Source organism: Idiotropiscis lumnitzeri, unplaced genomic scaffold, assembly GCF_059441095.1.
Source record: "Idiotropiscis lumnitzeri isolate Australia: NSW breed Sydney's pygmy pipehorse unplaced genomic scaffold, RoL_Ilum_1.0 HiC_scaffold_70, whole genome shotgun sequence".
Classification (NCBI taxonomy): domain Eukaryota; kingdom Metazoa; phylum Chordata; class Actinopteri; order Syngnathiformes; family Syngnathidae; genus Idiotropiscis; species Idiotropiscis lumnitzeri.
In genome coordinates this window covers 698,779-987,136 of record NW_028283608.1, presented here as the reverse complement: position 1 = coordinate 987,136, position 288,358 = coordinate 698,779, and positions in this window count along the sequence as shown.

Genomic DNA, 288,358 nt, shown 5'->3' with positions numbered 1-288,358 from the left:
TCCAATGTAAATTTCTACCTTTATATAGTGTAGAAAGGCATCCTGAAGCCTGGAAAGTCATTAATTTGATTGTCCAGTATTTCCTTCATGAGATATTGCAACACTTAGAAAAAGTGTACAGCGCCAGCAGACAATGAATTTTCAGCACTAAAAAAACGAAACTTCATTAACAGCTAAACTAAACGTTTCCAATGTAAATTTCCACCTTTATATAGTGTAAAAAGACATCCTGAAGCCTGGGCAGTCATTAATTTGATTGTCCAATATTTCCCTTATGAGATAATGCCTCTCATAGCAAATGTGTACAGCGCGAGCTGAAAATGCATTTACAGCACTAAAAAACCAAACTTTTATAACAGCTAAACCAAACGTTTCCAATGTAAATTTCCACATTTATATAGTGTAGAAAGGCATCCTGAAGCCTGGAAAGTCATTAATTTGATTGTCCAGTATTTCCTTCATGAGATATTGCAACACTTAGAAAAAGTGTACAGCGCCAGCAGACAATGATTTTTCAGCACTAAAAAAACGAAACTTCATTAACAGCTAAACCAAACGTTTCCAATGTAAATTTCCACATTTATAGAGTGTAAAAGGGCATCCTGAAGCCTGGGAAGTCATTAATTTGATTGTCCAGTATTTCCCTTATGAGATAATGCCTCACATAGCAAATGTGTACAGTGCGAGCTGAAAATGCATTTTCAGCACTAAAAAACCAAACTTTTATAACAGCTAAACCAAACGTTTCCAATGTAAATTTCCACCTTTATATAGTGTAAAAAGACATCCTGAAGCCTGGGCAGTCATTAATTTGATTGTCCAGTATTTCCCTTATGAGATAATGCCTCACATAGCAAATGTGTACAGCGCGAGCTGAAAATGCATTTACAGCACTAAAAAAACAAACTTTTATAACAGCTAAACTAAACGTTTCCAATGTAAATTTCCACCTTTATATAGTGTAAAAAGACATCCTGAAGCCTGGGCAGTCATTAATTTGATTGTCCAATATTTCCCTTATGAGATAATGCCTCTCGTAGCAAATGTGTACAGCGCGAGCTGAAAATGCATTTACAGCACTAAAAAACAAACTTTTATAACAGCTAAACCAAACGTTTCCAATGTAAATTTCCACCTTTATATAGTGTAGAAAGGCATCCTGAAGCCTGGAAAGTCATTAATTTGATTGTCCAGTATTTCCTTCATGAGATATTGCAACACTTAGAAAAAGTGTACAGCGCCAGCAGACAATGAATTTTCAGCACTAAAAAAACGAAACTTCATTAACAGCTAAACCAAACGTTTCCAATGTAAATTTCCACCTTTATATAGTGTAAAAAGACATCCTGAAGCCTGGGCAGTCATTAATTTGATTGTCCAGTATTTCCCTTATGAGATAATGCCTCACATAGCTAATGTGTACAGCGCGAGCTGAAAATGCATTTACAGCACTAAAAAAAACAAACTTTTATAACAGCTAAACCAAACGTTTCCAATGTACATTTCCACCTTTATATAGTGTAGAAAGGCATCCTGAAGCCTGGAAAGTCATTAATTTGATTGTCCAGTATTTCCTTCATGAGATATTGCAACACTTAGAAAAAGTGTACAGCGCCAGCAGACAATGAATTTTCAGCACTAAAAAAACGAAACTTCATTAACAGCTAAACCAAACGTTTCCAATGTAAATTTCCACATTTATAGAGTGTAAAAAGGCATCCTGAAGCCTGGGAAGTCATTAATTTGATTGTCCAGTATTTCCCTTATGAGATAATGCCTCACATAGCAAATGTGTACAGTGCGAGCTGAAAATGCATTTACAGCACTAAAAAACCAAACTTATATAACAGCTAAACCAAACGTTTCCAATGTAAATTTCCACCTTTATCTAGTGTAGAAAGGCATCCTGAAGCCTGGAAAGTCATTGATTTGATTGTCCAGTATTTCCTTCATGAGATATTGCAACACTTAGAAAAAGTGTACAGCGCCAGCAGACAATGAATTTTCAGCACTAAAAAAAACGAAACTTCATTAACAGCTAAACTAAACGTTTCCAATGTAAATTTCCACCTTTATATAGAGTAAAAAGACATCCTGAAGCCTGGGCAGCCATTAATTTGATTGTCCAATATTTCCCTTATGAGATAATGCCTCTCATAGCAAATGTGTACAGCGCGAGCTGAAAATGCATTTACAGCACTAAAAAACCAAACTTTTATAACAGCTAAACCAAACGTTTCCAATGTAAATTTCCACCTTTATATAGTGTAAAAAGACATCCTGAAGCCTGGGCAGTCATTAATTTGATTGTCCAATATTTCCCTTATGATATAATGCCTCTCATAGCAAATGTGTACAGTGCGAGCTGAAAATGCATTTACAGCACTAAAAAACCAAACTTTTATAACAGCTAAACCAAACGTTTCCAATGTAAATTTCCACCTTTATATAGTGTAGAAAGGCATCCTGAAGCCTGGAAAGTCATTAATTTGATTGTCCAGTATTTCCTTCATGAGATATTGCAACACTTAGAAAAAGTGTACAGCGCCAGCAGACAATGAATTTTCAGCACTAAAAAAACGAAACTTCATTAACAGCTAAACCAAACGTTTCCAATGTAAATTTCCACATTTATAGAGTGTAAAAGGCATCCTGAAGCCTGGGAAGTCATTAATTTGATTGTCCAGTATTTCCCTTATGAGATAATGCCTCACATAGCAAATGTGTACAGTGCGAGCTGAAAATGCATTTTCAGCACTAAAAAACCAAACTTTTATAACAGCTAAACCAAACGTTTCCAATGTAAATTTCCACCTTTATATAGTGTAAAAAGACATCCTGAAGCCTGGGCAGTCATTAATTTGATTGTCCAGTATTTCCCTTATGAGATAATGCCTCACATAGCAAATGTGTACAGCGCGAGCTGAAAATGCATTTACAGCACTAAAAAAACAAACTTTTATAACAGCTAAACTAAACGTTTCCAATGTAAATTTCCACCTTTATATAGTGTAAAAAGACATCCTGAAGCCTGGGCAGTCATTAATTTGATTGTCCAATATTTCCCTTATGAGATAATGCCTCTCATAGCAAATGTGTACAGCGCGAGCTGAAAATGCATTTACAGGACTAAAAACCCAAACTTTTATAACAGCTAAACCAAACGTTTCCAATGTAAATTTCCACCTTTATATAGTGTAGAAAGGCATCTTGAAGCCTGGAAAGTCATTAATTTGATTGTCCAGTATTTCCTTCATGAGATATTGCAACACTTAGAAAAGGTGTACAGCGCCAGCAGACAATGAATTTTCAGCACTAAAAAAACGAAACTTCATTAACAGCTAAACCAAACGTTTCCAATGTAAATTTCCACATTTATAGAGTGTAAAAAGGCATCCTGAAGCCTGGGAAGTCATTAATTTGATTGTCCAGTATTTCCCTTATGAGATAATGCCTCACATAGCAAATGTGTACAGTGCGAGCTGAAAATGCATTTTCAGCACTAAAAAACCAAACTTTTATAACAGCTAAACCAAACGTTTCCAATGTAAATTTCCACCTTTATATAGTGTAAAAAGACATCCTGAAGCCTGGGCAGTCATTAATTCGATTGTCCAATATTTCCTTTATGAGATAATGCCTCTCATAGCAAATGTGTACAGCGCGAGCTGAAAATGCATTTACAGCACTAAAAAACCAAACTTTTATAACAGCTAAACCAAACGTTTCCAATGTAAATTTCCACCTTTATATAGTGTAAAAAGGCATCCTGAAGCCTGGAAAGTCATTAATTTGATTGTCCAGTATTTCCTTCATGAGATAATGCCTCACATAGCAAATGTGTACAGTGCGAGCTAAAAATGCATTTTCAGCACTAAAAAAACAAACTTTTATAACAGCTAAAGCAAACGTTTCCAATGTAAATTTCCACCTTTATATAGTGTAGAAAGGCATCCTGAAGCCTGGAAAGTCATTAATTTGATTGTCCAGTATTTCCTTCATGAGATATTGCAACACTTAGAAAAAGTGTACAGCGCCAGGAGACAATGAATTTTCAGCACTAAAAAACCGAAACTTCATTAACAGCTAAACTAAACGTTTCCAATGTAAATTTCCACCTTTATATAGTGTAAAAAGACATCCTGAAGCCTGGGCAGCCATTAATTTGATTGTCCAATATTTCCCTTATGAGATAATGCCTCTCATAGCAAATGTGTACAGCGCGAGCTGAAAATGCATTTACAGCACTAAAAAACCAAACTTTTATAACAGCTAAACCAAACGTTTCCAATGTAAATTTCCACCTTTATATAGTGTAAAAAGACATCCTGAAGCCTGGGCAGTCATTAATTTGATTGTCCAATATTTCCCTTATGAGATAATGCCTCTCATAGCAAATGTGTACAGCGCGAGCTGAAAATGCATTTACACAGCACTAAAAAACCAAACTTTTATAACAGCTAAACCAAACGTTTCCAATGTAAATTTCTACCTTTATATAGTGTAGAAAGGCATCCTGAAGCCTGGAAAGTCATTAATTTGATTGTCCAGTATTTCCTTCATGAGATATTGCAACACTTAGAAAAAGTGTACAGCGCCAGCAGACAATGAATTTTCAGCACTAAAAAAACGAAACTTCATTAACAGCTAAACTAAACGTTTCCAATGTAAATTTCCACCTTTATATAGTGTAAAAAGACATCCTGAAGCCTGGGCAGTCATTAATTTGATTGTCCAATATTTCCCTTATGAGATAATGCCTCTCATAGCAAATGTGTACAGCGCGAGCTGAAAATGCATTTACAGCACTAAAAAACCAAACTTTTATAACAGCTAAACCAAACGTTTCCAATGTAAATTTCCACATTTATATAGTGTAGAAAGGCATCCTGAAGCCTGGAAAGTCATTAATTTGATTGTCCAGTATTTCCTTCATGAGATATTGCAACACTTAGAAAAAGTGTACAGCGCCAGCAGACAATGAATTTTCAGCACTAAAAAAACGAAACTTCATTAACAGCTAAACCAAACGTTTCCAATGTAAATTTCCACATTTATAGAGTGTAAAAGGGCATCCTGAAGCCTGGGAAGTCATTAATTTGATTGTCCAGTATTTCCCTTATGAGATAATGCCTCACATAGCAAATGTGTACAGTGCGAGCTGAAAATGCATTTTCAGCACTAAAAAACCAAACTTTTATAACAGCTAAACCAAACGTTTCCAATGTAAATTTCCACCTTTATATAGTGTAAAAAGACATCCTGAAGCCTGGGCAGTCATTAATTTGATTGTCCAGTATTTCCCTTATGAGATAATGCCTCACATAGCAAATGTGTACAGCGCGAGCTGAAAATGCATTTACAGCACTAAAAAAACAAACTTTTATAACAGCTAAACTAAACGTTTCCAATGTAAATTTCCACCTTTATATAGTGTAAAAAGACATCCTGAAGCCTGGGCAGTCATTAATTTGATTGTCCAATATTTCCCTTATGAGATAATGCCTCTCATAGCAAATGTGTACAGCGCGAGCTGAAAATGCATTTACAGCACTAAAAAAACAAACTTTTATAACAGCTAAACCAAACGTTTCCAATGTAAATTTCCACCTTTATATAGTGTAGAAAGGCATCCTGAAGCCTGGAAAGTCATTAATTTGATTGTCCATTATTTCCTTCATGAGATATTGCAACACTTAGAAAAAGTGTACAGCGCCAGCAGACAATGAATTTTCAGCACTAAAAAAACGAAACTTCATTAACAGCTAAACCAAACGTTTCCAATGTAAATTTCGACCTTTATATAGTGTAAAAAGACATCCTGAAGCCTGGGCAGTCATTAATTCGATTGTCCAATATTTCCTTTATGAGATAATGCCTCTCATAGCAAATGTGTACAGCGCGAGCTGAAAATGCATTTACAGCACTAAAAAACCAAACTTTTATAACAGCTAAACCAAACGTTTCCAATGTAAATTTCCACCTTTATATAGTGTAAAAAGGCATCCTGAAGCCTGGAAAGTCATTAATTTGATTGTCCAGTATTTCCTTCATGAGATAATGCCTCACATAGCAAATGTGTACAGTGCGAGCTGAAAATGCATTTTCAGCACTAAAAAACCAAACTTTTATAACAGCTAAAGCAAACGTTTCCAATGTATATTCCACCTTTATATAGTGTAAAAAGACATCCTGAAGCCTGGGCAGTCATTAATTTGATTGTCCAATATTTCCCTTATGAGATAATGCCTCTCATAGCAAATGTGTACAGCGCGAGCTGAAAATGCATTTACAGCACTAAAAAACCAAACTTTTATAACAGCTAAACCAAACGTTTCCAATGTAAATTTCCACCTTTATATAGTGTAGAAAGGCATCCTGAAGCCTGGAAAGTCATTAATTTGATTGTCCAGTATTTCCTTCATGAGATATTGCAACACTTAGAAAAAGTGTACAGCGCCAGGAGACAATGAATTTTCAGCACTAAAAAACCGAAACTTCATTAACAGCTAAACTAAACGTTTCCAATGTAAATTTCCACCTTTATATAGTGTAAAAAGACATCCTGAAGCCTGGGCAGCCATTAATTTGATTGTCCAATATTTCCCTTATGAGATAATGCCTCTCATAGCAAATGTGTACAGCGCGAGCTGAAAATGCATTTACAGCACTAAAAAACCAAACTTTTATAACAGCTAAACCAAACGTTTCCAATGTAAATTTCCACCTTTATATAGTGTAAAAAGACATCCTGAAGCCTGGGCAGTCATTAATTTGATTGTCCAATATTTCCCTTATGAGATAATGCCTCTCATAGCAAATGTGTACAGCGCGAGCTGAAAATGCATTTACACAGCACTAAAAAACCAAACTTTTATAACAGCTAAACCAAACGTTTCCAATGTAAATTTCTACCTTTATATAGTGTAGAAAGGCATCCTGAAGCCTGGAAAGTCATTAATTTGATTGTCCAGTATTTCCTTCATGAGATATTGCAACACTTAGAAAAAGTGTACAGCGCCAGCAGACAATGAATTTTCAGCACTAAAAAAACGAAACTTCATTAACAGCTAAACTAAACGTTTCCAATGTAAATTTCCACCTTTATATAGTGTAAAAAGACATCCTGAAGCCTGGGCAGTCATTAATTTGATTGTCCAATATTTCCCTTATGAGATAATGCCTCTCATAGCAAATGTGTACAGCGCGAGCTGAAAATGCATTTACAGCACTAAAAAACCAAACTTTTATAACAGCTAAACCAAACGTTTCCAATGTAAATTTCCACATTTATATAGTGTAGAAAGGCATCCTGAAGCCTGGAAAGTCATTAATTTGATTGTCCAGTATTTCCTTCATGAGATATTGCAACACTTAGAAAAAGTGTACAGCGCCAGCAGACAATGATTTTTCAGCACTAAAAAAACGAAACTTCATTAACAGCTAAACCAAACGTTTCCAATGTAAATTTCCACATTTATAGAGTGTAAAAGGGCATCCTGAAGCCTGGGAAGTCATTAATTTGATTGTCCAGTATTTCCCTTATGAGATAATGCCTCACATAGCAAATGTGTACAGCGCGAGCTGAAAATGCATTTACAGCACTAAAAAAACAAACTTTTATAACAGCTAAACTAAACGTTTCCAATGTAAATTTCCACCTTTATATAGTGTAAAAAGACATCCTGAAGCCTGGGCAGTCATTAATTTGATTGTCCAATATTTCCCTTGTGAGATAATGCCTCTCATAGCAAATGTGTACAGCGCGAGCTGAAAATGCATTTACAGGACTAAAAACCCAAACTTTTATAACAGCTAAACCAAACGTTTCCAATGTAAATTTCCACCTTTATATAGTGTAGAAAGGCATCTTGAAGCCTGGAAAGTCATTAATTTGATTGTCCAGTATTTCCTTCATGAGATATTGCAACACTTAGAAAAGGTGTACAGCGCCAGCAGACAATGAATTTTCAGCACTAAAAAAACGAAACTTCATTAACAGCTAAACCAAACGTTTCCAATGTAAATTTCCACATTTATAGAGTGTAAAAAGGCATCCTGAAGCCTGGGAAGTCATTAATTTGATTGTCCAGTATTTCCCTTATGAGATAATGCCTCACATAGCAAATGTGTACAGTGCGAGCTGAAAATGCATTTTCAGCACTAAAAAACCAAACTTTTATAACAGCTAAACCAAACGTTTCCAATGTAAATTTCCACCTTTATATAGTGTAAAAAGACATCCTGAAGCCTGGGCAGTCATTAATTCGATTGTCCAATATTTCCTTTATGAGATAATGCCTCTCATAGCAAATGTGTACAGCGCCAGCTGAAAATGCATTTACAGCACTAAAAAACCAAACTTTTATAACAGCTAAACCAAACGTTTCCAATGTAAATTTCCACCTTTATATAGTGTAAAAGGGCATCCTGAAGCCTGGAAAGTCATTAATTTGATTGTCCAGTATTTCCTTCATGAGATAATGCCTCACATAGCAAATGTGTACAGTGCGAGCTGAAAATGCATTTTCAGCACTAAAAAACCAAACTTTTATAACAGCTAAACCAAACGTTTCCAATGTAAATTCCACCTTTATATAGTGTAAAAAGACATCCTGAAGCCTGGGCAGTCATTAATTTGATTGTCCAATATTTCCCTTATGAGATAATGCCTCTCATAGCAAATGTGTACAGCGCGAGCTGAAAATGCATTTACAGCACTAAAAAACCAAACTTTTATAACAGCTAAACCAAACGTTTCCAATGTAAATTTCCACCTTTATATAGTGTAGAAAGGCATCCTGAAGCCTGGAAAGTCATTAATTTGATTGTCCAGTATTTCCTTCATGAGATATTGCAACACTTAGAAAAAGTGTACAGCGCCAGGAGACAATGAATTTTCAGCACTAAAAAACCGAAACTTCATTAACAGCTAAACTAAACGTTTCCAATGTAAATTTCCACCTTTATATAGTGTAAAAAGACATCCTGAAGCCTGGGCAGCCATTAATTTGATTGTCCAATATTTCCCTTATGAGATAATGCCTCTCATAGCAAATGTGTACAGCGCGAGCTGAAAATGCATTTACAGCACTAAAAAACCAAACTTTTATAACAGCTAAACCAAACGTTTCCAATGTAAATTTCCACCTTTATATAGTGTAAAAAGACATCCTGAAGCCTGGGCAGTCATTAATTTGATTGTCCAATATTTCCCTTATGAGATAATGCCTCTCATAGCAAATGTGTACAGCGCGAGCTGAAAATGCATTTACACAGCACTAAAAAACCAAACTTTTATAACAGCTAAACCAAACGTTTCCAATGTAAATTTCTACCTTTATATAGTGTAGAAAGGCATCCTGAAGCCTGGAAAGTCATTAATTTGATTGTCCAGTATTTCCTTCATGAGATATTGCAACACTTAGAAAAAGTGTACAGCGCCAGCAGACAATGAATTTTCAGCACTAAAAAAACGAAACTTCATTAACAGCTAAACTAAACGTTTCCAATGTAAATTTCCACCTTTATATAGTGTAAAAAGACATCCTGAAGCCTGGGCAGTCATTAATTTGATTGTCCAATATTTCCCTTATGAGATAATGCCTCTCATAGCAAATGTGTACAGCGCGAGCTGAAAATGCATTTACAGCACTAAAAAACCAAACTTTTATAACAGCTAAACCAAACGTTTCCAATGTAAATTTCCACATTTATATAGTGTAGAAAGGCATCCTGAAGCCTGGAAAGTCATTAATTTGATTGTCCAGTATTTCCTTCATGAGATATTGCAACACTTAGAAAAAGTGTACAGCGCCAGCAGACAATGATTTTTCAGCACTAAAAAAACGAAACTTCATTAACAGCTAAACCAAACGTTTCCAATGTAAATTTCCACATTTATAGAGTGTAAAAGGGCATCCTGAAGCCTGGGAAGTCATTAATTTGATTGTCCAGTATTTCCCTTATGAGATAATGCCTCACATAGCAAATGTGTACAGTGCGAGCTGAAAATGCATTTTCAGCACTAAAAAACCAAACTTTTATAACAGCTAAACCAAACGTTTCCAATGTAAATTTCCACCTTTATATAGTGTAAAAAGACATCCTGAAGCCTGGGCAGTCATTAATTTGATTGTCCAGTATTTCCCTTATGAGATAATGCCTCACATAGCAAATGTGTACAGCGCGAGCTGAAAATGCATTTACAGCACTAAAAAAACAAACTTTTATAACAGCTAAACTAAACGTTTCCAATGTAAATTTCCACCTTTATATAGTGTAAAAAGACATCCTGAAGCCTGGGCAGTCATTAATTTGATTGTCCAATATTTCCCTTATGAGATAATGCCTCTCGTAGCAAATGTGTACAGCGCGAGCTGAAAATGCATTTACAGCACTAAAAAACAAACTTTTATAACAGCTAAACCAAACGTTTCCAATGTAAATTTCCACCTTTATATAGTGTAGAAAGGCATCCTGAAGCCTGGAAAGTCATTAATTTGATTGTCCAGTATTTCCTTCATGAGATATTGCAACACTTAGAAAAAGTGTACAGCGCCAGCAGACAATGAATTTTCAGCACTAAAAAAACGAAACTTCATTAACAGCTAAACCAAACGTTTCCAATGTAAATTTCCACCTTTATATAGTGTAAAAAGACATCCTGAAGCCTGGGCAGTCATTAATTTGATTGTCCAGTATTTCCCTTATGAGATAATGCCTCACATAGCTAATGTGTACAGCGCGAGCTGAAAATGCATTTACAGCACTAAAAAAAACAAACTTTTATAACAGCTAAACCAAACGTTTCCAATGTACATTTCCACCTTTATATAGTGTAGAAAGGCATCCTGAAGCCTGGAAAGTCATTAATTTGATTGTCCAGTATTTCCTTCATGAGATATTGCAACACTTAGAAAAAGTGTACAGCGCCAGCAGACAATGAATTTTCAGCACTAAAAAAACGAAACTTCATTAACAGCTAAACCAAACGTTTCCAATGTAAATTTCCACATTTATAGAGTGTAAAAAGGCATCCTGAAGCCTGGGAAGTCATTAATTTGATTGTCCAGTATTTCCCTTATGAGATAATGCCTCACATAGCAAATGTGTACAGTGCGAGCTGAAAATGCATTTACAGCACTAAAAAACCAAACTTATATAACAGCTAAACCAAACGTTTCCAATGTAAATTTCCACCTTTATCTAGTGTAGAAAGGCATCCTGAAGCCTGGAAAGTCATTGATTTGATTGTCCAGTATTTCCTTCATGAGATATTGCAACACTTAGAAAAAGTGTACAGCGCCAGCAGACAATGAATTTTCAGCACTAAAAAAAACGAAACTTCATTAACAGCTAAACTAAACGTTTCCAATGTAAATTTCCACCTTTATATAGAGTAAAAAGACATCCTGAAGCCTGGGCAGCCATTAATTTGATTGTCCAATATTTCCCTTATGAGATAATGCCTCTCATAGCAAATGTGTACAGCGCGAGCTGAAAATGCATTTACAGCACTAAAAAACCAAACTTTTATAACAGCTAAACCAAACGTTTCCAATGTAAATTTCCACCTTTATATAGTGTAAAAAGACATCCTGAAGCCTGGGCAGTCATTAATTTGATTGTCCAATATTTCCCTTATGATATAATGCCTCTCATAGCAAATGTGTACAGTGCGAGCTGAAAATGCATTTACAGCACTAAAAAACCAAACTTTTATAACAGCTAAACCAAACGTTTCCAATGTAAATTTCCACCTTTATATAGTGTAGAAAGGCATCCTGAAGCCTGGAAAGTCATTAATTTGATTGTCCAGTATTTCCTTCATGAGATATTGCAACACTTAGAAAAAGTGTACAGCGCCAGCAGACAATGAATTTTCAGCACTAAAAAAACGAAACTTCATTAACAGCTAAACCAAACGTTTCCAATGTAAATTTCCACATTTATAGAGTGTAAAAGGCATCCTGAAGCCTGGGAAGTCATTAATTTGATTGTCCAGTATTTCCCTTATGAGATAATGCCTCACATAGCAAATGTGTACAGTGCGAGCTGAAAATGCATTTTCAGCACTAAAAAACCAAACTTTTATAACAGCTAAACCAAACGTTTCCAATGTAAATTTCCACCTTTATATAGTGTAAAAAGACATCCTGAAGCCTGGGCAGTCATTAATTTGATTGTCCAGTATTTCCCTTATGAGATAATGCCTCACATAGCAAATGTGTACAGCGCGAGCTGAAAATGCATTTACAGCACTAAAAAAACAAACTTTTATAACAGCTAAACTAAACGTTTCCAATGTAAATTTCCACCTTTATATAGTGTAAAAAGACATCCTGAAGCCTGGGCAGTCATTAATTTGATTGTCCAATATTTCCCTTATGAGATAATGCCTCTCATAGCAAATGTGTACAGCGCGAGCTGAAAATGCATTTACAGGACTAAAAACCCAAACTTTTATAACAGCTAAACCAAACGTTTCCAATGTAAATTTCCACCTTTATATAGTGTAGAAAGGCATCTTGAAGCCTGGAAAGTCATTAATTTGATTGTCCAGTATTTCCTTCATGAGATATTGCAACACTTAGAAAAGGTGTACAGCGCCAGCAGACAATGAATTTTCAGCACTAAAAAAACGAAACTTCATTAACAGCTAAACCAAACGTTTCCAATGTAAATTTCCACATTTATAGAGTGTAAAAAGGCATCCTGAAGCCTGGGAAGTCATTAATTTGATTGTCCAGTATTTCCCTTATGAGATAATGCCTCACATAGCAAATGTGTACAGTGCGAGCTGAAAATGCATTTTCAGCACTAAAAAACCAAACTTTTATAACAGCTAAACCAAACGTTTCCAATGTAAATTTCCACCTTTATATAGTGTAAAAAGACATCCTGAAGCCTGGGCAGTCATTAATTCGATTGTCCAATATTTCCTTTATGAGATAATGCCTCTCATAGCAAATGTGTACAGCGCGAGCTGAAAATGCATTTACAGCACTAAAAAACCAAACTTTTATAACAGCTAAACCAAACGTTTCCAATGTAAATTTCCACCTTTATATAGTGTAAAAAGGCATCCTGAAGCCTGGAAAGTCATTAATTTGATTGTCCAGTATTTCCTTCATGAGATAATGCCTCACATAGCAAATGTGTACAGTGCGAGCTAAAAATGCATTTTCAGCACTAAAAAAACAAACTTTTATAACAGCTAAAGCAAACGTTTCCAATGTAAATTTCCACCTTTATATAGTGTAGAAAGGCATCCTGAAGCCTGGAAAGTCATTAATTTGATTGTCCAGTATTTCCTTCATGAGATATTGCAACACTTAGAAAAAGTGTACAGCGCCAGGAGACAATGAATTTTCAGCACTAAAAAACCGAAACTTCATTAACAGCTAAACTAAACGTTTCCAATGTAAATTTCCACCTTTATATAGTGTAAAAAGTCATCCTGAAGCCTGGGCAGCCATTAATTTGATTGTCCAATATTTCCCTTATGAGATAATGCCTCTCATAGCAAATGTGTACAGCGCGAGCTGAAAATGCATTTACAGCACTAAAAAACCAAACTTTTATAACAGCTAAACCAAACGTTTCCAATGTAAATTTCCACCTTTATATAGTGTAAAAAGACATCCTGAAGCCTGGGCAGTCATTAATTTGATTGTCCAATATTTCTCTTATGAGATAATGCCTCTCATAGCAAATGTGTACAGCGCGAGCTGAAAATGCATTTACAGCACTAAAAAACCAAACTTTTATAACAGCTAAACCAAACGTTTCCAATGTAAATTTCTACCTTTATATAGTGTAGAAAGGCATCCTGAAGCCTGGAAAGTCATTAATTTGATTGTCCAGTATTTCCTTCATGAGATATTGCAACACTTAGAAAAAGTGTACAGCGCCAGCAGACAATGAATTTTCAGCACTAAAAAAACGAAACTTCATTAACAGCTAAACTAAACGTTTCCAATGTAAATTTCCACCTTTATATAGTGTAAAAAGACATCCTGAAGCCTGGGCAGTCATTAATTTGATTGTCCAATATTTCCCTTATGAGATAATGCCTCTCATAGCAAATGTGTACAGCGCGAGCTGAAAATGCATTTACAGCACTAAAAAAACGAACTTTTATAACAGCTAAACCAAACGTTTCCAATGTAAATTTCCACATTTATATAGTGTAGAAAGGCATCCTGAAGCCTGGAAAGTCATTAATTTGATTGTCCAGTATTTCCTTCATGAGATATTGCAACACTTAGAAAAAGTGTACAGCGCCAGCAGACAATGAATTTTCAGCACTAAAAAAACGAAACTTCATTAACAGCTAAACCAAACGTTTCCAATGTAAATTTCCACATTTATAGAGTGTAAAAGGGCATCCTGAAGCCTGGGAAGTCATTAATTTGATTGTCCAGTATTTCCCTTATGAGATAATGCCTCACATAGCAAATGTGTACAGTGCGAGCTGAAAATGCATTTTCAGCACTAAAAAACCAAACTTTTATAACAGCTAAACCAAACGTTTCCAATGTAAATTTCCACCTTTATATAGTGTAAAAAGACATCCTGAAGCCTGGGCAGTCATTAATTTGATTGTCCAGTATTTCCCTTATGAGATAATGCCTCACATAGCAAATGTGTACAGCGCGAGCTGAAAATGCATTTACAGCACTAAAAAAACAAACTTTTATAACAGCTAAACTAAACGTTTCCAATGTAAATTTCCACCTTTATATAGTGTAAAAAGACATCCTGAAGCCTGGGCAGTCATTAATTTGATTGTCCAATATTTCCCTTATGAGATAATGCCTCTCATAGCAAATGTGTACAGCGCGAGCTGAAAATGCATTTACAGCACTAAAAAAACAAACTTTTATAACAGCTAAACCAAACGTTTCCAATGTAAATTTCCACCTTTATATAGTGTAGAAAGGCATCCTGAAGCCTGGAAAGTCATTAATTTGATTGTCCATTATTTCCTTCATGAGATATTGCAACACTTAGAAAAAGTGTACAGCGCCAGCAGACAATGAATTTTCAGCACTAAAAAAACGAAACTTCATTAACAGCTAAACCAAACGTTTCCAATGTAAATTTCCACCTTTATATAGTGTAAAAAGACATCCTGAAGCCTGGGCAGTCATTAATTCGATTGTCCAATATTTCCTTTATGAGATAATGCCTCTCATAGCAAATGTGTACAGCGCGAGCTGAAAATGCATTTACAGCACTAAAAAACCAAACTTTTATAACAGCTAAACCAAACGTTTCCAATGTAAATTTCCACCTTTATATAGTGTAAAAAGGCATCCTGAAGCCTGGAAAGTCATTAATTTGATTGTCCAGTATTTCCTTCATGAGATAATGCCTCACATAGCAAATGTGTACAGTGCGAGCTGAAAATGCATTTTCAGCACTAAAAAACCAAACTTTTATAACAGCTAAAGCAAACGTTTCCAATGTATATTCCACCTTTATATAGTGTAAAAAGACATCCTGAAGCCTGGGCAGTCATTAATTTGATTGTCCAATATTTCCCTTATGAGATAATGCCTCTCATAGCAAATGTGTACAGCGCGAGCTGAAAATGCATTTACAGCACTAAAAAACCAAACTTTTATAACAGCTAAACCAAACGTTTCCAATGTAAATTTCCACCTTTATATAGTGTAGAAAGGCATCCTGAAGCCTGGAAAGTCATTAATTTGATTGTCCAGTATTTCCTTCATGAGATATTGCAACACTTAGAAAAAGTGTACAGCGCCAGGAGACAATGAATTTTCAGCACTAAAAAACCGAAACTTCATTAACAGCTAAACTAAACGTTTCCAATGTAAATTTCCACCTTTATATAGTGTAAAAAGACATCCTGAAGCCTGGGCAGCCATTAATTTGATTGTCCAATATTTCCCTTATGAGATAATGCCTCTCATAGCAAATGTGTACAGCGCGAGCTGAAAATGCATTTACAGCACTAAAAAACCAAACTTTTATAACAGCTAAACCAAACGTTTCCAATGTAAATTTCCACCTTTATATAGTGTAAAAAGACATCCTGAAGCCTGGGCAGTCATTAATTTGATTGTCCAATATTTCCCTTATGAGATAATGCCTCTCATAGCAAATGTGTACAGCGCGAGCTGAAAATGCATTTACACAGCACTAAAAAACCAAACTTTTATAACAGCTAAACCAAACGTTTCCAATGTAAATTTCTACCTTTATATAGTGTAGAAAGGCATCCTGAAGCCTGGAAAGTCATTAATTTGATTGTCCAGTATTTCCTTCATGAGATATTGCAACACTTAGAAAAAGTGTACAGCGCCAGCAGACAATGAATTTTCAGCACTAAAAAAACGAAACTTCATTAACAGCTAAACTAAACGTTTCCAATGTAAATTTCCACCTTTATATAGTGTAAAAAGACATCCTGAAGCCTGGGCAGTCATTAATTTGATTGTCCAATATTTCCCTTATGAGATAATGCCTCTCATAGCAAATGTGTACAGCGCGAGCTGAAAATGCATTTACAGCACTAAAAAACCAAACTTTTATAACAGCTAAACCAAACGTTTCCAATGTAAATTTCCACATTTATATAGTGTAGAAAGGCATCCTGAAGCCTGGAAAGTCATTAATTTGATTGTCCAGTATTTCCTTCATGAGATATTGCAACACTTAGAAAAAGTGTACAGCGCCAGCAGACAATGATTTTTCAGCACTAAAAAAACGAAACTTCATTAACAGCTAAACCAAACGTTTCCAATGTAAATTTCCACATTTATAGAGTGTAAAAGGGCATCCTGAAGCCTGGGAAGTCATTAATTTGATTGTCCAGTATTTCCCTTATGAGATAATGCCTCACATAGCAAATGTGTACAGTGCGAGCTGAAAATGCATTTTCAGCACTAAAAAACCAAACTTTTATAACAGCTAAACCAAACGTTTCCAATGTAAATTTCCACCTTTATATAGTGTAAAAAGACATCCTGAAGCCTGGGCAGTCATTAATTTGATTGTCCAGTATTTCCCTTATGAGATAATGCCTCACATAGCAAATGTGTACAGCGCGAGCTGAAAATGCATTTACAGCACTAAAAAAACAAACTTTTATAACAGCTAAACTAAACGTTTCCAATGTAAATTTCCACCTTTATATAGTGTAAAAAGACATCCTGAAGCCTGGGCAGTCATTAATTTGATTGTCCAATATTTCCCTTATGAGATAATGCCTCTCGTAGCAAATGTGTACAGCGCGAGCTGAAAATGCATTTACAGCACTAAAAAACAAACTTTTATAACAGCTAAACCAAACGTTTCCAATGTAAATTTCCACCTTTATATAGTGTAGAAAGGCATCCTGAAGCCTGGAAAGTCATTAATTTGATTGTCCAGTATTTCCTTCATGAGATATTGCAACACTTAGAAAAAGTGTACAGCGCCAGCAGACAATGAATTTTCAGCACTAAAAAAACGAAACTTCATTAACAGCTAAACCAAACGTTTCCAATGTAAATTTCCACCTTTATATAGTGTAAAAAGACATCCTGAAGCCTGGGCAGTCATTAATTTGATTGTCCAGTATTTCCCTTATGAGATAATGCCTCACATAGCTAATGTGTACAGCGCGAGCTGAAAATGCATTTACAGCACTAAAAAAAACAAACTTTTATAACAGCTAAACCAAACGTTTCCAATGTACATTTCCACCTTTATATAGTGTAGAAAGGCATCCTGAAGCCTGGAAAGTCATTAATTTGATTGTCCAGTATTTCCTTCATGAGATATTGCAACACTTAGAAAAAGTGTACAGCGCCAGCAGACAATGAATTTTCAGCACTAAAAAAACGAAACTTCATTAACAGCTAAACCAAACGTTTCCAATGTAAATTTCCACATTTATAGAGTGTAAAAAGGCATCCTGAAGCCTGGGAAGTCATTAATTTGATTGTCCAGTATTTCCCTTATGAGATAATGCCTCACATAGCAAATGTGTACAGTGCGAGCTGAAAATGCATTTACAGCACTAAAAAACCAAACTTATATAACAGCTAAACCAAACGTTTCCAATGTAAATTTCCACCTTTATCTAGTGTAGAAAGGCATCCTGAAGCCTGGAAAGTCATTGATTTGATTGTCCAGTATTTCCTTCATGAGATATTGCAACACTTAGAAAAAGTGTACAGCGCCAGCAGACAATGAATTTTCAGCACTAAAAAAAACGAAACTTCATTAACAGCTAAACTAAACGTTTCCAATGTAAATTTCCACCTTTATATAGAGTAAAAAGACATCCTGAAGCCTGGGCAGCCATTAATTTGATTGTCCAATATTTCCCTTATGAGATAATGCCTCTCATAGCAAATGTGTACAGCGCGAGCTGAAAATGCATTTACAGCACTAAAAAACCAAACTTTTATAACAGCTAAACCAAACGTTTCCAATGTAAATTTCCACCTTTATATAGTGTAAAAAGACATCCTGAAGCCTGGGCAGTCATTAATTTGATTGTCCAATATTTCCCTTATGATATAATGCCTCTCATAGCAAATGTGTACAGTGCGAGCTGAAAATGCATTTACAGCACTAAAAAACCAAACTTTTATAACAGCTAAACCAAACGTTTCCAATGTAAATTTCCACCTTTATATAGTGTAGAAAGGCATCCTGAAGCCTGGAAAGTCATTAATTTGATTGTCCAGTATTTCCTTCATGAGATATTGCAACACTTAGAAAAAGTGTACAGCGCCAGCAGACAATGAATTTTCAGCACTAAAAAAACGAAACTTCATTAACAGCTAAACCAAACGTTTCCAATGTAAATTTCCACATTTATAGAGTGTAAAAGGCATCCTGAAGCCTGGGAAGTCATTAATTTGATTGTCCAGTATTTCCCTTATGAGATAATGCCTCACATAGCAAATGTGTACAGTGCGAGCTGAAAATGCATTTTCAGCACTAAAAAACCAAACTTTTATAACAGCTAAACCAAACGTTTCCAATGTAAATTTCCACCTTTATATAGTGTAAAAAGACATCCTGAAGCCTGGGCAGTCATTAATTTGATTGTCCAGTATTTCCCTTATGAGATAATGCCTCACATAGCAAATGTGTACAGCGCGAGCTGAAAATGCATTTACAGCACTAAAAAAACAAACTTTTATAACAGCTAAACTAAACGTTTCCAATGTAAATTTCCACCTTTATATAGTGTAAAAAGACATCCTGAAGCCTGGGCAGTCATTAATTTGATTGTCCAATATTTCCCTTATGAGATAATGCCTCTCATAGCAAATGTGTACAGCGCGAGCTGAAAATGCATTTACAGGACTAAAAACCCAAACTTTTATAACAGCTAAACCAAACGTTTCCAATGTAAATTTCCACCTTTATATAGTGTAGAAAGGCATCTTGAAGCCTGGAAAGTCATTAATTTGATTGTCCAGTATTTCCTTCATGAGATATTGCAACACTTAGAAAAGGTGTACAGCGCCAGCAGACAATGAATTTTCAGCACTAAAAAAACGAAACTTCATTAACAGCTAAACCAAACGTTTCCAATGTAAATTTCCACATTTATAGAGTGTAAAAAGGCATCCTGAAGCCTGGGAAGTCATTAATTTGATTGTCCAGTATTTCCCTTATGAGATAATGCCTCACATAGCAAATGTGTACAGTGCGAGCTGAAAATGCATTTTCAGCACTAAAAAACCAAACTTTTATAACAGCTAAACCAAACGTTTCCAATGTAAATTTCCACCTTTATATAGTGTAAAAAGACATCCTGAAGCCTGGGCAGTCATTAATTCGATTGTCCAATATTTCCTTTATGAGATAATGCCTCTCATAGCAAATGTGTACAGCGCGAGCTGAAAATGCATTTACAGCACTAAAAAACCAAACTTTTATAACAGCTAAACCAAACGTTTCCAATGTAAATTTCCACCTTTATATAGTGTAAAAAGGCATCCTGAAGCCTGGAAAGTCATTAATTTGATTGTCCAGTATTTCCTTCATGAGATAATGCCTCACATAGCAAATGTGTACAGTGCGAGCTAAAAATGCATTTTCAGCACTAAAAAAACAAACTTTTATAACAGCTAAAGCAAACGTTTCCAATGTAAATTTCCACCTTTATATAGTGTAGAAAGGCATCCTGAAGCCTGGAAAGTCATTAATTTGATTGTCCAGTATTTCCTTCATGAGATATTGCAACACTTAGAAAAAGTGTACAGCGCCAGGAGACAATGAATTTTCAGCACTAAAAAACCGAAACTTCATTAACAGCTAAACTAAACGTTTCCAATGTAAATTTCCACCTTTATATAGTGTAAAAAGTCATCCTGAAGCCTGGGCAGCCATTAATTTGATTGTCCAATATTTCCCTTATGAGATAATGCCTCTCATAGCAAATGTGTACAGCGCGAGCTGAAAATGCATTTACAGCACTAAAAAACCAAACTTTTATAACAGCTAAACCAAACGTTTCCAATGTAAATTTCCACCTTTATATAGTGTAAAAAGACATCCTGAAGCCTGGGCAGTCATTAATTTGATTGTCCAATATTTCTCTTATGAGATAATGCCTCTCATAGCAAATGTGTACAGCGCGAGCTGAAAATGCATTTACAGCACTAAAAAACCAAACTTTTATAACAGCTAAACCAAACGTTTCCAATGTAAATTTCTACCTTTATATAGTGTAGAAAGGCATCCTGAAGCCTGGAAAGTCATTAATTTGATTGTCCAGTATTTCCTTCATGAGATATTGCAACACTTAGAAAAAGTGTACAGCGCCAGCAGACAATGAATTTTCAGCACTAAAAAAACGAAACTTCATTAACAGCTAAACTAAACGTTTCCAATGTAAATTTCCACCTTTATATAGTGTAAAAAGACATCCTGAAGCCTGGGCAGTCATTAATTTGATTGTCCAATATTTCCCTTATGAGATAATGCCTCTCATAGCAAATGTGTACAGCGCGAGCTGAAAATGCATTTACAGCACTAAAAAAACAAACTTTTATAACAGCTAAACCAAACGTTTCCAATGTAAATTTCCACATTTATATAGTGTAGAAAGGCATCCTGAAGCCTGGAAAGTCATTAATTTGATTGTCCAGTATTTCCTTCATGAGATATTGCAACACTTAGAAAAAGTGTACAGCGCCAGCAGACAATGAATTTTCAGCACTAAAAAAACGAAACTTCATTAACAGCTAAACCAAACGTTTCCAATGTAAATTTCCACATTTATAGAGTGTAAAAGGGCATCCTGAAGCCTGGGAAGTCATTAATTTGATTGTCCAGTATTTCCCTTATGAGATAATGCCTCACATAGCAAATGTGTACAGTGCGAGCTGAAAATGCATTTTCAGCACTAAAAAACCAAACTTTTATAACAGCTAAACCAAACGTTTCCAATGTAAATTTCCACCTTTATATAGTGTAAAAAGACATCCTGAAGCCTGGGCAGTCATTAATTCGATTGTCCAATATTTCCTTTATGAGATAATGCCTCTCATAGCAAATGTGTACAGCGCCAGCTGAAAATGCATTTACAGCACTAAAAAACCAAACTTTTATAACAGCTAAACCAAACGTTTCCAATGTAAATTTCCACCTTTATATAGTGTAAAAGGGCATCCTGAAGCCTGGAAAGTCATTAATTTGATTGTCCAGTATTTCCTTCATGAGATAATGCCTCACATAGCAAATGTGTACAGTGCGAGCTGAAAATGCATTTTCAGCACTAAAAAACCAAACTTTTATAACAGCTAAACCAAACGTTTCCAATGTAAATTTCCACCTTTATATAGTGTAAAAGGGCATCCTGAAGCCTGGGCAGCCATTAATTTGATTGTCCAATATTTCCCTTATGAGATAATGCCTCTCATAGCAAATGTGTACAGCGCGAGCTGAAAATGCATTTACAGCACTAAAAAACCAAACTTTTATAACAGCTAAACCAAACGTTTCCAATGTAAATTTCCACCTTTATATAGTGTAAAAAGACATCCTGAAGCCTGGGCAGTCATTAATTTGATTGTCCAATATTTCCCTTATGAGATAATGCCTCTCATAGCAAATGTGTACAGCGCGAGCTGAAAATGCATTTACAGCACTAAAAAACCAAACTTTTATAACAGCTAAACCAAACGTTTCCAATGTAAATTTCCACCTTTATATAGTGTAAAAAGTCATCCTGAAGCCTGGGCAGCCATTAATTTGATTGTCCAATATTTCCCTTATGAGATAATGCCTCTCATAGCAAATGTGTACAGCGCGAGCTGAAAATGCATTTACAGCACTAAAAAACCAAACTTTTATAACAGCTAAACCAAACGTTTCCAATGTAAATTTCCACCTTTATATAGTGTAAAAAGACATCCTGAAGCCTGGGCAGTCATTAATTTGATTGTCCAATATTTCCCTTATGAGATAATGCCTCTCATAGCAAATGTGTACAGCGCGAGCTGAAAATGCATTTACAGCACTAAAAAACCAAACTTTTATAACAGCTAAACCAAACGTTTCCAATGTAAATTTCCACCTTTATATAGTGTAAAAAGACATCCTGAAGCCTGGGCAGTCATTAATTTGATTGTCCAATATTTCCCTTATGATATAATGCCTCTCATAGCAAATGTGTACAGCGCGAGCTGAAAATGCATTTACAGCACTAAAAAACCAAACTTTTATAACAGCTAAACCAAACGTTTCCAATGTAAATTTCCACCTTTATATAGTGTAGAAAGGCATCCTGAAGCCTGGAAAGTCATTAATTTGATTGTCCAGTATTTCCTTCATGAGATATTGCAACACTTAGAAAAAGTGTACAGCGCCAGCAGACAATGAATTTTCAGCACTAAAAAAACGAAACTTCATTAACAGCTAAACCAAACGTTTCCAATGTAAATTTCCACATTTATAGAGTGTAAAAAGGCATCCTGAAGCCTGGGAAGTCATTAATTTGATTGTCCAGTATTTCCCTTATGAGATAATGCCTCACATAGCAAATGTGTACAGTGCGAGCTGAAAATGCATTTTCAGCACTAAAAAACCAAACTTTTATAACAGCTAAACCAAACGTTTCCAATGTAAATTTCCACCTTTATATAGTGTAAAAAGACATCCTGAAGCCTGGGCAGTCATTAATTTGATTGTCCAGTATTTCCCTTATAAGATAATGCCTCACATAGCAAATGTGTACAGCGCGAGCTGAAAATGCATTTACAGCACTAAAAAAACAAACTTTTATAACAGCTAAACTAAACGTTTCCAATGTAAATTTCCACCTTTATATAGTGTAAAAAGACATCCTGAAGCCTGGGCAGTCATTAATTTGATTGTCCAATATTTCCCTTATGAGATAATGCCTCTCATAGCAAATGTGTACAGCGCGAGCTGAAAATGCATTTACAGGACTAAAAACCCAAACTTTTATAACAGCTAAACCAAACGTTTCCAATGTAAATTTCCACCTTTATATAGTGTAGAAAGGCATCTTGAAGCCTGGAAAGTCATTAATTTGATTGTCCAGTATTTCCTTCATGAGATATTGCAACACTTAGAAAAGGTGTACAGCGCCAGCAGACAATGAATTTTCAGCACTAAAAAAACGAAACTTCATTAACAGCTAAACCAAACGTTTCCAATGTAAATTTCCACATTTATAGAGTGTAAAAAGGCATCCTGAAGCCTGGGAAGTCATTAATTTGATTGTCCAGTATTTCCCTTATGAGATAATGCCTCACATAGCAAATGTGTACAGTGCGAGCTGAAAATGCATTTTCAGCACTAAAAAACCAAACTTTTATAACAGCTAAACCAAACGTTTCCAATGTAAATTTCCACCTTTATATAGTGTAAAAAGACATCCTGAAGCCTGGGCAGTCATTAATTCGATTGTCCAATATTTCCTTTATGAGATAATGCCTCTCATAGCAAATGTGTACAGCGCGAGCTGAAAATGCATTTACAGCACTAAAAAACCAAACTTTTATAACAGCTAAACCAAACGTTTCCAATGTAAATTTCCACCTTTATATAGTGTAAAAAGGCATCCTGAAGCCTGGAAAGTCATTAATTTGATTGTCCAGTATTTCCTTCATGAGATAATGCCTCACATAGCAAATGTGTACAGTGCGAGCTAAAAATGCATTTTCAGCACTAAAAAAACAAACATTTATAACAGCTAAAGCAAACGTTTCCAATGTAAATTTCCACCTTTATATAGTGTAGAAAGGCATCCTGAAGCCTGGAAAGTCATTAATTTGATTGTCCAGTATTTCCTTCATGAGATATTGCAACACTTAGAAAAAGTGTACAGCGCCAGGAGACAATGAATTTTCAGCACTAAAAAACCGAAACTTCATTAACAGCTAAACTAAACGTTTCCAATGTAAATTTCCACCTTTATATAGTGTAAAAAGTCATCCTGAAGCCTGGGCAGCCATTAATTTGATTGTCCAATATTTCCCTTATGAGATAATGCCTCTCATAGCAAATGTGTACAGCGCGAGCTGAAAATGCATTTACAGCACTAAAAAACCAAACTTTTATAACAGCCAAACCAAACGTTTCCAATGTAAATTTCCACCTTTATATAGTGTAAAAAGACATCCTGAAGCCTGGGCAGTCATTAATTTGATTGTCCAATATTTCTCTTATGAGATAATGCCTCTCATAGCAAATGTGTACAGCGCGAGCTGAAAATGCATTTACAGCACTAAAAAACCAAACTTTTATAACAGCTAAACCAAACGTTTCCAATGTAAATTTCTACCTTTATATAGTGTAGAAAGGCATCCTGAAGCCTGGAAAGTCATTAATTTGATTGTCCAGTATTTCCTTCATGAGATATTGCAACACTTAGAAAAAGTGTACAGCGCCAGCAGACAATGAATTTTCAGCACTAAAAAAACGAAACTTCATTAACAGCTAAACCAAACGTTTCCAATGTAAATTTCCACATTTATAGAGTGTAAAAAGGCATCCTGAAGCCTGGGAAGTCATTAATTTGATTGTCCAGTATTTCCCTTATGAGATAATGCCTCACATAGCAAATGTGTACAGTGCGAGCTGAAAATGCATTTACAGCACTAAAAAACCAAACTTATATAACAGCTAAACCAAACGTTTCCAATGTAAATTTCCACCTTTATCTAGTGTAGAAAGGCATCCTGAAGCCTGGAAAGTCATTGATTTGATTGTCCAGTATTTCCTTCATGAGATATTGCAACACTTAGAAAAAGTGTACAGCGCCAGCAGACAATGAATTTTCAGCACTAAAAAAAACGAAACTTCATTAACAGCTAAACTAAACGTTTCCAATGTAAATTTCCACCTTTATATAGAGTAAAAAGACATCCTGAAGCCTGGGCAGCCATTAATTTGATTGTCCAATATTTCCCTTATGAGATAATGCCTCTCATAGCAAATGTGTACAGCGCGAGCTGAAAATGCATTTACAGCACTAAAAAACCAAACTTTTATAACAGCTAAACCAAACGTTTCCAATGTAAATTTTCACCTTTATATAGTGTAAAAAGACATCCTGAAGCCTGGGCAGTCATTAATTTGATTGTCCAATATTTCCCTTATGATATAATGCCTCTCATAGCAAATGTGTACAGCGCGAGCTGAAAATGCATTTACAGCACTAAAAAACCAAACTTTTATAACAGCTAAACCAAACGTTTCCAATGTAAATTTCCACCTTTATATAGTGTAGAAAGGCATCCTGAAGCCTGGAAAGTCATTAATTTGATTGTCCAGTATTTCCTTCATGAGATATTGCAACACTTAGAAAAGGTGTACAGCGCCAGCAGACAATGAATTTTCAGCACTAAAAAAACGAAACTTCATTAACAGCTAAACCAAACGTTTCCAATGTAAATTTCCACATTTATAGAGTGTAAAAAGGCATCCTGAAGCCTGGGAAGTCATTAATTTGATTGTCCAGTATTTCCCTTATGAGATAATGCCTCACATAGCAAATGTGTACAGTGCGAGCTGAAAATGCATTTTCAGCACTAAAAAACCAAACTTTTATAACAGCTAAACCAAACTTTTCCAATGTAAATTTCCACCTTTATATAGTGTAAAAAGACATCCTGAAGCCTGGGCAGTCATTAATTTGATTGTCCAGTATTTCCTTCATGAGATAATGCCTCACATAGCAAATGTGTACAGTGCGAGCTGAAAATGCATTTTCAGCACTAAAAAACCAAACTTTTATAACAGCTAAAGCAAACGTTTCCAATGTATATTCCACCTTTATATAGTGTAAAAAGACATCCTGAAGCCTGGGCAGTCATTAATTTGATTGTCCAATATTTCCCTTATGAGATAATGCCTCTCATAGCAAATGTGTACAGCGCGAGCTGAAAATGCATTTACAGCACTAAAAAACCAAACTTTTATAACAGCTCAACCAAACGTTTCCAATGTAAATTTCCACCTTTATATAGTGTAGAAAGGCATCCTGAAGCCTGGAAAGTCATTAATTTGATTGTCCAGTATTTCCTTCATGAGATATTGCAACACTTAGAAAAAGTGTACAGCGCCAGGAGACAATGAATTTTCAGCACTAAAAAACCGAAACTTCATTAACAGCTAAACTAAACGTTTCCAATGTAAATTTCCACCTTTATATAGTGTAAAAAGTCATCCTGAAGCCTGGGCAGCCATTAATTTGATTGTCCAATATTTCCCTTATGAGATAATGCCTCTCATAGCAAATGTGTACAGCGCGAGCTGAAAATGCATTTACAGCACTAAAAAACCAAACTTTTATAACAGCTAAACCAAACGTTTCCAATGTAAATTTCCACCTTTATATAGTGTAAAAAGACATCCTGAAGCCTGGGCAGTCATTAATTTGATTGTCCAATATTTCCCTTATGAGATAATGCCTCTCATAGCAAATGTGTACAGCGCGAGCTGAAAATGCATTTACAGCACTAAAAAACCAAACTTTTATAACAGCTAAACCAAACGTTTCCAATGTAAATTTCCACCTTTATATAGTGTAAAAAGACATCCTGAAGCCTGGAAAGTCTTTAATTTGATTGTCCAATATTTCCCTTATGATATAATGCCTCTCATAGCAAATGTGTACAGCGCGAGCTGAAAATGCATTTACAGCACTAAAAAACCAAACTTTTATAACAGCTAAACCAAACGTTTCCAATGTAAATTTCCACCTTTATATAGTGTAGAAAGGCATCCTGAAGCCTGGAAAGTCATTAATTTGATTGTCCAGTATTTCCTTCATGAGATATTGCAACACTTAGAAAAAGTGTACAGCGCCAGCAGACAATGAATTTTCAGCACTAAAAAAACGAAACTTCATTAACAGCTAAACCAAACGTTTCCAATGTAAATTTCCACATTTATAGAGTGTAAAAAGGCATCCTGAAGCCTGGGAAGTCATTAATTTGATTGTCCAGTATTTCCCTTATGAGATAATGCCTCACATAGCAAATGTGTACAGTGCGAGCTGAAAATGCATTTTCAGCACTAAAAAACCAAACTTTTATAACAGCTAAACCAAACGTTTCCAATGTAAATTTCCACCTTTATATAGTGTAAAAAGACATCCTGAAGCCTGGGCAGTCATTAATTTGATTGTCCAGTATTTCCCTTATAAGATAATGCCTCACATAGCAAATGTGTACAGCGCGAGCTGAAAATGCATTTACAGCACTAAAAAAACAAACTTTTATAACAGCTAAACTAAACGTTTCCAATGTAAATTTCCACCTTTATATAGTGTAAAAAGACATCCTGAAGCCTGGGCAGTCATTAATTTGATTGTCCAATATTTCCCTTATGAGATAATGCCTCTCATAGCAAATGTGTACAGCGCGAGCTGAAAATGCATTTACAGGACTAAAAACCCAAACTTTTATAACAGCTAAACCAAACGTTTCCAATGTAAATTTCCACCTTTATATAGTGTAGAAAGGCATCTTGAAGCCTGGAAAGTCATTAATTTGATTGTCCAGTATTTCCTTCATGAGATATTGCAACACTTAGAAAAGGTGTACAGCGCCAGCAGACAATGAATTTTCAGCACTAAAAAAACGAAACTTCATTAACAGCTAAACCAAACGTTTCCAATGTAAATTTCCACATTTATAGAGTGTAAAAAGGCATCCTGAAGCCTGGGAAGTCATTAATTTGATTGTCCAGTATTTCCCTTATGAGATAATGCCTCACATAGCAAATGTGTACAGTGCGAGCTGAAAATGCATTTTCAGCACTAAAAAACCAAACTTTTATAACAGCTAAACCAAACGTTTCCAATGTAAATTTCCACCTTTATATAGTGTAAAAAGACATCCTGAAGCCTGGGCAGTCATTAATTCGATTGTCCAATATTTCCTTTATGAGATAATGCCTCTCATAGCAAATGTGTACAGCGCGAGCTGAAAATGCATTTACAGCACTAAAAAACCAAACTTTTATAACAGCTAAACCAAACGTTTCCAATGTAAATTTCCACCTTTATATAGTGTAAAAAGGCATCCTGAAGCCTGGAAAGTCATTAATTTGATTGTCCAGTATTTCCTTCATGAGATAATGCCTCACATAGCAAATGTGTACAGTGCGAGCTAAAAATGCATTTTCAGCACTAAAAAAACAAACTTTTATAACAGCTAAAGCAAACGTTTCCAATGTAAATTTCCACCTTTATATAGTGTAGAAAGGCATCCTGAAGCCTGGAAAGTCATTAATTTGATTGTCCAGTATTTCCTTCATGAGATATTGCAACACTTAGAAAAAGTGTACAGCGCCAGGAGACAATGAATTTTCAGCACTAAAAAACCGAAACTTCATTAACAGCTAAACTAAACGTTTCCAATGTAAATTTCCACCTTTATATAGTGTAAAAAGTCATCCTGAAGCCTGGGCAGCCATTAATTTGATTGTCCAATATTTCCCTTATGAGATAATGCCTCTCATAGCAAATGTGTACAGCGCGAGCTGAAAATGCATTTACAGCACTAAAAAACCAAACTTTTATAACAGCTAAACCAAGCGTTTCCAATGTAAATTTCCACCTTTATATAGTGTAAAAAGACATCCTGAAGCCTGGGCAGTCATTAATTTGATTGTCCAATATTTCTCTTATGAGATAATGCCTCTCATAGCAAATGTGTACAGCGCGAGCTGAAAATGCATTTACAGCACTAAAAAACCAAACTTTTATAACAGCTAAACCAAACGTTTCCAATGTAAATTTCTACCTTTATATAGTGTAGAAAGGCATCCTGAAGCCTGGAAAGTCATTAATTTGATTGTCCAGTATTTCCTTCATGAGATATTGCAACACTTAGAAAAAGTGTACAGCGCCAGCAGACAATGAATTTTCAGCACTAAAAAAACGAAACTTCATTAACAGCTAAACTAAACGTTTCCAATGTAAATTTCCACCTTTATATAGTGTAAAAAGACATCCTGAAGCCTGGGCAGTCATTAATTTGATTGTCCAATATTTCCCTTATGAGATAATGCCTCTCATAGCAAATGTGTACAGCGCGAGCTGAAAATGCATTTACAGCACTAAAAAAACAAACTTTTATAACAGCTAAACCAAACGTTTCCAATGTAAATTTCCACATTTATATAGTGTAGAAAGGCATCCTGAAGCCTGGAAAGTCATTAATTTGATTGTCCAGTATTTCCTTCATGAGATATTGCAACACTTAGAAAAAGTGTACAGCGCCAGCAGACAATGAATTTTCAGCACTAAAAAAACGAAACTTCATTAACAGCTAAACCAAACGTTTCCAATGTAAATTTCCACATTTATAGAGTGTAAAAGGGCATCCTGAAGCCTGGGAAGTCATTAATTTGATTGTCCAGTATTTCCCTTATGAGATAATGCCTCACATAGCAAATGTGTACAGTGCGAGCTGAAAATGCATTTTCAGCACTAAAAAACCAAACTTTTATAACAGCTAAACCAAACGTTTCCAATGTAAATTTCCACCTTTATATAGTGTAAAAAGACATCCTGAAGCCTGGGCAGTCATTAATTTGATTGTCCAGTATTTCCCTTATGAGATAATGCCTCACATAGCAAATGTGTACAGCGCGAGCTGAAAATGCATTTACAGCACTAAAAAAACAAACTTTTATAACAGCTAAACTAAACGTTTCCAATGTAAATTTCCACCTTTATATAGTGTAAAAAGACATCCTGAAGCCTGGGCAGTCATTAATTTGATTGTCCAATATTTCCCTTATGAGATAATGCCTCTCATAGCAAATGTGTACAGCGCGAGCTGAAAATGCATTTACAGCACTAAAAAAACAAACTTTTATAACAGCTAAACCAAACGTTTCCAATGTAAATTTCCACCTTTATATAGTGTAGAAAGGCATCCTGAAGCCTGGAAAGTCATTAATTTGATTGTCCATTATTTCCTTCATGAGATATTGCAACACTTAGAAAAAGTGTACAGCGCCAGCAGACAATGAATTTTCAGCACTAAAAAAACGAAACTTCATTAACAGCTAAACCAAACGTTTCCAATGTAAATTTCCACCTTTATATAGTGTAAAAAGACATCCTGAAGCCTGGGCAGTCATTAATTCGATTGTCCAATATTTCCTTTATGAGATAATGCCTCTCATAGCAAATGTGTACAGCGCGAGCTGAAAATGCATTTACAGCACTAAAAAACCAAACTTTTATAACAGCTAAACCAAACGTTTCCAATGTAAATTTCCACCTTTATATAGTGTAAAAAGGCATCCTGAAGCCTGGAAAGTCATTAATTTGATTGTCCAGTATTTCCTTCATGAGATAATGCCTCACATAGCAAATGTGTACAGTGCGAGCTGAAAATGCATTTTCAGCACTAAAAAACCAAACTTTTATAACAGCTAAAGCAAACGTTTCCAATGTATATTCCACCTTTATATAGTGTAAAAAGACATCCTGAAGCCTGGGCAGTCATTAATTTGATTGTCCAATATTTCCCTTATGAGATAATGCCTCTCATAGCAAATGTGTACAGCGCGAGCTGAAAATGCATTTACAGCACTAAAAAACCAAACTTTTATAACAGCTAAACCAAACGTTTCCAATGTAAATTTCCACCTTTATATAGTGTAGAAAGGCATCCTGAAGCCTGGAAAGTCATTAATTTGATTGTCCAGTATTTCCTTCATGAGATATTGCAACACTTAGAAAAAGTGTACAGCGCCAGGAGACAATGAATTTTCAGCACTAAAAAACCGAAACTTCATTAACAGCTAAACTAAACGTTTCCAATGTAAATTTCCACCTTTATATAGTGTAAAAAGTCATCCTGAAGCCTGGGCAGCCATTAATTTGATTGTCCAATATTTCCCTTGTGAGATAATGCCTCTCATAGCAAATGTGTACAGCGCGAGCTGAAAATGCATTTACAGCACTAAAAAACCAAACTTTTATAACAGCTAAACCAAACGTTTCCAATGTAAATTTCCACCTTTATATAGTGTAAAAAGACATCCTGAAGCCTGGGCAGTCATTAATTTGATTGTCCAATATTTCCCTTATGAGATAATGCCTCTCATAGCAAATGTGTACAGCGCGAGCTGAAAATGCATTTACAGCACTAAAAAACCAAACTTTTATAACAGCTAAACCAAACGTTTCCAATGTAAATTTCCACCTTTATATAGTGTAAAAAGACATCCTGAAGCCTGGGCAGTCATTAATTTGATTGTCCAATATTTCCCTTATGATATAATGCCTCTCATAGCAAATGTGTACAGCGCGAGCTGAAAATGCATTTACAGCACTAAAAAACCAAACTTTTATAACAGCTAAACCAAACGTTTCCAATGTAAATTTCCACCTTTATATAGTGTAGAAAGGCATCCTGAAGCCTGGAAAGTCATTAATTTGATTGTCCAGTATTTCCTTCATGAGATATTGCAACACTTAGAAAAAGTGTACAGCGCCAGCAGACAATGAATTTTCAGCACTAAAAAAACGAAACTTCATTAACAGCTAAACCAAACGTTTCCAATGTAAATTTCCACATTTATAGAGTGTAAAAAGGCATCCTGAAGCCTGGGAAGTCATTAATTTGATTGTCCAGTATTTCCCTTATGAGATAATGCCTCACATAGCAAATGTGTACAGTGCGAGCTGAAAATGCATTTTCAGCACTAAAAAACCAAACTTTTATAACAGCTAAACCAAACGTTTCCAATGTAAATTTCCACCTTTATATAGTGTAAAAAGACATCCTGAAGCCTGGGCAGTCATTAATTTGATTGTCCAGTATTTCCCTTATAAGATAATGCCTCACATAGCAAATGTGTACAGCGCGAGCTGAAAATGCATTTACAGCACTAAAAAAACAAACTTTTATAACAGCTAAACTAAACGTTTCCAATGTAAATTTCCACCTTTATATAGTGTAAAAAGACATCCTGAAGCCTGGGCAGTCATTAATTTGATTGTCCAATATTTCCCTTATGAGATAATGCCTCTCATAGCAAATGTGTACAGCGCGAGCTGAAAATGCATTTACAGGACTAAAAACCCAAACTTTTATAACAGCTAAACCAAACGTTTCCAATGTAAATTTCCACCTTTATATAGTGTAGAAAGGCATCTTGAAGCCTGGAAAGTCATTAATTTGATTGTCCAGTATTTCCTTCATGAGATATTGCAACACTTAGAAAAGGTGTACAGCGCCAGCAGACAATGAATTTTCAGCACTAAAAAAACGAAACTTCATTAACAGCTAAACCAAACGTTTCCAATGTAAATTTCCACATTTATAGAGTGTAAAAAGGCATCCTGAAGCCTGGGAAGTCATTAATTTGATTGTCCAGTATTTCCCTTATGAGATAATGCCTCACATAGCAAATGTGTACAGTGCGAGCTGAAAATGCATTTTCAGCACTAAAAAACCAAACTTTTATAACAGCTAAACCAAACGTTTCCAATGTAAATTTCCACCTTTATATAGTGTAAAAAGACATCCTGAAGCCTGGGCAGTCATTAATTCGATTGTCCAATATTTCCTTTATGAGATAATGCCTCTCATAGCAAATGTGTACAGCGCGAGCTGAAAATGCATTTACAGCACTAAAAAACCAAACTTTTATAACAGCTAAACCAAACGTTTCCAATGTAAATTTCCACCTTTATATAGTGTAAAAAGGCATCCTGAAGCCTGGAAAGTCATTAATTTGATTGTCCAGTATTTCCTTCATGAGATAATGCCTCACATAGCAAATGTGTACAGTGCGAGCTAAAAATGCATTTTCAGCACTAAAAAAACAAACTTTTATAACAGCTAAAGCAAACGTTTCCAATGTAAATTTCCACCTTTATATAGTGTAGAAAGGCATCCTGAAGCCTGGAAAGTCATTAATTTGATTGTCCAGTATTTCCTTCATGAGATATTGCAACACTTAGAAAAAGTGTACAGCGCCAGGAGACAATGAATTTTCAGCACTAAAAAACCGAAACTTCATTAACAGCTAAACTAAACGTTTCCAATGTAAATTTCCACCTTTATATAGTGTAAAAAGTCATCCTGAAGCCTGGGCAGCCATTAATTTGATTGTCCAATATTTCCCTTATGAGATAATGCCTCTCATAGCAAATGTGTACAGCGCGAGCTGAAAATGCATTTACAGCACTAAAAAACCAAACTTTTATAACAGCTAAACCAAACGTTTCCAATGTAAATTTCCACCTTTATATAGTGTAGAAAGGCATCCTGAAGCCTGGAAAGTCATTAATTTGATTGTCCAGTATTTCCTTCATGAGATATTGCAACACTTAGAAAAAGTGTACAGCGCCAGCAGACAATGAATTTTCAGCACTAAAAAAACGAAACTTCATTAACAGCTAAACCAAACGTTTCCAATGTAAATTTCCACATTTATAGAGTGTAAAAAGGCATCCTGAAGCCTGGGAAGTCATTAATTTGATTGTCCAGTATTTCCCTTATGAGATAATGCCTCACATAGCAAATGTGTACAGTGCGAGCTGAAAATGCATTTACAGCACTAAAAAACCAAACTTATATAACAGCTAAACCAAACGTTTCCAATGTAAATTTCCACCTTTATCTAGTGTAGAAAGGCATCCTGAAGCCTGGAAAGTCATTGATTTGATTGTCCAGTATTTCCTTCATGAGATATTGCAACACTTAGAAAAAGTGTACAGCGCCAGCAGACAATGAATTTTCAGCACTAAAAAAAACGAAACTTCATTAACAGCTAAACTAAACGTTTCCAATGTAAATTTCCACCTTTATATAGAGTAAAAAGACATCCTGAAGCCTGGGCAGCCATTAATTTGATTGTCCAATATTTCCCTTATGAGATAATGCCTCTCATAGCAAATGTGTACAGCGCGAGCTGAAAATGCATTTACAGCACTAAAAAACCAAACTTTTATAACAGCTAAACCAAACGTTTCCAATGTAAATTTCCACCTTTATATAGTGTAAAAAGACATCCTGAAGCCTGGGCAGTCAATAATTTGATTGTCCAATATTTCCCTTATGATATAATGCCTCTCATAGCAAATGTGTACAGCGCGAGCTGAAAATGCATTTACAGCACTAAAAAACCAAACTTTTATAACAGCTAAACCAAACGTTTCCAATGTAAATTTCCACCTTTATATAGTGTAGAAAGGCATCCTGAAGCCTGGAAAGTCATTAATTTGATTGTCCAGTATTTCCTTCATGAGATATTGCAACACTTAGAAAAAGTGTACAGCGCCAGCAGACAATGAATTTTCAGCACTAAAAAAACGAAACTTCATTAACAGCTAAACCAAACGTTTCCAATGTAAATTTCCACATTTATAGAGTGTAAAAGGCATCCTGAAGCCTGGGAAGTCATTAATTTGATTGTCCAGTATTTCCCTTATGAGATAATGCCTCACATAGCAAATGTGTACAGTGCGAGCTGAAAATGCATTTTCAGCACTAAAAAACCAAACTTTTATAACAGCTAAACCAAACGTTTCCAATGTAAATTTCCACCTTTATATAGTGTAAAAAGACATCCTGAAGCCTGGGCAGTCATTAATTTGATTGTCCAGTATTTCCCTTATGAGATAATGCCTCACATAGCAAATGTGTACAGCGCGATCTGAAAATGCATTTACAGCACTAAAAAAACAAACTTTTATAACAGCTAAACTAAACGTTTCCAATGTAAATTTCCACCTTTATATAGTGTAAAAAGACATCCTGAAGCCTGGGCAGTCATTAATTTGATTGTCCAATATTTCCCTTATGAGATAATGCCTCTCATAGCAAATGTGTACAGCGCGAGCTGAAATTGCATTTACAGGACTAAAAACCCAAACTTTTATAACAGCTAAACCAAACGTTTCCAATGTAAATTTCCACCTTTATATAGTGTAGAAAGGCATCTTGAAGCCTGGAAAGTCATTAATTTGATTGTCCAGTATTTCCTTCATGAGATATTGCAACACTTAGAAAAGGTGTACAGCGCCAGCAGACAATGAATTTTCAGCACTAAAAAAACGAAACTTCATTAACAGCTAAACCAAACGTTTCCAATGTAAATTTCCACATTTATAGAGTGTAAAAAGGCATCCTGAAGCCTGGGAAGTCATTAATTTGATTGTCCAGTATTTCCCTTATGAGATAATGCCTCACATAGCAAATGTGTACAGTGCGAGCTGAAAATGCATTTTCAGCACTAAAAAACCAAACTTTTATAACAGCTAAACCAAACGTTTCCAATGTAAATTTCCACCTTTATATAGTGTAAAAAGACATCCTGAAGCCTGGGCAGTCATTAATTCGATTGTCCAATATTTCCTTTATGAGATAATGCCTCTCATAGCAAATGTGTACAGCGCGAGCTGAAAATGCATTTACAGCACTAAAAAACCAAACTTTTATAACAGCTAAACCAAACGTTTCCAATGTAAATTTCCACCTTTATATAGTGTAAAAAGGCATCCTGAAGCCTGGAAAGTCATTAATTTGATTGTCCAGTATTTCCTTCATGAGATAATGCCTCACATAGCAAATGTGTACAGTGCGAGCTGAAAATGCATTTTCAGCACTAAAAAACCAAACTTTTATAACAGCTAAAGCAAACGTTTCCAATGTATATTCCACCTTTATATAGTGTAAAAAGACATCCTGAAGCCTGGGCAGTCATTAATTTGATTGTCCAATATTTCCCTTATGAGATAATGCCTCTCATAGCAAATGTGTACAGCGCGAGCTGAAAATGCATTTACAGCACTAAAAAACCAAACTTTTATAACAGCTAAACCAAACGTTTCCAATGTAAATTTCCACCTTTATATAGTGTAGAAAGGCATCCTGAAGCCTGGAAAGTCATTAATTTGATTGTCCAGTATTTCCTTCATGAGATATTGCAACACTTAGAAAAAGTGTACAGCGCCAGGAGACAATGAATTTTCAGCACTAAAAAACCGAAACTTCATTAACAGCTAAACTAAACGTTTCCAATGTAAATTTCCACCTTTATATAGTGTAAAAAGTCATCCTGAAGCCTGGGCAGCCATTAATTTGATTGTCCAATATTTCCCTTATGAGATAATGCCTCTCATAGCAAATGTGTACAGCGCGAGCTGAAAATGCATTTACAGCACTAAAAAACCAAACTTTTATAACAGCTAAACCAAACGTTTCCAATGTAAATTTCCACCTTTATATAGTGTAAAAAGACATCCTGAAGCCTGGGCAGTCATTAATTTGATTGTCCAATATTTCCCTTATGAGATAATGCCTCTCATAGCAAATGTGTACAGCGCGAGCTGAAAATGCATTTACAGCACTAAAAAACCAAACTTTTATAACAGCTAAACCAAACGTTTCCAATGTAAATTTCCACCTTTATATAGTGTAAAAAGACATCCTGAAGCCTGGGCAGTCATTAATTTGATTGTCCAATATTTCCCTTATGATATAATGCCTCTCATAGCAAATGTGTACAGCGCGAGCTGAAAATGCATTTACAGCACTAAAAAACCAAACTTTTATAACAGCTAAACCAAACGTTTCCAATGTAAATTTCCACCTTTATATAGTGTAGAAAGGCATCCTGAAGCCTGGAAAGTCATTAATTTGATTGTCCAGTATTTCCTTCATGAGATATTGCAACACTTAGAAAAAGTGTACAGCGCCAGCAGACAATGAATTTTCAGCACTAAAAAAACGAAACTTCATTAACAGCTAAACCAAACGTTTCCAATGTAAATTTCCACATTTATAGAGTGTAAAAAGGCATCCTGAAGCCTGGGAAGGCATTAATTTGATTGTCCAGTATTTCCCTTATGAGATAATGCCTCACATAGCAAATGTGTACAGTGCGAGCTGAAAATGCATTTTCAGCACTAAAAAACCAAACTTTTATAACAGCTAAACCAAACGTTTCCAATGTAAATTTCCACCTTTATATAGTGTAAAAAGACATCCTGAAGCCTGGGCAGTCATTAATTTGATTGTCCAGTATTTCCCTTATAAGATAATGCCTCACATAGCAAATGTGTACAGCGCGAGCTGAAAATGCATTTACAGCACTAAAAAAACAAACTTTTATAACAGCTAAACTAAACGTTTCCAATGTAAATTTCCACCTTTATATAGTGTAAAAAGACATCCTGAAGCCTGGGCAGTCATTAATTTGATTGTCCAATATTTCCCTTATGAGATAATGCCTCTCATAGCAAATGTGTACAGCGCGAGCTGAAAATGCATTTACAGGACTAAAAACCCAAACTTTTATAACAGCTAAACCAAACGTTTCCAATGTAAATTTCCACCTTTATATAGTGTAGAAAGGCATCTTGAAGCCTGGAAAGTCATTAATTTGATTGTCCAGTATTTCCTTCATGAGATATTGCAACACTTAGAAAAGGTGTACAGCGCCAGCAGACAATGAATTTTCAGCACTAAAAAAACGAAACTTCATTAACAGCTAAACCAAACGTTTCCAATGTAAATTTCCACATTTATAGAGTGTAAAAAGGCATCCTGAAGCCTGGGAAGTCATTAATTTGATTGTCCAGTATTTCCCTTATGAGATAATGCCTCACATAGCAAATGTGTACAGTGCGAGCTGAAAATGCATTTTCAGCACTAAAAAACCAAACTTTTATAACAGCTAAACCAAACGTTTCCAATGTAAATTTCCACCTTTATATAGTGTAAAAAGACATCCTGAAGCCTGGGCAGTCATTAATTCGATTGTCCAATATTTCCTTTATGAGATAATGCCTCTCATAGCAAATGTGTACAGCGCGAGCTGAAAATGCATTTACAGCACTAAAAAACCAAACTTTTATAACAGCTAAACCAAACGTTTCCAATGTAAATTTCCACCTTTATATAGTGTAAAAAGGCATCCTGAAGCCTGGAAAGTCATTAATTTGATTGTCCAGTATTTCCTTCATGAGATAATGCCTCACATAGCAAATGTGTACAGTGCGAGCTAAAAATGCATTTTCAGCACTAAAAAAACAAACTTTTATAACAGCTAAAGCAAACGTTTCCAATGTAAATTTCCACCTTTATATAGTGTAGAAAGGCATCCTGAAGCCTGGAAAGTCATTAATTTGATTGTCCAGTATTTCCTTCATGAGATATTGCAACACTTAGAAAAAGTGTACAGCGCCAGGAGACAATGAATTTTCAGCACTAAAAAACCGAAACTTCATTAACAGCTAAACTAAACGTTTCCAATGTAAATTTCCACCTTTATATAGTGTAAAAAGTCATCCTGAAGCCTGGGCAGCCATTAATTTGATTGTCCAATATTTCCCTTATGAGATAATGCCTCTCATAGCAAATGTGTACAGCGCGAGCTGAAAATGCATTTACAGCACTAAAAAACCAAACTTTTATAACAGCTAAACCAAACGTTTCCAATGTAAATTTCCACCTTTATATAGTGTAAAAAGACATCCTGAAGCCTGGGCAGTCATTAATTTGATTGTCCAATATTTCTCTTATGAGATAATGCCTCTCATAGCAAATGTGTACAGCGCGAGCTGAAAATGCATTTACAGCACTAAAAAACCAAACTTTTATAACAGCTAAACCAAACGTTTCCAATGTAAATTTCTACCTTTATATAGTGTAGAAAGGCATCCTGAAGCCTGGAAAGTCATTAATTTGATTGTCCAGTATTTCCTTCATGAGATATTGCAACACTTAGAAAAAGTGTACAGCGCCAGCAGACAATGAATTTTCAGCACTAAAAAAACGAAACTTCATTAACAGCTAAACTAAACGTTTCCAATGTAAATTTCCACCTTTATATAGTGTAAAAAGACATCCTGAAGCCTGGGCAGTCATTAATTTGATTGTCCAATATTTCCCTTATGAGATAATGCCTCTCATAGCAAATGTGTACAGCGCGAGCTGAAAATGCATTTACAGCACTAAAAAAACAAACTTTTATAACAGCTAAACCAAACGTTTCCAATGTAAATTTCCACATTTATATAGTGTAGAAAGGCATCCTGAAGCCTGGAAAGTCATTAATTTGATTGTCCAGTATTTCCTTCATGAGATATTGCAACACTTAGAAAAAGTGTACAGCGCCAGCAGACAATGAATTTTCAGCACTAAAAAAACGAAACTTCATTAACAGCTAAACCAAACGTTTCCAATGTAAATTTCCACATTTATAGAGTGTAAAAGGGCATCCTGAAGCCTGGGAAGTCATTAATTTGATTGTCCAGTATTTCCCTTATGAGATAATGCCTCACATAGCAAATGTGTACAGTGCGAGCTGAAAATGCATTTTCAGCACTAAAAAACCAAACTTTTATAACAGCTAAACCAAACGTTTCCAATGTAAATTTCCACCTTTATATAGTGTAAAAAGACATCCTGAAGCCTGGGCAGTCATTAATTTGATTGTCCAGTATTTCCCTTATGAGATAATGCCTCACATAGCAAATGTGTACAGCGCGAGCTGAAAATGCATTTACAGCACTAAAAAAACAAACTTTTATAACAGCTAAACTAAACGTTTCCAATGTAAATTTCCACCTTTATATAGTGTAAAAAGACATCCTGAAGCCTGGGCAGTCATTAATTTGATTGTCCAATATTTCCCTTATGAGATAATGCCTCTCATAGCAAATGTGTACAGCGCGAGCTGAAAATGCATTTACAGCACTAAAAAAACAAACTTTTATAACAGCTAAACCAAACGTTTCCAATGTAAATTTCCACCTTTATATAGTGTAGAAAGGCATCCTGAAGCCTGGAAAGTCATTAATTTGATTGTCCATTATTTCCTTCATGAGATATTGCAACACTTAGAAAAAGTGTACAGCGCCAGCAGACAATGAATTTTCAGCACTAAAAAAACGAAACTTCATTAACAGCTAAACCAAACGTTTCCAATGTAAATTTCCACCTTTATATAGTGTAAAAAGACATCCTGAAGCCTGGGCAGTCATTAATTCGATTGTCCAATATTTCCTTTATGAGATAATGCCTCTCATAGCAAATGTGTACAGCGCGAGCTGAAAATGCATTTACAGCACTAAAAAACCAAACTTTTATAACAGCTAAACCAAACGTTTCCAATGTAAATTTCCACCTTTATATAGTGTAAAAAGGCATCCTGAAGCCTGGAAAGTCATTAATTTGATTGTCCAGTATTTCCTTCATGAGATAATGCCTCACATAGCAAATGTGTACAGTGCGAGCTGAAAATGCATTTTCAGCACTAAAAAACCAAACTTTTATAACAGCTAAAGCAAACGTTTCCAATGTATATTCCACCTTTATATAGTGTAAAAAGACATCCTGAAGCCTGGGCAGTCATTAATTTGATTGTCCAATATTTCCCTTATGAGATAATGCCTCTCATAGCAAATGTGTACAGCGCGAGCTGAAAATGCATTTACAGCACTAAAAAACCAAACTTTTATAACAGCTAAACCAAACGTTTCCAATGTAAATTTCCACCTTTATATAGTGTAGAAAGGCATCCTGAAGCCTGGAAAGTCATTAATTTGATTGTCCAGTATTTCCTTCATGAGATATTGCAACACTTAGAAAAAGTGTACAGCGCCAGGAGACAATGAATTTTCAGCACTAAAAAACCGAAACTTCATTAACAGCTAAACTAAACGTTTCCAATGTAAATTTCCACCTTTATATAGTGTAAAAAGTCATCCTGAAGCCTGGGCAGCCATTAATTTGATTGTCCAATATTTCCCTTATGAGATAATGCCTCTCATAGCAAATGTGTACAGCGCGAGCTGAAAATGCATTTACAGCACTAAAAAACCAAACTTTTATAACAGCTAAACCAAACGTTTCCAATGTAAATTTCCACCTTTATATAGTGTAAAAAGACATCCTGAAGCCTGGGCAGTCATTAATTTGATTGTCCAATATTTCCCTTATGAGATAATGCCTCTCATAGCAAATGTGTACAGCGCGAGCTGAAAATGCATTTACAGCACTAAAAAACCAAACTTTTATAACAGCTAAACCAAACGTTTCCAATGTAAATTTCCACCTTTATATAGTGTAAAAAGACATCCTGAAGCCTGGGCAGTCATTAATTTGATTGTCCAATATTTCCCTTATGATATAATGCCTCTCATAGCAAATGTGTACAGCGCGAGCTGAAAATGCATTTACAGCACTAAAAAACCAAACTTTTATAACAGCTAAACCAAACGTTTCCAATGTAAATTTCCACCTTTATATAGTGTAGAAAGGCATCCTGAAGCCTGGAAAGTCATTAATTTGATTGTCCAGTATTTCCTTCATGAGATATTGCAACACTTAGAAAAAGTGTACAGCGCCAGCAGACAATGAATTTTCAGCACTAAAAAAACGAAACTTCATTAACAGCTAAACCAAACGTTTCCAATGTAAATTTCCACATTTATAGAGTGTAAAAAGGCATCCTGAAGCCTGGGAAGTCATTAATTTGATTGTCCAGTATTTCCCTTATGAGATAATGCCTCACATAGCAAATGTGTACAGTGCGAGCTGAAAATGCATTTTCAGCACTAAAAAACCAAACTTTTATAACAGCTAAACCAAACGTTTCCAATGTAAATTTCCACCTTTATATAGTGTAAAAAGACATCCTGAAGCCTGGGCAGTCATTAATTTGATTGTCCAGTATTTCCCTTATAAGATAATGCCTCACATAGCAAATGTGTACAGCGCGAGCTGAAAATGCATTTACAGCACTAAAAAAACAAACTTTTATAACAGCTAAACTAAACGTTTCCAATGTAAATTTCCACCTTTATATAGTGTAAAAAGACATCCTGAAGCCTGGGCAGTCATTAATTTGATTGTCCAATATTTCCCTTATGAGATAATGCCTCTCATAGCAAATGTGTACAGCGCGAGCTGAAAATGCATTTACAGGACTAAAAACCCAAACTTTTATAACAGCTAAACCAAACGTTTCCAATGTAAATTTCCACCTTTATATAGTGTAGAAAGGCATCTTGAAGCCTGGAAAGTCATTAATTTGATTGTCCAGTATTTCCTTCATGAGATATTGCAACACTTAGAAAAGGTGTACAGCGCCAGCAGACAATGAATTTTCAGCACTAAAAAAACGAAACTTCATTAACAGCTAAACCAAACGTTTCCAATGTAAATTTCCACATTTATAGAGTGTAAAAAGGCATCCTGAAGCCTGGGAAGTCATTAATTTGATTGTCCAGTATTTCCCTTATGAGATAATGCCTCACATAGCAAATGTGTACAGTGCGAGCTGAAAATGCATTTTCAGCACTAAAAAACCAAACTTTTATAACAGCTAAACCAAACGTTTCCAATGTAAATTTCCACCTTTATATAGTGTAAAAAGACATCCTGAAGCCTGGGCAGTCATTAATTCGATTGTCCAATATTTCCTTTATGAGATAATGCCTCTCATAGCAAATGTGTACAGCGCGAGCTGAAAATGCATTTACAGCACTAAAAAACCAAACTTTTATAACAGCTAAACCAAACGTTTCCAATGTAAATTTCCACCTTTATATAGTGTAAAAAGGCATCCTGAAGCCTGGAAAGTCATTAATTTGATTGTCCAGTATTTCCTTCATGAGATAATGCCTCACATAGCAAATGTGTACAGTGCGAGCTAAAAATGCATTTTCAGCACTAAAAAAACAAACTTTTATAACAGCTAAAGCAAACGTTTCCAATGTAAATTTCCACCTTTATATAGTGTAGAAAGGCATCCTGAAGCCTGGAAAGTCATTAATTTGATTGTCCAGTATTTCCTTCATGAGATATTGCAACACTTAGAAAAAGTGTACAGCGCCAGGAGACAATGAATTTTCAGCACTAAAAAACCGAAACTTCATTAACAGCTAAACTAAACGTTTCCAATGTAAATTTCCACCTTTATATAGTGTAAAAAGTCATCCTGAAGCCTGGGCAGCCATTAATTTGATTGTCCAATATTTCCCTTATGAGATAATGCCTCTCATAGCAAATGTGTACAGCGCGAGCTGAAAATGCATTTACAGCACTAAAAAACCAAACTTTTATAACAGCTAAACCAAACGTTTCCAATGTAAATTTCCACCTTTATATAGTGTAAAAAGACATCCTGAAGCCTGGGCAGTCATTAATTTGATTGTCCAATATTTCTCTTATGAGATAATGCCTCTCATAGCAAATGTGTACAGCGCGAGCTGAAAATGCATTTACAGCACTAAAAAACCAAACTTTTATAACAGCTAAACCAAACGTTTCCAATGTAAATTTCTACCTTTATATAGTGTAGAAAGGCATCCTGAAGCCTGGAAAGTCATTAATTTGATTGTCCAGTATTTCCTTCATGAGATATTGCAACACTTAGAAAAAGTGTACAGCGCCAGCAGACAATGAATTTTCAGCACTAAAAAAACGAAACTTCATTAACAGCTAAACTAAACGTTTCCAATGTAAATTTCCACCTTTATATAGTGTAAAAAGACATCCTGAAGCCTGGGCAGTCATTAATTTGATTGTCCAATATTTCCCTTATGAGATAATGCCTCTCATAGCAAATGTGTACAGCGCGAGCTGAAAATGCATTTACAGCACTAAAAAAACAAACTTTTATAACAGCTAAACCAAACGTTTCCAATGTAAATTTCCACCTTTATATAGTGTAGAAAGGCATCCTGAAGCCTGGAAAGTCATTAATTTGATTGTCCAGTATTTCCTTCATGAGATATTGCAACACTTAGAAAAAGTGTACAGCGCCAGCAGACAATGAATTTTCAGCACTAAAAAAAACGAAACTTCATTAACAGCTAAACCAAACGTTTCCAATGTAAATTTCCACCTTTATATAGTGTAGAAAGGCATCCTGAAGCCTGGAAAGTCATTAATTTGATTGTCCAGTATTTCCTTCATGAGATATTGCAACACTTAGAAAAAGTGTACAGCGCCAGCAGACAATGAATTTTCAGCACTAAAAAAACGAAACTTCATTAACAGCTAAACCAAACGTTTCCAATGTAAATTTCCACATTTATAGAGTGTAAAAGGGCATCCTGAAGCCTGGGAAGTCATTAATTTGATTGTCCAGTATTTCCCTTATGAGATAATGCCTCACATAGCAAATGTGTACAGTGCGAGCTGAAAATGCATTTTCAGCACTAAAAAACCAAACTTTTATAACAGCTAAACCAAACGTTTCCAATGTAAATTTCCACCTTTATATAGTGTAAAAAGACATCCTGAAGCCTGGGCAGTCATTAATTTGATTGTCCAGTATTTCCCTTATGAGATAATGCCTCACATAGCAAATGTGTACAGCGCGAGCTGAAAATGCATTTACAGCACTAAAAAAACAAACTTTTATAACAGCTAAACTAAACGTTTCCAATGTAAATTTCCACCTTTATATAGTGTAAAAAGACATCCTGAAGCCTGGGCAGTCATTAATTTGATTGTCCAATATTTCCCTTATGAGATAATGCCTCTCATAGCAAATGTGTACAGCGCGAGCTGAAAATGCATTTACAGCACTAAAAAAACAAACTTTTATAACAGCTAAACCAAACGTTTCCAATGTAAATTTCCACCTTTATATAGTGTAGAAAGGCATCCTGAAGCCTGGAAAGTCATTAATTTGATTGTCCATTATTTCCTTCATGAGATATTGCAACACTTAGAAAAAGTGTACAGCGCCAGCAGACAATGAATTTTCAGCACTAAAAAAACGAAACTTCATTAACAGCTAAACCAAACGTTTCCAATGTAAATTTCCACCTTTATATAGTGTAAAAAGACATCCTGAAGCCTGGGCAGTCATTAATTTGATTGTCCAGTATTTCCCTTATGAGATAATGCCTCACATAGCAAATGTGTACAGTGCGAGCTGAAAATGCATTTTCAGCACTAAAAAAACCAAACTTTTATAACAGCTAAACCAAACGTTTCCAATGTAAATTTCCACCTTTATATAGTGTAAAGAGACATCCTGGAGCCTGGGCAGTCATTAATTTGATTGTCCACTATTTCCCTTATGAGATAATGCCTCTCATAGCAAATGTGTACAGCGCGAGCTGAAAATGCATTTACAGCACTAAAAAAACAAACTTTTATAACAGCTAAACCAAACGTTTCCAATGTACATTTCCACCTTTATATAGTGTAGAAAGGCATCCTGAAGCCTGGAAAGTCATTAATTTGATTGTCCAGTATTTCCTTCATGAGATATTGCAACACTTAGAAAAAGTGTACAGCGCCAGCAGACAATGAATTTTCAGCACTAAAAAAACGAAACTTCATTAACAGCTAAACCAAACGTTTCCAATGTAAATTTCCACATTTATAGAGTGTAAAAAGGCATCCTGAAGCCTGGGAAGTCATTAATTTGATTGTCCAGTATTTCCCTTATGAGATAATGCCTCACATAGCAAATGTGTACAGTGCGAGCTGAAAATGCATTTACAGCACTAAAAAACCAAACTTATATAACAGCTAAACCAAACTTTTCCAATGTAAATTTCCACCTTTATCTAGTGTAGAAAGGCATCCTGAAGCCTGGAAAGTCATTGATTTGATTGTCCAGTATTTCCTTCATGAGATATTGCAACACTTAGAAAAAGTGTACAGCGCCAGCAGACAATGAATTTTCAGCACTAAAAAAAACGAAACTTCATTAACAGCTAAACTAAACGTTTCCAATGTAAATTTCCACCTTTATATAGAGTAAAAAGACATCCTGAAGCCTGGGCAGCCATTAATTTGATTGTCCAATATCTCCCTTATGAGATAATGCCTCTCATAGCAAATGTGTACAGCGCGAGCTGAAAATGCATTTATAGCACTAAAAAACCAAACTTTTATAACAGCTAAACCAAACGTTTCCAATGTAAATTTCCACCTTTATATAGTGTAAAAAGACATCCTGAAGCCTGGGCAGTCATTAATTTGATTGTCCAATATTTCCCTTATGAGATAATGCCTCTCATAGCAAATGTGTACAGCGCGAGCTGAAAATGCATTTACAGCACTAAAAAACCAAACTTTTATAACAGCTAAACCAAACGTTTCCAATGTAAATTTCCACCTTTATATAGTGTAAAAAGACATCCTGAAGCCTGGGCAGTCATTAATTTGATTGTCCAATATTTCCCTTATTAGATAATGCCTCTCATAGCAAATGTGTACAGCGCGAGCTGAAAATGCATTTACAGCACTAAAAAACCAAACTTTTATAACAGCTAAACCAAACGTTTCCAATGTAAATTTCCACCTTTATATAGTGTAGAAAGGCATCCTGAAGCCTGGAAAGTCATTAATTTGATTGTCCAGTATTTCCTTCATGAGATATTGCAACACTTAGAAAAAGTGTACAGCGCCAGCAGACAATGAATTTTCAGCACTAAAAAAACGAAACTTCATTAACAGCTAAACCAAACGTTTCCAATGTAAATTTCCACATTTATAGAGTGTAAAAAGGCATCCTGAAGCCTGGGAAGTCATTAATTTGATTGTCCAGTATTTCCCTTATGAGATAATGCCTCACATAGCAAATGTGTAACAGTGCGAGCTGAAAATGCATTTTCAGCACTAAAAAAACAAACTTTTATAACAGCTAAACCAAACGTTTCCAATGTAAATTTCCACCTTTATATAGTGTAAAAAGACATCCTGAAGCCTGGGCAGTCATTAATTTGATTGTCCAATATTTCCCTTATGAGATAATGCCTCTCATAGCAAATGTGTACAGTGCGAGCTGAAAATGCATTTACAGCACTAAAAAACCAAACTTTTATAACAGCTAAACCAAACGTTTCCAATGTAAATTTCCACCTTTTTATAGTGTAGAAAGGCATCCTGAAGCCTGGAAAGTCATTAATTTGATTGTCCAGTATTTCCTTCATGAGATATTGCAACACTTAGAAAAAGTGTACAGCGCCAGGAGACAATGAATTTTCAGCACTAAAAAACCGAAACTTCATTAACAGCTAAACTAAACGTTTCCAATGTAAATTTCCACCTTTATATAGTGTAAAAAGACATCCTGAAGCCTGGGCAGCCATTAATTTGATTGTCCAATATTTCCCTTATGAGATAATGCCTCTCATAGCAAATGTGTACAGCGCGAGCTGAAAATGCATTTACAGCACTAAAAAAACAAACTTTTATAACAGCTAAACCAAACGTTTCCAATGTAAATTTCCACCTTTATATAGTGTAAAAAGACATCCTGAAGCCTGGGCAGTCATTAATTTGATTGTCCAATATTTCCCTTATGAGATAATGCCTCTCATAGCAAATGTGTACAGCGCGAGCTGAAAATGCATTTACAGCACTAAAAAACCAAACTTTTATAACAGCTAAACCAAACGTTTCCAATGTAAATTTCTACCTTTATATAGTGTAGAAAGGCATCCTGAAGCCTGGAAAGTCATTAATTTGATTGTCCAGTATTTCCTTCATGAGATATTGCAACACTTAGAAAAAGTGTACAGCGCCAGCAGACAATGACTTTTCAGCACTAAAAAAACGAAACTTCATTAACAGCTAAACTAAACGTTTCCAATGTAAATTTCCACCTTTATATAGTGTAAAAAGACATCCTGATGCCTGGGCAGTCATTAATTTGATTGTCCAATATTTCCCTTATGATATAATGCCTCTCATAGCAAATGTGTACAGCGCGAGCTGAAAATGCATTTACAGCACTAAAAAACCAAACTTTTATAACAGCTAAACCAAACGTTTCCAATGTAAATTTCCACCTTTGTATAGTGTAGAAAGGCATCCTGAAGCCTGGAAAGTCATTAATTTGATTGTCCAGTATTTCCTTCATGAGATATTGCAACACTTAGAAAAAGTGTACAGCGCCAGCAGACAATGAATTTTCAGCACTAAAAAAAACGAAACTTCATTAACAGCTAAACTAAACGTTTCCAATGTAAATTTCCACCTTTATATAGTGTAAAAAGACATCCTGATGCCTGGGCAGTCATTAATTTGATTGTCCAATATTTCCCTTATGAGATAATGCCTCTCATAGCAAATGTGTACAGCGCGAGCTGAAAATGCATTTACAGCACTAAAAAAACAAACTTTTATAACAGCTAAACCAAACGTTTCCAATGTAAATTTCCACCTTTATATAGTGTAAAAAGACATCCTGAAGCCTGGGCAGTCATTAATTTGATTGTCCAATATTTCCCTTATGAGATAATGCCTCTCATAGCAAATGTGTACAGCGCGAGCTGAAAATGCATTTACAGCACTAAAAAACCAAACTTTTATAACAGCTAAACCAAACGTTTCCAATGTAAATTTCTACCTTTATATAGTGTAGAAAGGCATCCTGAAGCCTGGAAAGTCATTAATTTGATTGTCCAGTATTTCCTTCATGAGATATTGCAACACTTAGAAAAAGTGTACAGCGCCAGCAGACAATGACTTTTCAGCACTAAAAAAACGAAACTTCATTAACAGCTAAACTAAACGTTTCCAATGTAAATTTCCACCTTTATATAGTGTAAAAAGACATCCTGATGCCTGGGCAGTCATTAATTTGATTGTCCAATATTTCCCTTATGATATAATGCCTCTCATAGCAAATGTGTACAGCGCGAGCTGAAAATGCATTTACAGCACTAAAAAACCAAACTTTTATAACAGCTAAACCAAACGTTTCCAATGTAAATTTCCACCTTTGTATAGTGTAGAAAGGCATCCTGAAGCCTGGAAAGTCATTAATTTGATTGTCCAGTATTTCCTTCATGAGATATTGCAACACTTAGAAAAAGTGTACAGCGCCAGCAGACAATGAATTTTCAGCACTAAAAAAAACGAAACTTCATTAACAGCTAAACTAAACGTTTCCAATGTAAATTTCCACCTTTATATAGTGTAAAAAGACATCCTGATGCCTGGGCAGTCATTAATTTGATTGTCCAATATTTCCCTTATGAGATAATGCCTCTCATAGCAAATGTGTACAGCGCGAGCTGAAAATGCATTTACAGCACTAAAAAAACAAACTTTTATAACAGCTAAACCAAACGTTTCCAATGTAAATTTCCACCTTTATATAGTGTAGAAAGGCATCCTGAAGCCTGGGCAGTCATTAATTTGATTGTCCACTATTTCCCTTATGAGATAATGCCTCTCATAGCAAATGTGTACAGCGCGAGCTGAAAATGCATTTACAGCACTAAAAAAACAAACTTTTATAACAGCTAAACCAAACGTTTCCAATGTACATTTCCACCTTTATATAGTGTAGAAAGGCATCCTGAAGCCTGGAAAGTCATTAATTTGATTGTCCAGTATTTCCTTCATGAGATATTGCAACACTTAGAAAAAGTGTACAGCGCCAGCAGACAATGAATTTTCAGCACTAAAAAAACGAAACTTCATTAACAGCTAAACCAAACGTTTCCAATGTAAATTTCCACATTTATAGAGTGTAAAAAGGCATCCTGAAGCCTGGGAAGTCATTAATTTGATTGTCCAGTATTTCCCTTATGAGATAATGCCTCACATAGCAAATGTGTACAGTGCGAGCTGAAAATGCATTTACAGCACTAAAAAACCAAACTTATATAACAGCTAAACCAAACGTTTCCAATGTAAATTTCCACCTTTATCTAGTGTAGAAAGGCATCCTGAAGCCTGGAAAGTCATTGATTTGATTGTCCAGTATTTCCTTCATGAGATATTGCAACACTTAGAAAAAGTGTACAGCGCCAGCAGACAATGAATTTTCAGCACTAAAAAAAACGAAACTTCATTAACAGCTAAACTAAACGTTTCCAATGTAAATTTCCACCTTTATATAGAGTAAAAAGACATCCTGAAGCCTGGGCAGCCATTAATTTGATTGTCCAATATTTCCCTTATGAGATAATGCCTCTCATAGCAAATGTGTACAGCGCGAGCTGAAAATGCATTTACAGCACTAAAAAACCAAACTTTTATAAAAGCTAAACCAAACGTTTCCAATGTAAAATTCCACCTTTATATAGTGTAGAAAGGCATCCTGAAGCCTGGAAAGTCATTAATTTGATTGTCCAGTATTTCCTTCATGAGATATTGCAACACTTAGAAAAAGTGTACAGCGCCAGGAGACAATGAATTTTCAGCACTAAAAAACCGAAACTTCATTAACAGCTAAACTAAACGTTTCCAATGTAAATTTCCACCTTTATATAGTGTAAAAAGTCATCCTGAAGCCTGGGCAGCCATTAATTTGATTGTCCAATATTTCCCTTATGAGATAATGCCTCTCATAGCAAATGTGTACAGCGCGAGCTGAAAATGCATTTACAGCACTAAAAAACCAAACTTTTATAACAGCTAAACCAAACGTTTCCAATGTAAATTTCCACCTTTATATAGTGTAAAAAGACATCCTGAAGCCTGGGCAGTCATTAATTTGATTGTCCAATATTTCTCTTATGAGATAATGCCTCTCATAGCAAATGTGTACAGCGCGAGCTGAAAATGCATTTACAGCACTAAAAAACCAAACTTTTATAACAGCTAAACCAAACGTTTCCAATGTAAATTTCTACCTTTATATAGTGTAGAAAGGCATCCTGAAGCCTGGAAAGTCATTAATTTGATTGTCCAGTATTTCCTTCATGAGATATTGCAACACTTAGAAAAAGTGTACAGCGCCAGCAGACAATGAATTTTCAGCACTAAAAAAACGAAACTTCATTAACAGCTAAACTAAACGTTTCCAATGTAAATTTCCACCTTTATATAGTGTAAAAAGACATCCTGAAGCCTGGGCAGTCATTAATTTGATTGTCCAATATTTCCCTTATGAGATAATGCCTCTCATAGCAAATGTGTACAGCGCGAGCTGAAAATGCATTTACAGCACTAAAAAAACAAACTTTTATAACAGCTAAACCAAACGTTTCCAATGTAAATTTCCACCTTTATATAGTGTAGAAAGGCATCCTGAAGCCTGGAAAGTCATTAATTTGATTGTCCAGTATTTCCTTCATGAGATATTGCAACACTTAGAAAAAGTGTACAGCGCCAGCAGACAATGAATTTTCAGCACTAAAAAAAACGAAACTTCATTAACAGCTAAACCAAACGTTTCCAATGTAAATTTCCACCTTTATATAGTGTAGAAAGGCATCCTGAAGCCTGGAAAGTCATTAATTTGATTGTCCAGTATTTCCTTCATGAGATATTGCAACACTTAGAAAAAGTGTACAGCGCCAGCAGACAATGAATTTTCAGCACTAAAAAAACGAAACTTCATTAACAGCTAAACCAAACGTTTCCAATGTAAATTTCCACATTTATAGAGTGTAAAAGGGCATCCTGAAGCCTGGGAAGTCATTAATTTGATTGTCCAGTATTTCCCTTATGAGATAATGCCTCACATAGCAAATGTGTACAGTGCGAGCTGAAAATGCATTTTCAGCACTAAAAAACCAAACTTTTATAACAGCTAAACCAAACGTTTCCAATGTAAATTTCCACCTTTATATAGTGTAAAAAGACATCCTGAAGCCTGGGCAGTCATTAATTTGATTGTCCAGTATTTCCCTTATGAGATAATGCCTCACATAGCAAATGTGTACAGCGCGAGCTGAAAATGCATTTACAGCACTAAAAAAACAAACTTTTATAACAGCTAAACTAAACGTTTCCAATGTAAATTTCCACCTTTATATAGTGTAAAAAGACATCCTGAAGCCTGGGCAGTCATTAATTTGATTGTCCAATATTTCCCTTATGAGATAATGCCTCTCATAGCAAATGTGTACAGCGCGAGCTGAAAATGCATTTACAGCACTAAAAAAACAAACTTTTATAACAGCTAAACCAAACGTTTCCAATGTAAATTTCCACCTTTATATAGTGTAGAAAGGCATCCTGAAGCCTGGAAAGTCATTAATTTGATTGTCCATTATTTCCTTCATGAGATATTGCAACACTTAGAAAAAGTGTACAGCGCCAGCAGACAATGAATTTTCAGCACTAAAAAAACGAAACTTCATTAACAGCTAAACCAAACGTTTCCAATGTAAATTTCCACCTTTATATAGTGTAAAAAGACATCCTGAAGCCTGGGCAGTCATTAATTTGATTGTCCAGTATTTCCCTTATGAGATAATGCCTCACATAGCAAATGTGTACAGTGCGAGCTGAAAATGCATTTTCAGCACTAAAAAAACCAAACTTTTATAACAGCTAAACCAAACGTTTCCAATGTAAATTTCCACCTTTATATAGTGTAAAGAGACATCCTGGAGCCTGGGCAGTCATTAATTTGATTGTCCACTATTTCCCTTATGAGATAATGCCTCTCATAGCAAATGTGTACAGCGCGAGCTGAAAATGCATTTACAGCACTAAAAAAACAAACTTTTATAACAGCTAAACCAAACGTTTCCAATGTACATTTCCACCTTTATATAGTGTAGAAAGGCATCCTGAAGCCTGGAAAGTCATTAATTTGATTGTCCAGTATTTCCTTCATGAGATATTGCAACACTTAGAAAAAGTGTACAGCGCCAGCAGACAATGAATTTTCAGCACTAAAAAAACGAAACTTCATTAACAGCTAAACCAAACGTTTCCAATGTAAATTTCCACATTTATAGAGTGTAAAAAGGCATCCTGAAGCCTGGGAAGTCATTAATTTGATTGTCCAGTATTTCCCTTATGAGATAATGCCTCACATAGCAAATGTGTACAGTGCGAGCTGAAAATGCATTTACAGCACTAAAAAACCAAACTTATATAACAGCTAAACCAAACTTTTCCAATGTAAATTTCCACCTTTATCTAGTGTAGAAAGGCATCCTGAAGCCTGGAAAGTCATTGATTTGATTGTCCAGTATTTCCTTCATGAGATATTGCAACACTTAGAAAAAGTGTACAGCGCCAGCAGACAATGAATTTTCAGCACTAAAAAAAACGAAACTTCATTAACAGCTAAACTAAACGTTTCCAATGTAAATTTCCACCTTTATATAGAGTAAAAAGACATCCTGAAGCCTGGGCAGCCATTAATTTGATTGTCCAATATCTCCCTTATGAGATAATGCCTCTCATAGCAAATGTGTACAGCGCGAGCTGAAAATGCATTTATAGCACTAAAAAACCAAACTTTTATAACAGCTAAACCAAACGTTTCCAATGTAAATTTCCACCTTTATATAGTGTAAAAAGACATCCTGAAGCCTGGGCAGTCATTAATTTGATTGTCCAATATTTCCCTTATGAGATAATGCCTCTCATAGCAAATGTGTACAGCGCGAGCTGAAAATGCATTTACAGCACTAAAAAACCAAACTTTTATAACAGCTAAACCAAACGTTTCCAATGTAAATTTCCACCTTTATATAGTGTAAAAAGACATCCTGAAGCCTGGGCAGTCATTAATTTGATTGTCCAATATTTCCCTTATTAGATAATGCCTCTCATAGCAAATGTGTACAGCGCGAGCTGAAAATGCATTTACAGCACTAAAAAACCAAACTTTTATAACAGCTAAACCAAACGTTTCCAATGTAAATTTCCACCTTTATATAGTGTAGAAAGGCATCCTGAAGCCTGGAAAGTCATTAATTTGATTGTCCAGTATTTCCTTCATGAGATATTGCAACACTTAGAAAAAGTGTACAGCGCCAGCAGACAATGAATTTTCAGCACTAAAAAAACGAAACTTCATTAACAGCTAAACCAAACGTTTCCAATGTAAATTTCCACATTTATAGAGTGTAAAAAGGCATCCTGAAGCCTGGGAAGTCATTAATTTGATTGTCCAGTATTTCCCTTATGAGATAATGCCTCACATAGCAAATGTGTAACAGTGCGAGCTGAAAATGCATTTTCAGCACTAAAAAAACAAACTTTTATAACAGCTAAACCAAACGTTTCCAATGTAAATTTCCACCTTTATATAGTGTAAAAAGACATCCTGAAGCCTGGGCAGTCATTAATTTGATTGTCCAATATTTCCCTTATGAGATAATGCCTCTCATAGCAAATGTGTACAGTGCGAGCTGAAAATGCATTTACAGCACTAAAAAACCAAACTTTTATAACAGCTAAACCAAACGTTTCCAATGTAAATTTCCACCTTTTTATAGTGTAGAAAGGCATCCTGAAGCCTGGAAAGTCATTAATTTGATTGTCCAGTATTTCCTTCATGAGATATTGCAACACTTAGAAAAAGTGTACAGCGCCAGGAGACAATGAATTTTCAGCACTAAAAAACCGAAACTTCATTAACAGCTAAACTAAACGTTTCCAATGTAAATTTCCACCTTTATATAGTGTAAAAAGACATCCTGAAGCCTGGGCAGCCATTAATTTGATTGTCCAATATTTCCCTTATGAGATAATGCCTCTCATAGCAAATGTGTACAGCGCGAGCTGAAAATGCATTTACAGCACTAAAAAAACAAACTTTTATAACAGCTAAACCAAACGTTTCCAATGTAAATTTCCACCTTTATATAGTGTAAAAAGACATCCTGAAGCCTGGGCAGTCATTAATTTGATTGTCCAATATTTCCCTTATGAGATAATGCCTCTCATAGCAAATGTGTACAGCGCGAGCTGAAAATGCATTTACAGCACTAAAAAACCAAACTTTTATAACAGCTAAACCAAACGTTTCCAATGTAAATTTCTACCTTTATATAGTGTAGAAAGGCATCCTGAAGCCTGGAAAGTCATTAATTTGATTGTCCAGTATTTCCTTCATGAGATATTGCAACACTTAGAAAAAGTGTACAGCGCCAGCAGACAATGACTTTTCAGCACTAAAAAAACGAAACTTCATTAACAGCTAAACTAAACGTTTCCAATGTAAATTTCCACCTTTATATAGTGTAAAAAGACATCCTGATGCCTGGGCAGTCATTAATTTGATTGTCCAATATTTCCCTTATGATATAATGCCTCTCATAGCAAATGTGTACAGCGCGAGCTGAAAATGCATTTACAGCACTAAAAAACCAAACTTTTATAACAGCTAAACCAAACGTTTCCAATGTAAATTTCCACCTTTGTATAGTGTAGAAAGGCATCCTGAAGCCTGGAAAGTCATTAATTTGATTGTCCAGTATTTCCTTCATGAGATATTGCAACACTTAGAAAAAGTGTACAGCGCCAGCAGACAATGAATTTTCAGCACTAAAAAAAACGAAACTTCATTAACAGCTAAACTAAACGTTTCCAATGTAAATTTCCACCTTTATATAGTGTAAAAAGACATCCTGATGCCTGGGCAGTCATTAATTTGATTGTCCAATATTTCCCTTATGAGATAATGCCTCTCATAGCAAATGTGTACAGCGCGAGCTGAAAATGCATTTACAGCACTAAAAAAACAAACTTTTATAACAGCTAAACCAAACGTTTCCAATGTAAATTTCCACCTTTATATAGTGTAAAAAGACATCCTGAAGCCTGGGCAGTCATTAATTTGATTGTCCAATATTTCCCTTATGAGATAATGCCTCTCATAGCAAATGTGTACAGCGCGAGCTGAAAATGCATTTACAGCACTAAAAAACCAAACTTTTATAACAGCTAAACCAAACGTTTCCAATGTAAATTTCTACCTTTATATAGTGTAGAAAGGCATCCTGAAGCCTGGAAAGTCATTAATTTGATTGTCCAGTATTTCCTTCATGAGATATTGCAACACTTAGAAAAAGTGTACAGCGCCAGCAGACAATGACTTTTCAGCACTAAAAAAACGAAACTTCATTAACAGCTAAACTAAACGTTTCCAATGTAAATTTCCACCTTTATATAGTGTAAAAAGACATCCTGATGCCTGGGCAGTCATTAATTTGATTGTCCAATATTTCCCTTATGATATAATGCCTCTCATAGCAAATGTGTACAGCGCGAGCTGAAAATGCATTTACAGCACTAAAAAACCAAACTTTTATAACAGCTAAACCAAACGTTTCCAATGTAAATTTCCACCTTTGTATAGTGTAGAAAGGCATCCTGAAGCCTGGAAAGTCATTAATTTGATTGTCCAGTATTTCCTTCATGAGATATTGCAACACTTAGAAAAAGTGTACAGCGCCAGCAGACAATGAATTTTCAGCACTAAAAAAAACGAAACTTCATTAACAGCTAAACTAAACGTTTCCAATGTAAATTTCCACCTTTATATAGTGTAAAAAGACATCCTGATGCCTGGGCAGTCATTAATTTGATTGTCCAATATTTCCCTTATGAGATAATGCCTCTCATAGCAAATGTGTACAGCGCGAGCTGAAAATGCATTTACAGCACTAAAAAAACAAACTTTTATAACAGCTAAACCAAACGTTTCCAATGTAAATTTCCACCTTTATATAGTGTAGAAAGGCATCCTGAAGCCTGGGCAGTCATTAATTTGATTGTCCACTATTTCCCTTATGAGATAATGCCTCTCATAGCAAATGTGTACAGCGCGAGCTGAAAATGCATTTACAGCACTAAAAAAACAAACTTTTATAACAGCTAAACCAAACGTTTCCAATGTACATTTCCACCTTTATATAGTGTAGAAAGGCATCCTGAAGCCTGGAAAGTCATTAATTTGATTGTCCAGTATTTCCTTCATGAGATATTGCAACACTTAGAAAAAGTGTACAGCGCCAGCAGACAATGAATTTTCAGCACTAAAAAAACGAAACTTCATTAACAGCTAAACCAAACGTTTCCAATGTAAATTTCCACATTTATAGAGTGTAAAAAGGCATCCTGAAGCCTGGGAAGTCATTAATTTGATTGTCCAGTATTTCCCTTATGAGATAATGCCTCACATAGCAAATGTGTACAGTGCGAGCTGAAAATGCATTTACAGCACTAAAAAACCAAACTTATATAACAGCTAAACCAAACGTTTCCAATGTAAATTTCCACCTTTATCTAGTGTAGAAAGGCATCCTGAAGCCTGGAAAGTCATTGATTTGATTGTCCAGTATTTCCTTCATGAGATATTGCAACACTTAGAAAAAGTGTACAGCGCCAGCAGACAATGAATTTTCAGCACTAAAAAAAACGAAACTTCATTAACAGCTAAACTAAACGTTTCCAATGTAAATTTCCACCTTTATATAGAGTAAAAAGACATCCTGAAGCCTGGGCAGCCATTAATTTGATTGTCCAATATTTCCCTTATGAGATAATGCCTCTCATAGCAAATGTGTACAGCGCGAGCTGAAAATGCATTTACAGCACTAAAAAACCAAACTTTTATAAAAGCTAAACCAAACGTTTCCAATGTAAAATTCCACCTTTATATAGTGTAAAAAGACACCCTGAAGCCTGGGCAGTCATTAATTTGATTGTCCAATATTTCCCTTATGAGATAATGCCTCTCATAGCAAATGTGTACAGCGCGAGCTGAAAATGCATTTACAGCACTAAAAAACCAAACTTTTATAACAGCTAAACCAAACGTTTCCAATGTAAATTTCCACCTTTATATAGTGTAAACAGACATCCTGAAGCCTGGGCAGTCATTAATTTGATTGTCCAATATTTCCCTTATGAGATAATGCCTCTCATAGCAAATGTGTACAGCGCGAGCTGAAAATGCATTTACAGCACTAAAAAACCAAACTTTTATAACAGCTAAACCAAACGTTTCCAATGTAAATTTCCACCTTTATATAGTGTAGAAAGGCATCCTGAAGCCTGGAAAGTCATTAATTTGATTGTCCAGTATTTCCTTCATGAGATATTGCAACACTTAGAAAAAGTGTACAGCGCCAGCAGACAATGACTTTTCAGCACTAAAAAAACGAAACTTCATTAACAGCTAAACTAAACGTTTCCAATGTAAATTTCCACCTTTATATAGTGTAAAAAGACATCCTGAAGCCTGGGCAGTCATTAATTTGATTGTCCAATATTTCCCTTATGAGATAATGCCTCTCATAGCAAATGTGTACAGTGCGAGCTGAAAATGCATTTTCAGCACTAAAAAAACCAAACTTTTATAACAGCTAAACCAAACGTTTCCAATGTAAATTTCCACCTTTATATAGTGTAAAAAGACATCCTGGAGCCTGGGCAGTCATTAATTTGATTGTCCACTATTTCCCTTATGAGATAATGCCTCTCATAGCAAATGTGTACAGCGCGAGCTGAAAATGCATTTACAGCACTAAAAAAACAAACTTTTATAACAGCTAAACCAAACGTTTCCAATGTACATTTCCACCTTTATATAGTGTAGAAAGGCATCCTGAAGCCTGGAAAGTCATTAATTTGATTGTCCAGTATTTCCTTCATGAGATATTGCAACACTTAGAAAAAGTGTACAGCGCCAGCAGACAATGAATTTTCAGCACTAAAAAAACGAAACTTCATTAACAGCTAAACCAAACGTTTCCAATGTAAATTTCCACATTTATAGAGTGTAAAAAGGCATCCTGAAGCCTGGGAAGTCATTAATTTGATTGTCCAGTATTTCCCTTATGAGATAATGCCTCACATAGCAAATGTGTACAGTGCGAGCTGAAAATGCATTTACAGCACTAAAAAACCAAACTTATATAACAGCTAAACCAAACGTTTCCAATGTAAATTTCCACCTTTATCTAGTGTAGAAAGGCATCCTGAAGCCTGGAAAGTCATTGATTTGATTGTCCAGTATTTCCTTCATGAGATATTGCAACACTTAGAAAAAGTGTACAGCGCCAGCAGACAATGAATTTTCAGCACTAAAAAAAACGAAACTTCATTAACAGCTAAACTAAACGTTTCCAATGTAAATTTCCACCTTTATATAGAGTAAAAAGACATCCTGAAGCCTGGGCAGCCATTAATTTGATTGTCCAATATTTCCCTTATGAGATAATGCCTCTCATAGCAAATGTGTACAGCGCGAGCTGAAAATGCATTTACAGCACTAAAAAACCAAACTTTTATAAAAGCTAAACCAAACGTTTCCAATGTAAAATTCCACCTTTATATAGTGTAAAAAGACACCCTGAAGCCTGGGCAGTCATTAACTTGATTGTCCAATATTTCCCTTATGAGATAATGCCTCTCATAGCAAATGTGTACAGCGCGAGCTGAAAATGCATTTACAGCACTAAAAAACCAAACTTTTATAACAGCTAAACCAAACGTTTCCAATGTAAATTTCCACCTTTATATAGTGTAAACAGACATCCTGAAGCCTGGGCAGTCATTAATTTGATTGTCCAATATTTCCCTTATGAGATAATGCCTCTCATAGCAAATGTGTACAGCGCGAGCTGAAAATGCATTTACAGCACTAAAAAACCAAACTTTTATAACAGCTAAACCAAACGTTTCCAATGTAAATTTCCACCTTTATATAGTGTAGAAAGGCATCCTGAAGCCTGGAAAGTCATTAATTTGATTGTCCAGTATTTCCTTCATGAGATATTGCAACACTTAGAAAAAGTGTACAGCGCCAGCAGACAATGACTTTTCAGCACTAAAAAAACGAAACTTCATTAACAGCTAAACTAAACGTTTCCAATGTAAATTTCCACCTTTATATAGTGTAAAAAGACATCCTGAAGCCTGGGCAGTCATTAATTTGATTGTCCAATATTTCCCTTATGAGATAATGCCTCTCATAGCAAATGTGTACAGCGCGAGCTGAAAATGCATTTACAGCACTAAAAAACCAAACTTTTATAACAGCTAAACCAAACGTTTCCAATGTAAATTTCCACATTTATATAGTGTAGAAAGGCATCCTGAAGCCTGGAAAGTCATTAATTTGATTGTCCAGTATTTCCTTCATGAGATATTGCAACACTTAGAAAAAGTGTACAGCGCCAGCAGACAATGAATTTTCAGCACTAAAAAAACGAAACTTCATTAACAGCTAAACCAAACGTTTCCAATGTAAATTTCCACATTTATAGAGTGTAAAAGGGCATCCTGAAGCCTGGGAAGTCATTAATTTGATTGTCCAGTATTTCCCTTATGAGATAATGCCTCACATAGCAAATGTGTACAGTGCGAGCTGAAAATGCATTTTCAGCACTAAAAAACCAAACTTTTATAACAGCTAAACCAAACGTTTCCAATGTAAATTTCCACCTTTATATAGTGTAAAAAGACATCCTGAAGCCTGGGCAGTCATTAATTTGATTGTCCAGTATTTCCCTTATGAGATAATGCCTCACATAGCAAATGTGTACAGCGCGAGCTGAAAATGCATTTACAGCACTAAAAAACCAAACTTTTATAACAGCTAAACCAAACGTTTCCAATGTACATTTCCACCTTTATATAGTGTAGAAAGGCATCCTGAAGCCTGGAAAGTCATTAATTTGATTGTCCAGTATTTCCTTCATGAGATATTGCAACACTTAGAAAAAGTGTACAGCGCCAGCAGACAATGAATTTTCAGCACTAAAAAAAACGAAACTTCATTAACAGCTAAACTAAACGTTTTCAATGTAAATTTCCACCTTTATATAGAGTAAAAAGACATCCTGAAGCCTGGGCAGCCATTAATTTGATTGTCCAATATTTCCCTTATGAGATAATGCCTCTCATAGCAAATGTGTACAGCGCGAGCTGAAAATGCATTTACAGCACTAAAAAACCAAACTTTTATAACAGCTAAACCAAACGTTTCCAATGTAAATTTCCACCTTTATATAGTGTAAAAAGACATCCTGAAGCCTGGGCAGTCTTTAATTTGATTGTCCAATATTTCCCTTATGAGATAATGCCTCTCATAGCAAATGTGTACAGCGCGAGCCGAAAATGCATTTACAGCACTAAAAAACCAAACTTTTATAACAGCTAAACCAAACGTTTCCAATGTAAATTTCCACCTTTATATAGTGTAAAAAGACATCCTGAAGCCTGGGCAGTCATTAATTTGATTGTCCAATATTTCCCTTATGAGATAATGCCTCTCATAGCAAATGTGTACAGCGCGAGCTGAAAATGCATTTACAGCACTAAAAAAACAAACTTTTATAACAGCTAAACCAAACGTTTCCAATGTAAATTTCCACCTTTATATAGTGTAGAAAGGCATCCTGAAGCCTGGAAAGTCATTAATTTGATTGTCCAGTATTTCCTTCATGAGATATTGCAACACTTAGAAAAAGTGTACAGCGCCAGCAGACAATGACTTTTCAGCACTAAAAAAACGAAACTTCATTAACAGCTAAACTAAACGTTTCCAATGTAAATTTCCACCTTTATATAGTGTAAAAAGACATCCTGAAGCCTGGGCAGTCATTAATTTGATTGTCCAATATTTCCCTTATGAGATAATGCCTCTCATAGCAAATGTGTACAGCGCGAGCTGAAAATGCATTTACAGCACTAAAAAACCAAACTTTTATAACAGCTAAACCAAACGTTTCCAATGTAAATTTCCACATTTATATAGTGTAGAAAGGCATCCTGAAGCCTGAAAAGTCATTAATTTGATTGTCCAGTATTTCCTTCATGAGATATTGCAACACTTAGAAAAAGTGTACAGCGCCAGCAGACAATGAATTTTCAGCACTAAAAAAACGAAACTTCATTAACAGCTAAACTAAACGTTTCCAATGTAAATTTCCACCTTTATATAGAGTAAAAAGACATCCTGAAGCCTGGGCAGCCATTAATTTGATTGTCCAATATTTCCCTTATGAGATAATGCCTCTCATAGCAAATGTGTACAGCGCGAGCTGAAAATGCATTTACAGCACTAAAAAACCAAACTTTTATAACAGCTAAACCAAACGTTTCCAATGTAAATTTCCACCTTTATATAGTGTAAAAAGACATCCTGAAGCCTGGGCAGTCATTAATTTGATTGTCCAATATTTCCCTTATGAGATAATGCCTCTCATAGCAAATGTGTACAGCGCGAGCTGAAAATGCATTTACAGCACTAAAAAACCAAACTTTTATAACAGCTAAACCAAACGTTTCCAATGTAAATTTCCACCTTTATATAGTGTAAAAAGACATCCTGAAGCCTGGGCAGTCATTAATTTGATTGTCCAATATTTCCCTTATGAGATAATGCCTCTCATAGCAAATGTGTACAGCGCGAGCTGAAAATGCATTTACAGCACTAAAAAACCAAACTTTTATAACAGCTAAACCAAACGTTTCCAATGTAAATTTCCACCTTTATATAGTGTAGAAAGGCATCCTGAAGCCTGGAAAGTCATTAATTTGATTGTCCAGTATTTCCTTCATGAGATATTGCAACACTTAGAAAAAGTGTACAGCGCCAGCAGACAATGACTTTTCAGCACTAAAAAAACGAAACTTCATTAACAGCTAAACTAAACGTTTCCAATGTAAATTTCCACCTTTATATAGTGTAAAAAGACATCCTGGAGCCTGGGCAGTCATTAATTTGATTGTCCAATATTTCCCTTATGAGATAATGCCTCTCATAGCAAATGTGTACAGCGCGAGCTGAAAATGCATTTACAGCACTAAAAAACCAAACTTTTATAACAGCTAAACCAAACGTTTCCAATGTAAATTTCCACATTTATATAGTGTAGAAAGGCATCCTGAAGCCTGGAAAGTCATTAATTTGATTGTCCAGTATTTCCTTCATGAGATATTGCAACACTTAGAAAAAGTGTACAGTGCCAGCAGACAATGAATTTTCAGCACTAAAAAAACGAAACTTCATTTACAGCTAAACCAAACGTTTCCAATGTAAATTTCCACATTTATAGAGTGTAAAAGGGCATCCTGAAGCCTGGGAAGTCATTAATTTGATTGTCCAGTATTTCCCTTATGAGATAATGCCTCACATAGCAAATGTGTACAGTGCGAGCTGAAAATGCATTTTCAGCACTAAAAAACCAAACTTTTATAACAGCTAAACCAAACGTTTCCAATGTAAATTTCCACCTTTATATAGTGTAAAAAGACATCCTGAAGCCTGGGCAGTCATTAATTTGATTGTCCAGTATTTCCCTTATGAGATAATGCCTCACATAGCAAATGTGTACAGCGCGAGCTGAAAATGCATTTACAGCACTAAAAAAACAAACTTTTATAACAGCTAAACCAAACGTTTCCAATGTACATTTCCACCTTTATATAGTGTAGAAAGGCATCCTGAAGCCTGGAAAGTCATTAATTTGATTGTCCAGTATTTCCTTCATGAGATATTGCAACACTTAGAAAAAGTGTACAGCGCCAGCAGACAATGAATTTTCAGCACTAAAAAAACGAAACTTCATTAACAGCTAAACCAAACGTTTCCAATGTAAATTTCCACATTTATAGAGTGTAAAAAGGCATCCTGAAGCCTGGGAAGTCATTAATTTGATTGTCCAGTATTTCCCTTATGAGATAATGCCTCACATAGCAAATGTGTACAGTGCGAGCTGAAAATGCATTTACAGCACTAAAAAACCAAACTTATATAACAGCTAAACCAAACGTTTCCAATGTAAATTTCCACCTTTATCTAGTGTAGAAAGGCATCCTGAAGCCTGGAAAGTCATTGATTTGATTGTCCAGTATTTCCTTCATGAGATATTGCAACACTTAGAAAAAGTGTACAGCGCCAGCAGACAATGAATTTTCAGCACTAAAAAAAACGAAACTTCATTAACAGCTAAACTAAACGTTTCCAATGTAAATTTCCACCTTTATATAGAGTAAAAAGACATCCTGAAGCCTTGGCAGCCATTAATTTGATTGTCCAATATTTCCCTTATGAGATAATGCCTCTCATAGCAAATGTGTACAGCGCGAGCTGAAAATGCATTTACAGCACTAAAAAACCAAACTTTTATAACAGCTAAACCAAACGTTTCCAATGTAAATTTCCACCTTTATATAGTGTAAAAAGACATCCTGAAGCCTGGGCAGTCATTAATTTGATTGTCCAATATTTCCCTTATGAGATAATGCCTCTCATAGCAAATGTGTACAGCGCGAGCTGAAAATGCATTTACAGCACTAAAAAACCAAACTTTTATAACAGCTAAACCAAACGTTTCCAATGTAAATTTCCACCTTTATATAGTGTAAAAAGACATCCTGAAGCCTGGGCAGTCATTAATTTGATTGTCCAATATTTCCCTTATGAGATAATGCCTCTCATAGCAAATGTGTACAGCGCGAGCTGAAAATGCATTTACAGCACTAAAAAACCAAACTTTTATAACAGCTAAACCAAACGTTTCCAATGTAAATTTCCACCTTTATATAGTGTAGAAAGGCATCCTGAAGCCTGGAAAGTCATTAATTTGATTGTCCAGTATTTCCTTCATGAGATATTGCAACACTTAGAAAAAGTGTACAGCGCCAGCAGACAATGACTTTTCAGCACTAAAAAAACGAAACTTCATTAACAGCTAAACTAAACGTTTCCAATGTAAATTTCCACCTTTATATAGTGTAAAAAGACATCCTGAAGCCTGGGCAGTCATTAATTTGATTGTCCAATATTTCCCTTATGAGATAATGCCTCTCATAGCAAATGTGTACAGCGCGAGCTGAAAATGCATTTACAGCACTAAAAAACCAAACTTTTATAACAGCTAAACCAAACGTTTCCAATGTAAATTTCCACCTTTATATAGTGTAGAAAGGCATCCTGAAGCCTGGAAAGTCATTAATTTGATTGTCCAGTATTTCCTTCATGAGATATTGCAACACTTAGAAAAAGTGTACAGCGCCAGCAGACAATGACTTTTCAGCACTAAAAAAACGAAACTTCATTAACAGCTAAACTAAACGTTTCCAATGTAAATTTCCACCTTTATATAGTGTAAAAAGACATCCTGAAGCCTGGGCAGTCATTAATTTGATTGTCCAATATTTCCCTTATGAGATAATGCCTCTCATAGCAAATGTGTACAGCGCGAGCTGAAAATGCATTTACAGCACTAAAAAACCAAACTTTTATAACAGCTAAACCAAACGTTTCCAATGTAAATTTCCACATTTATATAGTGTAGAAAGGCATCCTGAAGCCTGGAAAGTCATTAATTTGATTGTCCAGTATTTCCTTCATGAGATATTGCAACACTTAGAAAAAGTGTACAGCGCCAGCAGACAATGAATTTTCAGCACTAAAAAAACGAAACTTCATTAACAGCTAAACCAAACGTTTCCAATGTAAATTTCCACATTTATAGAGTGTAAAAGGGCATCCTGAAGCCTGGGAAGTCATTAATTTGATTGTCCAGTATTTCCCTTATGAGATAATGCCTCACATAGCAAATGTGTACAGTGCGAGCTGAAAATGCATTTTCAGCACTAAAAAACCAAACTTTTATAACAGCTAAACCAAACGTTTCCAATGTAAATTTCCACCTTTATATAGTGTAAAAAGACATCCTGAAGCCTGGGCAGTCATTAATTTGATTGACAAGTATTTCCCTTATGAGATAATGCCTCACATAGCAAATGTGTATTGCGCGAGCTGAAAATGCATTTACAGCACTAAAAAACCAAACTTTTATAACAGCTAAACCAAACGTTTCCAATGTACATTTCCACCTTTATATAGTGTAGAAAGGCATCCTGAAGCCTGGAAAGTCATTAATTTGATTGTCCAGTATTTCCTTCATGAGATATTGCAACACTTAGAAAAAGTGTACAGCGCCAGCAGACAATGAATTTTCAGCACTAAAAAAAACGAAACTTCATTAACAGCTAAACTAAACGTTTCCAATGTAAATTTCCACCTTTATATAGAGTAAAAAGACATCCTGAAGCCTTGGCAGCCATTAATTTGATTGTCCAATATTTCCCTTATGAGATAATGCCTCTCATAGCAAATGTGTACAGCGCGAGCTGAAAATGCATTTACAGCACTAAAAAACCAAACTTTTATAACAGCTAAACCAAACGTTTCCAATGTAAATTTCCACCTTTATATAGTGTAAAAAGACATCCTGAAGCCTGGGCAGTCATTAATTTGATTGTCCAATATTTCCCTTATGAGATAATGCCTCTCATAGCAAATGTGTACAGCGCGAGCTGAAAATGCATTTACAGCACTAAAAAACCAAACTTTTATAACAGCTAAACCAAACGTTTCCAATGTAAATTTCCACCTTTATATAGTGTAAAAAGACATCCTGAAGCCTGGGCAGTCATTAATTTGATTGTCCAATATTTCCCTTATGAGATAATGCCTCTCATAGCAAATGTGTACAGCGCGAGCTGAAAATGCATTTACAGCACTAAAAAACCAAACTTTTATAACAGCTAAACCAAACGTTTCCAATGTAAATTTCCACCTTTATATAGTGTAAAAAGACATCCTGAAGCCTGGGCAGTCATTAATTTGATTGTCCAATATTTCCCTTATGAGATAATGCCTCTCATAGCAAATGTGTACAGCGCGAGCTGAAAATGCATTTACAGCACTAAAAAACCAAACTTTTATAACAGCTAAACCAAACGTTTCCAATGTAAATTTCCACCTTTATATAGTGTAGAAAGGCATCCTGAAGCCTGGAAAGTCATTAATTTGATTGTCCAGTATTTCCTTCATGAGATATTGCAACACTTAGAAAAAGTGTACAGCGCCAGCAGACAATGACTTTTCAGCACTAAAAAAACGAAACTTCATTAACAGCTAAACTAAACGTTTCCAATGTAAATTTCCACCTTTATATAGTGTAAAAAGACATCCTGGAGCCTGGGCAGTCATTAATTTGATTGTCCAATATTTCCCTTATGAGATAATGCCTCTCATAGCAAATGTGTACAGCGCGAGCTGAAAATGCATTTACAGCACTAAAAAACCAAACTTTTATAACAGCTAAACCAAACGTTTCCAATGTAAATTTCCACATTTATATAGTGTAGAAAGGCATCCTGAAGCCTGGAAAGTCATTAATTTGATTGTCCAGTATTTCCTTCATGAGATATTGCAACACTTAGAAAAAGTGTACAGTGCCAGCAGACAATGAATTTTCAGCACTAAAAAAACGAAACTTCATTTACAGCTAAACCAAACGTTTCCAATGTAAATTTCCACATTTATAGAGTGTAAAAGGGCATCCTGAAGCCTGGGAAGTCATTAATTTGATTGTCCAGTATTTCCCTTATGAGATAATGCCTCACATAGCAAATGTGTACAGTGCGAGCTGAAAATGCATTTTCAGCACTAAAAAACCAAACTTTTATAACAGCTAAACCAAACGTTTCCAATGTAAATTTCCACCTTTATATAGTGTAAAAAGACATCCTGAAGCCTGGGCAGTCATTAATTTGATTGTCCAGTATTTCCCTTATGAGATAATGCCTCACATAGCAAATGTGTACAGCGCGAGCTGAAAATGCATTTACAGCACTAAAAAAACAAACTTTTATAACAGCTAAACCAAACGTTTCCAATGTACATTTCCACCTTTATATAGTGTAGAAAGGCATCCTGAAGCCTGGAAAGTCATTAATTTGATTGTCCAGTATTTCCTTCATGAGATATTGCAACACTTAGAAAAAGTGTACAGCGCCAGCAGACAATGAATTTTCAGCACTAAAAAAACGAAACTTCATTAACAGCTAAACCAAACGTTTCCAATGTAAATTTCCACATTTATAGAGTGTAAAAAGGCATCCTGAAGCCTGGGAAGTCATTAATTTGATTGTCCAGTATTTCCCTTATGAGATAATGCCTCACATAGCAAATGTGTACAGTGCGAGCTGAAAATGCATTTACAGCACTAAAAAACCAAACTTATATAACAGCTAAACCAAACGTTTCCAATGTAAATTTCCACCTTTATCTAGTGTAGAAAGGCATCCTGAAGCCTGGAAAGTCATTGATTTGATTGTCCAGTATTTCCTTCATGAGATATTGCAACACTTAGAAAAAGTGTACAGCGCCAGCAGACAATGAATTTTCAGCACTAAAAAAAACGAAACTTCATTAACAGCTAAACTAAACGTTTCCAATGTAAATTTCCACCTTTATATAGAGTAAAAAGACATCCTGAAGCCTTGGCAGCCATTAATTTGATTGTCCAATATTTCCCTTATGAGATAATGCCTCTCATAGCAAATGTGTACAGCGCGAGCTGAAAATGCATTTACAGCACTAAAAAACCAAACTTTTATAACAGCTAAACCAAACGTTTCCAATGTAAATTTCCACCTTTATATAGTGTAAAAAGACATCCTGAAGCCTGGGCAGTCATTAATTTGATTGTCCAATATTTCCCTTATGAGATAATGCCTCTCATAGCAAATGTGTACAGCGCGAGCTGAAAATGCATTTACAGCACTAAAAAACCAAACTTTTATAACAGCTAAACCAAACGTTTCCAATGTAAATTTCCACCTTTATATAGTGTAGAAAGGCATCCTGAAGCCTGGAAAGTCATTAATTTGATTGTCCAGTATTTCCTTCATGAGATATTGCAACACTTAGAAAAAGTGTACAGCGCCAGCAGACAATGACTTTTCAGCACTAAAAAAACGAAACTTCATTAACAGCTAAACTAAACGTTTCCAATGTAAATTTCCACCTTTATATAGTGTAAAAAGACATCCTGAAGCCTGGGCAGTCATTAATTTGATTGTCCAATATTTCCCTTATGAGATAATGCCTCTCATAGCAAATGTGTACAGCGCGAGCTGAAAATGCATTTACAGCACTAAAAAACCAAACTTTTATAACAGCTAAACCAAACGTTTCCAATGTAAATTTCCACATTTATATAGTGTAGAAAGGCATCCTGAAGCCTGGAAAGTCATTAATTTGATTGTCCAGTATTTCCTTCATGAGATATTGCAACACTTAGAAAAAGTGTACAGCGCCAGCAGACAATGAATTTTCAGCACTAAAAAAACGAAACTTCATTAACAGCTAAACCAAACGTTTCCAATGTAAATTTCCACATTTATAGAGTGTAAAAGGGCATCCTGAAGCCTGGGAAGTCATTAATTTGATTGTCCAGTATTTCCCTTATGAGATAATGCCTCACATAGCAAATGTGTACAGTGCGAGCTGAAAATGCATTTTCAGCACTAAAAAACCAAACTTTTATAACAGCTAAACCAAACGTTTCCAATGTAAATTTCCACCTTTATATAGTGTAAAAAGACATCCTGAAGCCTGGGCAGTCATTAATTTGATTGTCCAGTATTTCCCTTATGAGATAATGCCTCACATAGCAAATGTGTACAGCGCGAGCTGAAAATGCATTTACAGCACTAAAAAACCAAACTTTTATAACAGCTAAACCAAACGTTTCCAATGTACATTTCCACCTTTATATAGTGTAGAAAGGCATCCTGAAGCCTGGAAAGTCATTAATTTGATTGTCCAGTATTTCCTTCATGAGATATTGCAACACTTAGAAAAAGTGTACAGCGCCAGCAGACAATGAATTTTCAGCACTAAAAAAAACGAAACTTCATTAACAGCTAAACTAAACGTTTTCAATGTAAATTTCCACCTTTATATAGAGTAAAAAGACATCCTGAAGCCTGGGCAGCCATTAATTTGATTGTCCAATATTTCCCTTATGAGATAATGCCTCTCATAGCAAATGTGTACAGCGCGAGCTGAAAATGCATTTACAGCACTAAAAAACCAAACTTTTATAACAGCTAAACCAAACGTTTCCAATGTAAATTTCCACCTTTATATAGTGTAAAAAGACATCCTGAAGCCTGGGCAGTCTTTAATTTGATTGTCCAATATTTCCCTTATGAGATAATGCCTCTCATAGCAAATGTGTACAGCGCGAGCCGAAAATGCATTTACAGCACTAAAAAACCAAACTTTTATAACAGCTAAACCAAACGTTTCCAATGTAAATTTCCACCTTTATATAGTGTAAAAAGACATCCTGAAGCCTGGGCAGTCATTAATTTGATTGTCCAATATTTCCCTTATGAGATAATGCCTCTCATAGCAAATGTGTACAGCGCGAGCTGAAAATGCATTTACAGCACTAAAAAACCAAACTTTTATAACAGCTAAACCAAACGTTTCCAATGTAAATTTCCACCTTTATATAGTGTAAAAAGACATCCTGAAGCCTGGGCAGTCATTAATTTGATTGTCCAATATTTCCCTTATGAGATAATGCCTCTCATAGCAAATGTGTACAGCGCGAGCTGAAAATGCATTTACAGCACTAAAAAACCAAACTTTTATAACAGCTAAACCAAACGTTTCCAATGTAAATTTCCACCTTTATATAGTGTAGAAAGGCATCCTGAAGCCTGGAAAGTCATTAATTTGATTGTCCAGTATTTCCTTCATGAGATATTGCAACACTTAGAAAAAGTGTACAGCGCCAGCAGACAATGACTTTTCAGCACTAAAAAAACGAAACTTCATTAACAGCTAAACTAAACGTTTCCAATGTAAATTTCCACCTTTATATAGTGTAAAAAGACATCCTGAAGCCTGGGCAGTCATTAATTTGATTGTCCAATATTTCCCTTATGAGATAATGCCTCTCATAGCAAATGTGTACAGCGCGAGCTGAAAATGCATTTACAGCACTAAAAAACCAAACTTTTATAACAGCTAAACCAAACGTTTCCAATGTAAATTTCCACATTTATATAGTGTAGAAAGGCATCCTGAAGCCTGGAAAGTCATTAATTTGATTGTCCAGTATTTCCTTCATGAGATATTGCAACACTTAGAAAAAGTGTACAGCGCCAGCAGACAATGAATTTTCAGCACTAAAAAAACGAAACTTCATTAACAGCTAAACCAAACGTTTCCAATGTAAATTTCCACATTTATAGAGTGTAAAAGGGCATCCTGAAGCCTGGGAAGTCATTAATTTGATTGTCCAGTATTTCCCTTATGAGATAATGCCTCACATAGCAAATGTGTACAGTGCGAGCTGAAAATGCATTTTCAGCACTAAAAAACCAAACTTTTATAACAGCTAAACCAAACGTTTCCAATGTAAATTTCCACCTTTATATAGTGTAAAAAGACATCCTGAAGCCTGGGCAGTCATTAATTTGATTGTCCAGTATTTCCCTTATGAGATAATGCCTCACATAGCAAATGTGTACAGCGCGAGCTGAAAATGCATTTACAGCACTAAAAAACCAAACTTTTATAACAGCTAAACCAAACGTTTCCAATGTACATTTCCACCTTTATATAGTGTAGAAAGGCATCCTGAAGCCTGGAAAGTCATTAATTTGATTGTCCAGTATTTCCTTCATGAGATATTGCAACACTTAGAAAAAGTGTACAGCGCCAGCAGACAATGAATTTTCAGCACTAAAAAAAACGAAACTTCATTAACAGCTAAACTAAACGTTTTCAATGTAAATTTCCACCTTTATATAGAGTAAAAAGACATCCTGAAGCCTGGGCAGCCATTAATTTGATTGTCCAATATTTCCCTTATGAGATAATGCCTCTCATAGCAAATGTGTACAGCGCGAGCTGAAAATGCATTTACAGCACTAAAAAACCAAACTTTTATAACAGCTAAACCAAACGTTTCCAATGTAAATTTCCACCTTTATATAGTGTAAAAAGACATCCTGAAGCCTGGGCAGTCTTTAATTTGATTGTCCAATATTTCCCTTATGAGATAATGCCTCTCATAGCAAATGTGTACAGCGCGAGCCGAAAATGCATTTACAGCACTAAAAAACCAAACTTTTATAACAGCTAAACCAAACGTTTCCAATGTAAATTTCCACCTTTATATAGTGTAAAAAGACATCCTGAAGCCTGGGCAGTCATTAATTTGATTGTCCAATATTTCCCTTATGAGATAATGCCTCTCATAGCAAATGTGTACAGCGCGAGCTGAAAATGCATTTACAGCACTAAAAAAACAAACTTTTATAACAGCTAAACCAAACGTTTCCAATGTAAATTTCCACCTTTATATAGTGTAGAAAGGCATCCTGAAGCCTGGAAAGTCATTAATTTGATTGTCCAGTATTTCCTTCATGAGATATTGCAACACTTAGAAAAAGTGTACAGCGCCAGCAGACAATGACTTTTCAGCACTAAAAAAACGAAACTTCATTAACAGCTAAACTAAACGTTTCCAATGTAAATTTCCACCTTTATATAGTGTAAAAAGACATCCTGAAGCCTGGGCAGTCATTAATTTGATTGTCCAATATTTCCCTTATGAGATAATGCCTCTCATAGCAAATGTGTACAGCGCGAGCTGAAAATGCATTTACAGCACTAAAAAACCAAACTTTTATAACAGCTAAACCAAACGTTTCCAATGTAAATTTCCACATTTATATAGTGTAGAAAGGCATCCTGAAGCCTGGAAAGTCATTAATTTGATTGTCCAGTATTTCCTTCATGAGATATTGCAACACTTAGAAAAAGTGTACAGCGCCAGCAGACAATGAATTTTCAGCACTAAAAAAACGAAACTTCATTAACAGCTAAACTAAACGTTTCCAATGTAAATTTCCACCTTTATATAGAGTAAAAAGACATCCTGAAGCCTGGGCAGCCATTAATTTGATTGTCCAATATTTCCCTTATGAGATAATGCCTCTCATAGCAAATGTGTACAGCGCGAGCTGAAAATGCATTTACAGCACTAAAAAACCAAACTTTTATAACAGCTAAACCAAACGTTTCCAATGTAAATTTCCACCTTTATATAGTGTAAAAAGACATCCTGAAGCCTGGGCAGTCATTAATTTGATTGTCCAATATTTCCCTTATGAGATAATGCCTCTCATAGCAAATGTGTACAGCGCGAGCTGAAAATGCATTTACAGCACTAAAAAACCAAACTTTTATAACAGCTAAACCAAACGTTTCCAATGTAAATTTCCACCTTTATATAGTGTAAAAAGACATCCTGAAGCCTGGGCAGTCATTAATTTGATTGTCCAATATTTCCCTTATGAGATAATGCCTCTCATAGCAAATGTGTACAGCGCGAGCTGAAAATGCATTTACAGCACTAAAAAACCAAACTTTTATAACAGCTAAACCAAACGTTTCCAATGTAAATTTCCACCTTTATATAGTGTAGAAAGGCATCCTGAAGCCTGGAAAGTCATTAATTTGATTGTCCAGTATTTCCTTCATGAGATATTGCAACACTTAGAAAAAGTGTACAGCGCCAGCAGACAATGACTTTTCAGCACTAAAAAAACGAAACTTCATTAACAGCTAAACTAAACGTTTCCAATGTAAATTTCCACCTTTATATAGTGTAAAAAGACATCCTGGAGCCTGGGCAGTCATTAATTTGATTGTCCAATATTTCCCTTATGAGATAATGCCTCTCATAGCAAATGTGTACAGCGCGAGCTGAAAATGCATTTACAGCACTAAAAAACCAAACTTTTATAACAGCTAAACCAAACGTTTCCAATGTAAATTTCCACATTTATATAGTGTAGAAAGGCATCCTGAAGCCTGGAAAGTCATTAATTTGATTGTCCAGTATTTCCTTCATGAGATATTGCAACACTTAGAAAAAGTGTACAGTGCCAGCAGACAATGAATTTTCAGCACTAAAAAAACGAAACTTCATTTACAGCTAAACCAAACGTTTCCAATGTAAATTTCCACATTTATAGAGTGTAAAAGGGCATCCTGAAGCCTGGGAAGTCATTAATTTGATTGTCCAGTATTTCCCTTATGAGATAATGCCTCACATAGCAAATGTGTACAGTGCGAGCTGAAAATGCATTTTCAGCACTAAAAAACCAAACTTTTATAACAGCTAAACCAAACGTTTCCAATGTAAATTTCCACCTTTATATAGTGTAAAAAGACATCCTGAAGCCTGGGCAGTCATTAATTTGATTGTCCAGTATTTCCCTTATGAGATAATGCCTCACATAGCAAATGTGTACAGCGCGAGCTGAAAATGCATTTACAGCACTAAAAAAACAAACTTTTATAACAGCTAAACCAAACGTTTCCAATGTACATTTCCACCTTTATATAGTGTAGAAAGGCATCCTGAAGCCTGGAAAGTCATTAATTTGATTGTCCAGTATTTCCTTCATGAGATATTGCAACACTTAGAAAAAGTGTACAGCGCCAGCAGACAATGAATTTTCAGCACTAAAAAAACGAAACTTCATTAACAGCTAAACCAAACGTTTCCAATGTAAATTTCCACATTTATAGAGTGTAAAAAGGCATCCTGAAGCCTGGGAAGTCATTAATTTGATTGTCCAGTATTTCCCTTATGAGATAATGCCTCACATAGCAAATGTGTACAGTGCGAGCTGAAAATGCATTTACAGCACTAAAAAACCAAACTTATATAACAGCTAAACCAAACGTTTCCAATGTAAATTTCCACCTTTATCTAGTGTAGAAAGGCATCCTGAAGCCTGGAAAGTCATTGATTTGATTGTCCAGTATTTCCTTCATGAGATATTGCAACACTTAGAAAAAGTGTACAGCGCCAGCAGACAATGAATTTTCAGCACTAAAAAAAACGAAACTTCATTAACAGCTAAACTAAACGTTTCCAATGTAAATTTCCACCTTTATATAGAGTAAAAAGACATCCTGAAGCCTTGGCAGCCATTAATTTGATTGTCCAATATTTCCCTTATGAGATAATGCCTCTCATAGCAAATGTGTACAGCGCGAGCTGAAAATGCATTTACAGCACTAAAAAACCAAACTTTTATAACAGCTAAACCAAACGTTTCCAATGTAAATTTCCACCTTTATATAGTGTAAAAAGACATCCTGAAGCCTGGGCAGTCATTAATTTGATTGTCCAATATTTCCCTTATGAGATAATGCCTCTCATAGCAAATGTGTACAGCGCGAGCTGAAAATGCATTTACAGCACTAAAAAACCAAACTTTTATAACAGCTAAACCAAACGTTTCCAATGTAAATTTCCACCTTTATCTAGTGTAGAAAGGCATCCTGAAGCCTGGAAAGTCATTGATTTGATTGTCCAGTATTTCCTTCATGAGATATTGCAACACTTAGAAAAAGTGTACAGCGCCAGCAGACAATGAATTTTCAGCACTAAAAAAAACGAAACTTCATTAACAGCTAAACTAAACGTTTCCAATGTAAATTTCCACCTTTATATAGAGTAAAAAGACATCCTGAAGCCTTGGCAGCCATTAATTTGATTGTCCAATATTTCCCTTATGAGATAATGCCTCTCATAGCAAATGTGTACAGCGCGAGCTGAAAATGCATTTACAGCACTAAAAAACCAAACTTTTATAACAGCTAAACCAAACGTTTCCAATGTAAATTTCCACCTTTATATAGTGTAAAAAGACATCCTGAAGCCTGGGCAGTCATTAATTTGATTGTCCAATATTTCCCTTATGAGATAATGCCTCTCATAGCAAATGTGTACAGCGCGAGCTGAAAATGCATTTACAGCACTAAAAAACCAAACTTTTATAACAGCTAAACCAAACGTTTCCAATGTAAATTTCCACCTTTATATAGTGTAGAAAGGCATCCTGAAGCCTGGAAAGTCATTAATTTGATTGTCCAGTATTTCCTTCATGAGATATTGCAACACTTAGAAAAAGTGTACAGCGCCAGCAGACAATGACTTTTCAGCACTAAAAAAACGAAACTTCATTAACAGCTAAACTAAACGTTTCCAATGTAAATTTCCACCTTTATATAGTGTAAAAAGACATCCTGAAGCCTGGGCAGTCATTAATTTGATTGTCCAATATTTCCCTTATGAGATAATGCCTCTCATAGCAAATGTGTACAGCGCGAGCTGAAAATGCATTTACAGCACTAAAAAACCAAACTTTTATAACAGCTAAACCAAACGTTTCCAATGTAAATTTCCACCTTTATATAGTGTAGAAAGGCATCCTGAAGCCTGGAAAGTCATTAATTTGATTGTCCAGTATTTCCTTCATGAGATATTGCAACACTTAGAAAAAGTGTACAGCGCCAGCAGACAATGACTTTTCAGCACTAAAAAAACGAAACTTCATTAACAGCTAAACTAAACGTTTCCAATGTAAATTTCCACCTTTATATAGTGTAAAAAGACATCCTGAAGCCTGGGCAGTCATTAATTTGATTGTCCAATATTTCCCTTATGAGATAATGCCTCTCATAGCAAATGTGTACAGCGCGAGCTGAAAATGCATTTACAGCACTAAAAAACCAAACTTTTATAACAGCTAAACCAAACGTTTCCAATGTAAATTTCCACATTTATATAGTGTAGAAAGGCATCCTGAAGCCTGGAAAGTCATTAATTTGATTGTCCAGCATTTCCTTCATGAGATATTGCAACACTTAGAAAAAGTGTACAGCGCCAGCAGACAATGAATTTTCAGCACTAAAAAAACGAAACTTCATTAACAGCTAAACCAAACGTTTCCAATGTAAATTTCCACATTTATAGAGTGTAAAAGGGCATCCTGAAGCCTGGGAAGTCATTAATTTGATTGTCCAGTATTTCCCTTATGAGATAATGCCTCACATAGCAAATGTGTACAGTGCGAGCTGAAAATGCATTTTCAGCACTAAAAAACCAAACTTTTATAACAGCTAAACCAAACGTTTCCAATGTAAATTTCCACCTTTATATAGTGTAAAAAGACATCCTGAAGCCTGGGCAGTCATTAATTTGATTGTCCAGTATTTCCCTTATGAGATAATGCCTCACATAGCAAATGTGTACAGCGCGAGCTGAAAATGCATTTACAGCACTAAAAAAACAAACTTTTATAACAGCTAAACTAAACGTTTCCAATGTAAATTTCCACCTTTATATAGTGTAAAAAGACATCCTGAAGCCTGGGCAGTCATTAATTTGATTGTCCAATATTTCCCTTATGAGATAATGCCTCTCATAGCAAATGTGTACAGCGCGAGCTGAAAATGCATTTACAGCACTAAAAAAACAAACTTTTATAACAGCTAAACCAAACGTTTCCAATGTAAATTTCCACCTTTATATAGTGTAGAAAGGCATCCTGAAGCCTGGAAAGTCATTAATTTGATTGTCCAGTATTTCCTTCATGAGATATTGCAACACTTAGAAAAAGTGTACAGCGCCAGCAGACAATGAATTTTCAGCACTAAAAAAACGAAACTTCATTAACAGCTAAACCAAACGTTTCCAATGTAAATTTCCACATTTATATAGTGTAAAAAGACATCCTGAAGCCTGGGCAGCCATTAATTTGATTGTCCAATATTTCCCTTATGAGATAATGCCTCTCATAGCAAATGTGTAAAGTGCGAGCTGAAAATGCATTTACAGCACTAAAAAACCAAACTTTTATAACAGCTAAACCAAACGTTTCCAATGTAAATTTCTACCTTTATATAGTGTAGAAAGGCATCCTGAAGCCTGGAAAGTCATTAATTTGATTGTCCAGTATTTCCTTCATGAGATATTGCAACACTTAGAAAAAGTGTACAGCGCCAGCAGACAATGAATTTTCAGCACTAAAAAAACGAAACTTCATTAACAGCTAAACTAAACGTTTCCAATGTAAATTTCCACCTTTATATAGTGTAAAAAGACATCCTGAAGCCTGGGCAGTCATTAATTTGATTGTCCAATATTTCCCTTATGATATAATGCCTCTCATAGCAAATGTGTACAGCGCGAGCTGAAAATGCATTTACAGCACTAAAAAACCAAACTTTTATAACAGCTAAACCAAACGTTTCCAATGTAAATTTCCACCTTTATATAGTGTAGAAAGGCATCCTGAAGCCTGGAAAGTCATTAATTTGATTGTCCAGTATTTCCTTCATGAGATATTGCAACACTTAGAAAAAGTGTACAGCGCCTGCAGACAATGAATTTTCAGCACTAAAAAACCGAAACTTCATTAACAGCTAAACCAAACGTTTCCAATGTAAATTTCCACATTTATAGAGTGTAAAAAGGCATCCTGAAGCCTGGGAAGTCATTAATTTGATTGTCCAGTATTTCCCTTATGAGATAATGCCTCACATAGCAAATGTGTACAGTGCGAGCTGAAAATGCATTTACAGCACTAAAAAAACCAAACTTATATAACAGCTAAACCAAACGTTTCCAATGTAAATTTCCACCTTTATCTAGTGTAGAAAGGCATCCTGAAGCCTGGAAAGTCATTGATTTGATTGTCCAGTATTTCCTTCATGAGATATTGCAACACTTAGAAAAAGTGTACAGCGCCAGCAGACAATGAATTTTCAGCACTAAAAAAACGAAACTTCATTAACAGCTAAACTAAACGTTTCCAATGTAAATTTCCACCTTTATATAGTGTAAAAAGACATCCTGAAGCCTGGGCAGTCATTAATTTGATTGTCCAATATTTCCCTTATGAGATAATGCCTCTCATAGCAAATGTGTACAGCGCGAGCTGAAAATGCATTTACAGCACTAAAAAACCAAACTTTTATAACAGCTAAACCAAACGTTTCCAATGTAAATTTCCACATTTATATAGTGTAGAAAGGCATCCTGAAGCCTGGAAAGTCATTAATTTGATTGTCCAGTATTTCCTTCATGAGATATTGCAACACTTAGAAAAAGTGTACAGCGCCAGCAGACAATGAATTTTCAGCACTAAAAAAACGAAACTTCATTAACAGCTAAACCAAACGTTTCCAATGTAAATTTCCACATTTATAGAGTGTAAAAGGGCATCCTGAAGCCTGGGAAGTCATTAATTTGATTGTCCAGTATTTCCCTTATGAGATAATGCCTCACATAGCAAATGTGTACAGTGCGAGCTGAAAATGCATTTTCAGCACTAAAAAACCAAACTTTTATAACAGCTAAACCAAACGTTTCCAATGTAAATTTCCACCTTTATATAGTGTAAAAAGACATCCTGAAGCCTGGGCAGTCATTAATTTGATTGTCCAGTATTTCCCTTATGAGATAATGCCTCACATAGCAAATGTGTACAGCGCGAGCTGAAAATGCATTTACAGCACTAAAAAAACAAACTTTTATAACAGCTAAACTAAAAGTTTCCAATGTAAATTTCCACCTTTATATAGTGTAAAAAGACATCCTGAAGCCTGGGCATTCATTAATTTGATTGTCCAATATTTCCCTTATGAGATAATGCCTCTCATAGCAAATGTGTACAGCGCGAGCTGAAAATGCATTTACAGCACTAAAAAAACAAACTTTTATAACAGCTAAACCAAACGTTTCCAATGTAAATTTCCACCTTTATATAGTGTAGAAAGGCATCCTGAAGCCTGGAAAGTCATTAATTTGATTGTCCAGTATTTCCTTCATGAGATATTGCAACACTTAGAAAAAGTGTACAGCGCCAGCAGACAATGAATTTTCAGCACTAAAAAAACGAAACTTCATTAACAGCTAAACTAAACGTTTCCAATGTAAATTTCCACCTTTATATAGTGTAAAAAGACATCCTGAAGCCTGGGCAGTCATTAATTTGATTGTCCAATATTTCCCTTATGAGATAATGCCTCTCATAGCAAATGTGTACAGCGCGAGCTGAAAATGCATTTACAGCACTAAAAAAACAAACTTTTATAACAGCTAAACCAAACGTTTCCAATGTAAATTTCCACATTTATATAGTGTAGAAAGGCATCCTGAAGCCTGGAAAGTCATTAATTTGATTGTCCAGTATTTCCTTCATGAGATATTGCAACACTTAGAAAAAGTGTACAGCGCCAGCAGACAATGAATTTTCAGCACTAAAAAAACGAAACTTCATCAACAGCTAAACCAAACGTTTCCAATGTAAATTTCCACATTTATAGAGTGTAAAAGGGCATCCTGAAGCCTGGGAAGTCATTAATTTGATTGTCCAGTATTTCCCTTATGAGATAATGCCTCACATAGCAAATGTGTACAGTGCGAGCTGAAAATGCATTTTCAGCACTAAAAAACCAAACTTTTATAACAGCTAAACCAAACGTTTCCAATGTAAATTTCCACCTTTATATAGTGTAAAAAGACATCCTGAAGCCTGGGCAGTCATTAATTTGATTGTCCAGTATTTCCCTTATGAGATAATGCCTCACATAGCAAATGTGTACAGCGCGAGCTGAAAATGCATTTACAGCACTAAAAAAACAAACTTTTATAACAGCTAAACTAAAAGTTTCCAATGTAAATTTCCACCTTTATATAGTGTAAAAAGACATCCTGAAGCCTGGGCATTCATTAATTTGATTGTCCAATATTTCCCTTATGAGATAATGCCTCTCATAGCAAATGTGTACAGCGCGAGCTGAAAATGCATTTACAGCACTAAAAAAACAAACTTTTATAACAGCTAAACCAAACGTTTCCAATGTAAATTTCCACCTTTATATAGTGTAGAAAGGCATCCTGAAGCCTGGAAAGTCATTAATTTGATTGTCCAGTATTTCCTTCATGAGATATTGCAACACTTAGAAAAAGTGTACAGCGCCAGCAGACAATGAATTTTCAGCACTAAAAAAACGAAACTTCATTAACAGCTAAACTAAACGTTTCCAATGTAAATTTCCACCTTTATATAGTGTAAAAAGACATCCTGAAGCCTGGGCAGTCATTAATTTGATTGTCCAATATTTCCCTTATGAGATAATGCCTCTCATAGCAAATGTGTACAGCGCGAGCTGAAAATGCATTTACAGCACTAAAAAAACAAACTTTTATAACAGCTAAACCAAACGTTTCCAATGTAAATTTCCACATTTATATAGTGTAGAAAGGCATCCTGAAGCCTGGAAAGTCATTAATTTGATTGTCCAGTATTTCCTTCATGAGATATTGCAACACTTAGAAAAAGTGTACAGCGCCAGCAGACAATGAATTTTCAGCACTAAAAAAACGAAACTTCATCAACAGCTAAACCAAACGTTTCCAATGTAAATTTCCACATTTATAGAGTGTAAAAGGGCATCCTGAAGCCTGGGAAGTCATTAATTTGATTGTCCAGTATTTCCCTTATGAGATAATGCCTCACATAGCAAATGTGTACAGTGCGAGCTGAAAATGCATTTTCAGCACTAAAAAACCAAACTTTTATAACAGCTAAACCAAACGTTTCCAATGTAAATTTCCACCTTTATATAGTGTAAAAAGACATCCTGAAGCCTGGGCAGTCATTAATTTGATTGTCCAGTATTTCCCTTATGAGATAATGCCTCACATAGCAAATGTGTACAGCGCGAGCTGAAAATGCATTTACAGCACTAAAAAAACAAACTTTTATAACAGCTAAACTAAAAGTTTCCAATGTAAATTTCCACCTTTATATAGTGTAAAAAGACATCCTGAAGCCTGGGCAGTCATTAATTTGATTGTCCAATATTTCCCTTATGAGATAATGCCTCTCATAGCAAATGTGTACAGCGCGAGCTGAAAATGCATTTACAGCACTAAAAAAACAAACTTTTATAACAGCTAAACCAAACGTTTCCAATGTAAATTTCCACCTTTATATAGTGTAGAAAGGCATCCTGAAGCCTGGAAAGTCATTAATTTGATTGTCCAGTATTTCCTTCATGAGATATTGCAACACTTAGAAAAAGTGTACAGCGCCAGCAGACAATGAATTTTCAGCACTAAAAAAACGAAACTTCATTAACAGCTAAACCAAACGTTTCCCATGTAAATTTCCACCTTTATATAGTGTAAAAAGACATCCTGAAGCCTGGGCAGTCATTAATTTGATTGTCCAGTATTTCCCTTATGAGATAATGCCTCACATAGCAAATGTGTACAGTGCGAGCTGAAAATGCATTTTCAGCACTAAAAAAACCAAACTTTTATAACAGCTAAACCAAACGTTTCCAATGTAAATTTCCACCTTTATATAGTGTAAAAAGACATCCTGGAGCCTGGGCAGTCATTAATTTGATTGTCCACTATTTCCCTTATGAGATAATGCCTCTCATAGCAAATGTGTACAGCGCGAGCTGAAAATGCATTTACAGCACTAAAAAAACAAACTTTTATAACAGCTAAACCAAACGTTTCCAATGTACATTTCCACCTTTATATAGTGTAGAAAGGCATCCTGAAGCCTGGAAAGTCATTAATTTGATTGTCCAGTATTTCCTTCATGAGATATTGCAACACTTAGAAAAAGTGTACAGCGCCAGAGAACAAAGAATTTTCAGCACTAAAAAAACGAAACTTCATTAACAGCTAAACCAAACGTTTCCAATGTAAATTTCCACATTTATAGAGTGTAAAAAGGCATCCTGAAGCCTGGGAAGTCATTAATTTGATTGTCCAATATTTCCCTTATGAGATAATGCCTCTCATAGCAAATGTGTACAGCGCGAGCTGAAAATGCATTTACAGCACTAAAAAACCAAACTTTTATAACAGCTAAACCAAACGTTTCCAATGTAAATTTCCACCTTTATATCGTGTAAAAAGACATCCTGAAGCCTGGGCAGTCATTAATTTGATTGTCCAATATTTCCCTTATGAGATAATGCCTCTCATAGCAAATGTGTACAGCGCGAGCTGAAAATGCATTTACAGCACTAAAAAACCAAACTTTTATAACAGCTAAACCAAACGTTTCCAATGTAAATTTCCACCTTTATATAGTGTAAAAAGACATCCTGAAGCCTGGGCAGTCATTAATTTGATTGTCCAATATTTCCCTTATGAGATAATGCCTCTCATAGCAAATGTGTACAGCGCGAGCTGAAAATGCATTTACAGCACTAAAAAACCAAACTTTTATAACAGCTAAACCAAACGTTTCCAATGTAAATTTCCACCTTTATATAGTGTAGAAAGGCATCCTGAAGCCTGGAAAGTCATTAATTTGATTGTCCAGTATTTCCTTCATGAGATATTGCAACACTTAGAAAAAGTGTACAGCGCCAGCAGACAATGACTTTTCAGCACTAAAAAAACGAAACTTCATTAACAGCTAAACTAAACGTTTCCAATGTAAATTTCCACCTTTATATAGTGTAAAAAGACATCCTGAAGCCTGGGCAGTCATTAATTTGATTGTCCAGTATTTCCCTTATGAGATAATGCCTCACATAGCAAATGTGTACAGCGCGAGCTGAAAATGCATTTACAGCACTAAAAAAACAAACTTTTATAACAGCTAAACTAAACGTTTCCAATGTAAATTTCCACCTTTATATAGTGTAAAAAGACATCCTGAAGCCTGGGCAGTCATTAATTTGATTGTCCAATATTTCCCTTATGAGATAATGCCTCTCATAGCAAATGTGTACAGCGCGAGCTGAAAATGCATTTACAGGACTAAAAACCCAAACTTTTATAACAGCTAAACCAAACGTTTCCAATGTAAATTTCCACCTTTATATAGTGTAGAAAGGCATCTTGAAGCCTGGAAAGTCATTAATTTGATTGTCCAGTATTTCTTTCATGAGATATTGCAACACTTAGAAAAGGTGTACAGCGCCAGCAGACAATGAATTTTCAGCACTAAAAAAACGAAACTTCATTAACAGCTAAACCAAACGTTTCCAATGTAAATTTCCACATTTATAGAGTGTAAAAAGGCATCCTGAAGCCTGGGAAGTCATTAATTTGATTGTCCAGTATTTCCCTTATGAGATAATGCCTCACATAGCAAATGTGTACAGTGCGAGCTGAAAATGCATTTTCAGCACTAAAAAAACAAACTTTTATCACAGCTAAACCAAACGTTTCCAATGTAAATTTCCACCTTTATATAGTGTAAAAAGACATCCTGAAGCCTGGGCAGTCATTAATTCGATTGTCCAATATTTCCTTTATGAGATAATGCCTCTCATAGCAAATGTGTACAGCGCGAGCTGAAAATGCATTTACAGCACTAAAAAACCAAACTTTTATAACAGCTAAACCAAACGTTTCCAATGTAAATTTCCACCTTTATATAGTGTAAAAAGGCATCCTGAAGCCTGGAAAGTCATTAATTTGATTGTCCAGTATTTCCTTCATGAGATAATGCCTCACATAGCAAATGTGTACAGTGCGAGCTGAAAATGCATTTTCAGCACTAAAAAACCAAACTTTTATAACAGCTAAAGCAAACGTTTCCAATGTAAATTCCACCTTTATATAGTGTAAAAAGACATCCTGAAGCCTGGGCAGTCATTAATTTGATTGTCCAATATTTCCCTTATGAGATAATGCCTCTCATAGCAAATGTGTACAGCGCGAGCTGAAAATGCATTTACAGCACTAAAAAACCAAACTTTTATAACAGCTAAACCAAACGTTTCCAATGTAAATTTCCACCTTTATATAGTGTAGAAAGGCATCCTGAAGCCTGGAAAGTCATTAATTTGATTGTCCAGTATTTCCTTCATGAGATATTGCAACACTTAGAAAAAGTGTACAGCGCCAGCAGACAATGAATTTTCAGCACTAAAAAAACGAAACTTCATTAACAGCTAAACCAAACGTTTCCAATGTAAATTTCCACATTTATAGAGTGTAAAAGGGCATCCTGAAGCCTGGGAAGTCATTAATTTGATTGTCCAGTATTTCCCTTATGAGATAATGCCTCACATAGCAAATGTGTACAGTGCGAGCTGAAAATGCATTTTCAGCACTAAAAAACCAAACTTTTATAACAGCTAAACCAAACGTTTCCGATGTAAATTTCCACCTTTATATAGTGTAAAAAGACATCCTGAAGCCTGGGCAGTCATTAATTTGATTGTCCAGTATTTCCCTTATGAGATAATGCCTCACATAGCAAATGTGTACAGCGCGAGCTGAAAATGCATTTACAGCACTAAAAAAACAAACTTTTATAACAGCTAAACTAAAAGTTTCCAATGTAAATTTCCACCTTTATATAGTGTAAAAAGACATCCTGAAGCCTGGGCAGACATTAATTTGATTGTCCAATATTTCCCTTATGAGATAATGCCTCTCATAGCAAATGTGTACAGCGCGAGCTGAAAATGCATTTACAGCACTAAAAAAACAAACTTTTATAACAGCTAAACCAAACGTTTCCAATGTAAATTTCCACCTTTATATAGTGTAGAAAGGCATCCTGAAGCCTGGAAAGTCATTAATTTGATTGTCCAGTATTTCCTTCATGAGATATTGCAACACTTAGAAAAAGTGTACAGCGCCAGCAGACAATGAATTTTCAGCACTAAAAAAACGAAACTTCATTAACAGCTAAACTAAACGTTTCCAATGTAAATTTCCACCTTTATATAGTGTAAAAAGACATCCTGAAGCCTGGGCAGTCATTAATTTGATTGTCCAATATTTCCCTTATGAGATAATGCCTCTCATAGCAAATGTGTACAGCGCGAGCTGAAAATGCATTTACAGCACTAAAAAAACAAACTTTTATAACAGCTAAACCAAACGTTTCCAATGTAAATTTCCACATTTATATAGTGTAGAAAGGCATCCTGAAGCCTGGAAAGTCATTAATTTGATTGTCCAGTATTTCCTTCATGAGATATTGCAACACTTAGAAAAAGTGTACAGCGCCAGCAGACAATGCATTTTCAGCACTAAAAAAAACGAAACTTCATTAACAGCTAAACTAAACGTTTCCAATGTAAATTTCCACCTTTATATAGTGTAAAAAGACATCCTGAAGCCTGGGCAGTCATTAATTTGATTGTCCAATATTTCCCTTATGAGATAATGCCTCTCATAGCAAATGTGTACAGCGCGAGCTGAAAATGCATTTACAGCACTAAAAAACCAAACTTTTATAACAGCTAAACCAAACGTTTCCAATGTAAATTTCCACCTTTATATCGTGTAAAAAGACATCCTGAAGCCTGGGCAGTCATTAATTTGATTGTCCAATATTTCCCTTATGAGATAATGCCTCTCATAGCAAATGTGTACAGCGCGAGCTGAAAATGCATTTACAGCACTAAAAAACCAAACTTTTATAACAGCTAAACCAAACGTTTCCAATGTAAATTTCCACCTTTATATCGTGTAAAAAGACATCCTGAAGCCTGGGCAGTCATTAATTTGATTGTCCAATATTTCCCTTATGAGATAATGCCTCTCATAGCAAATGTGTACAGCGCGAGCTGAAAATGCATTTACAGCACTAAAAAACCAAACTTTTATAACAGCTAAACCAAACGTTTCCAATGTAAATTTCCACCTTTATATCGTGTAAAAAGACATCCTGAAGCCTGGGCAGTCATTAATTTGATTGTCCAATATTTCCCTTATGAGATAATGCCTCTCATAGCAAATGTGTACAGCGCGAGCTGAAAATGCATTTACAGCACTAAAAAACCAAACTTTTATAACAGCTAAACCAAACGTTTCCAATGTAAATTTCCACCTTTATATAGTGTAAAAAGACATCCTGAAGCCTGGGCAGTCATTAATTTGATTGTCCAATATTTCCCTTATGAGATAATGCCTCTCATAGCAAATGTGTACAGCGCGAGCTGAAAATGCATTTACAGCACTAAAAAACCAAACTTTTATAACAGCTAAACCAAACGTTTCCAATGTAAATTTCCACCTTTATATAGTGTAGAAAGGCATCCTGAAGCCTGGAAAGTCATTAATTTGATTGTCCAGTATTTCCTTCATGAGATATTGCAACACTTAGAAAAAGTGTACAGCGCCAGCAGACAATGACTTTTCAGCACTAAAAAAACGAAACTTCATTAACAGCTAAACTAAACGTTTCCAATGTAAATTTCCACCTTTATATAGTGTAAAAAGACATCCTGAAGCCTGGGCAGTCATTAATTTGATTGTCCAATATTTCCCTTATGAGATAATGCCTCTCATAGCAAATGTGTACAGCGCGAGCTGAAAATGCATTTACAGCACTAAAAAACCAAACTTTTATAACAGCTAAACCAAACGTTTCCAATGTAAATTTCCACCTTTATATAGTGTAAAAAGACATCCTGAAGCCTGGGCAGTCATTAATTTGATTGTCCAGTATTTCCCTTATGAGATAATGCCTCTCATAGCAAATGTGTACAGCGCGAGCTGAAAATGCATTTACAGGACTAAAAACCCAAACTTTTATAACAGCTAAACCAAACGTTTCCAATGTAAATTTCCACCTTTATATAGTGTAGAAAGGCATCTTGAAGCCTGGAAAGTCATTAATTTGATTGTCCAGTATTTCCTTCATGAGATATTGCAACACTTAGAAAAGGTGTACAGCGCCAGCAGACAATGAATTTTCAGCACTAAAAAAACGAAACTTCATTAACAGCTAAACCAAACGTTTCCAATGTAAATTTCCACATTTATAGAGTGTAAAAAGGCATCCTGAAGCCTGGGAAGTCATTAATTTGATTGTCCAGTATTTCCCTTATGAGATAATGCCTCACATAGCAAATGTGTACAGTGCGAGCTGAAAATGCATTTTCAGCACTAAAAAAACAAACTTTTATCACAGCTAAACCAAACGTTTCCAATGTAAATTTCCACCTTTATATAGTGTAAAAAGACATCCTGAAGCCTGGGCAGTCATTAATTCGATTGTCCAATATTTCCTTTATGAAATAATGCCTCTCATAGCAAATGTGTACAGCGCGAGCTGAAAATGCATTACAGCACTAAAAAACCAAACTTTTATAACAGCTAAACCAAACGTTTCCAATGTAAATTTCCACCTTTATATAGTGTAAAAAGGCATCCTGAAGCCTGGAAAGTCATTAATTTGATTGTCCAGTATTTCCTTCATGAGATAATGCCTCACATAGCAAATGTGTACAGTGCGAGCTGAAAATGCATTTTCAGCACTAAAAAAACAAACTTTTATAACAGCTAAAGCAAACGTTTCCAATGTAAATTCCACCTTTATATAGTGTAAAAAGACATCCTGAAGCCTGGGCAGTCATTAATTTGATTGTCCAATATTTCCCTTATGAGATAATGCCTCTCATAGCAAATGTGTACAGCGCGAGCTGAAAATGCATTTACAGCACTAAAAAACCAAACTTTTATAACAGCTAAACCAAACGTTTCCAATGTAAATTTCCACCTTTATATAGTGTAGAAAGGCATCCTGAAGCCTGGAAAGTCATTAATTTGATTGTCCAGTATTTCCTTCATGAGATATTGCAACACTTAGAAAAAGTGTACAGCGCCAGGAGACAATGAATTTTCAGCACTAAAAAACCGAAACTTCATTAACAGCTAAACTAAACGTTTCCAATGTAAATTCCCACCTTTATATAGTGTAAAAAGACATCCTGAAGCCTGGGCAGCCATTAATTTGATTGTCCAATATTTCCCTTATGAGATAATGCCTCTCATAGCAAATGTGTACAGCGCGAGCTGAAAATGCATTTACAGCACTAAAAAACCAAACTTTTATAACAGCTAAACCAAACGTTTCCAATGTAAATTTCCACCTTTATATAGTGTAAAAAGACATCCTGAAGCCTGGGCAGTCATTAATTTGATTGTCCAATATTTCCCTTATGAGATAATGCCTCTCATAGCAAATGTGTACAGCGCGAGCTGAAAATGCATTTACAGCACTAAAAAACCAAACTTTTATAACAGCTAAACCAAACGTTTCCAATGTAAATTTCCACATTTATATAGTGTAGAAAGGCATCCTGAAGCCTGGAAAGTCATTAATTTGATTGTCCAGTATTTCCTTCATGAGATATTGCAACACTTAGAAAAGTGTACAGCGCCAGCAGACAATGAATTTTCAGCACTAAAAAAACGAAACTTCATTAACAGCTAAACCAAACGTTTCCAATGTAAATTTCCACATTTATAGAGTGTAAAAGGGCATCCTGAAGCCTGGGAAGTCATTAATTTGATTGTCCAGTATTTCCCTTATGAGATAATGCCTCACATAGCAAATGTGTACAGTGCGAGCTGAAAATGCATTTTCAGCACTAAAAAACCAAACTTTTATAACAGCTAAACCAAACGTTTCCAATGTAAATTTCCACCTTTATATAGTGTAAAAAGACATCCTGAAGCCTGGGCAGTCATTAATTTGATTGTCCAGTATTTCCCTTATGAGATAATGCCTCACATAGCAAATGTGTACAGCGCGAGCTGAAAATGCATTTACAGCACTAAAAAAACTAACTTTTATAACAGCTAAACTAAACGTTTCCAATGTAAATTTCCACCTTTATATAGTGTAAAAAGACATCCTGAAGCCTGGGCAGTCATTAATTTGATTGTCCAATATTTCCCTTATGAGATAATGCCTCTCATAGCAAATGTGTACAGCGCGAGCTGAAAATGCATTTACAGCACTAAAAAAACAAACTTTTATAACAGCTAAACCAAACGTTTCCAATGTAAATTTCCACCTTTATATAGTGTAGAAAGGCATCCTGAAGCCTGGAAAGTCATTAATTTGATTGTCCAGTATTTCCTTCATGAGATATTGCAACACTTAGAAAAAGTGTACAGCGCCAGCAGACAATGAATTTTCAGCACTAAAAAAACGAAACTTCATTAACAGCTAAACCAAATGTTTCCAATGTAAATTTCCACCTTTATATAGTGTAAAAAGGCATCCTGAAGCCTGGAAAGTCATTAATTTGATTGTCCAGTATTTCCTTCATGAGATAATGCCTCACATAGCAAATGTGTACAGTGCGAGCTGAAAATGCATTTTCAGCACTAAAAAACCAAACTTTTATAACAGCTAAAGCAAACGTTTCCAATGTAAATTCCACCTTTATATAGTGTAAAAAGACATCCTGAAGCCTGGGCAGTCATTAATTTGATTGTCCAATATTTCCCTTATGAGATAATGCCTCTCATAGCAAATGTGTACAGCGCGAGCTGAAAATGCATTTACAGGACTAAAAACCCAAACTTTTATAACAGCTAAACCAAACGTTTCCAATGTAAATTTCCACCTTTATATAGTGTAGAAAGGCATCTTGAAGCCTGGAAAGTCATTAATTTGATTGTCCAGTATTTCTTTCATGAGATATTGCAACACTTAGAAAAGGTGTACAGCGCCAGCAGACAATGAATTTTCAGCACTAAAAAAACGAAACTTCATTAACAGCTAAACCAAACGTTTCCAATGTAAATTTCCACATTTATATAGTGTAAAAAGACATCCTGAAGCCTGGGCAGCCATTAATTTGATTGTCCAATATTTCCCTTATGAGATAATGCCTCTCATAGCAAATGTGTAAAGTGCGAGCTGAAAATGCATTTACAGCACTAAAAAACCAAACTTTTATAACAGCTAAACCAAACGTTTCCAATGTAAATTTCTACCTTTATATAGTGTAGAAAGGCATCCTGAAGCCTGGAAAGTCATTAATTTGATTGTCCAGTATTTCCTTCATGAGATATTGCAACACTTAGAAAAAGTGTACAGCGCCAGCAGACAATGAATTTTCAGCACTAAAAAAACGAAACTTCATTAACAGCTAAACTAAACGTTTCCAATGTAAATTTCCACCTTTATATAGTGTAAAAAGACATCCTGAAGCCTGGGCAGTCATTAATTTGATTGTCCAATATTTCCCTTATGATATAATGCCTCTCATAGCAAATGTGTACAGCGCGAGCTGAAAATGCATTTACAGCACTAAAAAACCAAACTTTTATAACAGCTAAACCAAACGTTTCCAATGTAAATTTCCACCTTTATATAGTGTAGAAAGGCATCCTGAAGCCTGGAAAGTCATTAATTTGATTGTCCAGTATTTCCTTCATGAGATATTGCAACACTTAGAAAAAGTGTACAGCGCCTGCAGACAATGAATTTTCAGCACTAAAAAACCGAAACTTCATTAACAGCTAAACCAAACGTTTCCAATGTAAATTTCCACATTTATAGAGTGTAAAAAGGCATCCTGAAGCCTGGGAAGTCATTAATTTGATTGTCCAGTATTTCCCTTATGAGATAATGCCTCACATAGCAAATGTGTACAGTGCGAGCTGAAAATGCATTTACAGCACTAAAAAACCAAACTTATATAACAGCTAAACCAAACGTTTCCAATGTAAATTTCCACCTTTATCTAGTGTAGAAAGGCATCCTGAAGCCTGGAAAGTCATTGATTTGATTGTCCAGTATTTCCTTCATGAGATATTGCAACACTTAGAAAAAGTGTACAGCGCCAGCAGACAATGAATTTTCAGCACTAAAAAAACGAAACTTCATTAACAGCTAAACTAAACGTTTCCAATGTAAATTTCCACCTTTATATAGTGTAAAAAGACATCCTGAAGCCTGGGCAGTCATTAATTTGATTGTCCAATATTTCCCTTATGAGATAATGCCTCTCATAGCAAATGTGTACAGCGCGAGCTGAAAATGCATTTACAGCACTAAAAAACCAAACTTTTATAACAGCTAAACCAAACGTTTCCAATGTAAATTTCCACATTTATATAGTGTAGAAAGGCATCCTGAAGCCTGGAAAGTCATTAATTTGATTGTCCAGTATTTCCTTCATGAGATATTGCAACACTTAGAAAAAGTGTACAGCGCCAGCAGACAATGAATTTTCAGCACTAAAAAAACGAAACTTCATTAACAGCTAAACCAAACGTTTCCAATGTAAATTTCCACATTTATAGAGTGTAAAAGGGCATCCTGAAGCCTGGGAAGTCATTAATTTGATTGTCCAGTATTTCCCTTATGAGATAATGCCTCACATAGCAAATGTGTACAGTGCGAGCTGAAAATGCATTTTCAGCACTAAAAAACCAAACTTTTATAACAGCTAAACCAAACGTTTCCAATGTAAATTTCCACCTTTATATAGTGTAAAAAGACATCCTGAAGCCTGGGCAGTCATTAATTTGATTGTCCAGTATTTCCCTTATGAGATAATGCCTCACATAGCAAATGTGTACAGCGCGAGCTGAAAATGCATTTACAGCACTAAAAAAACAAACTTTTATAACAGCTAAACTAAAAGTTTCCAATGTAAATTTCCACCTTTATATAGTGTAAAAAGACATCCTGAAGCCTGGGCATTCATTAATTTGATTGTCCAATATTTCCCTTATGAGATAATGCCTCTCATAGCAAATGTGTACAGCGCGAGCTGAAAATGCATTTACAGCACTAAAAAAACAAACTTTTATAACAGCTAAACCAAACGTTTCCAATGTAAATTTCCACCTTTATATAGTGTAGAAAGGCATCCTGAAGCCTGGAAAGTCATTAATTTGATTGTCCAGTATTTCCTTCATGAGATATTGCAACACTTAGAAAAAGTGTACAGCGCCAGCAGACAATGAATTTTCAGCACTAAAAAAACGAAACTTCATTAACAGCTAAACTAAACGTTTCCAATGTAAATTTCCACCTTTATATAGTGTAAAAAGACATCCTGAAGCCTGGGCAGTCATTAATTTGATTGTCCAATATTTCCCTTATGAGATAATGCCTCTCATAGCAAATGTGTACAGCGCGAGCTGAAAATGCATTTACAGCACTAAAAAAACAAACTTTTATAACAGCTAAACCAAACGTTTCCAATGTAAATTTCCACATTTATATAGTGTAGAAAGGCATCCTGAAGCCTGGAAAGTCATTAATTTGATTGTCCAGTATTTCCTTCATGAGATATTGCAACACTTAGAAAAAGTGTACAGCGCCAGCAGACAATGAATTTTCAGCACTAAAAAAACGAAACTTCATCAACAGCTAAACCAAACGTTTCCAATGTAAATTTCCACATTTATAGAGTGTAAAAGGGCATCCTGAAGCCTGGGAAGTCATTAATTTGATTGTCCAGTATTTCCCTTATGAGATAATGCCTCACATAGCAAATGTGTACAGTGCGAGCTGAAAATGCATTTTCAGCACTAAAAAACCAAACTTTTATAACAGCTAAACCAAACGTTTCCAATGTAAATTTCCACCTTTATATAGTGTAAAAAGACATCCTGAAGCCTGGGCAGTCATTAATTTGATTGTCCAGTATTTCCCTTATGAGATAATGCCTCACATAGCAAATGTGTACAGCGCGAGCTGAAAATGCATTTACAGCACTAAAAAAACAAACTTTTATAACAGCTAAACTAAAAGTTTCCAATGTAAATTTCCACCTTTATATAGTGTAAAAAGACATCCTGAAGCCTGGGCAGTCATTAATTTGATTGTCCAATATTTCCCTTATGAGATAATGCCTCTCATAGCAAATGTGTACAGCGCGAGCTGAAAATGCATTTACAGCACTAAAAAAACAAACTTTTATAACAGCTAAACCAAACGTTTCCAATGTAAATTTCCACCTTTATATAGTGTAGAAAGGCATCCTGAAGCCTGGAAAGTCATTAATTTGATTGTCCAGTATTTCCTTCATGAGATATTGCAACACTTAGAAAAAGTGTACAGCGCCAGCAGACAATGAATTTTCAGCACTAAAAAAACGAAACTTCATTAACAGCTAAACCAAACGTTTCCAATGTAAATTTCCACATTTATAGAGTGTAAAAAGGCATCCTGAAGCCTGGGAAGTCATTAATTTGATTGTCCAGTATTTCCCTTATGAGATAATGCCTCACATAGCAAATGTGTACAGTGCGAGCTGAAAATGCATTTTCAGCACTAAAAAACCAAACTTTTATAACAGCTAAACCAAACGTTTCCAATGTAAATTTCCACCTTTATATCGTGTAAAAAGACATCCTGAAGCCTGGGCAGTCATTAATTTGATTGTCCAATATTTCCCTTATGAGATAATGCCTCTCATAGCAAATGTGTACAGCGCGAGCTGAAAATGCATTTACAGCACTAAAAAACCAAACTTTTATAACAGCTAAACCAAACGTTTCCAATGTAAATTTCCACCTTTATATAGTGTAAAAAGACATCCTGAAGCCTGGGCAGTCATTAATTTGATTGTCCAATATTTCCCTTATGAGATAATGCCTCTCATAGCAAATGTGTACAGCGCGAGCTGAAAATGCATTTACAGCACTAAAAAACCAAACTTTTATAACAGCTAAACCAAACGTTTCCAATGTAAATTTCCACCTTTATATAGTGTAGAAAGGCATCCTGAAGCCTGGAAAGTCATTAATTTGATTGTCCAGTATTTCCTTCATGAGATATTGCAACACTTAGAAAAAGTGTACAGCGCCAGCAGACAATGACTTTTCAGCACTAAAAAAACGAAACTTCATTAACAGCTAAACTAAACGTTTCCAATGTAAATTTCCACCTTTATATAGTGTAAAAAGACATCCTGAAGCCTGGGCAGTCATTAATTTGATTGTCCAGTATTTCCCTTATGAGATAATGCCTCACATAGCAAATGTGTACAGCGCGAGCTGAAAATGCATTTACAGCACTAAAAAAACAAACTTTTATAACAGCTAAACTAAACGTTTCCAATGTAAATTTCCACCTTTATATAGTGTAAAAAGACATCCTGAAGCCTGGGCAGTCATTAATTTGATTGTCCAATATTTCCCTTATGAGATAATGCCTCTCATAGCAAATGTGTACAGCGCGAGCTGAAAATGCATTTACAGGACTAAAAACCCAAACTTTTATAACAGCTAAACCAAACGTTTCCAATGTAAATTTCCACCTTTATATAGTGTAGAAAGGCATCTTGAAGCCTGGAAAGTCATTAATTTGATTGTCCAGTATTTCTTTCATGAGATATTGCAACACTTAGAAAAGGTGTACAGCGCCAGCAGACAATGAATTTTCAGCACTAAAAAAACGAAACTTCATTAACAGCTAAACCAAACGTTTCCAATGTAAATTTCCACATTTATAGAGTGTAAAAAGGCATCCTGAAGCCTGGGAAGTCATTAATTTGATTGTCCAGTATTTCCCTTATGAGATAATGCCTCACATAGCAAATGTGTACAGTGCGAGCTGAAAATGCATTTTCAGCACTAAAAAAACAAACTTTTATCACAGCTAAACCAAACGTTTCCAATGTAAATTTCCACCTTTATATAGTGTAAAAAGACATCCTGAAGCCTGGGCAGTCATTAATTCGATTGTCCAATATTTCCTTTATGAGATAATGCCTCTCATAGCAAATGTGTACAGCGCGAGCTGAAAATGCATTTACAGCACTAAAAAACCAAACTTTTATAACAGCTAAACCAAACGTTTCCAATGTAAATTTCCACCTTTATATAGTGTAAAAAGGCATCCTGAAGCCTGGAAAGTCATTAATTTGATTGTCCAGTATTTCCTTCATGAGATAATGCCTCACATAGCAAATGTGTACAGTGCGAGCTGAAAATGCATTTTCAGCACTAAAAAACCAAACTTTTATAACAGCTAAAGCAAACGTTTCCAATGTAAATTCCACCTTTATATAGTGTAAAAAGACATCCTGAAGCCTGGGCAGTCATTAATTTGATTGTCCAATATTTCCCTTATGAGATAATGCCTCTCATAGCAAATGTGTACAGCGCGAGCTGAAAATGCATTTACAGCACTAAAAAACCAAACTTTTATAACAGCTAAACCAAACGTTTCCAATGTAAATTTCCACCTTTATATAGTGTAGAAAGGCATCCTGAAGCCTGGAAAGTCATTAATTTGATTGTCCAGTATTTCCTTCATGAGATATTGCAACACTTAGAAAAAGTGTACAGCGCCAGCAGACAATGAATTTTCAGCACTAAAAAAACGAAACTTCATTAACAGCTAAACCAAACGTTTCCAATGTAAATTTCCACATTTATAGAGTGTAAAAGGGCATCCTGAAGCCTGGGAAGTCATTAATTTGATTGTCCAGTATTTCCCTTATGAGATAATGCCTCACATAGCAAATGTGTACAGTGCGAGCTGAAAATGCATTTTCAGCACTAAAAAACCAAACTTTTATAACAGCTAAACCAAACGTTTCCGATGTAAATTTCCACCTTTATATAGTGTAAAAAGACATCCTGAAGCCTGGGCAGTCATTAATTTGATTGTCCAGTATTTCCCTTATGAGATAATGCCTCACATAGCAAATGTGTACAGCGCGAGCTGAAAATGCATTTACAGCACTAAAAAAACAAACTTTTATAACAGCTAAACTAAAAGTTTCCAATGTAAATTTCCACCTTTATATAGTGTAAAAAGACATCCTGAAGCCTGGGCAGACATTAATTTGATTGTCCAATATTTCCCTTATGAGATAATGCCTCTCATAGCAAATGTGTACAGCGCGAGCTGAAAATGCATTTACAGCACTAAAAAAACAAACTTTTATAACAGCTAAACCAAACGTTTCCAATGTAAATTTCCACCTTTATATAGTGTAGAAAGGCATCCTGAAGCCTGGAAAGTCATTAATTTGATTGTCCAGTATTTCCTTCATGAGATATTGCAACACTTAGAAAAAGTGTACAGCGCCAGCAGACAATGAATTTTCAGCACTAAAAAAACGAAACTTCATTAACAGCTAAACTAAACGTTTCCAATGTAAATTTCCACCTTTATATAGTGTAAAAAGACATCCTGAAGCCTGGGCAGTCATTAATTTGATTGTCCAATATTTCCCTTATGAGATAATGCCTCTCATAGCAAATGTGTACAGCGCGAGCTGAAAATGCATTTACAGCACTAAAAAAACAAACTTTTATAACAGCTAAACCAAACGTTTCCAATGTAAATTTCCACATTTATATAGTGTAGAAAGGCATCCTGAAGCCTGGAAAGTCATTAATTTGATTGTCCAGTATTTCCTTCATGAGATATTGCAACACTTAGAAAAAGTGTACAGCGCCAGCAGACAATGCATTTTCAGCACTAAAAAAAACGAAACTTCATTAACAGCTAAACTAAACGTTTCCAATGTAAATTTCCACCTTTATATAGTGTAAAAAGACATCCTGAAGCCTGGGCAGTCATTAATTTGATTGTCCAATATTTCCCTTATGAGATAATGCCTCTCATAGCAAATGTGTACAGCGCGAGCTGAAAATGCATTTACAGCACTAAAAAACCAAACTTTTATAACAGCTAAACCAAACGTTTCCAATGTAAATTTCCACCTTTATATCGTGTAAAAAGACATCCTGAAGCCTGGGCAGTCATTAATTTGATTGTCCAATATTTCCCTTATGAGATAATGCCTCTCATAGCAAATGTGTACAGCGCGAGCTGAAAATGCATTTACAGCACTAAAAAACCAAACTTTTATAACAGCTAAACCAAACGTTTCCAATGTAAATTTCCACCTTTATATCGTGTAAAAAGACATCCTGAAGCCTGGGCAGTCATTAATTTGATTGTCCAATATTTCCCTTATGAGATAATGCCTCTCATAGCAAATGTGTACAGCGCGAGCTGAAAATGCATTTACAGCACTAAAAAACCAAACTTTTATAACAGCTAAACCAAACGTTTCCAATGTAAATTTCCACCTTTATATCGTGTAAAAAGACATCCTGAAGCCTGGGCAGTCATTAATTTGATTGTCCAATATTTCCCTTATGAGATAATGCCTCTCATAGCAAATGTGTACAGCGCGAGCTGAAAATGCATTTACAGCACTAAAAAACCAAACTTTTATAACAGCTAAACCAAACGTTTCCAATGTAAATTTCCACCTTTATATAGTGTAAAAAGACATCCTGAAGCCTGGGCAGTCATTAATTTGATTGTCCAATATTTCCCTTATGAGATAATGCCTCTCATAGCAAATGTGTACAGCGCGAGCTGAAAATGCATTTACAGCACTAAAAAACCAAACTTTTATAACAGCTAAACCAAACGTTTCCAATGTAAATTTCCACCTTTATATAGTGTAGAAAGGCATCCTGAAGCCTGGAAAGTCATTAATTTGATTGTCCAGTATTTCCTTCATGAGATATTGCAACACTTAGAAAAAGTGTACAGCGCCAGCAGACAATGACTTTTCAGCACTAAAAAAACGAAACTTCATTAACAGCTAAACTAAACGTTTCCAATGTAAATTTCCACCTTTATATAGTGTAAAAAGACATCCTGAAGCCTGGGCAGTCATTAATTTGATTGTCCAATATTTCCCTTATGAGATAATGCCTCTCATAGCAAATGTGTACAGCGCGAGCTGAAAATGCATTTACAGCACTAAAAAACCAAACTTTTATAACAGCTAAACCAAACGTTTCCAATGTAAATTTCCACCTTTATATAGTGTAAAAAGACATCCTGAAGCCTGGGCAGTCATTAATTTGATTGTCCAGTATTTCCCTTATGAGATAATGCCTCTCATAGCAAATGTGTACAGCGCGAGCTGAAAATGCATTTACAGGACTAAAAACCCAAACTTTTATAACAGCTAAACCAAACGTTTCCAATGTAAATTTCCACCTTTATATAGTGTAGAAAGGCATCTTGAAGCCTGGAAAGTCATTAATTTGATTGTCCAGTATTTCCTTCATGAGATATTGCAACACTTAGAAAAGGTGTACAGCGCCAGCAGACAATGAATTTTCAGCACTAAAAAAACGAAACTTCATTAACAGCTAAACCAAACGTTTCCAATGTAAATTTCCACATTTATAGAGTGTAAAAAGGCATCCTGAAGCCTGGGAAGTCATTAATTTGATTGTCCAGTATTTCCCTTATGAGATAATGCCTCACATAGCAAATGTGTACAGTGCGAGCTGAAAATGCATTTTCAGCACTAAAAAAACAAACTTTTATCACAGCTAAACCAAACGTTTCCAATGTAAATTTCCACCTTTATATAGTGTAAAAAGACATCCTGAAGCCTGGGCAGTCATTAATTCGATTGTCCAATATTTCCTTTATGAAATAATGCCTCTCATAGCAAATGTGTACAGCGCGAGCTGAAAATGCATTACAGCACTAAAAAACCAAACTTTTATAACAGCTAAACCAAACGTTTCCAATGTAAATTTCCACCTTTATATAGTGTAAAAAGGCATCCTGAAGCCTGGAAAGTCATTAATTTGATTGTCCAGTATTTCCTTCATGAGATAATGCCTCACATAGCAAATGTGTACAGTGCGAGCTGAAAATGCATTTTCAGCACTAAAAAAACAAACTTTTATAACAGCTAAAGCAAACGTTTCCAATGTAAATTCCACCTTTATATAGTGTAAAAAGACATCCTGAAGCCTGGGCAGTCATTAATTTGATTGTCCAATATTTCCCTTATGAGATAATGCCTCTCATAGCAAATGTGTACAGCGCGAGCTGAAAATGCATTTACAGCACTAAAAAACCAAACTTTTATAACAGCTAAACCAAACGTTTCCAATGTAAATTTCCACCTTTATATAGTGTAGAAAGGCATCCTGAAGCCTGGAAAGTCATTAATTTGATTGTCCAGTATTTCCTTCATGAGATATTGCAACACTTAGAAAAAGTGTACAGCGCCAGGAGACAATGAATTTTCAGCACTAAAAAACCGAAACTTCATTAACAGCTAAACTAAACGTTTCCAATGTAAATTCCCACCTTTATATAGTGTAAAAAGACATCCTGAAGCCTGGGCAGCCATTAATTTGATTGTCCAATATTTCCCTTATGAGATAATGCCTCTCATAGCAAATGTGTACAGCGCGAGCTGAAAATGCATTTACAGCACTAAAAAACCAAACTTTTATAACAGCTAAACCAAACGTTTCCAATGTAAATTTCCACCTTTATATAGTGTAAAAAGACATCCTGAAGCCTGGGCAGTCATTAATTTGATTGTCCAATATTTCCCTTATGAGATAATGCCTCTCATAGCAAATGTGTACAGCGCGAGCTGAAAATGCATTTACAGCACTAAAAAACCAAACTTTTATAACAGCTAAACCAAACGTTTCCAATGTAAATTTCCACATTTATATAGTGTAGAAAGGCATCCTGAAGCCTGGAAAGTCATTAATTTGATTGTCCAGTATTTCCTTCATGAGATATTGCAACACTTAGAAAAGTGTACAGCGCCAGCAGACAATGAATTTTCAGCACTAAAAAAACGAAACTTCATTAACAGCTAAACCAAACGTTTCCAATGTAAATTTCCACATTTATAGAGTGTAAAAGGGCATCCTGAAGCCTGGGAAGTCATTAATTTGATTGTCCAGTATTTCCCTTATGAGATAATGCCTCACATAGCAAATGTGTACAGTGCGAGCTGAAAATGCATTTTCAGCACTAAAAAACCAAACTTTTATAACAGCTAAACCAAACGTTTCCAATGTAAATTTCCACCTTTATATAGTGTAAAAAGACATCCTGAAGCCTGGGCAGTCATTAATTTGATTGTCCAGTATTTCCCTTATGAGATAATGCCTCACATAGCAAATGTGTACAGCGCGAGCTGAAAATGCATTTACAGCACTAAAAAAACTAACTTTTATAACAGCTAAACTAAACGTTTCCAATGTAAATTTCCACCTTTATATAGTGTAAAAAGACATCCTGAAGCCTGGGCAGTCATTAATTTGATTGTCCAATATTTCCCTTATGAGATAATGCCTCTCATAGCAAATGTGTACAGCGCGAGCTGAAAATGCATTTACAGCACTAAAAAAACAAACTTTTATAACAGCTAAACCAAACGTTTCCAATGTAAATTTCCACCTTTATATAGTGTAGAAAGGCATCCTGAAGCCTGGAAAGTCATTAATTTGATTGTCCAGTATTTCCTTCATGAGATATTGCAACACTTAGAAAAAGTGTACAGCGCCAGCAGACAATGAATTTTCAGCACTAAAAAAACGAAACTTCATTAACAGCTAAACCAAATGTTTCCAATGTAAATTTCCACCTTTATATAGTGTAAAAAGGCATCCTGAAGCCTGGAAAGTCATTAATTTGATTGTCCAGTATTTCCTTCATGAGATAATGCCTCACATAGCAAATGTGTACAGTGCGAGCTGAAAATGCATTTTCAGCACTAAAAAACCAAACTTTTATAACAGCTAAAGCAAACGTTTCCAATGTAAATTCCACCTTTATATAGTGTAAAAAGACATCCTGAAGCCTGGGCAGTCATTAATTTGATTGTCCAATATTTCCCTTATGAGATAATGCCTCTCATAGCAAATGTGTACAGCGCGAGCTGAAAATGCATTTACAGCACTAAAAAACCAAACTTTTATAACAGCTAAACCAAACGTTTCCAATGTAAATTTCCACCTTTATATAGTGTAGAAAGGCATCTTGAAGCCTGGAAAGTCATTAATTTGATTGTCCAGTATTTCCTTCATGAGATATTGCAACACTTAGAAAAGGTGTACAGCGCCAGCAGACAATGAATTTTCAGCACTAAAAAAACGAAACTTCATTAACAGCTAAACCAAACGTTTCCAATGTAAATTTCCACATTTATAGAGTGTAAAAAGGCATCCTGAAGCCTGGGAAGTCATTAATTTGATTGTCCAGTATTTCCCTTATGAGATAATGCCTCACATAGCAAATGTGTACAGTGCGAGCTGAAAATGCATTTTCAGCACTAAAAAAACAAACTTTTATCACAGCTAAACCAAACGTTTCCAATGTAAATTTCCACCTTTATATAGTGTAAAAAGACATCCTGAAGCCTGGGCAGTCATTAATTCGATTGTCCAATATTTCCTTTATGAAATAATGCCTCTCATAGCAAATGTGTACAGCGCGAGCTGAAAATGCATTTACAGCACTAAAAAACCAAACTTTTATAACAGCTAAACCAAACGTTTCCAATGTAAATTTCCACCTTTATATAGTGTAAAAAGGCATCCTGAAGCCTGGAAAGTCATTAATTTGATTGTCCAGTATTTCCTTCATGAGATAATGCCTCACATAGCAAATGTGTACAGTGCGAGCTGAAAATGCATTTTCAGCACTAAAAAACCAAACTTTTATAACAGCTAAAGCAAACGTTTCCAATGTAAATTCCACCTTTATATAGTGTAAAAAGACATCCTGAAGCCTGGGCAGTCATTAATTTGATTGTCCAATATTTCCCTTATGAGATAATGCCTCTCATAGCAAATGTGTACAGCGCGAGCTGAAAATGCATTTACAGCACTAAAAAACCAAACTTTTATAACAGCTAAACCAAACGTTTCCAATGTAAATTTCCACCTTTATATAGTGTAGAAAGGCATCCTGAAGCCTGGAAAGTCATTAATTTGATTGTCCAGTATTTCCTTCATGAGATATTGCAACACTTAGAAAAAGTGTACAGCGCCAGGAGACAATGAATTTTCAGCACTAAAAAACCGAAACTTCATTAACAGCTAAACTAAACGTTTCCAATGTAAATTCCCACCTTTATATAGTGTAAAAAGACATCCTGAAGCCTGGGCAGCCATTAATTTGATTGTCCAATATTTCCCTTATGAGATAATGCCTCTCATAGCAAATGTGTACAGCGCGAGCTGAAAATGCATTTACAGCACTAAAAAATCAAACTTTTATAACAGCTAAACCAAACGTTTCCAATGTAAATTTCCACCTTTATATAGTGTAAAAAGACATCCTGAAGCCTGGGCAGTCATTAATTTGATTGTCCAATATTTCCCTTATGAGATAATGCCTCTCATAGCAAATGTGTACAGCGCGAGCTGAAAATGCATTTACAGCACTAAAAAACCAAACTTTTATAACAGCTAAACCAAACGTTTCCAATGTAAATTTCCACATTTATATAGTGTAGAAAGGCATCCTGAAGCCTGGAAAGTCATTAATTTGATTGTCCAGTATTTCCTTCATGAGATATTGCAACACTTAGAAAAGTGTACAGCGCCAGCAGACAATGAATTTTCAGCACTAAAAAAACGAAACTTCATTAACAGCTAAACCAAACGTTTCCAATGTAAATTTCCACATTTATAGAGTGTAAAAGGGCATCCTGAAGCCTGGGAAGTCATTAATTTGATTGTCCAGTATTTCCCTTATGAGATAATGCCTCACATAGCAAATGTGTACAGTGCGAGCTGAAAATGCATTTTCAGCACTAAAAAACCAAACTTTTATAACAGCTAAACCAAACGTTTCCAATGTAAATTTCCACCTTTATATAGTGTAAAAAGACATCCTGAAGCCTGGGCAGTCATTAATTTGATTGTCCAGTATTTCCCTTATGAGATAATGCCTCACATAGCAAATGTGTACAGCGCGAGCTGAAAATGCATTTACAGCACTAAAAAAACTAACTTTTATAACAGCTAAACTAAACGTTTCCAATGTAAATTTCCACCTTTATATAGTGTAAAAAGACATCCTGAAGCCTGGGCAGTCATTAATTTGATTGTCCAATATTTCCCTTATGAGATAATGCCTCTCATAGCAAATGTGTACAGCGCGAGCTGAAAATGCATTTACAGCACTAAAAAAACAAACTTTTATAACAGCTAAACCAAACGTTTCCAATGTAAATTTCCACCTTTATATAGTGTAGAAAGGCATCCTGAAGCCTGGAAAGTCATTAATTTGATTGTCCAGTATTTCCTTCATGAGATATTGCAACACTTAGAAAAAGTGTACAGCGCCAGCAGACAATGAATTTTCAGCACTAAAAAAACGAAACTTCATTAACAGCTAAACCAAATGTTTCCAATGTAAATTTCCACCTTTATATAGTGTAAAAAGACATCCTGAAGCCTGGGCAGTCATTAATTTGATTGTCCAGTATTTCCCTTATGAGATAATGCCTCACATAGCAAATGTGTACAGTGCGAGCTGAAAATGCATTTTCAGCACTAAAAAAACCAAACTTTTATAACAGCTAAACCAAACGTTTCCAATGTAAATTTCCACCTTTATATAGTGTAAAAAGACATCCTGGAGCCTGGGCAGTCATTAATTTGATTGTCCACTATTTCCCTTATGAGATAATGCCTCTCATAGCAAATGTGTACAGCGCGAGCTGAAAATGCATTTACAGCACTAAAAAAAACAAACTTTTATAACAGCTAAACCAAACGTTTCCAATGTACATTTCCACCTTTATATAGTGTAGAAAGGCATCCTGAAGCCTGGAAAGTCATTAATTTGATTGTCCAGTATTTCCTTCATGAGATATTGCAACACTTAGAAAAAGTGTACAGCGCCAGCAGACAATGAATTTTCAGCACTAAAAAAACGAAACTTCATTAACAGCTAAACCAAACGTTTCCAATGTAAATTTCCACCTTTATATAGTGTAAAAAGACATCCTGAAGCCTGGGCAGTCATTAATTTGATTGTCCAATATTTCCCTTATGAGATAATGCCTCTCATAGCAAATGTGTACAGCGCGAGCTGAAAATGCATTTACAGCACTAAAAAAACAAACTTTTATAACAGCTAAACCAAACGTTTCAATTGTAAATTTCCACCTTTATATAGTGTAGAAAGGCATCCTGAAGCCTGGAAAGTCATTAATTTGATTGTCCAGTATTTCCTTCATGAGATATTGCAACACTTAGAAAAAGTGTACAGCGCCAGCAGACAATGAATTTTCAGCACTAAAAAAACGAAACTTCATTAACAGCTAAACCAAACGTTTCCAATGTAAATTTCCACATTTATAGAGTGTAAAAAGGCATCCTGAAGCCTGGGCAGTCATTAATTTGATTGTCCAGTATTTCCCTTATGAGATAATGCCTCACATAGCAAATGTGTACAGTGCGAGCTGAAAATGCATTTTCAGCACTAAAAAACCAAACTTTTATAACAGCTAAACCAAACGTTTCCAATGTAAATTTCCACCTTTATATAGTGTAAAAAGACATCCTGAAGCCTGGGCAGTCATTAATTTGATTGTCCAGTATTTCCCTTATGAGATAATGCCTCACATAGCAAATGTGTACAGCGCCAGCAGACAATGAATTTTCAGCACTAAAAAAACGAAACTTCATTAACAGCTAAACCAAACGTTTCCAATGTAAATTTCCACATTTATAGAGTGTAAAAAGGCATCCTGAAGCCTGGGAAGTCATTAATTTGATTGTCCAGTATTTCCCTTATGAGATAATGCCTCACATAGCAAATGTGTACAGTGCGAGCTGAAAATGCATTTACAGCACTAAAAAAACAAACTTTTATAACAGCTAAACCAAACGTTTCCAATGTAAATTTCCACCTTTATATAGTGTAGAAAGGCATCCTGAAGCCTGGAAAGTCATTAATTTGATTGTCCAGTATTTCCTTCATGAGATATTGCAACACTTAGAAAAAGTGTACAGCGCCAGCAGACAATGAATTTTCAGCACTAAATAAACGAAACTTCATTAACAGCTAAAGTAAACGTTTCCAATGTAAATTTCCACCTTTATATAGTGTAAAAAGACATCCTGAAGCCTGGGCAGTCATTAATTTGATTGTCCAATATTTCCCTTATGAGATAATGCCTCTCATAGCAAATGTGTACAGTGCGAGCTGAAAATACATTTACAGCACTAAAAAAACAAACTTTTATAACAGCTAAACCAAACGTTTCCAATGTAAATTTCCACCTTTATATAGTGTAAAAAGACATCCTGAAGCCTGGGCAGTCATTAATTTGATTGTCCAATATTTCCCTTATGAGATAATGCCTCTCATAGCAAATGTGTACAGCGCGAGCTGAAAATGCATTTACAGCACTAAAAAACCAAACTTTTATAACAGCTAAACCAAACGTTTCCAATGTAAATTTCCACCTTTATATAGTGTAGAAAGGCATCCTGAAGCCTGGAAAGTCATTAATTTGATTGTCCAGTATTTCCTTCATGAGATATTGCAACACTTAGAAAAAGTGTACAGCGCCAGCAGACAACGAATTTTCAACACTAAAAAAAACGAAACTTCATTAACAGCTAAACCAAACGTTTCCAAAGTAAATTTCCACATTTATAGAGTGTAAAAAGGCATCCTGAAGCCTGGGAAGTCATTAATTTGATTGTCCAGTATTTCCCTTATGAGATAATGCCTCTCATTGCAAATGTGTACAGCGCGAGCTGAAAATGCATTTTCAGCACTAAAAAACCAAACTTTTATAACACCTAAACCAAACGTTTCCAATGTAAATTTCCTCCTTTATATAGTGTAAAAAGACATCCTGAAGCCTGGGCAGTCATTAATTTGATTGTCCAATATTTCCCTTATGAGATAATGCCTCTCATAGCAAATGTGTACAGCGCGAGCTGAAAATGCATTTACAGCACTAAAAAACCAAACTTTTATAACAGCTAAACCAAACGTTTCCAATGTAAATTTCCACCTTTATATAGTGTAGAAAGGCATCCTGAAGCCTGGAAAGTCATTAATTTGATTGTCCAGTATTTCCTTCATGAGATATTGCAACACTTAGAAAAGTGTACAGCGCCAGCAGACAATGAATTTTCAGCACTAAAAAAACGAAACTTCATTAACAGCTAAACTAAACGTTTCCAATGTAAATTTCCACCTTTATATAGTGTAAAAAGACATCCTGAAGCCTGGGCAGTCATTAATTTGATTGTCCAATATTTCCCTTATGAGATAATGCCTCTCATAGCAAATGTGTACAGCGCGAGCTGAAAATGCATTTACAGCACTAAAAAACCAAACTTTTATAACAGCTAAACCAAACGTTTCCAATGTAAATTTCCACATTTATATAGTGTAGAAAGGCATCCTGAAGCCTGGAAAGTCATTAATTTGATTGTCCAGTATTTCCTTCATGAGATATTGCAACACTTAGAAAAGTGTACAGCGCCAGCAGACAATGAATTTTCAGCACTAAAAAAACGAAACTTCATTAACAGCTAAACCAAACGTTTCCAATGTAAATTTCCACATTTATAGAGTGTAAAAGGGCATCCTGAAGCCTGGGAAGTCATTAATTTGATTGTCCAGTATTTCCCTTATGAGATAATGCCTCACATAGCAAATGTGTACAGTGCGAGCTGAAAATGCATTTTCAGCACTAAAAAACCAAACTTTTATAACAGCTAAACCAAACGTTTCCAATGTAAATTTCCACCTTTATATAGTGTAAAAAGACATCCTGAAGCCTGGGCAGTCATTAATTTGATTGTCCAGTATTTCCCTTATGAGATAATGCCTCACATAGCAAATGTGTACAGCGCGAGCTGAAAATGCATTTACAGCACTAAAAAAACTAACTTTTATAACAGCTAAACTAAACGTTTCCAATGTAAATTTCCACCTTTATATAGTGTAAAAAGACATCCTGAAGCCTGGGCAGTCATTAATTTGATTGTCCAATATTTCCCTTATGAGATAATGCCTCTCATAGCAAATGTGTACAGCGCGAGCTGAAAATGCATTTACAGCACTAAAAAAACAAACTTTTATAACAGCTAAACCAAACGTTTCCAATGTAAATTTCCACCTTTATATAGTGTAGAAAGGCATCCTGAAGCCTGGAAAGTCATTAATTTGATTGTCCAGTATTTCCTTCATGAGATATTGCAACACTTAGAAAAAGTGTACAGCGCCAGCAGACAATGAATTTTCAGCACTAAAAAAACGAAACTTCATTAACAGCTAAACCAAATGTTTCCAATGTAAATTTCCACCTTTATATAGTGTAAAAAGACATCCTGAAGCCTGGGCAGTCATTAATTTGATTGTCCAGTATTTCCCTTATGAGATAATGCCTCACATAGCAAATGTGTACAGTGCGAGCTGAAAATGCATTTTCAGCACTAAAAAAACCAAACTTTTATAACAGGTAAACCAAACGTTTCCAATGTAAATTTCCACCTTTATATAGTGTAAAAAGACATCCTGGAGCCTGGGCAGTCATTAATTTGATTGTCCACTATTTCCCTTATGAGATAATGCCTCTCATAGCAAATGTGTACAGCGCGAGCTGAAAATGCATTTACAGCACTAAAAAAACAAACTTTTATAACAGCTAAACCAAACGTTTCCAATGTACATTTCCACCTTTATATAGTGTAGAAAGGCATCCTGAAGCCTGGAAAGTCATTAATTTGATTGTCCAGTATTTCCTTCATGAGATATTGCAACACTTAGAAAAAGTGTACAGCGCCAGCAGACAATGAATTTTCAGCACTAAAAAAACGAAACTTCATTAACAGCTAAACCAAACGTTTCCAATGTAAATTTCCACCTTTATATAGTGTAAAAAGACATCCTGAAGCCTGGGCAGTCATTAATTTGATTGTCCAATATTTCCCTTATGAGATAATGCCTCTCATAGCAAATGTGTACAGCGCGAGCTGAAAATGCATTTACAGCACTAAAAAAACAAACTTTTATAACAGCTAAACCAAACGTTTCAATTGTAAATTTCCACCTTTATATAGTGTAGAAAGGCATCCTGAAGCCTGGAAAGTCATTAATTTGATTGTCCAGTATTTCCTTCATGAGATATTGCAACACTTAGAAAAAGTGTACAGCGCCAGCAGACAATGAATTTTCAGCACTAAAAAAACGAAACTTCATTAACAGCTAAACCAAACGTTTCCAATGTAAATTTCCACATTTATAGAGTGTAAAAAGGCATCCTGAAGCCTGGGCAGTCATTAATTTGATTGTCCAGTATTTCCCTTATGAGATAATGCCTCACATAGCAAATGTGTACAGTGCGAGCTGAAAATGCATTTTCAGCACTAAAAAACCAAACTTTTATAACAGCTAAACCAAACGTTTCCAATGTAAATTTCCACCTTTATATAGTGTAAAAAGACATCCTGAAGCCTGGGCAGTCATTAATTTGATTGTCCAGTATTTCCCTTATGAGATAATGCCTCACATAGCAAATGTGTACAGCGCCAGCAGACAATGAATTTTCAGCACTAAAAAAACGAAACTTCATTAACAGCTAAACCAAACGTTTCCAATGTAAATTTCCACATTTATAGAGTGTAAAAAGGCATCCTGAAGCCTGGGAAGTCATTAATTTGATTGTCCAGTATTTCCCTTATGAGATAATGCCTCACATAGCAAATGTGTACAGTGCGAGCTGAAAATGCATTTACAGCACTAAAAAAACAAACTTTTATAACAGCTAAACCAAACGTTTCCAATGTAAATTTCCACCTTTATATAGTGTAGAAAGGCATCCTGAAGCCTGGAAAGTCATTAATTTGATTGTCCAGTATTTCCTTCATGAGATATTGCAACACTTAGAAAAAGTGTACAGCGCCAGCAGACAATGAATTTTCAGCACTAAATAAACGAAACTTCATTAACAGCTAAAGTAAACGTTTCCAATGTAAATTTCCACCTTTATATAGTGTAAAAAGACATCCTGAAGCCTGGGCAGTCATTAATTTGATTGTCCAATATTTCCCTTATGAGATAATGCCTCTCATAGCAAATGTGTACAGTGCGAGCTGAAAATACATTTACAGCACTAAAAAAACAAACTTTTATAACAGCTAAACCAAACGTTTCCAATGTAAATTTCCACCTTTATATAGTGTAAAAAGACATCCTGAAGCCTGGGCAGTCATTAATTTGATTGTCCAATATTTCCCTTATGAGATAATGCCTCTCATAGCAAATGTGTACAGCGCGAGCTGAAAATGCATTTACAGCACTAAAAAACCAAACTTTTATAACAGCTAAACCAAACGTTTCCAATGTAAATTTCCACCTTTATATAGTGTAGAAAGGCATCCTGAAGCCTGGAAAGTCATTAATTTGATTGTCCAGTATTTCCTTCATGAGATATTGCAACACTTAGAAAAAGTGTACAGCGCCAGCAGACAACGAATTTTCAACACTAAAAAAAACGAAACTTCATTAACAGCTAAACCAAACGTTTCCAAAGTAAATTTCCACATTTATAGAGTGTAAAAAGGCATCCTGAAGCCTGGGAAGTCATTAATTTGATTGTCCAGTATTTCCCTTATGAGATAATGCCTCTCATTGCAAATGTGTACAGCGCGAGCTGAAAATGCATTTTCAGCACTAAAAAACCAAACTTTTATAACACCTAAACCAAACGTTTCCAATGTAAATTTCCTCCTTTATATAGTGTAAAAAGACATCCTGAAGCCTGGGCAGTCATTAATTTGATTGTCCAATATTTCCCTTATGAGATAATGCCTCTCATAGCAAATGTGTACAGCGCGAGCTGAAAATGCATTTACAGCACTAAAAAACCAAACTTTTATAACAGCTAAACCAAACGTTTCCAATGTAAATTTCCACCTTTATATAGTGTAGAAAGGCATCCTGAAGCCTGGAAAGTCATTAATTTGATTGTCCAGTATTTCCTTCATGAGATATTGCAACACTTAGAAAAAGTGTACAGCGCCAGCAGACAATGAATTTTCAGCACTAAAAAAACGAAACTTCATTAACAGCTAAACTAAATGTTTCCAATGTAAATTTCCACCTTTATATAGTGTAAAAAGACATCCTGAAGCCTGGGCAGTCATTAATTTGATTGTCCAATATTTCCCTTATGAGATAATGCCTCTCATAGCAAATGTGTACAGCGCGAGCTGAAAATGCATTTACAGCACTAAAAAACCAAACTTTTATAACAGCTAAACCAAACGTTTCCAATGTAAATTTCCACCTTTATATAGTGTAAAAAGGCATCCTGAAGCCTGGAAAGTCTTTAATTTGATTGTCCAGTATTTCCTTCATGAGATATTGCAACACTTAGAAAAAGTGTACAGCGCCAGCAGACAATGAATTTTCAGCACTAAAAAACCGAAACTTCATTAACAGCTAAACTAAACGTTTCCAATGTAAATTTCCACCTTTATATAGTGTAAAAAGACATCCTGAAGCCTGGGCAGCCATTAATTTGATTGTCCAATATTTCCCTTATGAGATAATGCCTCTCATAGCAAATGTGTACAGCGCGAGCTGAAAATGCATTTACAGCACTAAAAAACCAAACTTTTATAACAGCTAAACCAAACGTTTCCAATGTAAATTTCCACCTTTATAGAGTGTAAAAAGACATCCTGAAGCCTGGGCAGTCATTAATTTGATTGTCCAATATTTCCCTTATGAGATAATGCCTCTCATAGCAAATGTGTACAGCGCGAGCTGAAAATGCATTTACAGCACTAAAAAACCAAACTTTTATAACAGCTAAACCAAACGTTTCCAATGTAAATTTCTACCTTTATATAGTGTAGAAAGGCATCCTGAAGCCTGGAAAGTCATTAATTTGATTGTCCAGTATTTCCTTCATGAGATATTGCAACACTTAGAAAAAGTGTACAGCGCCAGCAGACAATGTTTTTTCAGCACTAAAAAAACGAAACTTCATTAACAGCTAAACCAAACGTTTCCAATGTAAATTTCCACATTTATAGAGTGTAAAAAGGCATCCTGAAGCCTGGGAAGTCATTAATTTGATTGTCCAGTATTTCCCTTATGATATAATGCCTCACATAGCAAATGTGTACAGCGCGAGCTGAAAATGCATTTACAGCACTAAAAAACCAAACTTTTATAACAGCTAAACCAAACGTTTCCAATGTAAATTTCCACCTTTATATAGTGTAGAAAGGCATCCTGAAGCCTGGAAAGTGATTAATTTGATTGTCCAGTATTTCCTTCATGAGATATTGCAACACTTAGAAAAAGTGTACAGCGCCAGCAGACAATGAATTTTCAGCACTAAAAAACCGAAACTTCATTAACAGCTAAACTAAACGTTTCCAATGTAAATTTCCACCTTTATATAGTGTAAAAAGACATCCTGAAGCCTGGGCAGTCATTAATTTGATTGTCCAATATTTCCCTTATGAGATAATGCCTCTCATAGCAAATGTGTACAGCGCGAGCTGAAAATGCATTTACAGCACAAAATAACCAAACTTTTATAACAGCTAAACCAAACGTTTCCAATGTAAATTTCCACCTTTATATAGTGTAGAAAGGCATCCTGAAGCCTGGAAAGTCATTAATTTGATTGTCCAGTATTTCCTTCATGAGATATTGCAACACTTAGAAAAAGTGTACAGCGCCAGCAGACAATGAATTTCCAGCATTAAAAAAACGAAACTTCATTAACAGCTAAACTAAACGTTTCCAATGTAAATTTCCACCTTTATATAGTGTAAAAAGACATCCTGAAGCCTGGGCAGTCATTAATTTGATTGTCCAATATTTCCCTTATGAGATAATGCCTCTCATAGCAAATGTGTACAGCGCGAGCTGAAAATGCATTTACAGCACTAAAAAACCAAACTTTTATAACAGCTAAACCAAACGTTTCCAATGTAAATTTCCACCTTTATATAGTGTAGAAAGGCATCCTGAAGCCTGGAAAGTCATTAATTTGATTGTCCAGTATTTCTTTCATGAGATATTGCAACACTTAGAAAAAGTGTACAGCGCCAGCAGACAATGAATTTTCAGCACTAAAAAAACGAAACTTCATTAACAGCTAAACCAAACGTTTCCAATGTAAATTTCCACATTTATAGAGTGTAAAAAGGCATCCTGAAGCCTGGGAAGTCATTAATTTGATTGTCCAGTATTTCCCTTATGAGATAATGCCTCACATAGCAAATGTGTACAGTGCGAGCTGAAAATGCATTTTCAGCACTAAAAAACAAAACTTTTATAACAGCTAAACCAAACGTTTCCAATGTAAATTTCCACCTTTATATAGTGTAAAAAGACATCCTGAAGCCTGGGCAGTCATTAATTTGATTGTCCAGTATTTCCCTTATGAGATAATGCCTCACATAGCAAATGTGTACAGCGCGAGCTGAAAATGCATTTACAGCACTAAAAAAACTAACTTTTATAACAGCTAAACTAAACGTTTCCAATGTAAATTTCCACCTTTATATAGTGTAAAAAGACATCCTGAAGCCTGGGCAGTCATTAATTTGATTGTCCAATATTTCCCTTATGAGATAATGCCTCTCATAGCAAATGTGTACAGCGCGAGCTGAAAATGCATTTACAGCACTAAAAAAACAAACTTTTATAACAGCTAAACCAAACGTTTCCAATGTAAATTTCCACCTTTATATAGTGTAGAAAGGCATCCTGAAGCCTGGAAAGTCATTAATTTGATTGTCCAGTATTTCCTTCATGAGATATTGCAACACTTAGAAAAAGTGTACAGCGCCAGCAGACAATGAATTTTCAGCACTAAAAAAACGAAACTTCATTAACAGCTAAACCAAATGTTTCCAATGTAAATTTCCACCTTTATATAGTGTAAAAAGACATCCTGAAGCCTGGGCAGTCATTAATTTGATTGTCCAGTATTTCCCTTATGAGATAATGCCTCACATAGCAAATGTGTACAGTGCGAGCTGAAAATGCATTTTCAGCACTAAAAAAACCAAACTTTTATAACAGCTAAACCAAACGTTTCCAATGTAAATTTCCACCTTTATATAGTGTAAAAAGACATCCTGGAGCCTGGGCAGTCATTAATTTGATTGTCCACTATTTCCCTTATGAGATAATGCCTCTCATAGCAAATGTGTACAGCGCGAGCTGAAAATGCATTTACAGCACTAAAAAAACAAACTTTTATAACAGCTAAACCAAACGTTTCCAATGTACATTTCCACCTTTATATAGTGTAGAAAGGCATCCTGAAGCCTGGAAAGTCATTAATTTGATTGTCCAGTATTTCCTTCATGAGATATTGCAACACTTAGAAAAAGTGTACAGCGCCAGCAGACAATGAATTTTCAGCACTAAAAAAACGAAACTTCATTAACAGCTAAACCAAACGTTTCCAATGTAAATTTCCACCTTTATATAGTGTAAAAAGACATCCTGAAGCCTGGGCAGTCATTAATTTGATTGTCCAATATTTCCCTTATGAGATAATGCCTCTCATAGCAAATGTGTACAGCGCGAGCTGAAAATGCATTTACAGCACTAAAAAAACAAACTTTTATAACAGCTAAACCAAACGTTTCAATTGTAAATTTCCACCTTTATATAGTGTAGAAAGGCATCCTGAAGCCTGGAAAGTCATTAATTTGATTGTCCAGTATTTCCTTCATGAGATATTGCAACACTTAGAAAAAGTGTACAGCGCCAGCAGACAATGAATTTTCAGCACTAAAAAAACGAAACTTCATTAACAGCTAAACCAAACGTTTCCAATGTAAATTTCCACATTTATAGAGTGTAAAAAGGCATCCTGAAGCCTGGGCAGTCATTAATTTGATTGTCCAGTATTTCCCTTATGAGATAATGCCTCACATAGCAAATGTGTACAGTGCGAGCTGAAAATGCATTTTCAGCACTAAAAAACCAAACTTTTATAACAGCTAAACCAAACGTTTCCAATGTAAATTTCCACCTTTATATAGTGTAAAAAGACATCCTGAAGCCTGGGCAGTCATTAATTTGATTGTCCAGTATTTCCCTTATGAGATAATGCCTCACATAGCAAATGTGTACAGCGCCAGCAGACAATGAATTTTCAGCACTAAAAAAACGAAACTTCATTAACAGCTAAACCAAACGTTTCCAATGTAAATTTCCACATTTATAGAGTGTAAAAAGGCATCCTGAAGCCTGGGAAGTCATTAATTTGATTGTCCAGTATTTCCCTTATGAGATAATGCCTCACATAGCAAATGTGTACAGTGCGAGCTGAAAATGCATTTACAGCACTAAAAAAACAAACTTTTATAACAGCTAAACCAAACGTTTCCAATGTAAATTTCCACCTTTATATAGTGTAGAAAGGCATCCTGAAGCCTGGAAAGTCATTAATTTGATTGTCCAGTATTTCCTTCATGAGATATTGCAACACTTAGAAAAAGTGTACAGCGCCAGCAGACAATGAATTTTCAGCACTAAATAAACGAAACTTCATTAACAGCTAAAGTAAACGTTTCCAATGTAAATTTCCACCTTTATATAGTGTAAAAAGACATCCTGAAGCCTGGGCAGTCATTAATTTGATTGTCCAATATTTCCCTTATGAGATAATGCCTCTCATAGCAAATGTGTACAGTGCGAGCTGAAAATACATTTACAGCACTAAAAAAACAAACTTTTATAACAGCTAAACCAAACGTTTCCAATGTAAATTTCCACCTTTATATAGTGTAAAAAGACATCCTGAAGCCTGGGCAGTCATTAATTTGATTGTCCAATATTTCCCTTATGAGATAATGCCTCTCATAGCAAATGTGTACAGCGCGAGCTGAAAATGCATTTACAGCACTAAAAAACCAAACTTTTATAACAGCTAAACCAAACGTTTCCAATGTAAATTTCCACCTTTATATAGTGTAGAAAGGCATCCTGAAGCCTGGAAAGTCATTAATTTGATTGTCCAGTATTTCCTTCATGAGATATTGCAACACTTAGAAAAAGTGTACAGCGCCAGCAGACAACGAATTTTCAACACTAAAAAAAACGAAACTTCATTAACAGCTAAACCAAACGTTTCCAAAGTAAATTTCCACATTTATAGAGTGTAAAAAGGCATCCTGAAGCCTGGGAAGTCATTAATTTGATTGTCCAGTATTTCCCTTATGAGATAATGCCTCTCATTGCAAATGTGTACAGCGCGAGCTGAAAATGCATTTTCAGCACTAAAAAACCAAACTTTTATAACACCTAAACCAAACGTTTCCAATGTAAATTTCCTCCTTTATATAGTGTAAAAAGACATCCTGAAGCCTGGGCAGTCATTAATTTGATTGTCCAATATTTCCCTTATGAGATAATGCCTCTCATAGCAAATGTGTACAGCGCGAGCTGAAAATGCATTTACAGCACTAAAAAACCAAACTTTTATAACAGCTAAACCAAACGTTTCCAATGTAAATTTCCACCTTTATATAGTGTAGAAAGGCATCCTGAAGCCTGGAAAGTCATTAATTTGATTGTCCAGTATTTCCTTCATGAGATATTGCAACACTTAGAAAAAGTGTACAGCGCCAGCAGACAATGAATTTTCAGCACTAAAAAAACGAAACTTCATTAACAGCTAAACTAAATGTTTCCAATGTAAATTTCCACCTTTATATAGTGTAAAAAGACATCCTGAAGCCTGGGCAGTCATTAATTTGATTGTCCAATATTTCCCTTATGAGATAATGCCTCTCATAGCAAATGTGTACAGCGCGAGCTGAAAATGCATTTACAGCACTAAAAAACCAAACTTTTATAACAGCTAAACCAAACGTTTCCAATGTAAATTTCCACCTTTATATAGTGTAAAAAGGCATCCTGAAGCCTGGAAAGTCTTTAATTTGATTGTCCAGTATTTCCTTCATGAGATATTGCAACACTTAGAAAAAGTGTACAGCGCCAGCAGACAATGAATTTTCAGCACTAAAAAACCGAAACTTCATTAACAGCTAAACTAAACGTTTCCAATGTAAATTTCCACCTTTATATAGTGTAAAAAGACATCCTGAAGCCTGGGCAGCCATTAATTTGATTGTCCAATATTTCCCTTATGAGATAATGCCTCTCATAGCAAATGTGTACAGCGCGAGCTGAAAATGCATTTACAGCACTAAAAAACCAAACTTTTATAACAGCTAAACCAAACGTTTCCAATGTAAATTTCCACCTTTATAGAGTGTAAAAAGACATCCTGAAGCCTGGGCAGTCATTAATTTGATTGTCCAATATTTCCCTTATGAGATAATGCCTCTCATAGCAAATGTGTACAGCGCGAGCTGAAAATGCATTTACAGCACTAAAAAACCAAACTTTTATAACAGCTAAACCAAACGTTTCCAATGTAAATTTCTACCTTTATATAGTGTAGAAAGGCATCCTGAAGCCTGGAAAGTCATTAATTTGATTGTCCAGTATTTCCTTCATGAGATATTGCAACACTTAGAAAAAGTGTACAGCGCCAGCAGACAATGTTTTTTCAGCACTAAAAAAACGAAACTTCATTAACAGCTAAACCAAACGTTTCCAATGTAAATTTCCACATTTATAGAGTGTAAAAAGGCATCCTGAAGCCTGGGAAGTCATTAATTTGATTGTCCAGTATTTCCCTTATGATATAATGCCTCACATAGCAAATGTGTACAGCGCGAGCTGAAAATGCATTTACAGCACTAAAAAACCAAACTTTTATAACAGCTAAACCAAACGTTTCCAATGTAAATTTCCACCTTTATATAGTGTAGAAAGGCATCCTGAAGCCTGGAAAGTGATTAATTTGATTGTCCAGTATTTCCTTCATGAGATATTGCAACACTTAGAAAAAGTGTACAGCGCCAACAGACAATGAATTTTCAGCACTAAAAAACCGAAACTTCATTAACAGCTAAACTAAACGTTTCCAATGTAAATTTCCACCTTTATATAGTGTAAAAAGACATCCTGAAGCCTGGGCAGTCATTAATTTGATTGTCCAATATTTCCCTTATGAGATAATGCCTCTCATAGCAAATGTGTACAGCGCGAGCTGAAAATGCATTTACAGCACTAAAAAACCAAACTTTTATAACAGCTAAACCAAACGTTTCCAATGTAAATTCCACCTTTATATAGTGTAAAAAGACATCCTGAAGCCTGGGCAGTCATTAATTTGATTGTCCAATATTTCCCTTATGAGATAATGCCTCTCATAGCAAATGTGTACAGCGCGAGCTGAAAATGCATTTACAGCACTAAATAACCAAACTTTTATAACAGCTAAACCAAACGTTTCCAATGTAAATTTCCACCTTTATATAGTGTAGAAAGGCATCCTGAAGCCTGGAAAGTCATTAATTTGATTGTCCAGTATTTCCTTCATGAGATATTGCAACACTTAGAAAAAGTGTACAGCGCCAGCAGACAATGAATTTCCAGCATTAAAAAAACGAAACTTCATTAACAGCTAAACTAAACGTTTCCAATGTAAATTTCCACCTTTATATAGTGTAAAAAGACATCCTGAAGCCTGGGCAGTCATTAATTTGATTGTCCAATATTTCCCTTATGAGATAATGCCTCTCATAGCAAATGTGTACAGCGCGAGCTGAAAATGCATTTACAGCACTAAAAAACCAAACTTTTATAACAGCTAAACCAAACGTTTCCAATGTAAATTTCCACCTTTATATAGTGTAGAAAGGCATCCTGAAGCCTGGAAAGTCATTAATTTGATTGTCCAGTATTTCTTTCATGAGATATTGCAACACTTAGAAAAAGTGTACAGCGCCAGCAGACAATGAATTTTCAGCACTAAAAAAACGAAACTTCATTAACAGCTAAACCAAACGTTTCCAATGTAAATTTCCACATTTATAGAGTGTAAAAAGGCATCCTGAAGCCTGGGAAGTCATTAATTTGATTGTCCAGTATTTCCCTTATGAGATAATGCCTCACATAGCAAATGTGTACAGTGCGAGCTGAAAATGCATTTTCAGCACTAAAAAACAAAACTTTTATAACAGCTAAACCAAACGTTTCCAATGTAAATTTCCACCTTTATATAGTGTAAAAAGACATCCTGAAGCCTGGGCAGTCATTAATTTGATTGTCCAGTATTTCCCTTATGAGATAATGCCTCACATAGCAAATGTGTACAGCGCGAGCTGAAAATGCATTTACAGCACTAAAAAAACAAACTTTTATAACAGCTAAACCAAACGTTTCCAATGTAAATTTCCACATTTATAGAGTGTAAAAATGCATCCTGAAGCCTGGGAAGTCATTAATTTGATTGTCCAGTATTTCCCTTATGAGATAATGCCTCACATAGCAAATGTGTACAGTGCGAGCTGAAAATGCATTTTCAGCACTAAAAAACCAAACTTTTATAACAGCTAAACCAAACGTTTCCAATGTAAATTTCCACCTTTATATAGTGTAAAAAGACATCCTGAAGCCTGGGCAGTCATTAATTTGATTGTCCAATATTTCCCTTATGAGATAATGCCTCTCATAGCAAATGTGTACAGCGCGAGCTGAAAATGCATTTACAGCACTAAAAAACCAAACTTTTATAACAGCTAAACCAAACGTTTCCAATGTAAATGTCCACCTTTATATAGTGTAGAAAGGCATCCTGAAGCCTGGAAAGTCATTAATTTGATTGTCCAGTATTTCCTTCATGAGATATTGCAACACTTAGAAAAAGTGTACAGCGCCAGCAGACAATGAATTTTCAGCACTAAAAAAACGAAACTTCATTAACAGCTAAACCAAACGTTTCCAATGTAAATTTCCACATTTATAGAGTGTAAAAAGGCATCCTGAAGCCTGGGAAGTCATTAATTTGATTGTCCAGTATTTCCCTTATGAGATAATGCCTCATATAGCAAATGTGTACAGTGCGAGCTGAAAATGCATTTACAGCACTAAAAAAACAAACTTTTATAACAGCTAAACCAAACGTTTCCAATGTAAATTTCCACCTTTATATAGTGTAGAAAGGCATCCTGAAGCCTGGAAAGTCATTAATTTGATTGTCCAGTATTTCCTTCATGAGATATTGCAACACTTAGAAAAAGTGTACAGCGCCAGCAGACAATGAATTTTCAGCACTAAAAAACCGAAACTTCATTAACAGCTAAACTAAACGTTTCCAATGTAAATTTCCACCTTTATATAGTGTAAAAAGACATCCTGAAGCCTGGGCAGCCATTAATTTGATTGTCCAATATTTCCCTTATGAGATAATGCCTCTCATAGCAAATGTGTACAGCGCGAGCTGAAAATGCATTTACAGCACTAAAAAACCAAACTTTTATAACAGCTAAACCAAACGTTTCCAATGTAAATTTCCACCTTTATAGAGTGTAAAAAGACATCCTGAAGCCTGGGCAGTCATTAATTTGATTGTCCAATATTTCCCTTATGAGATAATGCCTCTCATAGCAAATGTGTACAGCGCGAGCTGAAAATGCATTTACAGCACTAAAAAAACAAACTTTTATAACAGCTAAACCAAACGTTTCCAATGTAAATTTCTACCTTTATATAGTGTAGAAAGGCATCCTGAAGCCTGGAAAGTCATTAATTTGATTGTCCAGTATTTCCTTCATGAGATATTGCAACACTTAGAAAAAGTGTACAGCGCCAGCAGACAATGTTTTTTCAGCACTAAAAAAACGAAACTTCATTAACAGCTAAACCAAACGTTTCCAATGTAAATTTCCACATTTATAGAGTGTAAAAAGGCATCCTGAAGCCTGGGAAGTCATTAATTTGATTGTCCAGTATTTCCCTTATGATATAATGCCTCACATAGCAAATGTGTACAGCGCGAGCTGAAAATGCATTTACAGCACTAAAAAACCAAACTTTTATAACAGCTAAACCAAACGTTTCCAATGTAAATTTCCACCTTTATATAGTGTAGAAAGGCATCCTGAAGCCTGGAAAGTGATTAATTTGATTGTCCAGTATTTCCTTCATGAGATATTGCAACACTTAGAAAAAGTGTACAGCGCCAGCAGACAATGAATTTTCAGCACTAAAAAACCGAAACTTCATTAACAGCTAAACTAAACGTTTCCAATGTAAATTTCCACCTTTATATAGTGTAAAAAGACATCCTGAAGCCTGGGCAGTCATTAATTTGATTGTCCAATATTTCCCTTATGAGATAATGCCTCTCATAGCAAATGTGTACAGCGCGAGCTGAAAATGCATTTACAGCACTAAAAAAACAAACTTTTATAACAGCTAAACCAAACGTTTCCAATGTAAATTTCCACCTTTATATAGTGTAGAAAGGCATCCTGAAGCCTGGAAAGTCATTAATTTGATTGTCCAGTATTTCCTTCATGAGATATTGCAACACTTAGAAAAAGTGTACAGCGCCAGCAGACAATGAATTTCCAGCATTAAAAAAACGAAACTTCATTAACAGCTAAACTAAACGTTTCCAATGTAAATTTCCACCTTTATATAGTGTAAAAAGACATCCTGAAGCCTGGGCAGTCATTAATTTGATTGTCCAATATTTCCCTTATGAGATAATGCCTCTCATAGCAAATGTGTACAGCGCGAGCTGAAAATGCATTTACAGCACTAAAAAACCAAACTTTTATAACAGCTAAACCAAACGTTTCCAATGTAAATTTCCACCTTTATATAGTGTAGAAAGGCATCCTGAAGCCTGGAAAGTCATTAATTTGATTGTCCAGTATTTCCTTCATGAGATATTGCAACACTTAGAAAAAGTGTACAGCGCCAGCAGACAATGAATTTTCAGCACTAAAAAAACGAAACTTCATTAACAGCTAAACCAAACGTTTCCAATGTAAATTTCCACATTTATAGAGTGTAAAAAGGCATCCTGAAGCCTGGGAAGTCATTAATTTGATTGTCCAGTATTTCCCTTATGAGATAATGCCTCACATAGCAAATGTGTACAGTGCGAGCTGAAAATGCATTTTCAGCACTAAAAAACCAAACTTTTATAACAGCTAAACCAAACGTTTCCAATGTAAATTTCCACCTTTATATAGTGTAAAAAGACATCCTGAAGCCTGGGCAGTCATTAATTTGATTGTCCAGTATTTCCCTTATGAGATAATGCCTCACATAGCAAATGTGTCCAGCGCGAGCTGAAAATGCATTTACAGCACTAAAAAAACAAACTTTTATAACAGCTAAACCAAACGTTTCCAATGTAAATTTCCACATTTATAGAGTGTAAAAATGCATCCTGAAGCCTGGGAAGTCATTAATTTGATTGTCCAGTATTTCCCTTATGAGATAATGCCTCACATAGCAAATGTGTACAGTGCGAGCTGAAAATGCATTTTCAGCACTAAAAAACCAAACTTTTATAACAGCTAAACCAAACGTTTCCAATGTAAATTTCCACCTTTATATAGTGTAAAAAGACATCCTGAAGCCTGGGCAGTCATTAATTTGATTGTCCAATATTTCCCTTATGAGATAATGCCTCTCATAGCAAATGTGTACAGCGCGAGCTGAAAATGCATTTACAGCACTAAAAAACCAAACTTTTATAACAGCTAAACCAAACGTTTCCAATGTAAATGTCCACCTTTATATAGTGTAGAAAGGCATCCTGAAGCCTGGAAAGTCATTAATTTGATTGTCCAGTATTTCCTTCATGAGATATTGCAACACTTAGAATAAGTGTACAGCGCCAGCAGACAATGAATTTTCAGCACTAAAAAAACGAAACTTCATTAACAGCTAAACCAAACGTTTCCAATGTAAATTTCCACATTTATAGAGTGTAAAAAGGCATCCTGAAGCCTGGGAAGTCATTAATTTGATTGTCCAGTATTTCCCTTATGAGATAATGCCTCACATAGCAAATGTGTACAGTGCGAGCTGAAAATGCATTTACAGCACTAAAAAAACAAACTTTTATAACAGCTAAACCAAACGTTTCCAATGTAAATTTCCACCTTTATATAGTGTAGAAAGGCATCCTGAAGCCTGGAAAGTCATTAATTTGATTGTCCAGTATTTCCTTCATGAGATATTGCAACACTTAGAAAAAGTGTACAGCGCCAGCAGACAATGAATTTTCAGCACTAAAAAACCGAAACTTCATTAACAGCTAAACTAAACGTTTCCAATGTAAATTTCCACCTTTATATAGTGTAAAAAGACATCCTGAAGCCTGGGCAGCCATTAATTTGATTGTCCAATATTTCCCTTATGAGATAATGCCTCTCATAGCAAATGTGTACAGCGCGAGCTGAAAATGCATTTACAGCACTAAAAAACCAAACTTTTATAACAGCTAAACCAAACGTTTCCAATGTAAATTTCCACCTTTATAGAGTGTAAAAAGACATCCTGAAGCCTGGGCAGTCATTAATTTGATTGTCCAATATTTCCCTTATGAGATAATGCCTCTCATAGCAAATGTGTACAGCGCGAGCTGAAAATGCATTTACAGCACTAAAAAAACAAACTTTTATAACAGCTAAACCAAACGTTTCCAATGTAAATTTCTACCTTTATATAGTGTAGAAAGGCATCCTGAAGCCTGGAAAGTCATTAATTTGATTGTCCAGTATTTCCTTCATGAGATATTGCAACACTTAGAAAAAGTGTACAGCGCCAGCAGACAATGTTTTTTCAGCACTAAAAAAACGAAACTTCATTAACAGCTAAACCAAACGTTTCCAATGTAAATTTCCACATTTATAGAGTGTAAAAAGGCATCCTGAAGCCTGGGAAGTCATTAATTTGATTGTCCAGTATTTCCCTTATGATATAATGCCTCACATAGCAAATGTGTACAGCGCGAGCTGAAAATGCATTTACAGCACTAAAAAACCAAACTTTTATAACAGCTAAACCAAACGTTTCCAATGTAAATTTCCACCTTTATATAGTGTAGAAAGGCATCCTGAAGCCTGGAAAGTGATTAATTTGATTGTCCAGTATTTCCTTCATGAGATATTGCAACACTTAGAAAAAGTGTACAGCGCCAGCAGACAATGAATTTTCAGCACTAAAAAACCGAAACTTCATTAACAGCTAAACTAAACGTTTCCAATGTAAATTTCCACCTTTATATAGTGTAAAAAGACATCCTGAAGCCTGGGCAGTCATTAATTTGATTGTCCAATATTTCCCTTATGAGATAATGCCTCTCATAGCAAATGTGTACAGCGCGAGCTGAAAATGCATTTACAGCACTAAAAAAACAAACTTTTATAACAGCTAAACCAAACGTTTCCAATGTAAATTTCCACCTTTATATAGTGTAGAAAGGCATCCTGAAGCCTGGAAAGTCATTAATTTGATTGTCCAGTATTTCCTTCATGAGATATTGCAACACTTAGAAAAAGTGTACAGCGCCAGCAGACAATGAATTTCCAGCATTAAAAAAACGAAACTTCATTAACAGCTAAACTAAACGTTTCCAATGTAAATTTCCACCTTTATATAGTGTAAAAAGACATCCTGAAGCCTGGGCAGTCATTAATTTGATTGTCCAATATTTCCCTTATGAGATAATGCCTCTCATAGCAAATGTGTACAGCGCGAGCTGAAAATGCATTTACAGCACTAAAAAACCAAACTTTTATAACAGCTAAACCAAACGTTTCCAATGTAAATTTCCACCTTTATATAGTGTAGAAAGGCATCCTGAAGCCTGGAAAGTCATTAATTTGATTGTCCAGTATTTCCTTCATGAGATATTGCAACACTTAGAAAAAGTGTACAGCGCCAGCAGACAATGAATTTTCAGCACTAAAAAAACGAAACTTCATTAACAGCTAAACCAAACGTTTCCAATGTAAATTTCCACATTTATAGAGTGTAAAAAGGCATCCTGAAGCCTGGGAAGTCATTAATTTGATTGTCCAGTATTTCCCTTATGAGATAATGCCTCACATAGCAAATGTGTACAGTGCGAGCTGAAAATGCATTTTCAGCACTAAAAAACAAAACTTTTATAACAGCTAAACCAAACGTTTCCAATGTAAATTTCCACCTTTATATAGTGTAAAAAGACATCCTGAAGCCTGGGCAGTCATTAATTTGATTGTCCAGTATTTCCCTTATGAGATAATGCCTCACATAGCAAATGTGTACAGCGCGAGCTGAAAATGCATTTACAGCACTAAAAAAACAAACTTTTATAACAGCTAAACCAAACGTTTCCAATGTAAATTTCCACATTTATAGAGTGTAAAAATGCATCCTGAAGCCTGGGAAGTCATTAATTTGATTGTCCAGTATTTCCCTTATGAGATAATGCCTCACATAGCAAATGTGTACAGTGCGAGCTGAAAATGCATTTTCAGCACTAAAAAACCAAACTTTTATAACAGCTAAACCAAACGTTTCCAATGTAAATTTCCACCTTTATATAGTGTAAAAAGACATCCTGAAGCCTGGGCAGTCATTAATTTGATTGTCCAATATTTCCCTTATGAGATAATGCCTCTCATAGCAAATGTGTACAGCGCGAGCTGAAAATGCATTTACAGCACTAAAAAACCAAACTTTTATAACAGCTAAACCAAACGTTTCCAATGTAAATTTCCACCTTTATATAGTGTAGAAAGGCATCCTGAAGCCTGGAAAGTCATTAATTTGATTGTCCAGTATTTCCTTCATGAGATATTGCAACACTTAGAAAAAGTGTACAGCGCCAGTAGACAATGAATTTTCAGCACTAAAAAAACGATACTTCATTAACAGCTAAACTAAACGTTTCCAATGTAAATTTCCACCTTTATATAGTGTAAAAAGACATCCTGAAGCCTGGGCAGTCATTAATTTGATTGTCCAATATTTCCCTTATGAGATAATGCCTCTCATAGCAAATGTGTACAGCGCGAGCTGAAAATGCATTTACAGCACTAAAAAACCAAACTTTTATAACAGCTAAACCAAACGTTTCCAATGTAAATTTCCACCTTTATATAGTGTAGAAAGGCATCCTGGAGCCTGGAAAGTCATTAATTTGATTGTCCAGTATTTCCTTCATGAGATATTGCAACACTTAGAAAAAGTGTACAGCGCCAGCAGACAATGAATTTTCAGCACTAAAAAAACCAAACTTTTATAACAGCTAAACCAAACGTTTCCAATGTAAATTTCCACCTTTATATAGTGTAAAAAGACATCCTGAAGCCTGGGCAGTCATTAATTTGATTGTCCAGTATTTCCCTTATGAGATAATGCCTCACATAGCAAATGTGTACAGCGCGAGCTGAAAATGCATTTACAGCACTAAAAAAACAAACTTTTATAACAGCTAAACCAAACGTTTCCAATGTAAATTTCCACCTTTATATAGTGTAGAAAGGCATCCTGAAGCCTGGAAAGTCATTAATTTGATTGTCCAGTATTTCCTACATGAGATATTGCAAAACTTAGAAAAAGTGTACAGCGCCAGCAGACAATGAATTTTCAGCACTAAAAAAACGAAACTTCATTAACAGCTAAACCAAACGTTTCCAATGTAAATTTCCACATTTATAGAGTGTAAAAAGGCATCCTGAAGCCTGGGAAGTCATTAATTTGATTGTCCAGTATTTCCCTTATGAGATAATGCCTCACATAGCAAATGTGTACAGTGCGAGCTGAAAATGCATTTTCAGCACTAAAAAAACAAACTTATATAACACCTAAACCAAACGTTTCCAATGTAAATGTCCACCTTTATATAGTTTAAAAAGACATCCTGAAGCCTGGGCAGTCATTAATTTGATTGTCCAATATTTCCCTTATGAGATAATGCCTCTCATAGCAAATGTGTACAGCGCGAGCTGAAAATGCATTTACAGCACTAAAAAACCAAACTTTTATAACAGCTAAACCAAACGTTTCCAATGTAAATTTCCACCTTTATATAGTGTAAAAAGACATCCTGAAGCCTGGGCAGTCATTAATTTGATTGTCCAATATTTCCCTTATGAGATAATGCCTCTCATAGCAAATGTGTACAGCGCAAGCTGAAAATGCATTTTCAGCACTAAAAAACCAAACTTTTATAACAGCTAAACCAAACGTTTCAAATGTAAATTTCCACCTTTATATAGTGTAAAAAGACATCCTGAAGCCTGGGCAGTCATTAATTTGATTGTCCAATATTTCCCTTATGAGATAATGCCTCTCATAGCAAATGTGTACAGTGCGAGCTGAAAATGCATTTACAGCACTAAAAAAACAAACTTTTATAACAGCTAAACCAAACGTTTCCAATGTAAATTTCCACCTTTATATAGTGTAAAAAGACATCCTGAAGCCTGGGCAGTCATTAATTTGATTGTCCAATATTTCCCTTATGAGATAATGCCTCTCATAGCAAATGTGTACAGTGCGAGCTGAAAATGCATTTACAGCACTAAAAAAACAAACTTTTATAACAGCTAAACCAAACGTTTCCAATGTAAATTTCCACCTTTATATAGTGTAAAAAGACATCCTGAAGCCTGGGCAGTCATTAATTTGATTGTCCAATATTTCCCTTATGAGATAATGCCTCTCATAGCAAATGTGTACAGCGCGAGCTGAAAATGCATTTACAGCACTAAAAAAACAAACTTTTATAACAGCTAAACCAAACGTTTCCAATGTAAATTTCCACCTTTATATAGTGTAGAAAGGCATCCTGAAGCCTGGAAAGTCATTAATTTGATTGTCCAGTATTTCCTTCATGAGATATTGCAACACTTAGAAAAAGTGTACAGCGCCAGCAGACAATGTTTTTTCAGCACTAAAAAAACGAAACTTCATTAACAGCTAAACCAAACGTTTCCAATGTAAATTTCCACATTTATAGAGTGTAAAAAGGCATCCTGAAGCCTGGGAAGTCATTAATTTGATTGTCCAGTATTTCCCTTATGATATAATGCCTCACATAGCAAATGTGTACAGCGCGAGCTGAAAATGCATTTACAGCACTAAAAAACCAAACTTTTATAACAGCTAAACCAAACGTTTCCAATGTAAATTTCCACCTTTATATAGTGTAGAAAGGCATCCTGAAGCCTGGAAAGTGATTAATTTGATTGTCCAGTATTTCCTTCATGAGATATTGCAACACTTAGAAATAGTGTACAGCGCCAGCAGACAATGAATTTTCAGCACTAAAAAACCGAAACTTCATTAACAGCTAAACTAAACGTTTCCAATGTAAATTTCCACCTTTATATAGTGTAAAAAGACATCCTGAAGCCTGGGCAGTCATTAATTTGATTGTCCAATATTTCCCTTATGAGATAATGCCTCTCATAGCAAATGTGTACAGCGCGAGCTGAAAATGCATTTACAGCACTAAATAACCAAACTTTTATAACAGCTAAACCAAACGTTTCCAATGTAAATTTCCACCTTTATATAGTGTAGAAAGGCATCCTGAAGCCTGGAAAGTCATTAATTTGATTGTCCAGTATTTCCTTCATGAGATATTGCAACACTTAGAAAAAGTGTACAGCGCCAGCAGACAATGAATTTCCAGCATTAAAAAAACGAAACTTCATTAACAGCTAAACTAAACGTTTCCAATGTAAATTTCCACCTTTATATAGTGTAAAAAGACATCCTGAAGCCTGGGCAGTCATTAATTTGATTGTCCAATATTTCCCTTATGAGATAATGCCTCTCATAGCAAATGTGTACAGCGCGAGCTGAAAATGCATTTACAGCACTAAAAAACCAAACTTTTATAACAGCTAAACCAAACGTTTCCAATGTAAATTTCCACCTTTATATAGTGTAGAAAGGCATCCTGAAGCCTGGAAAGTCATTAATTTGATTGTCCAGTATTTCCTTCATGAGATATTGCAACACTTAGAAAAAGTGTACAGCGCCAGCAGACAATGAATTTTCAGCACTAAAAAAACGAAACTTCATTAACAGCTAAACCAAACGTTTCCAATGTAAATTTCCACATTTATAGAGTGTAAAAAGGCATCCTGAAGCCTGGGAAGTCATTAATTTGATTGTCCAGTATTTCCCTTATGAGATAATGCCTCACATAGCAAATGTGTACAGTGCGAGCTGAAAATGCATTTTCAGCACTAAAAAACAAAACTTTTATAACAGCTAAACCAAACGTTTCCAATGTAAATTTCCACCTTTATATAGTGTAAAAAGACATCCTGAAGCCTGGGCAGTCATTAATTTGATTGTCCAGTATTTCCCTTATGAGATAATGCCTCACATAGCAAATGTGTACAGCGCGAGCTGAAAATGCATTTACAGCACTAAAAAAACAAACTTTTATAACAGCTAAACCAAACGTTTCCAATGTAAATTTCCACATTTATAGAGTGTAAAAATGCATCCTGAAGCCTGGGAAGTCATTAATTTGATTGTCCAGTATTTCCCTTATGAGATAATGCCTCACATAGCAAATGTGTACAGTGCGAGCTGAAAATGCATTTTCAGCACTAAAAAACCAAACTTTTATAACAGCTAAACCAAACGTTTCCAATGTAAATTTCCACCTTTATATAGTGTAAAAAGACATCCTGAAGCCTGGGCAGTCATTAATTTGATTGTCCAATATTTCCCTTATGAGATAATGCCTCTCATAGCAAATGTGTACAGCGCGAGCTGAAAATGCATTTACAGCACTAAAAAACCAAACTTTTATAACAGCTAAACCAAACGTTTCCAATGTAAATGTCCACCTTTATATAGTGTAGAAAGGCATCCTGAAGCCTGGAAAGTCATTAATTTGATTGTCCAGTATTTCCTTCATGAGATATTGCAACACTTAGAATAAGTGTACAGCGCCAGCAGACAATGAATTTTCAGCACTAAAAAAACGAAACTTCATTAACAGCTAAACCAAACGTTTCCAATGTAAATTTCCACATTTATAGAGTGTAAAAAGGCATCCTGAAGCCTGGGAAGTCATTAATTTGATTGTCCAGTATTTCCCTTATGAGATAATGCCTCACATAGCAAATGTGTACAGTGCGAGCTGAAAATGCATTTACAGCACTAAAAAAACAAACTTTTATAACAGCTAAACCAAACGTTTCCAATGTAAATTTCCACCTTTATATAGTGTAGAAAGGCATCCTGAAGCCTGGAAAGTCATTAATTTGATTGTCCAGTATTTCCTTCATGAGATATTGCAACACTTAGAAAAAGTGTACAGCGCCAGCAGACAATGAATTTTCAGCACTAAAAAACCGAAACTTCATTAACAGCTAAACTAAACGTTTCCAATGTAAATTTCCACCTTTATATAGTGTAAAAAGACATCCTGAAGCCTGGGCAGCCATTAATTTGATTGTCCAATATTTCCCTTATGAGATAATGCCTCTCATAGCAAATGTGTACAGCGCGAGCTGAAAATGCATTTACAGCACTAAAAAACCAAACTTTTATAACAGCTAAACCAAACGTTTCCAATGTAAATTTCCACCTTTATAGAGTGTAAAAAGACATCCTGAAGCCTGGGCAGTCATTAATTTGATTGTCCAATATTTCCCTTATGAGATAATGCCTCTCATAGCAAATGTGTACAGCGCGAGCTGAAAATGCATTTACAGCACTAAAAAAACAAACTTTTATAACAGCTAAACCAAACGTTTCCAATGTAAATTTCTACCTTTATATAGTGTAGAAAGGCATCCTGAAGCCTGGAAAGTCATTAATTTGATTGTCCAGTATTTCCTTCATGAGATATTGCAACACTTAGAAAAAGTGTACAGCGCCAGCAGACAATGTTTTTTCAGCACTAAAAAAACGAAACTTCATTAACAGCTAAACCAAACGTTTCCAATGTAAATTTCCACATTTATAGAGTGTAAAAAGGCATCCTGAAGCCTGGGAAGTCATTAATTTGATTGTCCAGTATTTCCCTTATGATATAATGCCTCACATAGCAAATGTGTACAGCGCGAGCTGAAAATGCATTTACAGCACTAAAAAACCAAACTTTTATAACAGCTAAACCAAACGTTTCCAATGTAAATTTCCACCTTTATATAGTGTAAAAAGGCATCCTGAAGCCTGGAAAGTCTTTAATTTGATTGTCCAGTATTTCCTTCATGAGATATTGCAACACTTAGAAAAAGTGTACAGCGCCAGCAGACAATGAATTTTCAGCACTAAAAAACCGAAACTTCATTAACAGCTAAACTAAACGTTTCCAATGTAAATTTCCACCTTTATATAGTGTAAAAAGACATCCTGAAGCCTGGGCAGTCATTAATTTGATTGTCCAATATTTCCCTTATGAGATAATGCCTCTCATAGCAAATGTGTACAGCGCGAGCTGAAAATGCATTTACAGCACTAAAAAACCAAACTTTTATAACAGCTAAACCAAACGTTTCCAATGTAAATTTCCACCTTTATAGAGTGTAAAAAGACATCCTGAAGCCTGGGCAGTCATTAATTTGATTGTCCAATATTTCCCTTATGAGATAATGCCTCTCATAGCAAATGTGTACAGCGCGAGCTGAAAATGCATTTACAGCACTAAAAAAACAAACTTTTATAACAGCTAAACCAAACGTTTCCAATGTAAATTTCTACCTTTATATAGTGTAGAAAGGCATCCTGAAGCCTGGAAAGTCATTAATTTGATTGTCCAGTATTTCCTTCATGAGATATTGCAACACTTAGAAAAAGTGTACAGCGCCAGCAGACAATGTTTTTTCAGCACTAAAAAAACGAAACTTCATTAACAGCTAAACCAAACGTTTCCAATGTAAATTTCCACATTTATAGAGTGTAAAAAGGCATCCTGAAGCCTGGGCAGTCATTAATTTGATTGTCCAATATTTCCCTTATGAGATAATGCCTCTCATAGCAAATGTGTACAGCGCGAGCTGAAAATGCATTTACAGCACTAAAAAACCAAACTTTTATAACAGCTAAACCAAACGTTTCCAATGTAAATTTCCACCTTTATATAGTGTAAAAAGGCATCCTGAAGCCTGGAAAGTCTTTAATTTGATTGTCCAGTATTTCCTTCATGAGATATTGCAACACTTAGAAAAAGTGTACAGCGCCAGCAGACAATGAATTTTCAGCACTAAAAAACCGAAACTTCATTAACAGCTAAACTAAACGTTTCCAATGTAAATTTCCACCTTTATATAGTGTAAAAAGACATCCTGAAGCCTGGGCAGTCATTAATTTGATTGTCCAATATTTCCCTTATGAGATAATGCCTCTCATAGCAAATGTGTACAGCGCGAGCTGAAAATGCATTTACAGCACTAAAAAAACAAACTTTTATAACAGCTAAACCAAACGTTTCCAATGTAAATTTCCACCTTTATATAGTGTAGAAAGGCATCCTGAAGCCTGGAAAGTCATTAATTTGATTGTCCAGTATTTCCTTCATGAGATATTGCAACACTTAGAAAAAGTGTACAGCGCCAGCAGACAATGAATTTCCAGCATTAAAAAAACGAAACTTCATTAACAGCTAAACTAAACGTTTCCAATGTAAATTTCCACCTTTATATAGTGTAAAAAGACATCCTGAAGCCTGGGCAGTCATTAATTTGATTGTCCAATATTTCCCTTATGAGATAATGCCTCTCATAGCAAATGTGTACAGCGCGAGCTGAAAATGCATTTACAGCACTAAAAAACCAAACTTTTATAACAGCTAAACCAAACGTTTCCAATGTAAATTTCCACCTTTATATAGTGTAGAAAGGCATCCTGAAGCCTGGAAAGTCATTAATTTGATTGTCCAGTATTTCCTTCATGAGATATTGCAACACTTAGAAAAAGTGTACAGCGCCAGCAGACAATGAATTTTCAGCACTAAAAAAACGAAACTTCATTAACAGCTAAACCAAACGTTTCCAATGTAAATTTCCACATTTATAGAGTGTAAAAAGGCATCCTGAAGCCTGGGAAGTCATTAATTTGATTGTCCAGTATTTCCCTTATGAGATAATGCCTCACATAGCAAATGTGTACAGTGCGAGCTGAAAATGCATTTTCAGCACTAAAAAACCAAACTTTTATAACAGCTAAACCAAACGTTTCCAATGTAAATTTCCACCTTTATATAGTGTAAAAAGACATCCTGAAGCCTGGGCAGTCATTAATTTGATTGTCCAGTATTTCCCTTATGAGATAATGCCTCACATAGCAAATGTGTACAGCGCGAGCTGAAAATGCATTTACAGCACTAAAAAAACAAACTTTTATAACAGCTAAACCAAACGTTTCCAATGTAAATTTCCACATTTATAGAGTGTAAAAATGCATCCTGAAGCCTGGGAAGTCATTAATTTGATTGTCCAGTATTTCCCTTATGAGATAATGCCTCACATAGCAAATGTGTACAGTGCGAGCTGAAAATGCATTTTCAGCACTAAAAAACCAAACTTTTATAACAGCTAAACCAAACGTTTCCAATGTAAATTTCCACCTTTATATAGTGTAAAAAGACATCCTGAAGCCTGGGCAGTCATTAATTTGATTGTCCAATATTTCCCTTATGAGATAATGCCTCTCATAGCAAATGTGTACAGCGCGAGCTGAAAATGCATTTACAGCACTAAAAAACCAAACTTTTATAACAGCTAAACCAAACGTTTCCAATGTAAATTTCCACCTTTATATAGTGTAGAAAGGCATCCTGAAGCCTGGAAAGTCATTAATTTGATTGTCCAGTATTTCCTTCATGAGATATTGCAACACTTAGAAAAAGTGTACAGCGCCAGTAGACAATGAATTTTCAGCACTAAAAAAACGATACTTCATTAACAGCTAAACTAAACGTTTCCAATGTAAATTTCCACCTTTATATAGTGTAAAAAGACATCCTGAAGCCTGGGCAGTCATTAATTTGATTGTCCAATATTTCCCTTATGAGATAATGCCTCTCATAGCAAATGTGTACAGCGCGAGCTGAAAATGCATTTACAGCACTAAAAAACCAAACTTTTATAACAGCTAAACCAAACGTTTCCAATGTAAATTTCCACCTTTATATAGTGTAGAAAGGCATCCTGGAGCCTGGAAAGTCATTAATTTGATTGTCCAGTATTTCCTTCATGAGATATTGCAACACTTAGAAAAAGTGTACAGCGCCAGCAGACAATGAATTTTCAGCACTAAAAAAACCAAACTTTTATAACAGCTAAACCAAACGTTTCCAATGTAAATTTCCACCTTTATATAGTGTAAAAAGACATCCTGAAGCCTGGGCAGTCATTAATTTGATTGTCCAGTATTTCCCTTATGAGATAATGCCTCACATAGCAAATGTGTACAGCGCGAGCTGAAAATGCATTTACAGCACTAAAAAAACAAACTTTTATAACAGCTAAACCAAACGTTTCCAATGTAAATTTCCACCTTTATATAGTGTAGAAAGGCATCCTGAAGCCTGGAAAGTCATTAATTTGATTGTCCAGTATTTCCTACATGAGATATTGCAAAACTTAGAAAAAGTGTACAGCGCCAGCAGACAATGAATTTTCAGCACTAAAAAAACGAAACTTCATTAACAGCTAAACCAAACGTTTCCAATGTAAATTTCCACATTTATAGAGTGTAAAAAGGCATCCTGAAGCCTGGGAAGTCATTAATTTGATTGTCCAGTATTTCCCTTATGAGATAATGCCTCACATAGCAAATGTGTACAGTGCGAGCTGAAAATGCATTTTCAGCACTAAAAAAACAAACTTATATAACACCTAAACCAAACGTTTCCAATGTAAATTTCCACCTTTATATAGTTTAAAAAGACATCCTGAAGCCTGGGCAGTCATTAATTTGATTGTCCAATATTTCCCTTATGAGATAATGCCTCTCATAGCAAATGTGTACAGCGCGAGCTGAAAATGCATTTACAGCACTAAAAAACCAAACTTTTATAACAGCTAAACCAAACGTTTCCAATGTAAATTTCCACCTTTATATAGTGTAAAAAGACATCCTGAAGCCTGGGCAGTCATTAATTTGATTGTCCAATATTTCCCTTATGAGATAATGCCTCTCATAGCAAATGTGTACAGCGCGAGCTGAAAATGCATTTTCAGCACTAAAAAACCAAACTTTTATAACAGCTAAACCAAACGTTTCAAATGTAAATTTCCACCTTTATATAGTGTAAAAAGACATCCTGAAGCCTGGGCAGTCATTAATTTGATTGTCCAATATTTCCCTTATGAGATAATGCCTCTCATAGCAAATGTGTACAGCGCGAGCTGAAAATGCATTTACAGCACTAAAAAAACAAACTTTTATAACAGCTAAACCAAACGTTTCCAATGTAAATTTCCACCTTTATATAGTGTAGAAAGGCATCCTGAAGCCTGGAAAGTCATTAATTTGATTGTCCAGTATTTCCTTCATGAGATATTGCAACACTTAGAAAAAGTGTACAACGCCAGCAGACAATGAATTTTCAGCACTAAAAAAACGAAACTTCATTAACAGCTAAACCAAACGTTTCCAATGTAAATTTCCACATTTATAGAGTGTAAAAAGGCATCCTGAAGCCTGGGAAGTCATTAATTTGATTGTCCAGTATTTCCCTTATGAGATAATGCCTCACATAGCAAATGTGTACAGTGCGAGCTGAAAATGCATTTACAGCACTAAAAAAACAAACTTTTATAACAGCTAAACCAAACGTTTCCAATGTAAATTTCCACCTTTATATAGTGTAGAAAGGCATCCTGAAGCCTGGGCAGTCATTAATTTGATTGTCCAATATTTCCTTCATGAGATATTGCAACACTTAGAAAAAGTGTACAGCGCCAGCAGACAATGAATTTTCAGCACTAAATAAACGAAACTTCATTAACAGCTAAAGTAAACGTTTCCAATGTAAATTTCCACCTTTATATAGTGTAAAAAGACATCCTGAAGCCTGGGCAGTCATTAATTTGATTGTCCAATATTTCCCTTATGAGATAATGCCTCTCATAGCAAATGTGTACAGTGCGAGCTGAAAATGCATTTACAGCACTAAAAAAACAAACTTTTATAACAGCTAAACCAAACGTTTCCAATGTAAATTTCCACCTTTATATAGTGTAAAAAGACATCCTGAAGCCTGGGCAGTCATTAATTTGATTGTCCAATATTTCCCTTATGAGATAATGCCTCTCATAGCAAATGTGTACAGCGCGAGCTGAAAATGCATTTACAGCACTAAAAAACCAAACTTTTATAACAGCTAAACCAAACGTTTCCAATGTAAATTTCCACCTTTATATAGTGTAGAAAGGCATCCTGAAGCCTGGAAAGTCATTAATTTGATTGTCCAGTATTTCCTTCATGAGATATTGCAACACTTAGAAAAAGTGTACAGCGCCAGCAGACAATGAATTTTCAGCACTAAAAAAAACGAAACTTCATTAACAGCTAAACCAAACGTTTCCAATGTAAATTTCCACATTTATAGAGTGTAAAAAGGCATCCTGAAGCCTGGGAAGTCATTAATTTGATTGTCCAGTATTTCCCTTATGAGATAATGCCTCACATAGCAAATGTGTACAGTGCGAGCTGAAAATGCATTTACAGCACTAAAAAAACAAACTTTTATAACAGCTAAACCAAACGTTTCCAATGTAAATTTCCATCTTTATATAGTGTAGAAAGGCATCCTGAAGCCTGGAAAGTCATTAATTTGATTGTCCAGTATTTCCTTCATGAGATATTGCAACACTTAGAAAAAGTGTACAGCGCCAGCAGACAATGAATTTTCAGCACTAAATAAACGAAACTTCATTAACAGCTAAAGTAAACGTTTCCAATGTAAATTTCCACCTTTATATAGTGTAAAAAGACATCCTGAAGCCTGGGCAGTCATTAATTTGATTGTCCAATATTTCCCTTATGAGATAATGCCTCTCATAGCAAATGTGTACAGCGCGAGCTGAAAATGCATTTACAGCACTAAAAAACCAAACTTTTATAACAGCTAAACCAAACGTTTCCAATGTAAATTTCCACCTTTATATAGTGTAGAAAGGCATCCTGAAGCCTGGAAAGTCATTAATTTGATTGTCCAGTATTTCCTTCATGAGATATTGCAACACTTAGAAAAAGTGTACAGCGCCAGCAGACAATGAATTTTCAGCACTAAAAAAAACGAAACTTCATTAACAGCTAAACCAAACGTTTCCAATGTAAATTTCCACATTTATAGAGTGTAAAAAGGCATCCTGAAGCCTGGGAAGTCATTAATTTGATTGTCCAGTATTTCCCTTATGAGATAATGCCTCTCATTGCAAATGTGTACAGCGCGAGCTGAAAATGCATTTTCAGCACTAAAAAACCAAACTTTTATAACACCTAAACCAAACGTTTCCAATGTAAATTTCCTCCTTTATATAGTGTAAAAAGACATCCTGAAGCCTGGGCAGTCATTAATTTGATTGTCCAATATTTCCCTTATGAGATAATGCCTCTCATAGCAAATGTGTACAGCGCGAGCTGAAAATGCATTTACAGCACTAAAAAACCAAACTTTTATAACAGCTAAACCAAACGTTTCCAATGTAAATTTCCACCTTTATATAGTGTAGAAAGGCACCCTGAAGCCTGGAAAGTCATTAATTTGATTGTCCAGTATTTCCTTCATGAGATATTGCAACATTTAGAAAAAGTGTACAGCGCCAGCAGACAATGAATTTTCAGCACTAAAAAAACGAAACTTCATTAACAGCTAAACTAAACGTTTCCAATGTAAATTTCCACCTTTATATAGTGTAAAAAGACATCCTGAAGTCCGGGCAGCCATTAATTTGATTGTCCAATATTTCCCTTATGAGATAATGCCTCTCATAGCAAATGTGTACAGCGCGAGCTGAAAATGCATTTACAGCACTAAAAAACCAAACTTTTATAACAGCTAAACCAAACGTTTCCAATGTAAATTTCCACCTTTATATAGTGTAAAAAGACATCCTGAAGCCTGGGCAGTCATTAATTTGATTGTCCAATATTTCCCTTATGAGATAATGCCTCTCATAGCAAATGTGTACAGCGCGAGCTGAAAATGCATTTACAGCACTAAAAAAACAAACTTTTATAACAGCTAAACCAAACGTTTCCAATGTAAATTTCCACCTTTATATAGTGTAGAAAGGCATCCTGAAGCCTGGAAAGTCATTAATTTGATTGTCCAGTATTTCCTTCATGAGATATTGCAACACTTAGAAAAAGTGTACAGCGCCAGCAGACAATGAATTTTCAGCACTAAAAAAACGAAACTTCATTAACAGCTAAACTAAATGTTTCCAATGTAAATTTCCACCTTTATATAGTGTAAAAAGACATCCTGAAGCCTGGGCAGTCATTAATTTGATTGTCCAATATTTCCCTTATGAGATAATGCCTCTCATAGCAAATGTGTACAGCGCGAGCTGAAAATGCATTTACAGCACTAAAAAACCAAACTTTTATAACAGCTAAACCAAACGTTTCCAATGTAAATTTCCACCTTTATATAGTGTAGAAAGGCATCCTGAAGCCTGGAAAGTCATTAATTTGATTGTCCAGTATTTCCTTCATGAGATATTGCAACACTTAGAAAAAGTGTACAGCGCCAGCAGACAATGAATTTTCAGCACTAAAAAAACGAAACTTCATTAACAGCTAAACCAAACGTTTCCAATGTAAATTTCCACATTTATAGAGTGTAAAAAGGCATCCTGAAGCCTGGGAAGTCATTAATTTGATTGTCCAGTATTTCCCTTATGAGATAATGCCTCACATAGCAAATGTGTACAGTGCGAGCTGAAAATGCATTTTCAGCACTAAAAAAACAAACTTTTATAACAGCTAAACCAAACGTTTCCAATGTAAATTTCCACCTTTATATAGTGTAAAAAGACATCCTGAAGCCTGGGCAGTCATTAATTTGATTGTCCAGTATTTCCCTTATGAGATAATGCCTCACATAGCAAATGTGTACAGCGCGAGCTGAAAATGCATTTACAGCACTAAAAAAACAAACTTTTATAACAGCTAAACCAAACGTTTCCAATGTAAATTTCCACATTTATAGAGTGTAAAAATGCATCCTGAAGCCTGGGAAGTCATTAATTTGATTGTCCAGTATTTCCCTTATGAGATAATGCCTCACATAGCAAATGTGTACAGTGCGAGCTGAAAATGCATTTTCAGCACTAAAAAACCAAACTTTTATAACAGCTAAACCAAACGTTTCCAATGTAAATTTCCACCTTTATATAGTGTAGAAAGGCATCCTGAAGCCTGGAAAGTCATTAATTTGATTGTCCAGTATTTCCTTCATGAGATATTGCAACACTTAGAAAAAGTGTACAGCGCCAGCAGACAATGAATTTTCAGCACTAAAAAAACGAAACTTCATTAACAGCTAAACCAAACGTTTCCAATGTAAATTTCCACATTTATAGAGTGTAAAAAGGCATCCTGAAGCCTGGGAAGTCATTAATTTGATTGTCCAGTATTTCCCTTATGAGATAATGCCTCACATAGCAAATGTGTACAGTGCGAGCTGAAAATGCATTTTCAGCACTAAAAAAACAAACTTTTATAACAGCTAAACCAAACGTTTCCAATGTAAATTTCCACCTTTATATAGTGTAAAAAGACATCCTGAAGCCTGGGCAGTCATTAATTTGATTGTCCAGTATTTCCCTTATGAGATAATGCCTCACATAGCAAATGTGTACAGCGCGAGCTGAAAATGCATTTACAGCACTAAAAAAACAAACTTTTATAACAGCTAAACCAAACGTTTCCAATGTAAATTTCCACATTTATAGAGTGTAAAAATGCATCCTGAAGCCTGGGAAGTCATTAATTTGATTGTCCAGTATTTCCCTTATGAGATAATGCCTCACATAGCAAATGTGTACAGTGCGAGCTGAAAATGCATTTTCAGCACTAAAAAACCAAACTTTTATAACAGCTAAACCAAACGTTTCCAATGTAAATTTCCACCTTTATATAGTGTAAAAAGACATCCTGAAGCCTGGGCAGTCATTAATTTGATTGTCCAATATTTCCCTTATGAGATAATGCCTCTCATAGCAAATGTGTACAGCGCGAGCTGAAAATGCATTTACAGCACTAAAAAACCAAACTTTTATAACAGCTAAACCAAACGTTTCCAATGTAAATTTCCACCTTTATATAGTGTAGAAAGGCATCCTGAAGCCTGGAAAGTCATTAATTTGATTGTCCAGTATTTCCTTCATGAGATATTGCAACACTTAGAAAAAGTGTACAGCGCCAGTAGACAATGAATTTTCAGCACTAAAAAAACGAAACTTCATTAACAGCTAAACTAAACGTTTCCAATGTAAATTTCCACCTTTATATAGTGTAAAAAGACATCCTGAAGCCTGGGCAGTCAATAATTTGATTGTCCAATATTTCCCTTATGAGATAATGCCTCTCATAGCAAATGTGTACAGCGCGAGCTGAAAATGCATTTACAGCACTAAAAAACCAAACTTTTATAACAGCTAAACCAAACGTTTCCAATGTAAATTTCCACCTTTATATAGTGTAGAAAGGCATCCTGGAGCCTGGAAAGTCATTAATTTGATTGTCCAGTATTTCCTTCATGAGATATTGCAACACTTAGAAAAAGTGTACAGCGCCAGCAGACAATGAATTTTCAGCACTAAAAAAACCAAACTTTTATAACAGCTAAACCAAACGTTTCCAATGTAAATTTCCACCTTTATATAGTGTAAAAAGACATCCTGAAGCCTGGGCAGTCATTAATTTGATTGTCCAGTATTTCCCTTATGAGATAATGCCTCACATAGCAAATGTGTACAGCGCGAGCTGAAAATGCATTTACAGCACTAAAAAAACAAACTTTTATAACAGCTAAACCAAACGTTTCCAATGTAAATTTCCACCTTTATATAGTGTAGAAAGGCATCCTGAAGCCTGGAAAGTCATTAATTTGATTGCCCAGTATTTCCTACATGAGATATTGCAAAACTTAGAAAAAGTGTACAGCGCCAGCAGACAATGAATTTTCAGCACTAAAAAAACGAAACTTCATTAACAGCTAAACCAAACGTTTCCAATGTAAATTTCCACATTTATAGAGTGTAAAAAGGCATCCTGAAGCCTGGGAAGTCATTAATTTGATTGTCCAGTATTTCCCTTATGAGATAATGCCTCACATAGCAAATGTGTACAGTGCGAGCTGAAAATGCATTTTCAGCACTAAAAAACCAAACTTATATAACACCTAAACCAAACGTTTCCAATGTAAATTTCCACCTTTATATAGTGTAAAAAGACATCCTGAAGCCTGGGCAGTCATTAATTTGATTGTCCAATATTTCCCTTATGAGATAATGCCTCTCATAGCAAATGTGTACAGCGCGAGCTGAAAATGCATTTACAGCACTAAAAAACCAAACTTTTATAACAGCTAAACCAAACGTTTCCAATGTAAATTTCCACCTTTATATAGTGTAAAAAGACATCCTGAAGCCTGGGCAGTCATTAATTTGATTGTCCAATATTTCCCTTATGAGATAATGCCTCTCATAGCAAATGTGTACAGCGCGAGCTGAAAATGCATTTTCAGCACTAAAAAACCAAACTTTTATAACAGCTAAACCAAACGTTTCAAATGTAAATTTCCACCTTTATATAGTGTAAAAAGACATCCTGAAGCCTGGGCAGTCATTAATTTGATTGTCCAATATTTCCCTTATGAGATAATGCCTCTCATAGCAAATGTGTAAAGTGCGAGCTGAAAATGCATTTACAGCACTAAAAAAACAAACTTTTATAACAGCTAAACCAAACGTTTCCAATGTAAATTTCCACCTTTATATAGTGTAGAAAGGCATCCTGAAGCCTGGAAAGTCATTAATTTGATTGTCCAGTATTTCCTTCATGAGATATTGCAACACTTAGAAAAAGTGTACAGCGCCAGCAGACAATGAATTTTCAGCACTAAAAAAACGAAACTTCATTAACAGCTAAACCAAACGTTTCCAATGTAAATTTCCACATTTATAGAGTGTAAAAAGGCATCCTGAAGCCTGGGAAGTCATTAATTTGATTGTCCAGTATTTCCCTTATGAGATAATGCCTCATATAGCAAATGTGTACAGTGCGAGCTGAAAATGCATTTACAGCACTAAAAAAACAAACTTTTATAACAGCTAAACCAAACGTTTCCAATGTAAATTTCCACCTTTATATAGTGTAGAAAGGCATCCTGAAGCCTGGAAAGTCATTAATTTGATTGTCCAGTATTTCCTTCATGAGATATTGCAACACTTAGAAAAAGTGTACAGCGCCAGCAGACAATGAATTTTCAGCACTAAATAAACGAAACTTCATTAACAGCTAAAGTAAACGTTTCCAATGTAAATTTCCACCTTTATATAGTGTAAAAAGACATCCTGAAGCCTGGGCAGTCATTAATTTGATTGTCCAATATTTCCCTTATGAGATAATGCCTCTCATAGCAAATGTGTACAGTGCGAGCTGAAAATGCATTTACAGCACTAAAAAAAAGAACTTTTATAACAGCTAAACCAAACGTTTCCAATGTAAATTTCCACCTTTATATAGTGTAAAAAGACATCCTGAAGCCTGGGCAGTCATTAATTTGATTGTCCAATATTTCCCTTATGAGATAATGCCTCTCATAGCAAATGTGTACAGCGCGAGCTGAAAATGCATTTACAGCACTAAAAAACCAAACTTTTATAACAGCTAAACCAAACGTTTCCAATGTAAATTTCCACCTTTATATAGTGTAGAAAGGCATCCTGAAGCCTGGAAAGTCATTAATTTGATTGTCCAGTATTTCCTTCATGAGATATTGCAACACTTAGAAAAAGTGTACAGCGCCAGCAGACAATGAATTTTCAGCACTAAAAAAACGAAACTTCATTAACAGCTAAACCAAACGTTTCCAATGTAAATTTCCACATTTATAGAGTGTAAAAAGGCATCCTGAAGCCTGGGAAGTCATTAATTTGATTGTCCAGTATTTCCCTTATGAGATAATGCCTCACATAGCAAATGTGTACAGTGCGAGCTGAAAATGCATTTTCAGCACTAAAAAACCAAACTTATATAACACCTAAACCAAACGTTTCCAATGTAAATTTCCACCTTTATATAGTGTAAAAAGACATCCTGAAGCCTGGGCAGTCATTAATTTGATTGTCCAGTATTTCCCTTATGAGATAATGCCTCACATAGCAAATGTGTACAGCGCGAGCTGAAAATGCATTTACAGCACTAAAAAAACAAACTTTTATAACAGCTAAACCAAACGTTTCCAATGTAAATTTCCACCTTTATATAGTGTAGAAAGGCATCCTGAAGCCTGGAAAGTCATTAATTTGATTGTCCAGTATTTCCTACATGAGATATTGCAAAACTTAGAAAAAGTGTACAGCGCCAGCAGACAATGAATTTTCAGCACTAAAAAAACGAAACTTCATTAACAGCTAAACCAAACGTTTCCAATGTAAATTTCCACATTTATAGAGTGTAAAAAGGCATCCTGAAGCCTGGGAAGTCATTAATTTGATTGTCCAGTATTTCCCTTATGAGATAATGCCTCACATAGCAAATGTGTACAGTGCGAGCTGAAAATGCATTTTCAGCACTAAAAAACCAAACTTATATAACACCTAAACCAAACGTTTCCAATGTAAATTTCCACCTTTATATAGTGTAAAAAGACATCCTGAAGCCTGGGCAGTCATTAATTTGATTGTCCAATATTTCCCTTATGAGATAATGCCTCTCATAGCAAATGTGTACAGCGCGAGCTGAAAATGCATTTACAGCACTAAAAAACCAAACTTTTATAACAGCTAAACCAAACGTTTCCAATGTAAATTTCCACCTTTATATAGTGTAAAAAGACATCCTGAAGCCTGGGCAGTCATTAATTTGATTGTCCAATATTTCCCTTATGAGATAATGCCTCTCATAGCAAATGTGTACAGCGCGAGCTGAAAATGCATTTTCAGCACTAAAAAACCAAACTTTTATAACAGCTAAACCAAACGTTTCAAATGTAAATTTCCACCTTTATATAGTGTAAAAAGACATCCTGAAGCCTGGGCAGTCATTAATTTGATTGTCCAATATTTCCCTTATGAGATAATGCCTCTCATAGCAAATGTGTACAGTGCGAGCTGAAAATGCATTTACAGCACTAAAAAAACAAACTTTTATAACAGCTAAACCAAACGTTTCCAATGTAAATTTCCACCTTTATATAGTGTAAAAAGACATCCTGAAGCCTGGGCAGTCATTAATTTGATTGTCCAATATTTCCCTTATGAGATAATGCCTCTCATAGCAAATGTGTACAGTGCGAGCTGAAAATGCATTTACAGCACTAAAAAAACAAACTTTTATAACAGCTAAACCAAACGTTTCCAATGTAAATTTCCACCTTTATATAGTGTAAAAAGACATCCTGAAGCCTGGGCAGTCATTAATTTGATTGTCCAATATTTCCCTTATGAGATAATGCCTCTCATAGCAAATGTGTACAGCGCGAGCTGAAAATGCATTTACAGCACTAAAAAACCAAACTTTTATAACAGCTAAACCAAACGTTTCCAATGTAAATTTCCACCTTTATATAGTGTAGAAAGGCATCCTGAAGCCTGGAAAGTCATTAATTTGATTGTCCAGTATTTCCTTCATGAGATATTGCAACACTTAGAAAAAGTGTACAGCGCCAGCAGACAATGAATTTTCAGCACTAAAAAAACGAAACTTCATTAACAGCTAAACCAAACGTTTCCAATGTAAATTTCCACATTTATAGAGTGTAAAAAGACATCCTGAAGCATGGGCAGTCAATAATTTGATTGTCCAATATTTCCCTTATGAGATAATGCCTCTCATAGCAAATGTGTACAGCGCGAGCTGAAAATGCATTTACAGCACTAAAAAACCAAACTTTTATAACAGCTAAACCAAACGTTTCCAATGTAAATTTCCACCTTTATATAGTGTAGAAAGGCATCCTGGAGCCTGGAAAGTCATTAATTTGATTGTCCAGTATTTCCTTCATGAGATATTGCAACACTTAGAAAAAGTGTACAGCGCCAGCAGACAATGAATTTTCAGCACTAAAAAAACCAAACTTTTATAACAGCTAAACCAAACGTTTCCAATGTAAATTTCCACCTTTATATAGTGTAAAAAGACATCCTGAAGCCTGGGCAGTCATTAATTTGATTGTCCAGTATTTCCCTTATGAGATAATGCCTCACATAGCAAATGTGTACAGCGCGAGCTGAAAATGCATTTACAGCACTAAAAAAACAAACTTTTATAACAGCTAAACCAAACGTTTCCAATGTAAATTTCCACCTTTATATAGTGTAGAAAGGCATCCTGAAGCCTGGAAAGTCATTAATTTGATTGTCCAGTATTTCCTACATGAGATATTGCAAAACTTAGAAAAAGTGTACAGCGCCAGCAGACAATGAATTTTCAGCACTAAAAAAACGAAACTTCATTAACAGCTAAACCAAACGTTTCCAATGTAAATTTCCACATTTATAGAGTGTAAAAAGGCATCCTGAAGCCTGGGAAGTCATTAATTTGATTGTCCAGTATTTCCCTTATGAGATAATGCCTCACATAGCAAATGTGTACAGTGCGAGCTGAAAATGCATTTTCAGCACTAAAAAACCAAACTTTTATAACAGCTAAACCAAACGTTTCCAATGTAAATTTCCACCTTTATATAGTGTAGAAAGGCATCCTGAAGCCTGGAAAGTCATTAATTTGATTGTCCAGTATTTCCTTCATGAGATATTGCAACACTTAGAAAAAGTGTACAGCGCCAGCAGACAATGAATTTTCAGCACTAAATAAACGAAACTTCATTAACAGCTAAAGTAAACGTTTCCAATGTAAATTTCCACCTTTATATAGTGTAAAAAGACATCCTGAAGCCTGGGCAGTCATTAATTTGATTGTCCAATATTTCCCTTATGAGATAATGCCTCTCATAGCAAATGTGTACAGTGCGAGCTGAAAATGCATTTACAGCACTAAAAAAACAAACTTTTATAACAGCTAAACCAAACGTTTCCAATGTAAATTTCCACCTTTATATAGTGTAAAAAGACATCCTGAAGCCTGGGCAGTCATTAATTTGATTGTCCAATATTTCCCTTATGAGATAATGCCTCTCATAGCAAATGTGTACAGCGCGAGCTGAAAATGCATTTACAGCACTAAAAAACCAAACTTTTATAACAGCTAAACCAAACGTTTCCAATGTAAATTTCCACCTTTATATAGTGTAGAAAGGCATCCTGAAGCCTGGAAAGTCATTAATTTGATTGTCCAGTATTTCCTTCATGAGATATTGCAACACTTAGAAAAAGTGTACAGCGCCAGCAGACAATGAATTTTCAGCACTAAAAAAACGAAACTTCATTAACAGCTAAACCAAACGTTTCCAATGTAAATTTCCACATTTATAGAGTGTAAAAAGGCATCCTGAAGCCTGGGAAGTCATTAATTTGATTGTCCAGTATTTCCCTTATGAGATAATGCCTCACATAGCAAATGTGTACAGTGCGAGCTGAAAATGCATTTTCAGCACTAAAAAAACAAACTTATATAACACCTAAACCAAACGTTTCCAATGTAAATTTCCACCTTTATATAGTGTAAAAAGACATCCTGAAGCCTGGGCAGTCATTAATTTGATTGTCCAATATTTCCCTTATGAGATAATGCCTCTCATAGCAAATGTGTACAGCGCGAGCTGAAAATGCATTTACAGCACTAAAAAAACCAAACTTTTATAACAGCTAAACCAAACGTTTCCAATGTAAATTTCCACCTTTATATAGTGTAGAAAGGCATCCTGAAGCCTGGAAAGTCATTAATTTGATTGTCCAGTATTTCCTTCATGAGATATTGCAACATTTAGAAAAAGTGTACAGCGCCAGCAGACAATGAATTTTCAGCACTAAAAAAACGAAACTTCATTAACAGCTAAACTAAACGTTTCCAATGTAAATTTCCACCTTTATATAGTGTAAAAAGACATCCTGAAGCCCGGGCAGCCATTAATTTGATTGTCCAATATTTCCCTTATGAGATAATGCCTCTCATAGCAAATGTGTACAGCGCGAGCTGAAAATGCATTTACAGCACTAAAAAACCAAACTTTTATAACAGCTAAACCAAACGTTTCCAATGTAAATTTCCACCTTTATATAGTGTAAAAAGACATCCTGAAGCCTGCGCAGTCATTAATTTGATTGTCCAATATTTCCCTTATGAGATAATGCCTCTCATAGCAAATGTGTACAGCGCGAGCTGAAAATGCATTTACAGCACTAAAAAACCAAACTTTTATAACAGCTAAACCAAACGTTTCCAATGTAAATTTCTACCTTTATATAGTGTAGAAAGGCATCCTGAAGCCTGGAAAGTCATTAATTTGATTGTCCAGTATTTCCTTCATGAGATATTGCAACACTTAGAAAAAGTGTACAGCGCCAGCAGACAATGAATTTTCAGCACTAAAAAAACGAAACTTCATTAACAGCTAAACTAAACGTTTCCAATGTAAATTTCCACCTTTATATAGTGTAAAAAGACATTCTGAAGCCTGGGCAGTCATTAATTTGATTGTCCAATATTTCCCTTATGAGATAATGCCTCTCATAGCAAATGTGTACAGCGCGAGCTGAAAATGCATTTACAGCACTAAAAAACCAAACTTTTATAACAGCTAAACCAAACGTTTCCAATGTAAATTTCCACCTTTATATAGTGTAGAAAGGCATCCTGAAGCCTGGAAAGTCATTAATTTGATTGTCCAGTATTTCCTTCATGAGATATTGCAACACTTAGAAAAAGTGTACAGCGCCAGCAGACAATGAATTTTCAGCACTAAAAAAACGAAACTTCATTAACAGCTAAACCAAACGTTTCCAATGTAAATTTCCACATTTATAGAGTGTAAAAAGGCATCCTGAAGCCTGGGAAGTCATTAATTTGATTGTCCAGTATTTCCCTTCTGAGATAATGCCTCACATAGCATTTGTGTACAGTGCGAGCTGAAAATGCATTTTCAGCACTAAAAAAACAAACTTTTATAACAGCTAAACTAAACGTTTCCAATGTAAATTTCCACCTTTATATAGTGTAAAAAGACATCCTGAAGCCTGGGCAGTCATTAATTTGATTGTCCAATATTTCCCTTATGAGATAATGCCTCTCATAGCAAATGTGTACAGCGCGAGCTGAAAATGCATTTACAGCACTAAAAAAACAAACTTTTATAACAGCTAAACTAAACGTTTCCAATGTAAATTTCCACCTTTATATAGTGTAAAAAGACATCCTGAAGCCTGGGCAGTCATTAATTTGATTGTCCAATATTTCCCTTATGAGATAATGCCTCTCATAGCAAATGTGTACAGCGCGAGCTGAAAATGCATTTACAGCACTAAAAACCCAAACTTTTATAACAGCTAAACCAAACGTTTCCAATGTAAATTTCCACCTTTATATAGTGTAGAAAGGCATCCTGAAGCCTGGAAAGTCATTAATTTGATTGTCCAGTATTTCCTTCATGAGATATTGCAAAACTTAGAAAAGGTGTCCAGCGCCAGCAGACAATGAATTTTCAGCACTAAAAAAACGAAACTTCATTAACAGCTAAACCAAACGTTTCCAATGTAAATTTCCACATTTATAGAGTGTAAAAATGCATCCTGAAGCCTGGGAAGTCATTAATTTGATTGTGCAGTATTTCCCTTATGAGATAATGCCTCACATAGCAAATGTGTACAGTGCGAGCTGAAAATGCATTTTCAGCACTAAAAAACCAAACTTTTATAACAGCTAAACCAAACGTTTCCAATGTAAATTTCCACCTTTATATAGTGTAAAAAGGCATCCTGAAGCCTGGAAAGTCATTAATTTGATTGTCCAGTATTTCCTTCATGAGATATTGCAACACTTAGAAAAAGTGTACAGCGCCAGTAGACAATGAATTTTCAGCACTAAAAAAACGAAACTTCATTAACAGCTAAACTAAACGTTTCCAATGTAAATTTCCACCTTTATATAGTGTAAAAAGACATCCTGAAGCCTGGGCAGTCATTAATTTGATTGTCCAATATTTCCCTTATGAGATAATGCCTCTCATAGCAAATGTGTACAGCGCGAGCTGAAAATGCATTTACAGCACTAAAAAACCAAACTTTTATAACAGCTAAACCAAACGTTTCCAATGTAAATTTCCACCTTTATATAGTGTAGAAAGGCATCCTGGAGCCTGGAAAGTCATTAATTTGATTGTCCAGTATTTCCTTCATGAGATATTGCAACACTTAGAAAAAGTGTACAGCGCCAGCAGACAATGAATTTTCAGCACTAAAAAAAACAAACTTTTATAACAGCTAAACCAAACGTTTCCAATGTAAATTTCCACCTTTATATAGTGTAGAAAGGCATCCTGAAGCCTGGAAAGTCATTAATTTGATTGTCCAGTATTTCCTTCATGAGATATTGCAACACTTAGAAAAAGTGTACAGCGCCAGCAGACAATGAATTTTCAGCACTAAAAAAACGAAACTTCATTAACAGCTAAACCAAACGTTTCCAATGTAAATTTCCACATTTATAGAGTGTAAAAAGGCATCCTGAAGCCTGGGAAGTCATTAATTTGATTGTCCAGTATTTCCCTTATGAGATAATGCCTCACATAGCAAATGTGTACAGCGCGAGCTGAAAATGCATTTTCAGCACTAAAAAACCAAACTTTTATAACACCTAAACCAAACGTTTCCAATGTAAATTTCCACCTTTATATAGTGTAGAAAGGCATCCTGAAGCCTGGAAAGTCATTAATTTGATTGTCCAGTATTTCCTTCATGAGATATTGCAACACTTAGAAAAAGTGTACAGCGCCAGCAGACAATGAATTTTCAGCACTAAAAAAACGAAACTTCATTCACAGCTAAACCAAACGTTTCCAATGTAAATTTCCACATTTATAGAGTGTAAAAAGGCATCCTGAAGCCTGGGAAGTCATTAATTTGATTGTCCAGTATTTCCCTTATGAGATAATGCCTCACATAGCAAATGTGTACAGTGCGAGCTGAAAATGCATTTTCAGCACTAAAAAACCAAACTTTTATAACACCTAAACCAAACGTTTCCAATGTAAATTTCCACCTTTATATAGTGTAAAAAGACATCCTGAAACCTGCGCAGTCATTAATTTGATTGTCCAATATTTCCCTTATGAGATAATGCCTCTCATAGCAAATGTGTACAGCGCGAGCTGAAAATGCATTTACAGCACTAAAAAACCAAACTTTTATAACAGCTAAACCAAACGTTTCCAATGTAAATTTCTACCTTTATATAGTGTAGAAAGGCATCCTGAAGCCTGGAAAGTCATTAATTTGATTGTCCAGTATTTCCTTCATGAGATATTGCAACACTTAGAAAAAGTGTACAGCGCCAGCAGACAATGAATTTTCAACACTAAAAAAACGAAACTTCATTAACAGCTAAACTAAACGTTTCCAATGTAAATTTCCACCTTTATATAGTGTAAAAAGACATTCTGAAGCCTGGGCAGTCATTAATTTGATTGTCCAATATTTCCCTTATGAGATAATGCCTCTCATAGCAAATGTGTACAGCGCGAGCTGAAAATGCATTTACAGCACTAAAAAACCAAACTTTTATAACAGCTAAACCAAACGTTTCCAATGTAAATTTCCACCTTTATATAGTGTAAAAAGGCATCCTGAAGCCTGGAAAGTCATTAATTTGATTGTCCAGTATTTCCTTCATGAGATAATGCCTCACATAGCAAATGTGTACAGTGCGAGCTGAAAATGCATTTTCAGCACTAAAAAAACAAACTTTTATAACAGCTAAACTAAACGTTTCCAATGTAAATTTCCACCTTTATATAGTGTAAAAAGACATCCTGAAGCCTGGGCAGTCATTAATTTGATTGTCCAATATTTCCCTTATGAGATAATGCCTCTCATAGCAAATGTGTACAGCGCGAGCTGAAAATGCATTTTACAGCACTAAAAAAACAAACTTTTATAACAGCTAAACTAAACGTTTCCAATGTAAATTTCCACCTTTATATAGTGTAAAAAGACATCCTGAAGCCTGGGCAGTCATTAATTTGATTGTCCAATATTTCCCTTATGCGATAATGCCTCTCATAGCAAATGTGTACAGCGCGAGCTGAAAATGCATTTACAGCACTAAAAACCCAAACTTTTATAACAGCTAAACCAAACGTTTCCAATGTAAATTTCCACCTTTATATAGTGTAGAAAGGCATCCTGAAGCCTGGAAAGTCATTAATTTGATTGTCCAGTATTTCCTTCATGAGATATTGCAACACTTAGAAAAGGTGTACAGCGCCAGCAGACAATGAATTTTCAGCACTAAAAAAACGAAACTTCATTAACAGCTAAACCAAACGTTTCCAATGTAAATTTCCACATTTATAGAGTGTAAAAATGCATCCTGAAGCCTGGGAAGTCATTAATTTGATTGTCCAGTATTTCCCTTATGAGATAATGCCTCACATAGCAAATGTGTACAGTGCGAGCTGAAAATGCATTTTCAGCACTAAAAAACCAAACTTTTATAACAGCTAAACCAAACGTTTCCAATGTAAATTTCCACCTTTATATAGTGTAAAAAGACATTCTGAAGCCTGGGCAGTCATTAATTTGATTGTCCAATATTTCCCTTATGAGATAATGCCTCTCATAGCAAATGTGTACAGCGCGAGCTGAAAATGCATTTACAGCACTAAAAAACCAAACTTTTATAACAGCTAAACCAAACGTTTCCAATGTAAATTTCCACTTTTATATAGTGTAGAAAGGCATCCTGAAGCCTGGAAAGTCATTAATTTGATTGTCCAGTATTTCCTTCATGAGATATTGCAACACTTAGAAAAAGTGTACAGCGCCAGTAGACAATGAATTTTCAGCACTAAAAAAACGAAACTTCATTAACAGCTAAACTAAACGTTTCCAATGTAAATTTCCACCTTTATATAGTGTAAAAAGACATCCTGAAGCCTGGGCAGTCATTAATTTGATTGTCCAATATTTCCCTTATGAGATAATGCCTCTCATAGCAAATGTGTACAGCGCGAGCTGAAAATGCATTTACAGCACTAAAAAACCAAACTTTTATAACAGCTAAACCAAACGTTTCCAATGTAAATTTCCACCTTTATATAGTGTAGAAAGGCATCCTGGAGCCTGGAAAGTCATTAATTTGATTGTCCAGTATTTCCTTCATGAGATATTGCAACACTTAGAAAAAGTGTACAGCGCCAGCAGACAATGAATTTTCAGCACTAAAAAAACCAAACTTTTATAACAGCTAAACCAAACGTTTCCAATGTAAATTTCCACCTTTATATAGTGTAAAAAGACATCCTGAAGCCTGGGCAGTCATTAATTTGATTGTCCAGTATTTCCCTTATGAGATAATGCCTCACATAGCAAATGTGTACAGCGCGAGCTGAAAATGCATTTACAGCACTAAAAAACCAAACTTTTATAACAGCTAAACCAAACGTTTCCAATGTAAATTTCCACCTTTATATAGTGTAGAAAGGCATCCTGAAGCCTGGAAAGTGATTAATTTGATTGTCCAGTATTTCCTTCATGAGATATTGCAACACTTAGAAAAAGTGTACAGCGCCAGCAGACAATGAATTTTCAGCACTAAAAAACCGAAACTTAATTAACAGCTAAACTAAACGTTTCCAATGTAAATTTCCACCTTTATATAGTGTAAAAAGACATCCTGAAGCCTGGGCAGTCATTAATTTGATTGTCCAATATTTCCCTTATGAGATAATGCCTCTCATAGCAAATGTGTACAGCGCGAGCTGAAAATGCATTTACAGCACTAAAAAACCAAACTTTTATAACAGCTAAACCAAACGTTTCCAATGTAAATTTCCACCTTTATATAGTGTAGAAAGGCATCCTGAAGCCTGGAAAGTCATTAATTTGATTGTCCAGTATTTCCTTCATGAGATATTGCAACACTTAGAAAAAGTGTACAGCGCCAGCAGACAATGAATTTCCAGCACTAAAAAAACGAAACTTCATTAACAGCTAAACTAAACGTTTCCAATGTAAATTTCCACCTTTATATAGTGTAAAAAGACATCCTGAAGCCTGGGCAGTCATTAATTTGATTGTCCAATATTTCCCTTATGAGATAATGTGTAACGGTTCAGGGAACCGTGAGAAAGGAAAACTGGACCCAAGAGCAAGCGAGGATGGTTGAGGAGGATTTATTGAAGGGTTCGGGGGGAGAGGAACGGGTTCCGGTAGCAGGGCAGGAGGACAGGTGGAGGAGCGGCGAGTCAGCGCCGGGGTGCTCGCCGGGGTGGCGAGATGTGCGCTCGCGGAGGTGCAGCGGAGACGGCGCGCTGAGTGTGCACCGGTGCTGTGGCGGGAGGAACGCGGGCGCGGAGAGCGGCGTGGAGGCGAAGGCGGCGGCGAGCCGGCGGAGGCTGAGAAGGGCAGGCAGGCGGCGTACGGGCGTACGAGGTGCGATCGACGCTCCGGGGCTCGGCGGCTGGCGGCGGAGGATCGGGCTCGGGCTGGCGCTGGGCGGCTGGAGGGAGAGCGAGGAAAGACAATGGTTAACTCGGGTTGCATAACACAAAGCGCGGACGTGCACGAGGCGAACGTCGACGTGGACCGGGTACCGAGGTAGGTCACGGAATAATCCGGCGTCTGGCTCCTGGCAGCGCTGAGCTTTAAACCCCCGCGGTGATTGCTGATGATGGGCAGCAGGTGCGCAGGAGCCGACGCCCTCTCCGGTCGGAGGCGTGCCTGGCGGAAAACAGCCGGAACCTAGGGAAAAGGGAAAAAGCTTGGCAGGCCCCCTAACCCGAACCCCCACAGTACCCCCCCCTCAACGGACGCCTCCTGGCGTCCTTCCTGGTTTGTCCGGGTGTGTGGCGTAAAACTCCCGGATCGGGGAGTCGTCAATGAAGAGCTTGCGGGAGATCCAAGAACGTTCCTCCGGACCGTACCCCTCCCAGTCCACGAGGAACTGAAACCCCCTCCCCCGACGTCTAACGTCCAACACTTTGGCTGGGTGGTCGTCGATCATCAGGGGGGGTGGAGGGGAGATGGTCGGAGGGCTTAGGACGCTGGAAGAGACCGGCTTGAGGAGAGAAACGTGGAAGGTGGGGTGGATCTTGAGGGAATCGGGGAGCTTTAGTCTGACAGAACAGGGGTTAATGATCTTGGTGATGGGAAAGGGACCAATGTAGCGCGGAGACAGCTTACGTGAATCGGTCTGGAGGGGAAGGTCGCGGGTCGAGAGCCAGACCTGCTGACCGGGCTGGTAGTCGGGAGCTGGGGTTCGACGACGGTCCGCCAGGCGCTTGTTGCGTTGCGCCGAGCGGGTGAGGGAGGCCTTGACCTCTGCCCAGACGGCCTTGGCCCGACTGATGTGTTCCTCCACCGAGGGAACCGCCACTGCATGCTCCTGCTCCGTAAAAAGGGGAGGTTGGTAGCCAAGACAGGCCATGAACGGCGACATACCTGTCGAGGCGCAGGAGAGGGAGTTGTGGGCGTACTCGATCCATGCGAGAGCCTCGCTCCATGTCTCGGGGTTCCGGGCCACCACGCACCGCAGCGCTGCCTCCAGGTGTTGATTGGCCCGCTCGGTCTGCCCGTTGGTCTGTGGGTGGTAACCGGAGGAAAGGCTGGCTGCGGCGCCCACTGCCTTACAGAACTCCCTCCAGACCTGGGAAGAGAACTGGGGGCCCCGGTCGGAGACGATGTCTTGCGGGAGGCCGTGGAGCCGGAAAACGTGCTGGGTCAGGAGTGTGGCTGTCTCCAAGGCGGTGGGTAGCTTGGGAAGGGGAACGAAGTGGACGCTCTTGGAGAAGCGGTCGATAATGGTGAGGATAACTGTGTGTCCTTTGGACGAAGGAAGACCCGTGACGAAGTCCACAGCGATGTGGGACCAGGGGCGGCTCGGGATAGGCAGAGGGTGGAGAAGACCGGCCGGAGCCGAGTGTGAGGCCTTTCCGCGGGCGCAAACCGAGCATGCCAGCACGAATTCTCGCGTGTCTCTTGTCATACTGGGCCACCAGAAGTGCGCTTGGAGGAAGCGAAGGGTGCGCGTGACGCCAGGGTGGCAGGTGAGCGAGGAGGAGTGCCCCCACTGGAGGACCTGGGAGCGTGCGGCATCGGGGACGAAGAGGAGGTCCGAGGGGTCAGGTCGGGGATCGGGTTGGGTTTTCTGCGCCTCGCGAACCGTGCGCTCGATCTCCCAGGAGGCCGCCCCCAGGAGACAGGAGGACGGGAGAATGGTCTGTGTGGTCTCTGGACTGGCAGGCGGAGCGAACATCCGGGAGAGGGCGTCCGCCTTGCCGTTGTTCGACCCGGGACGGAAGGAAAGGGTGAAGTTGAATCGGCTCAAGAAGAGGTGCCAACGGGCTTGACGGGGGTTCATCCGCTTGGCTGACTGCAGGTAGGCCAGATTTTTGTGGTCGGTCCAGACGAGGAAGGGGACGGCGGTGCCCTCCAGCCAGTGCCGCCACTCCTGGGGAGCCCAGACGACTGCCAGCAACTCCCGATTGCCGACGTCATAGTTCTTCTCGGCGGGGGACAGGCGTCGGGAGAAGAAGGCGCATGGATGAGTCTTCTGGGTGTCGGGGTCCCGTTGGGAGAGCACCGCTCCCGCCCCCGTGTCGGAAGCATCCACCTCCACCACGAACTGGAGTGCGGGATCGGGGTGTCTGAGGACCGGAGCGCTGGTGAAGGCTTCCTTTAGATGCCCGAAAGCTTGAGCCGCTCCCGGAGTCCACTGAAAGGGGGTGAGGGTGGAGGTGAGGGCCGTGAGAGGACTAGCAACCTTGCTGTAATTGCGGATGAATCGCCGGTAGAAATTAGCGAACCCCAGGAAGCGTTGGAGTTCCTTGCGAGTAGTGGGAGTAGGCCACTCCACCACCGCCTGGATCTTGGCGGGATCCGGCTGGAGTTGACCCCGGGCGATGACGTAGCCCAGGAAATGGATCGATGGGACGTGGAACTCGCATTTCTCCGGTTTCACGAACAGGCGGTTCTCCAGCAGGCGCTGGAGGACTGATCGGACGTGGCGGCGGTGGTCCTCGAGGGATCGGGAGAAGATGAGGATGTCATCCAGGTAAATAAAGACGAAACGGTTGAGCATATCCCGGAGAATGTCGGTCATGAGAGCTTGAAAAACGGCGGGGGCGTTGGTGAGGCCGAAGGGCATGACGAGATACTCAAAATGTCCAAGGGGGGTATTGAAGGCCGTCTTCCATTCATCGCCCTCGCGGATGCGGACCAAATGGTAGGCGTTCCGGAGATCGAGCTTGGAGAAGACTTGGGCTTCGCAGAGGGGCTCGAACGAGGGGTCTATGAGGGGCAGAGAGGTCTTATTTTTGACTGTGATGCCGTTGAGAGCCTTGAAGTCAATGCAAGGGCGAAGGGAGGAGTCTTTCTTCTTGACAAAAAAGAAACCCGCTCCCAGGGGCGAGGAAGAGGGCCGAATCAGACCGGCCGCCAGGGAGTCGCGGATGTAGGTCTCGAGGGCCTCCTTCTCGGGACGGGAGATGTTGTACAGCCGGGAGCTGGGCAGCGGAGCTCCGGGAAAGAGGTCTATGGCGCAGTCATAGGGCCGATGGGGAGGAAGGGTGCGGGCGAGGTCTTTGCAAAAAACCTGGGCCAGGTCATGGTAGTCCGTGGGGACGGACGCCAGGTCGGGTGGAGCCGGGGAGCAAGGAACCGAGCGGGGAGCGGGGTCGGCGGACAGAAGGCACTGTGAGTGGCAAAGCTCGCTCCACCCGGTGATTGCACATCTCCTCCAGTCTATCGCGGGGTTGTGTAGCTGGAGCCACGGGAAACCCAGGACCAGGGGGACTTGTGGCGAGTGGATTAGGAGGAGCTGGATGGTCTCCCGGTGGTTACCGGAAACAATAAGGGTTAGGGGTCCCGTTTGATGGAAGACCTGGGAGATGAGGCGTCCATCCAGAGCCACCACGCGCCGTGGGGAAGGGAGAGGCTCCAGGGGGACACCCAGCCGGCGAGCCAGAGCCAGGTCCAGGAAGTTCCCATCCGCTCCGGAGTCCACCAGTACGGCGACCGAGAGGGATTGGGTCTGCCAGAGGAGGCGGGCTGGGATGGACATGCGTGAAGAGGAGCCCGTAGCTGACACGTTATGGCTCGCCGCGGGACTCCTGATCAGCGGCGAGCCCCCCTCTTTTGGCTTCACGTGGCAAGCGGCGATGTAGTGACCGGGGTTGCCACAATAGAGGCATAGCTGGCTCGAGAGGCGCCTCTGGCGTTCCTGAGGATCCAGGCGGGTTCTCCCCAGCTGCATGGGCTCCTCCTGTCCGACGGGAGGCGTAACCGGTAGTCGCGGAGGGAAGTCGACGGGAGGTGCGGGAGCGCGTGCCGCCGGACGGGGCGACCTACGCGTCCGCTCGGACTGCCGCTCCCGCAACCGGTTGTCTACCTTAATAGCCAGGGCAATGAGGTCTTCGAGAGAGGCGGTCTCATCCCGAACGGCCAGCTCATCCTTGAGCTGGTCCGTCAGCCCGTTGAGGAACACTCCCCGAAGGGCGGGCTCGTTCCACCCGCACTCGTGGGCGAGAATGCGGAACTCCACCGAAAAGTCGGCGGCGGAGCGGGAACCCTGCCGGAGTGCGAGCAATCGGCGGGTGGCCTCGCGTCCCTTGACGGGATGGTCGAATACCCGCCGCAACTCTTGGCAGAAGTGGGAGTAGGAGGCCATCGCCGGGGCCGATGCCTCCCACAAGGCGGTGGCCCATTTCGCGGCGCGGCCGCGGAGCAGGTTCACCATGTAGGCGATGCGAGCTCGATCGGTCGGGTAACTTTGGGGTTGGAGATCGAACACCAACGAGGTGCTCAATATGAACTGGCTACAAGAGCCCAGATCACCGGAAAACGGCTCGGGAGTGGGGACATGGGGTTCCCTGCCGCTCGAAGAGAACACGGCGGGCGGAGGAGGGGGAGAAGGGACCGGGGAGGTGCCCTCCGGGAGGCCGGAAGCAGAGGGAAGAGAGCTGACCTGCTTCGAAAGGAGCGCGAGTTGGTGGTGGAGAGCCTGGACGGAGTCCATGAACTCCTGCATCATCCTCTCGTGTCTTCCCAGCTGTCTGCCTTGGTGGGAGAGGGCCTCTTGGAGGGAATCCGAGCTCGCTGGGTCCATTGGGGCCGGATTATTCTGTAACGGTTCAGGGAACCGTGAGAAAGGAAAACTGGACCCAAGAGCAAGCGAGGATGGTTGAGGAGGATTTATTGAAGGGTTCGGGGGGAGAGGAACGGGTTCCGGTAGCAGGGCAGGAGGACAGGTGGAGGAGCGGCGAGTCAGCGCCGGGGTGCTCGCCGGGGTGGCGAGATGTGCGCTCGCGGAGGTGCAGCGGAGACGGCGCGCTGAGTGTGCACCGGTGCTGTGGCGGGAGGAACGCGGGCGCGGAGAGCGGCGTGGAGGCGAAGGCGGCGGCGAGCCGGCGGAGGCTGAGAAGGGCAGGCAGGCGGCGTACGGGCGTACGAGGTGCGATCGACGCTCCGGGGCTCGGCGGCTGGCGGCGGAGGATCGGGCTCGGGCTGGCGCTGGGCGGCTGGAGGGAGAGCGAGGAAAGACAATGGTTAACTCGGGTTGCATAACACAAAGCGCGGACGTGCACGAGGCGAACGTCGACGTGGACCGGGTACCGAGGTAGGTCACGGAATAATCCGGCGTCTGGCTCCTGGCAGCGCTGAGCTTTAAACCCCCGCGGTGATTGCTGATGATGGGCAGCAGGTGCGCAGGAGCCGACGCCCTCTCCGGTCGGAGGCGTGCCTGGCGGAAAACAGCCGGAACCTAGGGAAAAGGGAAAAAGCTTGGCAGGCCCCCTAACCCGAACCCCCACATAATGCCTCTCATAGCAAATGTGTACAGCGCGAGCTGAAAATGCATTTACAGCACTAAAAAAACAAACTTTTATAACAGCTAAACCAAACGTTTCCAATGTAAATTTCCACCTTTATATAGTGTAGAAAGGCATCCTGAAGCCTGGAAAGTCATTAATTTGATTGTCCAGTATTCCCTTCATGAGATATTGCAACACTTAGAAAAAGTGTACAGCGCCAGCAGACAATGAATTTTCAGCACTAAAAAAACGAAACTTCATTAACAGCTAAACCAAACGTTTCCAATGTAAATTTCCACATTTATAGAGTGTAAAAAGGCATCCTGAAGCCTGGGAAGTCATTAATTTGATTGTCCAGTATTTCCCTTATGAGATAATGCCTCACATAGCAAATGTGTACAGTGCGAGCTGAAAATGCATTTTCAGCACTAAAAAACCAAACTTTTATAACAGCTAAACCAAACGTTTCCAATGTAAATTTCCACCTTTATATAATGTAAAAAGACATCCTGAAGCCTGGGCAGTCATTAATTTGATTGTCCAGTATTTCCCTTATGAGATAATGCCTCACATAGCAAATGTGTACAGCGCGAGCTGAAAATGCATTTACAGCACTAAAAAAACAAACTTTTATAACAGCTAAACTAAACGTTTCCAATGTAAATTTCCACCTTTATATAGTGTAAAAAGACATCCTGAAGCCTGGGCAGTCATTAATTTGATTGTCCAATATTTCCCTTATGAGATAATGCCTCTCATAGCAAATGTGTACAGCGCGAGCTGAAAATGCATTTACAGCACTAAAAAACCAAACTTTTATAACAGCTAAACCAAACGTTTCCAATGTAAATTTCCACCTTTATATAGTGTAGAAAGGCATCCTGAAGCCTGGAAAGTCATTAATTTGATTGTCCAGTATTTCCTTCATGAGATATTGCAACACTTAGAAAAAGTGTACAGCGCCAGCAGACAATGAATTTTCAGCACTAAAAAAACGAAACTTCATTAACAGCTAAACCAAACGTTTCCAATGTAAATTTCCACATTTATAGAGTGTAAAAAGGCATCCTGAAGCCTGGGAAGTCATTAATTTGATTGTCCAGTATTTCCCTTATGAGATAATGCCTCACATAGCAAATGTGTACAGTGCGAGCTGAAAATGCATTTTCAGCACTAAAAAAACAAACTTTTATAACAGCTAAACTAAACGTTTCCAATGTAAATTTCCACCTTTATATAGTGTAAAAAGACATCCTGAAGCCTGGGCAGTCATTAATTTGATTGTCCAATATTTCCCTTATGAGATAATGCCTCTCATAGCAAATGTGTACAGCGCGAGCTGAAAATGCATTTACAGCACTAAAAAAACAAACTTTTATAACAGCTAAACTAAACGTTTCCAATGTAAATTTCCACCTTTATATAGTGTAAAAAGACATCCTGAAGCCTGGGCAGTCATTAATTTGATTGTCCAATATTTCCCTTATGAGATAATGCCTCTCATAGCAAATGTGTACAGCGCGAGCTGAAAATGCATTTACAGCACTAAAAAACCAAACTTTTATAACAGCTAAACCAAACGTTTCCAATGTAAATTTCCACCTTTATATAGTGTAGAAAGGCATCCTGAAGCCTGGAAAGTCATTAATTTGATTGTCCAGTATTTCCTTCATGAGATATTGCAACACTTAGAAAAGGTGTACAGCGCCAGCAGACAATGAATTTTCAGCACTAAAAAAACGAAACTTCATTAACAGCTAAACCAAACGTTTCCAATGTAAATTTCCACATTTATAGAGTGTAAAAATGCATCCTGAAGCCTGGGAAGTCATTAATTTGATTGTCCAGTATTTCCCTTATGAGATAATGCCTCACATAGCAAATGTGTACAGTGCGAGCTGAAAATGCATTTTCAGCACTAAAAAACCAAACTTTTATAACAGCTAAACCAAACGTTTCCAATGTAAATTTCCACCTTTATATAGTGTAGAAAGGCATCCTGAAGCCTGGAAAGTCATTAATTTGATTGTCCAGTATTTCCTTCATGAGATATTGCAACACTTAGAAAAAGTGTACAGCGCCAGCAGACAATGAATTTCCAGCACTAAAAAAACGAAACTTCATTAACAGCTAAACTAAACGTTTCCAATGTAAATTTCCACCTTTATATAGTGTAAAAAGACATCCTGAAGCCTGGGCAGTCATTAATTTGATTGTCCAATATTTCCCTTATGAGATAATGCCTCTCATAGCAAATGTGTACAGCGCGAGCTGAAAATGCATTTACAGCACTAAAAAACCAAACTTTTATAACAGCTAAACCAAACGTTTCCAATGTAAATTTCCACCTTTATATAGTGTAGAAAGGCATCCTGAAGCCTGGAAAGTCATTAATTTGATTGTCCAGTATTTCCTTCATGAGATATTGCAACACTTAGAAAAAGTGTACAGCGCCAGCAGACAATGAATTTTCAGCACTAAAAAAACGAAACTTCATTAACAGCTAAACCAAACGTTTCCAATGTAAATTTCCACATTTATAGAGTGTAAAAAGGCATCCTGAAGCCTGGGAAGTAATTAATTTGATTGTCCAGTATTTCCCTTATGAGATAATGCCTCACATAGCAAATGTGTACAGTGCGAGCTGAAAATGCATTTTCAGCACTAAAAAACCAAACTTTTATAACAGCTACACCAAACGTTTCCAATGTAAATTTCCACCTTTATATAGTGTAAAAAGACATCCTGAAGCCTGGGCAGTCATTAATTTGATTGTCCAGTATTTCCCTTATGAGATAATGCCTCACATAGCAAATGTGTACAGCGCGAGCTGAAAATGCATTTACAGCACTAAAAACCCAAACTTTTATAACAGCTAAACCAAACGTTTCCAATGTAAATTTCCACCTTTATATAGTGTAGAAAGGCATCCTGAAGCCTGGAAGGTCATTAATTTGATTGTCCAGTATTTCCTTCATGAGATATTGCAACACTTAGAAAAGGTGTACAGCGCCAGCAGACAATGAATTTTCAGCACTAAAAAATCGAAACTTCATTAACAGCTAAACCAAACGTTTCCAATGTAAATTTCCACCTTTATATAGTGTAGAAAGGCATCCTGAAGCCTGGAAAGTCATTAATTTGATTGTCCAGTATTTCCTTCATGAGATATTGCAACACTTAGAAAAGGTGTACAGCGCCAGCAGACAATGAATTTTCAGCACTAAAAAAACGAAACTTCATTAACAGCTAAACCAAACGTTTCCAATGTAAATTTCCACATTTATAGAGTGTAAAAAGGCATCCTGAAGCCTGGGAAGTCATTAATTTGATTGTCCAGTATTTCCCTTATGAGATAATGCCTCACATAGCAAATGTGTACAGTTCGAGCTGAAAATGCATTTACAGCACTAAAAAACCAAACTTTTATAACAGCTAAACCAAACGTTTCCAATGTAAATTTCCACCTTTATATAGTGTAGAAAGGCATCCTGAAGCCTGGAAAGTCATTGATTTGATTGTCCAGTATTTCCTTCATGAGATATTGCAACACTTAGAAAAAGTGTACAGCGCCAGCAGACAATGAATTTTCAGCACTAAAAAAACGAAACTTCATTAACAGCTAAACTAAACGTTTCCAATGTAAATTTCCACCTTTATATAGAGTAAAAAGACATCCTGAAGCCTGGGCAGCCATTAATTTGATTGTCCAATATTTCCCTTATGAGATAATGCCTCTCATAGCAAATGTGTACAGCGCGAGCTGAAAATGCATTTACAGCACTAAAAAACCAAACTTTTATAACAGCTAAACCAAACGTTTCCAATGTAAATTTCCACATTTATAGAGTGTAAAAAGGCATCCTGAAGCCTGGGAAGTCATTAATTTGATTGTCCAGTATTTCCCTTATGAGATAATGCCTCACATAGCAAATGTGTACAGCGCGAGCTGAAAATGCATTTACAGCACTAAAAAACCAAACTTTTATAACAGCTAAACCAAACGTTTCCAATGTAAATTTCCACCTTTATATAGTGTAGAAAGGCATCCTGAAGCCTGGAAAGTGATTAATTTGATTGTCCAGTATTTCCTTCATGAGATATTGCAACACTTAGAAAAAGTGTACAGCGCCAGCAGACAATGAATTTTCAGCACTAAAAAACCGAAACTTCATTAACAGCTAAACTAAACGTTTCCAATGTAAATTTCCACCTTTATATAGTGTAAAAAGACATCCTGAAGCCTGGGCAGTCATTAATTTGATTGTCCAATATTTCCCTTATGAGATAATGCCTCTCATAGCAAATGTGTACAGCGCGAGCTGAAAATGCATTTACAGCACTAAAAAACCAAACTTTTATAACAGCTAAACCAAACGTTTCCAATGTAAATTTCCACCTTTATATAGTGTAGAAAGGCATCCTGAAGCCTGGAAAGTCATTAATTTGATTGTCCAGTATTTCCTTCATGAGATATTGCAACACTTAGAAAAAGTGTACAGCGCCAGCAGACAATGAATTTCCAGCACTAAAAAAACGAAACTTCATTAACAGCTAAACTAAACGTTTCCAATGTAAATTTCCACCTTTATATAGTGTAAAAAGACATCCTGAAGCCTGGGCAGTCATTAATTTGATTGTCCAATATTTTCCTTATGAGATAATGCCTCTCATAGCAAATGTGTACAGCGCGAGCTGAAAATGCATTTACAGCACTAAAAAACCAAACTTTTATAACAGCTAAACCAAACGTTTCCAATGTAAATTTCCACCTTTATATAGTGTAGAAAGGCATCCTGAAGCCTGGAAAGTCATTAATTTGATTGTCCAGTATTTCCTTCATGAGATATTGCAACACTTAGAAAAAGTGTACAGCGCCAGCAGACAATGAATTTTCAGCACTAAAAAAACGAAACTTCATTAACAGCTAAACCAAACGTTTCCAATGTAAATTTCCACATTTATAGAGTGTAAAAAGGCATCCTGAAGCCTGGGAAGTCATTAATTTGATTGTCCAGTATTTCCCTTATGAGATAATGCCTCACATAGCAAATGTGTACAGTGCGAGCTGAAAATGCATTTTCAGCACTAAAAAACCAAACTTTTATAACAGCTAAACCAAACGTTTCCAATGTAAATTTCCACCTTTATATAGTGTAAAAAGACATCCTGAAGCCTGGGCAGTCATTAATTTGATTGTCCAGTATTTCCCTTATGAGATAATGCCTCACATAGCAAATGTGTACAGCGCGAGCTGAAAATGCATTTACAGCACTAAAAAAACAAACTTTTATAACAGCTAAACTAAACGTTTCCAATGTAAATTTCCACCTTTATATAGTGTAAAAAGACATCCTGAAGCCTGGGCAGTCATTAATTTGATTGTCCAATATTTCCCTTATGAGATAATGCCTCTCATAGCAAATGTGTACAGCGCGAGCTGAAAATGCATTTACAGCACTAAAAAAACAAACTTTTATAACAGCTAAACTAAACGTTTCCAATGTAAATTTCCACCTTTATATAGTGTAAAAAGACATCCTGAAGCCTGGGCAGTCATTAATTTGATTGTCCAATATTTCCCTTATGAGATAATGCCTCTCATAGCAAATGTGTTCAGCGCGAGCTGAAAATGCATTTACAGCACTAAAAACCCAAACTTTTATAACAGCTAAACCAAACGTTTCCAATGTAAATTTCCACCTTTATATAGTGTAGAAAGGCATCCTGAAGCCTGGAAAGTCATTAATTTGATTGTCCAGTATTTCCTTCATGAGATATTGCAACACTTAGAAAAGGTGTACAGCGCCAGCAGACAATGAATTTTCAGCACTAAAAAAACGAAACTTCATTAACAGCTAAACCAAACGTTTCCAATGTAAATTTCCACATTTATAGATAGAGTGTAAAAAGGCATCCTGAAGCCTGGGAAGTCATTAATTTGATTGTCCAGTATTTCCCTTATGAGATAATGCCTCACATAGCAAATGTGTACAGCGCGAGCTGAAAATGCATTTACAGCACTAAAAAACCAAACTTTTATAACAGCTAAACCAAACGTTTCCAATGTAAATTTCCACCTTTATATAGTGTAGAAAGGCATCCTGAAGCCTGGAAAGTGATTAATTTGATTGTCCAGTATTTCCTTCATGAGATATTGCAACACTTAGAAAAAGTGTACAGCGCCAGCAGACAATGAATTTTCAGCACTAAAAAACCGAAACTTCATTAACAGCTAAACTAAACGTTTCCAATGTAAATTTCCACCTTTATATAGTGTAAAAAGACATCCTGAAGCCTGGGCAGTCATTAATTTGATTGTCCAATATTTCCCTTATGAGATAATGCCTCTCATAGCAAATGTGTACAGCGCGAGCTGAAAATGCATTTACAGCACTAAAAAACCAAACTTTTATAACAGCTAAACCAAACGTTTCCAATGTAAATTTCCACCTTTATATAGTGTAGAAAGGCATCCTGAAGCCTGGAAAGTCATTAATTTGATTGTCCAGTATTTCCTTCATGAGATATTGCAACACTTAGAAAAAGTGTACAGCGCCAGCAGACAATGAATTTCCAGCACTAAAAAAACGAAACTTCATTAACAGCTAAACTAAACGTTTCCAATGTAAATTTCCACCTTTATATAGTGTAAAAAGACATCCTGAAGCCTGGGCAGTCATTAATTTGATTGTCCAATATTTCCCTTATGAGATAATGCCTCTCATAGCAAATGTGTACAGCGCGAGCTGAAAATGCATTTACAGCACTAAAAAACCAAACTTTTATAACAGCTAAACTAAACGTTTCCAATGTAAATTTCCACCTTTATATAGTGTAGAAAGGCATCCTGAAGCCTGGAAAGTCATTAATTTGATTGTCCAGTATTTCCTTCATGAGATATTGCAACACTTAGAAAAAGTGTACAGCGCCAGCAGACAATGAATTTTCAGCACTAAAAAAACGAAACTTCATTAACAGCTAAACCAAACGTTTCCAATGTAAATTTCCACATTTATAGAGTGTAAAAAGGCATCCTGAAGCCTGGGAAGTCATTAATTTGATTGTCCAGTATTTCCCTTATGAGATAATGCCTCACATAGCAAATGTGTACAGTGCGAGCTGAAAATGCATTTTCAGCACTAAAAAACCAAACTTTTATAACAGCTAAACCAAACGTTTCCAATGTAAATTTCCACCTTTATATAGTGTAAAAAGACATCCTGAAGCCTGGGCAGTCATTAATTTGATTGTCCAGTATTTCCCTTATGAGATAATGCCTCACATAGCAAATGTGTACAGCGCGAGCTGAAAATGCATTTACAGCACTAAAAAAACAAACTTTTATAACAGCTAAACTAAACGTTTCCAATGTAAATTTCCACCTTTATATAGTGTAAAAAGACATCCTGAAGCCTGGGCAGTCATTAATTTGATTGTCCAATATTTCCCTTATGAGATAATGCCTCTCATAGCAAATGTGTACAGCGCGAGCTGAAAATGCATTTACAGCACTAAAAACCCAAACTTTTATAACAGCTAAACCAAACGTTTCCAATGTAAATTTCCACCTTTATATAGTGTAGAAAGGCATCCTGAAGCCTGGAAAGTCATTAATTTGATTGTCCAGTATTTCCTTCATGAGATATTGCAACACTTAGAAAAGGTGTACAGCGCCAGCAGACAATGAATTTTCAGCACTAAAAAATCGAAACTTCATTAACAGCTAAACCAAACGTTTCCAATGTAAATTTCCACCTTTATATAGTGTAGAAAGGCATCCTGAAGCCTGGAAAGTCATTAATTTGATTGTCCAGTATTTCCTTCATGAGATATTGCAACACTTAGAAAAGGTGTACAGCGCCAGCAGACAATGAATTTTCAGCACTAAAAAAACGAAACTTCATTAACAGCTAAACCAAACGTTTCCAATGTAAATTTCCACATTTATAGAGTGTAAAAAGGCATCCTGAAGCCTGGGAAGTCATTAATTTGATTGTCCAGTATTTCCCTTATGAGATAATGCCTCACATAGCAAATGTGTACAGTTCGAGCTGAAAATGCATTTACAGCACTAAAAAACCAAACTTTTATAACAGCTAAACCAAACGTTTCCAATGTAAATTTCCACCTTTATATAGTGTAGAAAGGCATCCTGAAGCCTGGAAAGTCATTGATTTGATTGTCCAGTATTTCCTTCATGAGATATTGCAACACTTAGAAAAAGTGTACAGCGCCAGCAGACAATGAATTTTCAGCACTAAAAAAACGAAACTTCATTAACAGCTAAACTAAACGTTTCCAATGTAAATTTCCACCTTTATATAGAGTAAAAAGACATCCTGAAGCCTGGGCAGCCATTTATTTGATTGTCCAATATTTCCCTTATGAGATAATGCCTCTCATAGCAAATGTGTACAGCGCGAGCTGAAAATGCATTTACAGCACTAAAAAAACAAACTTTTATAACAGCTAAACCAAACGTTTCCAATGTAAATTTCCACCTTTATATAGTGTAGAAAGGCACCCTGAAGCCTGGAAAGTCATTAATTTGATTGTCCAGTATTTCCTTCATGAGATATTGCAACACTTAGAAAAAGTGTACAGCGCCAGCAGACAATGAATTTTCAGCACTAAAAAAACGAAACTTCATTAACAGCTAAACCAAACGTTTCCAATGTAAATTTCCACATTTATAGAGTGTAAAAAGGCATCCTGAAGCCTGGGAAGTCATTAATTTGATTGTCCAGTATTTCCCTTATGAGATAATGCCTCACATAGCAAATGTGTACAGTTCGAGCTGAAAATGCATTTTCAGCACTAAAAAACCAAACTTTTATAACAGCTAAACCAAACGTTTCCAATGTAAATTTCCACCTTTATATAGTGTAAAAAGACATCCTGAAGCCTGGGCAGTCATTAATTCGATTGTCCAATATTTCCTTTATGAGATAATGCCTCTCATAGGCAAATGTGTACAGCGCGAGCTGAAAATGCATTTACAGCACTAAAAAACCAAACTTTTATAACAGCTAAACCAAACTTTCCAATGTAAATTTCCACCTTTATATAGTGTAAAAAGGCATCCTGAAGCCTGGGAAGTCATTAATTTGATTGTCCAGTATTTCCCTTATGAGATAATGCCTCACATAGCAAATGTGTACAGTGCGAGCTGAAAATGCATTTTCAGCACTAAAAAAACGAAACTTCATTAACAGCTAAACCAAACGTTTCCAATGCAAATTTCCACATTTATAGAGTGTAAAAAGGCATCCCGAAGCCTGGGAAGTCATTAATTTGATTGTCCAGTATTTCCCTTATGAGATAATGCCTCACATAGCAAATGTGTACAGTGCGAGCTGAAAATGCATTTTCAGCACTAAAAAACCAAACTTTTATAACAGCGAAACCAAACGTTTCCAATGTAAATTTCCACCTTTATATAGTGTAAAAAGACATCCTGAAGCCTGGGCAGTCATTAATTTGATTGTCCAAAATTTCCCTTATGAGATAATGCCTCTCATAGCAAATGTGTACAGCGCGAGCTGAAAATGCATTTACAGCACTAAAAAAACAAACTTTTATAACAGCTAAACCAAACGTTTCCAATGTAAATTTCTACCTTTATATAGTGTAGAAAGGCATCCTGAAGCCTGGAAAGTCATTAATTTGATTGTCCAGTATTTCCTTCATGAGATATTGCAACACTTAGAAAAAGTGTACAGCGCCAGCAGACAATGAATTTTCAGCACTAAAAAAACGAAACTTCATTAACAGCTAAACTAAACGTTTCCAATGTAAATTTCCACCTTTATATAGTGTAAAAAGACATCCTGAAGCCTGGGCAGTCATTAATTTGATTGTCCAATATTTCCCTTATGAGATAATGCCTCTCATAGCAAATGTGTACAGCGCGAGCTGAAAATGCATTTACAGCACTAAAAAACCAAACTTTTATAACAGCTAAACCAAACGTTTCCAATGTAAATTTCCACCTTTATATAGTGTAGAAAGGCATCCTGAAGCCTGGAAAGTCATTAATTTGATTGTCCAGTATTTCCTTCATGAGATATTGCAACACTTAGAAAAAGTGTACAGCGCCAGCAGACAATGAATTTTCAGCACTAAAAAAACGAAACTTCATTAACAGCTAAACCAAACGTTTCCAATGTAAATTTCCACATTTATAGAGTGTAAAAAGGCATCCTGAAGCCTGGGAAGTCATTAATTTGATTGTCCAGTATTTCCCTTATGAGATAATGCCTCACATAGCAAATGTGTACAGTGCGAGCTGAAAATGCATTTTCAGCACTAAAAAACCAAACTTTTATAACAGCTAAACCAAACGTTTCCAATGTAAATTTCCACCTTTATATAGTGTAAAAAGACATCCTGAAGCCTGGGCAGTCATTAATTTGATTGTCCAGTATTTCCCTTATGAGATAATGCCTCACATAGCAAATGTGTACAGCGCGAGCTGAAAATGCATTTACAGCACTAAAAAAACAAACTTTTATAACAGCTAAACTAAACGTTTCCAATGTAAATTTCCACCTTTATATAGTGTAAAAAGACATCCTGAAGCCTGGGCAGTCATTAATTTGATTGTCCAATATTTCCCTTATGAGATAATGCCTCTCATAGCAAATGTGTACAGCGCGAGCTGAAAATGCATTTACGGGACTAAAAACCCAAACTTTTATAACAGCTAAACCAAACGTTTCCAATGTAAATTTCCACCTTTATATAGTGTAGAAAGGCATCTTGAAGCCTGGAAAGTCATTAATTTGATTGTCCAGTATTTCCTTCATGAGATATTGCAACACTTAGAAAAGGTGTACAGCGCCAGCAGACAATGAATTTTCAGCACTAAAAAACGAAACTTCATTAACAGCTAAACCAAACGTTTCCAATGTAAATTTCCACATTTATAGAGTGTAAAAAGGCATCCTGAAGCCTGGGAAGTCATTAATTTGATTGTCCAGTATTTCCCTTATGAGATAATGCCTCACATAGCAAATGTGTACAGTGCGAGCTGAAAATGCATTTTCAGCACTAAAAAACCAAACTTTTATAACAGCTAAACCAAACGTTTCCAATGTAAATTTCCACCTATATATAGTGTAAAAAGACATCCTGAAGCCTGGGCAGTCATTAATTCGATTGTCCAATATTTCCTTTATGAGATAATGCCTCTCATAGCAAATGTGTACAGCGCGAGCTGAAAATGCATTAACAGCACTAAAAAAACAAACTTTTATAACAGCTAAACCAAACGTTTCCAATGTAAATTTTCACCTTTATATAGTGTAAAAAGGCATCCTGAAGCCTGGAAAGTCATTAATTTGATTGTCCAGTATTTCCTTCATGAGATAATGCCTCACATAGCAAATGTGTACAGTGCGAGCTGAAAATGCATTTTCAGCACTAAAAAACCAAACTTTTATAACAGCTAAACCAAACGTTTCCAATGTAAATTCCACCTTTATATAGTGTAAAAAGACATCCTGAAGCCTGGGCAGTCATTAATTTGATTGTCCAATATTTCCCTTATGAGATAATGCCTCTCATAGCAAATGTGTACAGCGCGAGCTGAAAATGCATTTACAGCACTAAAAAACCAAACTTTTATAACAGCTAAACCAAACGTTTCCAATGTAAATTTCCACCTTTATATAGTGTAGAAAGGCATCCTGAAGCCTGGAAAGTCATTAATTTGATTGTCCAGTATTTCCTTCATAAGATATTGCAACACTTAGAAAAAGTGTACAGCGCCAGGAGACAATGAATTTTCAGCACTAAAAAACCGAAACTTCATTAACAGCTAAACTAAACGTTTCCAATGTAAATTTCCACCTTTATATAGTGTAAAAAGACATCCTGAAGCCTGGGCAGCCATTAATTTGATTGTCCAATATTTCCCTTATGAGATAATGCCTCTCATAGCAAATGTGTACAGCGCGAGCTGAAAATGCATTTACAGCACTAAAAAACCAAACTTTTATAACAGCTAAACCAAACGTTTCCAATGTAAATTTCCACCTTTATATAGTGTAAAAAGACATCCTGAAGCCTGGGCAGTCATTAATTTGATTGTCCAGTATTTCCCTTATGAGATAATGCCTCACATAGCAAATGTGTACAGCGCGAGCTGAAAATGCATTTACAGCACTAAAAAAACAAACTTTTATAACAGCTAAACTAAACGTTTCCAATGTAATTTTCCACCTTTATATAGTGTAAAAAGACATCCTGAAGCCTGGGCAGCCATTAATTTGATTGTCCAATATTTCCCTTATGAGATAATGCCTCTCATAGCAAATGTGTACAGCGCGAGCTGAAAATGCATTTACAGCACTAAAAAAACAAACTTTTATAACAGCTAAACCAAACGTTTCCAATGTAAATTTCCACCTTTATATAGTGTAGAAAGGCATCCTGAAGCCTGGAAAGTCATTAATTTGATTGTCCAGTATTTCCTTCATGAGATATTGCAACACTTAGAAAAAGTGTACAGCGCCAGCAGACAATGAATTTTCAGCACTAAAAAAACGAAACTTCATTAACAGCTAAACCAAACGTTTCCAATGTAAATTTCCACATTTATAGAGTGTAAAAAGGCATCCTGAAGCCTGGGAAGTCATTAATTTGATTGTCCAGTATTTCCCTTATGAGATAATGCCTCACATAGCAAATGTGTACAGTGCGAGCTGAAAATGCATTTTCAGCACTAAAAAACCAAACTTTTATAACAGCTAAACCAAACGTTTCCAATGTAAATTTCCACCTTTATATAGTGTAAAAAGACATCCTGAAGCCTGGGCAGTCATTAATTTGATTGTCCAGTATTTCCCTTATGAGATAATGCCTCACATAGCAAATGTGTACAGTGCGAGCTGAAAATGCATTTTCAGCACGAAAAAAACCAAACTTTTATAACAACTAAACCAAACGTTTCCAATGTAAATTTCCACCTTTATATAGTGTAAAAAGACATCCTGGAGCCTGGGCAGTCATTAATTTGATTGTCCAATATTTCCCTTATGAGATAATGCCTCTCATAGCAAATGTGTACAGCGCGAGCTGAAAATGCATTTACAGCACTAAAAAAACAAACTTTTATAACAGCTAAACCAAACGTTTCCAATGTACATTTCCACCTTTATATAGTGTAGAAAGGCATCCTGAAGCCTGGAAAGTCATTAATTTGATTGTCCAGTATTTCCTTCATGAGATATTGCAACACTTAGAAAAAGTGTACAGCGCCAGCAGACAATGAATTTTCAGCACTAAAAAAACGAAACTTCATTAACAGCTAAACCAAACGTTTCCAATGTAAATTTCCACATTTATAGAGTGTAAAAAGGCATCCTGAAGCCTGGGAAGTCATTAATTTGATTGTCCAGTATTTCCCTTATGAGATAATGCCTCACATAGCAAATGTGTACAGTGCGAGCTGAAAATGCATTTTCAGCACTAAAAAACCAAACTTTTATAACAGCTAAACCAAACGTTTCCAATGTAAATTTCCACCTTTATATAGTGTAAAAAGACATCCTGAAGCCTGGGCAGTCATTAATTTGATTGTCCAGTATTTCCCTTATGAGATAATGCCTCACATAGCAAATGTGTACAGTGCGAGCTGAAAATGCATTTTCAGCACGAAAAAAACCAAACTTTTATAACAACTAAACCAAACGTTTCCAATGTAAATTTCCACCTTTATATAGTGTAAAAAGACATCCTGGAGCCTGGGCAGTCATTAATTTGATTGTCCAATATTTCCCTTATGAGATAATGCCTCTCATAGCAAATGTGTACAGCGCGAGCTGAAAATGCATTTACAGCACTAAAAAAACAAACTTTTATAACAGCTAAACCAAACGTTTCCAATGTACATTTCCACCTTTATATAGTGTAGAAAGGCATCCTGAAGCCTGGAAAGTCATTAATTTGATTGTCCAGTATTTCCTTCATGAGATATTGCAACACTTAGAAAAAGTGTACAGCGCCAGCAGACAATGAATTTTCAGCACTAAAAAAACCAAACTTCATTAACAGCTAAACTAAACGTTTCCAATGTAAATTTCCACCTTTATATAGTGTAAAAAGACATCCTGAAGCCTGGGCAGTCATTAATTTGATTGTCCAATATTTCCCTTATGAGATAATGCCTCTCATAGCAAATGTGTACAGCGCGAGCTGAAAATGCATTTACAGCACTAAAAAACCAAACTTTTATAACAGCTAAACCAAACGTTTCCAATGTAAATTTCCACCTTTATATAGTGTAGAAAGGCATCCTGAAGCCTGGAAAGTCATTAATTTGATTGTCCAGTATTTCCTTCATGAGATATTGCAACACTTAGAAAAAGTGTACAGCGCCAGCAGACAATGAATTTTCAGCACTAAAAAAACGAAACTTCATTAACAGCTAAACCAAACGTTTCCAATGTAAATTTCCACATTTATAGAGTGTAAAAAGGCATCCTGAAGCCTGGGAAGTCATTAATTTGATTGTCCAGTATTTCCCTTATGAGATAATGCCTCACATAGCAAATGTGTACAGTGCGAGCTGAAAATGCATTTTCAGCACTAAAAAACCAAACTTTTATAACAGCTAAACCAAACGTTTCCAATGTAAATTCCCACCTTTATATAGTGTAAAAAGACATCCTGAAGCCTGGGCAGTCATTAATTTGATTGTCCAGTATTTCCCTTATGAGATAATGCCTCACATAGCAAATGTGTACAGCGCGAGCTGAAAATGCATTTACAGCACTAAAAAAACAAACTTTTATAACAGCTAAACTAAACGTTTCCAATGTAAATTTCCACCTTTATATAGTGTAAAAAGACATCCTGAAGCCTGGGCAGTCATTAATTTGATTGTCCAATATTTCGCTTATGAGATAATGCCTCTCATAGCAAATGTGTACAGCGCGAGCTGAAAATGCATTTACAGGACTAAAAACCCAAACTTTTATAACAGCTAAACCAAACGTTTCCAATGTAAATTTCCACCTTTATATAGTGTAGAAAGGCATCTTGAAGCCTGGAAAGTCATTAATTTGATTGTCCAGTATTTCCTTCATGAGATATTGCAACACTTAGAAAAGGTGTACAGCGCCAGCAGACAATGAATTTTCAGCACTAAAAAAACGAAACTTCATTAACAGCTAAACCAAACGTTTCCAATGTAAATTTCCACATTTATAGAGTGTAAAAAGGCATCCTGAAAGCCTGGGAAGTCATTAATTTGATTGTCCAGTATTTCCCTTATGAGATAATGCCTCACATAGCAAATGTGTACAGTGCGAGCTGAAAATGCATTTTCAGCACTAAAAAACCAAACTTTTATAACAGCTAAACCAAACGTTTCCAATGCAAATTTCCACCTTTATATAGTGTAAAAAGACATCCTGAAGCCTGGGCAGTCATTAATTCGATTGTCCAATATTTCCTTTATGAGATAATGCCTCTCATTGCAAATGTGTACAGCGCGAGCTGAAAATGCATTTACAGCACTAAAAAACCAAACTTTTATAACAGCTAAACCAAACGTTTCCAATGTAAATTTCCACCTTTATATAGTGTAAAAAGGCATCCTGAAGCCTGGAAAGTCATTAATTTGATTGTCCAGTATTTCCTTCATGAGATAATGCCTCACATAGCAAATGTGTACAGTGCGAGCTGAAAATGCATTTTCAGCACTAAAAAACCAAACTTTTATAACAGCTAAACCAAACGTTTCCAATGTAAATTCCACCTTTATATAGTGTAAAAAGACATCCTGAAGCCTGGGCAGTCATTAATTTGATTGTCCAATATTTCCCTTTTGAGATAATGCCTCTCATAGCAAATGTGTACAGCGCGAGCTGAAAATGCATTTACAGCACTAAAAAACCAAACTTTTATAACAGCTAAACCAAACGTTTCCAATGTAAATTTCCACCTTTATATAGTGTAGAAAGGCATCCTGAAGCCTGGAAAGTCATTAATTTGATTGTCCAGTATTTCCTTCATGAGATATTGCAACACTTAGAAAAAGTGTACAGCGCCAGGAGACAATGAATTTTCAGCACTAAAAAACCGAAACTTCATTAACAGCTAAACTAAACGTTTCCAATGTAAATTTCCACCTTTATATAGTGTAAAAAGACATCCTGAAGCCTGGGCAGCCATTAATTTGATTGTCCAATATTTCCCTTATGAGATAATGCCTCTCATAGCAAATGTGTACAGCGCGAGCTGAAAATGCATTTACAGCACTAAAAAACCAAACTTTTATAACAGCTAAACCAAACGTTTCCAATGTAAATTTCCACCTTTATATAGTGTAAAAAGACATCCTGAAGCCTGGGCAGTCATTAATTTGATTGTCCAATATTTCCCTTATGAGATAATGCCTCTCATAGCAAATGTGTACAGCGCGAGCTGAAAATGCATTTACAGCACTAAAAAACCAAACTTTTATAACAGCTAAACCAAACGTTTCCAATGTAAATTTCTACCTTTATATAGTGTAGAAAGGCATCCTGAAGCCTGGAAAGTCATTAATTTGATTGTCCAGTATTTCCTTCATGAGATATTGCAACACTTAGAAAAAGTGTACAGGCCAGCAGACAATGAATTTTCAGCACTAAAAAAACGAAACTTCATTAACAGCTAAACTAAACGTTTCCAATGTAAATTTCCACCTTTATATAGTGTAAAAAGACATCCTGAAGCCTGGGCAGTCATTAATTTGATTGTCCAATATTTCCCTTATGAGATAATGCCTCTCATAGCAAATGTGTACAGCGCGAGCTGAAAATGCATTTACAGCACTAAAAAACCAAACTTTTATAACAGCTAAACCAAACGTTTCCAATGTAAATTTCCACCTTTATATAGTGTAAAAAGACATCCTGAAGCCTGGGCAGTCATTAATTTGATTGTCCAATATTTCCCTTATGAGATAATGCCTCTCATAGCAAATGTGTACAGCGCGAGCTGAAAATGCATTTACAGCACTAAAAAACCAAACTTTTATAACAGCTAAACCAAACGTTTCCAATGTAAATTTCCACCTTTATATAGTGTAGAAAGGCATCCGGAAGCCTGGAAAGTCATTAATTTTATTGTCCAGTATTTCCTTCATGAGATATTGCAACACTTAGAAAAAGTGTACAGCGCCAGCAGACAATGAATTTTCAGCACTAAAAAAACGAAACTTCATTAACAGCTAAACCAAACGTTTCCAATGTAAATTTCCACATTTATAGAGTGTAAAAAGGCATCCTGAAGCCTGGGAAGTAATTAATTTGATTGTCCAGTATTTCCCTTATGAGATAATGCCTCACATAGCAAATGTGTACAGTGCGAGCTGAAAATGCATTTTCAGCACTAAAAAACCAAACTTTTATAACAGCTAAACCAAACGTTTCCAATGTAAATTTCCACCTTTATATAGTGTAAAAAGACATCCTGAAGCCTGGGCAGTCATTAATTTGATTGTCCAGTATTTCACTTATGAGATAATGCCTCACATAGCAAATGTGTACAGCGCGAGCTGAAAATGCATTTACAGCACTAAAAAAACAAACTTTTATAACAGCTAAACTAAACGTTTCCAATGTAAATTTCCACCTTTATATAGTGTAAAAAGACATCCTGAAGCCTGGGCAGTCATTAATTTGATTGTCCAATATTTCGCTTATGAGATAATGCCTCTCATAGCAAATGTGTACAGCGCGAGCTGAAAATGCATTTACAGGACTAAAAACCCAAACTTTTATAACAGCTAAACCAAACGTTTCCAATGTAAATTTCCACCTTTATATAGTGTAGAAAGGCATCTTGAAGCCTGGAAAGTCATTAATTTGATTGTCCAGTATTTCCTTCATGAGATATTGCAACACTTAGAAAAGGTGTACAGCGCCAGCAGACAATGAATTTTCAGCACTAAAAAAACGAAACTTCATTAACAGCTAAACCAAACGTTTCCAATGTAAATTTCCACATTTATAGAGTGTAAAAAGGCATCCTGAAAGCCTGGGAAGTCATTAATTTGATTGTCCAGTATTTCCCTTATGAGATAATGCCTCACATAGCAAATGTGTACAGTGCGAGCTGAAAATGCATTTTCAGCACTAAAAAACCAAACTTTTATAACAGCTAAACCAAACGTTTCCAATGTAAATTTCCACCTTTATATAGTGTAAAAAGACATCCTGAAGCCTGGGCAGTCATTAATTCGATTGTCCAATATTTCCTTTATGAGATAATGCCTCTCATAGCAAATGTGTACAGCGCGAGCTGAAAATGCATTTACAGCACTAAAAAACCAAACTTTTATAACAGCTAAACCAAACGTTTCCAATGTAAATTTCCACCTTTATATAGTGTAAAAAGGCATCCTGAAGCCTGGAAAGTCATTAATTTGATTGTCCAGTATTTCCTTCATGAGATAATGCCTCACATAGCAAATGTGTACAGTGCGAGCTGAAAATGCATTTTCAGCACTAAAAAACCAAACTTTTATAACAGCTAAACCAAACGTTTCCAATGTAAATTCCACCTTTATATAGTGTAAAAAGACATCCTGAAGCCTGGGCAGTCATTAATTTGATTGTCCAATATTTCCCTTTTGAGATAATGCCTCTCATAGCAAATGTGTACAGCGCGAGCTGAAAATGCATTTACAGCACTAAAAAACCAAACTTTTATAACAGCTAAACCAAACGTTTCCAATGTAAATTTCCACCTTTATATAGTGTAAAAAGGCATCCTGAAGCCTGGAAAGTCATTAATTTGATTGTCCAGTATTTCCTTCATGAGATAATGCCTCACATAGCAAATGTGTACAGTGCGAGCTGAAAATGCATTTTCAGCACAAAAAACCAAACTTTTATAACAGCTAAACCAAACGTTTCCAATGTAAATTCCACCTTTATATAGTGTAAAAAGACATCCTGAAGCCTGGGCAGTCATTAATTTGATTGTCCAGTATTTCCCTTATGAGATAATGCCTCACATAGCAAATGTGTACAGTGCGAGCTGAAAATGCATTTTCAGCACTAAAAAAACCAAACTTTTATAACAGCTAAACCAAACGTTTCCAATGTAAATTTCCACCTTTATATAGTGTAAAAAGACATCCTGAAGCCTGGGCAGTCATTAATTTGATTGTCCAATATTTCCCTTATGAGATAATGCCTCTCATAGCAAATGTGTACAGCGCGAGCTGAAAATGCATTTACAGCACTAAAAAACCAAACTTTTATAACAGCTAAACCAAACGTTTCCAATGTAAATTTCCACCTTTATATAGTGTAGAAAGGCATCCTGAAGCCTGGAAAGTCATTAATTTGATTGTCCAGTATTTCCTTCATGAGATATTGCAACACTTAGAAAAAGTGTACAGCGCCAGCAGACAATGAATTTTCAGCACTAAAAAAAACGAAACTTCATTAACAGCTAAACTAAACGTTTCCAATGTAAATTTCCACCTTTATATAGTGTAAAAAGACATCCTGATGCCTGGGCAGTCATTAATTTGATTGTCCAATATTTCCCTTATGAGATAATGCCTCTCATAGCAAATGTGTACAGCGCGAGCTGAAAATGCATTTACAGCACTAAAAAACCAAACTTTTATAACAGCTAAACCAAAACTGGGTTTAGCTAGTCAGTAAAACACTCTTTATAGTGTAGCAACGTTAGTAACGCTAAATTCTTACCTAGTTTATGAGACGAGTGCTGTACTTGACTATTTTTTGTAATTTATTATTATTTTTTTTTTTTAATGCTTTATAGAGCAAATTGCACCTATGACAGTTGTTATTACCACAGAAGCCATCTCAAATGGTTGCAAACTCTGAGGGTGACTTTGAACCGGAAGTCCCGCCTCAATCGTCATCTGATTGACAGCGGAATCCTGGAGCCAGAGAAGAGAAAAGAATCAGACACGAAGTTGAAGAAGCGAAAAAAAATAAACATCGAATCTTAAAGTTCTCGCAACGAGGGTGACTGTTGGGGTCTGGAGAAGTGACCGGGAGATGGGGAGCCCCGTATTTTGGTCTTGGTAAGAGGGTAACTCACTTGATGTTGACGAGGGAACCTATGCCGCTATTCTATATACCGACGTGAGAAAACTACGGCCTGGGGGCCACATGCGGCCCGTTAAACGTTTTAATCCGGCCCGCCGAATTTGAAAAAAAAATAAATAAACCTTGTTAATGTTTTATTTTCAAAATAGTGTGGTTTTTCAAAGACAAGCTTTTGTTCACTTTCATTTAAAATTAAATGTATTTTTTTTCTCAGATGAGATGAGGTTACCAAAACACTCCATCCATCTGCTCCTGGTCCAGCCCCTCTGTCAAATTTTAGAACCCATTGTGGCCCGCCAATAAAAAAGTTTTCCCACCCCTGCTATATACTATAAACTATGTTAATGTCGTCAGGCCATTATAGAGTATTTCTTCTGACATTTTGAAGGAGAAATAATACTCAACGTTTTATTTTTTTATGATGTTTGAGGCATTCTGACTGAAATACAGTTAAATTGAGGTTACCAGTAGTCATTTCCATTACCTGTAAATGTAAATTAGAATGTAACTTACTACAGTGAACCCTCGGTTATCGCGGTTAATGGGGACCGAGACCACCCGCGAAAACTGAAAATCCGCGAAGTAGCGGCGCACCTTCAAAAATGCTTAAAAAAAAAAAGTGCGAAGTAGCGGCGCACCTTCAAAAATGCTTAAAAAAAAAAAGTGCGAAGTAGCGGCGCACCTTCAAAAATGCTTAAAAAAATAAATAAATAAAATAATATATATATATATATATATATATATATATATACGGGTAGAGAGAGAGAGGGTGAAATTCATGTTATAACAAAAAAAAAAATTATTAAAACATTTTTTTATTCCCCAGCCATTATTTTTGTATTTATTCAATTACTTCTTTTTGTATTTATTTAATTACTTCGACTTTTACCTGCTGGTACGCCGTCCGGTGTGCCCTGGCATTCTTCATTTATTTATTCATTTATTCATTCATAACTGACAGCCTCGCGCTCCGCTCATGCCCGGGCGGAAGGTGTTCCTCTTCGGCTTAACAACCACGCACGCCGGCCGGTCTCCTCCGGAGCTCTCGCACGGTCCCGAACGGAGCGAAATGTCGCCCCGCTAGTGCCCGGGCGGAAGTTGTTCCTCTTCGGCTTAACTGCCACGCACGCTGGCCGGAGCTCTGGTACGGTCCGAACCGCGCGAAACGTCGCCCCAAATCGTGCCCGGGGGAACGTGCTCTTCTTTGTCCACTCTCCTCTTCGCCCACGTTCTTCTTCGGCGCACGCCGGCCGTCTAACCACTCCAGCGCCCCGTCGTGCCGCTCGGCGAAACTACAATGCCCCCGAATATTTTTTAGACCCGCGAAGCACTGAACCCGCGAAAGGTGAACCGCGAAGTAGCGAGGGTTCACTGTATTGCAGCCAGATACCTATAAAATGTCATTTAATTTGCACTGTTTTGATTGCCACTGTTTTGCTCATTGAACAACAAATGAAAAGATGAATCATACACAGTGTTTGTAAAGATAATTGTCAATGTTTTATTAAATGAAATTCCAATGTAAAATTGTGTAATATTGTGTTATATAATGGGTCTACAACATACATTTCTCACAGACAAGTAGAGCTTTTTCTCATGAAATGTGTTGAAAAAAAACTAACATTTGAACATTGTTTTGCGTTACAACATCCGTGTTTACTGGTCATAAATTATTAACTTAAGTTTAATATACACTACACGAGCTGGGTAGCCACCACGCCTCAACCACCATAACAAGTTCGCTAACCCTTTAAGTCGAACGAGGTAGCTAACATATCGGGTTCAATTTGTACCAAAAATATGCTGTTGTGCCTTGTGTCTCTGTATATGTCGTCATGACGTGTCATTTGACAAAGCCTTGTGTCGATGTTAGTTGTCGATGTAACAGTCTTTGTTAGATGTCAATGTATGTCTATGTTAGATCTCAATGTGTCGATGTTAGATGTCAATCTATGTGTCTATATTAGATGTGTTTATGTTAGATGTCTATGTAAATGTTTGTTAGATGTCGATGTGTGTAAGATGTCTATGTAAAGGTTGGTTAGATGTCGATGTCTATGTAAATGTTTATGATGGATGTCGATGTGTCTGTTAGATGTCCGTGTTTGTTAGATGTGATTGTAATGGTTTATGTTATAGACGTCAATGTAAGTGTCAATGTTAGATGCCCATGCATGTTTGTTAGATGTCGATATATGTGTCATTGTTACATTTCAACGTAAATGTTGTTCGTGCAAGTTTCCAGTCCTCCAGCCACGTGACATCATGCGCGTCAAAGTGATAACTCGTACATTTCACGGAGGGAAAAAAAACAGACACCATTGGTAGTTTTGACCGGGAAAAAAAAATCATTTATTTTTTTCGAACACCTCATGTCTCTTTCAGCGTAAGAATAAACATGACACGACCAAAATAAAATATACCAACACAGGCAAATATTTAAGGAGCACTCAAGAGATACACTTCAGCTCATTTAATCCCACCTATTTTTACTAACGCAAACCCTTCAATTCTAGCGCCCACAGAATAGTGTGCTATAATGCTATAAAAATATGGAGCCTTTACCTGACAGCGTTTGAATATAACTGAATTCCCATTGCTCACGAAAAACTGAGAAACTAAGAACAAACATTTCAAGCACAAGCTTGACTTGACTTCAACAGTTCTATTTTTTCTTTTGTGACAGCTCAGACATCAAAATAATGCTTTCCTTCTATAAAATAAAAACAGCATGACAAAAGGTGCTGAAATAAACTATATACGGAAGTGCGTGAGTGACAGTGTGTGCATGTGTTTTTGCAACGCATGTGTACACCCCGCCATACAAATTACACAATTCGTTGGGTATGTGGTATACACTTAAAAACAATTGCCTTGGAGCAAGTGAACACAACACGTCTCACACTGTATACATGCTGTAGAAGGGCTGGGCGATATGACCTCAAATCAATATCGCGAGAAATCGAGCAATTTTACCTCGATAACGATAAATGCACAATAAATTCCCACGTGGACTAAAATCAAAATAAATGCAGGAATTGCATATTGACTGTTTTTTTTATTGACCAACTGGTACACTTTACTTTCAATGAAAAATAAAAGTACAAAAATCATTTGTATGAACATTCCAAATAGCTTGCAGGGTTCGCGGTTAACTTTAAAAACTGCTTGCCCATAGGGCAAGTGCCACTAAAATTTGCCTTGCCCGAGTGGCCAAATTACTTGCCCGACTTGGGCAAGTGACAATTTTTTTTCTCTAAGAATAAAATGTTTATGGTTGTAAAATGTGCGCCACAAATGTAAATAAACATATAATCTGATAAGCATAAATTAATCTTGTTTTCATCGTCAACCATGAAACCCTACTCACAAGAGCAAATGTATCATCCTGTGCAGTTATTGAAAATGTTAATTGTAGTTTTAATAATTAACAAATCTGCATGTTAAATTGGGAAAATGATATTACAGCAATCCAGATGATCAATTTTAAGTCCAGGAGAGCGTATTAATTGAGGAATCACATGAGTAAATTATGAGTGTGGCAAATTTGTGTATTCCTTTAAGACCAGTGCCTGTGGTGCTGCCTCCATAAGTTTCATAGCATAAACAGAACACAGTCACTGACACTATGTCAGGTCACATCATGGAGCTAATGAATTAACAGCCAATAATCAAATATTACTCCCTTCCTTACTCACAACTGAATTGTCTACTTAAAAATATTCGAGCTATTTTAGTCATGTCAGAGGAATCCGAAATGTTCGGATTTGAACGAACTCGTCGCCAATTTTCGGCCAAAATATCGTAGGTTTTTGTTGTGTTTTTCAAACTTCAAATGAGGATGCTACGACAGCGAGTTCCAATACTGCGGGATTTATTGACGTCCACTTTAACTCGACATTCACTGAACTAACTGATCCCCGTAGCGCCCGCCCATTGCCCCCGATAAGGCCAATGGACCATACCAAAACATAAGGGGTTGTCTGGGTTAAACCATCACCATACAGTGCACACAAACAGATCACACCACCGTTTTCGTCAAAATTAAAGATATTTGGCTGCTTTAAAAAATGCTTGCCCGGTCGGGCAAGTTGCCCATAATTTTACCTTGCCCGTGGCCAAATTTCACTTGCCCCGGGCAATCGGGAAGCGGTTAACCGCGAACCCTGAGCTTGCTTTGCATGACTTGAACAATGTCACAAAGAAAAAGGGTACCTCTTGCGAAATCTTTTTCTGCAAATAGATTGCGCCAAGATGCTCTCATGATGTAAATAATGGCAAATAAAAAAACGCTAAATAAAATGAAAGAAAATGTCAATGCAAGCCAAATAAACAAGTGGGTATTATCGGGGAAAATGTGCCGTCTCGAGTACTCTGCTGCGCAGTCGCCACTTGTCATCTATGTAATGCACAGTTAGGCTCAATCAGGGATCCATGTTGCGACCCGACCACAAGTCGGATGTAGATGCAAAATGCTTGACATGTCTAAGCTCCCGGCCCGATGTAGTCCATATCGGGAAATACGGCTTTCATGAAGCGTTTAAATCCTGTGCGCGCCACGTAACTAGAGGAGCTTTATCTTTAGCTATGTGCTAAGCTATCGCGTCCACCTCTGAGACGTTCTCTCGTATGGTGTCGCCTCCGTTCATGGGCTGTTGTCACTTGTCGAACCTTGCTTCTCACTTTGAACTTTCAGCACAGCATGGTTGTGTTGTGGGTGGTGAGAAAGCTTCTGGATTTGAATCGCCAGCAACGAGAGCGACAGACGGGTGGAGTCACATGACTAGAGGCGCTGTAGCGGTCTTAAAGGGGCATGAACATTGCCGCAGACAAAAGGCTTTTCTTTTTTTATTCATCGAATTTACCGACATGGGCAAAATGATTTCGGTCATTGTAATAAATTTCGGTAACGGTAAATTTTCGGTTTATCGCCCAGCCCTATGCTGTAGCATGGCTTTTTTTGCCGTGGGTGTCAAATATTTTACTTTGTTTTCAGAGTGCTTACAGACCTCTTGGTTTTGCCTCAAAATAATTGTCTGCAAAGCAGTCTGTGCCATCCGCATCATTGATGTGCAGGAGTAGCTTGTTGGTAATAAATAGCTGCAAGAAGTCCGCTGTTTGCCGCAGCATCCAGTGGTCCAGCGCTCGCAGTGAAAGTCTTGTCTGGCAGCCCGAACCATCCCCAAACATTTCGAGATGCACGCCCACTAAATTCCAGAAATATAAACATGGACAAACTTGACATTCTTCCAGATTCTGTCTCTTTGCATTGTTTTGAAGTTACTCCTGCAACTTTTCCACTTCTTCGATCCTCCCCATTGTCTGAAAAAGAAGTGTATATTTTGATTTGAAATAATGACCTCAACATACCAATACATTTGTTTATCATCTGAACTGGATTATTTTGAAACAACATTTGGGTTGGACATCTGGGATTTGTTGTTGTGTATATTCAGAGTAATCCTTTTCTTGTATATAGCTAAAGCAATAGTCGCTGGCCTTGAAAATGGGTACAAGACTTGACCAAATTAAGATGCCATAAGGTCTAATTTGCCCCTTCTCTACCACAACTGATTTAGAGGCCATTAGTAACAGATTTGAGAAGACCACTTTTAAAGATATGAAGCCAGAGCTCGGCACCGGACCCATTTTAATTATTTATTATAATTTTAATGTATTATTGAGCAAATGACACAATATGTCAGTAGTGATTACCACAGAAGTCATGTCAAAATAGTGCAAATTCTGAGGTCGACTTCAAATCAGACAGGCGGAGACGAGCGCCAGAGAAGAGATGAGAATCAGAAGAGATGTTGAAGAAGCTAATAACAAAAAAAACAAAAAAACACATCAAATCTCCATGTAGTAGCAACGGGGATGGCTCATGGGGTCAGGAGAAGTGAGCGGGAGATGGGGAGTATGAGGTGCCGTTGGGGACAAAAGTCAGGAATCGCTTCACACTTCTGAAATGCACTCTTACACACCAGTGAAATTGTTGTTGCTCATGCATACTTATGAAACGCTATCATACATACGAGTGAAACGCTCTCATACACACTAGTGAAATAGTTGTTGCTCATACACTCGTCAAATGCGCTCATACACATAGGTGAAACATTCTCATACACACCAGTGAAAGGCGCTCAGGCACAATTGTGAAATTATTGTTATTCATAAATACAACTGAAACATGCTCATGCCCATACACGAGTGAAATGCTTTCATACAAACACCCACACTGTTGAAAATGCTGTCATGAACACAAGATCGCTTACAAATACTAAAATGTAAAAATTAATCATTTATTTAGCAGGGATGCATGGTGGGCGACTTGTTAGCACGATGGTCTCACAATGCAGAGGTCGCGGGATTGATTCCGGCTTTCCTGTTTGGAGTTTGCATGTTTCCCACACGCCTGCGTGGGTTCTCCGGTTTCCTCCCACATTCCAAACACATGCATGGCAGGTTGTTTGGACACCCTAAATTGGTGTGAGTGTGAGCGCGGATGGTTGTTTGTCTTTGTGTGACCTGCGATTGGCTGGCAACCAGTTTAGGGTGTACCCCACCTACTGCCCCAAGATAGCTGGGATAGGCTCCAGCACCCCCCGCAACCCTTGTGAGGAGAAGCCGTATAGATAATGGATGGTGGGATGGCATTCATAATGGACGGCCGCCACGGTGGGCGACTTGTGAGCACGATGGTCTCACAATGCAGAGGTTGTGGGATCGATTCCGGCTCCGGCCTTCCTGTGTAGAGTTTGCATGTTCTCCCAAGCCTGCGTAGTTTTCTCTGAGTTCGCCAGTTTCCTCGCACATTGCAAAAACATGCATCCATTTACTCTGATGCCAATGTTTTCTGTACCTTATGGCAGATTTTTCTCTTTGCCGAAGACTATTAGCACTTGTAGAGCGAGGACCTGTGCCACAGTCGTCAACTGCACCCTAAAATCTGATCATTTTGTATTTTAGACATTACACACTACACAGTTAAAGATGGTCCAAAAAAGAAAAATGGATTAATGTATTTCAACTTACATAATACTCTTTAAAGAGCTGACCAGCTCATTCCCAGAGGTACGTATTGGGGCGTATTGGTCGTCTTTACAGAAGACTCCAGGAGGTAACTCAGGTTTGACCTTCAGCCACAACAGAGTGTTGGGTGTGAGTGCTTCCAAGTCGTTGAGGTCGGAAGATGTCCTTGTGATAGGCCTGCTGTTTATAACTGCTTCAGCCTCACCAAGCAAGGTATATTGACTTTCTTCACCCGAAATTTGTTCTTTTACAGTGACATTCAGGATTTTTCTCACAGACCAAATAAGTCGCTCACAGCTTCCTCCGTGGTGGGAACCTGCTGGGGGATTGCTATGCCACTGAATACCTTTTTGCAGCAAGTGTTTCTCGATTTACTTAGTGTTCCATTCTTTGATTGATTTCTTCATTTCACTGTCAGCTGATCTAAAGTTGGTTCCGTTATCAGAATACATCTCTCTCACTTGTCCTCTTCTGACAAGAAATCTTCGGATTGCGTTGAGACAAGCATCTGTGTCACGTGAAGATGCAATTTCCAGATGTACGGCTCGTACAGCGAGACATGTAAAAATCACGCCGTATCTCTTTACTTGTCCTCTAACCCTACTTACTTAGAATGGACCAAAATAATCAACGCCAATTCTCTTGAAAGGCGGATCGTCAGGTAGCACTCTTCTGATGACTCTAGCAGCTCGAGGTATCCAAAACTGTTGATGCAGATTAGCCATCATGTGGTTCCTTCCAGCGTGAGCTGTAATCTCATGAATGTATCTCAGGACTAGCTTTGTGTTATGTGAATCCTTGGCAAGATGGCTTGCTGTTTTGCTGTTTCAGGCATGGCTGCGTGGCTCAACTGTCCACCAACCCTCATGACACCATCTTGAAGTACTATATTGAACTTGTAAAGTGGGCTACTTTTCTTCACCCTTTTTTGTTTTTCAAATATGGCTAAATCTTTTTTGAAACTTCGCCTTTGACAGTATTTCACAAGTTCTCTTTCTGCTTTATCCAAGTCGTCGCAGGTCAAATACTTTCCTTTGACAGTTCTCTTGAATAAATTCATCTTGCCTTCTTCACCTAATGTGATTAACTCCTTTCTATTTTCCTTTACTCTGTCAGTAAGTCTTTCAGCTTTAGAAACCAGGCTACGGCCTGCTTCAATGCTGTCCAAGACGAATAATGGTTCATCCACTGGCCCAGAGAATCTTTGGGCTACAGTGACTGAATTACATGCACTTGAGTCACTCATTTGACCTCCAGGTCATTAATTGGTAATTTGAAGTGGTTTTTGTGTTTAACTAAATTCCTGGACACTGCCTGATTTTTTTCAGAGCTGTACAACCACTAGAAAGGGTGGTTCCCACAATGTGAGTTTTGCTCAGGTGGCCCAACAATGTCACAAAAACAAGTAGGGGTGTGTGTGTGTGTTTGTATAAGCTACATGTTGGGGACCAACATCGGACAGCACACCCACTGTAGGGGACCAAAATTTTTGTGGGGACCAAAAATCTGGGCCCCACAAAAAAGAGCATTGAATTCAGTGATAAGAAGCTCAGGGGGAGGTCCTGTCAAAGTTTCAGGGCTTCCCAGGAAGGTCACAAAAACAAGACGAGTGTGCTAGAAATGTGTGTGCGGAAAAATTACTCAGGATCGCTGTCTAGTGGTCGGTCCCGGTACTGCACTTACGCACACTTCACACACTCGGCTGGTCTGCGCATGTGCAGGACAGTCTGCTTTATGTCAGGCAGCCACCCTCCCCTCCCCCACAGCCCAACCCGAAAAATTGAGATGTTAGTTAAGTATTTATTCCTATTATTGAGTGAGATTACATATTTTTACTTGGCAGCTGGCACAACAGCTAAGCTTGGAGCACAGTTATTGCAAAATAAAATAAATAAACAGTAACAACAATAAACGATTGTTAATATTGTTATACTTTATAGCGTAACCTATTTATACTAATTTTCTGTATGCAATTTCAAGTGCAACTAATATAGTTGTGCATATAGATAGCCACCAAACTCCATACATTAGATAAAAATAAGAGCCACGATGTTAACCAATTAACAGTTCAAGAAAAAAGCAGACATCCAAGAACTTGCTTTGTTACTTTTGCGTGGCCAGAACTACAAACCCCAAAGCAGAGCAAACCCAAAACATCAGAGAAAGTACAATACTTTTGTCAAGGAGTGGTGCTGCTGCTTTGCGATCGCTGCCACCATAGTGAACGCGCTCCCACATTCGTGCACACGCACACATGCCACACACCTGTTTTCCACGTCCTGTCAGTCCACTCCGTCGGTCCGCATTTATTTCGTTGGTCAGCCATCACGGTTGGGTGCGCACTAGATCGCTGTTAAACCATCTTCTACGCCACAGTCCTCGTGTTCAACAAACATTTCTCCCGAATTCGCCTACCATGCACAACTCTCCACTTTCAAACCGAGCGCCGCTGTTACTTCCGGGTTTTTAGCGCCAAGCACTTGACGCTAGCGTGTGACGTCATGGCGAAATACTAGGTTTTAAAATAAAAATTTTCTTTTTTTTGTACAGTCTAAGTGCATGGGGTTATGATAGATCGAATGAGTATACCTTTATGTACTCACTAACATTTATGTTGATCATAAAATGTTGTTTTGATGAAGAAAACTGTTATTTTTTAGAATCAATTGGCTTAGGGCACTTGGGCAAACTACGGCCCGGGGGCCACTTGTGGCCCGTTAAACGTTTCAATCCAGCCCCCCAAACTTGAAAAAAATTAAATGAATAAGCCTTGTTAATGGTTTATTTTCTAAATACTGTGGTTTTTCAAAGACATATATATTGTTGTAATGCTTTTGTTCACTTTCGTTTAAAATTAAATGTATTTTAGGACTCATTGTGCCCCCCCCCTCCCAATCAAAAAGTTTGCCCATCCCTGGCATAGTGGATGGGCCGAGGAGTTTAAAAGGCACACATCATGCATTTTTCAGTCAGTTTTAGCCAGGGCTTGGTATGGGGAAGACCAGCTGGTTTACATGTAATCATTAAATTTTCCCAAGTTTTATTTAAGTTAATTGGACAAAACAAAAAAACGCAATATTCTTCTGCCAGAGAGTATGTAATATTCTTCTGCCATTTTATTGTAGAGGGCCATTTTGAGCCCCTAACAATATTATTCAACCAAGAGATCATGAGTCGTCGCCCACTTACTTTCTGAAGTCAGCTGGGATGTCACGGCTGTGACCCTCGTGAGGATAAAGTGGTTCAGATGGAAAAGTAGGACTAAGGGCTTTTTCTCAGGTTTCCATGCGCAAATCCATGTATATTAGGTTAATTGGAGACTCTAAATTCTCTACTCATCAAATGACATTCGTGACCCTGATGGATAGATAAAATAGATTATTAATCTGCCATGGGAAGTCCAAGGTGTCTGGTAGAAAGAAATGCATTCATACACTCATTACACAGTCAACCAAGCAAAGACACAAAGCCTAGGGCAGGGGCGGGCAAACTTTTTGATTGGAGGACCACAATGGGTTCTAAAATATGACAGAGGGGCCGGACCAGGAGCAGATGGATGGAGTGTTTTGGAAACCTCACCTCATCTGAGAAAAAAAATACATTTAATTTTAAATGAAAGTGAATAAAAGCATTCCAACAATAATATTTGTCTTTGAAAACCACAGTGTTTAGAAAATAAAACATTAACAAGGTTTATTCATTAAATATTTTTCAAGTTCGGCGGCCCGGATTAAAACTTAACGGGCCGCATGTGGCCCCCGGGCCGTAGTTTGCCCTCGCCTGGCCTAGGGCATAAACACATACATGTAATATCCAATCCGCTTATTCTCACAAGGATAGCGTGCTGGAGCCTACCCAGCTGTCAACGGACAGTAGGCGGGGCACACCCTGAAGTGGTTGCCAGCCAATCGCAGGGCACGCAAAGACGAACAACCATCTGCGCTCAAACTCACTCACAAATGCAACCTCCACACAGGAAAGCTGGGTCCCGGGATCGAACCCTGCACCTTGGGACTGCGAGCCGGATGTCCTAACCAGTCTTAACTCATTAAATACCAGCCATTTTCACTGGAGCAACCCGCTCAATCCCAGCGTTTTCCTGGGTTTTGACTAATATTGCAAGGCCCACAGAATATAGTATTCTAATGCTATATAGACATGGAGCACACCCGAAGAAAGATGAGACTCTCTTCTTTCAACAGAAAAAAATGTTTGTTCCTATCTTTTTCCATTCTTGAGCAATCGGCATTTGAAAATAGCTAAATTTCATGAAAACTCCAATCCCTGGGGAAAAAACTGAGAAAATGAGCTTTTTGTAAACTGATGCATTTTGACCATAATTTGAATTTTGACACTATTATTTATGGCTTTTATGACACCTCTAACATCTAAATAATGCATGCCTTCTATAAAATAACAAAAAAAAGCACAAAAAATTTTTTTGATAAAATAAATTTATTTGCACATAACACTAAACGACTGAACTGTTGAACTATGTACAAAAATGAAATACATCAGTGTCATACATACTTTTTTTTTGTGTGATATAAAATAAAACAGTTGCCTTGATGCAAGGGCACACAACATAGTTCACACCACATTCTTGTTTCACTCCGTTTGCCTTTGCACAAACAGACCCGACACTTTCGTTGTGGTCTGGCTTTGCTGGTCCGTGGAAAATAGGCGAGCTTGTGTTTGTCCACTGGGGTTTGTGTGAAAATAATTGTCTGGGAAGTGATTGCTGGCATCCGCGATGTGCTGCAGAAGCTCATCCGTGAGAAACAGCTGCAGGAAATCAGCTGGCTCCTCAGACTCCAAATGGGCAGCGGCATTCAGTGGTCCAGGGGTTGCTGTAAAGTCGATTTTCCTCGGTTGCCATCCAGTGTGACGCCATCCGGAACCACTGCTTCCTGATGCACAACCTGTAAATTACAGAAATACAAACAATTGGAAATATATATTTATTGCTGCATTTTATTGCTGGCGTGTGAAGTTTCATATTATAATTTACCTTTCTTTACACCAACAAGATGAGGAGGAACTTTCTTGCCGCGGGATGCACAATCTGTGAATTTTAGAAAGTATGCATGATTACCACACCATTCAGTATTGTTGTTTCCTCGTCGGGGAGGAGATGCGCTCGCGCGTAACTGCACATTTACGCGACATTTTCTGCCCGCAAGATGCATGATATGTACAATAAAAGCATGAGGGCTAAAACCACATGTTCAATGGTAACTTGCGAGCGTTTACTTCCTCGTCGGCGAGGACTTACGCTCGCGTGTAATTGTGCAATAGGCGCCCGGACGAGAAAGTCAGCGAGCAAGCTTGCGTCTAACTGCACATTTACGCGACATTTTCTGCCCGCAAGATGCATGATATGTACAATAAAAGCATGAGGGCTAAAACCACATGTTTAATGGTAACTTGCGAGCGTTTACTTCCTCGTCGGCGAGGACTTACGCTCGCGTGTAATTGTGCAATAGAGGCGGCCGGATGAGGAAGTCAGCGAGCAAGCTCGCGTCTAACTGCACATTTACGCGACATTTTCTGCCCGCAAGATGCATGATATGTACAATAAAAGCATGAGGGGTAAAACCACATGTTCAATGGTAACTTGCGAGCGCTTACCTCCTCGTTCGGGGGGATCTGGTGAGGACTCTCAGCTGCTTTGGCTATTGTCCGAAGGCAGGCGATGCAGGCCGCAAGGCACGCGCACCCTCTTTAGACGCCGTTTTGTTGTGACGACGACGAAGCGTCATCCTCTCAACCAAAGCGTCTCCATCGCCTTGATGCTTTTAGGAAGCTTTTTTTTAAAAAAAAAGCATTCCTCGATCGTCATTTGCTTGGAGGATTTCATTGCTAACGCTACTAATGCGACTGCTGCTAGTGCTGCCGATGCTGCTGCTACCCACGCTGCTCTCCACACTTATAAGTCTACCCCAGGATCCCGCCCCCCCATTTGTACCTCTGGCGCAGATTCAAGGCGGATCTTTTGCACCTCTGCCCCCTGCTGGGTGATTTTTACATGATTCACAATGCGGACAAGGCTGATTCTCAGTCAGAGGTTGCATCAGACCCTTATGTACACTATGACGTAAAAAAGACAGGAAACGTACTTATACGTCTTTGGTAGAGGGCGCCATTGCATTAAAAGACGTCTTTGTACGTCTAAGGGAGTAAATGAGTTGAACAAAGTACAGGGTCCTTCACCTGACTACAGATGATCTTCTGGGGACTTTATTTGGTTTTAATCACTTTTGGGGTCTGTATCTATGCACACTCCCTGGTTTTGCTACCTTCCCGGGTACCACATACACACTGCTTAGTTTCTCTGCCTTCGTGGGTACCACATACATATTGCTTGGTTTCTCTGCCTTCCTGGGTACGACATACACACTGCCTGGTTTTGCTACCTTCCTGGGTACCAGTCACACAAACGTCAGACGACTCAGCACATACCGACTGTCTCAGCACTACACACTTTCACTCCAAGGCAGTGCTGTGAACCAACTTACTGACAAGAGGTAGTATTTAGAATTTTAAAAAGTGCTTGAAAGGTTTTGTTCATGTAAAACCAACAGATTATGACATTATTATTATTATTTAAATCAGTATTAAACAGCATCAGCATAGGTTAAAGATATTATACAGACTATATACGATAAAAAAATACTAAACCACCCTTGCTTTTCCGTCATTTCTTGTATAAGTTAACACACAGATGTATAACATTTGTTTATACAAATATAACGATTAAAAAGTAGCTGATTAGAGTTTTAATTTTGTATTCATTAATCTGTAATAAAAATGGACATATTTTGGTTAATAAAATTAACAAGAAATAAAAGTAAAGGGTGTTCTAATACTTTTTTCAAGATTGTCCTAACATACATTTACTGTTTACAGTATATGTCTTCGGAAGAAGCGCAGCATTAGATTTTTTTTTTGTTCTCTCTCTTTGACTTCTGAATTTGAATTTCTGTCACAGATGTGCTTGAATTCTATTTTGGATGATTTGTGTTAAACTGCACAAATATTTGAAGAGCCATAGAATTCAAGAATCACACCAGTGCTGCTACTCCTCCGAACGGGTGAACGCCCTTGATTAACAACCTGCGTTGAGGTGGCTTTTGAGATTCGTGGTGTGGGAGAAAAATCTCTGAAGGCATTCTTAGACTTCAAGAGAGGGTCCACAATTTTCAAAGATTCACTTCCGTCTGAATCAGAGGCCTCACTTGTATCCGGAATATATTCATCTCCACCGTCATCTGAGTTGGAGTAATAATGCTTCTCCATTCCAAAGTCAGCCTGTTTTTTTAATCTAAAAAACAACAACAACAACGAAATATAAAGGATAGAAGGCAGGAGACCAATAAAATATATGCAATTTGCTTGTAAGATTCCCTGAAATCTATATGGGTTGTTTACCTGTATACTTTTGGTCCTCCTGAGCCTTGGGATAGTAATATGGTCTGGGTCTGAGGCACAAAGTTCAGGGGCAGGATTTGACAATGATTCGTCAGAATCTGTGTCGTTATTCCAAGGAAGATTCAGCCCATATTTTTTGTCCAAGGGAGGAGACTGGGTTGCATCAGAGTCCAAGAGAAAATTGAGAACCCATTAAATACTTAATCCCCAGAGGAATCTGCACAGAAAAAGGTCTTAATTCTATTTGAAAAAAAAAAAAAACTAAAATATTGATGAATGATATTATGACAAAATAATGTCATAAAATTAGAATGATTTTAGGAAATTATTTGCAAAACCAAAACATTGTGGTACGATAATAATGCATATAATTATTCTACGCAGCTATATTTAACAAAAACACTTAATTGACCGTAACAAAAAGCTCCCGGGAGGAAAACTACATTAAATGTTTTTTTAACAGGGCAGTGAAAATATTGGAAAATAAAAAAAATAATGAATAAAATAATACGAAAAAAGAATTCAATGTGTATCGATGGACCCATATGAAATACTTATATCGCTATGTACTTATCAGCCATATCGCCCAGCCCAATATGTAACTGCAACTTCAAAACCTCGGGCCATAACAGGATTGTAACATGGGATGCATATCTTCATTCCTAAATTTGTAGATCCCGAGGAGGCTGCTCAATGGTCCTGGTAATGTAAACCTCAACCAATTCGGTCACAGCCAATGTTCTCCATCCTTGTTAAGAAGTTTTGAAATGATTTAATAGATATACTATTGCAAACTATACCAGAATTTTATACATTTTAAACTTTTGATCACAATTTTACCTATTTTCTAAAAATCTGAAGAATCCACATGCCAAATCACCTGCTGTGGACACATAGGTTCTGTTCTGACAGATAATTCAGTTACAGGTTGTGTACTTAAAGCCAATAAGAGGGCAATGCAGCAGTCGACAGCCTGACGAAAGCTTAAGTCTCCCAATGAGAGAACTGTAGTGGCTGGTAGGTTCTTAGATTGTAACATAGTAAAGACATACACTACGCATAACTGTATATCATATGATGATGAGGGAAAATATTATTAGCTACGATTTATGTCCAGATATATTAGAAAACTTGTCCAACCAGCACAGGTCTATCTAACTGTAATTTTAACATCTCAAGACACGACAGGATGACCACATGATACGCATACCTCCTTTTCAGAGTCTGTCAAACCTTGAGAAGGCTGCTTCGATGTTCTGGTGGCATCAACCTCAGCCGATTCAGTCATTGTCGGTTGTCCTCCATCCTAATGAACAAGTTGAATATTAATTTAATGAATTCAAAAAAAGAAAATGGATCAGAATTTTACACATTTTAACGAACAAGTTCACGAATGAAACAAAACCAATTACTTTAGCGCATGACAATTAATCTTCAGTAGAGATATGTTGTGACTGATATTTCAGTCACAGGTTGTCTTTTGAACGCCACCAGGGCCGCAATGGAGCACAGGACAGCCAAAAGTCTTCTTGTCGGACAGCTGTAGTGGCTGGTAGGTTCTAAGATTATAACATAGTAAAGGCACATACAACTCCTAACTGTATTTCATATGATAATGAAGGAAAAGATGATTAGCTATGATTTATGTCAACAATAAAAATGGCTCTACGGGGTCCCCACGAACGCAAACCTGACAGTTGGGTGTCAGATGGCCAACATACCTGACTCGCAATTCAACTCAACAGGACCCCACAACACAAGAAAAAGCTGAGTGAGCCTCAAACCAGACATACACATTCACTGACAAATATCCTGTGACACCAGATATATTAGAAGTCTTGTCTAATCAGCACACGTCTATCTAACTGCAATTTTAACATCTCGAGACACGACAGGATGAGCACACGATACGCATACCTCCATTTCTGAGTCTGTAAAGCCTGGAGGAGGCTGCTTCGATGTTTTAGTAGCATCATAAATTTATTGAATTAATTATATTTGAGGTTGGATTAGATTTTTACACATTTTAAGCCTTAGCCACCCAAAACAAAACATAAGCTCATGAATGAAATAAAACTAATTAATTTCGCCCATGCCAATTAATCTTCTGTAGACACGTGTTGTGACCAGTGTTGTTTTTGGCAGGCATTTTAGATTTTGTCCAAGTCATTTGGACAAAGTGCTGATTTGTTTACATCACATTTAGTCATCCCAATTCGTTATAGTTTTAGTCCAGTTTTAGTCAACGAAAACTAAAAAAAGGGTTTTAGTCCAGTTTTAATCGACGGAAACGCAAAAAAAGTTTTACCCTAGTTTTCGTCAATTTATTCACAAAGGTTTTAGTCCAAGCGGCACGGTGGCCCAACTGGTTAGCATGATGGCCTCACAATATTGAGGTCGTAGGTACGATTCTGGCTCCGGCCTTCCTGCGTGGGTTTCCTCTGGGTAATCTGGTTTCCTCCCATATTCTTAAAACATGCATGGCAAGTTACTTGGACACTCTAATTGCCCCGAGGCATGAGTGTGAGCGTGGATGGTTGTTCGTCTATGCATGTCCTGCGATTGGCTGGACACCAATTCAGGGTGTACCTCGCCTACTGCCGAAGACAGCTGGGATAGGCTCCAACACCCCCCGCGACCCTAGTGAGGAGAAGCGGTACAGATAACGGATGGATGGATGGATGGATGGGTTTAAGTCCATTTGAGTTAAAACAAGGCATTCAAGGTTTCCACCCAATAACAAAGACTTTTGGATGGACTACTAAGGATTCTTCATTACAAACAGAAAAAAGTGGCAACAGTGGAATCAATACTCACTACTCCAAAATAAGCAGAGAAGCAAAACATTTTGTTGGGCAACTGTTGTGGCTTTATTTCACTAAAAGCAACATAAAATAATTTATGAACCACATGCTAACAATTTTGTCTAGTCAACGAAAAAAATTCATGTACATCACGTCATGTTTTCGTCATAAAAGAACCTCGTATAGCTTGTCATCGTCATTAAAAAAGGGGCGTTAACGAAGTATTTTCGTCATAGTCATCAGTGACGAAAACAACACTGGTTGTGACTGATATTTCAGTCCCAGGTTGTCTCCTGAACACCACCAATTGGGCAAGGGAGCGCAGGAAAGCCTGGGGTCTTCTATTTTTACAGTATAGAAAGGCTAAATATCAAATTGAAACAGTGTTTTATATCATGAATATACAGGGTTGGTGCTGGTTCTGGTAGGGAAACCACAACATAAAGATGTCCTTAATTAGTCCCACAATGGGGATATTTGCAATATGGCATATGATGGCCTAACAGGGCCACCGCCCAGAAAGGAGTAACGCAGAACTTTGTAATACTGTCACTCCCTGACCAGTTCGTTGTTCCTGCAGAGCCAAACTTTGACTCAGACCCACAAATTTGAATTACAGATAGTGGACAATGGAGAACTCCCCCAGTCAGTCATCATGTTCAACTTCCATAGAAACTTCACATACATTTATTAGATTGCCAAACTAATTGGAAACTACATCACCAGAACACCACAAGTGGGCTCTGTTATTGTACTTAAAGATGCATCTTACAAACCTGTGTTCTCCAAGGCCAGCTGGTCCATAGTCTTAAGTTATTTCTTCGCCAACATCAATGTCTCGGAGCGCAAACAGACAGAGGTGTGGTCTGTCCTCTGTTGTCATCTTCTTCATTTTACAGTTGGGGTGCATGTGGTCATCATTAACCAGTCTTCCCAGACTGCCATCTTCTTGAGCTGCATCAACACTTAAAATAGATAAAAAAAAAAAAAAAAACAATTATTCAATCAATGTCAGAAATTAATCTTTGAGACAATCTTGTGTACACAAAACATAAAAATAGGAAATCCACAATTTTTAAATCTAAATCAAATCATACAAGAAATTTCTATTGGAATCAGACCCTATTAACAGCTTGTCTTTGAGACTTCATGATCTATATTTTCATTTGTACAGATTCAACGCATGAATAAAAGTAATTATACATTTTTGCTTAGAGAATGATTTTTCCCCTAACACTTATGGGATGAGTATGTGTTTATTTTTTTAAATAAAAACAAAAATAAGATAACATCTCAATCTTTGCCTCACCTCCAAGTTTTTTCTTGCCGGCGGAAGTCAAACAAAAAGACAGTGCCTCTTCCATCCATCTTCCTGCGTTGAGATTCATCAGAATCTATCAATTTTCCTCTGTACTCCATAATAAAGAATAAAGTCGTCTTTCCTGAAAGGGGCCTTGGTAAATACTCCTCGACCTAGTTAACAGGGAAATCAAGTTAGCTTCGTCATATTTTTAAGCACACAAATAAGGAGTCATCATATTCATTTGGGCCACTATACTAATGTAGGGTGGTTTGAAACATTGCTTCTTGTGAGGGATAGAGCAGAGCCCTTCTTTATGATTTTAAAGGAACAGACCAGCCAAAATTCATTTTCCAGCATTGCATTAGCCAGTATGTATTAGGACTGAAAGTACAAATGTCAATTGCACCTGGTTACGTAAAAAAAAAACTTTAAGATTATTTAGTTTCAAAACAATGACATACACTGTACACAGTCATATTGGATCGCGTCACGTGATCTCTGTGACGTATTACGTGCTTTACACTAGACTATCAATATCGGACTTGTTCACCGGTCTATTGTGGTATAAAAATGCCGGAGGGCGTCATCAAGTACAGCCTTAATTTAGATAGAACTCCTACCATCAGGTTTCACACTCACTGAAATAACTTGAAACTGACAAAAGTGGCAAAAGAAAAGGTCAAGACACTCTTAATGTAAAATAACCACTTAAAAAACGATGTCAGCTTGGTTATCAGAAAACAATAATATATCTTAGCAAAAGCGTTAACATCATACCTTTAAATTAGTTTATATACTTCGCTTCTAACTCTGCAGTCTTGTCCAGACCCTTGACTGCATGTTCAATAGTATCCTGCTTTGGGGACTTCCTGCATCTCAGGGAAGGCATTGTTTATTCTATAAAGAAAAAAGACAGTATTGTGTTGAGAATTATTAATACTATGGGCTAAATGGAGTTTTAACAATATCAGTGTAAGAAAAATAAATTATAAATTAAAAAAATATCAATTCCTCCATCCCAATTAACGATTTCAACCATAATAGTTTATATTGAAGTTTAAACAACAGACACAGACAGATTTATGCAGTGCGACTACAAAAATCTTACCAAAATTGCATTCACAGTAACCTTTGCTTTAAGAATCATGTAATTAACCAGTGAACATCGTGTCTTACACAAAAATTAATGACAGAAATTATCATGGTACTTGCATTCTGTGGTTCTATAACAAAAGTGCAAGCTGTTAGCTCCGCAAAGCTAACGCAACAAGCTAGCGTCCCTCGTGCTCACATTCAATGCAAACCTGACCACCGGATGACAATACGCGTCGGTTTAGTTCTTTAAATGAGTAAAAGCACCATGACGTTTTATAATTATTCAATGCTTAACTGGAGCTCGTCAATTATGTCGATGTAGGAGCACATGTTTGCTAGGCCAGTGTTGTAGGCCCACATCCATGGTGCTACTTTGTATAGTGTTTTCCACACAACTATCTCTAACTATGAACAAATGCACTCGACGCATGTTTTGAAAAAAACCCAACGAAAAACACTTACCTCTCCGTTTCAACAGCAGTTCGAACTTCGAAGTGGTGATATTCTCCAGCGTTAAGCACCTGCTCGAACTGCGAATAGGTCAAATTCAACAGTGTCTTTTTTCTGTCTTAATAAGGACGCGATGAGAGGAGGAGCGCTTGCCTTTTCGTCAGCACGCCCCGCGCGGGTGGTGCTGCTTTATCACTCTCTATCTGTGCCCGCCCGCCGGCACGTCGATAGAAAAATAATATTCCTTCAAACATTACTTTCATCTTCTTAACGTTTTGTAGTGAATTTAACAGGTTCACCACTTTTTTCAAATACACCAATGGAAAACAGGTCTTAATTGAGGAAACATACAAAGAGCGTCTCACAAACACCTTATGATGAGCAATGTAATTTGATCACGTTTTTTGTCACTGCCTGGACGTTGGGTTCACTGGCCTGGTGGCAGTGGCTTGTAGACACTGTCACTGAGTGGGAACGGATCTCAAGGTGGGTCAAACTAACCCAAGCAGTGGATCGGTCCGTTTTTTAAATTTATTAATTTTTTTATTTTATGTATTTATTTATTATTTAATACAAGGGCTTCGGCTCACTACCAGTGGGCGGGACCAAAGAATTTGGGTTTCCTTTGAGCTAGGAGGCAGTCAAAGGCAGTCCAATCCCCGGCAACATAAAGCGCCTAGCTCTGGGGACATGGAATGTCATTTCTCTGGTAGGGAATGAACCCGAGCTGGTGTGTGACGAGACCAGTGGTTCTCAATTATTTCCTGTCATGCCCCCCCTACCAAGAAGAAAACAATTCACACCCCCCCACCACAATTTTCTTTTACATTTCGTACTAATGTACATGTTCTTTGCATATTAATGTTAGATTGTCAATAAAATATCTTACCTTAACAAAGCTAAATTGATAAAAATAAAATATCATTTTGAGAACGACTATTGTGAGGATCTCGAAACTCAGTACTCTGTGGTGCTAATATTGATGAGATGATAAATATGTTGAAGCCACAGAACAAAAAGATTAGATATTGTTTGGAAATTAATGACGTACATAAAGGAATATCAGCCTTGATTGGAGTACATTACTGCATTTAAATTTTTAATAAAAATGAAACAATTATTGATGTTATGACCACTATGAAGAATTTAAAAAACAATATATAGGGATAATTATAGTTTTCATTTTGTTATGTGTAGTCTGTTCATGTTGCATTATTTTTATGACAAAGACGATGGTTAATCGTAGGTTTGTTGCCCAAATGTACCATTACAACCTGATTAATGTTGAGAATGACGAACTCAAACTGGACACTGAAACGTAAAAACACATGGACTTCTTGCCCCTGTCCTCACACGTGCACACACACACACACCATACACGAAGATCCGGGAGGTAAGGACGGCTGTCCTACAGGATGCGGATGGAAGAACAACTGCAGCGGAACAATGCCAGGGATGTCTGGAGGGGCCTGAAGACCATCTCAGGCCACGGACAAGCAGGTAAGACCCAGAAGGGGGGGGGGCTTCAGTGGGCAAATGAGTTGAACCTATTTTTCAATAGGTTTGATCAAATGTCTGACCCCGCTCAGGCTTCCCTGATGCAGCCCCCACCCACCCCTCCTGCCACTGCGAACAAGACCCTCTCTCCCCCTCTCTCGCCCCTCTCTCTCTCCACAGGCTCCAGTTCCCAGCCTCATCAGACAACCACCACTTCCTCCTGCTCAGCCTTGTTCCTCACAACATCTCAGGTGAAGAACCAGCTGAGGAAGATGAAGGCGAGGAAGGCGGCAGGCCCAGATGGGACCAGCTCCCAGCTCCTCAAATCCTGCGCAGACCAGCTGTGTGGAATCGTCCAGCACATGTTCAACCTGAGCTTGAAGCTGGGCAGAGTCCCCCAGCTGTGGAAAACATCCTGCCTGGTTCCGGTTCCAAAGACACCCCATCCGAAGGAGCTCAACAACTTCAGACCAGTGGCGCTGACGTCTCATCTGATGAAGACCCTGGAGAGACTGGTCCTCGTCCATCTGCGCCCCCTGGTCAGCTCCTCAATGGACCCACTCCAATTTGCATACCAGCCTGGCATCAGTGTGGATGATGCCATCATCTACCTGCTCCACACTTCACTCTTCCACCTGGAGAAGGCGGGGGGCACGGTGAGGATCATGTTCTTTGATTTCTCAAGTGCTTTCAACACCATCCAGCCCGCCTTATTGGGAGACAAGCTGGAGCAGGCGGGAGTGGCCCACCACCTCATCACATGGATTCACAACTACCTCACAAACCGGCCACAGTACGTGAGAACACAGGACTGTGTGTCTGACGTGCTCCTCTGCAGCACGGGAGCGCCGCAGGGAACTGTGCTGGCTCCCTTCCTGTTCACCCTCTACACCTCGGACTACAAATACAATTCCACAACCTGTCACCTGCAGAAGTTCTCTGATGACTCTGCGATTGTCGGCCTCATCACTGACGATGACGATCGGGAGTACAGAGGGGTTACGCAGGGGTTCGTGGACTGGTGTCAGCAGAACCGCCTCCAAATCAACGCTGGGAAATCCAAAGAGCTGGTGGTGGATTTCCGCAAGCGTCGGCACTCTCCACCTGCACCAGTGAATATCCAGGGAACAGACGTTGAGAGGGTCTCAACTTACAAGTACCTGGGTGTTCATCTGAACAATAAACTGGACTGGAGCGACAACACAGACGCTCTCTATAGGAAGGGTCAGAGCAGACTCTTCCTACTCAGGCGGCTGAGGTCCTTTGGCGTTCGGGGAACACTCCTCAGGAACTTCTATGACTCGGTGGTTTCATCAGTCATCTTCTATGGAGTGGTCTCCTGGGCAGGAGGCATCTCGGGCCGAGACAAAAAGAGACTGGACAAACTGGTGAGGAGGGCCAGCTCTGTCCTGGGCTGCTCCCTGGACTCTGTGGACTCAGTGGGGGGCAGAAGGATGACGGCAAAACTGTCATCAATGCTGGACAAACCAGCCCACCCATTCAATGACACTCTGAGAACACTTTACAGCTCCTTCAGTGACAGACTTTTACACCCTCGCTGTACCAAAGAGAGATTTCGCCGCTCCTTCCTGCCAACTGCTGTCAGACTTTTTAACAAGAACATTGGGTCAGGCCTACAAACGGGAGGGCATTAGTGCAATTGTGCAGTCCTAGGATGCAATATTAACTACTACTGTACTTTCAGCCAAGGGTGTACTTAAATATTGACCAATGATGTATTTTGTTTACCATTACAGTATTCTTATTACAATACTTCTATCACTGTAGTATTTCTACCACTGCAGGATGTTCACTATTACAGTACTTTTATCATTGCAGTACTTTTATCATTGCAGTATTTTTCTATCATTGCGGTACTTTTACTATTACAGTACTTTTACCATTGCAGTACTTTTACCATTGCAGTACTTTCATCATTGCAGTATTTTTCTATCGTTGCAGTACTTTTACTATTACAGTACTTTTACCATTGCAGTATTTTCTATCATGCAGTACTTTTCTATCATTTCAGTACTCTTACCATTACAGTACTTTTATCATTGCAATATTTTTATGATTGCAGTATTTTCAATCATTCAGTAGTTTTTATCATTACAGCGTTTCCCCCTCCGTATAATGGACAAACATTAGGAGTGTTTCCTTACACTTAGATACGTTTATACTGTGTATATTTGCATGCTTTTTCTGAATGTCTGCTGCTAATGTTATACATTAACGGCTACATTACGCCGCCGACTCTGTGTGATCTATATCTTTGCTGCTGTAACACCTCAAATTTCCCCATTGTGGGACTAATAAAGGACATCTTATCTTATCTTATCTTATCTTATCTCTCCTACAACGAGGCAAGGGCCTCCACCAAGTCACCCCAGGGACAAGTTTTATTCCCTGATGGTCATCAAATTATGAGGATCTCATTCTACGCCGGAAGGGAGGAGGGGAATTTTTCCCTAATGTGAGGTTTTCGCTCCTCCACTGATGATCACACTGTTGTATGATTTCATTATGATGATCTGTCTTAAAGCCGTAAGGACATGATTTTTAAATCCACAACAGGGGGGAAATGTAAGATGGGCTGAGGATAGGTAATCAGTTTGTGTATTCATAATCATGTTTTTATACACTCATTAATGTTGAACACACACAGAGACACTTACTTGTTATTTTAACACACACACACACAGACACCGTATCCTGAAGATGTGTTTAGTTAAACTGACCTTGGGTTATGATTTTCTGCCTGCTGGAGTCCCTGGTGATTAGTTATTGATGCTTTAGTTAAACTGACCTTTATACCGTGAGTTATTGATGTTTTCTGTCTCTTGGTGATTAGTTGTTGATGCTTTTCTGTCTTCTGGTGATTAGTTATTGATGAGTTAGTTTCAATAAAAAGGCAGAACGGAGGGTGAGAGTCAGAGGGTGTGCGGGATTGAACTGGCAAGACGGCTGTTTCACCTCCTGGCTCCCTCTCCCATTCTGAATGGCACAAAACGAAAACTTTAGTAAGTTATTTCAGTCTAAAAAAGGCGTCAGGGCATTTTTAAACCGGACAGTAAGTCGCCACTGTCTTGGTTCCTTTTTGTGCCTTGACCCATACCGGAATTATTGAAAGGATGCAGTCCTATTTACAGGCCCAAGTGACACCCCAGGTTTCTGTTGTTTGTACGAGGGCGCTTAATAGGTACTGCTATTCACAATCGTCTTAGGCTGTTTCTTTGCAGAAGTTTATGGACAATGTGTAGTGCTGTAGGATGCAGTCTAGAGCATTCTTGACATTGAAGCTTTTGTTTCCAGCAACTGCTAATGCGACCGTGCATCAAACATGCAAAACACAGACCCTTGCTCCTCAAGAAGTCAATCTTATCCTTGTGATGCTTTCTCCTAAATTCCTTACCAATTGTGAGACTGTGTTGCTCTCCATTACAATTAGCACATGGTTTGGCAATAGCATCCACTGAAACAGGTTCTGCCTTTGGCGTGGTGGTTTTGTTGTTTTCCATCTTGGCGGGCACAATGACTGTTGTGAAGACTTTCTTTGATTTTGTTGTTTCTGTGTGTTGTGATTTTGTTTTCTGTTTTATAGAAATCTTTCGTGCTTGTCAACAAAGTCAACAAAATCCTTAAACTTCACTCTTCTATTTGTTCTTTCTTGGAGATTGCAGGCAAATTTTCTCCAAGATTCTATAAGTCTGTATGGAAGTTTGTTTGCCAATGCCTTTATATTAGCCATGTTGTCCAAGTCCTCCATGTAATTAACATCTGCCATTATGTTCGAACAGCCCATAAGGAATAATGTGAAAGACTGAAGTGCAACACCATCTTCAGACTTGATTGTTGGCCAATCCATGGCTTCCTTTAAATATGCTTCTGCTATCATGAAGTCATCACCATAAAACTCCTTCAAGATTTGTTTTGCTTTGGTATATCCTGTCAGAGGTTCCATATGGATGCAGCTCTTCACCAACTCATGTGGTTGTTCACTAGTATACTGCAGCTAAAATTGAAGATGATCACGGTTATCACTTGTACGGCCTTCAATCCCATGTTCAATGGCACCTATACAGGTTTTATAATGCAGAGGGTCGCCTGTAAAACGTAGGAATGGAAAGTTCGGGAAGAAGCGATGCTTTTTGACTCTTTGCTAAGTATTCTGCGACACTGGCTTGCTGTGAGATTGCGTGGCAAAGGCCATCAAGCACATGTCCCTGTTGTTCTCTACTTTCTGTCTGATGTGGAAATCTAGCCATTGGAATAGTCGAAGTGGGAGCATTTCAGGTCAACACTGCTTGTTGCTCTGATAGGCTGTGATGGTAATTGAATGTTTTTCCTTGTTTAAATTGTAACACACTCATCAGGAATGTGGATACCATCCTCCTGGGTATTTTCATATCTTCTCAAGACATCCAATTTAGCATCAGACTCAGGGAGTGCCGTTTGCATTGCATGCATTTCCTTCTTTGCTTTAATTGCAGCTTCTTCTTGCTCAAGTGCCAACCTTTGTTGTAAATCAGCAGCCTTTGCCTTTAAACATGCTCGTTCCATTTGAGCCTTTAATTTAATTGAAGACGTTGACAGAAGTGAGCTTCTGTCTGTTAGATTCTTTACTTCTACTTCTATGGGTGTAGTTAGTTGATGCAGATCTACTATCAGCAGGTGATATTTGTTTATTGCATCCTTCCTCTGCACGTTTCAAAACGTCCTTCTTCCATTGCTCACATTTCCATTAATTACATTTTTTGGATCAAACCAGTTATTTTGGTCATCGGCAAAATCCTCTTCAGTCTTTAAATTTTGCAGACCGGAATTGAGGTCCACAAATTCTTGCTCCATGCCGCTAAAGCAAACACGAACCTCAGTTTTTTACAGCGTCAACATTTGCATCATCCTCCATCAATTGTTCAATTTGACGTTGCATGGAGGTCAATTGAGCAAATTTGCAGCTGCGTGCCTGCATCCGTTTAGGCTTGTGATCTTCTACAGCTTTTCTCCGTCATTTTTAATGTCCGCTTTCCACTGTCTTGTTCCTCCATGTCAATCCACAATGAAGCAAACAAAAACGTCAAACTGACTGTAGCGTCTCAATTTGCAGGTCAGCCGAATGACGATCAAAGTTTTAAGCAGTTTACTCACGCACCTGTTACGTGCGCGTCCTTGTTAACTCGCGATGCTTGTCAAGTATGGACGCATGCTAACAGCTAGCAGCTCATTGTCCCGACTGGAAAGTTGCTCCTTAGCTGTGATGTGCCTAGGGTTACACTATCTATCATTAACAAACACAGCCAGCCCTCCTCTTTCCTCTTACCGCTTTCCAGTGTCCTGTCCGCAAGTAGTATTTGGAAGCCGTCAAATTCCACAACGGTGTCCGGCGTTAGCTCTGTTAGCCATGAATCCGTGAACATCAGCAAGCTAGCTCATTGGAAGTTCCTCTCGTGCCGCGTTAGCGCTGTTAGCTCGTCCATTTTCTTGGGAAGGTATCTAACATTTCCCATAAAAACGGACGGGAGGACGGGGTGGTCACGCCTCCTCTTTGCCTGGCGTTTCGCCCCCGCGCGACATCCCCCGTCTCTTCCTCCTCAACTCGTGGGGGATATCGGGTCTCGCTCCGGGAGTCGGCACGGGGTTAGCACGAAGTGCTAACAGCTGATCTCTTGTGTAAACGATTGATCCGTAGCTCCCAGTGACATCTCCGGACACGATCACGCAAAAAACAGCCCTCAGCAGCAATAAAACCACCGCAATTTGGATGTCCATTGCTGCGATGAGGTAAAATAAATAAAACTGGGTAAAGGGAAAAACACGCGAAAAAGGCTCAAATAGTGAGCCGTGCTGCTCTAGCAGGTAGCCACTCGCGTGGCGACGGAACCGGAAAAACAAATGTGGTCCCATCAAAATCTGATTGGATATTTAAAAATAAAAGCGTGAAAATTTGCTTATTTGTCTGTCGTCACCAATGATTAAAAAAATTAAAATCATTACAAAATCCTCAAGCTATCGTGATACCAGACGAGTTCTGCGGGACACCAGACCACCCCAGTTGTCCACAAAAAGTGGTCACTTCAAAATTTGATGTGGCATTTCAAAATAAAAAAATCACCTGAAATATGCACTGTGATCAACACTGATTTAAAAGAAAAATCTTTAAAAAATATCCTCAAACTATCGTGATACCAAACCAGGACTGGGGATACTAGACCACACCAGCTGTCCACCAAAAGTGGTCACATCAAAATGTGATGAGGCACTTCAAAATAAAAGTAGCCTGAAATTCGCTTATTTCACGGTCATCACCACTGAGTTAAAAAAAAACATAGCTCGAGCTTTCGTGATACCAGACCAGTTTTGTGGGACACGAGACTACCCCAGCTGTCCATAAAAAGTGGTCCCATTGAAATCTAATTTGTAATTTCAAACTAAAAGTTGCCTGAAATCTGCACATTTCACTGTCATCATGCCTGACTTTAAAATTTCATTAAAAAATATCCTCTAGCTATGGTAATACCAAACCAGGTTTGGAGGACACTAGACAACACAGCTTTCCACCAAAAGTAGTCCCATCAAAATGTAAGGAGGCATTTTAAAATAAAAGAGCTGGAGCTGTCGTAATACCAGACTAGTTTTGTTGGACACTCGACGACCCCAGCTGTTCATCAAAAGTGGTCCCATCAAAATCTGGTGTAATTTCACAATAAAAAAAAAAACACCTGAAATATGCACATTTCATTGTCATCAACACTGATTTTAAAATAATCATTTCAAAATACCCTCGAGCTATCGTGATATCAGACCCATTTTGGGGGACACTAGACAACCCCAGTTGTCCATCAATTGCGGTCCCACCAAAATGTGATACGGCATTTCAAAATAAAAGTAGCCTGAAATCAGCATACATCACTGTTATCACGCCTGACTAAAATATCATGACAAAATATCCTCCAGCTATCATGATACCAGACCAGACATATTTCACTGTCATCACCATTGATTTTAAAAAATTAATTAAAAACTAGAGCTGCGAGCAGCTATAAAGGGCCCTCGCCACCCGGACAACGTTGGGGTACTGGCACGTTGGAAATGTGAAATATTTCCGAGAAATAACGTGAGGAATCTTCAAGAGGAATTTGCTTGTAGTTAAAGTTAGAGCAGCTTTTGTTTTCAAAGCCTCGTCAATGTTTGAAGTAAATTTGTTGGCAGGCACTACAGGTGCATCAAATCAAAGACTAATAGACTGAAAAACATTTTCTTTCCGAGAGCCATCACCATTCTGAACTCTCACACACATGCACACACACACGACCACCCTTACCTTGCTGAACAGCGACGTATTGTGTTGTATTTCTCCAATTTCATACTATTTTCCATCACAATATTTATTCTCTTATTTATCTAATTTATATATTTGATTAAATTATTGTTGTATTGCACTGGAGAGGGGAGCTCCCTAATCTTGTTGCACACTGTACAATGACAATAAAAGGATTTCGGATTCTGATAAATTTAGAATGGCCGACTTCCTGTTCAATTTAGCATACGGCTCCATGAGACTTTTTATTAGGTCTTGGCTTTGTACACACTTCATCAAATTTTCAGTTTGGTGAAACAGAGATATGGGGCTGTTTTTTTTTGTTGTTTTTTTTTTCTAGGGGGCGATAGCGAGCCATTTTTAAACAACTGTACGACAAAATAATAAAATATTGTGAATATTGAATCAACTCCCGGTTGGGTGGACGCTGGCACGTTTGGCTGCCACTGCTCACCGGTAACTCTCAGAAATTTTTTGGATCCGCTTGTTGTACCTGCTTTAGCAGTTTACAATCCCTCCAGTTACAGTGATTTTATTTATTATCTGTATGTTGAGCGATCCCGATTCTCATGAATGCCACCCACCGATTGCATAGTCGCTGACGCGTCTACTGTGGCTAAAGTTTAGCTTACCTATCAAAGTTAGCACCTTATGTACAGGGTAAGTTTGGGATTTTTTTAGAGCATGAGCAGGGGAGTTTTTAAGCATTTAGTCCATTGTGGTGAACCGCCCCCATTTAAGTAAATTCAAAATGGCCGACTTCCTGTAAAACCTAGCGCATGGCTCCAAGAGACTTTTTTGTAGGTCTTGGCCTTATACATACTCCATCGAATTTACAAAAAGTAGGTGAATCACTCAACCAGGGCTGATGTTTTTGAATATTTCTAGAGGGCCATGGCAAGCCATTTTAAAAAAGCTGCACATTCCATTCCGCAGGATTGCTATGGACATTGTGGGTCCTTTGACAAAAAGCAGTGGTGTAGTGTGTGACAACGCCACACGTTTCCCAGAGGCATTTCCATTGCGCACAATCACTGCTCCGGCAGTACTTTGTGCCTTGGTGCAACACCTTTCCAGAGTTGGCATACCAGATGAGATTCTAACAGACCAGGGAACCAATTTCACTTCAAGGTTAATGCAACTGTTCAACAAACAACTGGGCATCTCCGCCATCAAAACCACTCCATACCACCCATAGACTGATGGACTAGTGGAAAGGTTCAATCAGACCTTAAAGAAGATGCTCCAGAAATTTGTGGATGATACTGGAAAAGACTGGGACCGGTGGCTGCCCTTTTTGCTGTTTGCCTATCGCGAAGTTCCTCAGGCGTCAACAGGTTTCTCTCCCTTTGAACTCTTGCATGCTTGGGAGGTTCAGGGGCCATTGGACTTGCTCCGAAAGGCCTAGGAGGCACCTTCCACCACGTGAAGTGATCGGGGGGTGGTGAAATTTGTGCTGGAAATGAGGGAGAGACTGGCCAGGTACCAGTAGGAGGCAGAGGTCAACCTGCGGGAGGCCCAGAAAAGCCAGAAGACCTGGTATGACCAGCAAGCTCGCCACCGGGAGTTTAAACCCGGCCAAAAAGTATTGCGGCTTCTCCCCACATGCAACAACAAGCTTTTAGTAAAGTGGCAGGGGCCATATGAGGTCACCCGGAAGATGGGTCCAGTGACCTATGAGATTTTCCATCCGGAGAAGAAAAAAAATAAACAAACTTATCATGTGAACCTCCTCAAAGAGTGGAAGGAGCGTTCAAACCAGGCTCCAAAGGAGGTCATACTCGCGCGGAAGGTGGAGGAGGACGACGACGACGACAAGGACGAGGACGACGACAATGATGATGATGATGATGATGATGACGAGGCAGAGCTGGAGTCCTCGACGACGACAGATGCGCCTGCACTGGCACGTCGGAAACCCAAGCAAGTCACAGAGATGTGCTTAATTTTCAAGACGGTGCCTTCTCTTTTTTCCGCCAGCCCAGGGAAGACGACGGTGGTAGAACACGTCATTCGTCTCAAAGAAGGATTACCAATTCGTCAGCGCCCCTACCGAGTTCCGCAACACTTGGTGGAGAGACTAACCAAGGAGCTCCAGGAAATGCTGAAGCTTGGAGTCATTGAGCCTTCCAAGTCGGAGTGGTGCAGTCCGGTGGTTATCATCTCCAAGAAAGATGTGTGCTGATTTAGAAAGAGAGTGAAAGACGTTTAAGAGAAGAAGCAGAAAGTACTTAATATGGAGATAAAGAAAGACGAAGAAACAGGAGCGAGAAAAAAAGGAGGAAATGCACCAGCCGAGGATCAAAGAGACAGTGACAGTGAAAAAGGAAGTCAGGGTGAGAGAGCTGAGGAGGAGGGCCAGCGAGAAAAGGAGCCGGGATTGCCTCAACAAGTGGACAACAGCGCCCTGGGAAGCCTGCCACAAGAGATGAATGCAAAGCGGCCTGCCAAACAATCACACCAATCCAAGATAATATGCGTAAATGGGCTGCGGGCCTCACGACCACCCCGTCAGCACCGATCTTCTACCAAGGACGTGGAAGAGGAAGAGGACACCTGCCAACAAAAGACGACGTCTGCTACAACTGTAGGAAACATGGCCACTTTGCTCGAAACTGCCGTCAACCACCCAGGAAAACCGATTACAATTTACAGAGACAGAATCAAGTTTGATAAGAAATTTGTGATTTGTCAGGACCAGTCGTGAAAGCAACGGAGGATCACGTGACGTAAAAAACAAACAAAAAAAGCAAGTGGAGAAGCAGTTCTACATGAACGTGCGTTTTACTTATTAGGCCGTGATACACTGACACAATTGGACCTTAATATCAGAGTCAATAAGCAAGGGCGAATTCAAACAAACGTCAAAACTTTAAAAGGGCACATTATTATCGGTTGCTACATTTGGAAGAACAAAATAGGACGTCAATAAATTATTAGAAGTAGCTCACAATAGAGTCTGTTTGGGCGATGACGTGCAACACATGGTTAGTCTGCAAGGGACTATCAGATACAATGTATCAAAAGTAAGTGAAAACGCAACTATGGTTTCGTGCACCACCACATGCAACACTTGCACCATTCTCATGGAAAGACTCTCCCTGCTGGAGGGACGTGTCCGCCAGCTAGAGCAGAGTACTGTGGTAAGCGTAAATGTGGCGGACAGCACCGGTTAGCATTGGCCGTAAACGGCTTGCTAATCGCGTTGAGCCTGTTAAGACACAGAGCAGTTCCATTCCACCTCGGTCTCCTGGCTCCCGCACTTTAGTGAAAGGTGACTCCATTACTCGATACATTAAGCTTGAAAATCCAACCACAGAATGTGTATTGCTGGGGCCAGAGCACCCGACATTGAAGCTAATCTTATGGAGCTAGCACACAAGAGACCTAGACACCAGCGCAGTGCAAACAACGCTAGCTATTCAGATATAGTAATACACGTCGGCTCCAATGACACTAGTGTTACTGCCGTTTCAATGATACGCTGGCTAAAGAAAGTTTTAACGCGCACTCACTCACCATGGGTTGAAGTTGCGATGACGTTCGCTCGGCTTCACTGGTCTTGATGTTGATGTGTAGTTATGTATGTCACGTCAAACAGTCAAGGGTTAGTCTTAATCGTAGTCATTTCAGTCCAGATGTCATGCCGTGAAGTCAAGTAAATCAAATAAATAAATCAATGGCTACGGTCTTCCAAACTTCAAATCAAAAACATCCGCGCATATGCGGTAATCAATACAATATACTATCTTCTATCTTCCAGTTTGTACATAAATAATGCGTCTTGAGTAAGTGCGGTTGAAAAACGGTATCCGACCAGCGTTCCCCCACCTGTCCTGCATTTGTTATTTATGGATGAACGCAACCAGTGCTGACGTCATCAATTGCCCTAGTGGTGGTGTTGCCATACTGCATTACTCAAAAGAAAACTGCTCCAACAACTAGGATGAAGCAATCAGAGATCACAAAGAAAAAACATAGCAAGGACTTGTGATCTCGCCAGAAAGATGAGTCTGAGTCGAGTAATTGTCTCTGGCCCCTTGCCTGCGAGAGGCAATGATGAGAAAGATGGGGGTGTAGCCCTCATTTCCGAATTTAATCTAAAACTTAGTCCTCGTCCTAGCAATTCCTTCAAAACATTTGAAGTTCTCATTATGCGATCCACGGCCGCACTGCCGTTTTATCTTGCCGTTTTTTACCGTCCCCCTGGCTCTTACTCAGGCTTTTTAGATGAATTTTCTGAATTTGTGGCTGATTTGGTAACTCATGCGGATAATATATCATGGGCGACTTCAACATTCATATGAATCTCCCGTCGGAACCACTTACCGTGGCGTTTCGGACAATAATTGATATGTTTGGTTTCATGCAAATAATAGATGAAGCAACGCATATAAATGGTAACACGTTAGATTTGGTATTAACCCGGGGCTTAGCATCCTCAAAAATAATTGTATTACCATATACTAGTGCTATAGCTGACCATTACTTAATCAAATTTGAAGTCTTGGCGCATTGCCATCGTTCTGACCATGATCAAAGCTATAGCAGCCGCAACATTAGCTCCTTAACCACCGCTGCGCTCTCTGAGCTACTCCCTTTAGTAACCGATTCGTTTCCTAATTATATTGGTACGATTGATGATCTTACAAACAACTTTAATGTCGCTCTGTTAAATGCGCCTGACTCCGTCGCACCTTTAAAAACTAAAACTTGTCCAAAGAGGCTGACTCCGTGGTTTTATGAGGAAACACGCATACTGAAACGATTCTTGTAGGAAGCTTGAGCGCAAATGGCGTGCGACCAAACTGGAGGTCTTCCGTCAGGCATGGTGCGCTAGTTTATACAAGGAAGCGCTCAATCTAGCCAAAACTAATTATTACTCTAGATTAATTGTTTTACATAAAAACAACCCTAAATATTTATTTGCTACTGTAGCAATGCTAACGCAACAGCAACCAACCTCGGATAGCTCTTCCTATTCAGCTCACGATTTCATGCAATTCTTTACTCAGAAGATTGAGTGTATTCGTGATGAGATTAAAGACACTGTTCTTACAATTCCGTTGAATTCCGTCATAAATGGTGTTAATAGGGACATTAGGGCTGATAACTGTCCGATAACCTTATCTCAATTTAAAAAAGTATCTCTTGAAAGCCAAACAAAATTGGTTAGTGGGGCAAAACCGACAACTTGTGTGCTCGATCCGCTTCCTGGCAAACTAATTAAAGAACTGTTTATGACCCTAGGACCGTCTGTCTTAAATATTATTAATCTATCACTTACCACGGGTATAGTACCAGCAGCTTTAGGACCGCCATTATGCGACCGCTACTTAAGCAACCAAACCTCGACCCAGAGAGTCTCAACAACTATAGACCGGTTTCAAATCTTCCGTTTATTGCAAAAATCTTGAAAAACTTAATGAATATATGACTAGTAATAATCAATTTGAACCTTTCCAATCAGGTTTTACCGAATGGAAGCTACGGAGGAGGAGGGCATGCTCGCGTCACAGTTAAGCCGAAGAGGAGCACCTTCCCCGGGCACGGGCGGTGTCAAGCGGCCCCTAAATTTAACCGAATGGAAGCTCCGGAGGAGGAGGGCATGCTCGCGTCACAGTTAAGCCGAAGAGGAGCACCTCTTCCCCCCGGGCACGAGCGGAGCGCGAGGCTGTCAGTTATGAATGAATAAATGAATAAATAAATAAATGAAGAATGCCACCTTTCATTTCACTGGCATGATCCGTGCCTGTCATGCCGCGTGTGTTTTTGTTTTTTCAGCTGTGTGGGCGTTCCTCCAGCGATCGTCTCGCGCCATGCGGTCAGCTGCTGCGAGACGCGCCCACCAGCCCCGCACCGGATTCCCATTCACTCACTGATTACACTCACTACCACCTACACTGACTACCTGGCGTCGGATTGTTATCCTACTTGTGTCTGCGTTTGGAGAGTCCTGCTCAATCCTCCAGCTCTGCTGGAGGATCATAACATTCACAGGGCACACCGGACGGCGTACCAGAAGTTAAAAGTCGAAGTAATTAAATAAATACAAAAATAAGTAATTGAATAAATACAAAAATAATGGCTGGGGAATAAAAAAATAAGAAGTTTTAATAATAATTTTTTTTTGTTATAACATGAATTTCACTCTCTCTCTCTCTACCCGTATATATATATATATATATATATATATATATATAATTTAAGCATTTTTGAAGGTGCGCCGCTACTTCGCGGATTTTCAGTTTTCGCGGGTGGTCTCGGTCCCCATTAACCGCGATAACCGAGGGTTCACTGTATTACTCTTACTCGATCTTGGCGCCGCTTTTGACACTTGATCATAACATATTATTAAAACGCCTTGAAACTTGTGTTGGCATTTCAGGTTCAGCGCTTTCTTGGTTTAATTCGTATCTGTCGGAGAGGAGGCACCGTGTAATTCATGGCAATGCGACTTCTGATCTTTGTAAGATCACACGCGGAGTTCCGCAGGGATTGGTACTAGATGCTACCGCTTGGTGATATTATACGGAAATATAACATTAGTTTTCATTGTTATGCTGATGATACGCAATTATACATGCCGTTGGATATAACGAATCCGTGTGATTGCTATAAATTAGAGGCATGCCTTGCCGAAATTAAACTATGAATGTCTTTCAATTTTTTGCGTCTTAACTCAGATAAAACCGAGATGCTGATCATTGGACCAGCGCGTCATCGGTACCTTTTTCAAAGACACCACTATGAGTATCGATAAATTGCCCAAAAGGATTCAACAAGATCAATGTCTAAAGTCATTTTTGGCCAATTTTCAATCAGATTCGTTAAAAGGGCACCGTGCAGTACGTCAAAATGTAAAAAATTATAATTTTTGTCACCACTGGGTGGTGCAAGGTGGTCGCTGCTCAGGCCCTAATAATAATAATAATAATAATAATAATAAAAGTAATAATATTTTCTACAAAAACAATAGGGACCTCGCAGCCGTCGCAGCTCGGGCCCTAATAACAATTTCTACAAAAACAATAGGGACCTCGCCGCGGTCGCTGCTCGGGCCCCAATAATAATTTCTACACAAAGTCCATTGTGGTGACCCGCCCCCTTTTAAGTAAATTCAAAATGGCCGACTTCCTGTAAAACCTAGCTCATTGCTCCAAGAGACTATTTTGTAGGTCTTGGTCTTATACATACAGTGAACCCTCGCTACTTCGCGGTTCACCTTTCGCGGGTTCAGTGCTTCGCGGGTCTAAAAAATATTCGGGGGCATTGTAGTTTCGCCGAGCGACACAACGGGGCGCTGGAGCGGTTAGACGGCCGGCGTGCGCCGAAGAAGAGCGTGGGCGAAGAGGAGAGTGGACGAAGAAGAGCACGTTCCCCCGGACACGATCGGTGGCGACGTTTCGCGTGGTTCGGACCGTACCAGAGCTCCGGCCAGCGTGCGTGGCAGTTAAGCCGTAGAGGAGCACCTTCCCCGGGCACGGGCGGTTCCAAGCGGCCCCTAAGTTTAACCGAATGGAAGCTCCGGAGGAGGAGGGCATGCTCGCGTCACAGTAAGCCGAAGAGGAGCACCTTCCCCGGGCACGGGCGGTGCCAAGCGGCCCCTAAGTTTAACCGAATGGAAGCTCCGGGGGAGGAGGGCGGGCGTGTGTCACAGTTAAGCCAAATTGGAGCACCTCTTCTGCCCGGGCACGAGCGGAGCGCGAGGCTGTCAGTTATGAATGAATAAATGAATAAATAAATAAAGAATGCCACCTTTCATTTCACAGGGCACACCGGACGGCGTACCAGCAGGTAAAAGTCGGAGTAATTAAATAAATACAAAAAGAATGGCTGGGGAATAAAAAAATAATACGTTTTAATAATAATTAGGTTTTTTTGTTATAACATGAATTTCACTCTCTCTCTCCCCGTATATATATATATATATATATATATTTATTATATATATTGTATATTTTTTTTAAGCATTTTTGAAGGTGCGCCGCTACTTCGCGGATTTTCAGTTTTCGCGGGTGGTCTCGGTCCCCATTAACCGCGATAACCGAGGGTTCACTGTACTCCATAAAATTTACAAAAAGCGAGGTGAAACACTCAACCAGAGCTGCTTTTTTTAACATTTCTCGAGGGCCATGGCGAGCCATTTCAAAAAAGCTGCACAACTAACGTATAAAATATTGATAAATTTGCTCGGCCTGATGTGTGTGTAAAGTTTTACGAGTTGTCGTTCATATTTAGAACCTCATAATCAGCTTTGTTTTATTGCCGAACAGTGCAATGCCACTCCCACAACTTTTCACGAAAAAGGACGAATTTCGTATTGTGACATCCTCATGGCCGAAACAGTCATCCGAGCATATATGAGGGCGACCTTGTTGAGTTGCACGTAGAAAAACATCCAAGAAAATAACTTGTATTAGCTTTTACCAGTTGGTGGCGCTACTACTACGATGTAAAATAAGTTGGTAGATGTCTTCAGGGCTGAAGTATCCTCAAATGTGTACAACTTCGAGAAGATAGGATCATCTGAGTCATGTTGCCGGAGCTTTTGTTGCCACAGAGTACAATCGGACTTTTCAGCACCTTAATAGCCACGCCTTTTGCCAAAACGTCACAAAATTCGGCAGAGAGTAAGATCATTGTCTTGAGTCTTTTCTGACTAATTTTCAGTCGGATTCGTCAAAAGGGCACCGTGCAGTACGTGAAAATTAAAATAAAAACTAATTTTTGATTCCACTTGGCGGCACTGTGTGTATAACAAAATAATAACATTACGATGTCTTCAGGTCGGGACGTTTTATTTACAGGTGAAGGTTTGGATTTTTAGGAGCATGTGCAGGGGAGTTATTAAGCATTCATTTATTTGTATTAGGTTCATTTTGTCTTCTTATTATTGATATTTGACTGATTCATTAAAAGCAGACAATTATGTTTTAGGTAAATTTTTTACCTGACATCTTTCGGCGAGTCTTTCGCCTTCTTCAGAGTGTCGCATGATGGTGTCTTGAGCTGATGTTCCATGAGGGTGTGACTTACCTGTCAAAAAAATGAAAAAAATCAGAGCAGTAAAAGAACAAGCACAACATGAACATTACAAATCAGCAATCACTGACCACTGCAAAAGGGAAAACTACATCATGGACCGGGAGAAGGGCAGGGTCATCCGCACAGAAGAGAACAAACAACAGCGCTGGATCAGAGAGGCCATTGAGATCTGCAAGCGAGGCATAAAAACCATGAACAGAGACAAGGGAGCCTTCATCCTCTCTACCACCTGGACCAGCATCTTGGCGGAGTGAACGGACAGCGGGGGCGTGACTTGCCTTCATTCTTGTGACAGGTAAGTCACGCCCTCATGGAACATCAGCTGATAAAGACGGGTCACAAGACAGCATCATGTGACACTCTGAAGAAGGCGAAAGACTTTCGTATTGTGACATGCTCAAGGCCTAAACACTCATCCGAGCAAATATAAGGTAGATTTTGTTCACCTGCCCGGAGAAAAACATCAACGAAAATAATTTGTATTTGTTTTAACCAGTTGGTGGCGCTACCACTGCGATCAAAAATAAGTTGGCAGCCGTCTTCAGGGCCTGAATATCCTCAAATGTGAAAAATTTCGAGAAGATGGATCATCTGAATCATTTTGCAGGAACTTTTGTTGCCACGGAGAATAATCAGACTCTGCGGCACCGTAATAGCCACGCCCTTCGAAGGAAAGTCACAAAAATAGGGATAGAGTAAGATCAATGTCTTGAGTCTTTTCTAGCCAATTTTCAATCAGATTCGTTAAAAGGGCACCGTGCAGTAAGTCAAAATGTAAAAAATGATATTGATTGGCGCAAGGTGTATAACTGAATATAAACATATAGATGTCTTCAGGTACAGACTTTTTATGTACATGTGAAGTTTTGGATTTTTAGCAGCATGTGCAGGAGAGTTATTAAGCATTTTGTCCATTGCGGCGAAGGAAATCTTAAGTGAAAACTTTGAAGCCCCGCCCCCGTCATATAGTATTTCGGAAACAAAAAATTTTAGCCCCAGTGTTTGTCCCAGGTCTTCAGATGCTACAGACAGAATTTTAAGGCAATCAGATGAAGCCTTTAGGATCAGGGTGCAAAAGAATGACCCCTGTAAACATGCAAAAAAGGGCAAAAGTCGGACTTTCAAAAATTCATAACTCACTTCCTGTTCATATTAGACGTTAAAATATCAAATTTTTCGCCATGCCCGATGAGACTGCCAAGTTTGGTGAGTTTTTGTGCATGTTTCGGGGGTCAAAAATGCGATCGAACAATCGGAAAAATAATAATAATAATAATTTCTACAAAAACAATAGGGACTTCGCAGCGGTCGCTGCTCAGGCCCTAATAATAATAACAATAAAAGTAATAATATTTTCTACAAAAACAATAGGGACCTCGCCGCGGTCGCTGCTCGGGCCCCAATAATAATTTCTACACAAAGTCCATTGTGGTGACCCGCCCCCTTTTAAGTAAATTCAAAATGGCCGACTTCCTGTAAAACCTAGCTCATTGCTCCAAGAGACTTTTTTGTAGGTCTTGGTCTTATACATACAGTGAACCCTCGCTACTTCGCGGTTCACCTTTCGCGGGTTCAGTGCTTCGCGGGTCTAAAAAATATTCGGGGGCATTGTAGTTTCGCCGAGCGTCACGACGGGGCGCTGGAGCGGTTAGACGGCCGGCGTGCGCCGAAGAAGAGCGTGGGCGAAGAGGAGAGTGGACGAAGAAGAGCACGTTCCCCCGGACACGATCGGTGGCGACGTTTCGCGCGGTTCGGACCGTACCAGAGCTCCGGCCGGCGTGCGTGGCAGTTAAGCCGTAGAGGAGCACCTTCCCCGGGCACGGGCGGTGCCAAGCGGCCCCTAAGTTTAACCGAATGGAAGCTCCGGAGGAGGAGGGCATGCTCGCGTCACAGTAAGCCGAAGAGGAGCACCTTCCCCGGGCACGGGCGGTTCCAAGCGGCCCCTAAGTTTAACCGAATGGAAGCTCCGCAGGAGGAGGGCATGCTCGCGTCACAGTAAGCCGAAGAGGAGCACCTTCCCCGGGCACGGGCGGTGCCAAGCGGCCCCTAAGTTTAACCGAATGGAAGCTCCGGGGGAGGAGGGCGGGCGTGTGTCACAGTTAAGCCAAATTGGAGCACCTCTTCTGCCCGGGCACGAGCGGAGCGCGAGGCTGTCAGTTATGAATGAATAAATGAATAAATAAATAAAGAATGCCACCTTTCATTTCACAGGGCACACCGGACGGCGTACCAGCAGGTAAAAGTCGGAGTAATTAAATAAATACAAAAAGAATGGCTGGGGAATAAAAAAATAATACGTTTTAATAATAATTTGGTTTTTTTGTTATAACATGAATTTCACTCTCTCTCTCCCCGTATATATATATATATATATATATATATTTATTATATATATTGTATATTTTTTTTAAGCATTTTTGAAGGTGCGCCGCTACTTCGCGGATTTTCAGTTTTCGCGGGTGGTCTCGGTCCCCGTTAACCGCGATAACCGAGGGTTCACTGTACTCCATAAAATTTACAAAAAGCGAGGTGAAACACTCAACCAGAGCTGCTTTTTTTAACATTTCTCGAGGGCCATGGCGAGCCATTTCAAAAAAGCTGCACAACTAACGTATAAAATATTGATAAATTTGCTCGGCCTGATGTGTGTGTAAAGTTTTACGAGTTGTCGTTCATATTTAGAACCTCATAATCAGCTTTGTTTTATTGACGAACAGTGCAATGCCACTCCCACAACTTTTCATGAAAAAGGACGAATTTCGTATTGTGACATCCTCATGGCCGAAACAGTCATCCGAGCATATATGAGGGCGACCTTGTTGAGTTGCACGGAGAAAAACATCCAAGAAAATAACTTGTATTAGCTTTTACCAGTTGGTGGCGCTACTACTACGATGTAAAATAAGTTGGTAGATGTCTTCAGGGCTGAAGTATCCTCAAATGTGTACAACTTCGAGAAGATAGGATCATCTGAGTCATGTTGCCGGAGCTTTTGTTGCCACAGAGTACAATCAGACTTTTCAACACCTTAATAGCCACGCCTTTTGCCAAAACGTCACAAAATTCGGCAGAGAGTAAGATCATTGTCTTGAGTCTTTTCTGACTCATTTTCAGTCGGATTCGTCAAAAGGGCACCGTGCAGTACGTGAAAATTAAAATAAAAACAAATTTTTGATTCCACTTGGCGGCACTGTGTGTATAACAAAATAATAACATTAAGATGTCTTCAGGTCGGGACGTTTTATTTACAGGTGAAGGTTTGGATTTTTAGGAGCATGTGCAGGGGAGTTATTAAGCATTCATTTATTTGTATTAGGTTCATTTTGTCTTCTTATTATTGATATTTGACTGATTCATTAAAAGCAGACAATTATGTTTTAGGTTAATTTTTTACCTGACATGTTTCGGCGAGTCTTTCGCCTTCTTCAGAGTGTCGCATGATGGTGTCTTGAGCTGATGTTCCATGAGGGTGTGACTTACCTGTCAAAAAAATGAAAAAAATCAGAGCAGTAAAAGAACAAGCACAACATGAACATTACAAATCAGCAATCACTGACCACTGCAAAAGGGAAAACCACATCATGGACCGGGAGAAGGGCAGGGTCATCCGCACAGAAGAGAACAAACAACAGCGCTGGATCAGAGAGGCCATTGAGATCTGCAAGCGAGGCATAAAAACCATGAACAGAGACAAGGGAGCCTTCATCCTCTCTACCACCTGGACCAGCATCTTGGCGGAGTGAACGGACAGCGGGGGGCGTGACTTGCCTTCATTCTTGTGACAGGTAAGTCACGCCCTCATGGAACATCAGCTGATAAAGACGGGTCACAAGACAGCATCATGTGACACTCTGAAGAAGGCGAAAGACTTTCGTATTGTGACATGCTCAAGGCCTAAACACTCATCCGAGCAAATATAAGGTAGATTTTGTTCACTTGCCCGGAGAAAAACATCAACAAAAATAATTTGTATTTGTTTTAACCAGTTGGTGGCACTACCACTGCGATCAAAAATAAGTTGGCAGCCGTCTTCAGGGCCTGAATATCCTCAAATGTGAAAGATTTCCAGAAGATGGATCATCTGAATCATTTTGCAGGAACTTTTGTTGCCACGGAGAATAATCAGAATCTGCGGCACCGTAATAGCCACGCCCTTTGAAGGAAAGTCATAAAAATAGGGATAGAGTAAGATCAATGTCTTGAGTCTTTTCTAGCCAATTTTCAATCGGATTCGTTAAAAGGGCACCGTGCAGTACGTCAAAATGTAAAAATTGATATTGATTGGCGCAAGGTGTATAACTGAATATAAACATATAGATGTCTTCAGGTACCGACTCTTTATGTACATGTGAAGTTTTGGATTTTTAGCAGCATGTGCAGGAGAGTTATTAAGCATTTTGTCCATTGCGGCGAAGGAAATCTTAAGTGAAAACTTTGAAGCCCCGCCCCCGTCATATAGTATTTCGGAAACAAAAAATTTTAGCCCCAGTGTTTGTCCCAGGTCTTAAGATGCTCCAGACAGAACTTTAAGGCAATCAGATGAAGCCTTTAGGATCAGGGTGCAAAAGAATGACCCCTGTAAACATGCAAAAAAGGGCAAAAGTCGGACTTTCAAAAATTCATAACTCACTTCCTGTTCATATTAGACGTTAAAAAATATAAAATTTTTCGCCATGCCCGATGAGACTGCCAAGTTTGGTGAGTTTTTGTGCATGTTTCGGGGGTCAAAAATGCGATCGAACAATCGGAAAAATAATAATAATAATAATTTCTACAAAAACAATAGGGACTTCGCAGCGGTCGCTGCTCAGGCCCTAATAATAATAATAATAAAAGTAATAATATTTTCTACAAAAACAATAGGGACCTCGCCGCGGTCGCTGCTCGGGCCCCAATAATAATTTCTACACAAAGTCCATTGTGGTGACCCGCCCCCTTTTAAGTAAATTCAAAATGGCCGACTTCCTGTAAAACCTAGCTCATTGCTCCAAGAGACTTTTTTGTAGGTCTTGGTCTTATACATACAGTGAACCCTCGCTACTTCGTGGTTCACCTGTCGCGGGTTCAGTGCTTCGCGGGTCTAAAAAATATTCGGGGGCATTGTAGTTTCGCCAAGCGGCACGACGGGGCGCTGGAGCGGTTAGACGGCCGGCGTGCGCCGAAGAAGAGCGTGGGCGAAGAGGAGAGTGGACGAAGAAGAGCACGTTCCCCCGGACACGATCGGTGGCGACGTTTCGCGCGGTTCGGACCGTACCAGAGCTCCGGCCGGCGTGTGTGGCAGTTAAGCCGTAGAGGAGCACCTTCCCCGGGCACGGGCGGTGCCAAGCGGCCCCTAAGTTTAACCGAATGGAAGCTCCGGAGGAGGAGGGCATGTTCGCGTCACAGTAAGCCGAAGAGGAGCACCTTCCTCGGGCACGGGCGGTTCCAAGCGGCCCCTAAGTTTAACCGAATGGAAGCTCCGGAGGAGGAGGGCATGCTCGCGTCACAGTAAGCCGAAGAGGAGCACCTTCCCCGGGCACGGGCGGTTCCAAGCGGCCCCTAAGTTTAACCGAATGGAAGCTCCGGAGGAGGAGGGCATGCTCGCGTCACAGTAAGCCGAAGAGGAGCACCTTCCCCGGGCACGGCGGTGCCAAGCGGCCCCTAAGTTTAACCGAATGGAAGCTCCGGGGGAGGAGGGCGGGCGTGTGTCACAGTTAAGCCGAATTGGAGCACCTCTTCTGCCCGGGCACGAGCGGAGCGCGAGGCTGTCAGTTATGAATGAATAAATGAATAAATAAATAAAGAATGCTACCTTTCATTTCACAGGGCACACCGGACGGCGTACCAGCAGGTAAAAGTCGGAGTAATTAAATAAATACAAAAAGAATGGCTGGGGAATAAAAAAATAATACGTTTTAATAATAATTTGTTTTTTTTGTTATTACATGAATTTCACTCTCTCTCTCCCCGTATATATATATATATATATATATTTATTATATATATTGTATATTTTTTTTAAGCATTTTTGAAGGTGCGCCGCTACTTCGCGGATTTTCAGTTTTCGCGGGTGGTCTCGGTCCCCATTAACCGCGATAACCGAGGGTTCACTGTACTCCATAAAATTTACAAAAAGCGAGGTGAAACACTCAACCAGAGCTGCTTTTTTTTAACATTTCTCGAGGGCCATGGCGAGCCATTTCAAAAAAGCTGCACAACTAACGTATAAAATATTGATAAATTTGCTCGGCCTGATGTGTGTGTAAAGTTTTACGAGTTGTCGTTCATATTTAGAACCTCATAATCAGCTTTGTTTTATTGCCGAACAGTGCAATGCCACTCCCACAACTTTTCACGAAAAAGGACGAATTTCGTATTGTGACATCCTCATGGCCGAAACAGTCATCCGAGCATATATGAGGGCGACCTTGTTGAGTTGCACGGAGAAAAACATCCAAGAAAATAACTTGTATTAGCTTTTACCAGTTGGTGGCGCTACTACTACGATGTAAAATAAGTTGGTAGATGTCTTCAGGGCTGAAGTATCCTCAAATGTGTACAACTTCGAGAAGATAGGATCATCTGAGTCATGTTGCCGGAGCTTTTGTTGCCACAGAGTACAATCGGACTTTTCAGCACCTTAATAGCCACGCCTTTTGCCAAAACGTCACAAAATTCGGCAGAGAGTAAGATCATTGTCTTGAGTCTTTTCTGACTAATTTTCAGTCGGATTCGTCAAAAGGGCACCGTGCAGTACGTGAAAATTAAAATAAAAACACATTTTTGATTCCACTTGGCGGCACTGTGTGTATAACAAAATAATAACATTAAGATGTCTTCAGGTCGGGACGTTTTATTTACAGGTGAAGGTTTGGATTTTTAGGAGCATGTGCAGGGGAGTTATTAAGCATTCATTTATTTGTATTAGGTTCATTTTGTCTTCTTATTATTGATATTTCACTGATTCATTAAAAGCAGACAATTATGTTTTAGGTTAATTTTTTACCTGACATGTTTCGGCGAGTCTTTCGCCTTCTTCAGAGTGTCGCATGATGGTGTCTTGAGCTGATGTTCCATGAGGGTGTGACTTACCTGTCAAAAAAATGAAAAAATCAGAGCAGTAAAAGAACAAGCACAACATGAACATTACAAATCAGCAATCACTGACCACTGCAAAAGGGAAAACCACATCATGGACCGGGAGAAGGGCAGGGTCATCCGCACAGAAGAGAACAAACAACAGCGCTGGATCAGAGAGGCCATTGAGATCTGCAAGCGAGGCATAAAAACCATGAACAGAGACAAGGGAGCCTTCATCCTCTCTACCACCTGGACCAGCATCTTGGCGGAGTGAACGGACAGCGGGGGGCGTGACTTGCCTTCATTCTTGTGACAGGTAAGTCACGCCCTCATGGAACATCAACTGATAAAGACGGGTCACAAGACACCATCATGTGACACTCTGAAGAAGGCGAAAGACTTTCGTATTGTGACATGCTCAAGGCCTAAACACTCATCCGAGCAAATATAAGGTAGATTTTGTTAACCTGCCCGGAGAAAAACATCAACGAAAATAATTTGTATTTGTTTTAACCAGTTGGTGGCGCTACCACTGCGATCAAAAATAAGTTGGCAGCCGTCTTCAGGGCCTGAATATCCTCAAATGTGAAAGATTTCCAGAAGATGGATCATCTGAATCATTTTGCAGGAACTTTTGTTGCCACGGAGAATAATCAGACTCTGCGGCACCGTAATAGCCACGCCCTTTGAAGGAAAGTCATAAAAATAGGGATAGAGTAAGATCAATGTCTTGAGTCTTTTCTAGCCAATTTTCAATCGGATTCGTTAAAAGGGCACCGTGCAGTACGTCAAAATGTAAAAATTTATATTGATTGGCGCAAGGTGTATAACTGAATATAAACATATAGATGTCTTCAGGTACCGACTCTTTATGTACATGTGAAGTTTTGGATTTTTAGCAGCACGTGCAGGAGAGTTATTAAGCATTTTGTCCATTGCGGCGAAGGAAATCTTAAGTGAAAACTTTGAAGCCCCGCCCCCGTCATATAGTATTTCGGAAACAAAAAATTTTAGCCCCAGTGTTTGTCCCAGGTCTTAAGATGCTCCAGACAGAACTTTAAGGCAATCAGATGAAGCCTTTAGGATCAGGGTGCAAAAGAATGACCCCTGTAAACATGCAAAAAAGGGCAAAAGTCGGACTTTCAAAAATTCATAACTCACTTCCTGTTCATATTAGACGTTAAAAAATATCAAATTTTTCGCCATGCCCGATGAGACTGCCAAGTTTGGTGAGTTTTTGTGCATGTTTCGGGGGTCAAAAATGCGATCGAACAATCGGAAAAATAATAATAATAATAATTTCTACAAAAACAATAGGGACTTCGCAGCGGTCGCTGCTCAGGCCCTAATAATAATAATAATAATAATAATAATAATAATAAAAGTAATAATATTTTCTACAAAAACAATAGGGACCTCGCCGCGGTCGCTGCTCGGGCCCCAATAATAATTTCTACACAAAGTCCATTGTGGAGACCCGCCCCCTTTTAAGTAAATTCAAAATGGCCGACTTCCTGTAAAACCTAGCTCATTGCTCCAAGAGACTTTTTTGTAGGTCTTGGTCTTATACATACAGTGAACCCTCGCTACTTCGAGGTTCACCTTTCGCGGGTTCAGTGCTTCGCGGGTCTAAAAAATATTCGGGGGCATTGTAGTTTCGCCGAGCGGCACGACGGGGCGCTGGAGCGGTTAGACGGCCGGCGGGCGCCGAAGAAGAGCGTGGGCGAAGAGGAGAGTGGACGAAGAAGAGCACGTTCCCCCGGACACGATCGGTGGCGACGTTTCGCGCGGTTCGGACCGTACCAGAGCTCCGGCCGGCGTGCGTGGCAGTTAAGCCGTAGAGGAGCACCTTCCCCGGGCACGGGCGGTTCCAAGCGGCCCCTGAGTTTAACCGAATGGAAGCTCCGGAGGAGGAGGGCATGCTCGCGTCACAGTAAGCCGAAGAGGAGCACCTTCCCCGGGCACGGGCGGTTCCAAGCGGCCCCTAAGTTTAACCGAATGGAAGCTCCGGAGGAGTAGGGCATGCTCGCGTCACAGTAAGCCGAAGAGGAGCACCTTCCCCGGGCACGGGCAGTGCCAAGCGGCCCCTAAGTTTAACCGAATGGAAGCTCCGGGGGAGGAGGGCGGGCGTGTGTCACAGTTAAGCCGAATTGGAGCACCTCTTCTGCCCGGGCACGAGCGGAGCGCGAGGCTGTCAGTTATGAATGAATAAATGAATAAATAAATAAAGAATGCCACCTTTCATTTCACAGGGCACACCGGACGGCGTACCAGCAGGTAAAAGTCGGAGTAATTAAATAAATACAAAAAGAATGGTTGGGGAATAAAAAAATAATAAGTTTTAATAATAATTTGTTTTTTTTGTTATAACATGAATTTCACTCTCTGTCTCTCTCTCTCCCCCCGTATATATATATATATATATATATATATATATATATATTTATATATTTATTATATATATTGTATATTTTTTTTAAGCATTTTTGAAGGTGGCCGCTACTTCGCGGATTTTCAGTTTTCGCGGGTGGTCTCGGTCCCCATTAACCGCGATAACCGAGGGCTCACTGTACTCCATAAAATTTACAAAAAGCGAGGTGAAACACTCAACCAGGGCTGCTTTTTTTAACATTTCTCGAGGGCCATGGTGAGCCATTTCAAAAAAGCTGCACAACTAACGTATAAAATATTGATAAATTTGCTCGGCCTGATGTGTGTGTAAAGTTTCACGAGTTGTTGTTCATATTTAGAACCTCATAATCAGCGTTGTTTTATTGACGAACAGTGCAATGCCACTCCCACAACTTTTCATGAAAAAGGACAAATTTCGTATTATGACATCCTCATGGCCCGAAACAGTCATCCGAGCATATATGAGGGCGACCTTGTTGAGTTGCACGGAGAAAAACATCCAAGAAAATAACTTGTATTAGCTATTAGCAGTTGGTGGCGCTACTACTACGATGAAAAATAAGTTGGTAGATGTCTGCAGGGCTTAAGTATCCTCAAATGTGTGCAACTTCGAGAAGATAGGATCATCTGAGTCATGTTGCTGGAGCTTTTGTTGCCACAGAGTACAATCGGACTTTTCAGCACCGTAATAGCCACGCCTTTTGCCAAAACGTCACAAAATTCGGCAGAGAGTAAGATCATTGTCTAGAGTCTTTTCTGACTAATTTTCAGTCGGATTCGTCAAAAGGGCACCGTGCAGTACGTGAAAATTAAAATAAAAAAAAAATTTTGATTCCACTTGGCGGCACTGTGTGTATAACAAAATAATAACATTAAGATGTCTTCAGGTCGGGACGTTTTATTTACAGGTGAAGGTTTGGATTTTTAGGAGCATGTGCAGGGGAGTTATTAAGCATTCATTTATTTGTATTAGGTTCATTTTGTCTTCTTATTATTGATATTTGACTGATTCATTAAAAGCAGACAATTATGTTTTAGGATAATTTTTTACCTGACATGTTTCGGCGAGTCTTTCGCCTTCTTCAGAGTGTCGCATGATGGTGTCTTGAGCTGATGTTCCATGAGGGTGTGGCTTACCTGTCAAAAAAATGAAAAAAATCAGAGCAGTAAAAGAACAAGCACAACATGAACATTACAAATCAGCAATCACTGACCACTGCAAAAGGGAAAACCACATCATGGACCGGGAGAAGGGCAGGGTCATCCGCACAGAAGAGAACAAACAACAGCGCTGGATCAGAGAGGCCATTGAGATCTGCAAGCGAGGCATAAAAACCATGAACAGAGACAAGGGAGCCTTCATCCTCTCTACCACCTGGACCAGCATCTTGGCGGAGTGAACGGACAGCGGGGGGCGTGACTTGCCTTCATTCTTGTGACAGGTAAGTCACGCCCTCATGGAACATCAGCTGATAAAGACGGGTCACAAGACACCATCATGTGACACTCTGAAGAAGGCGAAAGACTTTTGTATTGTGACATGCTCAAGGCCTAAACACTCATCCGAGCAAATATAAGGTAGATTTTGTTAACCTGCCCGGAGAAAAACATCAACGAAAATAATTTGTATTTGTTTTAACCAGTTGGTGGCGCTACCACTGCGATCAAAAATAAGTTGGCAGCCGTCTTCAGGGCCTGAATATCCTCAAATGTGAAAAATTTCGAGAAGATGGATCATCTGAATCATTTTGCAGGAACTTTTGTTGCCACGGAGAATAATCAGACTCTGCGGCACCGTAATAGCCACGCCCTTCGAAGGAAAGTCACAAAAATAGGGATAGAGTAAGATCAATGTCTTGAGTCTTTTCTAGCCAATTTTCAATCAGATTCGTTAAAAGGGCACCGTGCAGTACGTCAAAATGTAAAAAATGATATTGATTGGCGCAAGGTGTATAACTGAATATAAACATATAGATGTCTTCAGGTACAGACTCTTTATGTACATGTGAAGTTTTGGATTTTTAGCAGCATGTGCAGGAGAGTTATTAAGCATTTTGTCCATTGCGGCGAAGGAAATCTTAAGTGAAAACTTTGAAGCCCCGCCCCTGTCATATAGTATTTCGGAAACAAAAAATTTTAGCCCCAGTGTTTGTCCCAGGTCTTCAGATGCTACAGACAGAATTTTAAGGCAATCAGATGAAGCCTTTAGGATCAGGGTGCAAAAGAATGACCCCTGTAAACGTGCAAAAAAGGGCAAAAGTCGGACTTTCAAAAATTCATAACTCACTTCCTGTTCATATTAGACGTTAAAATATCAAATTTTTCGCCATGCCCGATGAGACTGCCAAGTTTGGTGAGTTTTTGTGCATGTTTCGGGGGTCAAAAATGCGATCGAACAATCGGAAAAATAATAATAATAATAATTTCTACAAAAACAATAGGGACTTCGCAGCGGTCGCTGCTCAGGCCCTAATAATAATAATAATAATTATAATAATAAAAGTAATAATATTTTCTACAAAAACAATAGGGACCTCGCCGCGGTCGCTGCTCGGGCCCCAATAATAATTTCTACACAAAGTCCATTGTGGTGACCCGCCCCCTTTTAAGTAAATTCAAAATGGCCGACTTCCTGTAAAACCTAGCTCATTGCTCCAAGAGACTTTTTTGTAGGTCTTGGTCTTATACATACAGTGAACCCTCGCTACTTCGCGGTTCACCTTTCGCGGGTTCAGTGCTTCGCGGGTATAAAAAATATTCGGGGGCATTGTAGTTTCGCCGAGCGGCACGACGGGGCGCTGGAGCGGTTAGACGGCCGGCGTGCGCCGAAGAAGAGCGTGGGCGAAGAGGAGAGTGGACGAAGAAGAGCACGTTCCCCCGGACACGATCGGTGGCGACGTTTCGCGCGGTTCGGACCGTACCAGAGCTCCGGCCAGCGTGCGTGGCAGTTAAGCCGTAGAGGAGCACCTTCCCCGGGCACGGGCGGTGCCAAGCGGCCCCTAAGTTTAACCGAATGGAAGCTCCGGAGGAGGAGGGCATGCTCGCGTCACAGTAAGCCGAAGAGGAGCACCTTCCCCGGGCACGGGCGGTTCCAAGCGGCCCCTAAGTTTAACCGAATGGAAGCTCCGGAGGAGGAGGGCATGCTCGCGTCACAGTAAGCCGAAGAGGAGCACCTTCCCCGGGCACGGGCGGTGCCAAGCGGCCCCTAAGTTTAACCGAATGGAAGCTCCGGGGGAGGAGGACGGGCGTGTGTCACAGTTAAGCCAAATTGGAGCACCTCTTCTGCCCGGGCACGAGCGGAGCGCGAGGCTGTCAGTTATGAATGAATAAATGAATAAATAAATAAAGAATGCCACCTTTCATTTCACAGGGCACACCGGACGGCGTACCAGCAGGTAAAAGTCGGAGTAATTAAATAAATACAAAAAGAATGGCTGGGGAATAAAAAAATAATACGTTTTAATAATAATTTGGTTTTTTTGTTATAACATGAATTTCACTCTCTCTCTCCCCGTATATATATATATATATATCTATATATATATATATATATATATATATATATATATATATATATATATATATATATATATATATATATATATATATTTCTATATTTATTATATATATTGTATATTTTTTTTAAGCATTTTTGAAGGTGCGCCGCTACTTTGCGGATTTTCAGTTTTCGCGGGTGGTCTCGGTCCCCATTAACCGCGATAACCGAGGGTTCACTGTACTCCATAAAATTTACAAAAAGCGAGGTGAAACACTCAACCAGAGCTGCTTTTTTTTAACATTTCTCGAGGGCCATGGCGAGCCATTTCAAAAAAGCTGCACAACTAACGTATAAAATATTGATAAATTTGCTCGGCCTGATGTGTGTGTAAAGTTTTACGAGTTGTCGTTCATATTTAGAACCTCATAATCAGCTTTGTTTTATTGCCGAACAGTGCAATGCCACTCCCACAACTTTTCACGAAAAATCACGAATTTCGTATTGTGACATCCTCATGGCCGAAACAGTCATCCGAGCATATATGAGGGCGACCTTGTTGAGTTGCACGGAGAAAAACATCCAAGAAAATAACTTGTATTAGCTTTTACCAGTTGGTGGCGCTACTACTACGATGTAAAATAAGTTGGTAGATGTCTTCAGGGCTGAAGTATCCTCAAATGTGTACAACTTCGAGAAGATAGGATCATCTGAGTCATGTTGCCGGAGCTTTTGTTGCCACAGAGTACAATCGGACTTTTCAGCACCTGAATAGCCACGCCTTTTGCCAAAACGTCACAAAATTCGGCAGAGAGTAAGATCATTGTCTTGAGTCTTTTCTGACTAATTTTCAGTCGGATTCGTCAAAAGGGCACCGTGCAGTACGTGAAAATTAAAATAAAAACAAATTTTTGATTCCACTTGGCGGCACTGTGTGTATAACAAAATAATAACATTAAGATGTCTTCAGGTCGGGACGTTTTATTTACAGGTGAAGGTTTGGATTTTTAGGAGCATGTGCAGGGGAGTTATTAAGCATTCATTTATTTGTATTAGGTTCATTTTGTCTTCTTATTATTGATATTTGACTGATTCATTAAAAGCAGACAATTATGTTTTAGGATAATTTTTTACCTGACATGTTTCGGCGAGTCTTTCGCCTTCTTCAGAGTGTCGCATGATGGTGTCTTGAGCTGATGTTCCATGAGGGTGTGACTTACCTGTCAAAAAAATGAAAAAATCAGAGCAGTAAAAGAACAAGCACAACATGAACATTACAAATCAGCAATCACTGACCACTGCAAAAGGGAAAACCACATCATGGACCGGGAGAAGGGCAGGGTCATCCGCACAGAAGAGAACAAACAACAGCGCTGGATCAGAGAGGCCATTGAGATCTGCAAGCGAGGCATAAAAACCATGAACAGAGACAAGGGAGCCTTCATCCTCTCTACCACCTGGAGCAGCATCTTGGCGGAGTGAACGGACAGCGGGGGGCGTGACTTGCCTTCATTCTTGTGACAGGTAAGTCACGCCCTCATGGAACATCAGCTGATAAAGACGGGTCACAAGACAGCATCATGTGACACTCTGAAGAAGGCGAAAGACTTTTGTATTGTGACATGCTCAAGGCCTAAACACTCATCCGAGCAAATATAAGGTAGATTTTGTTCACCTGCCCGGAGAAAAACATCAACGAAAATAATTTGTATTTGTTTTAACCAGTTGGTGGCGCTACCACTGCGATCAAAAATAAGTTGGCAGCCGTCTTCAGGGCCTGAATATCCTCAAATGTGAAAGATTTCCAGAAGATGGATCATCTGAATCATTTTGCAGGAACTTTTGTTGCCACGGAGAATAATCAGACTCTGCGGCACCGTAATAGCCACGCCCTTTGAAGGAAAGTCATAAAAATAGGGATAGAGTAAGATCAATGTCTTGAGTCTTTTCTAGCCAATTTTCAATCGGATTCGTTAAAAGGGCACCATGCAGTACGTCAAAATGTAAAAAATGATATTGATTGGCGCAAGGTGTATAACTGAATATAAACATATAGATGTCTTCAGGTACAGACTCTTTATGTACATGTGAAGTTTTGGATTTTTAGCAGCATGTGCAGGAGAGTTATTAAGCATTTTGTCCATTGCGGCGAAGGAAATCTTAAGTGAAAACTTTGAAGCCCCGCCCCCGTCATATAGTATTTCGGAAACAAAAAATTTTAGCCCCAGTGTTTGTCCCAGGTCTTCAGATGCTACAGACAGAATTTTAAGGCAATCAGATGAAGCCTTTAGGATCAGGGTGCAAAAGAATGACCCCTGTAAACATGCAAAAAAGGGCAAAAGTCGGACTTTCAAAAATTCATAACTCACTTCCTGTTCATATTAGACGTTAAAATATCAAATTTTTCGCCATGCCCGATGAGACTGCCAAGTTTGGTGAGTTTTTGTGCATGTTTCGGGGGTCAAAAATGCGATCGAACAATCGGAAAAATAATAATAATAATAATTTCTACAAAAACAATAGGGACTTCGCAGCGGTCGCTGCTCAGGCCCTAATAATAATAATAATAATAATAATAAAAGTAATAATGTTTTCTACAAAAACAATAGGGACCTGGCCGCGGTCGCTGCTCGGGCCCCAATAATAATTTCTACACAAAGTCCATTGTGGTGACCCGCCCCCTTTTAAGTAAATTCAAAATGGCCGACTTCCTGTAAAACCTAGCTCATTGCTCCAAGAGACTTTTTTGTAGGTCTTGGTCTTATACATACAGTGAACCCTCGCTACTTCGCGGTTCACCTTTCGCGGGTTCAGTGCTTCGCGGGTCTAAAAAATATTCGGGGGCATTGTAGTTTCGCCGAGCGGCACGACGGGGCGCTGGAGCGGTTAGACGGCCGGCGTGCGCCGAAGAAGAGCGTGGGCGAAGAGGAGAGTGGACGAAGAAGAGCACGTTCCCCCGGACACGATCGGTGGCGACGTTTCGCGCGGTTCGGACCGTACCAGAGCTCCGGCCGGCGTGCGTGGCAGTTAAGCCGTAGAGGAGCACCTTCCCCGGGCACGGGCGGTGCCAAGCGGCCCCTAAGTTTAAACGAATGGAAGCTCCGGAGGAGGAGGGCATGCTCGCGTCACAGTAAGCCGAAGAGGAGCACCTTCCCCGGGCACGGGCGGTTCCAAGCGGCCCCTAAGTTTAACCGAATGGAAGCTCCGGAGGAGGAGGGCATGCTCGCGTCACAGTAAGCCGAAGAGGAGCACCTTCCCCGGGCATGGGCGGTGCCAAGCGGCCCCTAAGTTTAACCGAATGGAAGCTCCGGACGGAGGAGGACGGGCGTGTGTCACAGTTAAGCCAAATTGGAGCACCTCTTCTGCCCGGGCACGAGCGGAGCGCGAGGCTGTCAGTTATGAATGAATAAATGAATAAATAAATAAAGAATGCCACCTTTCATTTCACAGGGCACACCGGACGGCGTACCAGCAGGTAAAAGTCGGAGTAATTAAATAAATACAAAAAGAATGGCTGGGGAATAAAAAAATAATACGTTTTAATAATAATTTGGTTTTTTTGTTATAACATGAATTTCACTCTCTCTCTCCCCGTATATATATATATATATATATATATATATATATATATATATATATTTATATATTTATTATATATATTGTATATTTTTTTTAAGCATTTTTGAAGGTGCGCCGCTACTTCGCGGATTTTCAGTTTTCGCGGATGGTCTCGGTCCCCATTAACCGCGATAACTGAGGGTTCACTGTACTCCATAAAATTTACAAAAAGCGAGGTGAAACACTCAACCGGAGCTTCTTTTTTTTAACATTTCTCGAGGGCCATGGCGAGCCATTTCAAAAAAGCTGCACAACTAACGTATAAAATATTGATAAATTTGCTCGGCCTCATGTGTGTGTAAAGTTTTACGAGTTGTCGTTCATATTTAGAACCTCATAATCAGCTTTGTTTTATTGCCGAACAGTGCAATGCCACTCCCACAACTTTTCACGAAAAATCACGAATTTCGTATTGTGACATCCTCATGGCCGAAACAGTCATCCGAGCATATATGAGGGCGACCTTGTTGAGTTGCACGGAGAAAAACATCCAAGAAAATAACTTGTATTAGCTTTTACCAGTTGGTGGCGCTACTACTACGATGTAAAATAAGTTGGTAGATGTCTTCAGGGCTGAAGTATCCTCAAATGTGTACAACTTCGAGAAGATAGGATCATCTGAGTCATGTTGCCGGAGCTTTTGTTGCCACAGAGTACAATCGGACTTTTCAGCACCTTAATAGCCACGCCTTTTGCCAAAACGTCACAAAATTCGGCAGAGAGTAAGATCATTGTCTTGAGTCTTTTCTGACTAATTTTCAGTCGGATTCGTCAAAAGGGCACCGTGCAGTACGTGAAAATTAAAATAAAAACAAATTTTTTATTCCACTTGGCGGCACTGTGTGTATAACAAAATAATAACATTAAGATGTCTTCAGGTCGGGACGTTTTATTTACAGGTGAAGGTTTGGATTTTTAGGAGCATGTGCAGGGGAGTTATTAAGCATTCATTTATTTGTATTAAGTTCATTTTGTCTTCTTATTATTGATATTTGATTGATTCATTAAAAGCAGACAATTATGTTTTAGGTTAATTTTTTACCTGACATGTTTCGGCGAGTCTTTCGCCTTCTTCAGAGTGTCGCATGATGGTGTCTTGAGACCCGTCTTTATCAGCTGATGTTCCATGAGGGTGTGACTTACCTGTCAAAAAAATGAAAAATCAGAGCAGTAAAAGAACAAGCACAACATGAACATTACAAATCAGCAATCACTGACCACTGCAAAAGGGAAAACCACATCATGGACCGGGAGAAGGGCAGGGTCATCCGCACCGAAGAGAACAAACAACAGCGCTGGATCAGAGAGGCCATTGAGATCTGCAAGCGAGGCATAAAAACCATGAACAGAGACAAGGGAGCCTTCATCCTCTCTACCACCTGGAGCAGCATTTTGGCGGAGTGAACGGACAGCGGGGGGCGTGACTTGCCTTTATTCTTGTGACAGGTAAGTCACGCCCTCATGGAACATCAGCTGATAAAGACGGGCCACAAGACACCATCATGTGACACTCTGAAGAAGGCGAAAGACTTTCGTATTGTGACATCCTCAAGGTCTAAACACTCATCCGAGCAAATGTAAGGTAGATTTTGTTAACCTGCCCGGAGAAAAAAATCAACGAAAATAATTTGTATTTGTTTTAACCAGTTGGTGGCGCTACCACTGCGATCAAAAATAAGTTGGCAGCCGTCTTCAGGGCCTGAATATCCTCAAATGTGAAAAATTTCGAGAAGATGGATCATCTGAATCATTTTGCAGGAACTTTTGTTGCCACGGAGAATAATCAGACTCTGCGGCACCGTAATAGCCACGCCCTTCGAAGGAAAGTCACAAAAATAGGGATAGAGTAAGATCAATGTCTTGAGTCTTTTCTAGCCAATTTTCAATCAGATTCGTTAAATCTACACTACTACTTTACTTTCAGCCAAGGGTGTACTTAAACATCGACCAATGATGTATTTTGTTTACCATTACAGTATTCTTATTACAATACTTCTATCACTGTAGTATTTCTACCACTGCAGGATGTTCACTATTACAGTACTTTTATCATTACAGTACTTTTATAATTACGGTATTTCCTATCATTGCGGTACTTTTACTATTACAATACTTCATCATTGCAGTATTTTTCCATCGTTGCAGTACTTCTACCATTATAGTACTTTTATCATTGCAGTATATTTTATCATTGCAGTACTTTTACCATTACAGTATTTTTATCATTGCAGTATTTTCTATCATTGCAGTACTTTCCTGTCATTTCAGTACTCTCACCATTACAGTACTTTTATCAGTGTAATATCTTTATCATTGCAGTATTTTCAATCATTCAGTAGTTTTTATCATTACAGTGTTTCCCCCTCTGTATAATGGACAGGCATTAGGAGTGTTTCCTTACACTTAGATACGTTTATACTGTGTATATTTGCATGCTTTTTATGAATGTCTGCTGCTAATGTTATACATTAACGGCTACATTACGCCGCCGACTCTGTGTGATCTATATCTTTGCTGCTGTAACACTTCAAATTTCCCCATTGTGGGACTAATAAAGGACATCTTTATCTTTATCTTTATCTTTAAAAGGGCACCGTGCAGTACGTCAAAATGTAAAAAATGATATTGATTGGCGCAAGGTCTATAACTGAATATAAACATATAGATGTCTTCAGGTACAGACTCTTTATGTACATGTGAAGTTTTGGATTTTTAGCAGCATGTGCAGGAGAGTTATTAAGCATTTTGTCCATTGCGGCGAAGGAAATCTTAAGTGAAAACTTTGATGCCCCGCCCCCGTCATATAGTATTTCGGAAACAAAAAATTTTAGCCCCAGTGTTTGTGCCAGGTCTTCAGATGCTACAGACATAATTTTAAGGCAATCAGATGAAGCCTTTAGGATCAGGGTGCAAAAGAATGACCCCTGTAAACATGCAAAAAAGGGCAAAAGTCGGACTTTCAAAAATTCATAACTCACTTCCTGTTCATATTAGACGTTAAAATATCACATTTTTCGCCATGCCCGATGAGACTGCCAAGTTTGGTGAGTTTTTGTGCATGTTTCGGGGGTCAAAAATGCGATCGAACAATCGGAAAAATAATAATAATAATAATTTCTACAAAAACAATAGGGACTTCGCAGCGGTCGCTGCTCAGGCCCTAATAATAATAATAATAATAATAATAAAAGTAATAATATTTTCTACAAAAACAATAGGGACCTCGCCGCGGTCGCTGCTCGGGCCCCAATAATAATTTCTACACAAAGTCCATTGTGGTGACCCGCCCCCTTTTAAGTAAATTCAAAATGGCCGACTTCCTGTAAAACCTAGCTCATTGCTCCAAGAGACTTTTTTGTAGGTCTTGGTCTTATACATACAGTGAACCCTCGCTACTTCGCGGTTCACCTTTCGCGGGTTCAGTGCTTCGCGGGTCTAAAAAATATTCGGGGGCATTGTAGTTTCGCCGAGCGGCACGACGGGGCGCTGGAGCGGTTAGACGGCCGGCGTGCGCCGAAGAAGAGCGTGGGCGAAGAGGAGAGTGGACGAAGAAGAGCACGTTCCCCCGGACACGATCGGTGGCGACGTTTCGCGCGGTTCGGACCGTACCAGAGCTCCGGCCAGCGTGCGTGGCAGTTAAGCCGTAGAGGAGCACCTTCCCCGGGCACGGGCGGTGCCAAGCGGCCCCTAAGTTTAACCGAATGGAAGCTCCGGAGGAGGAGGGCATGCTCGCGTCACAGTAAGCCGAAGAGGAGCACCTTCCCCGGGCACGGGCGGTTCCAAGCGGCCCCTAAGTTTAACCGAATGGAAGCTCCGGAGGAGGAGGGCATGCTCGCGTCACAGTAAGCCGAAGAGGAGCACCTTCCCCGGGCACGGGCGGTGCCAAGCGGCCCCTAAGTTTAACCGAATGGAAGCTCCGGGGGAGGAGGACGGGCGTGTGTCACAGTTAAGCCAAATTGGAGCACCTCTTCTGCCCGGGCACGAGCGGAGCGCGAGGCTGTCAGTTATGAATGAATAAATGAATAAATAAATAAAGAATGCCACCTTTCATTTCACAGGGCACACCGGACGGCGTACCAGCAGGTAAAAGTCGGAGTAATTAAATAAATACAAAAAGAATGGCTGGGGAATAAAAAAATAATACGTTTTAATAATAATTTGTTTTTTTTGTTATAACATGAATTTCACTCTCTCTCTCCCCGTATATATATATATATATATATTTATATATTTATTATATATATTGTATATTTTTTTTAAGCATTTTTGAAGGTGCGCCGCTACTTCGCGGATTTTCAGTTTTCGCGGATGGTCTCGGTCCCCATTAACCGCGATAACCGAGGGTTCACTGTACTCCATAAAATTTACAAAAAGCGAGGTGAAACATTCAACCAGAGCTGCTTTTTTTTAACATTTCTCGAGGGCCATGGCGAGCCATTTCAAAAAAGCTGCACAACTAACGTATAAAATATTGATAAATTTGCTCGGCCTGATGTGTGTGTAAAGTTTTACGAGTTGTCGTTCATATTTAGAACCTCATAATCAGCTTTGTTTTATTGCCGAACAGTGCAATGCCACTCCCACAACTTTTCACGAAAAATCACGAATTTCGTATTGTGACATCCTCATGGCCGAAACAGTCATCCGAGCATATATGAGGGCGACCTTGTTGAGTTGCACGGAGAAAAACATCCAAGAAAATAACTTGTATTAGCTTTTACCAGTTGGTGGCGCTACTACTACGATGTAAAATAAGTTGGTAGATGTCTTCAGGGCTGAAGTATCCTCAAATGTGTACAACTTCGAGAAGATAGGATCATCTGAGTCATGTTGCCGGAGCTTTTGTTGCCACAGAGTACAATCGGACTTTTCAGCACCTTAATAGCCACGCCTTTTGCCAAAACGTCACAAAATTCGGCAGAGAGTAAGATCATTGTCTTGAGTCTTTTCTGACTAATTTTCAGTCGGATTTGTCAAAAGGGCACCGTGCAGTACGTGAAAATTAAAATAAAAACAAATTTTTGATTCCACTTGGCGGCACTGTGTGTATAACAAAATAATAACATTAAGATGTCTTCAGGTCGGGACGTTTTATTTACAGGTGAAGGTTTGGATTTTTAGGAGCATGTGCAGGGGAGTTATTAAGCATTCATTTATTTGTATTAGGTTCATTTTGTCTTCTTATTATTGATATTTGACTGATTCATTAAAAGCAGACAATTATGTTTTAGGTTAATTTTTTACCTGACATGTTTCGGCGAGTCTTTCGCCTTCTTCAGAGTGTCGCATGATGGTGTCTTGAGACCCGTCTTTATCAGCTGATGTTCCATGAGGGTGTGACTTACCTGTCAAAAAAATGAAAAATCAGAGCAGTCAAAGAACAAGCACAACATGAACATTACAAATCAGCAATCACTGACCACTGCAAAAGGGAAAACCACATCATGGACCGGGAGAAGGGCAGGGTCATCCGCACCGAAGAGAACAAACAACAGCGCTGGATCAGAGAGGCCATTGAGATCTGCAAGCGAGGCATAAAAACCATGAACAGAGACAAGGGAGCCTTCATCCTCTCTACCACCTGGACCAGCATCTTGGCGGAGTGAACGGACAGCGGGGGGCGTGACTTGCCTTCATTCTTGTGACAGGTAAGTCACGCCCTCATGGAACATCAGCTGATAAAGACGGGTCACAAGACAGCATCATGTGACACTCTGAAGAAGGCGAAAGACTTTTGTATTGTGACATGCTCAAGGCCTAAACACTCATCCGAGCAAATATAAGGTAGATTTTGTTCACCTGCCCGGAGAAAAACATCAACGAAAATAATTTGTATTTGTTTTAACCAGTTGGTGGCGCTACCACTGCGATCAAAAATAAGTTGGCAGCCGTCTTCAGGGCCTGAATATCCTCAAATGTGAAAGATTTCCAGAAGATGGATCATCTGAATCATTTTGCAGGAACTTTTGTTGCCACGGAGAATAATCAGACTCTGCGGCACCGTAATAGCCACGCCCTTTGAAGGAAAGTCATAAAAATAGGGATAGAGTAAGATCAATGTCTTGAGTCTTTTCTAGCCAATTTTCAATCGGATTCGTTAAAAGGGCACCATGCAGTACGTCAAAATGTAAAAAATGATATTGATTGGCGCAAGGTGTATAACTGAATATAAACATATAGATGTCTTCAGGTACAGACTCTTTATGTACATGTGAAGTTTTGGATTTTTAGCAGCATGTGCAGGAGAGTTATTAAGCATTTTTTCCATTGCGGCGAAGGAAATCTTAAGTGAAAACTTTGAAGCCCCGCCCCCGTCATATAGTATTTCGGAAACAAAAAATTTTAGCCCCAGTGTTTGTCCCAGGTCTTCAGATGCTACAGACAGAATTTTAAGGCAATCAGATGAAGCCTTTAGGATCAGGGTGCAAAAGAATGACCCCTGTAAACATGCAAAAAAGGGCAAAAGTCGGACTTTCAAAAATTCATAACTCACTTCCTGTTCATATTAGACGTTAAAATATCAAATTTTTCGCCATGCCCGATGAGACTGCCAAGTTTGGTGAGTTTTTGTGCATGTTTCGGGGGTCAAAAATGCGATCGAACAATCGGAAAAATAATAATAATAATAATTTCTACAAAAACAATAGGGACCTCGCCGCGGTCGCTGCTCGGGCCCCAATAATAATTTCTACACAAAGTCCATTGTGGTGACCCGCCCCCTTTTAAGTAAATTCAAAATGGCCGACTTCCTGTAAAACCTAGCTCATTGCTCCAAGAGACTTTTTTGTAGGTCTTGGTCTTATACATACAGTGAACCCTCGCTACTTCGCGGTTCACCTTTCGCGGGTTCAGTGCTTCGCGGGTCTAAAAAATATTCGGGGTCATTGTAGTTTCGCCGAGCGGCACGACGGGGCGCTGGAGCGGTTAGACGGCCGGCGTGCGCCGAAGAAGAGCGTGGGCGAAGAGGAGAGTGGACGAAGAAGAGCACGTTCCCCCGGACACGATCGGTGGCGACGTTTCGCGCGGTTCGGACCGTACCAGAGCTCCGGCCGGCGTGCGTGGCAGTTAAGCCGTAGAGGAGCACCTTCCCCGGGCACGGGCGGTTCCAAGCGGCCCCTAAGTTTAACCGAATGGAAGCTCCGGAGGAGGAGGGCATGCTCGCGTCACAGTAAGCCGAAGAGGAGCACCTTCCCCGGGCACGGGCGGTGCCAAGCGGCCCCTAAGTTTAACCGAATGGAAGCTCCGGGGGAGGAGGGCGGGCGTGTGTCACAGTTAAGCCAAATTGGAGCACCTCTTCTACCCGGGCACGAGCGGAGCGCGAGGCTGTCAGTTATGAATGAATAAATGAATAAATAAATAAAGAATGCCACCTTTCATTTCACAGGGCACACCGGACGGCGTACCAGCAGGTAAAAGTCGGAGTAATTAAATAAATACTAAAAGAATGGCTGGGGAATAAAAAAATAATACGTTTTAATAATAATTTGGTTTTTTTGTTATAACATGAATTTCACTCTCTCTCTCCCCGTATATATATATATATATATATATATATATATATATATATATTTATATATTTATTATATATATTGTATATTTTTTTTAAGCATTTTTGAAGGTGCGCCGCTACTTCGCGGATTTTCAGTTTTCGCGGGTGGTCTCGGTCCCCATTAACCGCGATAACCGAGGGTTCACTGTACTCCATAAAATTTACAAAAAGCGAGGTGAAACACTCAACCAGAGCTGCTTTTTTTTAACATTTCTCGAGGGCCATGGCGAGCCATTTCAAAAAAGCTGCACAACTAACGTATAAAATATTGATAAATTTGCTCGGCCTGATGTGTGTGTAAAGTTTTACGAGTTGTCGTTCATATTTAGAACCTCATAATCAGCTTTGTTTTATTGCCGAACAGTGCAATGCCACTCCCACAACTTTTCACGAAAAATCACGAATTTCGTATTGTGACATCCTCATGGCCGAAACAGTCATCCGAGCATATTGTTGAGTTGCACGGAGAAAAACATCCAAGAAAATAACTTGTATTAGCTTTTACCAGTTGGTGGCGCTACTACTACGATGTAAAATAAGTTGGTAGATGTCTTCAGGGCTGAAGTATCCTCAAATGTGTACAACTTCGAGAAGATAGGATCATCTGAGTCATGTTGCCGGAGCTTTTGTTGCCACAGAGTACAATCGGACTTTTCAGCACCTTAATAGCCACGCCTTTTGCCAAAACGTCACAAAATTCGGCAGAGAGTAAGATCATTGTCTTGAGTCTTTTCTGACTAATTTTCAGTCGGATTCGTCAAAAGGGCACCGTGCAGTACGTGAAAATTAAAATAAAAACACATTTTTGATTCCACTTGGCGGCACTGTGTGTATAACAAAATAATAACATTAAGATGTCTTCAGGTCGGGACGTTTTATTTACAGGTGAAGGTTTGGATTTTTAGGAGCATGTGCAGGGGAGTTATTAAGCATTCATTTATTTGTATTAGGTTCATTTTGTCTTCTTATTATTGATATTTGACTGATTCATTAAAAGCAGACAATTATGTTTTAGGTTAATTTTTTACCTGACATGTTTCGGCGAGTCTTTCGCCTTCTTCAGAGTGTCGCATGATGGTGTCTTGAGACCCGTCTTTATCAGCTGATGTTCCATGAGGGTGTGACTTACCTGTCAAAAAAATGAAAAATCAGAGCAGTAAAAGAACAAGCACAACATGAACATTACAAATCAGCAATCACTGACCACTGCAAAAGGGAAAACCACATCATGGACCGGGAGAAGGGCAGGGTCATCCGCACCGAAGAGAACAAACAACAGCGCTGGATCAGAGAGGCCATTGAGATCTGCAAGCGAGGCATAAAAACCATGAACAGAGACAAGGGAGCCTTCATCCTCTCTACCACCTGGAGCAGCATTTTGGCGGAGTGAACGGACAGCGGGGGGCGTGACTTGCCTTCATTCTTGTGACAGGTAAGTCACGCCCTCATGGAACATCAGCTGATAAAGACGGGCCACAAGACACCATCATGTGACACTCTGAAGAAGGCGAAAGACTTTCGTATTGTGACATCCTCAAGGCCTAAACACTCATCCGAGCAAATGTAAGGTAGATTTTGTTAACCTGCCCGGAGAAAAAAATCAACGAAAATAATTTGTATTTGTTTTAACCAGTTGGTGGCGCTACCACTGCGATCAAAAATAAGTTGGCAGCCGTCTTCAGGGCCTGAATATCCTCAAATGTGAAAAATTTCGAGAAGATGGATCATCTGAATCATTTTGCAGGAACTTTTGTTGCCACGGAGAATAATCAGACTCTGCGGCACCGTAATAGCCACGCCCTTCGAAGGAAAGTCACAAAAATAGGGATAGAGTAAGATTAATGTCTTGAGTCTTTTCTAGCCAATTTTCAATCAGATTCGTTAAAAGGGCACCGTGCAGTACGTCAAAATGTAAAAAATGATATTGATTGGCGCAAGGTATATAACTGAATATAAACATATAGATGTCTTCAGGTACAGACTCTTTATGTACATGTGAAGTTTGGGATTTTTAGCAGCATGTGCAGGAGAGTTATTAAGCATTTTGTCCATTGCGGCGAAGGAAATCTTAAGTGAAAACTTTGATGCCCCGCCCCCGTCATATAGTATTTCGGAAACAAAAAATTTTAGCCCCAGTGTTTGTGCCAGGTCTTCAGATGCTACAGACAGAATTTTAAGGCAATCAGATGAAGCCTTTAGGAACAGGGTGCAAAAGAATGACCCCTGTAAACATGCAAAAAAGGGCAAAAGTCGGACTTTCAAAATTTCATAACTCACTTCCTGTTCATATTAGACGTTAAAATATCAAATTTTTCGCCATGCCCGATGAGACTGCCAAGTTTGGTGAGTTTTTGTGCATGTTTCGGGGGTCAAAAATGCGATAGAACAATCGGAAAAATAATAATAATAATAATTTCTACAAAAACAATAGGGACTTCGCAGCGGTCGCTGCTCGGGCCCCAATAATAATAATAATAATAATAATAAAAGTAATAATATTTTCTACAAAAACAATAGGGACCTCGCCGCGGTCGCTGCTCGGGCCCCAATAATAATTTCTACACAAAGTCCATTGTGGTGACCCGCCCCCTTTTAAGTAAATTCAAAATGTAAAACCTAGCTCATTGCTCCAAGAGACTTTTTTGTAGGTCTTGGTCTTATACATACAGTGAACCCTCGCTACTTCGCGGTTCACCTTTCGCGGATTCAGTGCTTCGCGGGTCTAAAAAATATTCGGGGGCATTGTAGTTTCGCCGAGCGGCACGACGGGGCGCTGGAGCGGTTAGACGGCCGGCGTGCGCCGAAGAAGAGCGTGGGCGAAGAGGAGAGTGGACGAAGAAAAGCACGTTCCCCCGGACACGATCGGTGGCGACGTTTCGCGCGGTTCGGACCGTACCAGAGCTCCGGCCAGCGTGCGTGGCAGTTAAGCCGTAGAGGAGCACCTTCCCCGGGCACGGGCGGTGCCAAGCGGCCCCTAAGTTTAACCGAATGGAAGCTCCGGAGGAGGAGGGCATGCTCGCGTCACAGTAAGCCGAAGAGGAGCACCTTCCCCGGGCACGGGCGGTTCCAAGCGGCCCCTAAGTTTAACCGAATGGAAGCTCCGGAGGAGGAGGGCATGCTCGCGTCACAGTAAGCCGAAGAGGAGCACCTTCCCCGGGCACGGGCGGTGCCAAGCGGCCCCTAAGTTTAACCGAATGGAAGCTCCGGGGGAGGAGGGCGGGCGTGTGTCACAGTTAAGCCAAATTGGAGCACCTCTTCTGCCCGGGCACGAGCGGAGCGCGAGGCTGTCAGTTATGAATGAATAAATGAATAAATAAATAAAGAATGCCACCTTTCATTTCACAGGGCACACCGGACGGCGTACCAGCAGGTAAAAGTCGGAGTAATTAAATAAATACAAAAAGAATGGCTGGGGAATAAAAAAATAATACGTTTTAATAATAATTAGTTTTTTTTGTTATAACATGAATTTCACTCTCTCTCTTCCCGTATATATATATATATATATATATATATATATATATTTATTATATATATTGTATATTTTTTTTAAGCATTTTTGAAGGTGCGCCGCTACTTCGCGGATTTTCAGTTTTCGCGGGTGGTCTCGGTCCCCATTAACCGCGATAACCGAGGGTTCACTGTACTCCATAAAATTTACAAAAAGCGAGGTGAAACACTCAACCAGAGCTGCTTTTTTTTAACATTTCTCGAGGGCCATGGCGAGCCATTTAAAAAAAGCTGCACAACTAACGTATAAAATATTGATAAATTTGCTCGGCCTGATGTGTGTGTAAAGTTTCACGAGTTGTCGTTCATATTTAGAACCTCATAATCAGCGTTGTTTTATTGCCGAACAGTGCAATGCCACTCCCACAACTTTTCACGAAAAAGGACTAATTTCGTATTGTGACATCCTCATGGCCGAAACAGTCATCCGAGCATATATGAGGGCGACCTTGTTGAGTTGCACGGAGAAAAACATCCAAGAAAATAACTTGTATTAGCTTTTACCAGTTGGTGGCGCTACTACTATGATGTAAAATAAGTTGGTAGATGTCTTCAGGGCTGAAGTATCCTCAAATGTGTACAACTTCGAGAAGATAGGATCATCTGAGTCATGTTGCCGGAGCTTTTGTTGCCACAGAGTACAATCGGACTTTTCAGCACCTTAATAGCCACGCCTTTTGCCAAAACGTCACAAAATTCGGCAGAGAGTAAGATCATTGTCTTGAGTCTTTTCTGACTAATTTTCAGTCGGATTCGTCAAAAGGGCACCGTGCAGTACGTGAAAATTAAAATTAAAAAAAATTTTTGATTCCACTTGGCGGCACTGTGTGTATAACAAAATAATAACATTAAGATGTCTTCAGGTCGGGACGTTTTATTTACAGGTGAAGGTTTGGATTTTTAGGAGCATGTGCAGGGGAGTTATTAAGCATTCATTTATTTGTATTAGGTTCATTTTGTCTTCTTATTATTGATATTTGACTGATTCATTAAAAGCAGACAATTATGTTTTAGGTTAATTTTTTACCTGACATGTTTCGGCGAGTCTTTCGCCTTCTTCAGAGTGTCGCATGATGGTGTCTTGAGACCCGTCTTTATCAGCTGATGTTCCATGAGGGTGTGACTTACCTGTCAAAAAAATGAAAAAATCAGAGCAGTAAAAGAACAAGCACAACATGAACATTACAAATCAGCAATCACTGACCACTGCAAAAGGGAAAACCACATCATGGACCGGGAGAAGGGCAGGGTCATCCGCACAGAAGAGAACAAACAACAGCGCTGGATCAGAGAGGCCATTGAGATCTGCAAGCGAGGCATAAAAACCATGAACAGAGACAAGGGAGCCTTCATCCTTTCTACCACCTGGACCAGCATCTTGGCGGAGTGAACGGACAGCGGGGGGCGTGACTTGCCTTCATTCTTGTGACAGGTAAGTCACGCCCTCATGGAACATCAGCTGATAAAGACGGGTCACAAGACAGCATCATGTGACACTCTGAAGAAGGCGAAAGACTTTTGTATTGTGACATGCTCAAGGCCTAAACACTCATCCGAGCAAATATAAGGTAGATTTTGTTCACCTGCCCGGAGAAAAACATCAACGAAAATAATTTGTATTTGTTTTAACCAGTTGGTGGCGCTACCACTGCGATCAAAAATAAGTTGGCAGCCGTCTTCAGGGCCTGAATATCCTCAAATGTGAAAGATTTCCAGAAGATGGATCATCTGAATCATTTTGCAGGAACTTTTGTTGCCACGGAGAATAATCAGACTCTGCGGCACCGTAATAGCCACGCCCTTTGAAGGAAAGTCATAAAAATAGGGATAGAGTAAGATCAATGTCTTGAGTCTTTTCTAGCCAATTTTCAATCGGATTCGTTAAAAGGGTACCATGCAGTACGTCAAAATGTAAAAAATGATATTGATTGGCGCAAGGTGTATAACTGAATATAAACATATCGATGTCTTCAGGTACAGACTCTTTATGTACATGTGAAGTTTTGGATTTTTAGCAGCATGTGCAGGAGAGTTATTAAGCATTTTGTCCATTGCGGCGAAGGAAATCTTAAGTGAAAACTTTGAAGCCCCGCCCCCGTCATATAGTATTTCGGAAACAAAAAATTTTAGCCCCAGTGTTTGTCCCAGGTCTTCAGATGCTACAGACAGAATTTTAAGGCAATCAGATGAAGCCTTTAGGATCAGGGTGCAAAAGAATGACCCCTGTAAACATGCAAAAAAGGGCAAAAGTCGGACTTTCAAAAATTCATAACTCACTTCCTGTTCATATTAGACGTTAAAATATCAAATTTTTCGCCATGCCCGATGAGACTGCCAAGTTTGGTGAGTTTTTGTGCATGTTTCGGGGGTCAAAAATGCGATCGAGCAATCGGAAAAATAATAATAATAATAATTTCTACAAAAACAATAGGGACTTCGCAGCGGTCGCTGCTCAGGCCCTAATAATAATAATAATAATAATAATAAAAGTAATAATGTTTTCTACAAAAACAATAGGGACCTCGCCGCGGTCGCTGCTCGGGCCCCAATAATAATTTCTACACAAAGTCCATTGTGGTGACCCGCCCCCTTTTAAGTAAATTCAAAATGGCCGACTTCCTGTAAAACCTAGCTCATTGCTCCAAGAGACTTTTTTGTAGGTCTTGGTCTTATACATACAGTGAACCCTCGCTACTTCGCGGTTCACCTTTCGCGGGTTCAGTGCTTCGCGGGTCTAAAAAATATTCGGGGGCATTGTAGTTTCGCCGAGCGGCACGACGGGGCGCTGGAGCGGTTAGACGGCCGGCGTGCGCCGAAGAAGAGCGTGGGCGAAGAGGAGAGTGGACGAAGAAGAGCACGTTCCCCCGGACACGATCGGTGGTGACGTTTCGCGCGGTTCGGACCGTACCAGAGCTCCGGCCGGCGTGCGTGGCAGTTAAGCCGTAGAGGAGCACCTTCCCCGGGCACGGGCGGTTCCAAGCGGCCCCTAAGTTTAACCGAATGGAAGCTCCGGAGGAGGAGGGCATGCTCACGTCACAGTAAGCCGAAGAGGAGCACCTTCCCCGGGCACGGGCGGTGCCAAGCGGCCCCTAAGTTTAACCGAATGGAAGCTCCGGGGGAGGAGGGCGGGCGTGTGTCACAGTTAAGCCAAATTGGAGCACCTCTTCTGCCCGGGCACGAGCGGAGCGCGAGGCTGTCAGTTATGAATGAATAAATAAATAAATAAATAAAGAATGCCACCTTTCATTTCACAGGGCACACCGGACGGCGTACCAGCAGGTAAAAGTCGGAGTAATTAAATAAATACTAAAAGAATGGCTGGGGAATAAAAAAATAATACGTTTTAATAATAATTTGTTTTTTTTGTTATAACATGAATTTCACTCTCTCTCTCCCAGTATATATATATATATATATATTTATATATATATATATATATATATATATTTATTATATATATTGTATATTTTTTTTAAGCATTTTTGAAGGTGCGCCGCTACTTCGCGGATTTTCAGTTTTCGCGGGTGGTCTCGGTCCCCATTAACCGCGATAACCGAGGGTTCACTGTACTCCATAAAATTTACAAAAAGCGAGGTGAAACACTCAACCAGAGCTGCTTTTTTTAACATTTCTCGAGGGCCATGGCGAGCCATTTCAAAAAAGCTGTACAACTAACGTATAAAATATTGATAAATTTGCTCGGCCTGATGTGTGTGTAAAGTTTTACGAGTTGTCGTTCATATTTAGAACCTCATAATCAGCTTTGTTTTATTGCCGAACAGTGCAATGCCACTCCCACAACTTTTCACGAAAAAGGACGAATTTCGTATTGTGACATCCTCATGGCCGAAACAGTCATCCGAGCATATATGAGGGCGACCTTGTTGAGTTGCACGGAGAAAAACATCCAAGAAAATAACTTGTATTAGCTTTTACCAGTTGGTGGCGCTACTACTACGATGTAAAATAAGTTGGTAGATGTCTTCAGGGCTGAAGTATCCTCAAATGTGTACAACTTCGAGAAGATAGGATCATCTGAGTCATGTTGCCGGAGCTTTTGTTGCCACAGAGTACAATCGGACTTTTCAGCACCTTAATAGCCACGCCTTTTGCCAAAACGTCACAAAATTCGGCAGAGAGTAAGATCATTGTCTTGAGTCTTTTCTGACTAATTTTCAGTCGGATTCGTCAAAAGGGCACCGTGCAGTACGTGAAAATTAAAATAAAAACACATTTTTGATTCCACTTGGCGGCACTGTGTGTATAACAAAATAATAACATTAAGATGTCTTCAGGTCGGGACGTTTTATTTACAGGTGAAGGTTTGGATTTTTAGGAGCATGTGCAGGGGAGTTATTAAGCATTCATTTATTTGTATTAGGTTCATTTTGTCTTCTTATTATTGATATTTGACTGATTCATTAAAAGCAGACAATTATGTTTTAGGTTAATTTTTTACCTGACATGTTTCGGCGAGTCTTTCGCCTTCTTCAGAGTGTCGCATGATGGTGTCTTGAGACCCGTCTTTATCAGCTGATGTTCCATGAGGGTGTGACTTACCTGTCAAAAAAATGAAAAATCAGAGCAGTAAAAGAACAAGCACAACATGAACATTACAAATCAGCAATCACTGACCACTGCAAAAGGGAAAACCACATCATGGACCGGGAGAAGGGCAGGGTCATCCGCACCGAAGAGAACAAACAACAGCGCTGGATCAGAGAGGCCATTGAGATCTGCAAGCGAGGCATAAAAACCATGAACAGAGACAAGGGAGCCTTCATCCTCTCTACCACCTGGAGCAGCATTTTGGCGGAGTGAACGGACAGCGGGGGGCGTGACTTGCCTTCATTCTTGTGACAGGTAAGTCACGCCCTCATGGAACATCAGCTGATAAAGACGGGCCACAAGACACCATCATGTGACACTCTGAAGAAGGCGAAAGACTTTCGTATTGTGACATCCTCAAGGCCTAAACACTCATCCGAGCAAATGTAAGGTAGATTTTGTTAACCTGCCCGGAGAAAAAAATCAACGAAAATAATTTGTATTTGTTTTAACCAGTTGGTGGCGCTACCACTGCGATCAAAAATAAGTTGGCAGCCGTCTTCAGGGCCTGAATATCCTCAAATGTGAAAAATTTCGAGAAGATGGATCATCTGAATCATTTTGCAGGAACTTTTGTTGCCACGGAGAATAATCAGACTCTGCGGCACCGTAATAGCCACGCCCTTCGAAGGAAAGTCACAAAAATAGGGATAGAGTAAGATTAATGTCTTGAGTCTTTTCTAGCCAATTTTCAATCAGATTCGTTAAAAGGGCACCGTGCAGTACGTCAAAATGTAAAAAATGATATTGATTGGCGCAAGGTATATAACTGAATATAAACATATAGATGTCTTCAGGTACAGACTCTTTATGTACATGTGAAGTTTGGGATTTTTAGCAGCATGTGCAGGAGAGTTATTAAGCATTTTGTCCATTGCGGCGAAGGAAATCTTAAGTGAAAACTTTGATGCCCCGCCCCCGTCATATAGTATTTCGGAAACAAAAAATTTTAGCCCCAGTGTTTGTGCCAGGTCTTCAGATGCTACAGACAGAATTTTAAGGCAATCAGATGAAGCCTTTAGGAACAGGGTGCAAAAGAATGACCCCTGTAAACATGCAAAAAAGGGCAAAAGTCGGACTTTCAAAATTTCATAACTCACTTCCTGTTCATATTAGACGTTAAAATATCAAATTTTTCGCCATGCCCGATGAGACTGCCAAGTTTGGTGAGTTTTTGTGCATGTTTCGGGGGTCAAAAATGCGATAGAACAATCGGAAAAATAATAATAATAATAATTTCTACAAAAACAATAGGGACTTCGCAGCGGTCGCTGCTCGGGCCCCAATAATAATAATAATAATAATAATAAAAGTAATAATATTTTCTACAAAAACAATAGGGACCTCGCCGCGGTCGCTGCTCGGGCCCCAATAATAATTTCTACACAAAGTCCATTGTGGTGACCCGCCCCCTTTTAAGTAAATTCAAAATGTAAAACCTAGCTCATTGCTCCAAGAGACTTTTTTGTAGGTCTTGGTCTTATACATACAGTGAACCCTCGCTACTTCGCGGTTCACCTTTCGCGGATTCAGTGCTTCGCGGGTCTAAAAAATATTCGGGGGCATTGTAGTTTCGCCGAGCGGCACGACGGGGCGCTGGAGCGGTTAGACGGCCGGCGTGCGCCGAAGAAGAGCGTGGGCGAAGAGGAGAGTGGACGAAGAAAAGCACGTTCCCCCGGACACGATCGGTGGCGACGTTTCGCGCGGTTCGGACCGTACCAGAGCTCCGGCCAGCGTGCGTGGCAGTTAAGCCGTAGAGGAGCACCTTCCCCGGGCACGGGCGGTGCCAAGCGGCCCCTAAGTTTAACCGAATGGAAGCTCCGGAGGAGGAGGGCATGCTCGCGTCACAGTAAGCCGAAGAGGAGCACCTTCCCCGGGCACGGGCGGTTCCAAGCGGCCCCTAAGTTTAACCGAATGGAAGCTCCGGAGGAGGAGGGCATGCTCGCGTCACAGTAAGCCGAAGAGGAGCACCTTCCCCGGGCACGGGCGGTGCCAAGCGGCCCCTAAGTTTAACCGAATGGAAGCTCCGGGGGAGGAGGGCGGGCGTGTGTCACAGTTAAGCCAAATTGGAGCACCTCTTCTGCCCGGGCACGAGCGGAGCGCGAGGCTGTCAGTTATGAATGAATAAATGAATAAATAAATAAAGAATGCCACCTTTCATTTCACAGGGCACACCGGACGGCGTACCAGCAGGTAAAAGTCGGAGTAATTAAATAAATACAAAAAGAATGGCTGGGGAATAAAAAAATAATACGTTTTAATAATAATTAGTTTTTTTTGTTATAACATGAATTTCACTCTCTCTCTTCCCGTATATATATATATATATATATATATATATATATATTTATTATATATATTGTATATTTTTTTTAAGCATTTTTGAAGGTGCGCCGCTACTTCGCGGATTTTCAGTTTTCGCGGGTGGTCTCGGTCCCCATTAACCGCGATAACCGAGGGTTCACTGTACTCCATAAAATTTACAAAAAGCGAGGTGAAACACTCAACCAGAGCTGCTTTTTTTTAACATTTCTCGAGGGCCATGGCGAGCCATTTCAAAAAAGCTGCACAACTAACGTATAAAATATTGATAAATTTGCTCGGCCTGATGTGTGTGTAAAGTTTCACGAGTTGTCGTTCATATTTAGAACCTCATAATCAGCGTTGTTTTATTGCCGAACAGTGCAATGCCACTCCCACAACTTTTCACGAAAAAGGACTAATTTCGTATTGTGACATCCTCATGGCCGAAACAGTCATCCGAGCATATATGAGGGCGACCTTGTTGAGTTGCACGGAGAAAAACATCCAAGAAAATAACTTGTATTAGCTTTTACCAGTTGGTGGCGCTACTACTATGATGTAAAATAAGTTGGTAGATGTCTTCAGGGCTGAAGTATCCTCAAATGTGTACAACTTCGAGAAGATAGGATCATCTGAGTCATGTTGCCGGAGCTTTTGTTGCCACAGAGTACAATCGGACTTTTCAGCACCTTAATAGCCACGCCTTTTGCCAAAACGTCACAAAATTCGGCAGAGAGTAAGATCATTGTCTTGAGTCTTTTCTGACTAATTTTCAGTCGGATTCGTCAAAAGGGCACCGTGCAGTACGTGAAAATTAAAATTAAAAAAAATTTTTGATTCCACTTGGCGGCACTGTGTGTATAACAAAATAATAACATTAAGATGTCTTCAGGTCGGGACGTTTTATTTACAGGTGAAGGTTTGGATTTTTAGGAGCATGTGCAGGGGAGTTATTAAGCATTCATTTATTTGTATTAGGTTCATTTTGTCTTCTTATTATTGATATTTGACTGATTCATTAAAAGCAGACAATTATGTTTTAGGTTAATTTTTTACCTGACATGTTTCGGCGAGTCTTTCGCCTTCTTCAGAGTGTCGCATGATGGTGTCTTGAGACCCGTCTTTATCAGCTGATGTTCCATGAGGGTGTGACTTACCTGTCAAAAAAATGAAAAAATCAGAGCAGTAAAAGAACAAGCACAACATGAACATTACAAATCAGCAATCACTGACCACTGCAAAAGGGAAAACCACATCATGGACCGGGAGAAGGGCAGGGTCATCCGCACAGAAGAGAACAAACAACAGCGCTGGATCAGAGAGGCCATTGAGATCTGCAAGCGAGGCATAAAAACCATGAACAGAGACAAGGGAGCCTTCATCCTTTCTACCACCTGGACCAGCATCTTGGCGGAGTGAACGGACAGCGGGGGGCGTGACTTGCCTTCATTCTTGTGACAGGTAAGTCACGCCCTCATGGAACATCAGCTGATAAAGACGGGTCACAAGACAGCATCATGTGACACTCTGAAGAAGGCGAAAGACTTTTGTATTGTGACATGCTCAAGGCCTAAACACTCATCCGAGCAAATATAAGGTAGATTTTGTTCACCTGCCCGGAGAAAAACATCAACGAAAATAATTTGTATTTGTTTTAACCAGTTGGTGGCGCTACCACTGCGATCAAAAATAAGTTGGCAGCCGTCTTCAGGGCCTGAATATCCTCAAATGTGAAAGATTTCCAGAAGATGGATCATCTGAATCATTTTGCAGGAACTTTTGTTGCCACGGAGAATAATCAGACTCTGCGGCACCGTAATAGCCACGCCCTTTGAAGGAAAGTCATAAAAATAGGGATAGAGTAAGATCAATGTCTTGAGTCTTTTCTAGCCAATTTTCAATCGGATTCGTTAAAAGGGTACCATGCAGTACGTCAAAATGTAAAAAATGATATTGATTGGCGCAAGGTGTATAACTGAATATAAACATATCGATGTCTTCAGGTACAGACTCTTTATGTACATGTGAAGTTTTGGATTTTTAGCAGCATGTGCAGGAGAGTTATTAAGCATTTTGTCCATTGCGGCGAAGGAAATCTTAAGTGAAAACTTTGAAGCCCCGCCCCCGTCATATAGTATTTCGGAAACAAAAAATTTTAGCCCCAGTGTTTGTCCCAGGTCTTCAGATGCTACAGACAGAATTTTAAGGCAATCAGATGAAGCCTTTAGGATCAGGGTGCAAAAGAATGACCCCTGTAAACATGCAAAAAAGGGCAAAAGTCGGACTTTCAAAAATTCATAACTCACTTCCTGTTCATATTAGACGTTAAAATATCAAATTTTTCGCCATGCCCGATGAGACTGCCAAGTTTGGTGAGTTTTTGTGCATGTTTCGGGGGTCAAAAATGCGATCGAGCAATCGGAAAAATAATAATAATAATAATTTCTACAAAAACAATAGGGACTTCGCAGCGGTCGCTGCTCAGGCCCTAATAATAATAATAATAATAATAATAAAAGTAATAATGTTTTCTACAAAAACAATAGGGACCTCGCCGCGGTCGCTGCTCGGGCCCCAATAATAATTTCTACACAAAGTCCATTGTGGTGACCCGCCCCCTTTTAAGTAAATTCAAAATGGCCGACTTCCTGTAAAACCTAGCTCATTGCTCCAAGAGACTTTTTTGTAGGTCTTGGTCTTATACATACAGTGAACCCTCGCTACTTCGCGGTTCACCTTTCGCGGGTTCAGTGCTTCGCGGGTCTAAAAAATATTCGGGGGCATTGTAGTTTCGCCGAGCGGCACGACGGGGCGCTGGAGCGGTTAGACGGCCGGCGTGCGCCGAAGAAGAGCGTGGGCGAAGAGGAGAGTGGACGAAGAAGAGCACGTTCCCCCGGACACGATCGGTGGTGACGTTTCGCGCGGTTCGGACCGTACCAGAGCTCCGGCCGGCGTGCGTGGCAGTTAAGCCGTAGAGGAGCACCTTCCCCGGGCACGGGCGGTTCCAAGCGGCCCCTAAGTTTAACCGAATGGAAGCTCCGGAGGAGGAGGGCATGCTCACGTCACAGTAAGCCGAAGAGGAGCACCTTCCCCGGGCACGGGCGGTGCCAAGCGGCCCCTAAGTTTAACCGAATGGAAGCTCCGGGGGAGGAGGGCGGGCGTGTGTCACAGTTAAGCCAAATTGGAGCACCTCTTCTGCCCGGGCACGAGCGGAGCGCGAGGCTGTCAGTTATGAATGAATAAATAAATAAATAAATAAAGAATGCCACCTTTCATTTCACAGGGCACACCGGACGGCGTACCAGCAGGTAAAAGTCGGAGTAATTAAATAAATACTAAAAGAATGGCTGGGGAATAAAAAAATAATACGTTTTAATAATAATTTGTTTTTTTTGTTATAACATGAATTTCACTCTCTCTCTCCCAGTATATATATATATATATATATTTATATATATATATATATATATATATATTTATTATATATATTGTATATTTTTTTTAAGCATTTTTGAAGGTGCGCCGCTACTTCGCGGATTTTCAGTTTTCGCGGGTGGTCTCGGTCCCCATTAACCGCGATAACCGAGGGTTCACTGTACTCCATAAAATTTACAAAAAGCGAGGTGAAACACTCAACCAGAGCTGCTTTTTTTAACATTTCTCGAGGGCCATGGCGAGCCATTTCAAAAAAGCTGTACAACTAACGTATAAAATATTGATAAATTTGCTCGGCCTGATGTGTGTGTAAAGTTTTACGAGTTGTCGTTCATATTTAGAACCTCATAATCAGCTTTGTTTTATTGCCGAACAGTGCAATGCCACTCCCACAACTTTTCACGAAAAAGGACGAATTTCGTATTGTGACATCCTCATGGCCGAAACAGTCATCCGAGCATATATGAGGGCGACCTTGTTGAGTTGCACGGAGAAAAACATCCAAGAAAATAACTTGTATTAGCTTTTACCAGTTGGTGGCGCTACTACTACGATGTAAAATAAGTTGGTAGATGTCTTCAGGGCTGAAGTATCCTCAAATGTGTACAACTTCGAGAAGATAGGATCATCTGAGTCATGTTGCCGGAGCTTTTGTTGTCACAGAGTACAATCGGACTTTTCAGCACCTTAATAGCCACGCCTTTTGCCAAAACGTCACAAAATTCGGCAGAGAGTAAGATCATTGTCTTGAGTCTTTTCTGACTAATTTTCAGTCGGATTCGTCAAAAGGGCACCGTGCAGTACGTGAAAATTAAAATAAAAACAAATTTTTGATTCCACTTGGCGGCACTGTGTGTATAACAAAATAATAACATTACGATGTCTTCAGGTCGGGACGTTTTATTTACAGGTGAAGGTTTGGATTTTTAGGAGCATGTGCAGGGGAGTTATTAAGCATTCATTTATTTGTATTAGGTTCATTTTGTCTTCTTATTATTGATATTTGACTGATTCATTAAAAGCAGACAATTATGTTTTAGGTTAATTTTTTACCTGACATGTTTCGGCGAGTCTTTCGCCTTCTTCAGAGTGTCGCATGATGGTGTCTTGAGCTGATGTTCCATGAGGGTGTGACTTACCTGTCAAAAAAATGAAAAAAATCAGAGCAGTAAAAGAACAAGCACAACATGAACATTACAAATCAGCAATCACTGACCACTGCAAAAGGGAAAACCACATCATGGACCGGGAGAAGGGCAGGGTCATCCGCACAGAAGAGAACAAACAACAGCGCTGGATCAGAGAGGCCATTGAGATCTGCAAGCGAGGCATAAAAACCATGAACAGAGACAAGGGAGCCTTCATCCTCTCTACCACCTGGACCAGCATCTTGGCGGAGTGAACGGACAGCGGGGGGCGTGACTTGCCTTCATTCTTGTGACAGGTAAGTCACGCCCTCATGGAACATCAGCTGATAAAGACGGGTCACAAGACAGCATCATGTGACACTCTGAAGAAGGCGAAAGACTTTCGTATTGTGACATGCTCAAGGCCTAAACACTCATCCGAGCAAATATAAGGTAGATTTTGTTCACCTGCCCGGAGAAAAACATCAACGAAAATAATTTGTATTTGTTTTAACCAGTTGGTGGCGCTACCACTGCGATCAAAAATAAGTTGGCAGCCGTCTTCAGGGCCTGAATATCCTCAAATGTGAAAAATTTCGAGAAGATGGATCATCTGAATCATTTTGCAGGAACTTTTGTTGCCACGGAGAATAATCAGACTCTGCGGCACCGTAATAGCCACGCCCTTCGAAGGAAAGTCACAAAAATAGGGATAGAGTAAGATCAATTTCTTGAGTCTTTTCTAGCCAATTTTCAATCATATTCGTTAAAAGGGCACCGTGCAGTACGTCAAAATGTAAAAAATGATATTGATTGGCGCAAGGTGTATAACTGAATATAAACATATAGATGTCTTCAGGTACAGACTTTTTATGTACATGTGAAGTTTTGGATTTTTAGCAGCATGTGCAGGAGAGTTATTAAGCATTTTGTCCATTGCGGCGAAGGAAATCTTAAGTGAAAACTTTGAAGCCCCGCCCCCGTCATATAGTATTTCGGAAACAAAAAATTTTAGCCCCAGTGTTTGTCCCAGGTCTTCAGATGCTACAGACAGAATTTTAAGGCAATCAGATGAAGCCTTTAGGATCAGGGTGCAAAAGAATGACCCCTGTAAACATGCAAAAAAGGGCAAAAGTCGGACTTTCAAAAATTCATAACTCACTTCCTGTTCATATTAGACGTTAAAATATCAAATTTTTCGCCATGCCCGATGAGACTGCCAAGTTTGGTGAGTTTTTGTGCATGTTTCGGGGGTCAAAAATGCGATCGAACAATCGGAAAAATAATAATAATAATAATTTCTACAAAAACAATAGGGACTTCGCAGCGGTCGCTGCTCAGACCCTAATAATAATAATAATAATATTAATAATAATAAAAGTAATAATATTTTCTACAAAAACAATAGGGACCTCGCAGCCGTCGCAGTTCGGGCCCTAATAACAATTTCTAGAAAAACAATAGGGACCTCGCAGCGGTCACTGCTCGGGCCCTAATAATAATAATAATAAAAATAATAATAATTTCCACAAAAACAATGGGGACCTCGTAGCGGTCGCTGCTCAGGCCCTAATAATAATTTCTACAAAAACAATAGGGACCTCGCCGCCGTCGCTGCTCGGGCCCCAATAATAATTTCTACACAAAGTCCATTGTGGTGACCCGCCCCCTTTTAAGTAAATTCAAAATGGCCGACTTCCTGTAAAACCTAGCTCATTGCTCCAAGAGACTTTTTTGTAGGTCTTGGTCTTATACATACAGTGAACCCTCGCTACTTCGCGGTTCACCTTTCGCGGGTTCAGTGCTTCGCGGGTCTAAAAAATATTCGGGGGCATTGTAGTTTCGCCGAGCGGCACGACGGGGCGCTGGAGCGGTTAGACGGCCGGCGTGCGCCGAAGAAGAGCGTGGGCGAAGAGGAGAGTGGACGAAGAAGAGCACGTTCTCCCGGACACGATCGGTGGCGACGTTTCGCGCGGTTCGGACCGTACCAGAGCTCCGGCCGGCGTGCGTGGCAGTTAAGCCGTAGAGGAGCACCTTCCCCGGGCACGGGCGGTGCCAAGCGGCCCCTAAGTTTAACCGAATGGAAGCTCCGGAGGAGGAGGGCATGCTCGCGTCACAGTAAGCCGAAGAGGAGCACCTTCCCCGGGCACGGGCGGTTCCAAGCGGCCCCTAAGTTTAACTGAATGGAAGCTCCGGAGGAGGAGGGCATGCTCGCGTCACAGTAAGCCGAAGAGGAGCACCTTCCCCGGGCACGGGCGGTGCCAAGCGGCCCCTAAGTTTAACCGAATGGAAGTTCCGGGGGAGGAGGGCGGGCGTGTGTCACAGTTAAGCCGAATTGGAGCACCTCTTCCGCCCGGGCACGAGCGGAGCGCGAGGCTGTCAGTTATGAATGAATAAATAAATAAAGAATGCCACCTTTCATTTCACAGGGCACACCGGACGGCGTACCAGCAGGTAAAAGTCGGAGTAATTAAATAAATACTAAAAGAATGGCTGGGGAATAAAAAAATAATACGTTTTAATAATAATTTGGTTTTTTTGTTGTAAAATGAATTTCACTCTCTCTCTCCCCGTATATATATATATATATATATATATATATATATTTATTATATATATTGTATATTTTTTTTAAGCATTTTTGAAGGTGCGCCGCTACTTCGCGGATTTTCAGTTTTCGCGGGTGGTCTCGGTCCCCATTAACCGCGATAACCGAGGGTTCACTGTACTCCATAAAATTTACAAAAAGCGAGGTGAAACACTCAACCAGAGCTGCTTTTTTTTAACATTTCTCGAGGGCCATGGCGAGCCATTTCAAAAAAGCTGCACAACTAACTTATAAAATATTGATAAATTTGCTCGGCCTGATGTGTGTGTAAAGTTTTACGAGTTGTCGTTCATATTTAGAACCTCATAATCAGCTTTGTTTTATTGCCGAACAGTGCAATGCCACTCCCACAACTTTTCACGAAAAATCACGAATTTCGTATTGTGACATCCTCATGGCCGAAACAGTCATCCGAGCATATATGAGGGCGACCTTGTTGAGTTGCACGGAGAAAAACATCCAAGAAAATAACTTGTATTAGCTTTTACCAGTTGGTGGCGCTACTACTACGATGTAAAATAAGTTGGTAGATGTCTTCAGGGCTGAAGTATCCTCAAATGTGTACAACTTCGAGAAGATAGGATCATCTGAGTCATGTTGCCGGAGCTTTTGTTGCCACAAAGTACAATCGGACTTTTCAGCACCTTAATAGCCACGCCTTTTGCCAAAACGTCACAAAATTCGGCAGAGAGTAAGATCATTGTCTTGAGTCTTTTCTGACTAATTTTCAGTCGGATTCGTCAAAAGGGCACCGTGCAGTACGTGAAAATTAAAATAAAAACAAATTTTTGATTCCACTTGGCGGCACTGTGTGTATAACAAAATAATAACATTAAGATGTCTTCAGGTCGGGACGTTTTATTTACAGGTGAAGGTTTGGATTTTTAGGAGCATGTGCAGGGGAGTTATTAAGCATTCATTTATTTGTATTAGGTTCATTTTGTCTTCTTATTATTGATATTTGACTGATTCATTAAAAGCAGACAATTATGTTTTAGGTTAATTTTTTACCTGACATGTTTCGGCGAGTCTTTCGCCTTCTTCAGAGTGTCGCATGATGGTGTCTTGAGACCCGTCTTTATCAGCTGATGTTCCATGAGGGTGTGACTTACCTGTCAAAAAAATGAAAAATCAGAGCAGTAAAAGAACAAGCACAACATGAACATTGCAAATCAGCAATCACTGACCACTGCAAAAGGGAAAACCACATCATGGACCGGGAGAAGGGCAGGGTCATCCGCACAGAAGAGAACAAACAACAGCGCTGGATCAGAGAGGCCATTGAGATCTGCAAGCGAGGCATAAAAACCATGAACAGAGACAAGGGAGCCTTCATCCTCTCTACCACCTGGACCAGCATCTTGGCGGAGTGAACGGACAGCGGGGGGCGTGACTTGCCTTCATTCTTGTGACAGGTAAGTCACGCCCTCATGGAACATCAGCTGATAAAGACGGGTCACAAGACAGCATCATGTGACACTCTGAAGAAGGCGAAAGACTTTCGTATTGTGACATGCTCAAGGCCTAAACACTCATCCGAGCAAATATAAGGTAGATTTTGTTCACCTGCCCGGAGAAAAACATCAACGAAAATAATTTGTATTTGTTTTAACCAGTTGGTGGCGCTACCACTGCGATCAAAAATAAGTTGGCAGCCGTCTTCAGGGCCTGAATATCCTCAAATGTGAAAAATTTCGAGAAGATGGATCATCTGAATCATTTTGCAGGAACTTTTGTTGCCACGGAGAATAATCAGACTCTGCGGCACCGTAATAGCCACGCCCTTCGAAGGAAAGTCACAAAAATAGGGATAGAGTAAGATCAATGTCTTGAGTCTTTTCTAGCCAATTTTCAATCAGATTCGTTAAAAGGGCACCGTGCAGTACGTCAAAATGTAAAAAATGATATTGATTGGCGCAAGGTGTATAACTGAATATAAACATATAGATTTCTTCAGGTACAGACTTTTTATGTACATGTGAAGTTTTGGATTTTTAGCAGCATGTGCAGGAGAGTTATTAAGCATTTTGTCCATTGCGGCGAAGGAAATCTTAAGTGAAAACTTTGAAGCCCCGCCCCCGTCATATAGTATTTCGGAAACAAAAAATTTTAGCCCCAGTGTTTGTCCCAGGTCTTCAGATGCTACAGACAGAATTTTAAGGCAATCAGATGAAGCCTTTAGGATCAGGGTGCAAAAGAATGACCCCTGTAAACATGCAAAAAAGGGCAAAAGTCGGACTTTCAAAAATTCATAACTCACTTCCTGTTCATATTAGACGTTAAAATATCAAATTTTTCGCCATTCCCGATGAGACTGCCAAGTTTTGTGAGTTTTTGTGCATGTTTCGGGGGTCAAAAATGCGATCGAACAATCGGAAAAATAATAATAATAATAATTTCTACAAAAACAATAGGGACTTCGCAGCGGTCGCTGCTCAGGCCCTAATAATAATAATAATAATATTAATAATAATAAAAGTAATAATATTTTCTACAAAAACAATAGGGACCTCGCAGCCGTCGCAGCTCGGGCCCTAATAACAATTTCTACAAAAACAATAGGGACCTCGCAGCAGTCACTGCTCGGGCCCTAAAAATAATAATAATAAAAATAATAATAATTTCCACAAAAACAATGGGGACCTCGTAGCGGTCGCTGCTCAGGCCCTAATAATAATTTCTACAAAAACAATAGGGACCTCGCCGCCGTCACTGCTCGGGCCCCAATAATAATTTCTACACAAAGTCCATTGTGGTGACCCGCCCCCTTTTAAGTAAATTCAAAATGGCCGACTTCCTGTAAAACCTAGCTCATTGCTCCAAGAGACTTTTTTGTAGGTCTTGGTCTTATACATACAGTGAACCCTCGCTACTTCGCGGTTCACCTTTCGCGGGTTCAGTGCTTCGCGGGTCTAAAAAATATTCGGGGGCATTGTAGTTTCGCCGAGCGGCACGACGGGGCGCTGGAGCGGTTAGACGGCCGGCGTGCGCCGAAGAAGAGCGTGGGCGAAGAGGAGAGTGGACGAAGAAGAGCACGTTCTCCCGGACACGATCGGTGGCGACGTTTCGCGCGGTTCGGACCGTACCAGAGCTCCGGCCGGCGTGCGTGGCAGTTAAGCCGTAGAGGAGCACCTTCCCCGGGCACGGGCGGTGCCAAGCAGCCCCTAAGTTTAACCGAATGGAAGCTCCGGAGGAGGAGGGCATGCTCGCGTCACAGTAAGCCGAAGAGGAGCACCTTCCCCGGGCACGGGCGGTTCCAAGCGGCCCCTAAGTTTAACCGAATGGAAGCTCCGGAGGAGGAGGGCATGCTCGCGTCACAGTAAGCCGAAGAGGAGCACCTTCCCCGGGCACGGGCGGTTCCAAGCGGCCCCTAAGTTTAACTGAATGGAAGCTCCGGAGGAGGAGGGCATGCTCGCGTCACAGTAAGCCGAAGAGGAGCACCTTCCCCGGGCACGGGCGGTGCCAAGCGGCCCCTAAGTTTAACCGAATGGAAGTTCCGGGGGAGGAGGGCGGGCGTGTGTCACAGTTAAGCCGAATTGGAGCACCTCTTCCGCCCGGGCACGAGCGGAGCGCGAGGCTGTCAGTTATGAATGAATAAATGAATAAATAAATAAAGAATGCCACCTTTCATTTCACAGGGCACACCGGACGGCGTACCAGCAGGTAAAAGTCGGAGTAATTAAATAAATACAAAAAGAATGGCTGGGGAATAAAAAAATAATACGTTTTAATAATAATTTGGTTTTTTTGTTATAAAATGAATTTCACTCTCTCTCTCCCCGTATATATATATATATATATATATATATATATTTATTATATATATTGTATATTTTTTTTAAGCATTTTTGAAGGTGCGCCGCTACTTCGCGGATTTTCAGTTTTCGCGGGTGGTCTCGGTCCCCATTAACCGCGATAACCGAGGGTTCACTGTACTCCATAAAATTTACAAAAAGCGAGGTGAAACACTCAATCAGGGCTGCTTTTTTGAACATTTCTCGAGGGCCATGGCGAGCCATTTCAAAAAAGCTGCACAACTAACGTATAAAATATTGATAAATTTGCTCGGCCTGATGTGTGTGTAAAGTTTCACGAGTTGTCGTTCATATTTAGAACCTCATAATCAGCGTTGTTTTATTGCCGAACAGTGCAATGCCACTCCCACAACTTTTCACGAAAAAGGACTAATTTCGTATTGTGACATCCTCATGGCCGAAACAGTCATCCGAGCATATATGAGGGCGACCTTGTTGAGTTGCACGGAGAAAAACATCCAAGAAAACAACTTGTATTAGCTTTTACCAGTTGGTGGCGCTACTACTACGATGAAAAATAAGTCGGTAGATGTCTTCAGGGCTGAAGTATCCTCAAATGTGTACAACTTCGAGAAGATAGGATCATCTGAGTCATGTTGCCGGAGCTTTTGTTGCCACAGAGTACAATCGGACTTTTCAGCACCGTAATAGCCACGCCTTTTGCCAAAACTTCACAAAATTCGGCAGAGAGTAAGATCATTGTCTTGAGTCTTTTCTGACTAATTTTCAGTCGGATTCGTCAAAAGGGCACCGTGCAGTACGTGAAAATTAAAATAAAAACAAATTTTTGATTCCACTTGGCGGCGCTGTGTGTATAACAAAATAATAACATTAAGATGTCTTCAGGTCGGGACGTTTTATTTACAGGTGAAGGTTTGGATTTTTAGGAGCATGTGCAGGGGAGTTATTAAGCATTCATTTATTTGTATTAGGTTCATTTTGTCTTCTTATTATTGATATTTGACTGATTCATTAAAAGCAGACAATTATGTTTTAGGTTAATTTTTTACCTGACATGTTTCGGCGAGTCTTTTGCCTTCTTCAGAGTGTCGCATGATGGTGTCTTGAGACCCGTCTTTATCAGCTGATGTTCCATGAGGGTGTGACTTACCTGTCAAAAAAATGAAAAAATCAGAGCAGTAAAAGAACAAGCACAACATGAACATTACAAATCAGCAATCACTGACCACTGCAAAAGGGAAAACCACATCATGGACCGGGAGAAGGGCAGGGTCATCCGCACCGAAGAGAACAAACAACAGCGCTGGATCAGAGAGGCCATTGAGATCTGCAAGCGAGGCATAAAAACCATGAACAGAGACAAGGGAGACTTCATCCTCTCTACCACCTGGAGCAGCATTTTGGCGGAGTGAACGGACAGCGGGGGGCGTGACTTGACTTCATTCTTGTGACAGGTAAGTCACGCCCTCATGGAACATCAGCTGATAAAGACGGGCCACAAGACACCATCATGTGACACTCTGAAGAAGGCGAAAGACTTTCGTATTGTGACATCCTCAAGGCCTAAACACTCATCCGAGCAAATGTAAGGTAGATTTTGTTAACCTGCCCGGAGAAAAAAATCAACGAAAATAATTTGTATTTGTTTTAACCAGTTGGTGGCGCTACCACTGCGATCAAAAATAAGTTGGCAGCCGTCTTCAGGGCCTGAATATCCTCAAATGTGAAAAATTTCGAGAAGATGGATCATCTGAATCATTTTGCAGGAACTTTTGTTGCCACGGAGAATAATCAGACTCTGCAGCACCGTAATAGCCACGCCCTTCGAAGGAAAGTCACAAAAATAGGGATAGAGTAAGATCAATGTCTTGAGTCTTTTCTAGCCAATTTTCAATCAGATTCGTTAAAAGGGCACCGTGCAGTACGTCAAAATGTAAAAAATGATATTGATTGGCGCAAGGTGTATAACTGAATATAAACATATAGATGTCTTCAGGTACAGACTCTTTATGTACATGTGAAGTTTTGGATTTTTAGCAGCATGTGCAGGAGAGTTATTAAGCATTTTGTCCATTGCGGCGAAGGAAATCTTAAGTGAAAACTTTGATGCCCCGCCCCCGTCATATAGTATTTCGGAAACAAAAAATTTTAGCCCCAGTGTTTGTCCCAGGTCTTCAGATGCTACAGACAGAATTTTAAGGCAATCAGATGAAGCCTTTAGGATCAGGGTGCAAAAGAATGACCCCTGTAAACATGCAAAAAAGGGCAAAAGTCGGACTTTCAAAAATTCATAACTCACTTCTTGTTCATATTAGACGTTAAAATATCAAATTTTTCGCCATGCCCGATGAGACTGCCAAGTTTGGTGAGTTTTTGTGCATGTTTCGGGGGTCAAAAATGCGATCGAACAATCGGAAAAATAATAATAATAATAATTTCTACAAAAACAATAGGGACTTCAGCGGTCGCTGCTCAGGCCCTAATAATAATAATAATAATAATAATAAAAGTAATAATATTTTCTACAAAAACAATAGGGACCTCGCCGCGGTCGCTGCTCGGGCCCCAATAATAATTTCTACACAAAGTCCATTGTGGTGACCCGCCCCCTTTTAAGTAAATTCAAAATGGCCGACTTCCTGTAAAACCTAGCTCATTGCTCCAAGAGACTTTTTTGTAGGTCTTGGTCTTATACATACAGTGAACCCTCGCTACTTCGCGGTTCACCTTTCGCGGGTTCAGTGCTTCGCGGGTCTAAAAAATATTCGGGGGCATTGTAGTTTCGCCGAGCGGCACGACGGGGCGCTGGAGCGGTTAGACGGCCGGCGTGCGCCGAAGAAGAGCGTGGGCGAAGAGGAGAGTGGACGAAGAAGAGCACGTTCCCCCGGACACGATCGGTGGCGACGTTTCGCGCGGTTCGGACCGTACCAGAGCTCCGGCCAGCGTGCGTGGCAGTTAAGCCGTAGAGGAGCACCTTCCCCGGGCACGGGCGGTGCCAAGCGGCCCCTAAGTTTAACCGAATGGAAGCTCCGGAGGAGGAGGGCATGCTCGCGTCACAGTAAGCCGAAGAGGAGCACCTTCCCCGGGCACGGGCGGTTCCAAGCGGCCCCTAAGTTTAACCGAATGGAAGCTCCGGAGGAGGAGGGCATGCTCGCGTCACAGTAAGCCGAAGAGGAGCACCTTCCCCGGGCACGGGCGGTTCCAAGCGGCCCCTAAGTTTAACCGAATGGAAGCTCCGGAGGAGGAGGGCATGCTCGCGTCACAGTAAGCCGAAGAGGAGCACCTTCCCCGGGCACGGGCGGTGCCAAGCGGCCCCTAAGTTTAACCGAATGGAAGCTCCGGGGGAGGAGGACGGGCGTGTGTCACAGTTAAGCCAAATTGGAGCACCTCTTCTGCCCGGGCACGAGCGGAGCGCGAGGCTGTCAGTTATGAATGAATAAATAAATAAAGAATGCCACCTTTCATTTCACAGGGCACACCGGACGGCGTACCAGCAGGTAAAAGTCGGAGTAATTAAATAAATACAAAAAGAATGGCTGGGGAATAAAAAAATAATACGTTTTAATAATAATTTGGTTTTTTTGTTATAACATGAATTTCACTCTCTCTCTCCCCGTATATATATATATATATATATATATATATATATATATATATATATATATATATATATTTATATATTTATTATATATATTGTATATTTTTTTTAAGCATTTTTGAAGGTGCGCCGCTACTTCGCGGATTTTCAGTTTTCGCGGGTGGTCTCGGTCCCCATTAACCGCGATAACCGAGGGTTCACTGTACTCCATAAAATTTACAAAAAGCGAGGTGAAACACTCAACCAGAGCTGCTTTTTTTTAACATTTCTCGAGGGCCATGGCGAGCCATTTCAAAAAAGCTGCACAACTAACTTATAAAATATTGATAAATTTGCTCGGCCTGATGTGTGTGTAAAGTTTTACGAGTTGTCGTTCATATTTAGAACCTCATAATCAGCTTTGTTTTATTGCCGAACAGTGCAATGCCACTCCCACAACTTTTCACGAAAAATCACGAATTTCGTATTGTGACATCCTCATGGCCGAAACAGTCATCCGAGCATATATGAGGGCGACCTTGTTGAGTTGCACGGAGAAAAACATCCAAGAAAATAACTTGTATTTGCTTTTACCAGTTGGTGGCGCTACTACTACGATGTAAAATAAGTTGGTAGATGTCTTCAGGGCTGAAGTATCCTCAAATGTGTACAACTTCGAGAAGATAGGATCATCTGAGTCATGTTGCCGGAGCTTTTGTTGCCACAAAGTACAATCGGACTTTTCAGCACCTTAATAGCCACGCCTTTTGCCAAAACGTCACAAAATTCGGCAGAGAGTAAGATCATTGTCTTGAGTCTTTTCTGACTAATTTTCAGTCGGATTCGTCAAAAGGGCACCGTGCAGTACGTGAAAATTAAAATAAAAACACATTTTTGATTCCACTTGGCGGCACTGTGTGTATAACAAAATAATAACATTAAGATGTCTTCAGGTCGGGACGTTTTATTTACAGGTGAAGGTTTGGATTTTTAGGAGCATGTGCAGGGGAGTTATTAAGCATTCATTTATTTGTATTAGGTTCATTTTGTCTTCTTATTATTGATATTTGACTGATTCATTAAAAGCAGACAATTATGTTTTAGGTTAATTTTTTACCTGACATGTTTCGGCGAGTCTTTCGCCTTCTTCAGAGTGTCGCATGATGGTGTCTTGAGACCCGTCTTTATCAGCTGATGTTCCATGAGGGTGTGACTTACCTGTCAAAAAAATGAAAAATCAGAGCAGTAAAAGAACAAGCACAACATGAACATTACAAATCAGCAATCACTGACCACTGCAAAAGGGAAAACCACATCATGGACCGGGAGAAGGGCAGGGTCATCCGCACAGAAGAGAACAAACTACAGCGCTGGATCAGAGAGGCCATTGAGATCTGCAAGCGAGGCATAAAAACCATGAACAGAGACAAGGGAGCCTTCATCCTCTCTACCACCTGGAGCAGCGTCTTGGCGGAGTGAATGGACAGCGGGGGGCGTGACTTGCCTTCATTCTTGTGACAGGTAAGGCACGCCTTCATGGAACATCAGCTGATAAAGACAGGTCACAAGACACCATCACAGGGTTCGAAGTTAACTTTAAAAACTGCTTGCCCATAGGGCAAGTGCCACTAAAATTTGCCTTGCCCGAGTGGCCAAATTACTTGCCCAACTTGGGCAAGTGACAATTTTTTTTCTCTTGCCCTGAGTGACTTTTTGTATGACAAAGTGTCTAATTACAAATTGCATGAATTTTTTGTTCGGACAGTTCCCGCCTAGAAAGAATTAAAAATACGTTACAATCATAAGGGTTGCTTATAGAAAAATGTATCATGTATTAACACATTAATTAGGTGTCTGCTGACCCAGGATTATGTTATTGTTATGTTATGTTATATATGAAAGAGAATGTGGAACGACACTGAACGATGGAAGGTGGAAGGATGTGGAAAGATTGTGAATGACATTGAATGATTTGGAATGACACTGAAAGATTTTGAATAATACTGAATGACACTGAATGAAGTAAAACTTTCTGGGAACGGGCCAATTCAAGATAGCTGCCGCACTGTGGGGGAGGCTTTGGTACCAAATTTGGAAAGAGACCCAAACGGTTGGGTCCATTTTATATCAGTGTGGGGGTGAAACGTTGGTCTCGGCGGAGCTGTCTGAATATTGGAGAAGTTAGAAGACAAAGTAAAACAGAACAATTAAAATCACTCTTCAAATACATATTGTTTGGTGGGCAGAGCATGATTTACAGCTCACCATTTTATTGCATGCACCAAGCATGTTATACATTTTTCTGTCCATGGGATGGCGTAGTCAAGAAAAATGAAGCATCTCGAAGCCCATTCGTGTGTGAAGTATTTCCCTGCAGGGCTTGGCTGCTTTATGGGGCTTCATTTTGCCATCACTAGTTTTAGATAGTTTTAATTTTTGAAAGAGCATTTTTGTTTTAGTATTAAGGTAGGCCAGAAATGGAATGAAATGCAGAGATCGAAATGACACAGGAAAAATTTGGCTAGAAGGGCTATAATTTTCATTAAAGCAGAGAAGAAAATAGAAACTACAAAAAACATTGATGTGTACTTGTCCACTTTAAGGTAGAACTGGTTGAAGTGAAATGAGTCACAAGATTGGAAAAATAGGAAATAAAATAGAATTAACATGTTCATTTTTGTGATAAGAAATTTGTGATTAGGTGAAAAGGGGAAAAAAAAGAGAATTACAGGCTTTTCAAATAAAACAACCTAATTTAAATTGGCCAACTTGTAAAATGGAAAAGAAAATTCTAAATTATGCACAGAAAGCATGAACGTGTTGGGCAGAAGGAAGGAAAAAGAAAAGAAAGAAAGGAGGAAGCAGTAAGTCTTGTTACAAAACATTAACTTTTCAGGACGAGTTGTGGTAGCAATGGAGGATCACGTGACGTAAAAAGTCAAACATAAAAGTGTGTGTAGAAGGAGTTCTACATCAACATGCGTTTTACTCATTAGGCCGTGATACACTGACAAAATTGGACTTCAATAGAATTAATAAGCACGGGCGAATTCAAACAAACGTCAAAACTTTAAAGGGGCGCATTGTCAGTGATAAGAAAGAGAAAAGATATTGCCAGACCACTTTTCTGTAAAAACTTTCCTTGGGACGCCTCGGTGACCCCCATTAAATCCCTGACCCTTCATAGATAAAGTTGAGGCCCAGTGCCTCTCAGGGCTGTAATTTATGTGGCAGAGAAAGGTCCAACAAGCCTTGGTAATCTTTAAAACAGTATCGTCATGGCCATGGAATGGGTTGTGTATGTTGGAACTTGTGAAGATACACTACAAGATTGTATCGACAAAGCATCTTAACGCACTACCAAATTATTATAAGCCATTTGAGCAAAACAGTGACTGCAAAAAATGACTTCATTAGCCTGGGTTACTGCAGGAACCAGGGCAAAATGAATTCATTTGCATATTTAGTCACAACAATTTGGATTTCGTGGCAGAGAACCACTTAGAGTGTGATTAAGAGCTTTCACTGCTGCTTTAAGGAATCAAAAAATTACATTCTTTTCCCACCACATTCACATTGCACGCCGGCCTAATTGTCACAGGGACACATTATACTGATAAGTTGCGGTGCATTTCAGCCCAGCGTCATTTTTTCCCCGCATCATCTAGGAGGCGCCACACGACTGTGGAGCCGTCCAAATTATCACCAAACCGCGACTTGACCTTCCTCCCGACTGGAGGAACTCAGACTTGTAACACAGACCAGGTGCGCATTCCAGACTGATAAGAAGTAAAAGTGTTTGAGAACCAAGGTCGCAGCCTGAAATCAAACTGACTTTTATGCGATGGGAGTACTAACATTGTGATACCAACGGATAAGAGATTGTTAGGATAAGCAGGAAGAGCGTAGGCGGGTGTGAGCTAATTAAAATTTGGGGTTTCCCATCTTGTATGAGTTGTATGGTTACAATGTGGACTGACAGTCAAGATAAATGTTCATGCGTTCTGTCGACATTGGGCTTTAAAAACCACAACAGGAAAAGAAAAGTTGTGCATAAAGCACGTCTAAAATAGTTATTTGTGAACGCAAAATTCACTTAACAGAAAATGACACAATTACAATTGGAAACTGCCTCGCCTTTATATCGACACAGCGCAGCTAAAAGGGAAAATGAACACACCCCCACACGCACACACACACAGAAAATCAACTTGACAATTTGATCCCACGCCAGGGAAAAAGGTACCAGTAATTGAACGCACAAATTGGGAGAACAAAGGTGCAAACATTGCTGAGGACAGGATCAGCAAATTGGCAGATGGCAAATCCTGGCTGCCTAATTCATTGATTGGAAAAGTAATAAGAGTGACACACGAGCATAACCATGTGTCAAGAGAGGGGTAGTATGATATGAAATTGTTCCCACATACAGACTTTTCAACAAAAAACTTTTTTTTAGACAGTGTTATTTGTTTGAGATGCAATATTGTTTGGTTGTAATTCATATGTTTTCAAAATGGATTAAGTTGTTTCCGACAACATATGTTGATGCTAAAACAGTTGGAAAAAGTGTTGTGTAATCAAATTGTCAGGTTCAATCACCTAAGCATTCACTGAACATAGGCTAAATGAATGGAAGGAAGACAAGAGTTGATCTTTTACTCGCGAGGAGAACGAACGTAGGTGTGCTCAGTTACATCTCCAAATTCGTTCTGGAGCACACTCTGCCGAGCCCTCTATTTTATTAGTGAAGTCCCTAACAATACAATGTATTTGCACTAAGGGATGAAGGGGGGAGCACCAGCAGGAACATGTAAACATCTCAGACACAAGAGGAAAGACAGACATCAATGGCAGTCATCCACTGATTGAAAAGGCAGATATGCCCTTTTAGTGCTCTGGTACTAAAGTCTCAGTCCTTTTGTTTCAGAGGTGTGTCTCAGCACACCTCCTTTGATGTTGCAGACGTTGATCCAGTCTTCAGGCATCCGCTTCTCTGTGAAGTCTTCTCATCCATATGGTCAAACATGGGTCACGCTGTGGAACAATTCTTTTGCAATACTAATAGAGTAAAATATGGGATAAAATACATCTTCAACCTAACACAAATTATCCTGACATTTGGAATTTCAAGAAGTGATTTGAAGTGAAAATTATGCATTTTGTGAATGATGTTGTAACAAGTGGGACAGTTGTTGCAAAATTGACTCAAAGCGTCATTGTGCATACAGTCTGCAGGACTTGTGGAACGCACTAATGGGACTTATCAAGAATATGAGGGAAAAAAAGGAGACAATGACCAGACTGTGTTTCAATCACAGCAATGAGGATAGTGCCAGCCGAAGTTAGGACACTATCCCCTATCGACTCTCAGGTTCATCAGAACCACCAGCGACTGGCACATCAGTCCCAGTCCACATGGGAAACATGTTTTGACCAAAAAGAAAAAAAAAAAAAAAAAGACGCAATTACTGGCCAGTGTGTTCTGATCCACAGAGAAATCACGTCCGTGTGGGAGACCAACTCTTCTTCAAGGTGCTGAAACGACTTCGTTGGGACAAGTGAATGCTGAGATGGCCCTCGCCAGATGATTGCAGTGACCCCGACGGCAGCAAAGGTCGCGGGGCGTGGCAGCTGGATCCACCAGTTGCAGTACAAGCTTCTCCGGTTTCCAGCTAAAGGCCGAGCAACGCGAATCCCTCGAACAGGAGCCCACCTGAGTCACAATATCGGACCACACGCACATCGGAACCGCACAACCAGCCACAGATACGAATGTTGAAGCCACAGAACAAAAAGATTAGATATTGTTTGGAAATTAATGACGTACATAAAGAATTTTAGCCTTGATTGGAGAACATTACTGCATTTACATTTTTAATAAAATGAAACAATTATTGATGTTATGACCACTACGAAGAATTTGAAAGACAATATATCGGGATAATTATGGTTTTCATTTTTGTTATGTGTAGTCTGTTCATGTTGCATTATTCTTATGACAAAGATGATTATTAACTGCATGTTTGTTGCCCAAATGTACCATTACAACCTGATTGATGTTGAGAATGACGAATTCGAACTGGACAATGACAAACTCGAACTGGACACTGAAACCTAAATAACACATGGACCCTTTTGCCCCTGCCCCCACACATGCACACACATACACCACACACGAAGATCCGGGAGGTAAAGACGGCTGTCCCCTCCTACAACGAGGCAAGGGCCTCCATCAAGTCGCCGCAGAGACAAGCTCTGCGTGGAGACAAGCTCTGCGTGGAGACAGTTTTGTTATTTTTCACTAGGTATATTGAAGTTTTTTTATGTTTTATTCCCAAGTGACCAACATACCATGAGAATCTCGTTCCACGCCGGAAGGGAGGAGGGGAATTTTGTCCCTACTGAGGGTTTTCGCCCCTCCACGGATGACCACACTGTTGTATGATTTCATTATGATGATCTGTCTTAAAGCCGTAAGGACATGATTTAAACCCACAAACGGGGGAATGTGAGATGGGATGAGGATATGTAAATAGTTTGTGTATTTCTAATCATGTTTTTATACACTATTTGTATCAGTTATAATTGCGCACACACACACAGACACTCACATTATTGCTTTAGCACACACGCGCACAACTGGAACACACGCACACACTTTAGTTTCGAATTCCTGACTGACTACTGTGGTTGATTGCTTCCTGCCTGCCTGCTAGAATTTCAGACAGACCTCCATTGTCTGCTTAGGTTGCTGATAAAAGACCGAACGGGTGGTAGAGAGTGAGAGAGAGTGCGCGAGATTGAACTGGCAAGATGCCTGCTTCACCTCCTGACTTCCTCTCCCATTCGCGAATGGTCAAAAACAAAACTCTAACTGGTTTGGTCTGGATTTATGCCACCTTCAGTCTAAAAATGGCGTCAGGACGTTTTAAACCTGACAGTTGCCTTGAGATCTCCGAGCTCGAACTGCCCTATTCCCACCTTGATCACAAGCTCCCATGAACCACTTGGACAGGGTTGCCTGTGTCCTTCTCGTTGATGTCCTTTGTGGCTCCATTCCTTTTCAGTGCTCCTAAAACAAAAAAGACAAGAAGCCAACTTAGTAAAGCTATTTAATGATTGTGAAACCTTATGGGACATGCTGAAATGTCTTCACACCACAATCCCTTAAAAAAAATAAAAAATAAAAAATATATTACCGTATAGAACATCAGAAAAAGGCAGGTCTCGGCGCTTGTTCTTGCTACGATGTCCAAAGAGATTGTACTTCAGAGACAGAGGATTTGTCATGATGAACGCCATCATTGTTCTGACACTATCGTCCAATCCACCAATACCTGCAACCATTATAACATGGGTGTCACTCGATCCAGATAATCATCACACACTTAAAAATATTTTGGCAGTTAAACTGGGTATGATAAACGTCACAGGAAAGGAATTGTCGATTAAGTGAACAGCTTCGGTAACGCCATATACACTCAAAGGGCAAGAGCCCAACATTCTACCAAAATGATTATGATTAGGGAGGTAACGATTCACTCAAGCCCCGATTCGATTTTTGATTTTCAGTTCTCGATTTCGATTCGATATTTTAATTGTTTTAAGTTGCTGCCACGTTTGTCTCTGTGCGCTCGTGTGATGCTGCAGCGATCCACAAACAAAATATGTCTATACGTCTTGTGCATTTTGAATGGAACCAAAAAACAATACACGATGCCAAATTGTACTATTATTATGAAACTGCCTATGAGTAGTAAAAGAAATACTTGTAAAAAATATTTCACATTTTTAGAGCCCCAATACATTCTTTTAAATATAGAAGGGACTGAAATCATGTGAAAATTGAGTCTTTTTCTCAGTTTCCGACTTGGGGTGAACACATTCGGCTTATCATAGTTGCAGTTGACCATCTTGAACTCTGAAGTCTTTCAACTCGGCCTTCCGAATCAGGGTTTTAGAGGTGGGGCTATTTAGTGATACAGTAGGATGGTTTGATCTCTGTAGCTCCAGAATCAGGAATGTACTGGGACTGGGGTTCCTACTTGGGTTTAGGGTACCTAATTTTATATTTCAAGAAATTAAATAATTATTTATAATTTTGAAGATAATACATTAAAATTTCATCATTTTCATACCTGCATTAGATCCTGCAGTAGACTCACAGACTCAACACGTTGGACGTACTCAAGGACCTTCTGCAGCGCCTCTCTTGGTTAGGAAGCTTTTTCTCTGTGACAATCCATGGGGAGGTGTAGATGGTACTTCGTCATCACAGGCTTCAGACTCGTCACTTGAGAAAACATCCCTGCAATGGATGCATAGACACTTGGGCATGAATGTCATTTAACAACAAAAGCTAGAACAAAAAGCTTTGCATTTAAAAGAATACATCTGTGATGGGGAAGCCAGGTTAAAGTGTTAATTTTATAATTATGTAATTAGCTGCAGGTTAGTCTAGTGAAGGTGTAATCACTTCTATTTTGGAGCATAGCTTTTGCTCTGTCCAATCATTGCCTCACCTGCTGAAACCCACATTCGGGTATTTTACAAACCAAAAACTTAAATACCTGTACAGCTCTCATTTTTAACTTATTTTCTCTTACCTTTACCCACAAAATTTGAATATTCAAAATAAAAGTACACAAAGAAGTCACAATTTTTCCACATTAGTTACTTACGTAGTTCCTCTCAAATGCAGCTCAACACTGCATTGAATTAGAGCTTGATAAGCCTACACACAAAACATACAAAGCACATTGTGGCATGATTCTGAATGAGCCAATCTAGCATTTCAACATCTGTTCAACTGTTGGAATTTTAACTATTATCTGACTCTATTAACCAACATTCATCCAACAATTATGCGCGCTCGTTTTGGACACTGCATTGAATTAGAGCTTGATAAACCCACACACAAAACATACAAAGCACATTGTGGCATGATTCTGAATGAGCCAATCTAGCATTTCAATATCTGTTCAACTTTCATCTTGAATTTCTATTATTTAAATAACAGGCAACATTCAACAGTTAATATGTTTTGCTTTACTTACCCAAATCAAACACATCACAAAAAAGCCTTAAATGAGCTAGTGGAGTAGATTGTATTAATTTGAGTGAAAGCTTAAGTCTTTTGGAGAATTTTGGAGAGAGATCGAGGGACACTGTGTTTAGCGTCGTAGGCCCAATGCTAACAATATGTAGCTCGTTGTAAAGGTCCTCATAAAAATAAATAAAACACACAACGCTTATCAGTATTATTAAAAGGGTGATTATAATGTACTTAAGTTTTCCCCAAAATAATTCGAGTACGTACGTTGTTGATATACCCTCTGTGTTCTCGTCACTTATCATTTTAGCATACTGTGTTTTAGCTAACGCACCAAGCAGTTTTCCAACACAGGCAACCTTGAAAAATTACAAAACACATTGTAAAGTAAGTCTAAAAAATGAGAGCCAGACATTTACCCAAGATTAATTAATTAATTCAATTATCGTTCGGGACTCACCGTGCTTTCAGCTCTTCTGCCGCACCTCAAAGACCGCGTAGCTTGCATTCGCTCCTTTTCTCACAGTTTGAATATGCTGCCTTCAAAAGAATCTGTAATTTTGACAACTCCAACTTGAATCTACAAAAATCAAGCAATAAGGTAGAAATAACTTCAAATATACTTTGAATAAAGATCTTTCACAGCATACAGAATTAATAAAATAACATTAATTAATAATGTTGATTTTGTTTATTAAAAAAAAAGTAACTGTGTTGACTGTTGGATGTGGCTGACAATGCTGGACCTGCCTTGTCAAATAGTTCATAGATGACAATCTTAGCTGTCTGGAATATTATAAAATGTTATCTTGTCCCTTAAGGGTTATTAAGTCACAGTTGGGGGTACATGTAAATTCACAAAATATAACGTCCAGCGTTGTTAAATTTAGCATAGATAAATACATGAATTTAATTTTAATTTTAATAAATCAATCAATCCTCTGTACTGCTTCTTGTCCTCACAAGGGTCCCCGGGAGTGCTGGAGCCTATCCCAGCTGTCTTCGGGCAGTCGACAGGGTACACCCTGAACTGGTTGCCAGTCAATCGCAGGGCACACAGAGACAAGCAACCATCCGCTCTCACACTCAGACCTTGGACCAGTGACCAATCAACCTATCATGAATGTTTTTGGAAAGTGGGAGGAAACCGGCGAAAACCCTAGCAGGCACAGGGAGAACCTTGCACTTCTGTACTGTGATGCGGACTTGCTAACCAGTCCGCCACCGTGCCGCTTGTTCTAAAGAGTCCCAGAAAATAAAAACACCCGTCCCTTAGTCAAAAGCGGAAAAAGTCCAACAACAACCCGACCATAATTTGCATTGTTCCATAAGTTTAATCAATGTCAAACCTAATAAAAGCTGACTTCTGGTCCTCAAAAATCCTACACTTATTTTAGTCCTTTCACAATCTTGCAGCATAGGCTCCATGGCCATGTCTCTATCGTTTTGGCATCCATTGAATAGTTCTACTGAGAATAGTCTTCGGGTGGTTACTATTAGCATAGCATGCATTAAATATCAAAAAGGCTCCAGAACAAATTTTCAAACCCATGCCCGCTTAGCTCATCTATAACCCATACAGGACCCAGACATGGTTGACCAGCTCTAACCTATGCCCACTTATCCCACACATAACCCAAACAGGACCGATAAATGGTGACCACTTCTAACCCATGCCCACTTAGCCCACACATAACCCAAATAGGACCCAGACATGGTTGACCAGCTCTAACCCATGCCCACTTGGCCCATATACAGCCCATATGAGACCCTCACATGGTTGACCAGTTCTAACCCATGCCCACTTAGCCCACACATAACCCAAATAGGACCTATAAATGGTTTCAGTAGTAGATTCAGTAGTTTTTATCATTACAGCATTTTCCCCTCTGTATAATGGACAGACATTAGGAGTGTTTCCTTACACTTAGATACGTTTATACTGTGTATATTTGCATGCTTTTTATGAATGTCTGCTGCTAATGTTATACATTAACGGCTACATTACGCCGCCGACTCTGTGTGAGCTATATCTTTGCTGCTGTAACACCTCAAATTTCCCCATTGTGGGACTAATAAAGGACATCTTTATCTTTATCTTTACCAGTTCTAACCCATGCCCACTTAGCCCATACACAACCCGTATTGCACCCACAACATTTGCCCAGTTTAAGCCCATGCCCACCAATCCCAGATGGCGCCCACATGGAACCCTGTACCATTGCCCACTTCTAGCCCATTCCCACTTGGTACCCAGGAATCCCGCATTTACCCCATTTGGGGCCCAGTTGGACATGTTGGCTGGGTACAGTACTTTTATTCTTGCAGTATTTTTATCATTGCAGTATTTTCAATCATTCAGTATTTTTTTTTATCATTGCAGCGTTTTTATTTATTTCCCCTCTGAACCATAGACAGGCATTAGGAGTGTTTCCTTACACTTGTATATGTTGTGGGCTGTAAGTGTGTATATACATGGGGATCTGTGTATATACGTATATACTGTGTATATTTGCATGCTTTTTATGAATGCCTGCTGCCAATGTTATACATTAACGGCTACATTACGTCGGTGCCACTGTGTGATGTATATCTTTGCTGCTGTAACACTGCAAATGTCCCCGTTATGGGACAATTAAAAGACATCTTTATCTTTAGAAATTGAAGATTCACTTGCGAGGCCATTTTCAACACGGACCTTTCAAGAGAAGCTATATCGTCCAACACTCGGTCAGTGCTGTCTAAGTGCTTTTCTGTATATTGTTTGTCCACCCGTGGTGTCATAAATTATGGTATTATGAGGGGGATTTATTCAAGTAGGACGAAGTAGGACTTCATTGAAGGCCCAGGTGTGAAATGCATGGCCCTCCACTGGTTCAAATAATATCTAAAACTAAATTACCAGTTACATGTGCAATTTCAATATTCAACAATTATCTCAACAAAAAAGGACAATCTGAATTTTTTTTAAATGCACAATAAAACAGAAAAGCCATTTCCGGGTATTTTACAATTCAGTCTTCATTGGGGAAAAAACATTCAACAATTTGCTTTTCTTATTTAATACATAGTTCAGCACAGCAGGTGGCGGACAAGCACCTTAAAACGTCATTCGCCTACACAAGGAAGAAGAACATGCCCGAGGCGCTCCCGTGTCCTCGTCTTTCGGTCAACCTGAGAATAATGTTCTTGAGGATTAAAGTTTATAAATGTAAGTATGATGTGATTTTTTATTTTATTTTATGTTGTTGAACAGTGTTTTTGTTTATTTTATAATTTCGTCATTAAAAGGCTATGGCGGTTGGAGAGTCAGCTTCGTGTTAGGGCGTGTTAAAGATCCCGATACCCACACTACACCCTCATTGAAGTATATACGAGTAAAATTATTCGAGCGCGCAGCCAAAGTATATTGTCCACAATTATTTGCGGACTTAACCAAAATCCCATTGAACTGGCGATGTTCGGTGGAATTCTTGTGCCCATGCTGAAAAAAATTCTCTTCAAATGTACATATCAAATTATGACATTATGATAAACAGTTGCATGTGTGCAATTTCGGTCACTCTTTTAAAGTCACCTACGTGTTTTGTCCGAGTGCAGCTAGCGTACTTAGCGACCTTGTGTGCATGCGCCGCAGATTGTGAGAGCGCCTCAAATAGTACAAATGAAGCTATAGCTTGTTCCGGTGGGTCCCAAGCCAGGGTTTTTTCTTAACTACCACATTACTTAAGTTTTAATATCACTCTCAACGTCAAAATTGTTACAAATAAATACATAATGATAACGTGCCGCCAAGCTCGATGAAATAGAAGGCGGAAGTTGGTGTCGTCACACGCATTGTCCCAATTTTGCAATATCGGTACGCTTGGAACCTGTGCTCTGCAACACCCCATGTACACGTCAACGAGGAACGTATGGTGTAGAGTGTTTATTGCGATTGGGCCATTCTTTGTCACGGTCTTCTCTCTGACAAATTGGCATATTTAGCAGCCAAAATATAATGAGCCGTTGCTGTGATAGTAGTTGCAGCCCAAGGTTATTTTAGTAAACGAAAATGAACTCAAAACTTGAATAGAAAAAAATAAAATTCGATAATGAAAAAAATACAGTGAACCCTCGGTTATCGCGGTTAATGGGGACCGAGACCACCCGCGAAAACTGAAAATCCGCGAAGTAGCGGCGCACCTTCAAAAATGCTTAAAAAAAAAAGTGCGAAGTAGTGGTGCACCTTCAAAAATGCTTAAAAAAAAAAAAAAAATAAATATGTATATATATATATATATATATATATGTATATATATATATATATATACACGGGTAGAGAGAGAGAGAGTGAAATTCATGCTATAACAAAAAAAAAAAAATTATTATTAAAACTTATTATTTTTTTATTCCCCAGCCATTATTTTTGTATTTATTCAATTACTTCTTTTTGTATTTTTTTAATTACTTCGACCTTTACCTGCTGGTACGCCGTCCGGTGTGCCCTGTGAAATGAAAGGTGGCATTCTTCATTTATTTTTTTTATTCATTTATTCATTCATAACTGACAGCCTCGCGCTCCGCTCGTGCTCGGGCGGAAGAGGTGCTCCTCTTCGGCTTAATTGTCATGCACGCCGGACCTGCTCCCCCGAAGCGTGTCTCCGTTCGGTTGAACTCGGTTTCATTTCGCCCCGCCCGTGCCCGGGGAAGGTGCTTCTCTTCGGCTTAACTGTGACGCGAGCATGCCCTCCTCCTCCGGAGCTTCCATTCGGTTAAACTTAGGGGCCGCTTGACACCGCCCGTGCCCGGGGAAGGTGCTCCTCTTCGGCTTAACTGCCACGCACGCCGGCCGGCCTCCTCCGGAGCTCTCGTACGCTCCCGAACAGAGCGAAATGTCGCCCCGCTAGTGCCCGGGCGGAAGTTGTTCCTCTTCGGCTTAACTGCCACGCACGCTGGCCGGAGCTCTGGTACGGTCCGAACCGCGCGAAACGTCGCCCCAAATCGTGCCCGGGGGAACGTGCTCTTCTTCGTCCACTCTCCTCTTCGCCCACGCTCTTCTTCGGCGCATGCCGGCCGTCTAACAGCTCCAGCGCCCCGTCGTGCCGCTCGGCGAAACTACAATGCCCCCGAATATTTTTTAGACCCGCGAAGCACTGAACCCGCGAAAGGTGAACCGCGAAGTAGCGAGGGTTCACTGTAAAATGAAAATGCTCTTTCAAAAATTAAAACTATCTAAAACTAGTGATGGCAAAATGAAGCCCCATAAAGCAGCCAAGCCCTGCAGGGAAATACTTCACACACGAATGGGCTTCGAGATGCTTCATTTTTCTTGACTACGCCATCCCGTGGACAGAAAAATGTATAACATGCTTGGTGCATGCAATAAAATGGTGAGCTGTAAATCATGCTCTGCTTACCAAACAATATGTATTTGAAGAGTGATTTTAATTGTTCTGTTTTACTTTGTCTTCTCACTTCTCCAATATTCAGACAGCTCCGCAGAGACCAACGTTTCACCCCCACACTGATATAAAATGGACCCAACCGTTTGGGTCTCTTTCCAAATTTGGTACCAAAGCCTCCCCCACAGTGCGGCAGCTATCTTGAATTGGCCCGTTCCCAGAGAGTTTTACTTCATTCAGTGTCATTCAGTATTATTCAAAATCTTTCAGTGTCATTCCAAATCATTCAATGTCATTCACGATCTTTCCACATCCTTCCACCTTCCATCGTTCAGTGTCATTCCACATTCTCTTTGATATATGACATAACATAACAATAACATAATCCTGGGTCAGCAGACACCTAATTAATGTGTTAATACATGATACATTTTTATATAAGCAACACTTATGATTGTAACGTATTTTTAATTCTTTCTAGGCGGGAACTGTCCGAACAAAAAATTCATGCAATTTGTAATTATACACTTTGTCATACAAAAAGTCACTCAGGGCAAGAGAAAAAGAATTGTCACTTGCCCAAGTTGGGCAAGTAATTTGGCCACTCGGGCAAGGCAAATTTTAGTGGCACTTGCCCTATGGGGAAGCAGTTTTTAAAGTTAACTTCGAACCCTGTGATGGTGTCTTGTGACCAGTCTTAATCAGCTGATGTTCCATGAAGGCGTGCCTTACCTGTCACAAGAATGAAGGCAAGTCACGCCCCCCGCTGTCCGTTCACTCCGCCAAGATGCTGCTCCAGGTGGTAGAGAGGATGAAGGCTCCCTTGTCTCTGTTCATGGTTTTTATGCCTCGCTTGCAGATCTCAATTGCTTCTTTGATCCAGCGCTGTAGTTTGTTCTCTCCGGTGCGGATGACCCTGCCCTTCTCCCAGTCCATGATGTGGTTTTCCCTTTTGCAGTGGTCAGTGATTGCTGATTTGTAATGTTCATGTTGTGCTTGTTCTTTTACTGCTCTGATTTTTTCATTTTTTTGACAGGTAAGTCACACCCTCATGGAACATCAGCTGATAAAGACGGGTCTCAAGACACCATCATGCGACACTCTGAAGAAGGCGAAAGACTCGCCGAAACATGTCAGGTAAAAAATTAACCTAAAACATAATTGTCTGCTTTTAATGAATCAGTCAAATATCAATAATAAGAAGACAAAATGAACCTAATACAAATAAATGAATGCTTAATAACTCCCCTGGACATGCTCCTAAAAATCCAAACCTTCACCTGTAAATAAAACATCCCGACCTGAAGACATCTTAATGTTATTATTTTGTTATACACACAGCGCCGCCAAGTGGAATCAAAAATTTGTTTTTATTTTAATTTTCACGTACTGCACGGTGCCCTTTTGACGAATCCGACTGAAAATTAGTCAGAAAAGACTCACTTACTCTCTGCCGAATTTTGTGACGTTTTGGCAAAAGGCGTGGCTATTACGGTGCTGAAAAGTCCGATTGTACTCTGTGGCAACAAAAGCTCCGGCAACATTACTCAGATGATACTATCTTCTCGAAGTTGTACACATTTGAGGATACTTCAGCCCTGAAGACATCCACCAACTTATTTTTCATCGTAGTAGTAGCGCCACCAACTGGTAAAAGCTAATAAAAGTTATTTTTTTGGATGTTTTTCTCCGTGCAATTCAACAAGGTCGCCCTCATATATGCTCGGATGACTGTTTCGGCCATGAGGATGTCACAATACGAAATTCATCCTTTTTCGTGAAAAGTTGTGGGAGTGGCATTGCACTGTTCGGCAATAAAACAACGCTGATTATGAGGTTCTAAATATGAACGACAACTCGTGAAACTTTACACACACATCAGGCAGAGCAAATTTATCAATATTTTATACGTTAGTTGTGCAGCTATTTTGAAATGGCTCGCCATGGCCCTCGAGAAATGTTAAAAAAAGCAGCCCTGGTTGAGTGTTTCACCTCGCTTTTTGTAAATTTTATGGAGTACAGTGAACCCTCGGTTATCGCGGTTAATGGGGACCGAGACCACCCGCGAAAACTGAAAATCCGCGAAGTAGCGGCGCACCTTCAAAAATGCTTAAAAAAAAATACAATATATATAATAAATATATAAATATATATATATATATATATACGGGGAGAGAGAGAGAGAGTGAAATTGATGTTATAACAAAAAAACCAAATTATTATTAAAACGTATTATTTTTTTATTCCCCAGCCATTCTTTTTGTATTTATTTAATTACTCAGACTTTTACCTGCTGGTACGCCGTCTGGTGTGCCCTGTGAAATGAAAGGTGCCATTCTTTATTTATTTATTTATTTATTCATTTATTCATTCATAACTGACAGCTTCGCGCTCCGCTCGTGCCCGGGCGGAAGAGGTGCTCCAATTCGGCTTAACTGTGACACACGCCCACCCTCCTCCCCCGGAGCTTCCATTCGGTTAAACTTAGGGGCCGCTTGGCACCGCCCGTGCCCGGGGAAGGTGCTCCTCTTCGGCTTACTGTGACGCGAGCATGCCCTCCTCCTCCGGAGCTTCCATTCGGTTAAACTTAGGGGCCGCTTGGAACCGCCCGTGGCCGGGGAAGGTGCTCCTCTTCGGCTTCCTGTGACGCGAGCATGCCCTCCTCCTCCGGAGCTTCCATTCGGTTAAACTTAGGGGCCGCTTGGAACCGCCCGTGCCCGGGGAAGGTGCTCCTCTTCGGCTTACTGTGACGCGAGCATGCCCTCCTCCTCCGGAGCTTCCATTCGGTTAAACTTAGGGGCCACTTGGCACCGCCCGTGCCCGGGGAAGGTGCTCCTCTACGGCTTAACTGCCACGCACGCCGGCCGGAGCTCTGGTACTGTCCGAACCGCGCGAAACGTCGCCACCGATCGTGTCCGGGGGAACGTGCTCTTCTTCGTCCACTCTCCTCTTCGCCCACGCTCTTCTTTGGCGCACGCCGGCCGTCTATCCGCTCCAGCGCCCCGTCGTGCCGCTCGGCGAAACTACAATGCCCCCGAATATTTTTTAGACCCGCGAAGCACTGAACCCGCGAAAGGTGAACCGCCAAGTAGCGAGGGTTCACTGTATGTATAAGACCAAGACCTACAAAAAAGACTCTTGGAGCAATGAGCTAGGTTTTACAGGAAGTCGGCCATTTTGAATTTACTTAAAAGGGGGCGGGTCACCACAATGGACTTTGTGTAGAAATTATTATTGGGGCCCGAGCAGCGACCGCGGCGAGGTCCCTATTGTTTTTGTGGAAATTATTATTATTATTATTATTAGGGCCCGAGCAGTGACCTGTTTATTTTTTTTAAGCATTTTTGAAGGTGCGCCGCTACTTCGCGGATTTTCAGTTTTCGCGGGTGGTCTCGGTCCCCGTTAACCGCGATAACCGAGGGTTCACTGTACTCCATAAAATTTACAAAAAGCGAGGTGAAACACTCAACCAGAGCTGCTTTTTTTAACATTTCTCGAGGGCCATGGCGAGCCATTTCAAAAAAGCTGCACAACTAACGTATAAAATATTGATAAATTTGCTCGGCCTGATGTGTGTGTAAAGTTTTACAAGTTGTCGTTCATATTTAGAACCTCATAATCAGCTTTGTTTTATTGCCGAACAGTGCAATGCCACTCCCACAACTTTTCATGAAAAAGGACGAATTTCGTATTGTGACATCCTCATGGCCGAAACAGTCATCCGAGCATATATGAGGGCGACCTTGTTGAGTTGCACGGAGAAAAACATCCAAGAAAATAACTTGTATTAGCTTTTACCAGTTGGTGGCGCTACTACTACGATGTAAAATAAGTTGGTAGATGTCTTCAGGGCTGAAGTATCCTCAAATGTGTACAACTTCGAGAAGATAGGATCATCTGAGTCATGTTGCCGGAGCTTTTGTTGCCACAGAGTACAATCGGACTTTTCAGCACCTTAATAGCCACGCCTTTTGCCAAAATGTCACAAAATTCGGCAGAGAGTAAGATCATTGTCTTGAATCTTTTCTGACTCATTTTGAGTCGGATTCGTCAAAAGGGCACCGTGCAGTACGTGAAAATTAAAATAAAAACACATTTTTGATTCCACTTGGCGGCACTGTGTGTATAACAAAATAATAACATTAAGATGTCTTCAGGTCGGGACGTTTTATTTACAGGTGAAGGTTTGGATTTTTAGGAGCATGTGCAGGGGAGTTATTAAGCATTCATTTATTTGTATTAGGTTCATTTTGTCTTCTTATTATTGATATTTCACTGATTCATTAAAAGCAGACAATTATATTTTAGGTTAATTTTTTACCTGACATGTTTCGGCGAGTCTTTCGCCTTCTTCAGAGTGTCGCATGATGGTGTCTTGAGCTGATGTTCCATGAGGGTGTGACTTACCTGTCAAAAAAATGAAAAAATCAGAGCAGTAAAAGAACAAGCACAACATGAACATTACAAATCAGCAATCACTGACCACTGCAAAAGGGAAAACCACATCATGGACCGGGAGAAGGGCAGGGTCATCCGCACCGAAGAGAACAAACAACAGCGCTGGATCAGAGAGGCCATTGAGATCTGCAAGCGAGGCATAAAAACCATGAACAGAGACAAGGGAGCCTTCATCCTCTCTACCACCTGGACCAGCATCTTGGCGGAGTGAACGGACAGCGGGGGGCGTGACTTGCCTTCATTCTTGTGACAGGTAAGTCACGCCCTCATGGAACATCAGCTGATAAAGACGGGTCACAAGACAGCATCATGTGACACTCTGAAGAAGGCGAAAGACTTTCGTATTGTGACATGCTCAATGCCTAAACACTCATCCGAGCAAATATAAGGTAGATTTTGTTCACCTGCCCGGAGAAAAACATCAACGAAAATAATTTGTATTTGTTTTAACCAGTTGGTGGCACTACCACTGCGATCAAAAATAAGTTGGCAGCCGTCTTCAGGGCCTGAATATCCTCAAATGTGAAAGATTTCCAGAAGATGGATCATCTGAATCATTTTGCAGGAACTTTTGTTGCCACGGAGAATAATCAGACTCTGCGGCACCGTAATAGCCACGCCCTTTGAAGGAAAGTCGTAAAAATAGGGATAGAGTAAGATCAATGTCTTGAGTCTTTTCTAGCCAATTTTCAATCGGATTCGTTAAAAGGGCACCGTGCAGTACGTCAAAATGTAAAAATTGATATTGATTGGCGCAAGGTGTATAACTGAATATAAACATATAGATGTCTTCAGGTACCGACTCTTTATGTACATGTGAAGTTTTGGATTTTTAGCAGCATGTGCAGGAGAGTTATTAAGCATTTTGTCCATTGCGGCGAAGGAAATCTTAAGTGAAAACTTTGAAGCCCCGCCCCCGTCATATAGTATTTCGGAAACAAAAAATTTTAGCCCCAGTGTTTGTCCCAGGTCTTAAGATGCTCCAGACAGAACTTTAAGGCAATCAGATGAAGCCTTTAGGATCAGGGTGCAAAAGAATGACCCCTGTAAACATGCAAAAAAGGGCAAAAGTCGGACTTTCAAAAATTCATAACTCACTTCCTGTTCATATTAGACGTTAAAAAATATAAAATTTTTCGCCATGCCCGATGAGACTGCCAAGTTTGGTGAGTTTTTGTGCATGTTTCGGGGGTCAAAAATGCGATCGAACAATCGGAAAAATAATAATAATACTAATTTCTACAAAAACAATAGGGACTTCGCAGCGGTCGCTGCTCAGGCCCTAATAATAATAATAATAATAATAATAATAAAAGTAATAATATTTTCGACAAAAACAATAGGGACCTCGCCGCGGTCGCTGCTCGGGCCCCAATAATAATTTCTACACAAAGTCCATTGTGGTGACCCGCCCCCTTTTAAGTAAATTCAAAATGGCCGACTTCCTGTAAAACCTAGCTCATTGCTCCAAGAGACTTTTTTGTAGGTCTTGGTCTTATACATACAGTGAACCCTCGCTACTTCGCGGTTCACCTTTCGCGGGTTCAGTGCTTCGCGGGTCTAAAAAATATTCGGGGGCATTGTAGTTTCGCCAAGCGGCACGACGGAGCGCTGGAGCGGTTAGACGGCCGGCGTGCGCCGAAGAAGAGCGTGGGCGAAGAGGAGAGTGGACGAAGAAGAGCACGTTCCCCCGGACACGATCGGTGGCGACGTTTCGCGCGGTTCGGACCGTACCAGAGCTCCGGCCGGCGTGCGTGGCAGTTAAGCCGTAGAGGAGCACCTTCCCCGGGCACGGCGGTGCCAAGCGGCCCCTAAGTTTAACCGAATGGAAGCTCCGGGGGAGGAGGGCGGGCGTGTGTCACAGTTAAGCCGAATTGGAGCACCTCTTCTGCCTGGGCACGAGCGGAGCGCGAGGCTGTCAGTTATGAATGAATAAATGAATAAATAAATAAAGAATGCCACCTTTCATTTCACAGGGCACACCGGACGGCGTACCAGCAGGTAAAAGTCGGAGTAATTAAATAAATACAAAAAGAATGGCTGGGGAATAAAAAAATAATACGTTTTAATGATAATTTGGTTTTTTTGTTATAACATGAATTTACTCTCTCTCTCTCTCTCCCCCCGTATATATATATATATATATATATATATATTATATATTTATTATATATATTGTATATTTTTTTTAAGCATTTTTGAAGGTGCGCCGCTACTTCGCGGATTTTCAGTTTTTGCGGGTGGTCTCGGTCCCCATTAACCGCAATAACCGAGGGTTCACTGTACTCCATAAAATTTACAAAAAGCGAGGTGAAACACTCAACCAGGGCTGCTTTTTTGAACATTTCTCGAGGGCCATGGCGAGCCATTTCAAAAAAGCTGCACAACTAACGTATAAAATATTGATAAATTTGCTCGGCCTGATGTGTGTGTAAAGTTTCACGAGTTGTCGTTCATATTTAGAACCTCATAATCAGCGTTGTTTTATTGCCGAACAGTGCAATGCCACGCCCACAACTTTTCATGAAAAAGGACAAATTTCGTATTATGACATCCTCATGGCCGAAACAGTCATCCGAGCATATATGAGGGCGACCTTGTTGAGTTGCACGGAGAAAAACATCCAAGAAAATAACTTGTATTAGCTTTTACCAGTTGGTGGCGCTACTACTACGATGAAAAATAAGTTGGTAGATGTCTTCAGGGCTTAAGTATCCTCAAATGTGTGCAACTTCGAGAAGATAGGATCATCTGAGTCATGTTGCTGGAGCTTTTGTTGCCACAGAGTACAATCGGACTTTTCAGCACCGTAATAGCCACGCCTTTTGCCAAAACGTCACAAAATTCGGCAGAGTAAGATCATTGTCTTGAATCTTTTCTGACTCATTTTCAGTCGGATTCGTCAAAAGGGCACCGTGCAGTACGTGAAAATTAAAATAAAAACAAATTTTTGATTCCACTTGGCGGCACTGTGTGTATAACAAAATAATAACATTAAGATGTCTTCAGGTCGGGACGTTTTATTTACAGGTGAAGGTTTGGATTTTTAGGAGCATGTGCAGGGGAGTTATTAAGCATTCATTTATTTGTATTAGGTTCATTTTGTCTTCTTATTATTGATATTTGACTGATTCATTAAAAGCAGACAATTATGTTTGAGGTTAATTTTTTACCTGACATGTTTCGGCGAGTCTTTCGCCTTCTTCAGAGTGTCGCATGATGGTGTCTTGAGCTGATGTTCCATGAGGGTGTGACTTACCTGTCAAAAAAATTAAAAAAATCAGAGCAGTAAAAGAACAAGCACAACATGAACATTACAAATCAGCAATCACTGACCACTGCAAAAGGGAAAACCACATCATGGACCGGGAGAAGGGCAGGGTCATCCGCACAGAAGAGAACAAACAACAGCGCTGGATCAGAGAGGCCATTGAGATCTGCAAGCGAGGCATAAAAACCATGAACAGAGACAAGGGAGCCTTCATCCTCTCTACCACCTGGACCAGCATCTTGGCGGAGTGAACGGACAGCGGGGGGCGTGACTTGCCTTCATTCTTGTGACAGGTAAGTCACGCCCTCATGGAACATCAGCTGATAAAGACGGGTCACAAGACACCATCATGTGACACTCTGAAGAAGGCGAAAGACTTTCGTATTGTGACATGCTCAAGGCCTAAACACTCATCCGAGCAAATATAAGGTAGATTTTGTTAACATGCCCGGAGAAAAACATCAACGAAAATAATTTGTATTTGTTTTAACCAGTTGGTGGCGCTACCACTGCGATCAAAAATAAGTTGGCAGCCGTCTTCAGGGCCTGAATATCCTCAAATGTGAAAAATTTCGAGAAGATGGATCATCTGAATCATTTT